Source organism: Eubalaena glacialis, chromosome 4 (genome assembly GCF_028564815.1).
Source record: "Eubalaena glacialis isolate mEubGla1 chromosome 4, mEubGla1.1.hap2.+ XY, whole genome shotgun sequence".
In the NCBI taxonomy this organism is placed as follows: Eukaryota; Metazoa; Chordata; class Mammalia; order Artiodactyla; family Balaenidae; genus Eubalaena; species Eubalaena glacialis.
In genome coordinates, this window is record NC_083719.1 from 34683197 (window position 1) to 34926989 (window position 243793).

Sequence of the window (243793 nt, forward strand, 5' to 3'; positions counted from 1 at the left end):
TCAGAACCCGCTGATGACTTCTCAGCTCACTCTGATTAAAATCCAAATTCTATCACTTTTATATGGAATCTAAAAAATAATACAAAAGAATCTATATATAAAACAGAAACAGATTCACAGACATAGAAAATAAACTTATCATTACCAAAGGGGAAAGGGTGGGGATAAATTAAGAATATGGGGTTAACAGATACAAACTACTATATGTAAAATAAATAAGCAACAAGGATTTATTGTATAACACATGGAACTATGTTCAATATCTTGTAATAACCTATAATGGAAAATAATCTGAAAATATATATATATACATAACTGAATCATTTTGCTGTACACCTGAAACTAACACAATATTGTAAATCAATTATATTTCAATAAAAAAATATCCAAATTCCTTTCCTTGTTCTAAAACACTCTGTGATTTGGCCCACGTTTTCCATTCTGGCCTGTCTCCTCTTCATATCACTCCAGCCCCTCTGTCCTCATTGCTGATTCTTCTTCCTGCCTCAGGGCATTTGCATTTACTTTTACCAGGTATTTCCTGATATGAAATACTCTTCTTCCAGATCAATAAGTATCACTCCTTCATTTCATTCATGTCTCTGCTTAAATGTCTCCTTCCCTGACTTCCCTATATGGAAGGACTATAACAGATGTCCTTCCATAACTGTGATTTTTCTGCACAGCATCTGTCACCACCTAACATATCTATGATACACTTATTTATTTAACCTTTGACTGTCTTCCTCTCTAGGAATGTAAGTTCTATAATGAAACTGATTTTGTTTTGTTTGAGGCTATAGCCTCAGTACCTAGAACAATGGTAACATTCAATAAATATTTGTTGAATGAATAAGTAAATGAAGCAAGTATATTTGTACTATTATAAATTCATGGTCACTTACTTCATCTAACCTCTCTTCACAGCAGACAATCTTACTTGCAACTTTACTGAGAAATAGATTATCACAGACAAGAAGCTCCTATATGCCCTGTTACAAAACCTTACTCTCTCTTATATATACACATACTTTTCTAATTCCTCTTGTTATAAAAGAAAGGGTGCACTTCCTCCTACCTAAGTCAGTTGCTCTTTTTGTTAGACCCTATTTCCTCCTACCTTCTCAGGAACTCTCCCTATCTGAGTCTTCCAATAGCCTCAAGTCAATCCCATCTTAAAACACAAAATCAGGACTTCCCTGTGGTCCAGTGGTTAAGAATCCACCTGCCAATGCAGGTGACACAGGTTCAATCTCTGGTCTGGGAAGATCCCACATGCCATGGAGCAAGTAAGCCCGTGTGCCACAACTACAGAGCCTGCACTCTAGAGGCCACGAGCCTCAACTACTGAGCCCACATGCTGCAACTACTGAAGCCCACGTGCTCTAGGGCCTGTGAGCCACAACTACTGAGCCTGCATGCTGCAGCTACTGAAGCCCGCACACCTAGAGCCCGTGCTCTGCAACAAGAGAAGCCACCACAATGAGAAGCCCATGCACCGCAACGAAGAGTAGCCCCCATTTGCTGCAACTAGAGAAAGCCTGCGCACAGCAGTGAAGACCCAGCACAGCCAAAAATAAATAAATAAATAAATAAATACAATTTTTAAAAAAATAAAACACAAAATCAAAATACCCCCTTCAGCCACGTAACCCTCTATAATCACTCAAACTCTCTCCTCTCCTTCACTGTCAAACTTTAAAAAGTAATTTTCTATCCTTGTTGGCTTTCTTCTCACTTCTCACCCACTCCTCAGGCCACTCGAATCTGATTACACACCCATCCCTCACCAGAATGGCTTTTATGAAGGTTAACATTGACCTACTTCCACATTGCTAAAAGACACAGTCATTTTTCTGTTCTCATCCTTAGGTGAATCACCAGCAGAATTTTGCACTATTAAGTCCTTCTTTTAAAAGTCCATACTGTGTTCTTGAAACTTCCTTGACATCACACCCTCCTAACTTTCCTCTTACCTGTCAGCCAGTCCTCCTCAGTTTCCTTTGTGAACTCAGCCTCCTCCGTCTGGCTTTAAGCATTAGCAATCCTCAAGACTCAGCCCTGGCCTCTTCTCTTCTAACTCTACTCTTTCTCCTCTGAAAATCTCACTGCTACCCAAGGCTTTAATTACCACTCACAAACCAGTAATGTTCAGAGCTAGACCTCTAGCCCTAACCTCCCTTCTGAGCTCCCAGCTTGACTCTCCAAATTTGTAATGTATTTTCTCCATTTGATCATCTTAAGGACACCTCAAAATCAACCTGTTCAAAACTGATTTCATCTTCTTTCCTTCCAATCTAGTCATTCATCCTTTTTCCAGTCTTAGGAAACAGAGCGTCCTGTATCCAATAATGAAAACCAAAAAATGAGGAGTTAGCATGGACACCACTCTCCTCCTTAATTCTTTCATATAATCCTTCACCAAATTTTGCCAAGTCTACCTCTTGAATATCTAATCTGTTCTCTTCTCCTCTGCCTTTTCTCTCTAATTCCCTTGCTACCATCTCAGTCTAAGGTGTTATCCATCAATTTTTATTCTACTTGGTCTCCCCATTTTCCTCATGCCCACTCTGATCTATTCTCCACAAGGCAAACAAAGAGATCTTCTCAAAACACAACTCTGATTGTTCCACGTCTCTGCCTAAAATCCTTCAGTGGTTTCCCAATGCACTTAAAATAAGACGAAAATCTTCAACATGCATTGCAATGTCTGAAGGAGTGGGTCTCCGCATTCCTCTACAGACTCCCTACACTTCAAACACCTTGGTCTTTAGCGATAGAAAGAGCTATGCCCCTCACTACCCCGTGGCCTTTTGCCATGCTGTTACCTTTTTATCTGAGGGCTTTTCTCACCTACCTTTGCCTAATTCATTCCTATTCTTTCCTTATTCTGCATATCTCAGTTCTCAACTCAAATTTTTTAGAGAAAATCATTCTGAGTGCTAGACTGAAAGAGGTTCTCCTACTATGTGTTCTAATAACTCCCTATATTTTCCTTTCTGGCACTTGTCATGGTAAATTATTATAAACTTATGCAATTATATGATCAACACTGGCTTAATAAGAAAGACCTTCAGAGAATGAATATACTTATACTTCACTTAATCATTACTTTGCTAATTGATATCTTGGAGGTTCACATTTTTTTGCTATTATTTTCTAGATTTTATACAATGCAGATACATTACTTTTACATTGGGGGGGGAGGGAAAAATTACTTTTAAAATAAACAGTCACTAATTAAGCAGTTGAATGATAGTATTTGTTTTCCAGAAACAAAATTATAGACACTGTCATTATCTAAGACATCACATTTTAAAATACCAGCTAATGCCTAGGTCCCACCTCTAGAATTTTCTGATGTAATCGGTCTGGAATGAGATTTAGGCATTGATTTTTTTTTTAAAACTCCCCAGGTGATTCTCATATGCAATCAAATTTGAAAACCACCGCAGAGAAAGATGCTTATGAAATACTTATCAGTACCATTTTCATAAATTGAGTACTTTGGCAATGAATGTACCATTGAGTATAAATACAGCAAAGACCATGTCAGTTAATAGCCTTGTGTAGCACTGGACAGAGCACCATGTAATCATAGGCTCATGGTGATTAATAAGACTAAGTGGGGAATCATTTGAGTGAAATGATTCAAGGAGCATTCCTTGCTCCTACTGATTCGGAATGTGACTTACATCTGAAAGAGAAGTTGTACAAATGTTCATCCCAAGCAACAGTGCTGGGTCCCTCCAGTTAAGGAGCCAGCAGCTCCATAGCTGGTAAGTCAGGACAATAGACACTTTCATACTACAGCAGTTCCAAGAAACTGGCTCTGGGCTCAGGATGGCTGGGTTTCAGTCTTGGCTCTAACACTTGCTAGGTTGTGATCTTGGTCAAGCCCTTCAACTTTTCTAATCCTCAGTCTCTATTTTTAATACTGGGGAAAGGATAAATGCATAATAAATGTATTTAATAGTAGCTATCTCAAACTCTTGGTTTGAAGGTTAAGTATTAAAATAATGCATGTAAAGCATTGAGCAGAGTGCTGGCCCATAGTTAACACAGAATACACATCAGTTATTCGTACTTTCTCAAGTTAAAGCTGGGAATTCTTACCCAAGGATTAGAAATTGTCCATTTTGTTATTTTAAAGCCTATTTGTAGATCAAAGAAAATCAAAACAAATTGCAGAATACATAGAAAGTAATAGTATTATAAACAGAACTAAAGAATAACAGTAAAGCTATAGTCATATTCCTATATCTTTATTCCCATAATGAGAAAAGATTCCAATAAGTGAAATAAATATTTAACAACAAAATAAACTTAAAGAAAGCAAAAAAAAAAAGAGTTAATAGAGATAGTAGCAAAAATTAACAAATTACATAATAGAGAATTATAGAACTAAATGAATAAATTCAAGATCTAGTTCTTAAAAAAGTACAAAATAGGTAAAACCTTAGGTAATCTAATTTTTAAAAAGGTCAGTGGGAGAAAGCAAACTTATGGAGATTCCTTAAAAAACTAAAACAGAGCTGCCATATGATCCAGCAATCCCACTCCTGGGCATATATCCAGAGAAAAGCATAATTCAAAAAGATACCTGTACCCCAATGTTCATTGCATCACTATTTACAATAACCAGGACATGGAAGCAACCTAAATGTCCATCGACGGAGGAATGGATAAAGAAGATGTGAGATATATATATATATATATATATATATATATATATAATGCTATGGAATATTACTCGTATAAAAAAGAATGAAATAATGCCATTTACAACAACATGGATGGACCTAGAGATTGTCATACTGAGTGAAGTAAGTCAGACAAAGACAAATATCATATGGTATCGCTTATATGTCGAATCTAAAAAATGGTACAAATGAACCTATTTACAAAACAGAAATAGAGTCACAGATGTAGAAAACAAACTTATGGTTACCAAGGGGGATGAGGAGATGGGATAAATTGGGAGATTAGGATTGACATATACACACTACTATATATAAAATAGATAACTAATAAGAACCTACTGTATAGCACAGGCAACTTTACTCAATACTCTGTAATGACCTATACGGGAATAGAATCTAAAAAAGAGTAAATATATGTATATGTATAAATGATTCACTTTGCTATACAGCAGAAACTAATACAACATTGTAAATCAACTATACTCCAATAAAAATTAACTTAAAAAAAAAAGAAAAGGTCAAGGGGAAAAAGCAAACTTAGGGCTTGGAGGGAGACTAACTTTACATTTTTTACCTTTTTTTGTTTATTTTGAATTCAATATCCTTGACATGATTTGAACTGGTAGCATGAGATTTTTACTTTGTGTCACATTTACTTTTTTACTCTTGTTTTTAATAGTCCATGAATGGTTTGGGACATGCAACAGTGGCTCCTGGAGCTTATGAGTTCCTAGGATATCACAGATTTCTTTGGCACTTTGGGAACTAGTTGCCAAAGCATCCAGTGAATTGTTAATAGCAAAATTTTTGCATCAGGTTAGAGTTAGATTAATAAATTAGTTTTTTGGTGTCTGTTACTGAGAAAAATCTCTCTATAAGCATAAGCACAGCCTCTAGAGAGGCTGATGTACTGAAAGAGACAGGGAGAAATAAAATTGAAAGGTATCTTTACCATGATGGCAAAGCAATGGAAAGGCTGAAGGTCAAATTGCAACAGGCTTAAAATATCAACACTTATGTTAAACCACTGGGACTGGGGCCTGGAGAGAAACTTGGCAGAACACATTTTTTAGTTGAGAGTTATTAGATATAGTACATGTTTCTTTAAAGTCAGGAAGTCTTCTCCTTCCCCTTGAAAAACAAAGTGTGATAAACCACACCACAAAAGGGTCCATAACCAGGCAAGAAAAACTAAGGTTGTCTTTCAAGTCCTGCTGTGCAGATTTGTACTATAGCCATTCAGCTTTCAGAACATTATCAGCTGAGCAATAGCTGTCCTATCCAGACTCACCTGCAAGCAAACCAAGTTCAGGGACCCTAGGCATTTTCCTCTACCATGTTTGAGAAAGCACAGATCACTGGATTACAGCAGTGCTCTATATTAAATTTTTTTATTTGATTTGATTTGACTAAAAATTTGTAATTTTTATACTTTATGAGAACCAACTGAACTGACTTATGTTTCAAACTTTGCCTTACTGATTTTTTGCACTTTTTTTTTTTTTTAATTGTTTATTTATTTATTTATTTTTGACTGTATGGGGCTTCGTTTCTGTGCGAGGGCTTTCTCTAGTTGCGGCGAGCCGGGGCCACTTTTCATCCCGGTGCGCGGGCCTCTCACTATCGTGGCCTCTTTTGCTGCGGAGCACAGGCTCCAGACGCGCAGGCTCAGTAGTTGTGGCTCACGGGCCTAGTTGCTCCGCGGCATGTGGGATCTTCCCAGATCAGGGCTCGAACCCGTGTTCCCTGCATTGTCAGGCAGATTCTCAACCACTGCGCCACTAGGGAAGCCCGATTTTTTGCACTTTTGACAGCCCTATTTACAAGCTTTTTCCTCTGGGAATGGTAGAGCATACATCCCTCCATACTTCTGCCCTCCTTCACCCAATCTCTGACCATATAGAATATTCCCAGAGTCACTAAAAGCTGGTAGAAAGTCTGCTTCTTTTTATCTGCTTTCCTGTCCCCTGCACAAGACATGAAAAATAAGGCACCAATCACATGCTGAATGAGTTAACATGGAACAATAATCATGATCTTACCAATGCAAAAGTTATGGGGGGGTGGGAACAATAACCAGCCCATATTGCTAGAGACGTTAGAATAAGAAATCCTAAACTGAAACTTAGTGGAAATTACACAGTACAGAAACGCTAAGCGGAAGTGGAATTCAGTGAAAAGAGTCTTGGTGACTTTTCCTCAACTTGAAGGAAGCTCACTTGGTTTCCATCTCTGCTCCTCGTTTCCAGTTTGCCCCAGTTCACTTCTCATCCTCCCCACCTCCTGCACCTTCTTGACTCCCTCCCTCGTTTTTAATTTCCTTTTTCATTCTCTCCCAAATTCAATCTTCTAGCTTCAGCTCAGAATTTCCTTCGGAGCAAGTCATTTCAAAGCCACTTGGATGTAAGGTAACTATGGTTACCGCTCTTCAGGATTGTGCATAAACAGGAGGTAAAATGAAGACTAGATGCCCATCATCTACTTAGGATGTACACACTGAAGAAGCACCATCCAAGGACCCCAGCACTCCTAGGTATCAAAGGAAAAATAACCCCCATCAAAACCATCTCCTAAGGAAAAAACCACAGCCAAAGAAATCTTTTTAAAAGTTGACATGACACATGATGCTAGAGGTCTGCTGTCCTTAGAATGCAAACAGCAAGCATTTTTCTAATCCTAAGATTGGCCCTGGGTAAAATTTTAAAACAAACACCACATATTTTTATTAATTTCTATTTTTTTAAAGTAGCATGCGTAGAATTTACAAATCAAATAGGAGGAGCAGTATCATTCTGTGGGTAAGAGCACAGACTCAGAAACAGACTGCTTGGTTCTTATTGTGGTTGTGTATTTCTAACTCTGTGATCATGGACAAGTTACTTAACTGCTTTGTGCCTCCATTTTCTCACCTATAAAATAGGAATAATAATAGCACATATTTCACAGAGTTTTGACAGACTTCACATATGGGCTGAATTGTATTCCCCCAAAATACACTTGATTAAGTCCTAATCCCCAGTACCTTGGAGTGTGACTATATTTAGAGGTAGGGTTTTTAAGAGGTGATGAAGGTAAAATGAGGTCAAATGAGTGGACCCTAATCCAATATGACTGGTGTCTTTATAAGAAGAGGAGATTAGAACACACACACACACACACACACACACACACACACACAGAGGGAAAGTCATGTGAAGACACGAGAAGGAGACGGCCATCTACCAGCCAAGGAGAGAGACCCTCAGAAGAATCCAACCCTGCCAACACCTTGATCTTGGATTTCTAGCCTTCAGAACTGTGAGAAAATACATTTCTGTTGTTTAAATTACCCAATCTCTGGTATTTATTATAACAAATCAATAAAGAAAACATCTGGTGTATAGTAGGTACTCTATCAGGGTATTATTATTATTATTAAAAGATATACATTAATAAAAACAGCAGCCCTCTGCTCCATCTTTCCCCATCTCATAAGTCCATTTTCTTCAGGCAACATCTCAATAATTTAACTCTTTATTTTCATATATTCTTCATATTTCTCTCCTCTCTCCTCACCCCTCCTTTCCCTCTTCTCCCTCCTACGTTTTACCTTCTCCTCTCCTCCTTTTCCCCTTCCTTTACTCTCTCCCTCCCTTCCTCCCTCTCTCCTCATCTACGTTTTGGAACATTTTCGCACCCACCTCTTCCATACCGGCAGCAATATGGATGAGGTTCACAAACACAATCTGAAAGAAGCCAGAATACAGAAAAGTAACTAAGATATGATTCTATGTATATAAAATTCAAACACAGTCAAAAGAAAAATACGGTGTTAGCAATCAAGATGACAAACATCCTTGGACTGAAAGGGAGCACAAGAGGTATTTCTGGGGGCCGACAATGTTCCATGTCTGGACCCAGGTGCTGGTTGTGTTTGTGGAAAGTCATTGAACTGTTATACTAATCACTGTTCACTTTCTGAATTTATACTTTGCTTTTAAAAAATGCCAAGGCTTCACAATCCAGGATCTTGATACGTTGCTCAAAGCAGGACTTTTCCGTGCAGTTCATTTATTCGTCCTCTTATTCAGTCCATTAGTAAGTCTCTGTTTGTTTATTGAACATCTAATAAATGATAGGCACTATGCTAAGCGTTGGGGTTAAAAATTATAAACAGTATTAGATGCTTGCCCTAGAGGAGCTCACAGCCCAGGAACAGAAGAAATAACACGAAAAATGTATACTAAAATGAACACTCAGTTGCTTGAGCAAATTCATGGAGGCTTGATAGCACTCCCATTTTAGAGCATTGCCCACATCCTATTTCTTTTATAAAGCCTCCCCTAACTAACAGTCCCCACATTGAGTTCTGTGAATGCCTTACTTTTTCCTGGTGTTAAGTCTTATCACCCCAACTAAATTGTAAGCTCTTTATGGGAAGTGACTATATTTTACATTTATCTTCTATGCCCTGCAACACCAGACACCCCAAAATAATAAACCAGCATTTATATTTGCAAGACATTTTCACACAAGTTACCTCATTTGATTCTCACAGCAACCCTATGGGTGTAAGTAGGGTGAATATTATTATAATCGGGTTTTAACTTTGCTTTATAATGAAAGAAACTGAAATCCAAATAGGTTATGGACCTGACCAAGACCACATGAACCAGAATACACAACAGACACTGTGTCTTTGAATTCCAAATCCCAGTTTCTCCATGGTACAGAACTCCTTTTACAAATTTGTATTGGTTTATCAATTGCACATAAAAAATTCAGTGGCCCTTAACAGAGCAAAGATGAACCTTTAATTCCTTAAGATGTTTAGAGAAGGAAGATTTCCCTATCCTGGGGGTCCATTGGCCCGATAATCCCAGGAACATTCAGGAACCAAAAGGTGTAAACATACCACTGTCCTATGCTCTCCTTCCCCCAGCTGTAGACAGATCACTCTTAATCCTTCTTGGTACGCATTGCTATTTATTTTTTCCAGAAGGCCAATCCTCCCCTAATGATACACTAAAGAAACAGAACCCACTGAATCCTTTAAGGCTTTAAGACTTTGTCTCCAATAATCCTCCCTGTCAGGCTCCCTTTTTTTTTTTTTTAACATCTTTATTGGAGTATAATTGCTTTACAATGGTGTGTTAGTTTCTGCTTCATAACAAAGTGAATCAGTTATACATACACACATATCCTCATATCTCTTCCCTCTTGCGACTCCCTCCCTCCCACCCTCCCTATCCCACCCCTCTAGGTGGTCACAAAGCACCGAGCTGATCTCCCTGTGCTATGCGGCTGCTTCCCACTAGCTATCTATTTTACATTTGGTAGTGTATATATGTCCATGCCACTCTCTCACTTTGTCCACGCTTACCCTCTTAAGAACTCCAACAGGGCACCTGAACAAGAAACGTGAAGTTGAAACTTGTTCCTCTACCTGCCTTCCACCACTGATCCCAGGTGCCCCTGCAGTCCTGTCCAGAAGGGGTCTAACAGAGCTTCTGAAATCAGAAGCAGAGCTGACACTACTCAGCTTCAAAGGGATGCCCAGGATTTTTGGTCGGTTTCTGCATGCACCTGACGCCTTAGTCTAGTTCTGCCTGTAAAAGACTTTACAGGAGCTTTCCACCTGGATTTCATTTACTCGTGTCATCATGATTTGAGGAGGTTCTGCTCCCTGATACCTGTCCCTTGCCTTCCCAGCTTCCGGAGACAAGCTGGTGGATGGTAACGGCAGGAGCAGCCTGTGGGCTACAGTATCAAACTAGCCACCAGAAGAAACTGAAAAATCTCTAACCTTTAAAGTGCACATGTAACCGGAATGCCCAGGTTTCACTAGTTTTCAAGTACATACAAGAATATACAAGCATAGTATGAAGTATGATGTACCTGGCACAAAATACAGTCTCATTATGTGTTTATTGAATAAATGACATTTAATATTATTAGATATTTATTGAATAAATGAATCATCTGGGTGTGTGTGCACAGGTACGTATGTGTTGAGACAGCTTACTTATTTAAGAGTCTCTCTTCCTTATTAGCTCCTTGAAGCTCCTTGAAGGCAGGGACTATGGCTTTTTTTTTTTTTAATATTTATATATCTTGTGCTTAACAGAGTCAGGCAGATAGTAGGGCTCAATACACATTTGTGAAATTAATGCATAAACTTGGTTCACATGAGCATCATTACTTAAATCTTGCTAGCTCCTAATCTTCCCGTTCACGCATTAATTTCAGGCTTTTGCAGGGATGTCACACACGTGTCTGTAAAACCATTTAGGCCACCAAGCCCTTTCTTCTTCTGTTCTTCAAGCCCAAGCACTGCTGCTGCTTTTGATATAAACGTCCCCGCTTCTGCAAAGGTGTGGCTCTTGGGTCCCACTGCCACTTGATAAAGCGTCTAGTGCTTGCTGACGTCTTCCTTTTCACAGCCAGCCTCTTCAGGACTCCACATCATCCTCAACACCTCCTCAGAAGTGCTTCTCCAAGTAAAGCCTTGTCACCCCGCTGACCTTTGGGCCCTGTCTCCTCAAATCACCACAACCAAAACTCAGCATTTCATGAAAGATTTGGGATGGCCTTCATCACCACTGTCCCCACCAAGACTCAAATCTGTGTCCCTTAACTCCAGACACAGAAGCTCTTTGAAACCGAGAACAGTTTCCTTCTTCTATATTGCCTCCTGTGAGAGGAATCTGGCTACAGGGTTTCTCGGACTCCAAAGTGTTAAAGAGTTCCAATGTGCGTACAACCCATTTTCTCCCTGGGCACATGTACGTCCCAGGGCAGCTGGCTGGAATAAGGTCAAGTAACAACCACACATTCTAAGCAGAGCTAATACGCCCCTCCAGACCTGAGTTTCCATCGCCAAGACTCTCTTCTCCATGGCAGACTTCTTCCCCTTTAGGATGATTCCGCTTTCACCCTGCAGGCAGGCTTTCATTAGCCCTCTAAACTCCCACCATGACTGATCGGTCATCTCTGTTCTTCTCTGAACCCATACTCAAAATCCCCTGCCAAGGAGCTTCTTAGACCCCCTTGGAAATCAGTGCATGCAGATAGACCTTTGGAGGGGGTGGGGTAGAGAAGGGGTATTTTTTTTTTTTTTTTTTTTTTTTTTTTTTTGAGGCTGACAGTCTTGTTGTAATTGGGAGAAAACAGGCTGCAGCACATCTGGCAGATTGTGAGTCACCTGCAGCCAAAGTTGGGGTTATGCAGGCAGCCAAGGGGCTCAGGGCCCCCTGCCTCACATGGTGAAGAGAGGAAGAAGAGGTCAAATTCTAACCCAGATGGGAAAGTTGGTCCCTGGGCCAGTTTCACTTCCTCTCCTCACTCTCAGGAAGGTGGAGACAAATCCATCCCAGTCTGCACTCCAACTCATCCCAGTCCCATGAGACATGTACGGCCTCGTTCTGGAATTTTAACTGAAGCTTCTGCAGAAGTAGGATTCTTTTTTTCTCTAGTCAAGACAGGAAGAGAACATAAAGGAGCGCATCTCTCTCGGAAAGGCACTTCCACAACGCTGCTGTGATGCGTCTGACAGCTGCCTGACAACTGAGAGCATGGTATACCCTCATAAATGAACTGAGGTAGATCACTTGGCACAGTCCCAGGCTAGCTGGGTCATGTGCAATCAAACAAAAAGAAATACTTGCAGCCAGAGTTTCCAAGGTGGAAGAGAGATGCTCTGTCCTGCCTTGAACAATCAGGAATCAGACTAATAACTCTCAAAGGGTGAAGCTTGGGGGAATTAGAAGTATCAATAAACAGTCTGCAACTTATTGTCTGGCATGCTGTTTTCTAGTCATCACATATATTATTTGAGGAGTCGGGTGCTGGGGAAAGTGACTAATGTCCTGTCTGTTCTATGTGCTATAATCCAGCGTATGTGGAGGGAAGCTACAAATAATAACTGAAGAAACTGGGTGAGAGACTCATGGAAGATTGTGCCCGTGATGTGATTCACACATATTATCCCATCTACTGATACCACTCTCTTCCACTCCATTGACCTGTCTGTCAGCCTTGTCTCACACAGGATGAGTTTCTGCATCAATCAATTGTAAACTTTAGAGGTAAGCTAGGGACTAGGGTGTCACAAATACTCTGATATGATTCAGGAAGCATTAGGGGAGAAGAAATAATTCTTCTTTAGAAGTACAGTACATTTCTACAAAGATGATATACAAATAGCCAACGAGCATATGAAAAGGTCTTTAACATCATTAATCATCACAGAAATGCAAATCAAAAACACAATGAGATATCATTTCATACCAGTGAGATGGTTACTGAAAAGAAGAAGAAGGAGGAGGAGGAGGAGGGGGAGAAGGAGGGGAAGGAGGAGGGGAAGGGGAAGAGGAAGGAGAAGAAGCAGAAAATAGAAAATAAGAAATTGCAACCCTGTGAAATGTTGGTGGGATTGTGAAAAGGTTTAACCACTGTGGAACAGTATGAAGGTTTCTCAAAAAATTAAAAAATAGAACTAGTGTATGATCCAGTAATCCCACTTCTGGATATATATGCAAAAGAATTGAAAGCAGGGTCTTGAAGCAATGTCTGCACACCTATGCTCATAGAAGCACTATTTGCAATAGCCAAGAGGTGGAAGCAACCCAAATGTCTATAAGTGAATAAAGAAACAAAATGTGGTATATAAATACAGTGGAATATTACTCAAAGGAAGGAAATTCTGTCACATGGCACAACATGGATGAACCTTGAAGACATTATACTAAGTAAAATAAGTCAGTCACAGAAAGACAAATATTCTGTTATTCTACTTAGGTATGAGGTACCTAAAGTACTCAAATTCATAGAAACAGAAAGTAGAATGGTGGTTGCCAAGGACTCGGGGAAGGGAGAAAAGGGGAGTTGTTAAACTGATATAGAATTTCAGATTTGCGAGAAGAAAAAGTTCTGGAGATCTGCTTCACAACAATGTGAATATACTTAACATTACTGAACTGTACCATTAAAAATGGTTAAGATGGTAAATTGTATGTTATTTTTTTTTTTTACTATCAGTAAACAAGCAAACAAAGATACATAGGCATTGAAAGGACCAAAAAGGATAAATGGGGTGCTCGCTGGACAGGCCATGAGCACCAGAGAGCCCCATAGTAGTACTATAAGCCTGAAAGGAGGGCTGGAAATGCCCCCAAATGAATTGTTGTCTGTGACCCGCTCAAGAAACCTTACTGATTGCACGGTTTTGCCTCAGGCCAGCCTTAAGCCTGGTTTTGCTGCTCTTGGGAGAAGTCAATATTCTGAGCAGGGACTTTGATAGTTTCACAGTTTATTCATCCATTCAACAAACAATTCCTGAGGCTCAACTACATGCCAGCCACTGGCTAGGCCCTGGGGATGCAAAAAGAAGACAAGGCCCAGATTTTAAAGCACTCTCAGGTCAGGGGCTGAACTACATCCCCAGTTGAGACATGAGACCGGTCTCCCGTGTGATTGATGGACAAAACAAGAGCAGCGCTATAACACTAACGTGATGGAAAGCCAGAAGTCTGATAATCCAGCCCTCCCCTGATGCACTGCTCACTCCTCCAACCCCAAGTCAAGACGAACTAGAGTTCCGACATCTATAAACTCAGTAAGCATAAAAGTTCATAAAGAGTACTTTCCCATTGGAATAGAGGTCCATGGAATGTGGCTCTAGAATTGTGTACAGTTACTCACTAAACAGATTTCTGTAAAACCTCTAAAGCAACTGAACCTTCTGAAAGTTGTTGCCATGGAGCTGGATCTTTTATCTCCATTGTGAATGAAAAAAGAACAAAGACTGTCACTCATCATTCAGCTATACAAGGGTTAAATTGCAACCCACTGCAATCGTCCACACCCACCAACAGTGCGTGTGCCCTGAAGAAAATTCAAGATGAAAAACAAGATGAATCATTCTGTGCTTTGTACAAACTGGCCCCTAGATAGTTAAGACGCATATCTTAGGAAGAATATCAATGATATTCTATACCCACCCTCACAAGTCACTTTTCCATCGGCACTTCAGTACTCATTAAAATAACCAAAACCTGTATTACAACTGGTAGATGAAGAGGATCAGCTCTATGAGGCAAATTTAACAGAAACCATGGAATGAAAAGCAGTGTGGAGTGAACTTTGCTACTGACTAACTAGGAAATCTGCAAATCACTGAAAATGTCTGGATCACACTTGCCTCTTTTTTAAAACTGAGAGTTTTTACTCAGTGATCTCTGCCATTCTTAGACTATATGTGAGGTCCTAGAAAAATGATCCATGGGAATCACCTGGTTAAAATAGTGATTTCAAAGTTCTGTCTACCTCTGAAGCAGTGGTCCGCTAAGTGTGGTCCATGGGCTAGCACCAGTAACATGACCTGGGAGCTTGTTAGAAATACACTCACTCCAGACTTATGAATCAGAGTTGCTGGAGATGAAGGCTAAGGAAGGTGTGTTTCAACAAGCCCTCCAGGTGATTCTCATGCACACTGAAGTCTGAGAAGCATGGCTCTAAAGATTGATGGTAGCATAATTTGATACCTGCTTGGGTTTTGTACCTCATGGGTTGTTGTTTCCAAGATACAACTTATCTTCTCTCTAAAGCTGACCCCAGATAGAATTGACTACTTCCACCGTTTTATTTACCACCCTATTCCCTGCACATGCATCTGTTAAGAATCACTTTATTTTGAGGAACTTGTTAATGGATACATGAATGGATGGATGGATGAACGGATGGATGGTCAGATTGATGCATACATGCATTTATGGATGACTAAATGCTTCAAAATCTATAAAACCTTGTTTGAGTAAAAGAAAAGGTTAGTACCAGGCAGCAAGAAACAGTGGATTTGGATTTAGAAATACAAGTCCACTATTCCTGTTCTTGGTCCCAAATAATTTTTTCCTGGGTGAAAAGTATACTGGTGAGAGTACTGATTCTAAGTAAACAACTGAGATCTCCTCTTGAGTCATCCAGTCCCCCTCAGAACAGCCTGGAAGCATCACATTGACGTCCAGCTCTCTCACATGAACAGGCAGATAACAGCACCTGCCCTGCGCCTGTCTCACAGGGACACTGAGCATATTAACTAATAATGACTATGAATTGCTTTTGAGGTTCTGGGGGATGGCTGCTATGTAGGCATAGGACATATTAATTTAAAAGACCAAACATTTGGCAGTGTTTAAAATAAACCTCGCCAACTTTGCCAAGGTCAGACAGGAGCAGAGGAGCTATCTTTCCCTTAAACAGGAATCAAAAATGATCTACATTCTGTGTCTGATTCTTTCCTAACAAAATTTGTGTGTGTGGCTCATAGGACTCTTTCCTTTAAAATGTGAAAGGAAATGTCACACTGAGAACCTGTGTGAAGGAGATAAACAGGTGAAGAGAGATAAAAATATACTATTAAATTATCAGAATGGAACCTTTTCTAGCATAATGTAGTAGGAGAGAAAAGTAAAGTGTCTTGCTATGTACTTATGACCATTTTCAAAGACAATAACATAAAATTGAACTATATTTACCTATATTTCAGCTTCCCTACCTTTAAACCTGGCAAAATGAAACTCACCTCCCAGAGGTACTGGGAAATAACATGGCGTGATATAGAGAGGACTGCTTTGGAGGAGGATGTTTATCAAACGATACCTCTGGTTTTGTATCTCATTTGTTAACATTTCGCTCTGATAGAAAACTGTCTTCAGCATGATACTAATGGCCCCTTGAATGCACAGAGTATATTACAGTTTATGAAGAGCTCTTACGAACTTATTTCTGATTTGTCTAAACTGTAATGCTTTAAAGTGAATGTTAGCATTTCCATTTCATACATAAGAAAAGTAAGTGACAGAAAAGTTTAGTGAATAGCTCGAGGTCATGGTTAATAAGTGGCAAAGCTGAAACTTCCACCCAGAACTTTTGACTGACCTTCAAAGTCAACTGCTCTTCCTACCACAACATAGTGTAATAGATAATAGGGAGGGAAGGAAAGAGAGAGAGAAAGAGAAAGAGAGAGAGAGAATTTCCTAAAATTTCATAAACCTACATTACCTAGAACAATACTGCTAGGTTCCAGATGGGGTGATTCTAAATCCAGCTTATTTAGGAGATCATTTCAATTCAACTTTGATACTAATTAGAAAAAATTCTAAAAATAATATTATCTTGCTAACCAGGTAATTCTACACAAAGTCTTATAGAAGTTCTCATGAAATCCTGAAGTCTTAGAGCTAGAAGTGATTTTAATAATCAGCATGTCCAATTCCTTCATTTTACAGATGTGGAAAATGAGGTTAAATGATATCAAATGATTTGCCCAAGGAGGTTGCCAGTTAAGGAAAGAGCAGGTCTAGAACCAAATCTCTTGAGTTTTCGATCCTTCCTTCAATCTACTTCCCCACAGTACCTCTCTCAACTTGTATTCTGGTAGATTGTGAGAGAGGAGAGGTATAGAAGGAAACCTATACAACCGTATGTTACAAATTACCAAAGCATCAGCACCAAAAATATCTAGGTTGGACTGTATTCCTCTCTACTGGGGAGGAATTGTCCCTAATCACTCTGTATTCTGCATGGTAAGCCTGGGGCAGGAGCAGGAAAATGATATCATCAGAAGGCCCCTCCCTTTCTCATTTGAATTTTTGACCTCTGCGAGGGCTGCCATCCTCCAGTGCTGGGGGGCTCAAGATCCACATCACATTTAGAGAATGAAGTGCCTTTGGGCAAAATAAGAAAAGGTATCCCTTCCTCAAGACTCTTTCCTGCATCTTCTGGAAAATTGTCGAAATAAATATAAAATCTATGTGCATGATGGGAGCCCTGGAGTTGTGCAATGCATAGTGTGCACAGTCACACACAGTGGCCCTGTGTTCAGAAAAGTGCTTCTTCCTTAAGCTGACCCATGATTCTCTTCAGGTCCATCTCATTCAGGAGCTCCTAGTCCTACTAGTGACCCTAACCTAGCCTTAACTTTGCTTAAGAGGTAAATGCCTTTTTCTTTCTGAGAGTGATCTGTAGCCTCTCTTCTCGCTCAATCTTATCTAGTTGGTCATTGCATTAAAATTTCATCAAAAACACATGTAATGCGTGAAAGAAAAAAACCATTGTTATCAGGCACTTCTAGGTAGTAAAGAAGCCAAGTAATTCCATAAGTGTATGTGGCATTCAGAGGTCCAAGCAAGCCAAGCACTCAGTTGATAAGTTAGGCTTAGTCTTGAGGTTTTTCCCCTCTTTATAGATACCCATCTGCCTAGGGGATCCTGGATGTTTTTAAATACCATCCCATAATAGGCAACTTCCATATTTTTATGTCCTGGACCAAACTCTCCCCTAAGCTACAGTCTCCTGTATAGTATTTCCTACTCAAAGTTTCTCTCCGTCTGTATAAAAAGCAACTCAAGCTTATTATGTCCAACACTGAATTTCCCCCCTTCAAATCTCCCTCATTCAATTTTTCTTTTCTCAGTAAATAGAAATTCCATTCTTCTAGTGTTTAAACCAAAAAACTGGAGGTCATCTTTGACCCTTCTATTGACCTTCCACCACACATCCAACTCATCAGCAAATCCCATCAACTCTATTTCAAAATATGTCTAGAATGGGACCACTTCATAACACTTTTGTCCCTAACACCCTGCATAGCCATCCTGTCTCTCCATATTATTACAAGCATTTCCTAATTTTATCTTTCTCCATCCTTCCTTGCTCTCCACAATTTATTCTTCACACAGCAGCAAGAACAATGCTTTGAAAAACATGTCACATCATGTCACTCCTCTGCTCAACACATAAAATAGCTCTCTATTTAATCAGAACAAATTCCAAGCCCTTAGCCCTGGCCTATAAGGACTTGCATGATCTGGTCCCCAACACCTCTATATCTTGTCTTTATCATTGTCCCTTCACTCCAGTGTATTCCATTCATACTTGCCTCCTTGCTGTTTCTTGAAGACATCAATCCTGCTCCTTCAACAGGAATTTTGCAACTCAAAGTTCTTCTGCCAGAATTTACTTCCTCCCAATCAAACGCTGATCTTGCTCCCTCATTTTTGATGGGATTCTGCTCAAGTGCACTTTTCAGAGAGGCCTTCCTTCACACTTACATAAAAAGGCATCACACCTTCATCTCAACCTTCTTTCTAACCTCTTGCCAGGCTATGTTTTCCTTCATAGCATTTACCATCACTAAACACTTTTTGTCTATTTGCTTATTGTCTGTTTGCATCCTGTATATTGGCAATGTCCAATATTTGAGCTACTAGCCACACAGCTATATAAATTTACATAGGTATTAATTAAAATTAAATAAAATTAAAAATCCAGGCCCTCAGTCATATTACCCACATTTTTCCTGCTTAATAAGCCCAACAGGGTATGATTTAGGATGCCCTTCAAGCATCCTAAATTTTATATGTAATTGGAGTCTCTAGGGTAGTTGAAAAATGAGAAGTGACAAAAAAGAAACAATGGAATAAAATGTTCATATTTAATGTAAACTATAAACCCCACAAGTTCAATAAGTTCTATGAACCTCAAGTACACGAAACATAAAGAAAACTATATCAAGGCACAACATAATCAAATTGCTTAAAAAAAGTAATAAAGTAGAAATCCTAAAAGCAGCCAAAGAAAAAATATACATTATATACATAGAAACAAACATAATGAGAATCACTCCAGATTTGCCATTAGAAACAATGGAGGCCAGAAGACAGGAGAACAATATTTTTAAGTACTGGAAGAAATTAAAACAAACAAACAAACAAAAAAAAACTATCAATACTGAACTCAAAAGTGAAGCTGAAAAGACTTTTATCAGCTATCTGAAAAAATTTATCACCAAAAAGCTGAAAGAATTTATGATCAAAAGACCTGTGTTACAAGAAATGTTAAAGGAAGCCATTCAAGAAGAAAGAAGATGATTCCAGATGTAAATCTGATCTGTAAAAGGAATAGAGAGCACTGAAAATGGTAATTCTATTTTTTTTAAAAAAAGATATTTTTCTTATTAGATCTCTTTAAAAAATAATTGCCCATTTAAAGCACAAATAATAACAATGTGTTGGGGAGTTTATAACATGTATATAAACAAATGTATGACAATCATAGGAGAACTATTGGAAGTATTCTGTTGCAATGTTCTTATGCTGTATGTAAAATATCACATGAAGGTAAACTATGATAAGTTGAAGATATATACTACAAACTAAAACAAACACTAAGATAGCAAAGCAAAGAGTTATAGCTAATAAGCCAACAGAAAAGGTAAAGTAGAATCATTTTAAAATTCTCAATTAATCCAAAAGAAGGCAAAAATAGGGAAAACAATGAAGATGGGGCAAATGGAAAACAAATAACAAAATAGTGTATTTAAACTCAACCATATCAATAATTACATTAAATGTAAATGAAATTACAAACCAATATCCTTTATGAACACAGATGCAAAAATTCTTAACAAGATGTTATCAAATCAAGTCCAATAAGATATTAAAAAGACAACATATCATGACCAAGTGAAATTTATCCTAGAGATGCAAGTTTGTTTCAACAAGTGGAAAATATATCAGTGTTACTGAACATATTGTTAATAGACTAAAAAAAATCAAAGAAACACATGATCTTTATAGACACCATTTTGGAAAAACTTTGGAAGTTTCTTAAAAAGTTAAATATACCTACTTTATGACCCAGCTATTTTGCTTCTAGGTATGTAGTGGTAGCAAAATGAAATAATATGTTCATGCAGAGATTTGTCCACAAATGTCCATAGCCCTGTTATTTGGAATAGTCAAAAACTGGAAACAAATGTCCATCATCAGATGACTGGGAAATAAATTGTGGTATATGCTTACAATGGAATACAGTTCAGCAACAAAAGGGAAATGAAATACTGATACAAGCGAGTGATTGTTACAATATAGATGAATCTCAAAAATATTATCCTGTGTTAAAGAAGCCAGAGAGCAATGAGTACATACTATGTGATTCCTTTATATAAAATTCTAGAAAGTACAAAACTAACTAATACTAACAGAGAGTAGATCCATGGTTGTCTAGGGATGTCAAGGTAGCTAAGGGTGGGAGGGAGTGATTACAAAATAACTCAGGGTGCAATAAATTCGTTACAAGTTTCCTCAAGATATCCAAAATCCTCAGAGTACTTAAAATGCCACTTAACTGGCAAACTTTCATTTACATGTGAAATTTTTAAGTCTAATGAATATCTAATTTACCAGGAATTTCTCAATTTTTCAACCAGAATAATATTTCCAAAAATCAAAATTTGTCCTCTGATGTGTTGGTGAAACTGAAAATTTGATGTTCAAAGTGTCCATGAGAATAAAGTCTACCATGAGACTAGTTTATACCCTGACTGTGGAAAATCTGATCCAGTGGGAACAAATAGTTTCCTCTCTCACTGAAATAAAATAGGAGAGAAAGATACAGAGAAACAGAGGCACAGAGAGACAGAGGCAAACCTCATAGACGGAGAAAAAAGACTTAGTTCATAAGTACATGTTAACTATTAACAAATATATTTTATTCTGTAGAGTTTTAATATCAGAAGGGTTAACATGATAAAAACTTTTTCTCTAAAGTTTTGCTAAATCCAATCTTCATCAGAATGAAAGTTTTGGTTTGAAGTTGACATTTTGAAGTCATATTTGGATACATATTTTTATGTGAAGAATTCAGTCAAATACTGTGATGATATAGTGGCAAGATTTTCTGACATTATGCATTTAGTTTGTTTTTGTTTTGTTTTTTAAAATCCTGAAATGGAAAAAATAGGGAAAAGCAGTGAAGCTGAAAATGGATTCATATATCACACAATCACTGATAACTCATCAAATTTGAGCAGCTAAGGCTAAAATACTGCTCTCAGAATATGGGCTGAGAACTCCTGCATCACAATTGTCTAGGTTCTTATTAAAAATGATTCCTGGACTTCCTCCAGATCTCCTGAGAGTAAGTCCAGAGATAAGTCCTAAGGTTTTAACCCAATACTCCATGTAATGTTTCATGCTGGATATTTTGAGAACTTCCAGACTTAATATTGGAATGGAGGCCAGAAAGTAGGTAGCAAAAAGAAAAGAATTGAGAGAAAATGTCCTATAACTAGGCAAAAGAAAAATCAGATGAAGGTAGGTGAAGGACCCTTCTCCACAACCCAGGGAGATGCTATACTGAGCCTATTTTAAAAGGGCTATAAAGCTGGTTTTTAAGAATTCCCCAGAGCCTGCCGAAAACACAGTTCTCAAACACTAGGTTGTCGGATTACTGTCTCTGCTCTGTGGGTGCATGGTGTTTAGTGTCCTTCTATAGAAGCGAGGTGTCTGAAAGAAAGTCTCCATACTGGGGAGGATAAGCAGCTTCACAGGGTGACCACAGGGCACCTTTGTGTTCAGAGCACCCTGAGTGGGATGAACAGGGGTGAGGACTGTAATACTGCCACTGGGAACTAGCAAGAGGTCATGCAAGGATTAGTCTGGAGAGAGAAATGCTAGAAAAGACCTTCTCCAACAGGATAGCCAGATTCCTGCGCTCTAGGCTGGCCCATTTCAGGGGGATCTGGACCACTTTTTACTCATTCTCTGACATTTTGTTCGTATCTACAAATGCCACTGTAAGTGACTGTGCATGGGAAAAGGACAGACAGACAGATAAGAAGGTCTTCCCCACTGGAGACCCCACTGTTTATTGCCAACTAACACACATTTGCTCAAATCTCCAGAATTCAAGTGATCTTTCCTGCCCCTCTCCTTGCGGTCCCCACGCTGGCTACTCTGCCTCAGGCTACTTCAGGCAGACACCTCTCCCCGGATGCCATCTTCCTGCCCCCCCCCGCAGATAGTGGTTTCCAGAGACTAATAAACATAAATTCCCTTGTAACTCATTTCTCTTCTTTCTGCTTGAGACAGTGAAGATATAAAGCAGGCACATTTAAAAAAAAAAAAAAAAAAAGCCTGTTTTCATGCTCCGTGCTTGCACTGTGTGGGCAGGGCTGATAACTGTTAACTTGTTCTGGGAGTGCTGCCCTTGTGATGGTGGGGGCGGAAGCGGCAATCCAAACAACACCTGATTATGTTAGGAGATGATGATGCGCGGTAAGAATGGTGGATGAACTCCATAAATTACAGCCTCCTTCCCTAGGAACTAGGACACACGTTGAAAGTGGAAAGGTCAGACTCCAAAGAGACTTTTCCTCTCTCTTACAGAGGTCCTTCATCTCCCCCTGACTTAACATCTCCATCCTAGAGAGGGCTTGAAGGCACAATCATTGCAGAATTTGAATATTCACTGCTATCTCCAGGCTGCATTATATCTCCTCAAGGCTAAGAGTGAGAGAAATTCTTAGCAAGAAAGAGATATGGAGGCAACCCAGAGAGAGCCCTTTAATCTTTCTGAAGGCCTTCAGTCCCATTTGTTGTCCTACTTCTAAACAAGTACAAACTGTCCAGAGAACCCATCTCCTCCACTTCTTTTCTTCTTCTTTCTCCTCTTCCTCATTCTCCTCTTTTTTCTGTTCCTTCCACAGAGCCCGAGTGGCAGAGGATTATTTCTTGGTTTTAGCACAATGGGCAGAACACTCCCAGGTCCTTTTGACACACTTTGTGCCCTGTCTGCCCAACTGCAGCTGGTTCCTGCCATAAGCTTCAGAATATCTGAAGGAAGAGGCTCCATCAGGACTGAGACCCTGCACCACAGGTTAGGAATTTCCTTCTTGTACTAGAATGTGCCTACATCTAGGACTCAAGACAGAAACAGGTAAGTATGAATAAAAGAAGTTAACAAAGTTCAGTGGAAATCTACAGGTTGGTTCCTGTATTAGTTAGGGGTCCTCAGAGAAACAGAGCTAATAGGATTGGGGGGAAGATAGAGACAGAGGCAGTGATTGATTATAAGAAATTGGTTGATGCAGTTATGGAGGCTGACCAGCCCCAAGATCTGCAGGGTGGGTTGGCAAGCTGGAGACCCAGGAGAGTCAATGGTACAGTTGCAGCCTGAAGGCTAGCAGATTGGAGACCCTGGAAGAGCTGAAGTTTCACTTCAAGTCCGAATGAAGGGAAAAGTCAATATCCCAGTTCAAAGGCAGTCTAGCAGGAGGAATTCTCTCTTACTTGGCAGTAGGTTAGTCTTTTTGTTCTATCCAGGCCTTCAACTGATTGGATGAAGACTACCCACATTAGGGCAGGCAACGTACTTTACTCAATCTATCAATTTAAATGTTAATCTCATACAGAAACACCCTCAGAGACATACCCAGAATAATAGTTGGTCAAATAACTGGGCAACCCCTAGCCCAGTTAAGTTTACACATAAAATTAACCATCACAGTTTCTGACAGCTGAGTGCTCATAAATCTGACTCCTATGAAATATAATAATAAGTGCACTATTAGGAAAGGTTACAGCAACCTTATTCTTTATCATTATGAAATGCTATCTCAGGAGCTGTTCACTGGAGTTTGAAGAAAAATAGTTGTGTGACACACCACTGATCAGAGGTCATATTCACAGTGGTATCACTTTAGTGAGAGGAATATTGGTTAAATGGTAAAAAGGCTCCCAACCATAACATAAATGGGAATGATGGGCTTAGTTCCTTCCTGGAAATATTTGGAATTGAGCAGTTTTGCTATTAGAATATCTTTCTAACTTCCAGAGACCCCAGAAGCCTCCAAAGGCAAGGAATGGAGTAATAGACCCATCTTTCCATTTAATTCTTTTATTCCATGGCTCCTAATTGGTTATATTAAACTCGGACTATACCTCAGCTCAGAGCTATGATTAGTTTCACAGATTGTTCTGTAGTAAAAGTCCTCAGGACTCTCCTATTAATGGTCCCTTATGGGGAATACTGATCTTCATGTGACACTGCTTGCATCCTGACAAATACCAAATTTATGGCTTTTATTTATGTATTTATTTTAATTCTTATTTATTTTTTTCTTGAATTTTTGAATTTTATTTTATTTTTTTATACAGCAGGTTCTTATTAGTTATCCATTTTATACATATTAGTGTATACATGTCAATCCCAATCTCCCAATTCATCAAACCACCACCACCACGCCCCCGCCACTTTCCCCCCTTGGTGTCCATAAGTTTCTTCTCTACACCTGTGTCTCCATTTCTGCCCTGCAAACCATTTTTCTAGGTTCCACATATATGTGTTAATATACGATATTTGTTTTTCTCTTTCTGACTTACTTCACTCTGTATGACAGTCTCTAGATCCATCCACGTCTCTACAAATGACCCAAATTTGTTCCTTTTTATGGTTGAGTAATATTCCATTGTATATATGCACCACATCTTTATCCATTCATTTGTTGATGGGCATTTGGGTTGCTTCCATGACCTGGCTATTGTAAATAGTGCTGCAGTGAACATTGGGGTGCATGTGTCTTTTTGAATTATGGTTTACTCTGGGTATATGCCCAGTAGTGGGATTGCTGGGTCATATAGTAATTCTATTCTTAGTTTTTTAAGGAACCTCCATACTGTTCACCATAGTGGCTGTATCAATTTATATTCCCACCAACAGTGCAAGAGGGTTCCCTTTTCTCCACACGCTCTCCAGCATTTGTTGTTTGTAGATTTTCTGATGATGCCCATTCTAACTGGGGGGAGGAGATACCTCATTGTAGTTTTGATTTGCATTTCTCTAATAATTAGTGATGCTGAGCAGCTTTTCATGTGCTTCTTGGCCATCTGTATGTCTTCTTTGGAGAAATGTCTATTTAAGTCTTCTGCCCATTGTTTGATTGGGTTGTTTGTTTTTTTAATATTGAGCTGCATGAGCTGTTTAAATATTTTGGAGATTAATCCTTTGTCCATTGATTCATTTGCAAATATTTTCTTCCATTCACAGGGTTGTATTTTAATCTTGTTTGTACCTTCCCTTGCTGTGCAAAAGCTTCTAAGTTTCATTAGGTCCCATTTGTTTACTTTTGTTTTTATTTCCATTACTCTAGGAGGTGGATCAAAAAATATCTTGCTGTGGTTTATGTCAAAGAGTGTTCTTCCTATGTTTTCCTCTAAGAGTTTTATAGTGTCTGGTCTTACATTTAGGTCTCTAATCCATTTTGAGATTATCTTTGTGTATGGTGTTAGGGAACGTTCTAATTTCATTCTTTTACATGTAGCTGTCCAGTTTTCCCAGCACCACTTATTGAAGAGACTGTCTTTTCTCCATTGTATATCCTTGCCTCCTTTCTCATAGATTAATTGACCATAGGTGCGTGGGTTTATCTCTGGGCTTTCTATCCTGTTCCATTGATCTATATTTCTGTTCTTGTGAGTACTATACTGTTTTGATTACTGTAGCTTTGTAGTATAGTCTGAAGTCAGGGAGTCTGATCCCTGCAGCTCCATTTTTTCCCCTCAAGACTGCTTTGGCTATTCTGGGTTTTTTGTGTCTCCATACAAATTTTAAGATTTTTTGTTCTAGTTCTGTAAAAAATGCCACTGGTAGTTTGATAGGGATTGCATTGAATCTGTACATTGCTTTGGGTAGTATAGTCATTTTCACAATATTGATTCTTCCAATCCAAGAACATGGTATATCTCTCCATCTGTTTGTATTGTTTTGATTTCTTTCATCAGTGGCTAAACGTTTTCTGAGTACAGGTCTTTTACCTCCTTAGGTACTTTTATTCCTGGGTATTTTATTCTTTTCATTGCAATGGTGAATGGGATTGTTTCCTTAATTTCTCTTTCTGATATTTCATTGTTAGTGTATTGGAATGCAAGAGATTTCTGTGCATTAATTTTGTATCCTGCAACTTTACCAAATTCATTGATTAGCTCTAGCAGTTTTCTGGTGACATCTTTAGGATTATCTATGAATAGTGTCATGTCATCTGCAAACACTGACAGTTTTATTTCTTCTTTTCCAATTTGTATTCCTTTTATTTCTTTTTCTTCTCTGATTGCTGTGGCTTGGACTTCCAAAACTATGGTGAATAATAGGGGCGAGAGTGGACGTCCTTGTCTTGTTCCTGATCTTAGGAACATTGAGAATGATGTTTACTGTGGGTTTGTCATATATGGCCTTTATTATGTTGAGGTAGGTTCCCTCTATGCCCACTTTCTGCAGAGTTTTTACCATAAGTAGGTGTTCAATTTTGTCAAAAGCTTTTTCTGCATCTATTGAGATGATCATATGGTTCTTATTCTTCATTTTGTTAATATAGTGTATCACATTGATTTATTTGCATATATTGAAAAATCCTTGCATCCCAGGGATAAATCCCACTTGATCATGGTATATGATCCTTTAATGTATTTTTGGATTCTGTTTGCTACTATTTTGTTGAGGATTTTTGTGTCTATATTCATCACTGATACTGTTCTGTAATTTTCTTTTTTTGTAGTATCTTTTTCTGGTTTTGGTATCAGGGTGTTGGTGACCTCATAGAACGAGTTTGGGAGTGCTCCTTCCTCTGCAATTTTTTGGAAGAGTTTGAGAAGGATGGGTGTTAGCTCTTCTCTAAATGTTTGATACAATTCACCTGTGAAGCCATCTGGTCCTGGACTTTTGTTTTGGAGAAGATTTTTAATCACAGTTTCAACTTCATTACTTGTGATTGTTCTGTTCAAATTTTCTATTTCTTCCTGGTTCAGTCTTAGAAGGTTATACCTTTATAAGAATTTGTCCATTTCTTCCAGGTTGTCCATTTTATTGGCCTAGAGTTGCTTCTAGTAGTCTCTTCTGATGCTTTGTATTTCTGCAGTGTCCGTTGTAACTTCTCCTTTTTCATTTCTAATTTTATTGATTTGAGTCCTCTCCCTCTTTTTCTTGATGAGTCTGGCTAAAAGTTTATCAATTTTGTTTATCTTCTCAAAGAACCAGCTTTTAATTTTATTGATCTTTCTTATTGTTTTCTTTGTATCTATTTCATTTATTTCTTCTCTGATCTTTATGATTTCTTTCCTTCTATCAGCTTTGGGTTTTGTTTGTTCTTCTTTCTCTAGTTCCTTTAGGTGTAAGGTTAGAATATGTATTTGAGATTTTTCTTGTTTCTTGAGGTAGGCTTGTATTGTTATAAACTTCCCTCTTAGAACTGTTTTTGCTGCATCCCATAGGTTTTACATTGTCATGCATTTGTTGTCATTTGTCTCTAGGTATTTTTTGATTTCCTCTTTGATTTCTTCAGTGATCTCTTGGTTATTTAGTAACGTATTGTTTAGCCTCCATGTGTTTGTGTTGTTTACGTTTTTTTCCCCCTGTAATTTATTTCCAATCTCATAGCATTGTGGTCGGGAAAAATGCTTGATATGATTTCATTTTTCTTAAATTTACCAAGGCTTGATTTGTGACCCAAGATGTGATCTATCCTGGAGAATGTTCTGTGTGCACTTGAGAAGAAAGTGTAATCTGCTGTTTTCGGATGGAATGTCCTATAAATATCAATTAAATCTACCTGGTCTACTGTGTCATTTAAAGCTTGTGTTTCCTTAATTTTCTGTCTGGATGATCTGTCCATTGGTGTAAGTGAGGTGTTAAAGTCCCCCACTATTATTGTGTTACTGTGGATTTCCTCTTATAGCTGTTAGCAGTTGCCTTATGTATTGAGGTGCCCCTATGTTGGGTGCATATATATTTATAATTGTTATATCTTCCTCTTGGATTGATCCTTTGATCATTATGTAGTGTCCTTCTTTGTCTCTTGTAACGTTCTTTATTTTAAAGTCTATTTTATCTGATATGAGTATTGCTACACCAGCTTTCTTTTGATTTCCATTTACATGGAATATCTTTTTCTATCCCCTCACTTTCAGTCTGTATGTGTCCCTAGGTCTGAAATGGGTCTCTTGTAGACAGCATATATATGGGTCTTGTTTTTGTACCCATTCAGTGAGCCTGTGTCTTTTGGTTGGAGCATTTAATCCATTCACATTTAAGGTAATTATCGATATGTATGTTCCTATTACCATTTTCTTAATTGTTATAGGTTTGTTTTGTAGGTCCTTTTCTTCTCTTGTGTTTCCCACTTAGAGAAGTTCCTTTAGCATTTGCTGTAGAGCTGGTTTGGTGGTGCTGAATTCTGTTAGCTTTTGCTTGTCTGTAAAGTTTTTGATTTCTCTGTCGAATCTGAATGAGATCCTTGCCGGGTAGAGTAATCTTGGTTGTAGGTTCTTCCCTTTCATCACTTTAAATATATCTTACCACTCCCTTCTGGCTTGTAGAGGTTCTGCTGAGAAATCAGCTGTTAACCTTATGGGAGTTCCCTTGTATGTTATTTGTCATTTTTCCCTTGTTGCTTTCAATAATTTTTCTTTGTGTTTGATTTTTGTCAGTTTGATACTATGTGTCTCAGCGTGTTTCTCCTTGGGTTTATCCTGACTGTGACTCTCTGTGCTTCCTGGACTTGGGTGGCTGTTTCCTTTCCCATGTTAGGGAAGTTTTCAACTATAATCTCTTCAAATATTTTCTTGAGTCCTTCCTCTCTCTCTTTTCCTTCTGGGACCCCTATAATGTGAATGTTGTTGTGTTTAATGTTGTCCCAGAGGTCTCTTAGGCTGTATTCATTTCTTTTCATTCTTTTTTCTTTATTCTGTTCCATGGCAGTGAATTCTACCATTCTGTCTTCCAGGTCACTTACCCGTTCTTCTGCCTCAGTTATTCTGCTATTGATTCCTTCGAGTGATTTTTTCATTTCAGTTATTGTATTGTTCATCTCTGTTTGTTTGTTCTTTAATTCTTTTAGGTGTTTGTTCTTTAATTCTTCTACGTCTTTGTTAAACATTTCTTTCATTTTCTCGATCTTTGTCTCCATTCTTTTTCCGAGGTCCTGGATCATCTTCACTATCATTATTCTGAATTCTTTTTCTGGAAGGTTGCCTATCTCCACTTCACTTAGTTGTTTTTTGGGGGTTTTATCTTGTTCCTTCATCTGGTACAAAGGTTTCTGCCTTTTCATTTGGTCAGTCTTTATGTGAATGTGGTTTTCCTTCCACAGGCTGCAGAATTTTAATTCTTCTTGCTTCTGCTGTCTGCCCCCCTATGGCTTTTATTTTGATCCCAAGCCAATCAACCTTCCCTATGTAAACAGGACAAATACACTTAATCACTTTGACCATTACCTTTCCTAGGTTGATCTTGGAGAAAATCTAGCCTCTCTGCAATCTTTCCAAAAAATGGGATCCACTTTCAGTGACTGAAAAGTGTACATGGATCTCAACTTTCTAAAAGGGTGAGTAGAGGGAGCCACTTGAGTGCTTTTCTGGCCTCCTCCTGGCCCTGGAAAGATCTAGATCAACTGGACGATTTTGCCTGAGTGTATATCAAGGATGCCAGTACATGAAGGAAAAAGAGGAATGCCCCCCAGTGGTGGCAAAAGAGGCATCACCACACAAGCATGCAGCTCCCAAGGCAACCCTACCTACCAAAGACCATGCCATTTTTCCCAATCAATTCAGAAAAGAAGGTAGGCAGCAAAGTTGCTTAAAGCCAATTCAGAGCTAAACTTAAGCTGGAGGCACATGTAAAGGCCTGGGCTTATTATAATTGCATAATAAAGTGGCACAATTGATTTTTTTAAACATTACCTCACTGGCAATAACAAATATTCTGATATTAAAAACATTAACCTGAAGAATGGCAATAAATTCCCTTCAGAGCGACAGGTTGTGGTCTCTTTGTTCATCAGTAAAACCATGCCATCCACTGTCTAATGTAATAACACACACCCAGACTTCCCCTCCCAAACACTTATATTATTTTTGGAGGATATGAGGAGCTTGTCTTCCAAACAATCAGTTGATAAGATTCCGCTCTGAGAATCATCAGCATCCAGAAAGAACAGCTCAACCCTTTTGATTCAAGTCCTAGGTATTTTTAGAACAAGACCAAGATTCATTGCTTAGGTAGAGAGCTGTTTTAAGTTACTTTCTCCCCACTTTCTCTTTTAACTTATGTAAATGAAAAGTATCCATTCTTTTGCCAATATATAATTTTTTAATTTAACTTAAAAAATAAAGGATTAAATATCAAGATGCTTTTCAAGGATGTGAAGAAAATGGAACTTTTGTACACTGTTTGTGGTAATATAAATTGGTACAGCCATTATGGACAACAGTATGGAGGTTCTTCAAAAAATTAAAAATAGAACTGCTTTATGATCCAGGAATCCTACTTTTGGGTGCATATCTGAAGGAAGTGAAATCAATGTCTCAAAGAAGATCATTTTTGTTACCTTATTCACAATAGCCAGGATGTGGAAACAAACTAACAGTCCACTGAAGGATGAATGGATAAAAATATATATACAATGCAAGAGTATTCAGCCACAAATGAATAAAAAAAGCTTGCCATTTGCAACAATATGGATGAACTCAGAGGACATTATGCTAAGTGAAATGAGCTAGACAGAGAAAGATATATTACTGTATCATCTCACTAATATGTAGAATCTAAAAGAGTAAAACTCATAAGAAGAGCAGAATGGTGGCTGCCAGGGGCTGGAGGATTAAGGAAAAGGGGAGATATTGGTCAAAGGGTACAAAGTTTTAGTTGTAAGATGGATGAGTTCTAGGGACTGCCCTGGTGGTCCAGTGGATAAAACTCTGTGCTCCCAATGCAGGCGTCCTGGGTTTGATCCCTGGTCAGGGAACTAGATCCCACATGCATGCCACAACTAAGAGTTTGCATGCCGCAACTAAAAGATACCACATGCCGTAACTAAGAGCAAGTGCAGCCAAAATAAATAAAATAAATAATAAATAAATAAATATTAAAATAATAAATAAATAAACCCTTTAAAAAAAGATGAATGAGTTCTAGGATCTAATCTACAGCATGGTACTGTAGTCAAAAATACTAGATTGTATACTTGCCATTGCTAAGAGAGTTCATCGTAAGTGTTCTCACCACACACACAAAAGATGGTAACTATGTGAGGTGATGGGCCTACTAATTCACTTGATTGCGACTATCATGTCATAATGTATATGTATATCAAAATATCATGTTGTATACCTTAAATATATACAATTTTGTCAATTATACATTAATAAAGCTGGAGGAAAAAAAACCAAGATGCTTTTAATACCATTTTGTTATTGGGCATCAGGCAAGGAAAAGTAAAACTCAGAAGTCTGCAGAATAAAGCAAAGACAAGGAGGGGCTTGAGGCTGTATGTGAGGTGAAGGTGTGTTACAAGAGTGAAGTGCATGAAGAAAGGTCCACTGCAAATAAATGGGTATGTGTATGTGGAGGGGGTGAGGAGGGAGGGGCAGAGCAGGGGTTATAGGAGGAAGAAGGAAGTATAGCTGGAAAAACTGAAAAAGGAAAACAAACACTCTAGGGGAAAAAAAAACCCCACAGTGGTTGCAAAGTAGAGAAAAAAATGAGACTCGAAATGGTAAAGTGGATGTTATTACTTGAGCACTTCTGATAATAAGAATTTACTCAAAAATATGAGTCTAGAAATCTAGTATTTGCTTGAATCAATCAAAAAATGAAACTGGCCCTGGTTCCTTGTCAGAAATAAGTGTAATTTCAAAAATTCTGTCCTTCAGGGATAGTACTATCCTAGCAATGTTGACCCACTAAAAGTAAAATCAATAAAACCCAAACTGAAAATGTCATTGGTGATGAAATCAGTCAAAACTCATAGGTTGAAAGCCACTAAATATGTCTGTTTAAGCATTTATGCTATGCTTAAACATGTTTGGAAAAATAAAATCTAAACATGGCTGAGATTTTACGTCTAAATGCCTTCAACAGAAACATGTTGCAGAGAAGAGAAACATATTTTTTCAGCTAGAAGAAATTTCACGCAAATTAAATGTAAACCCCAGGAAGGACATGAGATGCCTTGAGATTTAGTAAAGCAACCTTGAGATCCTCCAGCAATAAGAGGAAAACCATCTCAATAATTATTTCCTAAACCCTTAATCTTCTAAAAGTTTACATGCTTTAATGGGTATGTAATACTTATTTCAGCTTAACTGTCTTAATAAAGAGGCTTTTTTTTAATTGAGACTGCCATGTTCTACTTATGAATGTGACACTAATGCAGTGTGACATCTGGTGGCCACATACCTAAATTGCAGGTTCCATATTTTGGAGAAATGAGTACATTCATTCTACAAACTGAAGCAACTAGAAGAAGTAAGAGTAAATAGCATATATTACATCCAAAGAGGGGCCTCTGGAGTGTGGAGTTCCAGAGTTTGGAGCTTCTTCAAAACCTGGGCAGGAAAGAAGAATATTATTTACCATGAGCTGTCTCAAAGACTCCAACAAAAACTAAAAGCTCAGAAAGCCTCTAGAAGCTGGGTTTAAAAAAATCTAGAATCGATTTCGGATTGACTCAAGATGACGGAGTAGAAGGACATGTGCTCACTCCCTCTTGTGAGAGCACTGGAATCACAACTAACGCCTGAACAATCATTGAGAGGAAGACACTGGAACTCGTCAAAAAAGATACCCCACATCCAAAGACAAAGGAGAAGCTGCAATGAGATGGTAAGAGAGGCGCAATCACAACAAAATCAAATCCCATAACTGCTGGGTAGGTGACTCACAAACTGGAGAACAATTATACCACAGAAGTCCACCCACTGGAGTGAAGGTTCTGAGCCCCACGTCAGGCTTCCCAACCTGGTGGGCCGGTAAGGGGAGGAGGAATTTCCAGAGAATCAGACTTTGAAGGCGAGCGGGATTTGATTGCAGGACTTCAACAGGACTTGGGGAAACAGAGACTCCACTCTTGGAGAGCACACACAAAGTAGTGTGTGCATCAGGACCCAAGGGGAAGGAGCAGGGACCCCATAGGAGATTGAACCAGACCTACCTGCTACTATTCAAGGGTCTCCTGGAGAGGCGGGGGGCAGCTGTGGCTCACCACAAGGACAAGGACACTGGCAGCAGAAGTTCTGGGAAGTACTCCTTGGTATAAGCCCTTCCAGAGTCTACCATTAGCTCTACCAAAGAACCTCTAGGCCCCAGTGCTGGGTCGCCTCAGGCCAAACAACCAACAGGGAGGGAACTCAGCCCCACCCATCAGCAGACAAGCAGATTAAAGTTTTACTCAGCTCTGCCCACCAGAGCAACACCCAGCTCTACACATCACCAGTCCCTCCCATGAGGAATCTTGCACAAGCCTCTTAGATAGCCTCATACACCAGAGGGCAGACAGCAGAAGAAAGAAGAATGACAATCCTGCAGCCTGTGGAACAAAAACCACATTCACAGAAAGATAGACAAAATGAAAAGGAAGAGGACTATCTACCAGATGAAGGAAAAAGATAAAACCCCAGATAAACAACTAAATGAAGTGGAGATGGGCAACCTTCCAGAAAAAGAAATCAGAATAATGATAGTGAAGAAGATCCAGGACCTAGGAAAAAGAATGGGGGCAAAGATGGAGAAGATGCAAGAAATGTTCAACAAAGACCTAGAAGAATTAAAGAACAAACATCTAGAAGAATTAAAGAACAAACAAACAGAGATGAACAATACAATAACTGAAATGAAAAATACACTAGAAGGAATCAAAAGCCCAGGACAAGACGGCTTCACAGGTGAATTCTATCATACATTTAGAGAAGAGCTAACACCCATCCTTCTCAAACTCTTCCAAAAAATTGCAGAGGAAGGAACAAACACCCCCAAACTCATTCTAGGAGGCCACCATCACCCTGATGCCAAAACCAGAAAAAGATACTACAAAAAATGAAAATTACAGACCAATATCACTGTTGAATATAGATGCAAAAATCCTCAACAAAATACTAGCAAAGAGAATCCCAAAACACATTAAAAGGATCATATACCATGATCAAGTGGGATTTATCCCAGGGATGCAAGGATTATCCAATATATGCAAATCAATCAATGTGATACACCATATTAACAAATTGAAGAATAAGAACCATATGATCATCTCAATAGATACAGAAAAAGCTTTTGACAAATTCAACATCCATTTATGATAAAAACTGCAGAAAGTGGGCATAGAGGGAACCTACCTCAACATAATAAAGGCCATATATGACAAACCCACAGCAAACATCATTCTCAATGGTGAAAAACTGAAAGCATTTCCTCTAAGATCAGGAACAAGACAAGGATGTCCACTCTTGCCACTATTATTCACCATAGTTTTGGAAGTCCTCGCCATGGCAATCAGAGTAGATAAAGAAATAAAAGGAATACAAATTGGAAAAGAATAAATAAAACTGTCACTGTTTGCAGATGACATGACACTATTCATAGATAATCCTAAAGATGCCACCAGAAAACTACTAGAGCTAATCAATGAATTTGGTAAAGTTGCAGGATACAAAATTAATGCACAGAAATTTCTTGCATTCCAATACACTAACAATGAAAAATCAGAAAGAGAAATTAAGGAAACAATCCCATTCACCACTGCAACAAAAAGAATAAAATACCTAGGAATAAACCTACCTAAGGGGGTGAAAGACCTGTACTCAGAAAATGATAAGCCCCTGATGAAAGAAATCAAAGACAACACAAACAGATGGAGAGATATACCATGTTCTTAGATTGGAAGAATCAATATTGTGAAAATGACTATACTACCCAAAGCAATGTACAGATGCAATGCAATCCCTATCAAATTACCAGTGGTATTTTTTACAGAACTAGAACAAAATATCTTAAAATTAATATGGAGACACAAAAGACCCTGAATAGCCAAAGCAGTCTTGAGTGGAAAAAATGGAGCTGGAGGGATCAGACTCCCTGACTTCAGATTATACTACAAAGCTACAGTAATCAAGACAGTATGGTACTCACAAAAACAGAAATATAGAACAATGGAACAGGATAGAAAGCCCAGAGATAAACCCACGCACCTATGGTCAACTAACCTATGACAAAGGAGTCAAGGATATACAATGGAGAAAAGACAGTCTCTTCAATAAGTGGTGCTGGGAAAACTGGACAGCTACATGTAAAGAGTGAAATTAGAATACTCCCTAACACCATACACAAAAATAAACTCAAAATGGATTAGAGACCTAAATGTAAGACCAGACACTATAAAACTCTTAGAGGAAAACATAGGAAGAACACTCTTTGACATAAATCACAGCAAGATCTTTTTTGACCCACCTCCCTGAGTAATGGAAATAAAACCAAAAATAAACAAATGGGACCTAATGAAACTTAAAAGCTTTTGCACACCAAAGGAAACTATAAACAAGGAGAAAAGACAACCCTTAGAATGGGAGAAAATATTTGCAAATGATTCAACAGACAAAGGATTAATCTCCAAAATATATAAACAGCTCATGCAGCTCAATATTAAAAAGACAAGCAACCCAATCAAAAAAATGGGCCAAAGACCTAAATAGACATTTCTCCAAAGAAGATATACAGATGTCCAAGAGGCACATAAAAAGCTGCTCAACATCACTATTTATTAGAGAAATGTAAATCAAAACTACTATGAGTTATCACCTCACACCAGTTAGAATGGGGATCATCTGAAAATCTACAAACAACAAATGCTGGAGAGGGTGTGGAGAAAAAGGAACCCTCTTGCACTGTTGGTGAGAATGTAAACTGATACAGCCCCAATGTGAACAGTATGGAGGTTCCTTCAAGAACTAAAAATAGAATTACTATGTGACCCAGATATCCCACTACTGGGCATATATCCAGAGAAAACTATAATTCAAAAAGACACATGCAGCCCAATGTTCATTGCAGCACTATTTACGATAGCCAGGTCATGGAAGCAACCTAAATGCCCATCAACAGATGAATGGATAAAGATGTGGTGCATATATACAATGGAATATTACTCAACCATAAAAAGGAACAAAATTGAGTCATTTGTAGAGACGTGAGTGGACCTAGAGACTGTCATACAGAGTGAAGTAAGTCAGAAAGAGAAAAACAAATATCCCATATTAACACATATATGTGGAATCTAGAAAAATGGTACTGATGAACTGGTTTGTAAGGCAGAAATAGAGTCTGTAAGGCAGAAACAGATGTAGAGAAGAAACATATGGACACCAAGGGGGTTAAAGCGGGGAGAGGGAGGCGGGGTGGTGGTGGTGAGATGAACTGTGAGATTGGGATTGACATATATACACTAATATGTATAAAATAGGTAAGTAATAAGAACCTGCTGTGTAAAAAATATATAAATAAATAAATAAATAAAAATTTAAAAAAAGAGTAAATAGCATATAAAGATCCTAGAAATAAATATTTGCATGATTGGTCTTATCATAATGAAGGTTTTCTTTTCTTTTTTATTTTAAAATTTTTTTCAGCTTTATTAAGGTGTAATTAACATATTAAATGGTAAGCTATTTAAAGGGTACAACTTAACGATTTGATATACTTATACCTTGTGAAATGATTCCTCTCACTGAGTTAATTAACACATCCATCACTTCACATATTCACTTTTTTTTGGTGAGAACATTTAAGCTCTACTCTCTTAGCAAATTTCAGTCATGTAATTCAGTGTTATCAACTATAGTGACCATGTTATACATTAGATCCTCAGACCTTATTCAACTTATAACTGAAAGCTTGTACCTTTTTACCAATCTCTCCCCATTTCCCCCACCCCTGGCAACTACTTTTCTACTCTCTGCTTCTATGAGTTGAGTTGGGTTTTTTTTTTTAAGATTCCACATGTAAATGATACCATGCAATATTTGTTTTTGTTTTTGTTTTTACCATGCAGTATTTGTTTTTCTCTGTCTGGCTTATTTCACTTAGCATAATGCCCTCCAAGTTGTGAGTTTGTGATCAAATAATCACAAAAAGTACTTTCTTTCTGCTAATGGTTGGATCTCATAACTTTTCAGAAGTTGCTTGCTGGGCCAAGGATTAAATAAGCAACGCTTTTATTTTTATGTTTTTTATTTTTCTGTTTCCTGGGGCCCTACTTGGACTCAGTGGGAATCACTGAGGGCCCAGGAATCTGCTTTTATTTTTTGGCCACACCATGTGGGCTGTGGGATCTTAGCTCCCCGACCAGAGATTGAACCCCTGCCCCTTGCAGTGGAAGTGCGGAGTCTTAACAACTGGACTGCCTGGGAAGTTCCCCCAGAAATGCTTTTAAACACTTCACTTTGTCCTGATTCATATCAGACCACCAAAAAAATAGATATTGTCAGCATTTCTCATAAAATCCATTTTAGTATTATTTTCAAGGCCTATGGCATCAGCTGAGGCCAATATCCTACCTGTTCAAAAGCCATCTGATTCCTAAATTCCCATGATTAGAATCATTCCTCTGATGTAACCTATTGACCACTAAAAGAAAGAGATAAAATTCCAACTATTACACTAAGGACCATTAATGTAATGGCACAGATCTGTTTATCATACTATTAGAATGAGTACTAGACCTAAAACCAAAGATTAGTCTTTCAATTCTTGCTCTACCATATACACTAACTATGGAACTTGAAACAAACCATTTAATTAGGCTTCTGATTCTTCAGCTGTAAAGCAAAAACAACTTCTATAAGAATGTTAGAGGAATTAAATGAGATGATATATTTTAAAGCATACAGAACAGATTTTCTGATGCCTCTTAGAGACTAAATTAATTGTTTTAAGAACAGAGTGCTGAGCAGTTTGATGTAATAGTGTGTCAGATACTACTATTTCTCTAACCAATAGTCATTTTTCTTTTTCTTAGTAAACAGATTTAGCTCAGGGTAACAATGGGCCAGATTAAATAATCCTTACTGGCCAAGAACAAGCTACCCCTGGACATGAGAAAATAGACCCACATTTGATCAAGCCAATACAGTTGGGGGTCTATTATCTCCAGCCAAATGCAATCCTGACTGCTGGAGGGAGAGGAAGCAAAGGGGTGCATCTGAAGCACAAGTTGCTGGCTGGAATATAAAGGGTAATCAAAGCAGTATGCTAAAGTGGCTAATGTAAAAGGGAAAAGGTGGAGGTTATTACAAAAAAATAAACATCTTGACTGTGTTCACACTTGTCCCAGACCCACCCTGGGAAGGCCTGATGGCTATTGACCACAGTAGGGACTGAACACGGGCTGCACAGCAAGAAGCAGCTCTGAGCTGCCTACCTTCCTAAAGACTACATTTCCTATTTCTTTACAGAAAAGTGTTACTGGCTGCCATGTTCATTTTATTAGGTGCAAACTCATTTACTAAATCTTAAATTATTTTTGAACCATTTATCATGTTTATGTTTCAAAAGACTTTTTCATTGCCAAGCAAATGGAGGGTGATAAAAGTGCCTCGATTCATTTCAATCCAAGAGCAATGGCTTCTTTTTTTTTTTTTTTTTCCAGTGCTAAATTGAAACATGACTGGGCTTGGTGTCTACTTTTAAAGAAGTTCAACTGATTTTAACTAAACTTCATGTATAAAGATGCCCTTAAGGAGATGTCCAGTGCTTAATAGAATCAAACCCACAGAAATTTGGTGATTTCTTACCGTCTCTTCTAGGCTCTGGGACAAAAAATGTCTGTCCTACACCACCTGAAGATGCCATTCTCTAAACTCCATGGGCACCCACTAGAGAAACATCAGTTTGGGCTATTGCTGTTTAAATCATATCTTAAGATGAAGCAAGGATCAAAACATGGAACTTAGGTGATGCAAGTAAGGCACTCACCTCAGGCACAAAATTTAAGGGCATTCAACTAAACTCAGTAATCAAGATAAATAATATTTTATGCAATATTTTAAGAAAAGCAATCCCCCCCAAATCCATGCTGAACAAAATATAAAGTTTTAAATAAAGACAAAATCTTACCTTGCACTTGTAGGATTCACCTCGCCTTAATCCCAGCCCTTATGTTACATTAGATTGGAGAATCTTCTTTGGCTCAGATTTGATCCTGCCCTGATTTTATGGGATGGGACAGTTGCAGAATAAAAGCACACAGAGAAAAAACAAGAGCCACTGGGGAAAAACCTTGGGAAGGACACTGACTGCTCATGGAGGCTCTGAGGCCCCCCCATGGATCATGTTAATTGGCTTCCCCCGAGAACCAGCATCCCCTTCCATGGTCCCATCTCCAGGGCCATGTTGAGGTCCACTTGGCCTCTGAGGGTTCAAGCATAGCCTGGGAGCTTTCCACACTACTGTGCTCTCCCTTGGATGGGACACCCCTGGCCCAGCTCCACTGAAATGGATGATCAATTGATCCCCATAGATTGATCAATTGATCTCCATCTATTGATCCCCATAGATTCCAGGCCCAGATGACATTCAGAGGTCCTCTCTGAACCCGGACTTTGCTCACATCCCATCACGCCTTATGCTCAAGTCCTCCTAGTTCTAACAAAGTATGGATTTTTAAAAAATCAAGTCAGTAAGCAACAGTAAGTTAATATTTTTTCTATTTTTCTGTATTTGAAAAAACTTAACACTATGTTTTTCTTTTCTATTTTCATAAAAGTAACCCAGTAATATGACTTCCTGTTAATAGGTGTAGCTAGAACTACCCTGGCTGAATTGGTCTTCACTGTGAAGCCCTCATTAGTGTAAATAGCACAATAGGTATAAATGGAACTCCATACCCAAGCCTTGTTTTAAATATCATTGCCATATGTGCTCATGAGTCATGAATTATGCTTTTAGGTAATCCTGTTAGCAACAATACTTGATTCAGGAAGGTGTCTGACCTGAAGCATTAACTAGAGAAAATAATTTATTCCTTCAATTCTGTCCCAGCAGAGCTCTACATTTTGAAAATGAAAACAACTCATGTGGATCATACAGAGCAGCATGCCTTGCTACAGAAGCACACGTTTCCGAAAAACCTTGCAGACCACATTGGAGATGGTCTCCATCATCTCCTGGTAGTCGTTCTGAATGATACAATTTGACTGTCGCTAATGCCATTTGATTCAGGCAAAACTCTAATCCTCCCAGCCCAGGAGAGCCAAAAATATTCATGAAGTTCCTTTTTTTTTTTGGAGGTGAGACACCGTGATTTTTTATAAATTCAAGTTGAAATGGACCTTAATTTGTAGTTTTCCTCCAACATCTTTTTATATGGGGCTTCTTAGGGTCAGTCATTGAACCATATGTCATATTTACAGGGACACTGAGCCCTTGTTTCATAGCAGAAATGGTTCCAATGTTATAGTTTCCTTTATTTTTTATGATAAATACAATATCTATTTACTTCTCTCATATTTCAATCTTCTATTTGCTTCTGAAAAACTGGACCAAATAGAGATGGAGAGGTTCATCTAATTTAGCTCATTCCTTCTTACTTTCCTTATTCTGTACTTTTATTGTTTTCTACTAGAGCACCTCAAAGAGAGGCTGGCTTTGTGTGTACTGTAGACATCTGATGGAGGTCAGTTCTGCATATATGGCACTATCTCAGAGGGAGATCAGCTCCATACATACTGTGGTACCTCAGAGGGAGAGTGGCTCTGTATGTCCTGTAATGGTTGTACAGAGCACAAGAGGAAGGGAAAGCAGGCCTTGAAGCTCACTGAGGGATGTGCACTTTGCTTATCCACCAAGCACTCTGGGAACCTGATTGTTCTCAGCAATAGTGTTCCAAGGACTAGAGGTAATGAGAGCAATCTCTTTTTCCTATTGAAGTATAGTTGATTTACAATGTTGTGTTAATTTCTGCTGTACAGCAAAGTGATTCAGTTACACATTTATATATTCTTTTTCATATTCTTTTCCATTATGGTTTATCACAGGATACTGAATAGAGCTTCCTGTGCTATACAGTAGGACCTCGTTGTTTATCCATTCTATATATAATAGTTTGTATCTGCTAACCCCAAACTCCCACTCCATCCCTCCCCCACCGCCGTGAGGTCAATCTTGAGTATTGGGTGTTTGTGGTGAGGGTAAAGACTGAACTGAAGGAAATTTGATTGGCTGAGGTCAAGGGTACAAAGGAAAGAAAATAGTCTTTTGTTTTGCATGGGGCCTTTTTTTAATATTTGTTTTTGCCCCAGGTATACAAGCCACTCAGAAACCTGCCTCATGTTCCATCCCTCCTTCTGACCCTGTGCCCTGTTTTCCTCTTCATTTCTTCATCTCTCTCCATCTTTCTTTCTTCTCTTTCTTCTCCCAGTTAAACTAGACAGTAGGAAACAAAAGGCCAGTCCTCTCAGGATCTGAGTGAGAAGTGGTTGGGGGGATAAGGATGGAGTGGGGTAGAAGCAATCCTATGGTTTTAGCGGCTGAATCAGGTTCTGGGTCTGTTCCACAGGATGCCTGTTCTCTGTAACGTTTTCAGCAGGAAGCCTGAATACAGAACCTGAGCGAGCCTCCTGCTTCAGAAAGCAGATCTGACCTCTGATTGTCTGGAACTCCAGGCTCACAAGTGTGCTCATGGCTGATACACAGACAGTCATTCAGGGTTTAGCTAAGGTAAATGCCTGCGTTCGACTGCAGTCAGCCTGGAGGAGACTGATTGCCTCGGTTGGCAGGAAACTGTCCTCACAGGCGGTGTCTGCTCTCACCCTGACCCAACTCTGAGATCAAATATTCCCCTGGAGCCAGCTTCTCATTCTATTCTCTCATTCAGCCCAAGGATCCCCATCGATATCAAAGCATATTCCCACAGGGCACAATGAAAAAGGCCAGGCTGGCCCCTCTAATTGAGCTAGCAGGACCACAGGAGTGTGGAAGTTAAGACTCCTTTGAAATGTGCTTGTAACCTGTAGGCGAGCAGGGGAGGCGACATACAGTCATCTGCGTCTTGCCTTTGCCAGTTTCATTCCAGAATTTCTGCTCCAAAGAAAAGATGTATAAATAAACTCATTTATTTCATCAGATTTAAAATAAGGAAGGACACAGAACATATTTTTAATTTGATATATCACACATTTGTAGGCATTTTCTTGTTTCCTCTACCGTTTAATGAAAGCAGCTTATCAATCTATTCATTACACGATTGTCCTCTTGATTAAATAGAGCCTGATACTAATCAGGTCAAAGACTTCATCGCCAGAAGGACCAGTTGGTTTTACCTCATTTCAAGGCTTCATTACTCGCAAATCCCAGACAGCTTGGACATATCTGCCATTGTACCATGAGAGACAAGAAGATGAATGGTTTTGCATTTCCTTTCATGGGATCTACACCATCACCTTCACATCCATGGGATAACATTGATTTGTTGTTGTTGTTGTCATCATATCACAGCATCACATGATGCTCTAAAATGGCCAAGGAAAGCATCAGCCAGAAGTGGAAAGCATGAAAGATCCAGACTGTTCTTTCTGCCAACTCCTAGGTGTGTGACTTTGGATAAGTCACTCTCCTTCGGTTTTTTCATCCCTAAACTCGGATGATAAAACTAATCCCTGTACTACCTTCTACACAAGACTGTTTTGAAGTTCACAATAGATCAAACATACAAAAGTGCTTAAATACTATAAGGTCTTTAAAAATTACTCAGTAGTTATTTTCAGGCACCATTTTGAGCTGTAATCCCCCATGAATCACGGGTAGAAGTTAGCCAGGCACAGTCTGAGACAGTACGCAATAACTCAAGTTTACTACTAGGACAATGCACTCATTGACTTGGAGTGGGGAGAACGTGGTCGGTCTCTCATATTACATACTCAGACTGGATTCAAAGAGCCCACTCCTTCCCAAAGCAGGTGAGCCAGATACGGAAAAAGAAAGGGCCACTCATCAGTGAAGTCAGAGTAGGAAAAGAATTGATGTTATGGGAAGCCATTATTACCAGTAGAGGCTTGAAGCTAAAATTAAGGGGCACCCACTGAATTTGTGGAACAGAGATGCAAAGGAAATACTGACTTGGGACAGATAGGACCGGGGTGAGACATTTCTGAGTGGAAAGATCTTTTCTCCATCAGCACATTTTTGTCACAACACTCCCAAGTTTCTTTGAATTCTTAGAGGGACCCGAGTTGTTATCACTAACTCATTTCTTGTATCACTATAGATACTCATCCCTCTGGATTGATAGAGGTTTTACAAAAAAGAAGTGTGATGCCTGGGACCCTGGGGCTCTGAATAGCCTATGCTAAGCTCCCCAAATTGATGATAGATGAGACACTGCCTGAGCCTCCAGGCTGTGGGATAGAGAGCAAGCTAAAACAGTGTGTCCAACAGACAGCATGGCTCATGTTCAGGAGAGAAATTTGGGAAGAAGAGGTAAGTGAAGAACCCTGAGGACTTCTGACTTCAGCTTAGAATGGTTTTATTTTGTGGGTCTTTGGTCCATGGTGCTAATTCAGTGTGTCCAGAGGACTCAACCTGCCGTACTTCCTTACATATCTACTTACAACTTTACAAATAATAAATTTCAAATCTTTTATTAAGATGTTTGGGGAAAAAACCATTAATCTGCTTCTCTCTGCGTGATTTCAAAGCACTTATCTCCATACTATCCAAGAAGGCCGATGAAGATAAATATAATAACAAGGGAGGAGAAATATCCTTGGTTCTCTGCAGAGAAGCCAGGTGAATCTGAACAAGCCCACGGGTTGAGTACCCTTCTGTCTGCCAAATACAATACTGAGACATGGTGAGGCAAGCTTTTCAGGATACTAAGGTTTTCTTTCCCTGGCTTTGGTTGTTTAAATGCAATTCCTCCACTCTACTGAAAACATTTGCTCAACTGAATTATTTCAATCTGTTGTTCATCAGACTGTCTGAATTTTACGCAAGTTGGGGAATTTATCTTCCCCACAGCTTGACAATTGGCGGTAACTAGTCAGGTGCGAACAATTTGTATATAGGATAACGACCTATTTTTCTTGTCTCCTTCTGTCTGAGCCCAACTCCAGCCATGTTAGGAACAGAGACAATATTAAGTTTTATTGGAGGAATTATTATCTCATGAATATTTCAGTATGTCTACGAAATCAAGACTGTATTGTCTGTACTCTTCAATTCTCACCACACAACTCACTTAACTTATTTGACATTATCACAAAATATGGCGTTTCACATAAATGAATTTTCTAGGTAACCATAACTTATCTGATAGAGCCAGTGAACAAGTTTTATTTGAACTATTTTATTTGAAGATATTTCCAAAATACATTGAATGTTTCTTTGCCTCTCGAACAGAGGTTACCTATCATGATTTTGTCTCTTTATTTTGCCTGACAATTCAGGGTCAACACCATGATCATCCGATTACCCTGCAGGGCTGTAATACAAAAATGCTTTCCAATAGGAGTGGAGAGAGCCGCCTGCCCATACAAAATGGTCCTAGGCTACTGCAGTGTTTGTTTATTTGTAGTTCTTGGATCTGCCTTTTCTCATTTCTCTGCATCCCCCATCACAATACGATTATTTTTGTGACTCTTGCTTATTCTAATGGGTGTGCCCTTTCTGATATGTTGTTTCTAATATATTATGAACTGGGAAACTACACTCCTAGGCTTGTTAAAATTGTGTATCCTGCAAGAATATACAGGCACAAAATGAAGGTCAGAGGGACTATATAAAAAAGTACTTGAACTTAATACATGAATATAGAGAAATCCATTTGGTTGCTTGTAGGCTTTTTAAAATATTACTTTCTGGCAGTTAAATTTCAGATAGAATAAGTGACCAATAGAAAAGGGAAGCATTCCAGCTTTTAGACATGTGAGATGGCTTTGAGTCATATTTGTTCATGGCATATTTCTTGTAAAAACATATCGATAGTTCACCAGCCAGATTGTCATTTTGAGTGTGAAGCAGATGTTGAAAAAGATTTCTGTATTAGAAAAGGTCTCTTAAACATTATTAACTAGTCAATTTACAGAGTCTCTGATAATTTGACCATTGACAATGTTTGACCATTTTATTTATTAGGAGCCAGTTTAGCTCCAACACAAAGGGCCTTGATTAGGAAGGCTTGTTAATGCCATGCCTTGCAGTTCCCAAAATGTTGAAAGGCGAAAGTGGTTTTGATCTTGCCAAGCCTTGTCGTTTTTCACGATCTGGATGGAATGGCCATGGATGGCCATATGCTCTGCGGGGGCAGCAGGGGGAGAGGAATGGGAGATTTGAGTGTCTGAGTAGGGTTGTTATCACCAGGGTTACCCAGAAAGATGGAAACTTGCCCTGAAATAAGTCAGAAGCAGTTAATTTCAAAGCCATTAGAGTGAGGGTTTCTGACTCTCAAACAGATGTCTCTAAAAACAGATCTTGCCTTTTCTCCCAAACATCTGATACTGCAGGAAGCTGGAAATTGGGGCAGCCAAGTATAGTCAAAGGACTCTCACAGAGAACCCAACAGAAAAGGAAGAAACGTCCTTGACCTAGCTCCCCCACTTCTCTTCCTAAATAGTTAAGGAGCTCAGGCCCCAAAAAGGAAATAAGTTAAATCTACTGTACCTCTAGTACCTGGAAAGGCTTCTAGTGAGAATGTTTATAGTTTAGTCTGTTCTGTTTGTATTTTTAAATAGAGCCTAACATTTTTTGTTAAATAATTAAAAAAAAAAAAACCCTCTTCTCAGCTTATGATAAGTTCACAAACTTCAAAAGTTTGAATATCTGAACCACACCCAGCTCTCTTTTAGCCACTATATGGCCATCAATTCCACTCAGTCTATTTTGTTATCTGACCCTGAGCTTCGATCCTCTCGTATTTCTATAAATCAGAAACAAACTGGAGCTCTAAAGAGGGCTGGGACAGATCAGAGCCACCCAGCTTCTTTTTAAAACATGGTCTCAGAAATCATAACATATTTCTTTTGACTATATATGTGATCCTTACCTCAGACCTAAACAAAGACTCGGCCTTTAAAATATGTTAATGTACAGCGAGGAAGAGCTCTTTTGTGGGGTGTGATAGCCATGCATCTATCTAGTCAATCAATAAACATTTAGTGAGCACCTAATACCTACTCAGACTGTGCCAGGATTTGAGACCATAATGAGGAGCAAAACAGCCCAAACTGGGTGCTTACAGAGCTTGACGTCCAGTGGGGCAGACAAGCATCAACAAAAACTTACACAAATTAATAATTTAAATATCATTGTGGAGGGTGCCCTGAAAGAGGTCAGGGAATTCTATAACCAGGGCCATAACCAAGCCTGGGAGTCAATAAAGGTTTCCTAAGGATGAGACATTTAAGCTGAGTCCTGAGGCGGAGCAGGCATTATGGTAACCTGGTGAAGATGGGGAGGAGACGGTCAAAGAGAAGGGCAGACACAGAGCCCTGGGAGAAGCTCTGTTCCAACAGACCCCTCATGTGAATCGTGAGTTGGCACGTTTGGAATCTGCATGATCATTTTGTACTCTTGCTTGTGCGTCTTCAGCCACTTCCTCCTCCCCCATCACACTAAGTCCTGGTAGCCTTATCTGACCACCACAGATGCTCAGACCCCTCCCTCCTCTAAAATACTTATTATATTTTTCATTTAGTGCTAAGCACTTACTACCTTGAGCTACTTCTTAAAATTATCTTCCTTGTATTATTCAGCTCAAGCTGCAAAAACAAAATATCATGGGCTAGGTGGCTTAAATAACAAAAATTTATTTCTCATAGTTTTGGAGGCTGGGAGTCCAAGATCAAGGTGCTGGTAAGGTAGGTTTTATTCTGAGGACTCCTCTTGGCTTGTAGGTGGCAGCTATCTCTCTATGTCCTCACTTGACCTCTTCTCTGAGGACACAGTGGAGAGAGAGGGAGCAAGGAAACTCTCTGGTGTCTCTTCTTTGAAGGGCAGTAATCCCACCATGAGGACCCTACCTGCATAACCTCATCCAACCCTAATTACCTCTCAAAGGCCCCATATCAAAATGCCATCACATTGGGGGTTAAGGACTTCAACATGTGAATTTGGGGGAGACATAAATATTCAGTCCATAACATTCCTCTATGCACGTATACCTTGCCTCTACAACTAGACTGTCAGCAAGAGAGTTTTGTGGACTTGTCTTACATATCCTTAAATCCCCAAAGCCTCTTATACACGTCAAATGCCGATAGCAGTTAACAGATCACCATGAATTATTTCTGCCCCTATGTAATTAATCAAACACACAGAACCAATTAAATATATCAAGTCTTATTTAAGTGACCCATGCAAGGGTAACTCTACATGTCAAATGATTCAATATTTGACTAGAAATATGTACCTTTTCCCTTAGTTTTTTCTTCTCTCTCTCTCTCTCTCTCTCTCTCTCTCTCTCGTGTGTGTGTGTGTGTGTGTGTTGGGGAGTACATTTTTCTACCTGATTTTTTAGCTGCTTGTTACTGGCATGTTCTATTTCTTGCTGAAATATTTACTTCCATACATAATTAGGATTAGAATAATCAAGAAAAAGAACTCCTATATGAATGCATGCTAAAGACATACAGTTAGATACAGAATTAGATAACAAGAATGTATAACATGATTCCAATTTTGCAGCCTATGTATATATGATATATATATATATACGTATCTCATATATGTATATATGTAGAGCAGAATGGTTAAGAATGAGACTCAAATCAGGTTGTGTAAATTTGAACGTGAGCTCCACCGTTCATCAGATATGGAACTCTAGACAAATTACTTAACCTCTCTCATTTATATGATGGGTATAGTAGTAGTACCTACTTCATACGATTGTTATGAGAATTACTGGACTAATATTTATAAAGCATGTAGAACAGTGCATGGCACAATGGAATCTCCACACATGCTTTCATACATAAAGTGAAATAAAATAAATTGGGATGCAACAGAATAAAATAAAATGTGTCATATAAAAGGCTATAAATAGATATGGAAATATATTGATAGAGGTGATCTCTGATGATAAAGTTATTTGATAACGCTTTCTTTGGGAAGGAAGGGGTCTGTATTTCTAAATTTTCTACAATAAACATCATATTTTTGAGACAAAGTCAAGAATAAGAATATACTATATAAATATGCAATGTGTATATGTAGATAGATATACACACATATACATATATATAATTGCTTCACTGCTTACAAGTCAGTTTCCTCTTATGAAAAACTGGAACAATAATTATCTTAGAAGGATAGTGTAAGGATTGAATACGCAATCCATGCAAAAGACTCTATTTACCCTTCCACATATTCTCCCACCCATCTCTACCTTGACCAGTATGGACTACAGCAAGGGGCTCTCTTGACCTCTGGCTTCAGGTTGAATTTGGTCACTGCAGAACCCCAGCACAGGGTCCTAAGGAGAGGAGAATGAGGCCGTAGCATGCAAGTCCTGAGTCTGTCTGAGGTCACCAGGCAGGCTGGCTGCATCTCCTCCAGCTAAGGTCAGGCTCCGTCAAGGCAGCCTCTCCTCAGAACGGACTCCTTCAGGTTTGGATAACAGCTCCCCTCTCCCCTTCACTAGGGTGGTGACGGCCCCACTCTTAACTAGCCCAGGGATCCAGTCCTATTCCTCCTGGGTTCCCTATATCCTGCCCATACCTTTGTGCATGTTCTTTTATTAGACCCTCTGTGATTTATCCTAATTGAGCCTGTGGTCTGTTTCCCGCTGGTTCTGCGTGATATAGAGCAGACATCATCTGACCCAGGGTGACTGCTCAGTCATTGCGGGATAGGTACTATTGTATGGGTGAGAAAACAAATGCAAAGGCTGAGTCCCCGGGGCTGGAGCATAATGACCTGCCAGAGGTGCAAGTTCTTTGTCCTTCCCAGAACCTGATGCTTAGTTTCAGAGGAAGAAGCATATATAAATATAAATGCTCTAGGAGGTTAATTAACCAGGTTAGTTAGGACTACTAAGTAGTGTCTGAAGTGTCTGGGTCCAAAATTTATCCTCTTTACACATATTCAAGCGCTCCCTGGGCACAGGTCACCCAAAGCCAGCAGGGGCTTCAGCCTTTGAGTGGGCTTCTCAATTTCCAAGGATACTAGAGGAACATGAACTCCATCAAGAGCAACTGGCAAGGGCACCCCTGGTCTGGAAGGAGAAGGCCATGGGAAGAGCATTTTGACGACATTGAAATCCCTGGTTGTCATGAGCCAGTTTTCTTTCCATCATGCTGAGTAATTGAGACAACCACTTGCTGGTGCAGAAGGGTGACAGTTCACAGTTCTTCTTTCTATAGGTCTGGTTGGTCTCACCTTTGGAGCCTACAGAGTAGGTTTTATGCCTTTAGGTCATCAGATCTTCCAGGGCAGGGCTGGAATGCTTTGTCTGACCTAACTCCACCTCCTGTTGATCTGCTTATATATCATGATGTTGGGAATAAATAAACCATGTTTATTATAAGTATGATTTATTAATAACATGCAGAGCAGGCTTCCTACCCACATGTCTTAACCAAGCCTTCCTTTCTACATGCACTATAATTTCATGAACTGGGTAGTTTCCAAATAAAGAGGTAGGTGCTATAGCCATCACAGAGGCAGCTGGTCTAGTGATTAGGAACATGAACTCTGAAGCCAGATTACCTGAGTTCACATCTGATGCTATCACTTTACTACCTGTCCCTCAGTTTCCTCATCTGCAACATGAGGATAATTGTGGTATCTCCTTGACAGAGTGGTTGTTAAGGAAGAAAGGAGTGAATATATAAAAAATGCTTAAAACTTTGTTTTGTATATGACACACATGTGAACTACAGGAATATTAACAATAACTATATTTGACCAGAAACCAGAGGAAGTGTTTTTGAAATCTTGACAAGGCGGGGAGGGAGGTGTCAGGAAGTGAGAGCATGAGGGGGGCTAAAGTAATTGACTTTCTTGCAAGCTTTAAAATAGCTAAATCCTAAGAGGAATAAAATATCATGGCTTCTCAGATGATTCATTCATCAAATACTTTTGAGCACCAACTATGTGCCAGACAGTCTTTATTAAGTATTGGAGATACAGCAGTGAGCAGAACAGGCAACTGGGGGAAGGTAAGCAAAAACTATATAATATTACGTAATATTAAATTATAATATTAAATAACTATTTCATAGTTATTAAATATCACAACTGTGTTCAGTTGAGTTCCTGCCCAGTCACTGGGATTAAGACATATAGCCCTATCTTATAAGATATTTCAGTCTCTTTGGGGACCCTGGGCAGTTACATGGAAAAGTCACTTTTACTAAAGGCCAGTGAGTGTTACTGACAAGAGTTGTTAAAGATAGAGGTGAAAAGCCTGAGAAGGAGGCCTTCTAGATGCCAGACATTCACAAGGGCAGGACCTAGTGGAGTCAGCCTGTTCCAGGTTGTGGGCTTCATGTTTGCAGATTCAGAAGCTCAGTTTAGTTATGGTGGCCAGTGCTGCTGAGAATGTGGGGAAATGACTCCCAGTAACCATGTTCACAAGAGATTGATGTATAAATCAGTATATCAAAGTATTTACAAGGGCAGACTCTAGTCCTGTGCTAAAACCCAGTTGAACCAGATGGGGCAACCTCCTCCTGGTAGGACTCAAGATACCTGAGGAGGTGGGGAAGGGGGAGAGAAGCCTGAATTTATAGTCAGATGGGTACTTAGTGAGGTGGGATCAAAGAAAAATGAGTTAGATAGTCATAGCACCTACCTAGATAGGACCCTATACAGATTGTTCTGGAAAAGTGAGCTTTGTTCATTCAGCAAACCCTCAGGCGGGGAGGCATCTTCCAAATTGATAATTATCTATCATAAATAATAAGGACCAGGCCTCCAAGAAATTGTAGCAAGCCCCCTGGGGGAGTGGCTTGAAGCTCTGTTTTTCTATGCATGTCTGGGGCAAGGTGCGGGCCAGTGAGTGAAACCCAGGCAGGATGAAGGGGCTGAGCCATCAATCAGCTCAGTCCAGATGGTGCTGAACTGTGGGGTGCGGGGAGGCTGCAGGCTCCAGGTCACTCCTATTCTTAAACGTCTCTCTCCTTCTCCTATAACTCATTATTATCCCATTTTCTCCCAGGGGGTTCTCAGAGCCCCAGCCCTGCTACACTACTGTGATAGCAATTCTCTAAGCCACGGCTTCCTCACTGCACTGCCAACCCCAAAAAAGAACCTCAGGATGCTGAAGAAAGACATGATCCAGCTTCTGTTAAACAGGAAATCTTTTTACATCTATTTGCTTCACTGCAAAAGTTCCTGCATCTGAGGAGGAAGACCCAAACCTAAATATACAAAAGCCCCCATTTAGTGGGAGCTGAGTTATCTTCATGGAAATGTCTTTTTCACTGTTAGTTTTGAGCATACCTGAAAGCTCTCTCAGAAGTTAGAACTCTTAAATCGATTGTTTCTTTCCCATCACGTGCCAGTGAGGTTCTATTATGCAAAAGTGAATTTCCATTTTGCGGACCTTGAAAGCCAGTAAGGGGGTTTGATTTTCTACATTATGTACCTCTATTTGGACTTGTTGAAAGCCATTCCTTTCCTAGATTATGACCTAATTTTGAACAGATGGCCTTCTTTATTCAGTTCATTATAACACTAGTCCCAAACTGGGTAATAGAATCCTTGATGCCCTTCTTAGATGTAACTGGCACAAATGTCTGCCTTAATAAAGCTGAACGTCTAGAGGTAGGGTTTTTTTCCTTGAAAAATGCCATGTCTATGCTGAGTGCAACACATTTACTCCAAATTTCCTACTTCAGCCAAGAGAGATCTGTCACAATGTGACATGCTTTACATTTCCTTATAGCATATCAAGACTCTGAAAGATATATTACTTCAATTAGATGCGTCAAACCATCTGCCACAGAAAATTCAAACTGTCCTCTCTGTCACCTGATGGAACATAGTTAATTTATTCAGGAGGTGGTTGGAAAGTTGGCAAAAGCTCAGTGCTTTATGGAGGGAAGAGTTGCTGTCATGAGACTCAAAAACATAAACCTCACTCATAATGAAAAAGGAATGCTGCTGAAGCCAACATGAAAGGGATCACAACAGATGCCCTTATTAAATAAGTTTAATTTACCATAGATTGCAGATCCCAGGTTGACTTAATATGAATGAATCTTGGCATAATCCATGGAACTTGGAAACTTGATCAATTATCCTGCAGCCGCTTTGCCACACCACCAGCATATTTTGTGTGCAGACGATGTGCAGCTTCTAGAAACCTCCGCATTAAAGGGTAACATGCAAATTGCCACATATGGACAATCTACAATCCCTCATATATTTGGGTAGAGTGATTAGAAATATGATGGGAATAGGGCATGTCATAAATTGCTCTGGATTTCTTCCCTCCCTGCAGGATTATCAGGAAGTGGGGAAGTAAACACTGAATGCTTTAGAATCAGCAGTGAGGTATGAGCAATATTAATGTAGTCCCAAAAGGAGAATGGGAGCCTTATGTCTTTCTCATAACAGGAATGCTCTGAATTAGACTTTATCACCATCAAATTGACTCTTCTTTCATAGCCAATGTGGAGTGGATCTGACCCAGGCTTATGGGTCATTCTCCCAGTCCCCCACCGGCTGTCTGAAACTCCTTACCTTTAAAACAGGGTTTCTCAATCTCAGCATTACTGACTTCTTATATCTGATAATTCTTTGTTGTGGGGTGTTGTCCTGTGCATTGTAGGATATTTAGCAGCATCCCTGGAGTCTACCTATGAGATGCCTGTAATTCCTCCCCAGTCACAACAATCAAAAATGTCTCCAGACATTTCTAAGTGTTCCCTGAGGTAGAAGGGGTAAATTGTCCCCAGTTGAGAACTACTCTATTAATGGTTTGGGGGAGAAGAAATGACAGGGTTAACTGTGGCAAGTCACATGACAATTTTCAACCAATTGCAGCCCGTTGGCATGATCAAGATGGTAGCTGTCTCCATTACTAAGGAGTACCCATTGTTTCTTCATGCTGATAATGGAACTAGAGTGAGACCAAATTCTTGGACTTCAGTGATTCATGGATACAACAATATTACACTCCTGTTCCTTAGCAGTCATGATAGAGATAAATATGCCATTTTCATGAGCTGGATTAAACTGTCCAAGGTCATGAGGTATCTTGTGGTCTTCCCAGCGAAACCAAGGCAAGACAGATCAAGAATTCATAACCTTAATGTGGTTTAGTCAACCACAACAAAAGCAAAGCATTATTCATCCAGATGTCAAGTGATAATAGTTCAGACTTTGGGTCTGTCTCCTGTATGAGTGTGTTGGAAAGCAGTGAGTCGGGCTTCCTCAAGCCCATGAATGATGAGGGTGGTAAGCACTATGACACTCGGGATAGTAAGAAGTTCACGCAGCCAAATGATACTGTAAACTGACATGTGAAAAAAATTCTTTAAATCAAGAAATAAAATGTTAGTTAAAGAAATTGGCATTGATCTTTGACAATCTCTCTCTCTGTCTCTCTCTCTCTCTCTTCCTCACCCACCCACACATAAAACACAGAATTGCTCATGGCATATTTTAACCTAAGGTTTGGATTCTACTCTACTCAATAGAGAATAGGGCCTTGGGTCCTAAATAACTGGTGTTCATGATCTAGAAGTTATCCTTTTACCATTACACATAACACTGATTAAAAACACTTTAAAGACTCAAAAAAAAACCCTGTTCTAAAATTCTACTTCCCTCTTTATGAAGTGCAAAACATATTTCTCCAATGGAAAGAGGTCCCCTTCTTACACACCTATTGGATGCTTCTTAGATCTTAATTCTTCTAACACCAGAGCGTAATATCTCCAGCTAATGACAGCAGGGTCTTGCATTTTTATAACACTGCTCCTTATAGCACTTAGCACTTTCTCACATAACATCTCAATTAATTTTTATAAATACAACCATCTTCATTTGATAACTAAGAAAACTGAAACTTAAGGTTTTTTACAAGATCATCTTGGGAGGGAAGGAGTGAGGAAGATTAAACACTGCTCCTCTGGTTTACAACAAAAAAAACAGCTTTAACTATTGCATTTTTTGCATTTGTTGGAATATAAGAGACATACTGGTTGCTGAAAATTTTCAATGCTGTAAGTTTGGATGTCTGCATCCAAATGATGGAAGATGAAATGTTTAAAAAGAAATGGTAACAAACTGTACTATGACATTCTAGACTGGTTCTTTGAGAAGGCAAAGTGCTTGGGAGATCATATTCTTTGAGTACAGCAGTACCAGTGGTCAAGTATTGCAATACTATTGCAAAGAGATTACAGGCTCTAGACATATCACACATGTGTGTTCATCTTTATCCTTCTTTCACTAACTTACTCAAGTTAAATCAGAGTAACATGAGCACCAAGGGTAGCCCTGCAGTTACAGGAAAATCATAAAAAGACAAGAGAAGACATGTTACATGGCTAGGGAAGGAATCAATTTTCATTATTGTATCTTGGTGATGATAGGAGGGCTTGTGGGCAGTTTATACCCTGTCATTTTTAGGTATTTTTTTAGCACTAGCTCGCAGAGTTACCTCCTTTTTTCTCCCAAGCCAAGTGCCTTTTCAAGTCATTGCCTTTTTAGCAGCAAGCCCAAACCAGGCCCCACGATTATCACCCCAGTTCCCCACCCCCAACTGCTGGATCTGTGGCAAATGCTCTTACCTCGGGATGGTATTGGCATTGGGAGGAGAAAATTAAAAATTGCTTCCTAATTCAGCACTTAGGGAAGAACGAGCAACCAGAGTTTCATGGTCTCACCCTCCTCTTAGGAACTAATCTACTCTGAAATACGTTTTCATTTTCAGTGGCTTATAGGAAAATTGAGGCTCATAATATAAACCAGTCTCCCTATGGTGATGTGAATAGCTCATAACAAAACAATTTTGACTCAGCCAATGTTCAGCAGATAGTCATAAAGAATAGGGCCCAGGTGATTGGCACTGTAGAAACCTGAAACCGAATAGATTTAGGAATTAAAGCATTCAGAGCTTATCAGCTGCTCCCCATGTAACAACTTGTGGTCCTGCCAAACAGTGTTGTCCACGCTTGTCATCCTTTTGCAGCCACTGTGCCCCAATTATCTCTGCACATTTATCCTCATTATCTCTGATTATAATAATGAGAATCTAAACTTTCGTGGAGCCTTAAATTACTTTCTGATACTGAGAGGGAGGGAACATTAACTCTTTCAAGTCTTTAGGGTGTCATTAAGGATATGGCATGCTAAATGACACCTATTTGGAAAAAATAATCTACCTCTTTTAGTGCTTGGCACAAAACCGTGAGTTCAGTTCAGGTGACAACATAATAACCATATCACATAAAATGGTGATATGAATGGTAATCCTAATCTGTGTATTGAGTTGCAATGAAAAAATAGTCCTGGTATTTATGGACCTCTCCTTGGGTGCAGCTAAGAAGATTTTAATTTCTCCTGAAGAGTTTTTGCAGCACAGTCATAGCAAAGCTGAAACTTTGATTTTTTTTTTGTACATAATTCCATGGCTCTTACTAAACAGTAAAGTCTTGCGCCTCATAAGTCAGAGTCTCTTGAATCTGACAGCTCCAGCAAACACATTTTAAAGAACTCCAAGACCTTCACGAAGCCTGCCAAGAGAAGTGAGGTCTCTAAGATTTACAGACTATTCAGAGACTATAGAAAGATGTCATATTATGGATCTAGGAACCAGCTTCTCCTCAGTAAAAATTATTAAGCGAAGAGTTGAAACAACACATCTGTCCTTCCAACAGGATCACTTGCCTTTCCTAACCAGTCCAGCTTCTTCCTCAGCATTCCTGGGGATTCCAACATCTACATAAACCCAGCTTGTATCATGGAACCTTTGTTTCAAAATGTTTTTCATTATGTCCAATCCTCTAAACATAGCAGATGGCTTTTCAATTTGTCTAGATGTTTTTGCTCATTAGAATGATTTTGTTTTAGACCCTGACATTTTGGCATATACACCATCACTGTAGTGTTTGACTATCTATCATTGAACCAGCACTATTCCTGTCCTGAAAGGGGACATGTGTTCATTTGCTCTCAAATTTGATGTTTGTATACCAACTGATAAAATACAAAATAACAGGATGAGAATTTTTAGCTTTTCAATTCAGTTTCTGGCCATATTGTTAATATAAAGGCTTATATTCTCATTGTATAAATAAAAGGAAATAAGGAAGTTTCTTCAACATAAGTAATGTTCTTCTCATTTAGGTTAGTAGATCTTTTTACATTACTATTGCAGTGCAAACTTGTATTTCTTCTGAGACCATCTCACATTTCGAATTGAGATACTCACCTATCATATGTACAGGAATAATTTCCATAGCAACCTTCTTTCTCTTTAATTTTTTAGTATTGTCATTTTTAAATGTAAATTATCTGGTTGTTTGGCTGCATCAATCCGAGGCCCCAAAAATGGAATTCATTAAAAGTGTGCATAACACTGTGGTCTGATGTCTTTAGCAATGAACGAATGTTCAATAAAAGCTCAGTTTTTCGTTAGCATGTAGCTTTGTGCTATTCTTTCTCACAGCCTTAACCTCTGTACCCTTGCCAAAAAAGAAAAAAAAAAAAAAAAAAAAAAAGAGCCAGAGGTAACAAATACTTTAAAAGCTGAGCCTATCATCAAAGTAGTTAGTTTCCAATTCTTTTATCTTACCTTATTGTAGCAACTGAAATGGGGCTCTAGAGAGTTTTACATTCCTGAAACTGCTTCGTAATAGATTTTAAGAGAGTCCCCAGGTTATCTGAAGAATCCTTGACAAATACTGCTAAAGGAAAAACACTCCATGAAATACATCATGCACTGAATCTAGACACATCCATATGGACAATTACAATTCTATTTCGAAGTTTGTTCATGTAGAATCCTTCTCACAAGAGAGTTGCACCTCCAAAAATAGCTCTTTTCCCCCATCCCTGCTTCCACCCATGCCTACATCCATCAAACCATCAGGGAACAAGCCCTCCTGAAGCTTTCTTCCTGGGTGTCCTGGTGTTACACTTGTGCCTGCCTTCACAGGTCATCTGCAAGAGCTCTCTGTGCAACATGGATGGGTTTCCCAGGGCTTCTAAAAAACAGAGTCAGTGACTCTGGAATTTGTAAACCTCTTTTGTCTATATCTCTCCTAGAGCTGTGCAAGGTTTCGTCCTCAAACTCCATGCTTTAGAGAGCCCCACAGATCACGAACGTACACATAAATAAGAATTTTTAAAAACACATGGCGCCCCTGTCACTTAGAATCTGGTGCTCAACTATGGTATCATTCAAATCATAACCTTAAGCATTCATGCCTGTAACTAACACAGTTCAGGCCCCAGGGAAATGCTTTTTCTCATCTCTTTCCCAATAGCCTAGAAACAAAAAGCTACTATATCCAAACACCACAGAGATTTTGGACTGCATCCCTATTGACACTGCAGATGGACACAACTATGGAGTCAGAGAAGGATTTAGGTTAAAAAAAATTTTAAGACAAATTAATTAATTTGTTAAATCCTTCCATTCAGCATAGATGCAATGATTCTTACAGAATAAAGCACCGTTTCCCAGTGCCAAACATCTTTTTTCTTGATCGTCTTTGTGTTCCAATTCATGATTGGAGATATTCATGGATTAGTGCAATATTCACAACAATTGCACTTGGCTGAGGAATATTTTTACAATATTAAAAAATTCATTTTTCCCTTAAAAGTGTACATCTAGGCATAACACCAAGAAGCATGATATCATTTCTTTACACTGGCAACTAGTTTGAAGATGAATGATATAATTGCCAATACTTATATAAAAGTATTTAGTGAAATTGAATAATATTTAAAAATATATTTAAATTTCAGCTTCATTTAAATTATATTTATTTAAAATGTGATATTCACTAATTACTGTTTATAGTTTTGCCTTTAAATTTAATTGATAATTGTGAAATTGTTTTATAAAGCTACATAAAAACAATAGCTTGATTCAAAATTTTCAATGTGTCATTTATGAAGGTGAAATTTCAAGGTAGGAAGACAGAACATATTTTATTTAACAGTTTGTCAATTGACCTATAAAAGCCCAGGCCACACAAATGTTAGGGGCAAACCTGTTCTTTGCCTTTAATCAAGAGTTCCGCCTCTTCAATAAGTGGTGCTGGGAAAATTGGACAGGTACATGTAAAAGTATGAAATTAGAACACTCCCTAACACCATACACAAAAATAAACTCAAAATGGATTAAAGACCTAAGTGTAAGGCCAGACACTATCAAACTCTTAGAGGAAAACATAGGCAGAACACTGTATGACATAAGTCACAGCAAGATCCTTTTTGACCCAGGTCCTAGAGAAATGGAAATAAAAACACAAATAAACAAATGGGACCTAATGAAACTTAAAAGCTTTTGCACAGCAAAGGAAACCATAAACAAGACCAAAAGACAACCCTCAGAATGGGAGAAAATATTTGCAAATGAAGCAACGGACAAAGGATTAATCTCCAAGATTTACAAGCAGCTCATGCAGCTCAATAACAAAAAAACAAACAACCCAATCCAAAAATGGGCAGAAGACCTAAATAGACATTTCTCCAAAGAAGAGATACAGATTGCCAACAGACACATGAAAGAATGCTCAACATCATTAATCATTAGAGAAATGCAAATCAAAACTACAATGAGGTATCATCTCACACCGGTCAGAATGGCCATCATCAAAAAATCTAGAAACAATAAATGCTGGAGAGGGTGTGGAGAAAAGGGAACACTCTTGCACTGTTGGTGGGAATGTAAATTGATACAGCCACTATGGAGAACAGTATGGAGGTTCCTTAAAAAACTAAAAATAGAACTACCATATGACCCAGCAATCCCACTACTGGGCATATACTCTGAGAAAACCATAATTCAGAAAGAGTCATGTACCAAAATATTCATTGCAGCTCTGTTTACAATAGCCAGGACATGGAAGCAACCTAGGTGTCCATCATCGGATGAATGGATAAAGAAGATGTGGCACATATATACAATGGAATATTACTCAGCCATAAAAAGAAATGAAATGGAGGTGTTTGTAATGAGGTGGATGGAGTTAGAGTCTGTCATACAGAGTGAAGTAAGTCAGAAAGAGAAAAACAAATACAGTATGCTAACACATATATATGGAATCTAAGGGAAAAAAAAAAAAAAAAAAAGAGGTCATGAAGATCCTAGTGGCAAGATGGGAATAAAGACACAGACCTACTAGAGAATGGACTTGAGGATATGGGGAGGGGGAGGGGTGAGATGTGACAGGGTGAGAGAGTGTCATGGACATATATACACTACCAAATGTAAAATAGATAACTAGTGGGAAGCAGCCGCATAGCACAGGGAGATCAGCTCGGTGCTTTGTGACCACCTAGAGGGGTGGGATAGGGAGGGTGGGAGGGAGGGAGATGCAAGAGGGAAGAGATATGGCAACATATGTATATGTGTAACTGATTCATTTTGTTGTAAAGCAGAAGCTAGCACACCATTGTAAAGCAATTATACTTCAATAAAGATGTTTAAAAAAAAAAAAAAAAAAAAAAAGAGTTCCCAATTTTGTGTTCAGCTCTACCTTACCTGGATGACCTATCACCAGGCTCTTCTCTCTACAGTACTATTCTGGAGTTTTCTTCAGAATTCTTGGAAGGGCATAAAGATAGACTAAAGTGATGAAGCTTCTCCAGCCTTCACCCAGGATTTTATCTTCTATGTTCTTCTCTTTCTTCCAGCATTCATAAATACACAAAGAAATGAACTCAAGGCTTAGGGAAATGAAAGCTATGAAATTCTCACCAGAATGTTGGGGAAACCACTCCCAAATCTATCCTAGGTTATGTGGCCAAATGAAAAGAGTTTCCTTCTTGCCCTTCATGTTATGACTTTATGATTCATTCTAAAGCTATAAAAGGTTTGTTTTCATCAAGTACATAATGCATATTCTGTGAACAAAGTAAATTTTTCTGAGGAGTGAGTCATTCTCTCAAAAAAAGAAAAAAAGGAAAAATTACTCATGTGGGCTACAATTATCTGGTGAAAGTTTCTGGAACATTACTTTTTAACACTCATATTTTTAGATCTTTACTTTATGGTGTAAATTTAAGAAGTTAAACAGCCCTTTGAACTTTATTTAGAATAAACTACTCTTGTATCACTATTTTAGGGATGCCAGGATCTAGCTAATGGGGAGGAGGCTATTTCACCAATCTGTGCTCTGAAGTCTGCTGGGATCCATCTCTCAAGATGTGCAATACATGTGTGAGATGCTATTAATAATAATTTATTGTGATTAGGGAAAAAATTAGGTAGTCCCTTGACTGTCAGGTTGTTATCCTAATGAAAAGCTGTCAAGATAATTTTATTTTACTCTGAAAGGTCTCCATCAATTAACTTCTGCTGATTGCCAGAACATTAACCTTGGTTTGCCTTTCAGATCTGCTGTTCCCAGAATGTGTAAATAAAGATAGGATATCAAATATCTCACTGTTTAAAGTTGATTTGCTGGACTTTTTTCTAAGCTATATAAATATAAATCTAATGTCCTAACTATTTAAGTATTTTCCTGGGATTAAGAATGTATACCTGAAAGTGTCAAATGAACTCTACATCTTATGGTAGGTGCGGGTCCTACTCAGGTTTTTCAATGTCCATAGAACTACTCTATGATCATATGAAGTTGTAAAATAATTGACCAACAAGTGACATCCATTGTTATATTAGTACTGGAAGTGACACCTACAAGATCTCCTTGACAATGTTGGTGATAGCAGGCTCCCCAGGAAGGTCATACTCGTGGTTCACATACGTGAAACAGGTTCAGATAACAGGAGAGAGCCGACTATATCAGCCTTTTAATGGACCCAAGAGAACAGAGTTTACACAGATATTGAGAACAAACAAGTGGTTACTGTTGGGGGGGCACAATATAGGGTGAGGGAGTGGGAGGTACAAACTATTGGGAGTAAGATAGGCTCAGGACATATTGTACAACACAGGGTATATAGCCAATATTTTTTTTCATCCTTATTGGAGTATAACTGCTTTACAATGTTGTATTAGTTTCTGCTGTACAAAAAAAGTGAATCAGTTATATGTATACACATATCCCCATATCTCCTCCCTCTTGAGTCGCCCTCCCACCTTCCCTATCCCACCCCTCTAGGTGGTCACAAAGCACTGAGCTGATCTCCTGCTATGCAGCAGCTTCCCACTAGCTATCTATTTTACATTTAGTAGTGTATACATGTCAATGCTACTCTCTCATTTTGTCCCAGCTTCCCCTTCCCGCCCCTGTGTCCTCAAGTCCGTTCTCTAAGTCTGTGTCTTTATTCCTGCCTTGCCACTAGGTTCATCAGTACCATTTTTTTAGATTCCATATATATGTGTTAGCATACTGTATTTGTTTTTCTCTTTCTGACTTACTTCACTCTGTCTCTTCACTTCAGTCTCTAGGTCCATCCACCTCACTAATAATAACTCAATTTCGTTTCCTTTTATGACTGAGTAATATTCCATTGTATATATGTGCCACATCTTCTTTATCCATTCATCTGTTGATGGACACTTAGGTTGCTTCCATGTCCTGGCTATTGTAAATAGAGCTGCAATGAACATTTTGGTACATGACTCTTTTTGAATTATGGTTTTCTCAGGGTATATGCCCAGTAGTGGGATTGCTGGGTCATATGGTAGTTCTTTTTTTAGTTTTTTAAGGAAACTGATACTGTTCTCCATAGTTTTAGCCAATATTTTATAATAACTCTAAATGGAAAGTAACATTTAAAAATTGTATAAAACAATTTTTAAAATTATATTTTTAAAAGAGAACAGAGTTTAAGCTGGTGGTAAAATCTTTGGAACCCCCATCTCCACCCTAGTTTTGTTCCTAAGTTCCCTTCTATTAAATCCCTGTTCCTTCATAAGAACCAGAAGAAATTGGGGTGTTGATACAGAGAGTAATGATTCACAGGTTTCTTCCCGCAAAGCTAAGTTCTTAATTACTTCAATTGCATTTGGGAAAAAGATAGGGACACTGCGTTATAAATAATGTTGAACTTCTCTACAGTTCAGAAAACTTTTACACTGAATAGTCTTCATGCACTTCCTCCTGAAATTGATTGCAAGCTCCTCAAGACAGGAATAATATCCAATGTATAATTGCCTCCCCTAAATACCCAGCACAGTAGCAAATGTAAAATAATTGTTTGTTGATTGAGAGAATAAATGAATGGACTTCTATTTATGATAAAATATTTGGCCAGGTATCCAACTGAAACCAACAAAAAAGACTGAGGAAAGTAATGTTTAAGCCTTCTTAGTTGCATTGAAGACCTTGAAAGATTATAGGAATTTTTCAGGCCAAATTCTACCTCTAAGAGAAAAAACATAGAAGTTTCTTCTTATAGGAGAAAACTACTTTTTCATGAGAGTGTTTAGTAACCTGGCAAACTCAAGCTTCAGTTTTCACGGCCTATTTGTTACAGGAACAGAAAACCACGTTCAGAACTGCCAAGTGGGTAGTTTAATAGGAGACCTTCATCTCATAAAGATAGATCTCAGTTTAAATCTGAAACAGATGTAAACCATCTCCTCTTCCAACATGAGGGCACTACAAGAAAAGTTGCTTTGGTGCTGAACAAAAAATAGAGAATTGTCCCTGAGAAGTTAAAAAAAAAAAAAAAAGCTTGTCATTATGCAGCTTTGGAAACTAAACTTAAATTCACTAGGAAACTATAACAAATGTACCGCACTAGTACGAGATGTTGCTGGTGGGGAAGGCTATGTGTAGGGGGAGATTGAACTGTGTTGGGAACTCTTCACTTCACACTCAATTTTGCTGTGAACCTAAAAATTCTCTAAAAAATAAAGCCTATCATTTTTTAAAAATTAGGGTGAGTCCTCATAAACCTGAAACTGATGTTTCATTTTAAAAGGGTTGATGAGACATTGGTTCAAGATGGCGGAGTAGAAGGACGTGTGCTCACTCCCTCTTGTGAGGGCAGTGGAATCACAACTAACTGCTGAACAATCATCGACGGGAAGACACTGAAACTCACCAAAAAAGATACACCATATCCAAAGACAAAGGAGAAGCCACAACAATATGGTAGCAGGGACGCATTCACAATAAAATTAAATCCCACAACCGCTGGGTGGGTGACTCACAAACTGGAGAACAATTATACCACAGAAGTCCACTTACTGGAGTGAAGGTTCTGAGCCCCACGTCAGGCTTCCCAACCTGGGGGGCCGGCAATGGGAGGAGGAATTTCCAGAGAATCAGACTTTGAAGGTGAGCAGGATTTGACTGCAGGACTTCAACAGGACTGGGGGAAACAGAGACTCCACTCCTGGAAGGCACACAAAAACTAGTGTGCACATCAGGACCCGGGGGAAGGAGCAGGGACCCTATAGGAGACTGAACCACACCAACCTGCTACTATTGGAGGGTCCCCTGCAGAGGTGGGGGGCAGGTGTGGCTCGCCACAGGATCAAGGACACTGGGAGCAAAAGTTCTGGGAAGTACTCCTTGGCATGAGCCCTCCCAGAGTCCACCATTAGCCACACCAAAGAGCCTCTAGGCTGCAGTGCTGGGTTGCCTCAGACCAAACAACCAACAGGGAGGGAACTCAGCCCTACCCATCAGCAGACAAGCAGATTAAAGTTTTATTGAGTTCTGCCCACCAGAGCAACACCCAGCTCTACCCACCACCAGTCCCTCCCATCAGGAAGCTTGAACAAGCCTCTTAGATAGTCTCATCCACCAGAGGGCAGACAGCAGGAGAAAGAAGAATGACAATCCTGCAGCCTGTGGAAAGAAAACCACATTCACAGAAAGACAGACAAAATGAAAAGGCAGAGGACTTTGTACCAGACGAAAGGACAAGATAAAACCCCAGAAAACAACTAAATGAAGTGGAGATAGGCAACCATTCAGAAAAAGAATTCAGAATAATGATAGTGAAGATGATCCAGGATTTCAGAAAAAGACTGGAGGCAAAGATCAAGAAGATGCAACAACTGTTTAACAAAGACCTAGAAGTATTAAAGAACAAACAGACATGAACAATATAATAACTGAAATGAAAAATACACTAGAAGGAATCGATAGCAGAATAACTGAGATAGAAGAATGGATAGTGACCTGAAAGACAGAATGGTGGAATTCACTGCCGCAGAACAGAATAGAGAAAAAAAGAAACAAAAGACATGAAGACTGCCTAAGAGACCTCTGGGACAACATTTAACGCACCAACATTCTCATTATAGGGGTCCCAGAAGGAAAAGACAGAGAAAAAGCACCCAAGAGAATATATGAAGAGGTAATAGTCGAAAACTACACTAACATGGAAAAGGAAATAGCCACCCAAGTCCACGAAGTGCAGAGAGTCCATACAGGATAAACCCAAGGAGAAACACGCTGAGACACATAGTAATCAAACTGACAAAAATTAAAGACAAAGAAAAACTATTAAAAGCAACAAGGGAAACACAACAAATAACATATAAGGGAACTCATATAAGGTTACCAGCTAATTTCTCAAGAGAAACTCTACAAGCCAGAAGGGAGTGGCACGATATATTTAAAATGATGAAAGGGAAGAACCTACAACAAAGATTACTCTACCCAACAAGGATCTCATTCAGATTCGACAGAGAAATCAAAAACTTTACAGACAAGCAAAAGCTAACAGAAATCAGCACCACCAAACCAGCTCTACAACAAATGCTGAAGGAATTTCTCTAAGAGGGAAACACAAGAGAATAAAAGGACCTACAAAAACAAACCCAAAACAATTAAGAAAATGGTAATAGGAACATACATATTGATAATTACCTTAAACGTGAATGCATTAAATGCTCCAACCAAAAGACACAGGCTCACTGAACAAAAATAGACCCATATATATGCTGTGTACAATAGACCCACTTCAGACCTAGGGACACACACAGACTGAAAGTGAGGGGATGGAAAAAGATATTCCATGCAAATGGAAATCAAAAGAAAGCTGGAGTAGCAATACTCATATCAGATAAAATTGACTTTAAAATAAAGAATGTTACAAGAGACAAGGAAGGATACTACATAATGATCAAGGGATCAATCCAAGAAGAAGATATAACAATTATAAATATATATGCACCCAACATAGGAGCACCTCAATACATAAGGCAACTGCTAACAGCTAAAAGAGGAAATCCACAGTAACACAATAATAGTGGGGGACTTTAACACCTCACTTACACCAATGGACAGATCATCCAGACAGAAAATTAATAAGGAAACACAAGTTTTAAATGACACAGTAGACCAGGTAGATTTAACGGATATTTATAGGACATTCCATCCGAAAACAGCAGATTAGACTTTCTTCTCAAGTGCACACAGAACATTCTCCAGGATAGATCACATTTTAGGGCACAAATCAAGCCTCGGTAAATTTAAGAAAATTGAAATCATATCAAGCATTTTTTCCGACCACAATGCTATGAGATTGGAAATAAATTACAGGGGGAAAAAAACGTAAACAACACAAACACATGGAGGCTAAACAATACGTTACTAAATAACGAAGAGATCACTGAAGAAATCAAAGAGGAAATCAAAAAATACCTAGAGACAAATGACAACAAATGCATGACAATGCAAAACCTATGGGATGCAGCAAAAGCAGTTCTAAGAGGGAAGTTTATAGCAATACAAGCCTACCTCAAGAAACAAGAAAAATCTCAAATACATAATCTAACCTTACACCTAAAGGAACTAGAGAAAGAAGAACAAACAAAACTCAAAGTTAGTAGAAGGAAAGAAATCATAAAGATCAGAGCAGAAATAAATGAAATAGATACAAAGCAAACAATAGCAAAGATCAATAAAACTAAAAGCTGGTTCTTTGAGGAGATAAACAAAATTGATAAACCTTTAGCCAGACTCATCAAGAAAAAGAGGGAGAGGACTCAAATCAGTAAAATTAGAAATGAGAAAGAAGTTACAATGCACACTGCAGAAATACAAGGCATCATAAGAGACTACTACAAGCAACTCTATGCCAATAAAATGGACAACCTGGAAGAAATGGACAAATTCTCAGAAAGGTATAACCTTCCAAGACTGAACCAGGAAGAAATAGAAAATATGAACAGACCAGTCACAAGTAATGAAATTGAAACTGTGATTAAAAATCTTCCAACAAACAAAAGCCCAGTACCAGATGCCTTCACAAGTGAATTCTATCAAATATTTAGAGAAGAATTAAAACCCATCCTCCTCAAACTCTTCCAAAAAGTTGCAAAGGAAGGAACACTCCCAAACTCATTCTACAAGGTCACCATCACCCTGATACCAAAACCAGAAAAAGATACTACAATAAAAGAAAATTACAGACCGATATCACTGATGAATATAGATGCAAAAATCTTCAGCAAAATACTGGCAAACAGAATCCAACAACACATTAAAAGGATCATACACGATGGGCAAATGGGATTTATCCCAGAGATGCAAGGATTCTTCAATATATGCAAATCAATCAATGTGATACACCATATTAATAAATTGAAGAATAAGAACCATATGATCATCTCAATAGATACAGAAAAAGCTTTTGTAAATTCAACATCCATTTATGATAAAAAACTCTCCAGAAAGTGGGCATACAGGGAACCTGCCTCAACATAATAGAGGCCATATACGACAAACCCACAGCAAACATCATTCTCAATGGTGAAAAACTGAAAACATTTCCTCTAAGATGAGGAACAAGACAAGGATGTCCACTATTATTCAACATAGTTTTGGAAGTCATAGCCATGGCAATCGGAGAAGAAAAAGAAATAAAAGGAATACAAATTGGAAAAGAAGAAATAAAACTGTCACTGTTTGCAGATCACATGATATTATACATAGATAATCCTAAAGATGCCACCAGAAAACTACTAGAGCTAATCAATGAATTTGGTAAATTTGCATGATACAAATTAATGCACAGATATCTCTTGCATTCCAATACATTAAAAACGAAAGATCAGAAAGAGAAATGAAGGAAACAATCCCATTCACCATTGCAACAAAAAGAATAAAATACCTAGGAATAAACCTATCTAAGGAGGTAAAAGACCTGCACTCAGAAAATGATAAGCCACTGATGAAAGAAATTAAAGACAACACAAACAGATGGAGAGATGTACCATGTTCTTGGATTGGAAGAATCAATATTGTGAAAATGACTATACTACCCAAAGCAATCTACAGATTCAGTGCAATCCCTATCAAATCACCAATGGCATTTTTTACAGAACTAGAACAAAAAATCTTAAAATTTGTATGGAGACACAAACGACCCCAAATAGCCAAAACAAGGTTGAGGGGAAAAAGCAGAGCTGGAGGAATCAGACTCCCTGACTTCAGACTATACTACAAAGCTACAATAATCAAGACAATATGGTATTTGCACAAAAACAGAAATATAGATCAATGGAATATGACAGAAAGCCCAGAGATAAACCCATGCAACCATGGTCAACTAATCTATGACAAAGGAGACAAGAGTATACAATGGAGAAAAGACAGTCTCGTTAGTAAGTGGTGCTGGGAAAACTGGACAGCTACATGTAAAAGAATGAAATTAGAACACTCCCTAACACCATACACAAAAAGAAACTCAAAATGGATTAGAGACATAAACGTAAGTCTGGACACTATAAAACTCCTAGAGGAAAACACAGGAAGAACACTCTTTGACATAAATCACAGCAAGATCTTTTTTGACCCACTTCTTAGAGTAATGGAAATAAAAACAAAAATAAACAAATGGGACCTAATGAAACTTAAAAGCTTTTGCACAGCAAAGGAAGCGATGAAAAGACAATCCTCAGAATGGGAGAAAATACCTGCAAACGAATCAACGGACAAAGGATTAATCTCAAAACTATATAAACAGCTCATGCAGCTCAATATTAAAAAAACAAACAATCCAATCAATAAATGGGCAGAAGACCTAAATAGACATTTCTCCAAAGAAGACATACAGATGGCCAAGAGGCACATGAAACATCACTAATTACTAGAGAAATGCAAATCAAAACTACAGTGAGGTATCACCTCACACTGATTAGAATGGGCATCACCAGAATATCTACAAACAACAAATGCTGGAGAGGGTGTGAAGAAAAGGGAACCCTCTTGCACTGTTGGTGGGAATGAAAATTGATACAGCCACTATGGAGAACAGTATGGAGGTTCCTTAAAAAACTAAAAATAGAATTACCATATGACCCAGCAATCCCACTACTGGGCATATACCCAGAGGAAACCATAATTCAAAAAGGCACATGCGTCTTTATTCCTGTCCTGCCCCTAGGTTCTTCAGAACTTTTTTTTTTTTAGATTCCGTGTATATGTGTTTGCATACGGTATTTGTTTTTCTCTTTCTGACTTACTTCACTCTGTATGACAGACTCTAGGTCCATCCACCTCACTACATATAACTCAATTTCATTTCTTTTTATGACTGAGTAATAGTCCATTGTATATATGTGCCACATATTCTTTATCCTTTCATCTGTCGATGGACACTTAGGTTGCTTCCATGTCCTGGTTATTGTAAATAGAGCTGCATTGAACATTGTGGTACATGACTCTTTTTGAATTATGGTTTTCTCAGGGTATGTGCTCAGTAGTGGGATGTAGATGTAGAGAATGGACCTGAGGACATGGGGAGGGGGAAGGGTAAGCTGGGACAAAGTGAGAGAGTGGCATGGACATATATATACTACCAAATGTAAAATAGATAGCTAGTGGGAAGCCGCTGCATAGCACAGGGAGATCAGCTCAGTGCTTTGTGACCTCTTAGAGGGGTGGGATAGGGAGGATGGGAGGGAGATGCAAGACAGAGCAGATATGGGGATATATGTATATGTATAGCTGATTCACTTTGTTATAAAGCAGAAACTAACGCACCATTGTAAAGCAATTATACTCCAATAAAGATGTTTAAAAAAATAGGATTAATCATTAAAAAAAAAAAAAGACACATGCACCCCAATGTTCATTGCAGCACTATTTACAATACCTGCTCATGGAAGCAACCCAAATGCCCATCAATAGATGAATGGATAAAGAAGACGTGGTACATATATACAATGGAATATTACTCAGCCATAAAAAGGAACGAAACTGGGTCATTTTAGAGACGTGGATGGACCTAGAGATTGTCATACAGAGTGAAGTAAGTCAGAAAGAGAAAAACAAATATCGTATATTAATACATATATGTGGAATCTAGAAAAATGGTACAGATAAACTGGTTTGCCAGGCAGAAGTGAGACACAGATGTAGAGAACAAACGTTATGTCCACTAAGGGGGGGAAAGTGTGGTGGGGGGGTGGAAGTGGGATGATTTGGGAGATTGGGATTGACACATATACACTAACATGTATAAAATAGATAACTGATAAGAACCTGCTGTATAAAAAATACATATTAAAAAAAACTATTGAATTGTTAAAAAAAAGTGTTATGAATGTAAGTAAAAATCTTATTGAAAGCAGGCTCAGTGTAACTGTAGCTAAGGATCTTCATGTTAGACGTGTGTCAGTTATCACAACCTTTAAGTAACGGAAAATATCCAAACTAAACAAAAGTAAATAAATAAATGAAACGGTTCCAGAATGGGATTTCCCTGGTGGTCCAGTGGTTAAGACTCTGAGCTTCCACTGCAGGCAGCATGGGTTCAATCCTGGGTCAGGGAACTAAGATCCCACATGGCATGACCAAAAAAAAAGTTTCCAGACTACTAATGCTCCATGCTCTCCAAGCAAATGAAAGTCCTCAGTGAAGGAATGCACCTTCATTTTACACCTCAAAAACTCCCACAAACACTTTTGTAAGGGTTATACACATGGTCAAAAATCAGAATACCCAAGGAGACAAAACTTCATGAGTAAAATCCAGCAGAAATGGAGCCTTTAAAATGTCAAATATTAAAATAATAGCACTCACAATTTAAAATAACTCAAATATATGCTTAAAAATAGTTTGAAGAAATTTGAAATATGGTGTAAGAGATTTGAATGGCAATAAAATATTTCTTTTAGAAATGATAAATATAATAATTGCAATAGAAAACTCACTATAAGGATTTATCAGCAGATTAGATACATCTGAACAAAGACATTGTAAACGGAAAAGTAGACCAAAGGAAACACTTCAAAATGCAGCATGGAAAAAAAAAAAAAGAGAGAGAGAGATATGAAAGGCAGCTAAGAGACAGAGAATATAGAATAAGAAGGTGTAACATATGTATAATTGAAGTTCCAGAAAGAGAAGGAAGGAACTGAGGCAATAGTGCAGAGAAAATTTTCCACAACCAATAGAAGACATTGATTTATAGATTTAGGAATTGTAAAAAATCCCAAACAGGAAAAATATTTTTTTAAAAACCTCATATCTAGTTATATCATAGAGAAATTGCCCAAGAAAGACCATTGGGAGATTTAAGGCAGTCAGAGAGAAAAAGATGATTACTGTCAAAGGAACAACATTTAGACTAACGGCCACAATGGTAGTCATAGGAGAGTGGAAAGATGTCTTCAATTTGCTGAGAGAAAATAATTGCAGACCAAGATAAAGGAGAAATATATTTATTTTTAGAAAAAAGAGTTTGTCACCAGCAGACCCTCGCAAAAAGAAATTTTAAAGGAAAATAATCACAGGTAGATCTATGATACATCCAAGGAATAAAATAACATAGAAAGTTATAACTACTATAAGCACATATAAGTGAATATAATATTTAAGCATATACGAGTGATAGTAAAAATGTAAGCAAATCATGTTTAAATTACATCGATAACTTGACCTCTTTTCACTACTTCCATTGCCACTGCCCTGTGCAAAACCAACATCATCTTCTGCTCGGATTATTGCAGTGGTCTTTCTGATCTGTCTTTCTCCCCCTGCCCTCAGTCATATTGATCCTTTTAAAATGTAAATCAGTTCATGACACTCCTATGTTCAAAACTCTCCAATTGCTCCTATATCAGAGTAAAAAAACCTACAGATCTACAAGGCCCACGGGATCAGGGCCCACCTAACTGTCTCTAGCCTTATTTCAGAATACTTTTCCTCATTGTCTTTATTCCAGTCAAACAGGATTCTCACTGTCCCTGAGTACACCAGCATTGCTGCTGCCTCAGAGCCTTTAAAAGTTATGCCCCCTCTACTTAGAATGCTATCCTTCAAAAAACTCTTGACTCTCTCCCTTATCTCCTTCAAGTCATTACTCAAAAGGTACCTTTCCAAAGAGACCTGACTGAGAAAAGGTACTCTGGAGGGCAACTTCTAATCAACAAGCAATGTTATATTCCTTTTATTACTTTGCTGTTTGACGTATAATCATTCTTTAAAATCATTACATACAGTTTATATACTTCTCTGTGTATTTCAACACTTTTTAAATGAAAAAAAAACATTTAATGAATGAATGAACTAACAAAAAATGAACAATGGCTGTTGATTGGTAATTGTCTTTTCCAGAGAGCTCTTACCTTGGGCTTCATATGACATTGCTGCTCACATTTGGGGAAAGTTAGTTGAGCCAGATGCCATCCCTCTTGAAACTGCTAGCAGTCCTATGCTTCTTAAAAGAACTCGGAGTTTTTCTTTTAAAAAATAACAATAGCCATTCTTAGAAACTCATTCAATAACATTTTTTAACAATCATTTTTTTCCTTTTTAAAAGCTTTTTATCTTCAAAGTTCCCGCTAAAGCTTTGGATTTTGTTTGCTTTTTGTTCCTAAGCCAAACAGTCTGCATAACAACTGTATTTCACTTGAAAGTTCCATGCAGTTGTTAGAAGCTAGCTGCCTGCCCACTGTTTGTGGCATGATATGGGTACAGTTCAGGATTAGCCAACTAAAGTGATAGTATTAATTATTTACATTGTATTTAACTCCTTTCCCAAGCTTATGAACAAGCTTTGGAACTAAACCTGCCTATGGTCAAATCCTACCTTTGCCATTTACTAACTGTATAGCCTGGAGTAATTCTATTAATATCTCTGAACCTCTGTTTCTTCAACTTTGTAGGGTAGATATAAAGATTTGAAATAAGAAGAGGTAAGATATCTCTCACCAGTATCTGATGCATATTAGATATTCACTAAATGGAAACAATAACTACACCAGAGTACATTTATTTGGCCTATTCAGAGCTGAAGAATATGAGAATGGGATTAAGAGAGTCTAAGAGGAAGACTAGAATCCATTTCTTTCTACAGATGCTTTCTTCAAAATGTGGGTAGGATTTAGGTCATTAGCCAGTTTTTGTAGATGATAGTGATGCCTGAGATCACAGGCATACAGGAGCTAAGATAGGAATGCAGGGTTCCCAAGAGACCACAAGCCAACAGTCTTTCAAATAAGGCTCGGTGCCTCTAGGGACATCTAGCTTTATTTAGAGCCCTCCTGAAATGATTTGTGTTTTATCTTGGTCCCAGCCTGCAGCTGTATCTGACCCCTGGGGTCTTAAAGATCCCCTACGTCCCCCATGAAGTCTTCATTGGCTCTTTTAGCCTAACTCTCTTTCTGACTTCAACAGCACTTCATGATTACTGTACAGTTTCCTAGGGAACCCCAAGTTCCCCCCCAAATGAGGTTCTTGAGGCCGCAGTTCTCTCAGCTACTAGAAGTTCCTTATCTTTTGGTCCTATATTAGTCCTTTATTCCCTCACACACCTGTGAAGTTACATACTGATGCTGGCCCTCTCTTCCCTTCCATCAGCTTAACGTCAGAGCAAATCCAATCTTATAAGGAAATGAACAAGATGGAATACGAGCATTCATGGTAATTGTAGGTCTCTCTGCAAAATTGTGCTCATAATTTTTCCTTGTCTTAATTTTTGCCTACATTTTTGAAAAATCTAATTTTTACATTTTCCTAAGAGAAACAGGACCATGAATTATATCTCACAATTTACAGAGCTAATTATATGTCCTATCATTTTGTGTGTTGTTTCAACAGCTTCCTTCTGACAGTCCCCTTCCTCTCTCCCCATGCCCTGTTTTGCACATTCATCATGTAATGCTTGCTCTGCTGCTGTGAAGGACTTGGCATGTTGTGATATGAGTAGGTAAGAATGGGACAATATTCTCTCTCTTTTACCGGAATATTTTGCTTACCTAGAGTAGGACCTAATACAAACTTAGTTCTGTTTGTGTAGAACCTAGCAGATTTTCATAAGAGAAAGAGAAAGGTGGAATAATGATTTTAAAGCATTGAGAAGCAAAAGAATGTTCCTTCTGCAACAAAGAGAGTGACTTATTTCTGAAATTGCCTAAATTGAAGCAACTAATATCCAATTAGTATTTTTTCCCTTCATTCTACCACATACAAAAAAAAATTTCCATATAGATCTGAAAGAGTGATTTTCTCTCCTGGCCCTTTCCATTCCCCCACCGCTAAACAGATTTTTATTCTTTTTAACCTAATGACAGGGGGCACTATGTATGCCCCTCATACTGCCCTAGAGGCCTTATCTTAATTTTGTGTTTTTTTAATGTCATTTCTGTAGTAGAACTCCAGTAGAACAGATTTCTAAGTGAACACACAATTTAAGATTATACTATTACTCTAAACAATGGAAGAGTGTATTCCATAATTTAAGAGATAAAATGTCACCTATTCATTTATCTATGACCTTAAGAAACTTACCATCTGTTATTGGAATAAGAAATAAACACAAATGGGGATTCATTAGAGGAAGAGATAACATCCCACTTCACTGAAGAGACACCATTGAGCTGGACCTTGAAGGATGGGCAGGATTTAAATGTGTAGAAAAACATTCCAGAGAGAATAGAGTGAGCAAAGGCTGTTAAGTGGGAAGGGGTCAAGATCATATGAATACCAGCAAGGTGTTAACTGTCTTGCTATCTCAATAACTACTCACCAAGCAGTAACACAATAATTATTTCCAAGAGAATTTTCATCTCCTACAGATTTACTTAGAACACCTTAGTGATGTCACATTAGGAAATTACCACCTTAGCTAAAATTACAAATGCCGTTTCTACTGTCAAGTGCTAAAAGAAAGGCTTTCCCATCATTTCCATATATTTTCTCTACTATCTACTAATTAAATAAATATAAAATATCTACTAATATTTAGATATCTAAAATATCTACTAACATTTACTCATATCTTTCTTGATAAAGTAGTGAAGAAAGAGGCTGAAACATGGCCTAATTTTCTTTGCAGAATATTTCTGATTATCGGAACATTCCAGTAACTGAGAGTGCTTGATCAACCTATCACAACATCAGATTTATGGTACTGTGGGGGTGTGAATGCATGCAGAGGAATCCAAGTTGGTTGCTGAGGATCGGGACTATCTGAGATGCAAAGTTTCCTTGGTCCAGCTGGGCTCTGCCACTGTATTAGAGACTGTGTCTGTCCTGTTCACGAAATGTATTTTCAGTTTCCAGCATAATGTCTAGAATATTTGCTGAATCCATAAAATGCCTACCCGCCAGGTGGTCTCTTGTGGTTTCAGTCTCTGTCCTTGTAATGTGAGGACCCGGAGACAGAATCAGTTATGATCTTCTCTTAATGTTCTTCTGACGGTACACACCAAGGTAGAGTCCCATGGTGACCCACAGACAAGTTTTGGTTGATCTGCACAGTGACCTAAAATTTTTTAATTGAATGCTGAAAATCTGGAAATTCACATGCAAATTACACTTGAAAAATCAAAAAACATGACAACATTGAGCCAAGCAGTTTGCTCGCCTGATGTGAGTCAGTTGGTTTAAATGAGATCTGCTCTCTCCAGTGTGCTTCACTCCACATCATTCCCTGGTACTCACCACAGCTCATTTCATCCATTTCCTTTAACTCTCTGGTCCCTGTAGACATTTGACTTTGTGATCCCCTAAGTCTTTCCTAAAACATAACACCCTTCCCATTTTAATATATGGGAATATAGACACCAAAAAATCATGTGTGATTATATTCATTTTCCCATTAAAACATGAAAATGGAAGTCAAATCTACTGAAGCTCCTAATATCCAAGCCTTTATATATTTCTCCTAGCTTTGAATTTTTTTCACTGCCAAGACTTAGCTGTCTCTCATGTAAAAGCTTTCTCAAGACTCATCTGGAAAATAAAAAATGTAAAACTCCATACAGTGGTAAAGTAGTTTTTGTAGAAACTGTAGCAGCATCTATATTTTATAGTTCTGAATCCATGATTTTGAAAAGATTAATTTTTCCATGAGTATTAGCTATACTTAGCCATGCCATTAAATTAGACAATTTCTCTCTCCCTGACCCTATAGAATATTATTTCTTGCATTGTTTGTAATAACCACTGTTAAGGGTCTAAGAGTCTTTCTAGTCCATTGTCAAAGCCATTGTCTACAGAAAGGCTGCTTTTGGAGAACAGTGGCTGTTTCATTGACAGAAGGGGAAAAGAGGCTCTCAAGGTCTGGGCACTTGCTTGTGGTCACAGAGCAGCTAAGTGGCAGAACTAGAAAAATAACCTGTATCCCTTAACCTTTATTTGAACTGTTTTTCCATTCCACCATGCTTACCATGCTGCTCCCAACTCCACTCTTTCCTTTTCCATGCTGCAGGGAGAACTGTTACTTTCCAGAACAACGGTGGTAATACATTTAATCAGGGCCCATTCTGCCAAGCACAGAGATGTCAACAAAGTTGTGGAATTTCACAGTTGACATGGTTTTTTGCTTATTTCTCTAGAATCCTTCCTGTCTAAAAATTGAACTGTCACTCCTGGAAAAAATACTGGTTAAAAATGGAATTTCATTGGAAAATTCCACTGCTTTAATGTTGGCCATGACTAAATTTTACTCCATATTTAGAGCATTCTCAAATCATTCTCAGTCTAAGAAGCTAATAAATCTATTAGTTAAATTAAGATTAATTGCCCAGTTACAGACCATTCATTGTGTAGTGGGGGAAGGGTATTATAGGGTTTCTAAAACAAAAACAATTTCTAGGGAACAATTACTTTCCAATCTGTGTGAGATCAGTTGAAAATACAGTAGGAATTCAGTGAACAGACTGATAGAGCAATCTGGATTCAATTGAACATGCTGCTTGGAGGAGATGGGACTCCATCTGGATCTTAAAGCAGAAGTAAATTACAGGTAAATAAAAAAGAAAGGTAGCAAAAATACATGCAAATTTATAAAACAGGAGCAAGCATAGAGTGTCTATAGATTGCAAACAAGTATCTCCTTAATTATTTTAGAAGGAATATGTGGGGAGTAGTGGAGAAAAAGGTAGTAGGTAGAGTGGGACCAGACACAGTATCTAGGACTGAATGACTCTCAAGAAAGTGGCTGAGTATCTAAATCTAAAAATAACAAAACTGAATATAAAAATGAAATAATTAATTAATTAAAATTTTAATACATAAATTAAAATATTAAATAAAAATAACCAAATAGCCAAAATCTAAAATAACCATTATTTGTTCATCTTGTTTAATGATGGCTTTCCCTATTAATAACACTGTATTCCATTCTTAGGATAACCACACCACCACCACATACAATACATATTTTATTTGCCATTAAAACCTCAGCAATGCCTGCCTAAGAGAACCTACGTTCCTGTAGAAATTTTGTTTACTTTCCAGGTTTCGGAATACAAGACATAGGGATTACCAAGAGCCTTTTCACTCTTAAATTTCTTCATGTGTGCCTTTCTGTAGACAGGGGAACGGTGAAGTGGACTTTTGCCCCATTTCAAGTAAATTGGCTGCAAATTCACAGACCTGTTTCTAGGGCAAGTTTCCTTATTTGGTTTTTAAAGGCTTGTTTTTAAAGGCTTATGATTTATGTTTATCAGTACTAACATTTTCTAAAAGGGAAAAAAACCAAATTCTATATTTAAGAAGGACCGTAATGGTAAGAGAAATAAGTGGCAAGAAAACTCTTTTTCCTTCCTCCCTCCCTCCCTCCCGCCTTCCTTCCTCCCTTCCTTTCTGCCTTCCCTCCTTCCTTCCTTCATTCCTCCCTTTCTCCTTTCTATCTATCATCTATGTATCATCTGTCTGTATCTATCTATATATTCCCTTATATTGGCTATTTAAAACACAATTGATTGCAGTGGCTTCATTTACCCTTAGGTAAATGAGAAGATGGGAGAAGATGGTTTTATGCTTGGTCAAATACTTTGATCAACCACTTTGGGAATGAAACATGAGGTCCCTAGATCATGATCTGGAAGGAAACAAATAAAAGGGTAATAAATTGTTCTACAAATGCAAAATGAAGAGAAATCTGAAGATGGAGCAGAAAATGGGAGTAGGGGGGTATTGAAGGGAAGAAGGAGCTGATCATCATAATAGCAGGAGGGACATCCAAAGCAATACTAGGTACAATATTGCTAAGTACCTCCCCTCTGTCATTCCAAACTTAAGCTAAATCTCTAAACACAAAAATTACTAGTGGGGAAATTAAGGAAAGCAAGCCATATCTCATGAATGGACCAATGGAGTGAAGAGAACAGCAAGGGGATATGAGGCATGAGTGAGTTGAAGAGTTCAGAAGGAACAGGAAATTGGAGCAAGGTCTGACCATGAGAATGTAAACTCCATGGAATTTGAAGAAATCTTGGTGAGTACTTCAGAATTTCCATTGGATGGGAATAGGGGTTTAAAGAAAATTCAATGTAATTCTCAGGATAAAATAATCTCATTGGCCATATAGTAAATATCTACACACTTGTCTATATGTCTATATCTATATCTTTACCCAAAGATAGATACACCATCTTTGTGTGCATGTTCCTTTCTCTATGGATTGAGATCATGGCTTTAAGTACTTGTCAAGAAATTTAAGTTATTAATATACTAATCATCTCAGAGCCATTTACCTTGCAACTTTGTTTAGTCCTATGGTTCTAAATGCCTACAGGGCACCTCTACCTCAGCAAATACAATTTCCCATAATTCTCCCTCCCTTCTCTCCTCCTCCTCCTCCCTTCCATTTTTCTGTCTCTGGTCATATCATTCTTCTAGTCTCCTAATTAATAGACTGAAACCTTCCTTTACTTCTTCTTTCTCTTTTTCTTTACATTCCTCAAGCAAACCTTTGGGTGTTTAAAATATATTCTGTGTGTGTTTCCCTGCTTTCCTATTTTTATCACTAATAATTATAAGTTCTTTTAACTTTTATACTCAATTATTAAAATATCTTAACTAGTCATACCACCTTGAGTCTTCCTTCTTCAACAACATCTCTGCTTCCAAACCATCTGCGTTGAGTTTGTATTTAGCTAAACTGGAAGCATATTTCCCTAATTCCTTTCTCTGCATGGTTCTGGGCTGGCACCAGAAGAAATTTGTATGAGATTGGGAAAGGGAAAGTGAAGCAGCTGACATGACATTCTGAAAGTTGGTATATAGTATGAGGTGCTTTATAGTTCATGCACGTTGTCACTGATCTGCTGACTCATCTTTTGTTATAGGGAAGTACCCAGACCTCCAACAGCTGCTAATTTCTTCCTCCAGCTTACGAGTCCTGGCCCAGGTGCATGTGAAGTTCCCTGATGACAGGTGTATGCTTCTTCCACATCAATCATGTTAACAGATTGCAGATGATGAGAGACAGGTGCAGATTCCAGTTTGTCCTCATGGGTTCCAGTGGTCCTTCCTCTCCCCTGCTTCATGTCCAGCTGGCCCTGATGACCTATAGTGACGTTACACTCATTTCCAGATGCAGAGGTCTTCCATACGCTTTTTCACCAGCTCCCACAGGGTGTCAATTCTAATTTCTAAAATAAATCCCTTATTTCTTATCTCTCAATATGGCTCTTGTCCCCCAATTGTTACAGAAATTGGTACCAGAAGTAGTTCTAGGAAAACAGAACTTTAAGGGTAAGTTCTCTGACTTAGTTCTGGCTAATCTGGAATTAGTTCTCTGATTTGGTTAAGTTTAAAGACACTAATGATTACACTGTCCAGTGGTAAAGAGGACACCAGTGGTACATGGCATGCAATAGCAGTAAGTCATACAAATTATCACTTATGGATACCTGTAATTAAGTGCTTAAAGAAAGTAAGGCTTTGGGTGAAAAAATAGTTGCTTTCATAAAATATCTTAGTGAAAATAAGTATAATGGGATGGATTGGTTGCTTTTATGTATGCTGGAAAACTTGAGGGAAAAAAATTAATGAGTTTAAAGCTTTAAATTCCCAGATCAAAGTTCAAGAAAATGACCAGAAAGCTTTTATGACTGCCCGGAAAGAAACCCTTATCTCCTATAGCCATGGGGCTATGATATCTGAAAAATAAACCCAGAGTCTAATCCTGTGGATGGCTGCATTACAGCACTAATTGAATTCAAATCTCACAGGGGCTCTTGTGTTAAAGTTAGAACATGGATTGGTAAGAAGAGGACCTAGAAAATTTGGGTTGGGACATATGAGCAGGTTCTATTGAAGTGGAAACGTTCTGCGTTTGGTGAAGAGAAGTCCAATTTGAATTACCACAATAGAGAGTTGCATTCTTACAACCAATTCCCAGACCCGAGGCAGTTCACAAAACCAGAGTCCCTTGAAAGAAGGGGAAGTTGGGTCTACTTGAGAAAGGAACTTGCAACACAGCTTAAATTTTATACTATAAATCTTCCTCTAGCCGTCCTCTAAGGGACATGCAGTTGTTTACCAAACTAACCATACTTGGGGGATTGCTGACCACTTGCTGTGAAATGACCATAATTCACATAGATCCAAATGCCCCTGTGGTCCCCCAGTTAGAGTAGAAGCTCATGGTGGGTAGGTACTTAAGGGCCCTTGGCTTGGTTACATCTCACCATTGGTCCAGTGGATCACCAAACTCATTCTATGATTATTTTTCTAGCTCTAGAATGCATCTTTAGAACAGACATACTCAGCAGGTGTCAGAATCCCCACAACAGTTCTTTTGCTCATGGAATGAGGGCTATAATGATAATAAATGATAGATGGATAGATAGATAGATAGAGACAGAGATAGATAATAATATTATAATAATAATAAACAAAGTGGAAGCCACTAGAACTGCCTCTACCTACCAAAACTGTATACTCAAAGCAATATTGCTCTGCAGGAGGGATTTGAGAGATTTATGCTTCTATCAAAACCTTGAAAGATACACTGATAGTGATTTGTACCACATTCCCATTCAACTTATCTATTTGGCTGACAGATCTATTTGGTCGGCAGGTAACAGACAGATCTTGAAAAAAGACAGTGGATTATCTTAAACATCAGGTGTTGAGTTCAATTGCAGCTGTTGTTCCAGATATGGTTCTTTGCTGGAGTAAATCAATACAACTCCTGGCACCTGGTGTACAGCTATTGATCTGGCTAATGCTTTTATCTCTATATCTTTTGGTCAAAACCAACAGAAGCGGTTTTCTTTCAGTTCACAGAGCTCACAATCGGCCTTCACTTTCTTACCTTAGGAGGTATATCAATTCTCCTGCCCTATATTGTAACATAATCTGCAGGGACCTCCATTAAACAGGACATCACACTGGTCCATTACATTGATGATAATATGCTGATTGGATCTGGTGAGCAGGAAGTAGCAACTAGTTTATATACCTTGTTAAGGCATGTGTGTACCAGCAGGTAGGTAATAAATCCCCCAAACATTCAGGGACCTGCCACCTTGGTGAAATTTATAGAGGCCCAGTGATCTGAGATATATCAAGACATTCCTTCCAAGGTGATAGACAAGCTTTGGCATCTGGACCACCCTACAACTAGGAAAGGGGTATGACACTTAGTGAGTCTCTTTGGGTTTTTGAGGCAACATATACCCAATTTGGGCATGTTCCTCTGACCTCTTTACCAAGTAACCTAAAAGTTTCCCAGTTTTGAGTGGGGCCCAAAATAAAAAGGCTCTGTAACTTGCTCAGGATGCTGTACAAGCTATTCTGTCACCTGAGTCGCATGACAAAGATTCAATGGTGCTTTATGTGTTGATGGCAGATAAGGATACCATATGGAATCTTTTGCAGGCCCCTTCTCTGTAAGTCAATCAGAGTATCAACCTTTAGGATTTTGAAGCAAGCTATCCCATCCTCTGTAGTTAACTCTTCTATTGAGAAACAGCTTCTGGCTTGCTATAGGCTTGGCAATTGCCTTCTTTTAGTACTTAAAAATATCATTCCATTCTCTCTCATTTTTTTTAAGAAGTCACTCTCCAATTTATTCTTCCTCCTTTAAAAGTAATGTGTCATTTTTTTCCTTTGGCTGCTTTTAAGATGTCTCTTGGTCTTTGACTTTTAGCTATTGGCTGCTGATATGCCTAGGCTTTTGTCTTTGTTTTCTTTTTAATCCTGCTTAGGTTTGGTGGAGATTCTTTGAATCTGTGACTTAAGTTCTTTTGGCAATCTTTAAAAATCTTGGCCAATATTTTGCCCATTAAAGCTTTAGCCTCATTATCTCTCTCCTCTTCTTCTTCTATAACATTTTGACACAGATATTAGATCTTTTTACTATGTTCTGTACATCTCTTACACACTTTTCAGTGTTTTTTTTTAATCCTTTATTCTTTCTGTGCTTCAGTTTGGATATTTTATATTGTTCTATCTTCCAATTCACTAATTCTCTCTTTCTCCATCTCATTTGCTCTTACACTTATCTATTGAGTTCTTAATTTCACTTTATCATACATTAGAATTTCTCTGGTTAAATTGTCTATCTCATCATCTATTTTCTTGAATGTATTCATCTTTTTTTTAAGATTTTTTTTGATGTGCACCATTTTAAAAGTCTTTATTGAATTTGTTACAATATTGCTTCTGTTTTATGTTTTGTTTTTCTGGCCATGAGGCATGTGGGATCTTAGCTCCCCAACCAGGGATTGAACCCACACCCCCTGCATTGGAAGGTGAAATCTTAATCACTGGACTGCCAGGAAAGTCCCTGTATTAATCATTTTTAAAGTCTGTGTCTAATGATTCTGACACCTGGATCACCTGTCTGTTAAAAATTGTGGCAATAATTTGAGGCTCTTTCTGAGGTCCTCTTGAGGGAAGTTTTCTTCTTTTGGGGGGGGTAGTCAGATTATGAACAGATCACCTTATTTCACTCATGGACTGAGATGTTTTGGAGATGAGTTTTCATCTTTACAGAGGCATGTCTATTTCTGGTCTACCCTTACTTCTGAGGTATAGCCCTTCTGGGAAACTAATTAGAATTCTAAGTTGTTTACTAGGACCTTTTCTCTTCTGCTGCCTTGATTTCTAATTTTTGTCTCCCCAACTTCATAAGGCAGTTTAAGCTCTTCTATTCTTTTCAGACTCCTAGCTGTCACTTTATACTTATTTTCTCCATGTTTTGGCTCCACAAATCTTATAAATTAGCAAGTACCTCAAGGAGAAAAAATACCATGGAATGTCAAGCTTAAGAATGTAAGGCTAACCTCATTGTGCTTCTTTTTTTACTGAAAGTGTCAGCTGCATTGCGTGCTCTTTGATACCCTCAAACATTTTTTGTGTGGTGGTGGTGGACGTGGGGTGGGAAGGGTATTTCATGCAGCTCTCCCAGTTGCTTTCTGTGGCCAGTTTTACCTACAGCAATCTACAGCACAATTACTGAAGTAGAAAATTCCCTCCTTGCTTTTTTTTTTTTAATTTTTTTTTAATTTTTAATTTTTAATTTTTTTAATTTATTTTTATGGCTGTGTTGGGTCTTCGTTTCTTTGCGAGGGCTTTCTCTAGTTGCGGCAAGCAGGGGCCACTCTTCATCGAGGTGCGCGGGCCTCTCACTGTCGCGGCCTCTCTTGTTGCGGAGCACAGGCTCCAGACGCGCAGGCTCAGTAGTTGTGGCTCACGGGCCTAGTTGCTCCGCGGCATGTGGGATCTTCCCAGACCAGGGCTCGAACCCGTGTCCCCTGCATTGGCAGGCAGATTCTCAACCACTGCGCCACCAGGGAAGCCCCTTACTTGCTTTTTAAAAGAGTAATTTCTCTCATTTTACCTTCAAAAAAATGCTCATTGTCTGCTTCATAGATGTAGATGAACCTGGAAACACATAATTACTGATGCTGTAATTCTGGTTTTTTATAACTTCTCATTACAAGGCCAGAACAAGCTCTCACTGAGCACTTTTACATTTTTAAATCAACAAGTGTCCTTGGCAATAAATGAGAACTGATGAGAGACCTCCGTGAGAATTTATATTCATCTTTAATGGCCTAATCGTTCAGCATTTTAAATTGCCATTAATTTCAATGCCAGTAATTCTTGCTTTCATATGCTACACTTGGCCGGGAAGAGGATAGATAATTGAAAACCACAGATAATCCAATATCTCTTTTGACCATTAGTTTTAAGCTTTCTCTCCATGCTTTTTTTCTTAACCAGAGATTTTACTATACATAAATGTTTTTCATGTTTCAGGGGACACAGAAACACATGAGAAAATTAGGCACATAAGAAAATCCCCAAAGACAAAAGGGAAAACCAAAGTAGAAGAGTAGGGGTCCTAAAAAATCTACAAATGAAAAAAACTATCTCCAATGTGAAGGGGGATTTTTAAAATGGCTACTATGTATCAGGAACTTAAGATATATTTTTAGTACTAACAACAGACCTGTAAGGAGATATTACATCTATTTACACATTAGAAAACAGACCCATTTAATGAAGTGAGAGAGTGGCATGGACATATATACATTACCAAATGTAAAATAGATAGCTAGTGGGAAGCAGCCACATAGCACAGGGAGATCAGCTCGGTGCTTTGTGACCACCTAGAAGGGTGGGATAGGGAGGGTGGGAGGGAGACACAAGAGGGAGGAGATATGGGGATATATGTATACATATAGCTGATTCACTTTGTGATACAGCAGAAACTAACACACCATTGTAAAGCAATTATACTCCAATAAAGATGTTAAAAAAGAAAGAAAGAAAACAGACCCTTTAACTAGTGAATGGCATTCCTAGACTTGCTATTATTAATAGGGAGATTTCAACCTTGTTTTAATTCTAAGTGATAAAGGAAAGTCAGAAAGAACATCCACCAAGGTTTTGAGTAGAGTAAAAAGGCAGTCTTTGAACTTTTAGTTATTTTGCACTTATTTTTTCATTGAAACTTTTACCGAGATAATTTTAGATTCTCATTCAGTTGGAAGAAATAATACTGAGCTAATTCCCCATTATCTCTTTTCCTCCAGTAATATTATCTTGCTAAGCTGTATTACGATATCACAAGCAGGTTAATAACATTGATACAATCCACCAATCTTATTCGTATTTCTCATTTGTGTATATGTATGTGTGTATATATATATATATATTTAGTTCTATACAATTTTATCACATGTGTAGGTTCATACATCCACCACCATGGTTAAGATACAGAACAGTTGCATCCCCACAAGGATCTCTTCTGTGATTCTGTTATAATCACACCCACCTCCCTCCCACTCTCCCTCCCAGGTCCCTATTCCCTGATAACCACTACTCTGTTCTCCATTCTTAAAATTTTGTCATTTCAAAAAATGTTACATAAATGAAATCACATATGATATAATCTTTTGGTATTGGCTTTTGTTTCCACTCAGCATAATTTCCTGGAGATCCATCCAAGGTGTCATGTGTCTCAGTAGTTCATTGCTTTTTAATGCTGAGTAGTATTCCGTAGTTTGGGTTTGCCACAGTTTGGTTTACCATTCACCCACTGAAGGACATCTGGGCTGCTCCTAGTTTTTGGCTTTTATGAATAAAACTACTATCGGCGTTCACTTATAGGTTTTGGTATGAACATAAGTTTTAATTTGGGGGGATAAGTGCCCGATAGTGCATTTGCTAGGCCATATGGTAATGAATATTTAGTCTTTAAAGAAACTCCCAACTGTTTTCCACAGTGGCTGTACCACTTTACATCCCCAGCAACAGCAATGTAGGGCTCATTTAGGGTCTTCACAACCTCACCAGCATTTGGTGTTGTCACTTTTTTATTGTAGTTATTCTGATCTGTGTGTTGATATCTCACTGAGGTTTTAAGTTGCATTTCCCTGAGGACTAATAATGCTGATTGTCTTTTCATGCTTTTTGTACTTGTTTTAATACTCCTATTTAGCACCAAGATTTGCATTATTAGTGACTGGAAGAATAAAAGAAAACTTGATTTTAAAAAATCCATCCTCATATTCTCTCCTCCATTGAGACTATAGTTCCTCTTGACTAAATTTCTTATCCAAAATCAAGTAGACCGTCACTAAGTACTCTTATTCAGAACTGTAGTTATCATAAAGATGCTGAAATAGATATTCATTTATACACTTCCTTTGGAAACCTTTTTAATATGAAAAAATTTCAAACATACAGTAAAATGAATACTAACCATTATTTCATTGTAACCATTTTCATGTAATGATTGCCCTAAGCTTCATTAATTACCAAAATTTTGCCAATATTATTTTACCTATCTTTGAAATTTTTATTATTTATTCAGAGTATTTTAAAGCAAATCCCTATGTCATATAACTTCACCCATGAATTAACACCTTTCCTGACAAGATGGTCATGTGATTGTCTAAGCTGGAGGACATAAGTTGATTGTGGAGCAAAGGTTCAAAATGCTCTCTTTTTGTATTGTTGAAAAAAAATCAGTGCAGAACATAATCTATTAGGCAGGTGTACTTTTTGGAATGTTTTACTGAATTGCTTTTAACATAATTACTCTTTTTCTGGACTGAACACCACTGTTTTATACATGTAAGTAGACTGATCATTTTGTGCTATGGTCTTGATAAAATAAAAAAGATGTTTCCTTATTAAATGGAAGGTTATATGAGATAAACAGGAGCATCTACTCCATGTATAGGATAGTTGTTTCTCTGACTTTAAGCCTTTGTTTTTTTCCTTTCTACCATAAGAAATGACTTTTAAGTTTAAGCCTCAGTTAACTTTTGCAAACATGTCCAGTTCCACCACAAATTCTGCTGTCTTTGGAATATTTCTGCTTCTCCATGATACTGTAGATGACAGTGAGGTCATTTCACAATTGCTTCTTTTCTGAAAAACACAGCTGGCTCAGTTTGGTCAGCAACATTCTCATTGCTGCATTTCCCAAATCAACACGGTATTTCAATTGACGTCTTCAGAACAGATTGTATCTATGTAATATCCTTCCACAATAAAACCTCCATAATCAAATGACTACAATAGCCATTGAGTGGTATGTCCCTTACTCTGGACCAGAATTGTTCTATTCCACATCCTTTCAATAACTCTAGCTCACTGAAACTTTGAAGTTCAGATTTTCTCAAACCAAACATAAGTGATGGTTGATGTCTGTCTTCCACCCACTCCTTACCAGGAGTAAGGATTGTTTGTGACAGAATTCCTTTTGATTTTGCATAGATCATAATAATTCATAAATTACTTGATTTCCCTATTGTTTTGTGTTTTGTTTTTGTTTGATTTTGATCATTGAGTCACTTTAGCTCCTTTTTTCTAAACATGGTTACACATTTTATTGAACAACTTGTGGTATATTTAAGGATGTGCTGAACACAAGCAAGTGTGTTCAAGACCCCTCTAAAATAATCTCTCATGGTACACATATTTTTCCTTCATAGGAAAGGAATTTTAAGTTTACTCTTAATTGTGATTATTTGATTGAGCTATATCTCTCCCTATATTGCTGTACTGCTGTATCCCTAGAACTTAGCAAACCACTGGCTCATAGCTGTTGCTATGCCAGCTATCAACTTATTGCGTCTCAGCTCCAAATCTACGCTTTACTGTCTGCTCTATGATAATGGAGATGGACCTAGCAAACAGGACTCCTTGGCCAACTGGCACAATGTTAACCCTTGTCAATAGAAAGTGCTGTGTAGACACTGGAGGATGAAGAGGTTTCTCCTCCTGCTGTGGTGTGCTTCTCGTCAGGGTCCTACAGCCCAGTTTTTCCACTGTCCAGCCCCTGTGGCACACACAGCTTCTCCACACCCAGAAACTGCAGCACAATTGACTTCTCCACTTCTTGGCTCCCGTGGTGTGTGATGGCCAGTGGGACCCAGTGCCAGAAGCTTCCCCCAGCACTTCCTCAGGGAGCTTAGGAGTGGAGTGAGATATCTTCCTGTGAACTGTTTCCCTGGCATCTCTTCAGGTGGGTTTCTGGCAAATTCTGAAGTGTTGCACTCCCCATGACAGCTTTCTTGGGCACCTCAGAGGCAGATTTCCAGCAAGCTCTGCTGGCATGACACCATAGTGACTTCTCTGCCATCCAACAAGCCACAGCTGCACACTCTCCAACAAGGTCTGGATGGCAGTCCTGGAGGCCTCTCCTTGGATGCTCTACCTCAGTCCTAGGGGTAGTGGCTCCTCCTTATATCCACTATTCCTATGCTGTTTTGAATTTTCTTTCCTTCTTACTAGCCAATTCCTCATCACTCCAATCCTGTTATAGTTACTAATTCTTCATATTAAACTCTCCCTGTTCAACTTACCATGTAGTTTCTGTCTCTTGATTAGACCTTCACTGATAATGTGCTGAATAAATATCTGTTGAAAGAAAATAAGAAAAGAAGGAAAAAGAAAAGGGAGGGAGGTAAGTAGAAAAAGAGAGACAAGGAGCGAGAGAGAGAAAAAGAGAGCTCTAAATTGTTACTATCATATCCCCAAACCAGCTGTGTGATTATTTACTATTATTATTTGGAGTTAGAAATTTTAAAAGACAAACTGAATTTAAAAAAAAAAAGTTTTGGCCTTGCTGTGTGGCATGTGGGATTCGCTCCCCACCAGGGATTGAACCCACTCCCCCTGCAGTGGAAGCACGGAGTCTTCACCACTGGACTGCCAGGGAATTCCCCTAAAAAGACATACTGAATTTTGTGAATATAATCTTGTGCCACTGAATTACTTGTAATTAATTTATCCACTCTTTATTCATTCCTTCACTAAAATTTTAGAGAAACTATTTTGCCAAGCCTATGATAATAGATTTCTTAGGTTAATGAGAGAATTGATAAATTGGCAAAGAGAATCCAGACTATAAAGCCAGTAGAAATTTCTCTGAATATCAGATTTCAGGAACCCTAGATTTCAAGACTGACTTTAAATCAAATACATAATACTTCTCCTGTCTCTCTCCCACTCTCAACTCTTATCAATAAAGGAAATAATGAATGAGTAAATAAATAAATAGGTAGGTAATTTAATTCCTGTTCTTTAAAATCTCACTGTCAGGAAATGCTGCTTAATCTCTAAATTAAATTCCTCACCCACATTTTCTATTCTTTTTTTTTTTAGACCAAGGACATCCTTCATTAGTTATACATAGCCGTTCTTTAAATTCTTATTAAATCACTCCTTTAGTTTCCCTTCTGCAAGTTAAATATTCCAATTTTATTCTCTCACCATAGTTTTATTCTTCTTAATTCTGTCTTCCTGATGTTTCTCCAAGTTTTTCACACTTGTCTCAGTCAGTTCAGGCTGCAAATACCATAGACTGTCTCAGTCAGTTCAGGCTGCAAATACTGTAAACATTAAATATTATTTCTCACAGTTCTGGACGCTGAGAAGCCCAAAATCAAGGTGCTGGCAAATTCAGCATCTGACGAGAGCCCTCTCCCTGGTTTGCAGATGGCTCCCTTCTTGCTGTATCCTCACATGGCAGAGAGAGAGGATGGGGGACTCTGGTCTCTTCCTCTTCATATAAGGGCACTATTCCCACCATGGAAGCTCCATCCTCATGACCTTATCTAAACCTAATCTAAACCTCCCAAAGACCCTACCTGCAAATACTATCACAGTGAGGATTAGGGTTTCGATACATGAACTTGGGTGGAGGGGCAGAAACATTTATTCCACAGCAACATTCATCCTAAATGGCACTGTACTTTCTTCGGCAATCTCTTGTCAAGTTTGATACTCCTGACTTAATGCAAGTGCCTCCTCAAATGCTTTGGCCTTCTATATGCTTGTGTATTTGGGTATCAGTGATATGTTAAACACCTTTAGTTACAATATTAAAAACTTTTCACAGGTAGAGTAAACCTGTGTATACCTAAGATAGAAATTGTATATATGGAAAAGATGGGAGTTAGTGGAGAAGGACAGGAGGACCTAGAGACATACCTGGAAGGCAAACTGTGATGGAAACATTACATAATAAGCACTTGGACTACTTGGAAGAACTGTTTTAAAGACTATTTACAAACACACTAATAAAATTATTGACTCTTTTCTATCCATAAAGCAACCCCCTAAGAGTCTTTTCCTATGCAAGCAGTTCTGTGTGTACTTGAAAGTTATAAAGACAGGTTTCTTTAAATTATTCTTAAATCAGACACTATGCTAATTCAGAAAGGCCTTAGAGGACCCTTTCAATTCATTGATCCCAATATGAATAATTTCCCACATTTTAAGTCTTTAGAATTGGGATGCATTTCACAAGTGATGGTATCCTGCTATTGGCTTGGCTCCTTCAGCTTCTGGCAGCCCTACTCCTCCAGGAGAATCTGAGACAGGCACCTCAGCTCCCTCTCACTCTAATCCTGACCTGATGTCCACCCCCAACCTGTTCCTTGGACAACTTGAACCCTCTTGTCAGTGAGAAGCCCTTGATAGTAAATGCAGACTTCAAGAAGGGTGGATTTCCTTGGGCTATTAACTGCTTATGATGTCTATCAGCTGAAGAAAGCATCCATTAATGACCCTTCTTTGTTTTATTTTTTTAATTTATTTTACTAAAGTATAGCTGATTTACAATGTTGTGTTAGTTTCTGCTGTACAGCAAAGTGATTCAGTTATATATATATATATATTCTTTTTCATATATAGTTCCCTGTGCTATACAGTAGGACCTAGTTTTTTATCCATTCTATATATAATAGTTTGCATCCTCCAATCCAAAAAGGGAATACTGGGCACACTCACCTGAGACTGAGGGAAAGTCTAAAAAATATCTTAATGTGCATACAATAAAATAAGTGATAAAAAAGCAAACAAAGTCATTAAAAAGAAAGCAAACAAAATCACAATGAATTTTTAAATTGATGGTGTCTTCACACATATAGACCAATGGAAAAGAACAGACAGCCCAGAAATAAACTCACGCATGTATGATCAACTGATCTTCAACAAGGATGCCAAGAACACACAATAGGGATATGACAGTCTCTTCAACAAATGGTGCTGGGAAAACTGGACATCCACATGCAAAAGAGTGAAATTAGACCCTTATCTTACACCATACACAAAAATCAACTCAAAACAGATTAAAGATTTAAACGTAAGACCTAAATCTATAAAACTCCTAGAAGAAAACATAGGGCAAAATCTTCCACATATTGGTCTTGGCAATGACTTTTTAGATATGACATCAAGAGCACAGGTAACAAAAGCAAAAAGAGACAAGTGGGGCTGCATATATATAAGAAACTCCTACAACTCAGTAGCAAAAATTTATATAACCCAATTTAAAAATGGGCAAAGGTACACGGTTGGTGGGAATGTAAATTGGTGCAGCCACTATGGAGAACCATATGGAGGTTCCTTAAAAAACTAAAAATAGAGTTACCATATAATCCAGCAAGCCTACTCCTGGGCATATATTCAGAGAAGATGAAAGCTCTAATTCAAAAAGATACATGCACCCCAATGTTCATAGTAGCACTATTTACAATAGCCAAGACATGGAAGAAACCTAAGAGTCTATCAACAATGAATGGATAAAGATGTGGTGTATACACACACACACACACACACACACACACACACACACACACACACACACAATGGAATATTACTCAGCCATGAAAAAGAATGAAAAAATGCCATTTGCAGCAACATGGATGGACTTTGAGATTATCATACTAAGTGAAGTAAGTCAGACAGAGAAAGACAAATATTGTATGATATTACTTATCTGTGGAATCTAAAAAATTGTACAAATGAACTTCTTTACAAAAGAGAAACAGACTCACAGACGTAGAAAACAAACTTATGGTTATCAAAGGGGAATGGGGGAGGGATAAACTCAGAATATGGGATTAACAGATGCAACTACCATATATAAAATAAACAACAAGGACCTACTGCATAGCACAGGGAACTATATTCAATATCTTGTAATAAACTATGATGGAAAAGAATAGAAAAAAAGAATATAGACATATAAAATATATATGTATAACCAAATCACTTTGTTGTACACCTGAACTAACACAATATTGTATATCAACTGTATTTCAAAAATAAAAATAAAACATGCGCAAAGGACTCAAATAGTCATTTCTCCAAAGAAAACATACAAATGGACAATAGATATATGAAAAGATACTCCTTATCACTAATCATCAAGGAAATGCAAATCAAAACCACAATGAAGTATCACCTCACACCTATTAGAATAGCTATTATCAAAAATAAAAAGATAGCAAGTGTTGACAGTATATGAATAAATTGGAACTCTTGCACACTGTTGGTGGGAATGTAAAATGATTCAGCTGCTATGGAAAGTAGTATGGAGGTTCCTCAAAAAATTAAAAATAGTGTGAGCATATGATCAGCAATCCCCTCTTGGGTATATAAATAATTGAAACAATTGAAATCAGGAACTAGAAGAGATATCAGCACTCCCATGTTCACTGCAGCATTCTTCACAATAGCCAAAATATAGAATCAACCTAAAAGTCTATGGGTAGATAAATGGATAAAAAAAATATGGTGTACACATACAACAGAATACTATTTGGCCATAAAAAAAAGAAGGAAATCCTGCCATTATGTGATGATATGGATGAACCTAGAGGACATTATACCAAGTGAAATATTACTGTATGATTCCAAAACTCATAGAAACAGAGAATAGAATGGTGGTTGCTAGAAGCTTGGGGGGGCAGGAAATGAGGAGTTACTGTTCAACAGGTATAAAGTTTCAATTATACAAGATGAATAGTTCTGGAGATCTGCCTACTACCTTGCACCTGTACTTGACAATACCATATTTAAGGTAGATCTCATGTTAAATATTCTTACTATAATAAAAAAGACGGTGTCATAGTCAAAGAAATACGATAATTAACAGTTAAACATTCTCATATGGTGTGTATCTTGATGGCCCTAATGCCTTCCCACCCCTACACCCACCCTCAATAGCTCCACAGGCTCCAGTGCTGTGACTAGTTTTCCTCTTTCCAGGACCCAGTGAATGGAATGGCACTAGATCTCACCAGGCGATACTCTCTCTGTGTCACCAATAACATATATTTTTAGGCTCCTAATGTCAATCTTATCTTTGGGGTTCTACTGAGTCTGAGCCACAACTCTGACTTTGAACATGGGTTAAGATTAATGCCAAGAAAACCAAATTTCAGGAGGTGTTCGGCTACAAAGATAAAGCAATGCCCATCAGCCCCTCCTGCTGGTGTCAGCTGAGCATCCTTGTGTGGTTGCCTACACAGGGCCTTTTATTAGAGCAAACCCAGTAATTGCAAATATTTCACAGGGACAATTTGCCTGGTGGGTGCCATTATCCTTTTTTATTTTGACAACTACACATTTCTTTATGAACTGGGTTGTGTACAAGAGCTGTGTAGACAGGAGGAACAAAACCTGAAGACATGTCCCATTAGGTTGAAAGGTTTTGAACTCTCTGTTTTGTAGCTTACCAGAGAGTAACAAATCTAGTTCTATTCAGGAATTTAATTCACATCTCATTAAGTACCTTGGCAAAATCCAACATTAGCCCTGAAAGGCTAATTTGATTAAAGAATTGATGGACATTACTTCTCTCAGACTAAAGAAGTTAATTTTAATGGAGGTAATAATATCTCCCTGGCAGATTATTGTGAGAATGAAATAAACTAGCTAGTATATTCTAGGTGTTTTATACATTATAAAATGCTAAGCAAATGCAGGTAATTATCGCAGGTCTCTTTATTCTTTTGTTATAGCCTCCAGATTCCACCTCTTATTTCTTTCCTTTTCTTTTTCCTACATCTTCCTCAGAGGTCTTAACCTAATTATTTAGCTAAGGGAAACCCTCAGGCCTGGCTTACTGTCACCTCGTTTTCAACTAGTAAATTGGTTCAATAAACACATTTGGAAAGCTACCATGGGCAAGTCACGGAGTTGTTATACTTATATACAAGATGTTAAAAACAGCACACAGACACAATGTATGCTACATTCCAAAGTGAAGCCACTATGCACACATTTTGGAATATCTGGCTAAGAAACAGACAACTCTTAAACCCTTACTTATACTGGGTGCATAAAAGGGCTGGGAGCTGGAGATTAAAGGCGTATTTGTGGAGCTTTGGAGAGCTATTGGGCACTCTAACCCAAGAAGGCGAAGTAGGAGATGCTACCTCCTATCCCCAAATCAAGAGAGAGGAGCTTCAAATGCAACACCAGGGTTTAAATGTGAGCCTGTGTTTTGCCAAAAGCCTGCTTTCGGTTTTAAGGTTCGTTGGATTCGCTGGCAAAATAACTACTCTCTCACACAAATAAACAGCTTCAATCAAATCTTTAATAGAAGGTGATTTAACTTAATTTCAATATACAATCATTAAAAGGAAAGGAATAAGAATATTAACAGAGCATATAAATTTCAATATACAATCATTAGAGGGAAAGGAATAAGAATATAAACAGAGTATATAACAGAGCATACATCACCGAATCGGGCCGACACCTACTTCCAGATCCAAGCAGCAGCTGGGAAGTCCCGAGTAACAGCAATCTGGAGCCCCAGTTGGGAAGGGTCCAATGAACTGGCCAGATTCCCAAGGCCCAGGAAGCTTTGTGACTTACTCCCTTCTTTATCTGTTGGTTCCCAGGACTGGCTAGCACCGTTTCTGCTGAGCTGCATGTAGTCTAGCAGTTCGGCATGTAGCTCTTTCAGGGTCTTTGTTTAGTCAAAGGCCTATTGTTGCCTCTGAAGCCTGAACAAGACTATTTTACTAGCTTCCCCAATTATAGACAGCCTGGTCTATAATTTTCTCTTGAAAAATTTAAAGGGTAACAGATAGAATGCCTAGGAATGAGCCAAAAACTTAAAATGACTGCATTAGGTACCTGGGCTCTCATGGTTTGTCAGTGGAAATAGGATTCTACGTGATTCATGCTACAAAAAAGCCAGGATAGTTGCCTGAGGTCGTTTCCAAGTGGACCACCCAGAGTGGCACCCCGTTAAAGGCAATGAGGACCATGATAATCAAGCATGCTTAACCTCCACAAGCAAATATCATTTGTGTTTGATTGTGGCTTTGAGGGAAGGAATTGTCTTATCAATTACTTACTGGGATTGGTATGGGCATCATTCCCATGAGACTTGCTGTGTGGTACATGAAAGGTGCCTTTGGATGATTTCACACAGACATATTTAATATTATGGAACGAGGACACTTCAAGTATATGTCACACAGACATGCACTTAGACCACATGACATTTATTGATATTTATGCTTAAATCCACTTTGATATTCAGTATGGCAGTGGGAAGTGGGAAGGCAGTGTAGACACTGAAAAATAAAAGGACAGGAACAACAGACGATTCTGGTAGTACTGACACACATTTTTAAAAGATCTGTCAGTATTTTTGCAACCAGATGTATTAATTATATTTTATTGAACCATGGTGGAAGATAATAGATTCTCCCCATCTTAAAAATGAAGAATCTGAAAATAAGCTAAAGAAACTCAAGGTAATGTTTTGTGAGGAAAGGGAAAGGTTAGTGCAAGGAAACCCATCCATTGAATAAATCTCTGCTTACACTTCCACTGGAAAAATTTTCAAAGTTCTGCTGACTATACTGAGATGTAGGAGAAAGAAAACCTCTACCCACAATCTTTCTACCCACAATCTTTCTACCCACTGGGTAACACCTATAAATGCTCTTACATGTGTTCTCTGGGCCCAGGGACAAGCAGTTTTGCTTGTATTCTGCATACCTTCTGTAGGAGACCAGATCCCTCCTAGGACTCAAGAATTACCAAAGCTGCTTGAGTTCACACTCTGGGTGCAAGTGACAAAGGCCCAGCTCAAGCAAAAAGGGGAAATTTTGGGCTCATGTACAAGCATGGATGGAGAGAAGTTGGTCTTCGACACGTGCAGAAACAGGAACTCAAATACCACCAGGATGCCTCCTCCCTACAGCTGCAGTGTGTGTTTCCACTTCTTTCTCTCCAACTGGAGCTCAGTTTGTAGGGTGTGTGTATTGGGGTAGGGGGGACAGGATGTTGGTGCCAGAGTCACATTCTTCTTATGGCTTAGGGAACAAGGAGGAATAAGAAAATTGGCTTCTCTCTCATCTCCAGTTTATAAACATAGGATAAATAACCTGAATGGTACATTTTGGGTCATACACCCAGCCCCGGGTATAATCACTCTGGACAAAGGAGAGCTACCAAAAGAGGCATATCCTGAGCACAGGCCCAACTCCTCGGCCAGGGGGTGAGTCTGTTATCAGAGGGGCAACACAGATGCTGAGTAGACATCACTAGAGCCACCTCAACATGCAAGCAAACGCAACGCCCCACTGGGAAATTACTGATGTATGTGTATCGTAAAGGAATGTTACATAAAAGCAAAGAAATATTAACATGTGAAATCTGGGATAATCGATTTTTATAGACAAATCATTGACTTTGACAAGGAGCAAAGTCAGAATTCATCTAGGTAAACATTTCATTTGTTCTTTCATGGAGGATAATATCTTTTCTTTGGTAAGATCAAAAGAAAAAGCAGTAACTCGATTAGAAGTGGTACAGTGTGCTAACTTTATTATTGGCTATTCCACCAATCTCTGTTGTCTTATTCCCATGTTTAGGCACGCCATTCCCAAATGAGAAAAAGGACAATCACACCAATCTATATCAATTTGGAATACTTACTGCACATCTTAATGTATTTCTTAACATCCATGGTACTCTTTAATCAAGAATATAAAGCCATCTACTTAGGATTTGCCACTCAAAGTGAAGAACATTCTTAGAATCACAGAATAAGTAAGTTTACAAATATAGCAACCATCAATATCACACGTTTCCCGAACCATAACTCTCACATGGATGTATATCATTTCTCCAGACCTTGCAAATTCTTTAAAAAGTCCATTTTACCAGTACTGGGAGAGTATGCTTCCAACCACGCAGCCAGCCAGAGGGACCATTTTATATATGGAGTGTGCTTCTCACAAAAAAACCCTCTCCTTCCTCTGAAATGACAGAACTGTAGCTATGTCTGAAGAGAAAGTGAATTTCAATGACAGCCATCAGCTAAAAACATGCATAAATTCCTGTATCTGGTATGAGAGGAATGGTATATCGCACTGTACTATGCCTACCTCTGTCCAGAGGACAGCAATCTGGCCCATCTTCAGGGTGCCTGGACTTTTCTCCCGTTTGATACGCAGGATGCTTGGTATACTCCCTGGGGAACTGTCTGATACTGAGGATACCTCTGAGGAGAAGGTCCTTACAAAACCTAATCCATCATGTTTATTTTCTAAGAATGAAGTTCACTGATCTTCAAATCCTGGATTTGCTCATCAGTATTTCCCTTAGTTTGATAAAGCTGAACTAAAAGTACTTTGTTCAAGGAACAAGCCTGGGCAGAAGAAATAACACTGTTCTGCAGAGAGAGGCATTCAACATTTAGAAACTTTTCTGAGCAGAAAAAAGAGGCCTTGAAAAGAAAGGATTTTTTTAACTCTGCTGTCACTGTTACTATGGGTTCACGATGAATTACCGCACAGCCCCTTTTGGTCTAAGAGGAGGTATTGTATAAGAAGCCCACAGTAACATAGAGAAAGACTCTTAATGGTCCTTCTGGATACACACGGATACTGCACTGTTTGAAAATGAGAAAACCGACTAGGTCAGTTAGGCTTATAGCCCTCTTGCTAAAAGCAACTTTCATCTTTGGCAAAGCACAGATGGTTATTTGGTTTGTTTATAAAGGCAACTTCTTGGTTGGATGTCAGCACCAATAGACCCTATACCCTTCGGTCTCTCCCACAAACCAGGTTACTTCTCCCACACAGAGATGTTCCTGTTTGCCTTCTTGGGCATCTACTTAGTTACAAAAAGTAGGGGGGTTGGGGGGGAGGGGGTGGGAGAAGGGATGCTCTAGGGAAGCAAGATGTAATCACAAAATCAGAGGCTCCAAAAAAAAAAGAAAGAGGAGGCCGAAGGAAAATCATAATCCTTAAGACAGCATTTCTCCTGGTTAAAATTCATACAAATGTTATCTTTCAGGACTCGTACGATGCTCCCCTGGGTATACTCTGGGTGGAGTTCATTTTCTCCCTCATTCTTTTTTTTCTACGTGCCATGATTTACTTAGGAGGGAAAGTACATCAATGAAACTCTTCCTAAGTAAGGGCCCATCTTGGTACAAACTGCACACAATTTAATGTACATACCACAGAAGATGAAGATAAACCCAATGTGAGTACCAACTGTAAATATGACCTTCTCAGCACTTATAAAGGAAATAAGATAATCATATTTTTTTTCTTTTTGTTTTTCATTAAAATGTCACAGTACGCTTGAGAGAACAAAGTCTACATGGCTGTATAAAGCATTACGATGCTAGAAAACTAGTCAAAAACTGCTTGTTAGATATACAGTTATGATTACTGATGTCCTTTTAATAAAATCCTATGTGGTTAAAATGAAAAACACACAGCTTGGGACAAAAGTCTACTCCACATTTCAAGCTGCGATCTGCTGCATTGGTATGAGTTTTGGTGAAACCTGGTAAAAGAAAGAGAAAACAATAACCAACTTATGAAAAAACCTCATGGTATAAACATCTCTCCATTGAATTTCCAAACCTGAGTGATGTAGGCAACAAGCAGCCTTGTCAGGAACCTCACCTGGAGTTTCCTCGTTATTTCCCATTCTGAGCCACTGAGAAATAGAACACCTTTTCCATTTACATTTTGTGTATTTAGTAGTTCTCAACCTTCTTGCATCATAGCTCTTAAACTAAGGATCATTAAGACTTGCAACTAGGAGGAGGTGGGGGAGGAGCAGCGGGAGACAAATAAAGGGTCCAGATAACCAAACTCTCTACTGAATGGACCACTGAGCTCTGAGATTGATGAAACAGAGACACAGAGCAAGGCACAAGTTTCAAAATCCTCAAAATAGGTCCAGTCAATTCACAATTTTGTTAAGAGATACTTAATGTAGTCTTTGGATGACAAACTTTTATCAGAAACTTCATAATCAGAGCGGAAATGATATAAAGGCAGGAAAAAGATACCAAGTTATTACAAAAAGGAGGTAACAGCATTAAAAATATTAAATATTAACTATAATTATGTTCAATGTACAAAATAGCAAATGTATTCCTAGGAGTCTTGAAGCAGAGAAATATGAGGACAGATCTACATTTAATGGTAAAGGTGGTGGAAGAAGAAACCTAAATGTAAGTAGTCTGGCTTAATTTTGACAGATTTTTCAAGGTGTAATGGCAGGTACAGATTTCTTCATTTAATCTGGCAAATATCCATTAAGTCCGAGTAACAGGCCCCATGGACAGCACAGTAAGGAATACTAAAATTTAGGTGATTTTTGAGACCTTCAAGGATGTGGCAATTGAAGTGGGTCTAATTTGCCTTCCAGAATAAACACTTAATATTTTTTTAAATGAATGAATGAGAGACTGGATTAGATAAGCTTCAAAGAACTAGAAGAAAGGTTTCTAATAGAGGTTAAGTCAGTATTAAGAATAGAAGAAGGCAATCATTTGGCTTTGATGAGGTTAAATATTTCTAGTTCATTTGTAAATTGTTTATAAAGTCTTCACAGTGTCGAGAGTTAATGCCCCCTTCTCCATTTTTCTACCTAAAGAATGACATGTCCAGAATAAAAAGGATAGGAACAGCTTGGTACATATCCATATCTTAGGATAAATGAGAGCTCATTCAGACTTGCCAGCTCCGAGAACAGATATATCATAATAGACAAAGTAATAGACATTAATAGACAAAAGTCACAGCCCACATTTGCAGAGATATTCAACTCTACTGAAAAGAATAAAGATATATGGGCTCCGAGTATTTAGAAAGTGTGTCTCACAAACTATCGATTTTCTTTTTTTAAACAACAGAGCATCTCTGGAAATAATTTAACGAAATAAAACTCTTTTTTGAAAACAGATCATTTTCTAATAGGTGCTTTATGGCATTACCTTTAAAAGGAAACTGGACACCTTGATTTTTTAAACTAAACATCTGATCCTTCTCCTTGTCATGTGGGCCCTATTTTCAGCTCTTAGTATCATTTATATCCTCAGTGTGGAACTTGACTTTTATCAGAAAAGAAGATGAATCTTTATGTAGACTGACTTGGCCTGTCTATTTTTGTACAGAAAAACATCTACTGGACCTCCATTTTTCATCTGTTCTCTCACAGTCTCATTAACATTGTAAGTCCATGGAAGCAGAAGCAGCTTATCCTGCCAAAGTGATCTACAGGCTACGCACAGGACTATATGATTTAAATGCATAAGATAAGCTAACGAGTTGTCTTCCCGGTCCATTGAAATCCAAAGAGTATACTGTTTAATTCTGGTATAATGCCAGTTCATAATAGATACTGAGAGGACAAATTTATTCAACTTGGCAAAGAATGCCCACAGCTGGCTTCTTTCAGATTCCATTGCAAACATATAAATAGGCAGGACTCTTATTTGATTTTTTGCCACTGGTGGTTTAGGTGTATTCCTACCTAGAGAACAAGACCAAGGCCCCTAGGAGGAGGAACTATACCAATCTGTTCTATTTTACTCACATTTCATAGCTCAATATGGACATACACTTGGTGTTTAGTAATCATGGATGACTAATAACCTCTGGAAGTTTATTCTACCACATGATGTTCAACTATGGATTCAATTTATTTTTAAGTTTTTAAATTAAAAAAGGAACAAATATTCTAGTTTAAAAAGGTCCACAGACATATATAGTAAAGAAAAACTTATGTAACTCAAGCATGCATCAGAAAAGAAAGAAATGAATAACCAATTGAATTAACTACTCACTGAAAAAGATACTTTGGAGATAATGGAATTTAAGTGGTGGAATGTCACCTTTCTTTTTTCTTTCTATTTGGCCCATCAAATAGCTGGCAGTAACACACTAAGTGATGCAAGTATAGCCCAAAAAATTTAAAGAAATTTAACATTTTCATTAGCTTGTCACAGCTATAATATGAGGAACTGTGCAGTATCACTTTGACTCTTTGAAAATGAATTATTACTGGATATTTATTTGAGAGACAGAATTTTTTCAAAATGTGAGTGCCCTGGGAAAAAAATAAACCAAAGGACTCCTTAGTTATAAAAATGTTGGGAGCTAGTAGCATTAAAGAACAACAGAAAAGCATTTCTGCACAGCATCACAATCAAGCATTTGTAGAGGGTGAACATGTGTGTATGGCTCTATCCAGCAACAGTGCTGGGGTGGAGCATTTATTCCCACTTCTCATATTCCCTTCCATGTGGAGGAACACCTATTAGTGTAATACTCTGGCCTCAAGTGTGTCCCTTAATGGCTCAACTAAATGATGATTTGGGCAGGGGAACTGGGGTATGTGAAACTCAGCCCGACTCTTCTTCCTCATCGGGATCAGCCTTCTGTAGGCAGCACGTGCTCTATTTTGCTCTCAGTCACATGGAAAGAAGCTCAGCAGGAAAGACTCGCCCTTGTGTAGAAGGCCTATGATTTTCCACGGCTGCCTATAACTGGGAGCTGAAGTCTCCCCCACTTCAGGGGTTCGTATCTGGGAAAGCTTTTGTGGCTGTACACCAAAGCCCCATCCTTCATTCTAGGCTTTATAATGATGATGTTTTTAACCTCTACTCGCCCAGCTCCCTTATCTCTCTCAATAGATTCAGAACTCAATCCCCAAGAAATATAGAGGGAAGTCCCTTTCTTTATAACAACTGCATTTTGAAGGAGAGTGATGGTATGGAACAAGATCTCTGTCCATTATGGGTTGGCTTCTCTTGCTGTGAACTACTCCTGACTAGAATTTTATTTTAAAAGTGTGATGAAGGTTCCAGAAATATAGTCAATATCTGCATTTTTTTTTTTTTTTACAAAATTTCCACAGCTTCCTTTGGAGTTCTAGATATAACATGACCCTTAAGAGAGTTTCCTCCTAATTGAAAAGAAAACTCTTTTCAACTGGCACTATGGTTACTATGAATTTTTTAAGAAGCTATTTCAGGTGATACCTAAAGGACACATTTTCCTTTCACATTTTTTGTTGTTTTTGTTAATTGCACTGTGGCACACAGGAAAGTCTTAGTGATTCTTTTTTTTTTTTTAATGCCCAAATAGTTCATTATAACCATTATTTTTAATACCCTGAAACCACAATTTTGTCATGCCCTGTTATCTGATGCTGTCATATCTTGCCTTTTTCTTTGAAATTCTCAGGATTTTCTCAATCAGCTTATATCCACATTCTGTATCCTTCGCCCATTCACTTGCCCATATTCTTAGGTACACAGGACCTTTACCAACACATTTTCACAATTACTTTGACCTAGGTTTTTACTTTTTTTTCTTTGTTATGCAACAACCTGTCTAACTATTCTCTTCTAGAATGTTCACTTCTCGGTATACAGTGAAGGCTGAGAAACAGAAATCTTTTCTCAAACAGAAATCTTGAGTAAGTTGTAATGTAGTCAGATATAGAGTAAAATGCTACCTATGCAGTAATAATCATATGAGATATCTCCTGAATTATGACATGGAATACCTCTGAATTATCAAATAAAGAGATGTTATCCCAATGTGCTTTTATTATTAAATGTATCTTACTGATAACCCAGCTATTAAGCAAAACATCTTATTAATTAGAACACTCCGGACCCTAGCCTTAAAAAGATTTTGATACATGTGACTTCATCTGTCAGGGTCTAAAGAGATGCCATTGATCATCAGATCCTCAAAATCCAGTTCTTCTGTCAAGATGGTTTAGCTGATACTACACCTTTTCAGGGTAACATTGACATAAAAATTAACATTTAATTTCAACAGCCTAATTTGGAGGAAACAAGATTACATGTCAATGTCAAAAGAGAAGGAGGGGTGGTACTGTGATAAAAGAGGGGCCATAGAGATATTTTTCAATGTATCAAGACATGGAAACTAGCACTTTAAGAAAAAGCAAAAACAGTAAAAATACATCTTTTTCATTCCCAATTTACCTACGTGACTAAAAAAAAACAAAAAAAACCTGGTAACAATGAGGATCTTTTTTGCAATTCCCTTTTGCAGCAGAGACTTGAACATTCTATAGATCTCAAAAATGCTATCTGCTGAAGAAGAGACTAACTCATCCACGTAGGGAAAAAATATAAAGAATAGCTAATTAAGTAAGAAGAACTGTTTGCTTTTATCACTGGAGTAAGGAATTCTAAACAGGTAAACTATAAACAAATCCCATTTTTTACCCCCTGGGGTCACTGAAAAGTTAATTAAAGATGAGCTTTTCATGTAAGGTATTGTTGGAAAGCTTCTTTTTTTCCAAAGGGAAATTCAAAAAAAGGTTAATAGACAAAGACCTTCATATAATACCAGAAACAGTTATATGTGGATAATGAATTATGTAGCAAAATTGTTTTTACAGACATTTGTTACGCACTGACAGGTACCAGCCAAGCATGTAGTACCTAAGGAAGAAATGTATGAAATACATGCATGATTTATCAAGTAAGTTTTATTAAATTACCTTCTCCAGGATGGGTAGCTGCAATATTTCTTCTCATTATAAATATATTTCATTTTAACACATAGAGCTGTTCTTAAAAAGCTATGTGAGAAGCAAAGTCTATTTCTCCATTTTTTCAGACACATTTCGACTTCACATTTGATTAACTTCAAATGGACTGAGCTGTCCTCTCGACCCCCATTAGGTAGGTGATTGGTGATTCATAAACAAGCACTTATATTAAAGGGCAATTATTTATATTACAGTATTATTCTCTTAGTTTTAAAAAGGGATTTGGAGATTTCTTAAGTGGATACTCCCCTGATGTTCTTATCTGCTTTGTAAGTCAGAGTTTTAATGCACTAAGTTTTTCTTCAAATACAGAGAACTCCTATTTTGTGACTATAAATCTGGTGGTGTCAAAAGCTCGACATTCTAATATCTCCAAGGGATGGAATAATCAGGCAAAGAAGTTAATCAAAGAGAAAGTCATAAGCCATAGATGGGTTTAAAAATAAGGAAGTACCATTCTCTGAGTGTGGCTCGCATTTTTTAGTTAATTAAGTTTGGCCACGGCTGATACGTAACCCAAGAACAGAGGATTGCAAGGGATTGCAAGAACAGAGGATTACAGAAAGTAGTTTAGAGTTCAAGCTCAACCTGCTGTTTCCAGCAGCTCCTGGTGGTTCCTCCCGCTTCTGACTCCTGAGCCAAACCCTGGCCCATGAGCCAGAGCCCGTTCCTGCTGCCACCTGCTCTCAGCGGAGGCACCCTTCCTTCCACTCCTGTTCTCTGCTAAGGTCAACTCCAAAAATGATCACAAATTAATGGTTCATGTCCCATAAACACCCATTAATCAAGCTCAGGATATAGGACAAGTGGCTGGATTTGTTCACAGAAACACTTACTGCGAAATCGCACCCAGTGCTCTTTTTTATGTCATCCACCGTCAGGCCTTCCCAGAGTTCAATCAGAGTCAGGCCTTTCTTGTTGTCCACGTCAAATACAGCCTGTAGAAGTCAAGAAAATGACAACAACAATTTCTATTACGGTAATTATTTTATAGCACAAAACAGAAATAACCTCTCAAGTTCTTTAAGGAGAGAAAAGACTCAGGATAAAAGACTGAAAATCAGCAATAAAAAAATGTCAACCGTAACTGCTATATTTTGGTGAGAATAAATGCCAACTCCCTAACTGGCAGTTAGCTGGGGAGCTCTGCTGATGCCAGAAAATAAATGAGTGTTGACTATTGATGGCATTTGCTACTATTATAACCAGGTTTTTTTAAACTACTTTCTTTTTGTTAGATCTAACACTTTGGGTCAAAATTTCAATTTGATGATTAATAATGATTTGAAGAAAGAAAAGAATGAAGAAAAGCAGGGAGGGAGGAGATATTTGGAAGGTGAAAGCACAGGGATGATGGGGGGAAAGCTGATCAATGCTTCCGGGTAAATTACAGAAACAAAAGAAGGTGCTCTGAAGTAGCTAGGAGTAATTATAAAGGTAATATATTAAAGCCCCAGGTAAATATTAAAGCTTTCCCTTTAAGTCCTATGAAAACACATAGATCCAAAAGTGGAGCATGAGAATCTCCCTCTGGTATGGAAATCAAATGAAGATGCTTATGTTTAGGACAGCATGAGAAGGCTCACCTCACCCTAAATATTGCATTACAACATTCTGGTTGGTAACACTAGGTGATGGTAGTGCCAACTGGTATAGCTTGACCCAAGCAACCTGTCATGTCTGATATAGAATACACGTGGTCACACTCGGTAATATGACAACTTGAGTGGAAGGGACCAACAAAATCATGTAATATAACCTCCCACCCAAGAATTCTTTAAAACATTCTTCTGAGATGGTCGCTGGGGCTCTGTTTAGAAACTTCCAGTGGTAGGAGGCTCACTGTCTAAAGGCAGATTGCCTGTTGATGGGAAGCTCTAACTGCAAGAGCCAAAACTGCTTCCCTATGACTTTCACTCACGGGCTCTACAGTAAGTTGTCCTCCCATGCAACAGGCACTGTTCCCTCTTTCAGTTGTCATGGTTAGTCTTCCTCAGACTTAAATATTATTCTTTCCAGATCGCTCCTCTCCTCTGGGTTTACCTTAAATTCAACTATTATTTGCAGGCTTAGAATCTTTATTTTCAGCTAGCTTGGAAGTCAAACCCTAAACTGTCATTTTTAAACACACTCTTGGTTAGGAGGCTATTAAGAAGACACAGTAGTGTGTACTCCAATATAAAATTTTAAAAAATTTTTAAATAAAAATAAAAAAGAAGACACAGCAACATGCAGAGGAAAGAACCCTGGCTTTCAAGCTGGACTGGAATTCCAGCTCTGCCAACACTAGCTATGCAATCTTTGGTGAACCTGTCTTCACGTGTGTAGATGGATATCAAACAAACCTACTTCCCAAGATTTTTATACAGGACAAATATAATAACAAACCTACTCTGAGCAGCTGGCCTCATGCCTGGGACATATAGCAAGGGCACCATAGAGGCATATTCTTTTCCTTAGCAGCTTAACTTACTGTCACTTGTGCGTGAACCCAAATCAAAGCCCCCAAATGCTTATTTGTATCCAGTTAGTTGATATTTCTCCTCAGGAGGAAAACATCAAGGGGACCAGTGATACTTGCCTTCTCTGTTTGTTTGATGAATTCATAGATAACCTGGGTTGATTTTACTGGAAAAGATTATTTAAATTTAGGAGGAAATATTTCAGCAAACTTCTTTTTTGTTTGCACATGTTTATGTTCCTAAAGAAACGTTTTTTAGCAGAAATGTATTTTGAGGGGGAAAAAAAGGATCATCTAGGAATGTCCGTATGCTGCAGTAGGTTATTCAATTCCCAAATGACGATTACAAATTTTTTTTAATTGGACACTTTTCCTTTGCAGAAAGTGTGTCTGGAGCATCATTCATACTGATTTTCTTTCCCCTGTATTATGAACAACTACAAATTTATCAAAATGGAATGAATAAGAGAAAAAGAGCCTTTGGGGTGTGTTATTAAGAACAGGCAGGAAAAGGATTTGGGGAGAAGACAAATTTGGTATCATGAATATAAGACTTCAGTGATTGAGAAGATAAAAATCTATGGCAAATGACTTACTGCTTTTAAAAACCTTTAATTAACATATTTATCAATCCCTAATTAGCTCTCAAGGTCAAGGTCCCTAAGTTCCTCTCAAGGAAAACTAAGCATCTATGATTTTTAAAAATGGGAAATTTACTTTTGAAATATTTAGGAAGATTTCCATTTAGTGGTATAAAGTGTAAACAAATACTTGATAAAAATGGACACTAAAACCTAAAAGCTACAATCAATTGTTCAACTGCCAAGAATAATATTTCGACTACTTTGTTTCACAGATGATACTTTTATTATTTTTTCACCACCGTAACAGGCTGCATTACGGATAAAGCAGTTAGTCACAGCCCAAGTGCTGGTGAGGAAGGCCTCTTTCATCACATCATTCTAGCAACACGAAACCAAGAAATCAGGGTCATAACATCTCCAAAGCCTCTTTCAAATGGCAGGCAACTAATGGAATTTTCCTTAAGAGCTGAAAATGGAATTCTAGTCCCATATCACTCTGGCAGGGTGTCCAGAGTCATTGCCCTTAATGGCACTGCAAAATTTATTAAACACCTACTGTATAGAGCACAGGGGTAAACGCACCACTCCTTTTCCCTGGGGCACCCGAAGTTCCATATGTAGCTGCCTTTCACTTTACTCCCTTTTGCTACACAACACCATCTGCCGTTAAGCCTCCAATTATCCCCGTCTGCTAATGAGTTCACACATCCGTTCCAATGGTGACTTCTCCTCTGAGCTCCAGGTGCCCATGGATGTTCCGGATGTTAACTTACTCTGGAATATCAAATTGAGTATGTTCAAATGGCACCTATTCTTTTCCTGCCTCCCCTTGCTCCTCCCTTTCTCTTCCTACAGACCCAGCCTTCATTAAGGATACAACAGGTCGACCACACCTCTAGCCAGAAAATTCAGGAATCACCTCTGCCTTAGCAACCACGCCCCATTCATCATCGAGTTAGGTTGAGTCCATCTCCTAAATCTCTTTGAAATCTCTCTTTCTGTCTTGTGGTTAAGGACCTTGATATTTCTGGCCAAGATAACTGAAGGAGTCTCATCTCTTCTCCCCCTGCTTTGCATAAAAGCCACAGAGCTCTTTGCAAAATGCAAATCTAATCAATGGTGTTCCCAACTATTAAAAATCATTGAAGGGCTCCCAAGCGCCTTCCAGATAAAACCCAAATTTCTTAACAAGACATTCACATTCCTTTATAATTTGGTCCCTTACTGGCTTTTCACCTTCAGCCTTCAGAATCTCTGGCCATGCCCTCACTCCACATTATCCCACTCGCAGGTCCTTGAGTAAGCTCTGTTTTCTTAATTCCTCCAGGACCCTGCCAATTTTTCTTCCTTTTGCCTAGAAGGGCCTCTTTGGTCTTATTCTCACTTATAAAGCTACTTATCTTTCAAGACTCCTCACTCAATCTATTAATTTTCTCATTGAGAAAAGTACAGTATTTATTCAACAGGCTTTCACTGTGTATGGGTCAAGCATTATCCTAAGTGTTGGACAAACAGGATGAGTGACACAGGCAAACAGCTCAAAGGTTATTTCAATACAGTGATCAGTGCTGAGTTAGGGTAAGTACTAAGACTCACGGAAGCACCCAGAAGACTTGGGGAGGGATAGGGAAGACTTGCCAGAGAAGAATATTATATAGCTGAGACATAAAAGATGAACAGGAATTAGCCAGACGGTTGGGGTGGGGAGAGCATGCCAGGGAGAGAGACAGGATGTGCCAAGTCCCAGAGGAGCATGGCGGGGGCGGGGGCAGGGGATGCAACATAGTGCACAACGTTCAGCATGGCTGAAGCAGGGAGAATGTTAAGGCAAAATGAGAGAAGCTGAGACTGGAGGAGAAAAGATCCAGACTGGGAAAAAGTTAATATTTGACACCACTCTCCCCAGGCTGTTAAGCAGCCTTCCTCTATGTTCTCAACTCAGCATTTGGCACGTCTCTCTCTCATGGACTTTATCACATGTATTACTCTAATAATAGGCTGGTACTGTTGATGTCTACTCCCCTTGAACGTGCTCCTTGGGGGCAAAGACTGTCCTCCTTTCTGTATCCACCGTTGGCAATAGTCGGCTTCAGAGAAGGAGCTCAAAAATGCTTATTAAATGGATAAATGTATGAAACAACAATGTGGATGGAAAGGGTAGAAGATTTTTTTAAATGGCAGTAAAGTTATGTATGAGTAATGTCATGAGAAAGTGTAGGTATTAGATGGTAAGTGCCAAAATGAAAGGTGGACCACTCTGAAGATGAAGTTGTGAGCGCTAAGCTATCTGAAGCCTCTTCATGATGAAGATGGAAATTGCATTGGACTTAAAGGATGGATAGGATTTGGACAGGCAGAGTTGAGTGGGAGTTGTTGCACATAGAAGCACTAAACTGGTAAGAACAAGGTCAGGGCATACGTGGAGTGGGGATGTAGGGAGAGGGCTTACCTGGGGGAAGAGGAAGATCGGGGGTAAAATGTTGCTGGAGTTATCCTTAGAAGCTGTACCACCTTACTTTATTAAAGAAAACAGGATCAAGGACTGTCTTGTCTTTGATTTCAAAGTAATGGATTCTTTTCAACAAGTCCTGTCCATGGTTTTGGAGGGGTTTACGAAATGATAAGCCTCAAGGAATAAATGGTGAGATAAAATATTCTACACTTTTATCCACTTTTTCTTCTCTACACGTCATCTTTATGGATTCCACATAAACAGCCCTAGAGGAAGGCACCATTTAGGACAGAACTCTCCTTAAAATGTGGCTTCTGAAAAGTATTATGAGCCTTCTAACCTACTTCAAAAGGCTGCTTTAGGGTGCTTCGTACCATACCCGAATGAGGGTTCTAAACCAGATTAATGCCAAAAGGAACAGCATCATTAAGAGAAAACAAAGAAACAAACGGTGATCTAGAGAATTCTGTTTTGTGGTTCATCAAGATACTGAATCAAGAAAATGACACCCTTCTAGCTCACTTATGAGAACTATGTCACTCCAACATCTGAGGTTCAAATCTGGGTCAGAAAGGTGACTGTAGCAACCACCAGTGATGTTTCTCTCTGATCTGAGCAGTTTCAGTTGTACCACTAACCGATATTTTCTATTTAGGAAGATAAAATCTAGAGGTGCACTAAAATGGCTGGTGTGTTCTAAAGTCTGCTTTATAAAAGAGGGCTGAAAGCATGCAAGAACCAAAGAATAGATTTCTTGGTTCACTGTGGGGCCTGTATTGCAATTTGCACCTAAATGATTAAAACCTAATTTTTACTGAGTTTCCTAAAATGAGATCCAACAATTTGTACTTGTGATTTGGGAAAGCAAAGAAGAAAGGTAGTCTTAACTTTGTATATATCATCCATTTTCATAGCCCAAGTATAAGGATCAATACAACTTTTCTTTTATTATATCACACTGTCAAAGTTACCAAGGACAGCAGTTCAATTCTGTATGTATATGCATACTTCCAGAGAATTTCACATTAAGAATTCTACATCTAGAAACATTAAATTGATGAATCTTCCTATTTGGTCTACCCACGGATTAAATTAATCCTATGACTACCAATGTAACACACTTTTAGAAGGTAACAAAAAAATTCTAAAATGGTTATAAAAAAAAAAAAAGGTGGTAGACATTTAGAGGAAATAAAAGAGAAAGGCACTTTACCTTTTCAGTAATGATGCGGTTGACACATTGTTTTCCTGTCAGTGGTAATGTACATTTCTCCATGATTTTATGTGCATTTCCCTGTTTGAAAAAAGAAACATTAAAAAGAGTAGTTAGGAACCAATTCTTACTTAGAATTGGTATAACATAGGACAAACAGGAACTATCAGAGAAATCGTCTCCTAAGTACAGTCTGTTTGAAATCTTTGCGCAGTCATGCTTTTACTTTCTTTCTGGAGGCAGCTTGTGTCCCTAAGATAATTTAGGGAGAGTGCCAAATGAATAGCCAAAGGCATAACTGATTTAGTTGGGAAACATCCTGCCGCAGATCTGACCCCTCAAGCCTCAGCCCTTAGATCATATGATGGAGAAATTTCACTTCTAGCATCCTGCTAATTTTTCTCTTCCAGGGAATGGTCTCCTTGACAAACGACCTATTATTTACCAAGGGTAGGAAGCATACACAGAATGCAAATGCATAATATACCTTTTTAAAAAAGTTTTAATTTTATTTGTTACAAATGTGACATATTCACAGAAAACAGCAGTTCTTGCCTCCCTTCTGTAGGCTTAGACCTGCTCTGAACAGAAATCAAAATTCAATTTTTTTTAGCATTTTCTTATGTACTATTTTACATTTTCTTCCTACCTCTGCATTTAAAAAATTTTTAATTTTATAATAAATTTTACTTTATTTTCCATTACGGTTTATTACTGTATATTGAAATATAGTTCCCTGTGCTATACAATAGGACCTTGTTGTTTATCCACCCTATATATAATAGTTTGGACCTGCTAGCCCCAAACTCCCAATCCAACCCTCCCCTGCCCACCCCCCTTGGCAACCACAAGTCTGTTCTCTATGTCTGTGAATCTGCTTCTGTTTTGTAGATAAGTTCATTTATGTCATACTTTAGATTCCATATATAAGTGATATCATATGGTATTTGTCTTTCTCTTTCTGACTTACTTCACTTAGTATCATAATCTCTAGGTCCATCCATGTAGCTACAAATGGCATTATTTCATTCGTCTTTTTATGGCTGAGTAATATTCCTGTGTGTGTGTGTGTGTGTGTGTGTGTGTGTGTGTGTATACCCCACATCTTCCTTATCCATTCATACACATCCACATCATCTTTATCGATTCATCTGTTGATGGACCTATAGGTTGCTTCCATGTCTTGGCTATTGTAAACAGTGCTGCTATGAACATAGGTGTGCATGTATCTTTCGAATTAGTTTTGTCTGGATATATGCCCAGGAGTGGGACTGCTGAATCATATGGCAACTCTACTTTCAGTTTTTTGAGGAACCTTCATACTGTTCTCCATAGTGGCTGCACCAATTTACACCAACAGTGTAGGAGGGTTCCCTTTTCTCCACACCCTCTCCAGCATTTGATGGCCATTCTGACTGGTGTGAGGTGGTACCTCACTGTAGTTTTGATTTGCATTTCTCTAATAATTAGCGATGTTGAGCATCTTTTCATGTGCCTATTGGCTATCTGAATGTCTTCCTTGGAAAAATGTCTATTTAGGTCTTCTGCCCATTTTTTGACTGGGTTGTTTGTTTTTTTGTTATTGAGTTGTATGAGCTGTTTGTATATTTTGGAAATTAAACCCTTATTGGTCGCATTGTTTGTAAATATTTTCTCCCAGTCTGCAGATTGTATTTGCATTCTGTTTAAGGTTTCCCTTGCTGTACAAAAGCTTATAAGTTTGATCAGGTCCCATTTGTTTATTTTTGCTTTATTTCTATTGCCTTGGGAGACTGACCTAAGAAAACGTTGCTAGGATTTATGTTCTCTTCTAGGAGTTTTACGCTGTCGTGTCATATATTTAAGTCTTTAAGCCACTGTGAGTTTATTTTTGCGTGTGGTGTGAGGGTGTATTCTAACTTCATTCATTTACATGCAGCTGTCTAACTTTTCCAATATCACTTGCTAAAGAGACGGTCTTTTCTCCATTGTATATTCTTGCCTCCTTTGTCAAAGATTAATTGACCATAGCTGTGTGGGTTTATTTCTGGGCTCTGTATTCTGTTCCATTGAGCCTCTGCATTTTTTAATACTATGTTGGCCAAACTATTTATTTCCTAATTAATCAGCTTTAGATATTATCTACTAACTTCTTATTGGGGTGTATGAAGACTTAACTCTTTTACAAACCCCCATCCTTCATTATCTTCAGTTCTCCCAGCATAGCTATATCACAATTTGTAGGTAACTCAATAGTCAGAATTTACACCATGCTGACAAAACAGCTGTGTAAAATGGCTCATTGCTGGGCCAGGCAGTGTAGAAAACCATGATCATATTCACTTTCTTATATAGCGATTTGCTTTTCCTGGAATTTGTCTGAGCCTCAGTTTGCTCATTGGTAAAATGTGTACATTGGTCTATAGTCACATTTTTTCAAAGTTTCCTTTAGCCACGGTACCCTTTTTTCAAACATAAAAGAGGGATTGAGAGTGGAAAGCAGGTTTTCACCCATTAACCCCCTTCCCCCACCCCCTACCACCCCCCAGTATAGAGGTGGCCTCTGGGTCACATCTATGGAGCACAGTGGAAACATTAGCTCTGATGATTTGATCTTCAGATCATTTTCTTCTGATTATTATTCAGCTCCTTTCTAAGTATCAAGCACCAGGAGCCTAAATTAATATTTCCCTTGAGGCTGAAGGCTAATTTATCACATTTTAGATCTTCTATTAAAAATGGCAAAAATGCTTCTATTGCTTCCTTTTTGGATCTGAAAGCACCACACATGATGTCATCATCATCTTTAGCCATCTCAATGTTTTACCTTCTGAAATATGCACCACTACCTGGTTTACCTCTCTCTCAAAACGGCTGCCATACTAAGTACGATCAGAGGCAAGAGATTTCAAATAACTGGGCTTAATTAAGATTTTACTGCTTGTAATAATCTGTCAACTCACCAACATACTAGTAATTAAGAGGTTTTAGTACACTTAACCCAGTGTATGGCATAAAAGATACTCAATATTTTTTGAATGAATGAATGGGAAGAAAAAGGGAAGTCTATTGGGAATCTTGGGTGGATTTCAAAAGAAGACAAACTCTATTACTTTAATTTAGTCAAAAGTAGTGCTAAATACACATAGAGTAGATAGATGTCATACCTTTAACAACAAGTTATATGCTTCTGGGTCTTAATGTGTAAGAAAATTTATAGCTGTAGAAATGAAACCTCATTTTTGCTTCATTTTTAATGATCTATTTTCATTCCCAGATTTCAAAGAAAGCTTGCACGTGTCACAGAAGCTTAATTAAAGAGCTGAAATTAATGATGAACATTCGAACTTCAAGAGTTGTCAGGACTCCTTACACTTAATATAACTCAAATAAGACATGTCACAATGAATTCCAGGTCTGCCTGCGAACAAAGTGAACAATCTGTGGGCCTCCAAAGAACATTTTCTGCAGGGAGCTCTTACTTTGTTCTCATTATTTGAGCAAGATCTACACCTGGTGTGAAAGCAGCCACTTGGATTTCAATGAACAACAAACGCTGGTTTAGGATCAAGCGTGTATTTCAACTGACAGAATTAACTGTGCCCTACCAACAGAGACCTTTTAGAGACCATTTTCCATGTAAATAGTATAGCTCAGTGGTTCAGAGTGGAGCCAAAGGACCTGAGTGCAAAGCCTAACTCTGCTCCACACTAGCTGGGCAAGGTTCCTGTGTCTGTGCTTATCCATCGCTTTACCTCAGGGGTTATTGCGAGTGTCCAGTACTTAGCAGGTGCTCAGTAAGCTTGCACTGTTTTTATAACCTATATTTAACATTTCTACAACCTACCAGGGAATTCTTCAGGAGCTCTTAAGTTCCTAAACGAAGTTGGACATAGAATTACAAAGAAAATGGCCTAAGCAGAATTCCTGAGAGCCACAAAACTAATGAAACGCCAACACGTATTTGGGGGCAAACCATATGGCTGGCCTAGGAAGCTGGCACCAAGCGTACTCTTGCAGTGAGAACAATGTAGCTAGGTGACTCCATTCACTCTGAGCTTCAAGACATAACACAGATCAAGGGTAAAGAGAAAATGGCATGCAGAAGGAGATTAAGCAACGTCACAATTTCAGTATCCAACAATAGGTTAGCTAGGAAGCCAAAATATGACTAACGCCCACTTGAGCACTCTATTCTAACCATGCCAGGCTGAGCCTTACCAAGTTCTATGATTCACAAAGGAGGAACAATCACTGAGTTTTTAGCATTTAAAAATAAATCCTGAAAAAGAGATGCAGTGTAGTGTGGTAGCAAAGAACACTATATTAGGAGTCCAAAGACCCGGTTTTGAATCTTAACTCTGCCACTTAATAGTCATTTGGTCCCTTAAATTCTTTGTGCTGTAGTTTTCTGTTCGATTGCCTTGTGTTTCTCACCTGATCACGGCAGGAAGAAATGTTCTGCAAGTGCAGTAAAGTAGGAGGGGTTGAATCTACATTCGAATATTTTGGGTGAGGGGGGTCTTGTTCGTCCTCATCATTCTGCTTCTTTCTTTCTCCACGAAGAAAGGTCAGAAAAGGCAGAGGAACGGATACCAAGGGTAGCATTAAAAATTCTCTGACTGGACCCGAGGGCTCCTGATTTTGATGTTTCCTTATTTCCTAATTTCATCATAACCTGGGTGAATAGCTAAATCTCTCTCCTCCACCTGCTTCTCCAGCTTTTATCTTTTCCCCACTGCATCACTTACAGGCCTCCTGCAAAATCTAGGAATCCACCATTTTCATTTTATATGACCGAAAGCCTTAATACTTTCTATTACTTGCTTCATGGTGATCTCTTTTTAATTCATTAGATATCTGTGTGCAATTTATTACTAAATTCTTCAGTAATAAACGACTCTGGTTAAATGATAATAAATTCCCTTGTTATCATTACAATAAGCTTTGTGTTATCACAATAAACTTAATCCCAAATAACAAGCTCTCTCTTTTACAACATGATGATTTTTACATTTGATGTCAACATTTCTTTCACCTCAGGCAATGGAGCATTCATGTAAGATTTTGCCTTACATAAAACCCCATTTTATGCCCATCTTTTTTGTTAAGTATTTCTTCAATGTGGCTGCAATATATTTCTTCTTTGGGAAAGCCCTAGTGATCAAGTACAAAGAAGGCGAAGTCTAGAAGTTGGTTGATCCTTAAGGGACCGAGTCTTTACGGGTGTATTCGCGCCACCTGAAACACACACCACCCTGTACTCCTTCATCCCACGTTCGAATGGCAACACCCTCCCTATTCTTCACGACTTGGCTCAGGTATCATCTACCCTAGAGAAACCATCTCCAACATCCCCTATCCAGTGCCACCACTCCAGTGTCCCAGGGACTTTCCTAGTCTGGTGCACCTCGTAGGTGTTCCTGTGTTCCCTCTACTCTCCACACATGTTGTAATTGTTGCCCTCTCTTTACCCACCACTGGACTCTGAAACAATTTACCTTTGTATCTTCCGCAATGAGTAGAGTACTAGACAAACCACAGCGATCAATAAATGCCGTCTGACTATTATAATTCTGATCCAACGAACTCCAACAGCGTAGGAGCTGTAAAATACCACGTGACTGAGTGGCTATGGACCACTGGAGGCTGCTTTTTAGTCCTAAGAAATGTACTTGTACATTCCCAGCATCTCTGAGCTCACTAGGAGAAGTGCAGCTAGCAGAGGTGTGCAAAGGGGCTTACAAAACTTGGGGAGACAGATAAAGGCATGAGCAAAGGGAGTAGCAAAGACACCTCAAGACTGCGGTATGGGGAGTTCCCTGGTGGTCCAGTGGTTAGGACTTGGTGCTTTCACTGCTGTGGTTCGGATTCACTCCCTGGTCAGGGAACTAATATCCCTCAAGCCATGCGGCGCAGCCAAACAAAAAGAAAAGACTGCAGTATGAAACATACAAATGTATAAGTAAAGAGAGAAACTGAGTGAATTATACCATACTTATTCTACATCTTCTGCTTGCTCTCTCCTACAGCTGCAAGGCTTGCATTAATCTGTTGAAAAGCGGGGCTACAAAGGCTGACCTTGGCAAGGGAATACTCCATACTTTGTCTGGTGGCACAATGAAACCAAGGACAGGTCTCTCTTAGGGCTTGCCGAAATATCATGGAGGAAGCCGGAGTGCTACCACCCTTGCCCCTTCCTTCTATACACACACACGAACACACACAAAACAGATATAAAAATTGGGGAACACTGTATTACAAAACCCATGATTGTCACATCACTATGATGATTGATGTGGTACCCAGAAAAGAAAAATGGGATTTGCTAAAGAAAGAAATTCAAGTTACACAGAATAAAAGGACAAGATGATGATGATATTACTCACACTGAGTTTATCCTCATGGGGTATTTTTGGCCTTTACATAGCACCTATTTGGGAGGGATCCCAGCAATCCATATAGGACTTCAGTGGAAAGGCTCAGCTAGCTCTGAAGCAGAGAATCGTTGCTGTTACAAATGGCTTTTATACGTGGATGTAATAACAGTTTGTGGGTACACAGGCACATTCTCAGGGGAAGACTAGCCAAATGAGACAATAGATACAGCAAGCCATTTCCCTGAAAATAGTCTTCAGGGCTTTGAGATCTTAGAATAGAAGGCCATTTTTCTTCAATATAATACAAAAATCTTTATCATGGCCTTTTATTTTCTCTCTAAAGACTGCATCCTATGGTCTCTAGACTAAGGATGGCAGAGCCCAGGACTGAGCAGGAATTATTTTCTCTTTCCATCCATGAATTGCTGTGATACCTTAGAAAGCTGCTCTTAGTGTTAGCTTTCCTATCAAGAACTATGGATACTCAAGGTCACAGAATTTAAAGTTATTTGCTTAATTAAATTCGGTAAGATATTTTAAAGTGTTTATTGGTCGATGGACTGTGTTCTGCTATTTTCTTCCGTTATAACATTTTTTTGCAGGCATGTCCATCATTAAAGGACAAATAAAAAAGACAAAACCATGTAAGCATTTCTACTTTTAATGGTGAATATCGTTTTTTCCCAAACAATCCTAGCCACGAAATAGTCTCATTAACAAATGATAAAATACCTGACAAGCTTTTATGAATGGAAAAAAAATTAAACCAGATGAAACTATGTTAATTATGAATTATCCTAACAAAAGAATACTTTATCTTGGGATACTTTTCAGTGTTGCTGAAAATTATCTCAAGGATGCTTCCAAGAAAGCATTTTTAAAAAACTCTTTTATATTTGCTGGCTTTTGGTAACACATTTGGTCCAAAATAAAAAGGATTAATAAATCTCATTTACTTTTTATAATTCCTCTGCATAAAAAGCAAAGACAAGGTAAAACAGTATTCAAGATTTCTATATGACACTGCTATCAGATACGAATTGGACTTAATATTATTCACAAAAATTTATTATCAACTTCATAACAAAAACATGATACAAATGAACTTATTTACAAAACAGAAACACAGACTCACAGACCTAGAGAATGAACTTATGGTTACCAGGGGGGGGAAGGTTGTGGAGGAGGGATAGATTGGGAAGTTGGGATTGACATGTACACATTGCTACACTTAAAATAGATAAACAAGAACCTTCTGTATAGCACAGGGAACTCTGCTCAATATTTTGTAATAACCTAAATGGGAAAAGAATTTGAAAAAGAATAGATACATGCATACGTGTAACTAAATCACTTTGCTGTATATCTGAAACTAATAAAACATTGTTAATCAACTATACTCCAATATAAAAATTTAAAAATAAATTTAAAATAAATTAAATTACATTTTTAAAAAAGCAAAGACAAGGTAAAAGAGTATTCAAGATTTCTATATGACACCTTCGCTATCTGATACAGACTGGACTTAATAAAAAATATTATTCACAAAGATTTATTCTCAACTTCATAACAATATAATTATGACTCTTTTTATCCTTTAGAATCCAGACCTCCTACTGTAATAAAAATAAAAACTAAGCCTGCTCTAGAAATAGAGCTCTCATTTATGTTCTCAAAAATAGGTACCGGAGCTTTGCCTGTTTCCAATAAATGACAACTATGACTGAATTTCTTTGTTTTTGTGCACTGAGAGTTATACCCTTAGGAACACATTTCCAGTACACAATACTAAGAACAAAACACTTTCCTTTATATTGTTAGTGGTGATGGTATTTGCCAGACAGAAAAGTTTAGTAACAGAAAACGGAGGGGCTGGATACACAGGTTCTCAGTTTGCTTTTGCTCTTAATTTTCTACTTGACTTTTATCAGAATGTTTAACCCCTATGAAATTTGGTTGGTTTACCTCTGGAAGGGAAACAATAAGACCTACCTCACAAGAGTATTGTAATGATAAAATAAAGGCAATAAACATGTAACTGCTTGGAAAAAGTTAAAAGTGCTCTATATGTTCAAAGTATCATTATTATTTGAAGAACTAATGAATTCAACAATTATTGATTCCTAATATGCACCAGGCATGATTTTCCTCAGTTGTTATTTATGATAGAAAGAGCCCCTGCCCTCATGGAACTTACATTCTAGTGAAGAAAGGAGATGAAGAATCATCAGAAGAGGGGGGAATTCTGTTTTGTATAATAGTCAGGGAAAGCTTCTCTGGTATTCTCAGCAGAGACCTGAGTGAACGGAGGAAGTGAGCCATGTAGATATCTGAGGAAGAGCTTTCCAGGCATAGAGAATAACAAGTGCAAAGGCCCTGAGGCAGAAGGATGCTTGGAATGTTCCAGAAACTTACAGGAAGAGAGTCTGGCTGGAGCTCAGTGGGCAAGTGGGAGAATCCTAGTAGATGGAGTCAGAGAGGTACTGGGATTGAAGCTGACAAGCCAGGGAGGGCCTTAGGGACAAAGTGTAAGGAACTCTGAACTTGAATCTAAAGGAGATGGGAAGCTGTGGAGGGATTCTGAGCCCAGGAAGAAGTGCTATAACATGATTTATATTTTTAAAACATCATTCCTACCACTGTGTGGAGAATAGACTCTGTGTGTGTGTGTGTGTGTGTATTTCCACCCAACTCTTCTCCCTTTGCTCTCTGACAACAAGGACCTAACTGTAAATGCCTCAGCATGTACTGCCCTTTCACACCCCAGTGCCTATTCCCTTGACCTGCAACACACTGGTCCCTTCAAACCCTGCCCCATCCTTCAGATCTCCATGCAAATGCTACATCCCATGGGAAGCACTCTGTTTTGTACACTCTTCTATTCTAAGTATTGGTTTCTATGACTCTATCCCCATGAGACTCTGACCTGACTAAAGGAAGGACTATGCCTTTCTATTTTTCATTTCCTCAGACTCTATCATAGTGCCTGACACATAGTAGGCCCTCAATAAATATTTGATGCCTGCATAAACAAGTAAATTAACATATTCACATAAGATAATTCTGCCAAATTTCAAGACAAAGCCTCAAAGAATATTCATTTGGTCATTCATCATGTCTAGAGGATGGAAGACGCTAAGCCAGCAAATTCATAAAATGTTGGCTCATTTATATAGGATCGTGTAGAGGTAGGAGTGAATCAGATAAAGGGGGAAGGGGAACAGAATGTGGAAACACCTAACAACAGGAAACAACATGAATGTGGAGATCCTAGCAGAACTGAAGCCCTGGAAACAAGGATAAAGTAGGTTGCTGGGGAGCTGATAACAGAAGGCTGGGAGGCTAAGGTGAACTAAGTAATGTGGACCTAACTCGATCCAGCTTTAGTTTGAGACCAGTCACTTTGGCAGTGGTGTGCTTGATTACCAGGAAAGAGGGTCAGTCTGGCAGGAAGAGGACCTTTGGGATGCTGCAACGGTGACCCATGTAGATGTGACAGGGACCTAAACAAGTAGAAATCCACAGGATGGAGCAGATCACAGGGGTATTGTAGATGCAATATGTACAGTGATTGGTGTAGTGGGAGGGGCAGAAACTCCACGAGTACCTTTCCAGAGGGGGGCTGGGAGATCATCGCTTCTCCAGTTGAGCTAGCAGATGGAAGATTTTTAGGGGAAACGACGATGATTTCACTTGTATAAATGCTGAGGTTGAGGTAGCTATGGAACAACCAGGTGGAAGTGTCTAATAGGGAAAAAATACAGTTACATAGCTCATTAGAGAATTCCAGTGTGGAAATAAGGATTAGGGAGCCACTGAGTGAAAAATAATAGTTGGTGCCAAAGATTTAGAAAGCACCCAAGAAAGGTGCAGAGGGTGAGAAGTACAGAGGGCCAAGGATGAAGTTATGAGGAGTCCTGGCAGGAACTGATAAAGAAAAGGATGGGGCAGCTAGGGATCTAGGTTGGTGGGGCAGCTCTGCAGGCCTCAGCACGTGGTTTACAACTTTGGTTCCAAGGCTGCTGTTGCAGTTAAGGCCTTTCTCAGAAGGCTAGAGGGGGACAAAAAATAGTCCAATGAAATCGGCTTTCTCTTTAAGGACATGACCCAGAAATTGCACAAATGCTCAAATCCCATTGACTTAAACTTGGTCACATAGATGCATCTACACGCAAGGGAATCTGGGAAATGTAGTCTGTCACTGGGCTACTCTGTGCCCAACTAAAACATGGGAAGATTCTAATACAGAAGGGAAGAAGAGGAGATGGGTACTAAGGGGCACAATTCTCAGATTGTTTTCTTTTAAATATTTTGCTGATATCTATCTCAACAAGGACAGCTCTGACCAGGGAAAATGAAAAAAGGGAAAGAGGTAATTCTGAAACCTGAAGCTTTCAGAAAAGGGCAGGTGTGGATGGGAACTTAGGTGAGGATGCAGCATGGTATGATATGATGAACACAACTAGACCAAACTGAGGGAAACTCCTAGCTCTGCCACTTACCTGGACAAGTTTCTTACCTTTCTACATTCCAGCCTTACATCAGAGGGTGGCTGAGAGGTTTATAGATCCAGTATGTACAATGCCACACACAGGGCCTCGCACCTAGTAAAGACTCAAACTCCTACTTCTTTCCTTCATTTCTCCCAATTTTTAGAGGGCAAAAGAAGGACACGCCAAGAGATCAAAAGGAGCTTAAGTAAGAAGGTGGCTAGACACCAAAAACTCTGCCTACTTTGCAATTTTGCCCGGAACCCTGATGTCTAAGCTTAAATGAAAGCCACACTCCGAGGCCAGTCTGACGCCAGTGCCTGCCACATGTCTCCAGAGGCATTTTTAAGGCAAGGGAAATGTTATGCTGGTTACTCTAGAGCAACACAAGCGGGCAGCCAGGTTTCAAATACCAGAAGCTGCTGGCTGCTTGCAAAGACTTGCAAGGAAAGAGTTTCCTTTGTCTGATTAAAGCAACATTTTCAAAGGTCAGGTAATGCTATATTTATAAGTGACCTGCATCTGTAAGCCTATAGACGAAGAAAAGGAGCAAAAATAAAAAGCTGCACCTGAAGGCCAGTTGATGGCTCCACCCACTGACTGGGAAAAAAAAAAATCAGCAGCACAGGAATACAAGATTATATTTCTTTTCTCAGGTTTTAATCTTTCACTGCAAACTTTCTACTCTGTGTCTTAGAAAACTCCGGGGATTCTCCCCCTAGGCTGTTCACTTACTCATAAGGCAGCAGAAGTTACCTGGCATGTCTAAAAGAACAGGTCATTAACTGGGGAGGCCACCAGGAGTGAAAGACCTCGCCTCTCTATTTCCTTTCCAACCTCTACCAACCTTTAGGCAGACAAAATATGCAGGAAAGAAGTGGTGAGGTCCCCGTGTTCCCTTGAGTTGGGCCAATAACAGTAAGTCCAGGTGAACAATATACAGTAGCAACCACACATTCTGGGACCAAGAGTACAAAGTGAAGATGGCAAGAAAAGAAACTTCTGTTGGTTAGTTTTCAAGGTTATCTAACTATTAAGTATAAACAAATCACTATTATTATTTTAATCACAAATATATTTTCTGTTAGTTTGTTCAAATGAAAGTATGTAGGGAAAAATATCTAACTTCAGTTCTGGTCTAAAACTTAGTGCCAATTTCCCCACTGAGAGAAGAAAAAGAAGAAATGCTAAAAAACATTATCTTGCTTCTATGAAAAGCTTTAAGCAGGGACTTCTAATCGGAAGTTTGAAGCACCATTTTTCCTGTGTCAGAAGTTCCAGCTGAGGAGAAAGAAAACACTTTGGGGAAAAAAAGAGAGAGAAATACAGGCCCAATGTTTTGAAAACGAATGCACAAAAATAATCTGAAATGAGTCGGACTTCAGCGCCTATGTGTCAACATTAAAGTAACAACAAAAGGAAAGTCGGAAAGAGTTTTCTCCAAATGGACATTATGTTCCAGAAAAGATTTGCATTTGATTCGCATGCGTGGCATCCTTTTGCCTCTGAAATGAAGTATTTTGGATGCTTTTGCCAGGCATCGTTCAGTAGTCACCTGTGTTGGTTTCATTTCTATTGTTCCATATTTATGCTTCACTGTTCACTTCACTGTTTACTAGGCAATTTATGATAATTTCATATTTATTACAGTTTTCACAATGAAACTGTTTCATGGCACCCATCACTCTGTAACAGAACTCCCCATGGGAAGCAAGTCAGATGCAAATCTTCCAGATCCACACTCTCCCACAATGCTGCATCACAAAATAAAAAAGGGCAAACGAACTACCACTTCCAGTCAAAATAGCAGGTATCAAGGTGAAAACAGGTAGCTTTTGTTTTAAAACTAAGAATTATAAAGGAGAATGAGCAAAGGTATAGAGGGTGAAGAGGGTACCTGCCACCCAATATCAACTTTGCAAATCATCAGAAGCCCAGGGATTCAGGTGGGGAAGGCAATTAAGCTCAGTTGGTTCAAAGACAATGACTTGGAATAGGAAGAAAGTCATACTGATAGCTCGGTATTTAGAAGACTAGGCTTTGGAGTCAGAGGTACCCAGGCCAAATCTCAGTTCCACTAGTTATGTGACCTCAGGCAAGTTACTTAACCTCTCTGAAGCTCTGTTTCTGGACCCACAAAAATACTTATATCAAGTTCATGGGCTTTTACAGGCAAACATACACAGAGAGCTTAGTGTACTGTTCGTGCACAGTAAACTCAATGAATGGGAGCCATCACTATTATAGGCTAATGATATCATCATCATCACCATTAAATGTAAGTGCCATGCGGTCAATGATTCTTGTCTAGTTTTGGTCATAGTTAAATTCCAGCAGTGCCCAGCACATAATAGGTATTCAATAAACACTCAATGATTTATCAAAATAAAAGTATAATATTCTTCAGAATAGAACACTTGCTATCACCAAGTCCATCATTTTCTAACACCGTCTCAAAACGGCACCTCCACAGACTTGGTAAGAGGCCATATTGTCCACTTGAAAATAACTGCTGTTAAAAACCCACATTCTGTTGTGTTTTTCATTTTGCACAGAGATAGCAACCACTATAATCATCTTTAAACCTGAATCAGAGAATTCCCTGGTGGTTCAGTGGTGATGACTCCATGCTTCCACTGCAGGGGGCACGGGAACTGATGATAAATAATGATAATAAATAATGGCTTTTATTTGTAACGTTTTTCTCTAAAATATAAACGTTATCAAGTTGAGTGATCCAGAGAAAACAATAAAAACAATGGTCGCATGACGTGGTGTACAGGATTTCAGTGTAGTGTGAATTTCCAAAAGCAGCTCTCATTACCTTTGCAGAGTGCTCCATGGTGACCACCACTTTGGTTTTGGCACTGGACACTAGATCCATAGCCCCTCCCATTCCTTTCACCATCTTCCCCTGCAAAACAAACAGAAAAGAAGAAGTAATTCCTGGGACTTCCCTGGTGGTCCAGTGGTTAAGAATCAGCCTTGCAATGCAGGGGACACTGGTTCGATCCCTGGTTGGGGAATGAAGATCCCACGTGCCGCGGGGCAACTAAGCCTGCGTGCCACAACTAGAGAGATGCCCGTGCGCCACAACGAAGAGCCCACATGATGCAACGAAAGATCCCGCATGCCTCAACTAATACCCGACGCAGCCAAAAAAAAAAAATATATATTAAAAAAATAAAAAGAAGAAGTAATTCTCTTTCACCTTTTTAGTATGTGGCAGAACAAAATTAACTTGCAAGAAGAAGCCGCTGGAATAATTAGTGAGAAAAACTCATTGACCTTCATTGCTTAGTACTTGAGCTTTATGACCTTAATATTCTGTTGTTCTATTATTCTATGGATGAAGAATAAGTTCAGGATAAATATTTTGATGTTACATTCACTGAGTACGGCTGACATTACTTTGTCAACGCTATATTAGCAATAAGTCAGTCATTGGATAAGAAAAAACTTAAGAACCTTTCCAAAATTCTGGGCACATTACTCTTACTACAATAATATGAGACTGAAATCCACATACCCCTGACATTCATTTCTTTCTTTTTAAACATATACTTGGCACCACTGAGTCTTCAATCACAGACACTTTCTGAAGCACTCTCTTGGATTTCTTGCAGATTAAAATGCCATTAGGTAATAAACTAAGGCATTAGTGGTGCTTCCCTAGTAATGATTAATATGAAAGGTGGGTCTGTCTTTCTAAAACCTGGCACTTATCTTCCTCTTAGAAAAATACGTCAAAACGAAACAAAAAAACATATTTCTGTTAAGCAAAATCAGAAAACAGAAGCAGACTTCAGGATCCTTTCACAAGACCATTCTATTTTTGTTCATCTGTCCATCTCTTCATTCATTAAACATTTACCAACCACCTTCTCTGTGCCACACACTCTGAATAATTCCCACTGTCTAGTCTGTCTCCTGGTTACAGAGTTTTGGAAAAAGCAAGTGTCCCCAGAGATGATGAAATAAATTCTTACTCAAGTAGATTGAAGAGAAATGTTTCTAACACTGAAACCTCCTGAAAATTTAATTTATTTTTTCTTGCAAGTCCTCTTGCTGATTTGACAGTAAACTCTTCCAGGGCTTTCAGCTCCTTTCCCATAATTTCATAGCTTTAAGGAAATCAGGCAATACACTCACACCTGGCTTTAAAACACGGTCTCAAATCCCCTGATTTCAGAAACATTTTAGAGGTCAGTGCAACACTGCATGAACATGAATTAGATGGGCAGTATAAAACAAAGGAGTAAGTAGTCAGGATATCTTCATGGTTTGGAGCTTGCCACTAAATGACATTGGGAAGCAGCTGGCAATGGTTGGGAGGTGGAGCAAGAAAGGAGTGTAAGGGACAAAATGAGTCTGCCTTCAGACATGTAAGGTTGCCATGAAGCAGAATATCCATGTGGAAATGTGTAATTTTATACTTCTATAAGCCATACCGTCATCCTTAGGTGCAATTTTAATAAGTAAAGCACCAGGTCATAACATTTCTGAAGAGAACACTGATACTTTATGGTACAAAATATGGATAAGTTAGAGATGGAAGCAATGAATGTCTATCATAAACTCCAATACTAAGGAAGTTTGGGATTTTTAAAACATCAAAAGACACTAAAGCTATTCCATTTAAAAATGTCTCAACATGTTCTTGCTGTGGTGAGAACATCCAGCCAGTCTGAGCTTCCATAGATAGTGTCCTCGGGCAGACTAAGAGTGTAAGTGCCAGAAGAATGAGGAAGCCAAAGAAAACCAGAAACCAAGCTAGTGTGTTAAACATTCCTTGAATTAAAAAAAAAAAAAAAATTCCTTGAATTAGAATATACCACAGGCAAATTTTGTCCCCTGTGACACAATGATACTGGTAAAAGCTTATGACAGCTTCTAACAGGAAGCTTGTCCATTTTAGGTGAATCTGATGTACATATTTTAAATCATCATCAGTTATTTAAGAAAGATTTATAGAGCACCAGCTGGGTACATAACACTGAGCTGGCAGGAATATAAAGAGCTATGAAACATGTTGGAAAGAACCATCTCTTTGTGTCTGTTAGAAAGAACTTTATCCCTTGACTCAATGTAAATGAACAGTCTTCATCACTCAAAGAGATTCAAGTGGTCTCATGTCTTGTCTTCAAAGCACACGCTACAAATTTCAAAGCACTATTTTGAAACTTACATGTTTGTTTCCAAGAGTAAAAAATGCACAAGATTAGGTGAAGAACACCTGAGATCTATTAACCCACTGTGTGACATTTGCAAAACACCAAATCTCTTTGTATTCAGGCTCATTATCTATAATCCAGGAATGAGAATATCTGCCCTATCATAAAGTTGTTATGAGGAATGGATGTGGAGTAAACAGAAATTTATAAATTTATTGCCTTACATCTTCAGTCAATTCATTTTACTGAGTGTCTAATATGAGCCTGTACTGTACTGGGTGCTGGACTTAGAGATTATCAAGACAGGCTTCTTTTCTCATAAACTTCATCACTGGGGGAAGGGAAAGCATCCATGAGTAATTAAAGAGACTTGAACCAAACTTCTTCCCTCTAAAAGAAGCATTCCCCACCTCTCCCTCATCCCCAAGGTAGAGCTAAGTGCCTTTTCCCTGTATCCTTGGCACTATTTGGTATGTAATTCTATCACAGTGAATTTCAACTCTTTTCTTTCTTTCACCGTATTATTATTATTGTTATTGCATTATAGGTGCTTAGAAGAATGAGTGGATGAATGGCTTCAAGTAACATAGGTATGTTCAAGTTCCAACAGAGCACAGAGGATGCAACTGCTAACTGTGCCTGGAGAGGCAGGAATGGGAGGAAGAGGCTCAGCAGGATGTCACAGAGGAGGTGTTTCCAAAGGTAGTCTGCCAGATGGGGAAGAGAAAAGCAGTGTCTCCTAAGAGAAAGCATTTCTAGCAGGTTAACCGGAAAACCTCCAAATATTTGGTTTTTGTATTTTTTAAGTAAGTTCATTGTATTAGAAAAAGAAATGAAAATATTTTCTTCCATTTCAATTCCCAAGTGATTTCTGAAACAGAATCAATTACTTAAGGAAAATAATTTATTCTATCTATACCAGAAGAAAAAGAGATATAAGACATCCTCTCTGAAGCAAGTGGGAAATTCAACACCACCTTTCAGCCCAGCTCAGCAGGCACTCTTCTGGGAATCAACTACTTACATATCCCAGTTCTCTACTGCACCTGGGGTAGCCATGTGCCTGAGTGCTAGACAATGGAAGAGAGGGAGGTGCTACCTGTGGTTTCAGGCTCTGGCCCATAAAAACCTCTCACGTGTAATCCTTCACGCTCCTTCACCTTCTGCAATCTGGACACTGACATCCAAGGTGTCCTCGCAGATGACTGAGCTTCCCTCAGGCTGGGTCCTTAAATGACCATGTGTAGCAGAGCCCACTTACTCAGAAACACACTGCATTGCTCAATATGAGTGAAAAACACAGGGTGCTAAACCACTGAAATCGGGAGGCTTATTTGTTACAGCAGCTGGTGTGACTAATACAGTGGTGTGTTGCCCAAATGAACTCTATGGAAGGGAGAGAATTCTGTGTAAAATTAGAACTGTTACAGCTGCATAACAGAGGGGGGACCTGAGAAGGCCTCTTAAGGAGATGTTTTACCACTGCTCTTTGAGAGAGGTGACTATGCCAGATACTGTCCTCGGCACTGTTATCTACCTCTTTATCCAAATGTCCAGCACACTGCTTGACATTTGATAGAGCTGAGATACAGATCTTACCTCTGTCTTCATCTCCCTCCCAGAAACCCAACATCCTAATCAATATACAAAATAAAAAGCTGATAAAAGAGAGACGTTAAGGAGCTAAAAATATATCTTTAAATAAATCACAAGAGAGAAAAGTGATACGGAGAAAAAACAGGTCTATAATGAAGAGGAGATTATGGTCATGATTGAAGCACTGGGTCAGGGTGACACAAAGTGTGGCTTTCTTTTAAATCTCATCAGCAAACATACATTTCTTGAATGGGGCAACTTTAGTTCTGAAATGTATTCTGGCTAGCATAATGGAGAGATGATTGCTGGATACTCATTTCATAGCCAACTCATTTTTTTGCAGTTAAGGACTGACTCTGACATCAAGTACGGAAAGAATACTGCAATAAAATGCACTAGAATGCTGCATCCTCTATTATGACAATTACAAAACTTTTCTAAAAAGATACTGACTCAACTGTTATCCTCCATTCACAAATATTTTCAGGGTCTCTTATGAACCAGGAACTAAGATAAGAATTAGGAATAAAAAATGAACATGATCATCTACCTTTTTTCTAGAAAATATATTTAAACCAAAATCAATATTTTAAATATATTTTTATTTACTTTGATCCTATTTCCTAATATCAGAATTTTAAAGAAAGTGAAAGAAATTGTTAAAATGCCATTTAAAATAAAACATAAAACATACTGAAAATGATTCTTGCCATCATCTTTATCATTAGTATATAAATAGTAATGGCTTATTTTCAGATTTGTTACCTCTAAATATTCTGCTCTTAAGTGAGAAACAATGTACAATCTACAGAAACAATTTTTAAAGCATTTTAAACTAATGCTATGTGCCCTACTGGAAAATGTGAACCAACTGGAAGAAAAAGGGAAAAATAGCTCTGATTTATTTATAAAACTAGGGTTTGTTGTTCAATATTAAACACCAGAGCATTACGTATCCACCTCAATCCAAATGTAAGCCTCTTTATTTCTGTCTCACTTCCCCATTACTAAAAAATGTTGGATTAACCAAGAGGCGGAGTAGAATGACGTGCTCTCACTCCCTCTTGCGAGAGCACCAGAATCACAACTGGCTGCTGGACAATCATCGACAGGAAGACATTGGACTTCACCAACGAGGATACCCCACGTCCAAGGACAGAGGAGAAGCCACAGTGAGACGGTAGGAGGGGCGCAATCAGAGTAAAATCAAATCCCATAACTGCTGGGTGGGTGACTCACAGACTGGCAAACACTTATAACCACAGAAGTCCGCCCACTGGAGTGAAGGTTCTGAGCCCCAAGTCAGGCTTCCCAACCTGGGGGTCTGGCAACGGGAGGAGGAATTCATAGAGAATCAGACTTTGAAGCCTAGTGGGAATTGACTGCAGGACTTCGACAGGACTGGGGGAAACAGAGACCCCACTCTTGGAGGGCGCACATGGAATAGTGTGCGCATCGGGACCCGGGCGAAGGAGCAGTGACCCTGGGGGAGACTGAACCAGACCTACCTGCTAGTGTTGGAGAGTCTCCTGCAGAGGTAGGGGCTGGCTCTGTTTCACCGTGGGGACAAAGACACTGGCAGCCGAGGTTCTGGGAAGTACTCCTTGGCGTGAGCCCTCCCAGAGTCTGCCATTAGCCCCACCAAAGAGCCCAGGTAGGCTCCAGTGTTGGGTTGCCTCAGGCAAAACAACCAACAGGGAGGGAACCCAGCCCCACCCATCAACAGTCAAGTGGATTAAAGTTTTACAGAGCTCTGACCGCCACAGCAACAGTCAGCTCTACCCACCACCAGAGCCTCCCATCAAGCCTCTTAGATAGCCTCAACCACCAGAGGGCAGACAGCAGAAGCAAGAAAAACTACAATCCTGCAGCCTGTGGAACAAAAACCACATTTACAGAAAGATAGACAAGATGAAAAGGCAGAGGGCTATATACCAGATGAAGGAACAAGAAAACACCCCAGAAAAACAACTAAATGAAGCAGAGATAGGCAACCTTCCAGAAAAAGAATTCAGAATAATGATAGTGAAGATGATCCAGGACCTCGGAATAAAAATGGAGGCAAAGATTGAGAAGATGCAAGAAATGATTAACAAAGACCTAGAAGAATTAAAGAACAAACAAACAGAGATGACCAATACAATAACTGAAATGAAAACTACACTAGAAGGAATCAATAGCAGAATAACTGAGGCAGAAGAACGGATAAGTGACCTGGAAGACAGAATGGTGGAATTCACTGCTGCGGAACAGACTAAAGAAAAAAGAATGAAAAGAAATGAAGACAGCCTAAGAGACCTCTGGGACAACATTAAACGCAACAACATTCGCATTATAGGGGTCCCAGAAGGAGAAGAGAGAGAGAAAGGACCAGAGAAAATATTTGAAGAGATTATAGTCGAAAACTTCCCTAACATGGGAAAGGAAATAGCCACCCAAGTCCAGGAAGCGCAGAGAGTCCCATACAGGATAAACCCAAGGAGAAACATGCCAAGACACATAGTAATCAAAGTTGCAAAAATTAAACACAAAGAAAAATTATTGAAAGCAGCAAGGGAAAAACGACAAATAACATACAAGGGAACTCCCATAAGGTTCACAGCTGATTTCTCAGCAGAAACTCTACAAGCCAGAAGGGAGTGGCATGATATACTTAAAGTGATGAAAGGGAAGAACCTACAACCAAGATTACTCTACCCAGCAAGGATCTCATTTAGATTTGATGGAGAAATCAAAAGCTTTACAGACAAGCAAAAGCTAAGAGAATTCATCACCACCAAACCGGCTCTACAACAAATGCTAAAGGAACTTCTCTAAGTGGGAAACACAAGAAAAGGACCTACAAAAACAAACCCAAAACAATTAAGAAAATGGTCATAGGAACATACATATCGATAATTACCTTAAACGTGAATGGATTAAATGCTCCAACCAAAAGACACAGACTTGCTGAATGGATACAAAAACAAGACTCATATATATGCTGTCTACAAGAGACCCACTTTAGAACTAGGGACACATACAGACTGAGAGTGAGGGGATGGGAAAAGATATTCCATGCAAATGGAAATCAAAAGAAAGCTGGAGTAGCTATACTCATATCAGATAAAATAGACTTTCAAATAAAGAATGTTACAAGAGGCAAGGAAGGACACTACATAATGATCAAGGGATCAATCCAAGAAGAAGATATAACAATTATAAATATATATGCACCCAACACAGGAGCACCTCAATACATAAGGCAACTGCTAACAGCTATAAAAGAGGAAATTGACAGTAACACAATAATAGTGGGGGACTTTAACACCTCACTTACACCAATGGACAGATCATCCAAAATGAAAATAATAAGGAAACACAAGCTTTAAATGACACAATAGACCAGATAGACTTAATTGATATTTATAGGACATTCCATCCAAAAACAGCAGATTACACGTTCTTCTCAAGTGCGCACGGAACATTCTCCAGGATAGATCACATCTTGGGTCACAAATCAAGCCTCAGTAAATTTAAGAAAATTGAAATCATATCAAGCATCTTTTCTGACCACAACGCTATGAGATTAGAAATGAATTACAGGGAAAAAAACGTAAAAATCACAAACACATGGAGGCTAAACAATACGTTACTAAATAACCAAGAGATCACTGAAGAAATCAAAGAGGAAATAAAAAAATACCTAGAGACAAATGACAATGAAAACACGACGACCCAAAACCTATGGGATGCAGCAAAAGCAGTTCTAAGAGGGAAGTTTATAGCTATACAAGCCTACCTAAAGAAACAGGAAAAATCTCAAGTAAACAATCTAACCTTACACCTAAAGAAACTAGAGAAAGAAGAACAAACAAAACCCAAAGTTAGCAGAAGGAAAGAAATCATAAAGATCAGAGCGGAAATAAATGAAATAGAAACAAAGAAAACAATAGCAAAGATCAATAAAACTAAAAGCTGGTTCTTTGAGAAGATAAACAAAATTGATAAGCCATTAGCCAGACTCATCAAGAAAAAGAGGGAGAGGACTCAAATCAATAAAATCAGAAATGAAAAAGGAGAAGTTACAACAGACACCTCAGAAATACAAAGCATCCTAAGAGACTACTACAAGCAACTTTATGCCAATAAAATGGACAACCTGGAAGAAATGGACAAATTCTTAGAAAGGTATAACCTTCCAAGACTGAACCAGGAAGAAACAGAAAATATGAACAGACCAATCACAAGTAAGGAAATTGAAACTGTGATTAAAAATCTTCCAGCAAACAAAAGTCCAGGACCAGATGGCTTCACAGGTGAATTGTATCAAACATTTAGAGAAGAGCTAACACCTATCCTTCTCAAACTCTTCCAAAAAATTGCAGAGGAAGGAACACTCCCAAACTCATTCTATGAGGCCACCATCACCCTGATACCAAAACCAGACAAAGACACTACAAAAAAAAAAAATGTTCTAGGAAAGAAAGCAGTCTCTAAACATGTTCCTAGCTGAAGAGCAGGAGAGAGGGAAAATAAAAACATGATATCAACATTTGTTTAAATACAAAGAGAGAGGTTATAAAAGATTTCAAAAATTTGCCTTAGTTTAGCAAAGTTATAACAAAGGTACAGCAGAATATTTCTCTTTTCTGTTATACTTTGTATTCAAAACCAAGAAAAATGTGATTTTCCTTTCCAAGTTTAATTGTATTTCCCAGGACAGGTGAACTGATCATGTAAACCAATTAATATGTAACTAGAAATATAATAATATCTTTATTGCTAAGTAAGTTAACAAAATTGCTTATAACAAATATCAGTTATCAATCATAATATGGGCTAAAAAAAAAAGCATGTCAAAAAAGCAGTACTTGGATAAATTCAAAATTTCATTTTAGTAAGCACTGTTGCTCCTGTTCTCTCCGAGATCTTGTTTCAATTATCCCCTCTTCACAGCTCCTCCCCCCTCCCCCCTCCACAGCCCCTCTCTATAGATTCTTCAACACATTGAAGTCCAGTCTCTCCTTGACCATGCCCTTGAAGTGAGAACTACTCAATCCAGTCTCTAATATTTAATCATTTGATTCAGTACACACTTTGTAGGTTTACTTTATACATTCCTGAACCTTTCTACTACATTTTACACTGTGTTCCATCAACATCTGTAAATTCTCTATACTCATCGGCTTCCATGGTACAATACCTCGTACCTTGAGGCTTTCCGGCTCCTTTCTAGCATCCTTTTCCCACACCAGCTTTGTGTGTTGGCCAACTTAAAGCTCTGCCCTTGGCCTCCTGCTCTTATTGCCACTTGTTTGTTCTCCACGAGTGACTTCATCTATATGCTTATGATATAAACCGGCCCTGTCTCTGATGATTCCTAAAGCCACATGTCTAGCTCAGATCTTCCCTGAGTTTCAGATTTCAATATCCAAAAACTTCCCAGTCACCCTGTAGCACAATCTGCTGGCTGATTCCCCAAATTGTTTCCTCTTGTTCCTGGGCACAGAGGCCACATTTCCCAGCCGTCGTTGAAGTTAGGATTAGTCATATGAATACGTTCTGACCAATGGAATGGGGTGAAAGTGATATATAATACTTCCAGAGCTGGACCATAAAAACTTCAAGAACAATGCTCCATGCCTTTCCTTTTCTGCAAACTACATGTTGAAGATAGTGCAGCCACGGAATGGAAGAAATCTCAATCCCTGAATCACTGCACAGAAGAGAGCTGTCTGCAAATCAGGGATATTCACTTTGGTTCTATGTGAGTGAGAAATAAAAATTTCTGTTATCTTATGTTAATTATTCATGCCTCAACTCAATATGGTCCAAACTAAATTAAGCATCTTTATCAAGGCAAATCTCATCTGCCCACCAATTTCCTATTTCAGTTAGTGGCCAGTCAACCACCTCAGGATCCAAATCAGAAATGTCCTTATCTCTTGCCTCTCCTTCATTATCCGTGTACAATCAATGAATCACTCAATCACAAAGAACTTCTATTTTCCCAATATTTCTTGAACTTGACTATTTCTCACCCTAGCTAAGATCCTTATGACTTCTCCCTGAGTGGTGTAACATCCCTCCAGTCAACCTACGTCCAGCCTTGTCCCTCTCAAATCTTTCCAACTCATAACCACAAAAATAATCTTCTTAAAATGAGCATTTTATATCATTCCTCTGCTTAAAACTTTTCACTAGTTCCCCAGTGGTTCAGGGTAAAGTCTAAGCACCTCACTCAGTCTGGCATACAAAACCTATGACAGCGTGGCCTGGACCCTCCTCATTTCCTCACGCTCCAGTTCCCATTTCTATTCCAGGAATAGTGAGTTGGTTGTCTACAGCGTATGGCTTCATACTATACTGTAAGGTCCCACCCTCATTCTATCAGGTGTGCTCCAGCTCACCCTTAACGCATCAAATCATGACTACCTCTCCCAGGAAGCATCCGCATGCCTCTGCCCCCACCCCATCAACAAGACAGATTAGGAGCCTCTCTCGGGTGCTCTCACAGCATCCTTGCTTATCCCCACTATAGAGTTTGCCCCATGACCTGCATTAAGATCAGGGCTGATGTTTCACTGGCCAGCAGTGACAAGGCCATCCAGGTAGTTATAACTGAAATTCTTCCTCATGAGAGGGATCCCATCCCCCCTCTAACAAACCATGTCCCACCCACTACTGCCATCTAGCAACTTAAAACACAAGAGCAGGCCTCCAAGACCTATCCAGCTACGACGACCATGTGTTCTGATCGATCACATCTATTCTGATTCATCAGTACCTGTGCACTTAAGAAATCAATTAACTTCAAATAGGACAAATGAACCCTGTTCCTAGCTATTAACAACACTGATGCTCTCCTTTTGCAAAAGTGTCAATACCGCTCAAGAGTGTCTCCATCATTCACTTTTGAAACCTCAACCGCTCCAAGTAAAAAAAAAATCCCAATGTGTGTAAAATTGATTGCAGGCCATTAACTCTACCTTTGTGCAGGAAATTACTAAGAATTTACTAAATGAATAGTTAAAAGTATAAAACTTTCACGTTTTTTTTTCCTAAGGTATAAACAATGTATGATGAAGCTTCTTTTGGTTATAAATGAGGCACTTTGGATAGGTTAACTTCTTTGTACAAGGTCAGACAGACTGACTCTCTGATTACTCTATTTGTTGGATTAATAAAATGGACAGCAGGAGAAAAACTGTTATTCTTAGCCCTGTTGTGAAGCTATAGGTTCAGTTTTCATAGAGTCTATTCATTATTCTTCAAAGATGAAAACAAACATCAAATAACCTGGCTAGGTGAGTTCGCCTTGTTTTATCAGGCCTCCTACAGAAATAGAAAGAGTTTGAGCAAATGCTCTAGGACAGATATAAGGGGATTTGTTTTTATTTAACATGATTAAGTATTATTACTTAATAATGATTAAGTAATAATTATATATTATGTATAAATAAGTTATTTAATTGAATTTATTAAATACAACTAAGCACCGGCGTTTCTGGCCCTGTACATTATCCAGAAACAGGATAAGCACAATATTTAAAAATCCAAGGATAAGTTATTTTCTGCATTAAGAACCTCTTCTTTCCATTGGGTCACTGAGAGAAATGCATTAGAATCATATGCAATTGCCCCCATGTGACCATGTATGACCTACAAATACAGGAATTTCATATGGTTGGTTCAAACTAATGTTCTAATGGAGGGAACACAGATCCCATTTACTATCACACAGAATTTTTTTAAGGGCTTATATTATTTTTAGGAAATCCCAACAAAAATGACAGCTAAAATACAAACGGAAGGATAACAATCATTTTTATGTGTCTGCATGTACTAAAATATATCAACATCCCTCAACAACTCACTCACATGGAATATGAAATTATTACCATTCCTTTTGGAAACAGGAAATAGTCTTTCTCAGAAATTTTATTTTCTGATTCTTCAAAGGGGTGTGGATTGGTTGGGATGAAGAGGGGGGGCGGTGAGTATAGAACCATGGGCAGAAGCAGACTTGCTGCATCACCTCCTCCCACTGTCTGCAAAGCTCTAAAGAGCACAATTACAGAATTATTATAATTACACAGCCATCTCTGACAGCTGGATGGAATTTTCAGAGAGAGAGACACAGTGACTAAAAGAACATTATTAAGGAATACGTCAGAATCATTACCAGTGTTTTTAGCCACAGTAGAAAAGATCAAAAAATGTAGACGATAATTTAAAAGCTAAACACACACACACACTTAAGAACAATTGTGAGAGCATGTTATGAATACTAAATGTAGGTGCTATATTAAGCAAGTTAGAGGGCTAGGTGAAAGAACATAAAACCATTTTGATTCTACACCAAATTAATAAGTAGTCTGTTTATTCCCAAGGTGTCCTCTAGATTCAGCTGATGACCCAGTTTAATGATTGCTAAGTACCCACTGAGAGTTAACAGCTATGAACATTCACAGCGAATTGATAACCCTTTGGTCGTTGGTGGAGAGTCTTTTAATTTCTTTCCTCCTCAGCCAGTCCTAATCTGTAAAATGGGTACCCAGTGCCTCTCAGATGTGAAGACAGTTCTCACCTCTGGTTTGCTAAGACAGCATACCTCACCTTCGGGACTGGGAGAACCGTGGGTAACATCATTCCACAGAGATTCAGATCCTGGGACCAGTATGAGGTCTGAGCCCCAAGAGGGAGAAGCATAGCATCATTGTGAGAATGACCCACTTCTGGGAGCAACACAGAATGCTAAGGAGCCATGTCACTGTGGGTGGGTCCTAGCATCACAGGCATAGGATGGTTTTAGAAATCAATGACACAATTTCTCCTCTGAAGACCTTGGAACTGCAAGTGCATGGAAGGTAAAAATGGCTCCTCCTCAAACTGGGGAGAATGAGGTGGAAACCAAGAACTTTTTCAAACACTGAATCAGGTTAAAAAAATTACTTTGGGGGGACTTCCCTGGCGGTCCAGTGGTTAGGACTCTAGGTTTCCACTGAAGGGGGCGCGGGATCGATCCCTGGTCGGGGTGGCCAAAAAATTAAAAAAAAAAAAAAAAAAAAAGCCTCTATTTTAAAAAAAATTACTTCGGGGAATTTGCCACAAATATTTTTGAAAGATACATAACGAGGGAAATTGAGGAAGCATTAATTTCTATCTTCTTATCTTTTAAAGTCAACTGTGCCAGAACAAGCTCTTAGATGGTGGGAGGGAGATGGGGCGGTGGAGCGGGGGAATGGTTCTGGGGCTAAAAGTGAAAAGTGAAGTGTCTTTAGAGAAAAGTAACAAGTAAAAAAAAACACACCTTTTTGGTGAAAATCTTGATAATGTAGAAATCAAAACACCAAGAACAGAATGAAAAAATAAAAGATATTCTTTTGAAGTAAAATACAAAGAAAAATCAGAAGAGGGTAGAAATATAAACATATAAACTTTAACTTATTTCTTGATATGCCAGTGCTTTAACTCCCTATACTTCATAAGTGACCTTTTAAGTTTCTGATCTTGATGGTTTCAGTAACTTTATCTCTAACTGTCTATAATACCAGAGACATTACATATATGACAAAACAGTATTAAAAATCAATGTGTTAGCAAAAAACTTGATTATTTCAGACCCATTTTCTATGGAGCCTAAGTTGAGGTACATTTTAAATCTAACACATTCTCAGGTGAGTAGCAAGAGCTACAGTAAGTGAGAAGAATTTTATTCCTTTTACTGCTCTAACACCCTGTGGCAGAAATGACTTCGTTCACATTCATCTGGAACTCAGGCATGGCAAATATTTGGAGCTGGGATGTACTAGCTAAAAAGTCATTTTTATTCCCTAGAATGCCATTTTTAGGCTCCACATTTAGAAAGAAACACATTCTCTTGATAACCACCTGAGACATAGCTCTTCAGGAAGGAGTTGCTTTTTCCTCTAACCAAAGTGAGCAGGTCTAAAATGGAAAGTTGTTTATCTTTATTATTCAAAACTGTACGAGTGTGGGTTCGCATGCATACATACATTACTTAGCTCTGTCCATTGAGAAGGTTTAGAAGCAATGACGTCCCAGTAGCAATAAGCACACCCAACACCCAGATCTTGGTTTCAAATACCATTCTCAAATAAAAGAAACCAGGGCTCCTTGGAGAAATAGCTGATACTAGGAACATCTTGTAGTAACAGAAAGGAAGTACTCAATGAAAAATAAAAATAATGGAGGTGTATAGGAGCCAACGTGAAAAAACTCCCAATGGCCATAGTTGGCACAATTTGAGCATGAAAATAAATAACATGGTATTGGATTATAACTCAAAAGTACAAAATATACATGAGCCCATACTGCCATAAACAAATAAATGGTAGAGAAGAGACAAATCTTCTCTCTGGAAGAACTGCAAATAATACATGATACCCCTCTTTTAAGAGATCGTTGAGGGTGGGCTGAATCTACTGACTTGCTTCTAAAGAATAAAGTATGGAAAGGGAAAAATAGTAACTTTATAGTGAACAAACCTGGTAAACAGTACCTTAATCAAGTGATAAAGGTTAATGTCAACAGTGATATCATGTGGATAACCTAAACTCCCTAACTTGATGTGAAAAGGACACTTTACAATATAGTATTCTTCTAATACTATTCTAATACTATTCTATAGTATTCTTTCCAAAAACTCATAACCTCAGTCTAATGATGAGAAAAACATCAGGCAAACCCAGACTGGGGAACATTCTGCAGGACATCTGGTCAGTACTTCTCAAGACTATCAAAGTCATGAAAAACAACTGGAAAGACTGAGAAAGTGTCACAGACCAGGGAAGACTAGGGAGATGTGACAACTAAGTGCAATATGGTACTCTGAACTGGATCCTGGAAAAGAAAGAGGACACTAATGGAAAAACTGATAAAATCCAGATAGAGTCAGGAGTTTAATTAATACTAATGTACCTGAAAGACCTGTACACTGAAAACTATAAAACATTGATGAAACAAATTTTAAAAGGCACAAATAAATGGAAAGAAACTCTGTGTTCATGAGTTGGAAGACTTAATATTGTTAAAATGTCCATACTACCCAAAGTAATCTACAGATTCAAAGCAACACCTATCAAAATACCAATGGCATTTTTTAATAGAAATTTTTAAAAATCCTAAAATTTACGTGAAACCCCAAAAGACCCTGAATAGTCAAACCAATCTTGAGAAAGAAGAACAAAGCTGGAGGCATTATAGTTCCTGATTTCAAAATATATTACAAAGCTACAATAATTAGAAAGGTATGATATTGGCATAAAAACAGACACACAGATCAATGGAACAGAATATAGGGCCCCAAAATAAATCGACAAATATACAGTCAATTGATCTTCAACACAGTTACCAAAAATATACAACAGAGAAAAGACAGACTCTTCAGTAAATGGTGTTGGGAAAACTGGGTATCTGCATGGAAGGAATAAAATTGGGATCTTATAAGGATAACAAAAAGCAACAAAAGCAAAAATAGACAAGGGGGACTACATCAAACTAGAAAGTTTCTGCACAGGACAGGAAACAATCGACAAAATGAAAAAGCAACCTAAGAAATCGGAGACAATATTTGCAAACCACACATCCGATGAGGAGTTAATACCCAAATATATAAGAAACTCCTTAACTCAACGGCAAAAAATCAAATAATCCAACTAAAAAATGCACAAAGGACTTGAATAGAAATTTCTCCAAAGAAGACATAACAAATGCCCAACAGGTATATGAAAAGACACTTATGATCACCAACCTTCAAGGAAATGCAAATCAAAACAACAACGAAGTATTACCTCATACCTATTATCAAAAAGAAAAGTGTTGACAGGATATGGAGAAACTGGAACCCTTGAACACTGTTGGTGTGAATGTAAAATGGTGCAGCTGCTAGTGGAAAACAGTATGGAAGTTCCTCACGATAAAATAAATAGAACAACCAGATGATTCAGCAATCCCACTTTTGGGTGTATATCCAAAAGAATTAAAATCAGGATATCGAAAAGATACCTGCACTACCATGGTTATTGAATCATTATTCACAATAGCCGAGATATAGAAACAACCTAAATGTCGACTGACAAATGAATGGATAAAGAAAACATGGTATATACATACAATAGAATATTATTCAGCCCTTAAGAAGGAAATCCTACCATACGTGACAATGTGGATGAACCTAGAGGACATTATACCAAGTGAAATAAGCCAGTCACAGAAGGACAAATACCGCATGATTCCACTTATGGGAAGAGTGGGAAATGTAGAGTTGTTCAATGGATATAAAGTTTCCATTATACCCGATGAATAAGCTCCAGAGATTGCTACGCAACACAGTGCTTATAGCTAACAATACTGTATTGTTAGGAGGGTAATCTCACATTAAGTGTTCTTACTACAATTAAAAAAAAAAAAAGCTGATTAAACCCCTCCCCCCTCAAATAGTAATGTACTAATGTGTATTTTTTAGTTTTGACAAATGTACCACAGTAATAAAAGATTGTAATAATGAGGGAAATCAAGTAAGGGGGATATGAAAACTCTTTGTACTATCTCTGCAACTTTTCTGTAAATCTAAAATTATTCCAAAATACAAAGTTTACTTTTTTAAAACTTCAGTATATGGCTTGCTCCTGTGGTTTTTGTTTCTTCATCAAAATGAAAACAATACAGATTAGTTCTCAGATTTCCCTCTGTGAGGGCCTCTCCTACTAACTCTTTTAGCCTATTGCTAAAATGTTTTGCAAAATCTAGACTCTAAAAACAATAAATTTATGACAATTAAATGAATCTGTGCTTTGTTTTTAGCTATGATCTTTTCTTGTAGTAAGTGAACTTTATTCCAATACAGAGTACACTAGCTTAACAAAGTCACAATTTAGTATCTGGATAAAGAATAAGAACGATAGTTCTGAGAACTGCATATGTGGGTTTTTCTTTGTTTTTGTCGTTTTAATTTTCTTTTTTCTTTTTACTTTTTGACACCCATTTCTCACACCTCCCATCCCCAACCTCTGGCAACCACCAGCCTGTTCTCTATATCTATAAGCTTGTGTTTTTCATTTTTTAGAGTCCACATATCATATGGTATCTGTCTTTCTCTGTCTGACTTATTTCACTTGCATAATGCCCTAGAGGTCCATCCATGTTGTCATAAATGGTAAGATTTCATTCATTTTTTAATGGCAGAGTAATATTCCATTGTGTGTGTGTGTGTATGTATACATACCACATCTTCTTTATTCATTCATCCATACATGGACATTTAGGTTGCTTCCATATCTTGGCTACTGTAAATAATCCCTCAATGAACATAGAGGTGCATATATCTTTTCTAGTTAGTGTTTTTGTTTTCCTCAGATAAATACCCAAAAGTAGAATTGCTGGTTCATATGGTAGTTCTATTTTTAATTTTGGGGGGAACCTCCATACCATTTTCCACAGTTGCTGCACCAACTTACATTCCCATTAACAGTGCACAAGGATTCCCTTTTCTCCACATCCTCGCCAGCACTTACTTGTCTTTTTTTTTTTTTTTTCCGCTCCACATGACTTGTGGGATCTTAGCTCCCCGACCAGGAATCGAACCCAGGCCCACAGCAGTGAAAGCACCAAGTCTTAACCACTGGACTGCCAGGGAATTCCCTTTCTTGTCTTTTTTATAATAGCCATTCTAACAGGTGTGAGGTGATAACTCATGTGGTTAATTTGCATTTCCCTAATGATTAATGATGTTGAGCATCTGTCCCTGTACCTGTTGGCCATCTGCATATTTTCTTTGGAAAAATGTCTATTAATATCTTCTGTCCATTTTTAAATCAGATTGTTTTTCTGCCATTGAATTATATGAGTTCTTTATATATTTCGGATATTAGCCCCTTATCAGACACATGATTTGCAAATAACTCCTCCCATTTGGCAGGTTGCCTTTTCATTTTGTTAATGATTTCCTTTGCTGTGTTTTATTTTTCCCAATAAATAAACTTTGCCATCCAAGTCATTATTATTTTGAGAAGCCTGTTCTGATGTTAGATAGCTTAGGTTTCTGATAGAACACTTTTTTCAAAAAATTAAAACATGGTAATGAGGACCTTTTAAAACAATGTTCTGCAACCATATTATTGCAAGTTTGAAAAAGTTAGGACTGGACCTTTGTTCTATGATATATAATTACCATTTCTACTTTTTACTATTGCTATTTCATTTTTCTTGTTATGGCTTACTTCTTCCACGCTGAGCCTCTTTTAATAAACATAATTTTATGAAGATAATTCCTCATTATGTAAACAGTACTTGCAGAAAGTAAGTAGATATTATTTAAGTTTCCCTTACACAAGACAAAATACAACAATGAAAAGTTAAACAAATTACCTGAAGTTATAAGAACAAATCAGAAAAGAACTGAAGCCTTTCCCTAACTTCTAGAAAAAGGTAATTGAATCCCCATAGAACATGCTTCCTATTTTAAAATGTCCATTATGTTGGACTTATTGCACTATTTTTCTTTCTTATTGCTCCTAATCTGCTGGATGGTATTAATTAATTTAGTTAAGAGACAGACAGCAAGCCCAGAGATGCCCTATGTAGTTTCAGTTTAGACAAAGTCTAAAAATACAGTTGGATCCTTTAGGACTAAAATTTAAAAACTTTCCAAATGTGCCTATCAACAAACCATGTATCTTTCACCAACCTGAAAGCCATGATTTAAGAAAATTAAATTTCCTAAAAACTACATGATTATGAGAAGTCACATTCAGGATGGAAAATGTTAGCTGAGTAATAAGTTTATTTTTCATAACGTTCTGGCAGTAAGAAAAATGTTGCATTTTTTAAGGGAGCTAGTTTGTTTGTGGATTAGCTTTTCAGGGTCTGATTATTTAGATGATATGCTTATTTTTCTTCATTTTACTGTGCACTTCTTTGGCCCTTTATTATTTGATAATAAGTACATGATCTCTACCAGAAGGTGGTGTTTCCAAAAACAGAAGACCCAAATCATAATAACAATTCACCAATCAGAAATTGCCTTATCCAAGACTGTTAAGGTTCAAAGCTATAACTATAATCCATAAATATGCAAAACAGATAATGAGAGGCTAAAACATGTCAAATCTCAGGAACCTGAGTGAAAACTTATGAGCCTGCCTCAAAGGACTCTGGGACTCCCTGGGTGGTGCAGTAGTTAAGAATCTGCCTGCCAACGCAGGGGACACCGGTTCAGTCTCTGGTCTGGGAAGATCCCATATGCCACGCAGCAACTAAGCCCAGGTGCCACAACTACTGAGTTTGCGCTCTAGAGCCCGTGAGCCACAACTACTGAGCCTGAACGCCACAACTACTGACGCCCGTGCACCTAGAGCCCGTGCTCCACAACAAGAGAAGCCACCTCAATGAGAAGCTTGCGCACCGCAAGGAAGAGTAGCCCCCAGTCGCCACAACTACAGAAAACTCACGCACAGCAGCGAAGACCCAACACAGTCAAAAATAAATAAAATTTTAAAAAAAAAGTAGAATTTAGCATTAAAAAAAAAAGGACTCTGTGTCAGGTCTTCATGCAAAACATATTTACTCTTTTTATCCATGATTGTAACAAGACTGGTAATCTGGTTTTCCATCCAAAATTATAATTAGAAATTGGTACTTATACAGCTAAATTTGGATAATCTGAAAAAATATATGGAATATCTTATTCTCTACTAATTCTCAATAAATAATTGTTACAAGTATTCCAATGATCTACTTGAGTTACTAAATGATAAGATGGGCAATGTTAAATTTATTGCATACAATAAAGTTCAAAAACTCTATCTGCCTTTTACTTAAGAAAATTCCACTATACTGACTAAGAAGGGAAAAGAAAGGAGAAAGAAAGCTTAAATGTAAAATGCTAATGATTTTGCCTGGCATTCTATTTAGACAGCGAAGGTCTGGAAAGAGGATAAGATGGGAGATGGGAAACTGATATTCACTCAGTCTCAATCCCATATGCCTCTAGTAATGTGAATTTACCAAGATAACTCTAGGGTTTAAAGATACATGTTGTCATATCATATGACCTCCCCTAAATAAAAGCCAGCTGATCTATCTGGTTCTTAACAACAATAACCATGATCTAATTTAGCACTGATCCTGAGGGTCTTACCAATACACATCCCACCGCTAATATGATCAGGTAATGGAAGTCCTTTAACATTGCCACATCATATGCATTACACTGGTAAGGAATGCAAGTAAGCCAGAAGGGTCAATGCACAGTAACTGCAAATAATAAAAGCATTTTTGACTCTCAATTTTTTTCTGAGTCTAATTTTAATTATATTCCACAAGCTTTGACATAAAGTTTTATTTTCATTTATTTCTAGGTAATTTATAATTTCAATTTTGATTTCTTTTTGATTTAATGCCCTACAGGAAAAGAATATGTAATAGATTTTATGGGTTTCCCAACCTTTAACAAAGAAGTAAAACACACTCTTAAGTGTAATTTGAATAATGTGATCTTTCACCTTAGAGTTGTTTTTTTTTTAATTTTTAAAAATAAATTTATTTTATTTTACTTATTTATTTTTGGCTGCATTGGGTCTTTGTTGCTGCACGTGGGCTTTCTCTAGTTGTGGCGAGCGGGGGCTACTCTTCATTTCGGTGCGTGGGCTTCTCAGTGCGGTGACTTCTCTTGTGGAGCACGGGCTCTAGGCACGTGGGCTTCAGTAGTCGTGGCACACAGGCTCAATAGTTGTGGCTCGCAGGCTCTAGAGCGCAGGCTCAGTAGTTGTGGAGCATGGGCTTAGCTGCTCTGCGGCATGTGGGATCTTCCCGGACCAGGGCTAGAACCCATGTCCCCTGCATTGGCAGGCGGATTCTTAACCACTGTGCCATCTGGTAAGTCCCTTAGAGTTGTTTTAGAACCCTCAGTACAACTTTCTGTATTTCAAAACCTTTGGATCACCAAAGGCTCAATTATTTAATGTTAGAAGCTTGAACTGAGTATGAAAAATTTGAAATTTTACCACCTCTCAACTATTAATTTTTCTAAGCATTCAAATGTCCCACTATATCAGAGCATCTTCAGAAATATATAAATCTACAGCTTGAACGTTAAAACAAAATTTTATAGTTGGGTTCCCTAAGGATTTACTGAGTCCAAGACTTTGATTTAATAGATTATACTTGCACTGTCCAATAAAGTAGACCAGCCACAGGTGGCTATATAAATTTGAGTTAAGTAAAATTAAAAATTCAGTTATTCAGTCATACTAGCCATATTTCAAGTGCTCAAAAGCCACATGTTGCTAGTGCTACCATATTGTACAAAGTATATACAGAAAATTTCCTTCATCACAGCAAGTTTTTTTGGATGATGCTGGATTAGACCAAAGGAGAGAAAGTAATTTGTTTAGGATCACAATTTGTTAGTAGCAAAGCTAAAGCTAGAATTCAGATCTTTTAAATTCTACTCTTATTTGCTTTCTACTAAACCACACACTGTCCCTAAGAACTAATGAATAAATAAAGGATTTGACCACAACAAGCAATAAGTCGAATTTAATATAAAATTACCCTACTTCTATGTAAAGTTTAGAAAAATGAATCATGTACTTGGCCATGAAGAAAACCTAATTAATTCCAAAAATACAAAGAATAACTCCCTCAAACCTTTGAAGGACAAAAAAAAAAAATTCTCCTAAAAAATTAGTGAATCAAAAATGAAATCAAAAGCTGAAATTAAAAACTACCTAGAAATTAATGAAAATACAAACTTTACATCAAAATTTATGGTATACAATTAAAATTACACTACAAAAATGGAAAGCCTTAAGAGTTTTTATCATTAAAAGAGAAAGACTGAAAATTAAGTAAGCACTCAATTTGTAAATCTAGAAACTAGTATAAAATAAAACAGAAGTTAAATAATTAAAAGGATAAAATTAACAAATATATATATTTCTTAAAGTAAACTTGATTAATTAAAAAATGATTAATAAGACAGATTTCTTCTAAGCCTAATTAAAAGAGAAGAGAGAGAATGAACATCTACAGAATTAGGAATAAAAAGTAGATATGTTTTTGAAGATATTAAAGAAATTATATAAAAATATTACATGTTATTTTGGACCAATAAATTTGAAAATCCAAAAGAAATGAATGATTTCTAGCAAAATACATATTAACAAAATTGCCACAAGAAATATCACAAAATTTGAGGTGACCAATAAGCAAAAAATTTTCTTGCAGATTGTTAAAAACTGATGATCTGTATTAAAAGAGTAACAGTGGGGCTTCCCTGGTGGCACAGTGGTTGAGAGTCTGCCTGCCAATGCAGGGGACACGGGTTCGAGCCCTGGTCTGGGAGGATCCCACATGCCGCGGAGCAACTGGGCCCGTGAGCCACAACTACTGAGCCTGCGCATCTGGAGCCTGTGCTCCGCAACAAGAGAGGCCACGATAGTGAGAGGCCGGTGCACCGCGATGAGGAGTGGCCCCCGCTCGCCGCAACTAGAGAAAGCCCTCGCACAGAAACAAAGACCCAACACAGCCATAAATAAATAAATAAATAAATAAATTTATATATATATTAAAAAAAGAGACACTCTGGAGATTTTCCAAAAAAAAATAAGTGAATTGTTGATTGGCTTACATTGTCTTGCAAAGCAATTAATTATATATATATAAAAAAAGTAACAATGATTCAACATCTATCAATTTTAAAAATGACATTAACAAATTAAAGGTAAAGAACTGTGTGATTAAATCAACAGATTAAAAAACACATTGGATAAAATTCAACAGCCATTAAGTTTAAGAACTATAAGCAAAAGGAAACTTCTAGATCAAAAACAATACAAACAGCAAGAATAATATTAAAAGTTAAAATTCTAAATGAATTCTCATCAAAGTCAAGAAAGACCTCAATCACTACCACTTACTCATATTGGTTTTGGATATTATGTTAAGTAAAGAAAATAAACTAAGTGGCATGCATCTTAGAAAAGAAAAATTATTATTATTTTCAGATAAAAGAATTGTGTAGAATAAGAGAATTCTAAAAGAATTATGATAGCAAATAAAAGAATTTAATAAAATAGATATAAGGTAAGTATACAATAACCAATAGTTTACCTTTATATTAGCAATGACCACTTAGAAATTGAAATGGAATATCCAGCTCAAAATATTGACAAACACTTGAAAATAATTAGGAATAAATGTAATGCAGGAGATAAAGGAAGACCTAAATAATGACTAAGTATACCATATTCCTTGGACAAGGAGACTTCACTATTGTAAACCTATCAGTTCTTCCTAAATCAGCATATTTAATGTTTAGTCCACAAGGTTTCACACAGTACCATCTCTCACCATTTTATCATATTCACTCCAGAAATAAGATTCTTCGTAAAGAGGAGAACTATATTAGGTTTGCTCACCACTCTACCCACAGTGCCTAATACAAAAGGAGGGGTGGGGACCTAATAAATTTTGTTAAATAAAACCTATCCCATTCATCCAATTTTAAAAATAAAAAGCTGAGGTCTAGAAGGTTAAGTGCCTTCATAGAGACCCAGAGTTGCTTCTAAGTGTACTTGGAGAAAAATGGAAGGTTTTTTAATATGGAATTTTATATTTCAAAAGCAAACTCTTCCTCATATAGCATCCCTGTAAGACTACGAGACGGGAGTGATGAGTTCCAGTATTGGCTTAGCTACTAACTAGTTTTGTGACCTGAGTCAAGCCACTTCATTTCTTTGAATTCATGTTCTCCATCAGTAAAAGGAGGGTGCTGTATGGGTAGATGACATTAAGGAACTGTATTCTAAATTCCTTATTGTTAATGGAATAACACAATTGTGGTTTATAAAAGGAATCTTCATCTTTCAGAGATAATGCTAAAATATTTATGGATAGGATGATATGATGTATGGGATTTGCCTTAAAATAATCTGGGGAGAGGGAAAGTGACTAGGAGTATACATGAAACAAGACTGGCCATGAATGGATAACTGCCTAAGCTGGATATATGCATTTTACTCTTCTATCTTTATACATATTTGACATTTTCCCTAATAAAACATTTTTTGACTATAAAAGTGCTGATCAAAAACTGTCCCTAAACCAAAGGAGTAAAGTAAGAAATAAAGCTTTCACCAACTGGAAATGCTCAATTCAGTCACTTAATAACATTTACTCTTCAAGATTCATTACCCTTGGGCTTCCCCGGTGGCACAGTGGTTAAGAATCCACCTGCCAATGCAGGGGACAAGGGCTCGAGCCCTGGTCTGGGACGATCCCACATGCCGCGGAGCAACTAAGCCCCTGCGCCACAACTATTGAGCCTGCGCTCTAGAAGCCGAGAGCCACAACTACTGAGCCCACGTGCCACAACTACTGAGCCTGCGCACCTACAGCCCATGCTCCGCAACAAGAGAAGCCACCACGATGAGAAGCCTGTGCACCACAACGAAGAGTAGCCCCCGCTCGACGCAACTAGAGAAAGCCTGTGCACAGCAACGAGGACCCAACGCAGCCAAAAATTAATTAATTAATTAATTATTTAAAAAAAGAAAAAATTCCTTTAAAAAATGCATTTAAAAAAAAAATTCATTAGCCTTTAGCTGCAGGGTCACATTTTTTTCAGCCCTTTGGCTTCGTTCCCTGCTAAGTCATATCAGAAGCACCATTATTTATGAAATTACTAATAATGGTTTTCTAAGGAGACCTCATCTATCATTTTTAATGTTTCCTCCCCTTCTATTAAGTGGGATCTTTAATGAGAGGGGGTCATACAAATACATACTGCTGCAGTCATACAAATACATCATTAGCCAAGAGATAATAATTGAAAATATCAAACTCACTCATTGTTCATTCTCTCTATAAATAGAAGGAGAAAGGAGAGAGAGAGAGAGGAGACTGATTTTAATAAAAAGGACCAAACTCGCATTTCATGCACAGAAGTCTGCCTTCCAATACCAGAGGAGGTGGAGAGTATGATCAAGTTCTTACAGAGCCGCTAGGAAGCCAAGTAGCATCATGGCTTGGAACCAATCAGATGTCTAGCTCACCTTTCTTTCAGTGTCTGGCTTAAATACATCTGAGTTCCAGTGAACAGTCAAAGTTCTTAGAACTAAGCAGCTGTTCACAAATGCATCATATGCAACCCCAAGGAGGAAAATATTTCCTTTCCTTCAGAGCAAAAAACAGACCCAGATAACAATCCAAAGACAAAATCTCTTTAAGATCACTGAAAATTGAGATATTCCAAAAAGAAAAACCTATTTCATATTCTCACATCCCTTTGGTAGGGACCTAGGCTGAGTGAGCTGACTTGCTAATGAATTTGCTATTGTTCCTTCCTGATCTTAATTTTAATCTTTTCTTTTAACCTCTATTTAGGATTCCCCTTTTCACTGATTCCCATATTTCTATAGTTATGTCTCAATGTTTCCCATTTAAGAAATATTAAAAGCTAAAATTATAAAAATCCTAGTAGAGGACATGAACTCTTTCAAAGAACTCTTCAACTGGTAGATTATAAAAAACAAAATGGGGGACTTCCCTGGTAGCGCAGTGGTTGAGAATCCGCCTGCCAATGCAGGGGACACGGGTTCGAGCCCTGGTCCGGGAAGATCCCACATGCCGCGGAGCAACTAAGCCCGTGCGCCACAACTACTGAGCCTGCGCTCTAGAGCCCGCAAGCCACAACCACTGAGCCCATGCGCCTAGAGCCTGTGCTCCCCAACAAGAGAAGCCACCGCAATGAGAAGCCAGCGCACTGCAACAAAGAGTAGCCCCTGCTCACTGCAACTAGAGAAAGCCCGCGCACAGCAACGAAGACCCAATGCAGCCAAAAAATAAAATAAATAAATAAATTTAAAAAAAAAACAAAAAACAAAATGGGTAGATAATGGATAAAGTACTTCATACATGAGATTAATGTTAATTACATGTGATTAGGCAGTGGAGACTTTAGAATTCGAGTGAGGGCTTAAAAAGGTAAGATGCAGAAGAAAGAAAATGCAAATGGTCAACCCAGCGCCTTCCAAAGCCTGAAGCTTGTACTAGTATTACACGTACAGCATGTATCCTTCCAATTGCAATAGCCTCTACCCCACACAGTGAAACAATACTTTATCAAGTTTATAGAAATGTTGTAAAGATATTTATTTATTTTGCAGGTAGTTTTGCCTCCATCACAAAAGGCATTAGTTAAATACATCCCAAAAAGACCTTGCGGCAGAATGCAAAGTACATAAAAGCAGCATACTATGATTAAATCCCCATTTCATAACTTGCTACATAGGTAAACTTGAATAGTTAACTCTCCTGGCTTGAATCTCTTCATCTATAATAACAGGGATTGTTATATTTAACTCACAGAGTTATAAGGATTAAGTGACAATAAATATCCAAATAGTACCTGGCTAATGGCATGTGCTTAATTAAGAGCTGTTAGTTCCCTTCTCGTAAAAATATTAGATTTGTAATTTAGCTGTGGCTTTTAAACCTTAATCATAGCTTTTAATCATCAACAGGACCCTCTAAGTAAGAGGAATTTTCCTTATAAAATTAATATGTCAATATGTTAGTCAATAAATACTTTTAGTCTGAAAAATATTGGATGTGAATAATAAAACTAAGTAGTAGTTTTCAACATAATGTTTTCCAGACAAAGATTAAAGTATTTTTGGATAGCCAAATATAGTTTCCAAGTAAAGAACAATAATAAACAGCTTATATTCCTAATAACACTCTAAATTCATAAATTTCACTAATACTAGGCTGTCTTTTTTTAAAATGTATGCTCATTTGTTAAATTGCAGTACAAAAATAAATCATTCTTTGCTCTCAGAAATTCTGCAAGCATTAAATGTGTCTCTAACTGGCACAGGAGGTAAAGGTGTCTCCATTGGCTTAGTGCAGCTTTTATTCACTGGAAGAATGAGTAGAGCTTGGCTAGGTTCTTCCATGGTCCTCTATTCCATCCAGGGCAACTGGGAACAGAATAAGCTCGGGGGATCGCCCTGATGTACAGGAACCATAGATAGAAGATACCCCAGCATATATGGAGGCTTAGCTGAATATGAGCTTACAAGGGAGAAGTAATAACGGCAGCAAGGAAACAGCAGACCCACAAGCCAAAGCGGCAGTAACTGAATGTTAGATTGGGACTTTTTTGGTCCTGCTTTTGACTGATGTTCAAATGTGACCACTATGAAATACCAGCATGTGAGACATGTTCAGAAACAGAATTTTCAGAGAAAATGGTCAAAAACAAGTTCTAAGATTTTGGCGTCCACTGACAAGATCAAGGAGCAGAGTATGGGCCATAGCAGAGGATTCTGTATAAAAGAAAAGTGGGCTGTGATCCTACCCTCTCCGCCCCAGCAACCAAAAAGAGGGGTTAAGTGTATGTCTACCCCTAAATCGACATCTCACAGAGCCTGGATGACAACGGGAGAGCATTCTACCCTCCGGAGACGAGCCAGGATGCAACTAGGAATGGCGTGTCTGACTTCTACCTGAGAAAGCAGAAGTAATCATTCTGGGGAAATACCTACACTACTACTGCAGATGGGACAAGAAATGTGTGGATGCTTCCCAGATGTGGGCCATGTGGGAGAGGGCCAGCATGAAGATGCTTTAATATTTTCTCAAGATGCTGTGGAAGGAAGAGAGGGTCCTATCAGTGAGAATCTATGTCCCTTAAACATCTGAAAGGACCAGAGAGCATGGAGGCAGCTCGTAACATTACCAGTCACCAGCCATGTAAGAACTTTCCTGCCCTACTTCCTCACTTCCCATTCTCCTGAATTTTGACTCTGTGGTGCCGAACTGAGTTGGTGGAGGAGTGAGTGGAGAGGAAAAGCAAAAGAACACCAAGCAACCTTCCCCAAATGTAGGCAGTCTGTCCTGCCTATAGCTGGGAAACAGTAGTGACAGGAGATGCATTGCTTTTGAATGCATATTGAAGCAATGTTCACTAGTTTGGACTGGATCCTTTAATTCTACACTCAAGACTGAGTTTGTGAATTAAAGTGACCCACTGACAGTTTATTATCTGCAATGAGCTCATGCAGAGGGAAAGCTTCCCTAACTGAATGAAGTTAAAGGCACCACAGGAGATAAAAAATGTTGTGTTTTGATTTCATCCCACGTGTAGAACTTGTTCAATATCTCGGAAACAAAACACACACACACACACACACACACACACTCTCTCTCTCTCTCACACATGCTTGCTTGTTACAGCTGGTCTCTTAAGACACATTCCCTAACAGAGAATAGTCACCATAAATGCTGTTTTTTAAAATGACCAAAGATAGGGACTTCCTGCTGGTCCAGTGGTTAAGAATCTGCCTTCCAATGCAGACGATGCAGGTTCAATCCCTGGTCAGGGAACTAAGATCCCACATGCCACGGGGCAACTAGGCCCGCGCACCACAGCTAGAGAGAAGCCCACAAGGAAGAGCCCACACGCTGAAACGAAGACCCAGCGTAGCCAAAAAAAAAAAAAAGACCAAAGAGAGCAGTACTGGAAACAATATTTAATAAGAGATAATGCTAAAAAGCCAAAAGGAAGACCTTCAGAACAAAAGAGAAGAGGATTCAGTGTCCCTCCAGAAGAATAAGTCACTGCCTGCTCTTTAAATAGTCCCAGATGGCAGTTTTTAAAGAAATGCAAAATTACAGACTAGAAAAACAGAATAGAAAAAAAGTGGATACCAGTGTTAGTGATAGAGTGGAAACAGTGTGAGTGTAAATGGGATAATTTTTTTGACAGCAATTCAATATGTATCAAAAACCTTAAAAAATTGACAAAGATATTCTCCTACTAGGGATTTTTACTAGAAAAATCATCCAAGAAATAGGAACCTAAGTTCAAAAATATTATTATTAGTATCAAACAATTAGAAAATCAGACAAAACAAAGGAAAAAGCATCTTTCAGACATTAGATAACAGGCAGTACAGGATTCTGATCTCTGAGAAAAGGGAAGCCAATGAGGTGGGCCTACAATTGCCCCAGGCTAATGTCTAGAGAGTTTACAGGCTGCGGTGCAGGGAAGGGAATCCAGGAGAAATCCAGCTGTCTCATTTGTGCTCAGAGAGCCCAACTAGAATTTAACTTGAAATCTCAAAATAGCAGAGAGGTGGCTGCTATACAGAGAGAGAGCTCAGAAGATTTGCAGAAGGTTAACTCAAGTTGTTGGCAGAGTACTGATGTGTGTATATTACAAGAAAAAATTATCCAAGGCCTGGTGAAGAACCACTAGGAAGTATTAGGCAAAAAATGTCCAGAACTCACACAGGTCTGGGAATAATTCATGTTCCTCCTAACCAGAGGGAAATGCCATGGGGCATCAGGTAGAATCCTCAGAAAGAAATTGCATTAGTAGTGGGGCTAATTAGACTGAAACTAAAGGCTGCTCTCAACTGACCTCAAAAAGCTTAAAAGCAAATATTGAAAGAATCAATCTAAGTGACATCTATAAGATTTGCACCACAAGAAACATCAAAGGATGTCCTTCAAGTGGAACAAAAATAACATCAGATGGCAATCTGAACTGATGTAAAGGATCAGTGAAGAAAAGGGCAAATATATTGGGAAAATAGATAAAATATACAATTTATATATATAAATTATATTTTAAAAATATGCAATATTTTTCTCATTTTTCAATCTCTTTAAAAGAGAGTTGACTGTTTAGGGCAAAAATAATAAAGTATCACAGGTTAGTAATACATACAGAATAAAACATATGACTAAATATTAATAGCAAATAGGATAAGAGCACAAAATATAAGTTTACAGTTGTATGGTTCTTTTATTATATGTAAAGTGACATAACATAACTTGAAGTAGACTGCGATAAATAAAAGATGCGTATTGTAAAACCTGGAAGAACCACTAATATATATATATATATATATATATATATATATATATATATATAAGAAAATAAGTCAGGACTTCCCTGGTGGTCCAGTGGTTAAGAATCTGTCTTCCAATGCAGGGGACATGGGTTCGATCCCTGGTCGGGAAACTAAGATCCCACATGCTGCGGGGCAATTAAGCCCACTCACTCTAGAGAGATATAATTTTAAAAAGAGGTCAAATTGTTAAAAGAACATAACTATCTTAAGTACTACTACTACAACTAGTTGTACTACTGCAACTAGTAATGGAGCTCTAAAATATATGAAGCAAAAAGTGATACAACTGAAAGGAGAAATATACAAATGCACAATTATAGCTGAAGATTTCAATGCTCCTCTCTCAATAACTGATAGAAAGACACAGAAGACTTGAACAACACCATCTACCTACCTGACCTAATTGACAGTTATAGAACACTCTAGCCAACAAGAGCAGAATATACATTCTTTTCAAGTGCAGATGGAACAGTCACAAAGATAGACTATATTCTAGGCTGTAAATACATCTCAAACTTAAAAGGATGGAAACCATATAAAGTATGTCCTCTGACTTCAAGAGAATTAAACTAGAAATTAGCAGAAAGTTTTGTGGAAAATCACCAAATATTTGGAAATTAAATAACATACTTTTAAATAATCAGTAGGTCATGGAAAAAAATCACAAGGGAGATAAGAAAATATTCTGAAGAAAATGACAATGAAACAAACAAAATAAAAATTTGTAGAATGTCACTAATACAATGCTTAGAGAGAAATTTATAGCATGGCCTTTAATACATGCCTAATAAATATTTGTTGAACAAGCTAACTTAATCCCCAGATCAAGCATATGAGTTAAATATTCGCATTTTACAAATGAGTATACTAAGGTGAAATAATTTGCCACACCATCAGAAAGTAACAGAACCACTATTTAAGCACAGGTATATCTAATTCCAAGTTCATTACATTGATAGAGAAAGAACACTACTGAATAACTGTAAAAGCATCATACCATCACATACATATTGTCCACCTATCCTTTTTCCTTACCCACGGTTTGTAGTTACTGGAGTGTTGGGACCAAATGGACAAGACACCAATATGTTAAAACCATATCTGTATCTGTATGTTTATATCTTTTTCTATACCATAATCTTTATATTTCTATATCTGTAACTACAGATTTAATATTTGGACTACAACTGACAGATCTAAATCACTAGATTAAATCTTGAACACAACGCCCGGCCCCAGCTGTACAAGTAGGAAGACTAGAGAGAGAGTTAGCTTATTTAAAACAGACATCATAGATAGAAGACCAAATTAACTTTATGTACTCATTCGTGTAAGCATACATGAATATGACATTGATTTGGATTTAATCTTCTAAATGCACAAAGAAATGAAAAATATTAGGGAAGAACAAACACCTAAACATTCTATTTTTCTTTGCCCCAAGAATCTCTCATTTCAATTCTCCCCACGTAAAAGGAGGAGGCCCTTGGCTGTTATGTTGCTCATATACAGCAACACTGTCCAGCAGGAGGCTGTTGCATGTTTTTAAAAAACAGCTCCCATAGCTGATCATACACAACAACTTCCCTTCACAAGTCAATCATTTATGGCAGCTGTTTCCCAAAAATAAGCATTAGGAAAGCCAGAGCAGCTCTGAATGGAGAGTCAACGGATTGCACATCTTACCACATTTCCGTAGCTTGCCTGGGGTTTTACCATCATCACAATAATCACGGAACCCGAAGGAGCCAACTACTGTTTTGTCACATTTTCTCTCTTTGGATGCTCAGGGCAGAATTTTCAAAAATCTGTGAAAATGGGACCCATGCTGCATACTAAGAAGCTATTAAAGGATAAGACAAATAGCATCCACACCATTTGCCTGCCTTAAAAGCTTAATGTTTATTATAATCTGACATGGTAATAATTCATGGGGATGCCATGATGCAGAGAAACTCAAGGCTTTACAACCATTGAAAGATTATTAAACTCAGTAAAAAGATAAAAGTAAATGAAAAATGATACAATAAAACTGAACTTTTCAGCCCCTTGACTGCCAGACCCTGCAATAAAAATATATCTAAATTTTATAAATCAACATAAATCTTTGGGGCAAATAGACATAGATCACTCACTGAAACTATATAAGGAGGCTAGGCTGTATCTTATCCATAATGAATAAGAACAAGAAATGTGTCTTCACATTTGGTACTTGAATATGAACTTTGGATACACAGGTTGTACTAGTTACTGTAAAATATAGTCTTGCTTATGCCAGTGTACTTTAAGGCAAATACTCCCTCTTTAAAGTTAAGCAATAGTGCATTGAAGAAGATAAAAATAATAGCCACTATTTATGGATTGCTTTGAGTCTTCACTTTTCATCTTCTTCTCATTTAATCCTAACAAAAACAGGTACTCCAGATTGTGTAATTTGTAAGCGGTAGAGCTGAAATTCAAATCAGATCTCTTCCAAACTAAAACTCATAGTCTTGACTCTTAAGTTATCCTGCATCCAAAGGAATCAAAATATATACTGTGCATCACATACAAAGAATCCAAGAAGTGATTATCAGTTACTAAAAGAACAAAAATGCTCATTAAGAAAGGACACTACCAACTTCCATGACCAAAAGTGTGGAACCAGACACAAGAACACTTTTTATGCTTAATTCTTCTCCATGTCCCTTCAGAACTCCAGAGCTCCCTATCGCTGCCCCACTAGATCCAGTCCTTTGGAAACTCATGAGCTCCAAATTGTATTGAGAAATTTATAAAGTAATTAACAGTGATGTTTTAATCATTCACAGGAATCTCCATAGGATATGTAAAATTGTGATACATGTTGGAAAATCTTTCCTACAAATGACAACTACATAATGCATACTCTCACTATGACAGCTTCCAGCCTTATTATGTGCTAAACCATAATAAAAACAAATCATATACTAACTTGTTAAAGATGCCCAAGTTCTCCGAAAGCAAAAATATGTTGGACATGTTTCTGCTCCACACCTAGAACCACTGTGAAATTTGATTTCAAAACTCACTAATAGCTTAGAGAAATAGACTCTATTTAAAACTCTGTTGTTTCTGTTTATGGTAACCAATCCTATTCCCTTCTCTGCCAGGCATCTCCAACTTCTCCTTCTTAACTTATCAAATAATAACAACCTGTTTATCTAGCATATACTGTGGGTCAAGCTCTGTGATACATACTCTGTATGCATTGTATCATTTATTCCTTTATATAGTCCTATAAAGTAGATACTATTATATCATTCCCATTTTACAGATGAGGAAAAATAGGCAACTGCTTCAAGTTATACTGCTAGTAAGTGAGAAAAATTGGATTTCAAGCCAGGTCTGTCTCACTACAGGGTCTTTGCTCTTAACTGCTAACCTGTGAAAGCCAGACGGGACCCCTGAAATTATCTATTCTCAAATCTTCATTTTATAGATGAGGATGCTTTAACCCAAAGGGCTTAAGTGACATGTTCAAGGTTACACTTTGATTATTGGTAGAGTCAGGGCTAAAACCCAGGGCTTGCTTTTCTATGCTCCTTCTACTACCTCCTATAGCCTTTTCCTAAAATTTGAAAAAAGAAATACATTCTTTCTACACAAATAAACGTTCCTATAAAGTATCAATCTGACTTACTATACAATGCTCAGGAGACCCTCTCTTGATTTCTCTGAAGCCTCCAAAAGCTGCCAACTCTTATAGCTATGGCTGATTTAGGGTGATGAACATTTTTAAACTAAAATAACAATATAATCCATAATCTGCTAAGAGTTCTGACTATTAATGCGTCAATGATATTTTCCCCTTACATTTTAAATATGATTGATGATCTTTTTTTTTTTTTTAATCTATTTATTTATTTTCGGCTGCATTGGGTCTCTGTTCCTGTGCACGGGCTTTCTCTAGTTGCTGCGAGCGGGGGCTACTCTTCATTGCATGCGTGGGCTTCTCATTGAGGTGGCTTCTCTTGTTGCGGAGCATGGGCTCTAGGCGGGGGGGGGCTTCAGTAGTTGTGGCACGTGGGCTCAGTAGTTGTGGCACACGGGCTTAGTTGCTCCGTGGCATGTGGGATCTTCCCAGACCAGGGCTCGAACCCGTGTCCCCTGCAATGGCAGGCGGATTCTTAACCACTGCGCCACCAGGGAAGTCCCTGATGATCATTCTTTAATACACTCAAACTTGGTTCTCAAACTTGGTTACATATTGTAATCACCTAGGATTGATTTTAAAATGCCCAATTCCCAGGCTGTATCTCAGATTAATTAAATTGGGATCTCTAAGGGGGGGCACCGAGGTATCACCATTTTTTAAAATTCCCAGGTGTTTCCAATATGCAACCATGTTTGAGAACCAGGGTTATAATAACAATTGAAATTTTAAAATAATGTTTTGGGAGATCATAGATCAAAAAAGCTAAACTAACACCATCTCTAACATTGTCATCAACTATATTAATCCGCCTTCCTCAAAAAATGAGTAGAGAAAAATCTAAGAAATTTCAAAAAACAAAAAACTCTCATCATAGAACATCAGCCTCAGTTACTTAAATTCCTTGTAGCTGATGCTTCAGAGAAACACACAGAAATCCTTAAACACACACATTAAAAGAGTTACCTGAGCTACCAGCCAAAATGAGCTCATAATCATAGACACACATTCATTGTTGTTTCCATACACACATCAGGAAGCACCAATCAGGAATGTAAAGAACCACACTCATAAATCAACTGATTACAGTCCTTTTTCCAAAGCTAATTCCAAGAGGTTCCTTCCTTGATCTAAGTCATTAGTAAATGAAAACTGTTTGCATTTCACAAGCATGTTTAAACATCACAGGTTTTGTATTCCATAATAGAAGAAAATGTGATTGACTACTCATGGGGTCACATGACTAATTAAGAGAGGATTTTAATCACTGTGAATAAGAAAATAATAGAATTAACATAAAATTAATGAACTTAATTGTTCTTTCTAGTTATAAAAACTTAGTTATAATAAATATTTGTATTTCTTACTTTTATCAGAGTATAATTAACCCATTCTTTTTTACCTTCCTCAGTTTTCTATTCCTCCATGGAAAATTATGCTTTGACCCTGATCTTACCTATTTTTAGTCCCAACTACACAGTAAACTGGCAAAGCTAAATATTTTCAGTATTTCCTTTATTAGAATTTGATTGAAATAAGAAATACACATCAAAATATTTATTTTTGCAACAATTATATTTGCACTCAAAGCAATTTGACAAGATTTTTCTTAATACTTCAAGAATAACTATTCTGACCCAGGCATAATTCAGAAGAAAACATGTCTACTTACTGGTATCATCCAGTTAGCCAGGTCACCATATTTGGAAACCTGCATGGCTCCTAGCATTGTTAGATTGACATGTCCCCTGAGAAAGATAAAGAAGAAATATAAAGCAAACTTCACAAGCTTTATGTCCCTTTTGCTTGAAATTGCCAGCAATGAAAATAAATAATTCTAACCTCCCCCCCACCAAAGTACATTTGCTCTCCTCCATTCAACACCTGATTTCCAAATAGATTGGCTCAAGCTAATGTAGAGAAATAACCATTAAGAGTTCTTTTTAAAAAATGATAGCCTATACTATCTCCAAAAACAAATCAAAAACAGGTGTACACAGTGAGTTTGTTTCCTTCAGTGAGGGAGAATATGGCTCGATTTGAAAGCAAACGCTAGCTAGAAAATGAAAACACAGTTTGTAGAAAATGTTAGGATCCTCAGAAAGAGCCTTACAAATGCTTACTTCAGTTTAGTTGGCACAGATATATATTCCATTTTGAGGATTCCTTTGATAATAGCGGGCTGGAAGTTCCAACTGCCAACATTCAATGTGAATAATTTCACATCTTGGTGCAGCCAAACAAGCCCATGATCATTTTCTGGCTGGGAGAGGTGGCTATGTTTCAGAGTCTTGCTAACAGACTCAGGGGATGACTCAGCTCATTACACGTCATGTGAAACATGAGGGGCTCCGTTATTACATACCCTCTAATCATCGCAAATGATTCATCGCTGGAGAAATAAGAGGCTCCTGGAAGAACAGTAACTGTTTCCTTGCCTACACAGACACACACACACAAACACACACACACGGGAGAAAAAGAGGAAAGAAAAGGCTATTAGATTTCTAAGAGTGGAAATCATGGTGGAGACAGAGGTCTATACCTTATCTGTTTCCTACAGAACTAAGGGTCCCTTAAGCAAAATGCGGCAGCAACAGGGGTATGGGAGACACAGTGGGAACTGTTCACCTATGAAGAAGAGCATTTTGTCACTAACATTGTTCAGATTTGCCCTTGCATGGTGATAATAAAAAGCAGCCCAACTTTTAATTTTATTATTGTTTTGAAATTCTCTACAGACAATGCACCCCTCTACTGCCTATTATTACATAACCATCCCCGCCTCCCACCAGACTCAGTCCCTTCACAAGCCCCTGTTAAATGCTAATAGGAGTGATGAGGAAAGGAGTTCCTGGGATGCACCTGTCAAAAACCATGCTACTGTAAGTCACTGGAGCAAAGATATTGTGGAATAGACATGAAGAAATACAACTTGAAGGGAGTGACACAGGAGATGCTCCTCAGATATTTCTTAAAATTCAGTAAATAATCTAGAAAGAGAGGTCCCACCTAATTCCTTAACATCATTGGGACTGAATCTCTTCTTCAATCTCTCTCTCTCTCTGCTTCATTTTTCTTCCTTTGCTCCTATGTTCCTATTAAAACCAAAGAAGGTCCTCTTGGAAGGACCTCTCACAAAACTTACATCTCATAATAAAAGTCCAGAACTGGAAAAGTTCTTCAAGGTCATCCAATCCCCACACAACCTATAATATCACCTGACTCAAACTTGAGCTGCTTTTTTCTTGTGACCTGTCTGTTCAGGAGCTTTAGGTGCCTAGGAGAAGCTTCTGGTCTCAATGGAAAAGTGGTCACATGCCACTTCGCCAAAGGTAAGTCAACTGTCTGATAACAGCTCATGCCATGGCCCCAGTGTGATAGGGCAGACAAAGAGAAGGGGAAGAAAAGTGATTCCAAGATTAGAACAGAGAGAAGCTCTTGGACACAACAGGACCAGACCGATCTGATCATGCCCAGCTGTGCAAAAACAGCTATAACTTCAACTTCTCAAGTCTTCCCTGAGATCTAACTTCTCCACCAATATCCCGCTCCATTTGAGCTCAACTGTAAAGCAAGGGTAAGACTATTTATATCATGCTGAATTATTTATTGGCCAAAAAAGTTTGATTCTAAACAAAGGAAACATTTTCACATCTTTTAAAGGACCACAAAGCTGAAAAGCTTTGGAAAATACTTTCTGGTGCGGTTAGTAGGAGCTGGCTTTTAGACAGCACATAATATTTTGAGAATTAAATGAAATAGTGCATGTGCAGTCTTTAACTCTAGTACCTGGCATAGAGAAAGGACTCTGTAAACATTACTTTTACTATTGTCATTGTTATTATTCCTCACCGCAAACCTGCTTGTGGAAAAGACAGTGCCATCACCCCTTTAGGGATAAATGCTACAGGGGCAAGCAATTCACTTTTATGGTGGGGTTATACACCAGCCCGTTAACTCCAAGTTTCAGGACAAGTGTAATACAACTAAACCTTATCCTAACACAACTTTCATGTCCAGCAAATACAGTTCCTCGCCAATCCTGTGAGGTGGAGAGGCAAGGAAGAATTTGCAGGCTGAAAATGCAGAGAAACAAAAAAATCTCAATTCTTTGTTCTCTATGTGGTAAATCACAATGACTTCCAAAAGGCCACCTCAACCAGCTGGTAGTACATAGAAGGCATAATTTAACACTTTATAGGAAACTTTGAGATCAATGCAGAGAGCTTCAGCTCTCCCCATGTGATTTATGAAGGATGGCTTTATTAAAGAGCCCAGAAAATAATTCTTATGAAACAAAGTTATTGTCAGGCCCCTGCTAACACATTCTGGCATCTTATAAATACATTCTTTGGAAGCAAAGTTAATTTTCATCATTTTTAATATCCAAAATCTAAACAAAAAAAGGTATTCTAAAGTTGAATCCATGCTTTTCAAATGCAATGTCCAAATTTAGTCAAGAAACAATTATAATCAATAATACAATCAATATCTTAAAGAAAAGGTTCTTTCTTATTTGATTTTTCCTAATTGATTTCTGTCTCCTCCAAATTTGTTCTGTGTATGTCTACATCCTCTAATGATATTCAGGCAATACAGTTATTCAATTTCATAGTTTTGAGTCTTTTGGCTCATGATGTAACATGTCATTCACTCAATATCAAGTAAATGTCTACTCTGTGCCTTGAACAATGTTACACACAAAATGCAGATGCCCTAAACGAACGGTTCTCAAACTTTAACACCCATCAGAATCACATGGAGGGCTTATAAAAATGCAGACTGCTGAGCTCAACTCCCTAGAGTCTGAGAATTTCCATCGCTAACAAGTCCCCAGTGATGGGGATGCTAATGCTGTGGCTCTGGGGACCACACTTTGAGAACCACTGCCCCAAGAAAAAGGAACATAATGCCCAGCAAGAGAGATGAATATACACAAATAATTACAAGGCAAAATGTGGTATGCTTATGAGACACTAGATGTGTTGTGGGTTCGAAGGAGGAGCACTTCTGAGCCACAGAAGAATCTGGAGAGGACAAATGAACTGGGATTTCAAGGATAGGTATAATGCATTTCAATAGGACATTACCAATAAAGAGATGGGGATAAAAAAGGAAGGGACAGAACAAAACAAAAAATGAAAGGCACAGGAAGAGCAAAGTCATGGAGGAAGGAAAGCACGAGTCATGGTCAGAAAAGATCCAGCAGCTCAGTATCGGTGGACTCAGAAGGCCTTGTAGGGCGTAGAGAAAGATAAATTTGAAAAGGTCAGTCACAACCATTAGATAGATCTTGAATGCCATACTATTTGAACTTTAATGTTCAGGCCTGTGATTCTTCAAATGTGGCACACAGACCTCTAGAGCAGGCACTATTGATGCTGGGAGCTGGATAACTGTTCTGGTTATTGTAGGATATTTAACAGCATCCCTGGCCTCTACCCACTAAATGACAGTAACACTGGCAATCAAAAATGTCTCCAGACATTGTCAAATGTCCCCAGGGGAGAGAAATCACCCCTCTTTCCCACTGAAAACCACTGCTCTAGAGGTACATGGCAGGAACCAGGGATATTCAAAAGCCATGAGATTAACACGGTGGTTCTTTCTAAGTAGTTTTAATCAAAAGGAAGTATTTAAAACATTATTTTGATATTAAAATAAGAAAATAATATTAAGAAATAAGAAAGAATGCAAAACGCACATTAATATGAAAGCGAACATGAGATTTATTAGAAATTTCACAATTCCATTGGGATACTGCAAATCTTCCTGGGACCTTGGAAATATTCTAAGCACTGCCTTACGCACCTCTGTAAAACTCAGGTTATCAGTGGATATAGCTCAACATGCAGAGAAAAAGGCCAGGGGCCAGGAGCAGGAGACCATGTGTTAGTCCAGTCCCTAGCAACATGATCTTGAGAACATCACTTCACTTTTCTGGGCTTGAGTTTCCCAATCTGTACAATAAGTTTTCACTTGAGGTTCAAATGATTTAATATATTTGAAAAAAGTATGCTGTAAGCTATGTAGTGCTATACAAGTGGTCATTCATTGTTATATAACCATATGAAATTATTATTTAGAAAAAGGGATCCTTAGAAATAGCTGTATTATTATTTTAAAATTTTAATACACTGATTATGCCCAGAAACATAACTCTTTATATGCCTTCCAAGGGATTTCTATAGAAATCGTTTCAAATTAACACAAACAATGGGCTGATCTTCCTGGTAATTTCCAAACTTGGGGAATTGAGGAACCACCAATTTATATTCTGGGTTCTCAAGTTCAAAGTATTTCCTCCCTAACTTAGTTCCAAAGTCAAAGCATCATAAATTCCAAAGAGGACTTTGATGAAAGAGATAGGATATTATTAAACTATTCTGCAGCCTGGCTTCCCAAAAGCAATGAATTCTTGTTTTACAAAGTAGTTGAAGATAATACGTGGTATCTCAGAAGTTGACATCTAAAACTGGTGGCTTCATCAGGATCGAGCTAAGCTCAATGGAATCAGAAACGCCTACTGTCCAATGATGTCACTGAAAAGATTAACTACTTTTCCAAAGAAAGTGGGTTTTACGAGCTCAAGCCTGATATTTGGAAAATGGAGTTATTCATTTTGCAAATAACTCACTAACATTAATTAATTAAACCAAGCAGCAAATATTTTCACAGATCAACGAGCTACTGCTAAAGGGTACAGTACAATTAAATTACAGCCTTGGTTAAATGTCATTGCTTTACCACAGTGGGCCTTTCAGAGTTGAGTCGTGTTAACTAATTCAACTATTCAACCAGAAGCTGTTTTACTTTCAAAAATCCTAAGCATCAAACATCAGTTCTACTTGGCAGCTGGCCTTTATGTTCAGCTCTTACTTCTTTGCTTCTGAAATTTACACACCCTGTTTTTGAACATGAAGTAACAATAATACTTTTGCGGGGGTAGAATGAATAGGAGTAGAAGAATAGTAAAGAAAAGCATGCTAGAATATAAAAATTAGCTTCTTATGGACAGCCCCATTCTAAGGATAATCTTTAGCCCTAACACGGTGGCAGCGCTGCCTCACGCATGGGCAAAAGGTCTGACCTGTTTTTCCTCCTCTAGGCTGCTGCTACATGTGACCCTATGTCCCAGTCAAATAAAAGGCTAATAGTAAAAGGCAAAGCATATGAATGCAGGAATAAAGGAGAAGACATAGAGTCTCCAGTACAAAGAAGCTCTGTATTTATTACTTACATCACTTGGTTGCACTGAGTGGCAGAGTACATCCTTAAGCACCCTTGAACCTTTGAAGGATGCTCTCCGAACTCTGATGTCGATTAGAGGACAGTAAGTATCAACCACAACAAAAACCTCAGTGCACCAGATCTTGGTTTTGGCCACTATGGATCCACTCCCCACCTTCTCATCATGAGAAAGCAGACCTATTTCAACCTGGGATTGGCCAATGGGAGGCACAAGCAGGAGACCCAGCAGGGAAGACCTCCATTCTCACCCTCACCCAGGTTTCTGCAAGATGGTCGTGTTCCTCTACAAAGACCCTGCTTCCTGTTAGATGGCCCTCTCCCACAGCTGCCCCTTAAGGCCTAGGAGTGATAAGAACTCCCTGTGGTGCTTCAGCATCCTTTCTGGTTTCCCTTAATCTTGTCTGCACCCTTGTAAACTGTCCCTTCCTTTAATTCTCCTCGTTACCCCACCTGAGAGTGCTCTCAGGACGCTGACTGATTGACCCACCAAAGCTCCTACCATTATATGTAGCCCCTCCTGCAATTTCTCCTTTATCTTACTCTGCCCTAAATAGGGGAGACCTCTGACAGGCAACCCGGACCAAGAGGGCACTAGGAAGGCTTTTCTCTAGGTTCCTCCATGAAAAATACAGTGGCATACTCTCCAGGAAAAGACAAAGAATCAAGCCCAACTCTTTGCTATTACTTGGCAGAGAACTAAATTAAAAGCAAAGGAAAAGGCTGGAAAAACATGCAATGAGTGAGTTTACCTGCATTGATTAGATCTGCATCAACTTCATTTTCTAATGGGTAAGGACCCTGTCAAATAAAGCACATGTTCAATTAGGAAAAGAAGTTTCTCACTGAATCACACACTAAAACTGAAATATAAGTAACTTTGCTTAAAACCCTAGGAAATCATGAAAACCCTAGGAAATCATCAAAAGACTTGAGGTGAACCTTTTCAAAATAATCCCAGTGTTTTCGTGGCTCTGTTTTCCACGTTGATTTGTCCTTTCTATGCTAAAAACTGTGCTTGGGTAAGTGAAAAATATTTTCTAAAAACTACCAAAGTCTGAAAGAAATGTTAAGCTGTTGGAAATACAGGTCAATAAAAAAGTAATTATTTAGTACCTACTATGCAGCCGATGTTATTCAGAAATCTTCCTGGTAGTATATCAATGAATACAAACTAAATGGCTGCCTTATTTGGCTAGAAGGGTCTGGAGAGGCACAGTTTCAGCTTTTTGGTATGTAGCACCTAAAGGCTCAGATTTGGAGTTCTAACCTTATCTCTCAGTCCTTCTAAGTTTTGATACCTTTATTTTCCTTTTGCCTGGTAATTCTCACTAAGTTTTTGTCTTTTAATTTTCTATGTATTCTTATAAACCATCTCTAATTACTTGGCGTGAGTAGTTTCATAATATAACATATATTAAACGAAAAGGGAGGAAATGGAAAAAGGGAAAAGAAAAGGTCTAAATTAGAGCCAAGAATGAGGAAATATTGGCTGTGAAATTTTAACATACTTTCAAAAAAAAGGACCAAAAATTTATTCTTTGAATAAATTGAAACAGCAACTAATGTTTTAGACCTGTGTAAATTCTTCTTTAAACAGTGACCATGGGTAATTCATATTGACTTATTTCCCTTGTCTTCAAAATGAGGGAATTGGTCACTCTAGATAATCTCTAAGCTACCTTAAAAATTTAAGTCTTTGACTGCAATATGAATCTGCTTTTATCCAGACTCACATCATTTTTGTGTTTCTGAAAGTGATCACAATTATTGCCTCAATCAGTATCAACTACACTCTCATGACCATTATTTATATTTTAAATACTGGATATACATTTTCCATATGTACAATTTGCACTGCATTAACAGTTAAGAGCTAGTGAAAAACAATAAAAGATTAGGAATATTATAAATTGTCAGACTATAAGTAACCTCTGCCATAATTAATAAGTAAATAAAAACTACTACCCAGGAAGCTGAAGTATTTCTTAATTTTATTATAATATTGAATAAAGAGAATGGCCAAATTCTATGAGAATATTGAGCCCATCTGGAAGGTTAATCTTGACGAAGGGAAAATTCTATCCTTTTGAACAACTTGGCCTCAAAACGAGTATTACATGAGGAGAACTTCTTGAATTAATCAACTGTCAAAAATGTCCTGTCCTAAAGTAGAAATGTTACTCTTCAGTTTCTCATGCTGAGACTTACTGATTTTTATTTAATGTAGAATTGTTAATGACATTCATTATCTTGTTCAATCACACAAAGGTTAAAAATAACTACCTAAACAGGATGGTGTGAGATCTCTGAAGCAGATGCAATAGGGGAGATGGAAGCTGATACAGGGACAACGGAGGAGCAGTCGGAAAGCTCAGAGTCAGGAAACTACCATCTACTCCAAAAAATACAACACGACGTGCTCACAAGTACCACCATTTTATGGGAAAAGTTAAATATTTTATTATGAGGATAAAAAGAAAGAAAAACAAGATTGGGAACTTTAAGGTAACAACTCTCAGTTATAAGAAGATTTCACTATATAAAATATCTCATTCTCCATCAAGATTGAATAAATAAAACTTTAATTTCTATCTTACCAAACCCAGGACTCCATTTTCACTTTGCAGATGGACAGTCATACTGGGGCTGATAAAGTTGCTGGCCAGAAGCGGTATTCCTATGCCCAAATTAGCTGGAAAAAAAGACGTTAAGGTCCAGCATATAAAAGATAGAGAGATTGTGTCATAAATCTTCTACATGAATAAATCTGAATATAGGCCTTCTTTAAAGGCACTTACTCTGAATGTAATCACTGAATAGATTCTCCCACCACCCTCTAGGTATTATTTTGTAATTTTTTCAAAAAGAAAATCTCTTAATCACAGCTTTCCCCATAAAGATATCAAAGTAGTGGCTTCAGAAAACCAGCCAAGAGGTCATTTTTATTGTAAGACATAGTTAGCAAATTTGGACTGTATTATGATTTATTATGACTGATGACTGATATAACATGGCCTGACCTTTGTTTAAAAGCATTTTTCACTATTCAAAACTGCAACTGAAAATAAAGATGATTAAAATATTCTAAAAAGGGCTACCATTTTTGAATTTTAAAAGACGTTTTATGACAACACCAAAATGTCTGCCTAAATTGTATAGATTCTTCTGGATCACTGTGATAACATCCATTGGTAACTGAACCTTCCTTAAGACATAAATAGGATGGTGGGGATGTTTAAGCTTCAGTGAACACATTTGAGACCATATAAAAAAAAAAGCTGTGTTACAGCATCAAAGAGCTAACTGGTTGGGATTAGCAGATGCAAACTATTATATATAGAATGGATAAACAACAAGGTCCTACCATATAGCACAGGGAACTATATTCAATATCCTGTGATAAACAATAATGAAAAAGAATCTGAAAAAGAATCTATGTATGCATAACTGAGTCACTTTGCTGTACAGCAGAAGTTAAACACAACCTTGTAAATCAACTACACTTCAATAAAATTTTTTCTAAAAGAAGAGCTAACTGAGGGTATTAAATCTTCTTCCTTAGGTGATCAAAGTTCTGACTTGTATGCAGTGGTGTGGATTCGACCTTGCCTCTCAACACAAGCAGGCTGACCAGATCAGAAATACTAACACTGTCTGTGGGAATTCCCTGGTGGTCCAGTGGTTAGGACTTGGCACTTTCACTGCTGTGGGCCTGGGTTTGATCCCTGGTTGGGGAACTAAGATCCTGTAAGCTGTGCACTGTGGCCAAAAAAAAAAAACAAACAAAAACTGACGCTGTCTGAAACTGCTGTCCACTACCACTGCAAACCACAGACTTTGACAGAATTAGTGCAAAGAAGGTGGCACTCTGATGAGATTCTAATAACAGTGAGCGCTTTGTGAATGAAGTCCAGAAAAGATAAAGTTTGTGTATGCTGCCATATTATACACTACAAAGGCCAGCAGGACAACTCAATGTGCCAGGTCACCTCTTATGAATACAGTAAGTCTATGAAGTTATGATGATAGCTTCCTGGTTCACCTCTTACCAAATCACAATCTAGTGTAGACTTATTTGTACTTCATTCACACAGTGATGCATGGAATACACTGAGGTATTAATTCCATTATAAGCAGGCATTTTCAGGTAAGGGCAACCCAAATTACAAGTTTTATACCCCCCCTCTTTCATCATATGCTATAATTTTCTCAGTTCTTTAATATTTTTTAGTGAGTCAAATACCAGGGAGAAAAAAGCCTATGTAATTTGGGTTGGAAAAGAGTAGGTGCTATGGAAAGATCATTTATATGAACTGACTTGCAAATATTTTTCATAGGCAATACAATAACAGTGAATAAAGGATACCTAGAAGCCATTATATCTAAAAATCAGTGTTATCATAGAGTCAGTGTTAAAATATCAATGGTAAACCAATTGACTGGACATAAGAAGAAAACCCAGAGACTAGCTTTCACCTGTTCAGCCTACTTGGTTGACTCTATATCTGCTGATACTGGAGGTAGAAGAGGAAGCACTATTATACTCTCTTCCCCTATGTGAATGCCCACCATAACTCAATGTATAAACTGAAAGATAAAGAAAAATGAAGTGGTGGAGGTAAAAAGAAAGTAAAAAAAAAGAGTTCTCCTGTCAATATCAGTCTGAAAGAAGATTTTTATGGACTAGGGGAAGCTCAGAGAATGGAGACACATGTCATGTTTCTACTACCTCCTGCCCCAGGCCTTTAAGTATGGCTTTACTGGATTCACCATTCAACAAATATTTATCTTATCATACACTATTTGAATTTATACATATTATTTGTATTATATAGTTCAAGAGTTGATGTCTTGAAAATCAGCAAAATGGTGAATAGACTCACTGTTATTAAAACACATTCAAAATCCAAACACTAATTGCCCTAAATCATCTTCACCTACCTCTTTTTTGACAAAGTATTCAATATCTACAGCAGAATTTGAATCATTCATTGAATACCCTTACAAAACATCAGACATAAAAGGGTACATTCACAGAATCTTTGTCAGGGGAAACAAGAGGTTGTTAAGAAGTTGGATCTTATGTTTCAATGAGTATGTAAATGTCAGAACACAGAGAAAGTAAATAGCACTGGTTATAAGTAGTACTTCTGAGATTTGAAACCCTCATCTTGGGTAATCTCTTCTCCCAATTACCCTTGGCCAAATGCCAAATTATACTGAAATTCCTTATATATTAGAGAACAGCTAAGGAAATTTTCAGTCACCATTTTGTTTCAAGAAGGCAAAAGGATTATAATTCTAATTTCATTTATCTTGATATCTTTAGGTTATATGCCACATTTGTAAAAATTGATCAATTGCTTTAGAAGTTACAATGGACTAGAAAGGAATCACTATGCAGGACGCCTAGTAACCTGATGTGTAAAAAGTGAGGGCTACGTCTTTGCCCAGCCTGCGGGGCAAGGAATAAAGGATACCATACATGCCATCCTCAAATTCAAGAGCTGCCCGCTTGATGATACGTTCCCTTACATTATCTCCAGGTTTACCAGATGTGGTTTTTACAGCTTCCTCTTTCCGGATTGATAAACGCTTTAAAATAAACAGAAATAAATTATTCATGGTTGAGGTATACTTTGTATTTTAACACTACTGAAATACAAAACTCTCTCCCATTACTACCATAAGGCACATCTGCAATATAATGTAGAGAATTTTTAAATTTAAAAAAGAATACTATGGATAAAATTTGATGACAGAAATAATTCTTTAAAATGTAAGTGAAAGGACTTCCCTGGTGGTCCAGTGGCTAAGACTCTGCGCTCCCAATGCTGGGGGCCCGGGTTCAATCCCTGGTCAGGGAACTAGATCCCACATGCTGCAACTAAGACCCAGTGCAGCCAAATAAGTAAATTTAAAAAATAAATAAAACAAACAAATAAATTAATTAATTAAATAAAAAGTAAGTGAAAGAGGTCAGATGTTTGAAGAGGAAGATGTAATTGTTCTGTCTCTTTGAAGCAAATAATTCTTTTGTTACTGTCACACTGAGTGCCACTACTGTTACTCTAAGACTCCTGCAGCTGAACTCTCCTCAGGTGCTCTGGGATGGAGCCAGAATAAAGAAAAGGGAATAGACCTTGGGACTCTATTTTTGCAGGGCTGTGAGAATGTGTTTACCAGGTACTGCTGCTGCCAATTGCCTATTTCCACATGCAGAGTCTAGACCGGTTTTGCTAAAACTGAATCACAGGAATCATAGAAATATCCAGAAACCAGCCAGAAAACTATTTCCATTACTAAATCTCCTTGATACAGACTCTGGTTCCTGTTTGCAAATGTCCCGTTTTTGATCCCTGGCCCCTGACGTTAGTTTCAGATTGCAGAATGTCTTTCTGTTTGATGTCTGCGGGTAGAGGGTATCTCTGAATCCACGGTATCTCTTACTGCATGTCTATTCTGTTGCTGATCCCTAGACACTTCTGAATCTTGATATCAATTCTGGTCCAGCTGGTCTTCATGCTCTCAATAGCCTTAGAGTACCTCCAATGCTCCCGGTACCCACTCCTTGCCACGATCTCATACCCACCAGCTGCCCAGAGCCCAACACTCATGGGAAATGATGTTCTGTCTGGACTCTATAATGTTCAAAGACTTCAAGAGAGATAGACAGTTCTGAACACTCAAACGCTAAGAGTCCAGCAAGGGTAAAGCCACCAAAGACCTGATTATCCTTCTCTACCTTGTAGGACAGCCAGCCAAAACTATGCATCATAAATTAGGACAGTTACAAAAGCCTAGAAGACATAGCCTAGAGAAGCACCTAATTTGGTGATATACACGCTGTAAACACAAGGAACTGTTGAACTGGACAATTACATAGACAATCATGTCTCCTCAAGATAGACACATGAGAAGCTCCTATTAAGATTCAGAGCAAGACTTCCTGTTCAGCTCTAATTCCTTATCATCTAGAATAGCCCCAGGGACACATCTCTGACAGTCAGATCCATAAATACTGACAGACAAGCTAAGTCAATTACCTCAATTCTTTTCTCATATTTTTCTCCCTTTATAAGGCGATGTACATAAATCTTAGGAATATGAATGTCTTCTGGGGCAAATGATCCAATATCCACAATTTCTTCAACCTAGGCAAAAAGAAAAAAATTTTAGTTACATAGTGAGAGCTTAAACTGAATATTTTTTATTAAAAAAAGATGAAGTATATGCATCTTTACCTTCAACTTAGGCTGGATATACAATGTAAGTATACATATACACATAGACACACACATGCACACACAAATATACATATAAATCAGAGAGAGAGAAAGAACAAATACACACACACACGCAAACATACAAACTTATAGATCCACAAAAATAGAAGAAATTCAAATACCTGTGTCTGAACATAAAATACAGAACATAAAGCTCTAAAACTTTGCTTAAAACAGCCTCAGTTACAAATTTGTCAAATGGTTTGTCAGTACAGCTGCTTGAACTTTCACAAACTGCAGCTCAACTATGCAAAATTTGAAAGCACATCCCTTAAACCCAGATCTTCAAAATTAATGGGAAATTTATCATATCAAAGACAAAAATCTGTAACAACATCTGCTTGGTCAATTGCTTTTTAAATATAGATACAAATGCTATTTGTAACCATTTTTAATTATTCCTGTTATTAGCTTCCTAGGATCATGATAGAACTGCAATTGCTGAAATAATTTTACTTTAAGATTGATCATTAATTTCAATATGGAAATTTGAAAAAAGGAAATATTAACTAATAACTGGAAATTCTAAAAATCAGAATTAAAGTTATTCACAGAGCAAAAGGGAATTTTATAGCAATACTGAATGCCCCAAGTTAGTCTGCTATTTTAGAATTCATTTTTAAAGAAGAGAAAAGAAATCAATTTTTTTACATCAACATTAAAAAAAAAACCCTCAGAATAACAAGGATAAAGAAAAACTACAGTCAACATTGTTGAGATCAAAAAATTATATTTCTGGGGACTTCCCTGGTGGTCTAGTGGTTAAGAATCTGCCTTCCAATGCAGGGGATGCAGGTTCAATCTCTGGTCAGGAAACTAAGATCCCAACATGCCGTGGGGCAAGTAAGCCCGTGTGCCGCAACTACTGAGCCCACGCTCTCTGGAACCCGAACGCCACAACTAGAGAGAAGCCCATGTGCCTCAACTAAGACCCAATGCAGCCAAATAAATAAATTAATTAATTAATTAAAAAAAATTTTTAATTAAAAACAAAATTATCTTTCTGGTGCCAAGAAAAATATCGTCTTGAAGACTGAGAGTGCTCAGCTTAACAGATGTCATACCCAAAGCAAAGAACTATCTGCAAATGAACTGACTTGTACAAGGAGACTTGTATTATACTGTCTCCTTAAACTAGTAACTGAACTCTCCAGAAGTTTTTGAGGTTAAGCACCCCCCTTCCTTTCTGCTATTCTACCATGTATGCCCACACCACACTCCTTCCACAATGAAAGAATAACAGGGATTAACAAGAGTCATTTTCATTATTGTGCACTACTTCTAAATAGCTGAAGAAGAATAGGACATAATGGATAAAAGCTATCTTCTCTGATAAACAGAAGGATCTTAACAAAAATAAAATAGAAACTCCAGGGAAGAGTCAATAAACATGTGGGCATCCAAGTTGAAACAGTGGGTAGAGATGTCCATCTATACTCATATGAGAATGAGTCAGAAGGCAAGGGGACTCCCCATCACTATACTCCATATCTTCTCCTCCAAACTTCTCTATGCTCTGATATACCAAGAGCATAGCCTTCACTTTTTTACATATTCATCAGGTTAGTAGGCCTCCTGCAATATTGATTCTTTTCTAGCCCAATGCAACCAAGGTGGTGACCAGGTAAACAGGAGGTGGACACAGGAAATGCAGAGCAGCTAAGCACTACTTCTACCTCTTCAACTAGTTGGAAATTTCAGCCATTAGGGTTCATTCACATCTTTACACTTATTCGATTCAAGCCTTCAAAGAAGTTCTTGACTTTAAAAATTTATCCTGAGGATATATGTGAAGAATACTATTCATGAAAATATTGGCCACGGCATTTGTTAAAATAACAACGAGTTGAAAACAACCTAAAGGATCAACCTCAGAATAATGGTAAAATATATATGGTGCATCCACATGATAAATCAGTATTATGGCTCTCATAATATTTAATGACATCTCATAATATAATGTTTCATAAAAATGCAAGGTTCTATATAAATATTTACAGATATGCTCTTTGGCTCAATTATTTCTATATCTACAAAAAACTGAGAGAAAAAACACATAGGAAATTAACACTGAAATGTTAATCATTTTTATCCCTGGGTGACAGTACCAAGTTATTTTTGTGTAATTTTACTTTTATAATCAAGAGGTGAAAAACCTACAAATTTTTTTAAAAAGCTGCAATAGACATTAAGTAGATAGTTTCCAAAACTAGGAAATACAAAAGTGGAGGATGTGATAAATTGCTTAGTTAGCCATGTACCAAAAGGACATGTTAAAAAGAAAATAGAGACTTAAGAAAAACTGTGATTTCTAAACTCTAAAAGCACTTACAACATTATGAAATAGGTTATGGAAACACTTTTTGTTTACATTTTTGAAGATAATGCAAATTATTTTCCATACCTAATGCTATTTCAAAAGTTCAGGCCCTCCTGTCTCTTGCTTGAATTATTGCATCAGCTTCCTAATAGGTATCCCTGCATCTACCCTTCAGCAGGAGCGAGAAACATATCGGAGAAGGAAAAAAGTAACCCTTTTCACTTAAACCAAAACTGTTGATGGTAACCAATCGCGATTTTCTTCTGGTTCCACCAAAGAAAGTTTTGACAAAAAACACCAAATAAGACCAAGTTTCTTTACCAAGGGCAATTACATCATGACTTTCACAACAAATGGAGTGGAAGAATGTGTCCTACTAAAGCAACTCTGATGAAAAGCAAGAATCTGGTTAAACATAATCAGTTCCAGGCTTTGTCATCCTAATATGAATGATTTTCATATTGTCAAAATGCATGGGCAGCATTTGTCAACACAATATCAACCCTCAACAGTATTGAAAATTTCTATACAAAAATCAAAGCTTTCTCAGAGCTGGTTAGCAGAGTTAATCGCAGAGGAAGAAAATATTTGAAGTACAAACCAAAAGAAGAAAACATATGTTTTCAGACAATCTGTGAAAAGATTTTACAAAGAAAAAAAAAAAAAAAAACTGAAGAGGCAGAACTATCTTAATGCTAGCTATTGAAGGAATTGAAGGCTTCTGTGCTGGTTTTGTGTGATCTTGAGAAAGAACAGTGAGAAAGAACCAATGTGTGGGGGGAGAGGGGGGATCTGGTGAGATCAGGCAGTAACATGAGAGTCAAAGGAAACCTGAAAAGAAAAAGATGACTAGAACAAGTTCGTTAAGGAAGAAGTAAAAATAAAAGCTCACAAGAGTACTCACTAAGCATGGCAGAAACGTACCTCCTGAAATCAGAAGTGGGTAAGATAGAGAATAAAGAACAAAGAAAAAGCCTCAGTGCAGAGCACTGGGCATGTTTACGTGTCCTCGGACAAGGTGAAGATGGAGGAGAGGTGGTAGCTAAGAGCAACCCAGGCTTCTCCCTGGCACGATGCATAGTCCTTATGCAGCACCATCTGGTACATCCAGAAATCCAGACACTTGAGGCTTCTCTAATTAGTACTTGTCTTTGGTTATTAGCAGGAAAATAGAGGCTAGGAAATGTTAATTATTATTGATTTGAACTTTGTTTTAAAAGGTTGCTTTCTCTACCCTGCACCCTTCCTACTTTATAATTCTGAAAAGTTGTATTTTAAAGTTCGGAGAAGGATAAGAATTCATCCTCAGGTGACAAGCGTTTTTGTTTTTACTTGGCAAACATTATATCTCAGGTAAGGTAACAGAGGAGCAGCAAGGCCATAACCTTCTTATTTTTTATTTTATTTTACTGACAACCTCAGTCGGGTACAGCCACAAAAATGGGCCCAGCCCTGAAGGTTGTTAGTGGAAAAAGCTGCACACCTGCAAACCTCGCTGTGTAATACAAAGTGAGGCCTGTGGTGCGAGGAAGGGGAGGAATCACACTGCAGATTTTTTTCCTGAGTCATTTTAATCTTCGAAAAGCCTTAGGATGAATATTCTTCTTTTGTCCAGAAATTTTAAAAGCAGACGACAACAGCAATAATGGTTAGAATCTTATAACACTAGGTAATCCCAAATTAACAAACAAACAAACAAAAGCCTTGGAAGACTAGAAAAATGGAAGAGGGAAGCAATGAGCAATAACCGAAAAAGTTACAAGCTAGATGCAGACGTGCTCTGGATACTAATTTAACCCAGAAAAATGGGGAAGAGAAAGAAGAAATGTGGAGCAAAAGGGGGGGTCAGCATGCAGGGCATCCCTCCCAAAAAATCCAAAGGAGCAAGAAGGTGCACATCTTCTTAAGCTTCATGCGAAGGGGTAATTTGACTAGTACAAAAATATAGGAGAAAATGGCATGAAAGCTAAAAAGGCCTGGGTCAAATACATAGGGTCTTAGATATCTCTATAGAAAAGCACAAAGACTGAAAAGATTAGTGGCTATTAATGAATTTGCAACCTTATAAACAATTGTAAATACAATTGCATAGTCATTGAAAGCTTGTAGATTGGATCTCATGCTAATGGACATTCTCCAATGTCCGGTGACAAAAGAACAAGCTATGTCAAGAAAATATGCACATGCCTGGGAAGCCACTGACCTATGATGAGATGTGGTAAAATATATTTAAAGTGACTTCAAAAGGAGAAAGAATATCACACGAATGGCCATATAATCAGAGTGCTCACCAAACTAAAGATGTAGATGGCTTATTTTTAACAGAAATGACAAAACTAACTCAGAAACAAGATAGTGATGTAAGATGGTGATATCATGGGAGATGCCAATTATCTGAACATCTTCTGTTCATCATATTCTGCTGATAAATTCTATATTCCCTTCTGACAAGTTCTAGTTTTCAGAATGAAACAGTGAGAGAAACCATGATTCAGGACTTCTAACCAATAAGGATAAACTGCTTGGTAAAGTAGAAATGATGGAAACCCTGAGGGAAAGTGACAGTGTAAAACTGGAATTTGTAATAGACCAGGAACTGAATCCCGGGCATACATAGAAATGTATCCTGTTCTTTGAAGGAAAGCAGATTCCGAAAAGTTGAGAGAAAAAAATAAGGATCAGGATCAAGCGGTCAGAAACGCTAAATGATAGATGGGTTTACGAGGGATGTGAGGCTCTCAAAACCCCCATTCTGATAGTATGAAAATGGATCATCTTGACGATGAGAGAATGGTACATAAAGAAAGAATATAATAACATGGATAGCCATGTGTTTCCTCATATTTTAAAAGGGCTATCTACAAAACAGAAACAGACTCACAGACATAGAGAACAGACTTCTGGTTGCCAAGGGAGGGGGAGAGGGAGAGGGATGGACTGGGAGTTTGGGGTTAGTACACAGATGCAAACAACTATTACAACAAGGTCCTACTGTAAAGCACAAGGAACTATATCCAATCCCCTGGGATAAACCATAATGGAAAAGAATATAAAAAAAGAATGTATAAATGTGTATAACTGAGTCACTTTGCTGTACAGCAGAAATTAGCACAACATTGTAAATCAACTATACGTCAATTTAAAAAAAAAGAGCTCATACAAAAGAGAGACACACATGACCTAGGACAAATGGACGTCACATGAAACTTTAACAGGTAGGTCAAAGGGTACAAAATTGTAATGAAATCAGTCCTGTCCAAATACTAAAGGTGATGAAAGAGTGGTTTCTGGGGTGATTTTGTCGTTGTTACTGATGGGGAGTTCAGACATGGTCATCATGACTGCTAGAGAGAGAGGACAGAATAAAGCACAGCAGTTCAATTCCCTTTTACTCCTGACTTCACCATCAGGGAGAAGAAAAGGGCAGAAATAATATGGCTAAGGAAGAACTGAATTCCAAGAAGAGATACCTAGATTCTCCAAATTAATTCTAGGCTATACCCACAAAAATTATATCCCAGGATTCTTAAAGAGCCTGAAAATATGGCCACAGGATTACAGTCAAGTAAAAACTGGTACAGATGTCAGTAGATGGAGAGAGGCAAATACACAAATATACTCCTTTTCAATCTGGGGCTTGATTCACAACAGTGTCTTAAGATGGATTATTGGGACTTCCCTGGCGGTCCAGTGGTTAAGACTCTGCGCTTCCACTGTAGGGGGCACGGGTTTGATCCCTGGTTGGGGAACTAAGGTCCCACATGCCGCGTGGTGCAGCCACCCCCCCTCCCCCCCAAAAAAGGATTATTGAACAAATGGTCTATAAGGTCATAAGCAGAGAAAAGTATACTGCTAGACACCAATACAAGTCTTTCCCCACACCAAACCCTGCTAAATGAACTTCATTAACTTGCAGATCTAGCTAGCTCATTGGTGGGCCAAGAGAAAAGCACAGGGTAAGATTTCACAAAGCACCTGACCAACTCCCTCAAGTTAGAGTTTTACAGACATACTGGGAAAATGTGACTTGGTTTCATTCACTTTAAATCAACAAATATTAATTAAGCACCTACTAGATACAACAGTGAAGAAAACAGGAAGCCCATTCTGATGTACAGATAGGTAGATAACACAAGAACCACAGAAGTACCTGATGGCTTGACAAAGTCTTAGAGGTCTCTGATGCTGCGGTTTTTAACTTTGGGGGAACCATATACTTCTTTAAGAATCTGATGAAAGTTACAATATCTGCTCACACAAAAATATTTCCTGACCTATAAAGTCCCTCTTAAGATTACAGGGGGACAGGAGGGGCAAGATGGCGGAAGAGTAAGACGCGGAGATCACCTTCCTCCCCACAGATACATGAGAAATACATCTACACGTGGAACTGCTCCTACAGAACACCCACTGAACGCTGGCAGAAGACGTCAGACCTCCCAAAAGGCAAGAAAATCCCCACGTACTTGGGTAGGGCAAAAGAAAAAAGAAATAACAGAGACAAAAGAATAGGGACAAGACCTGCACCAGTGGGAGGGAGCTGTGAAGGAGGAAAGGTTTCCACACACTAGGAAGCCCCTTCGTGGGCAGAGACTGCGGGTAGCAGAGGGGGGAAGCTTCAGAGCCACGGAGGAGAGCGCAGCCACAGTGGTGCGGAGGGCAAAGCGCAGAGATTCCCGCACAGAGGAGCGGTGCCGACCAGCACTCACCAGCCCGAGAGGCTTGTCTGCTCAGCCGCTGGGGCGGGCGGGGGCTGGGAGCTGAGGCTCGGGCTTCGGTGCTAGCGAGAGGGAGTCCGGGAAAAGGACTGCAGCTGCCGAAGAGGCAAGAGACTTTTTCTTGCCTCTTTGTTTTGCGGCACGCAAAGAGAGGGGATTCAGAGTGCCGCCTAAACGAGCTCCAGAGACGGGCGCGAGCCGCGGCTATCAGCGCGGATCCCACAGCAACAGGGACGCAGAGGGAAAAACGGAGAGATTCCCGCACAGAGGCTCGGCGCCGAGCAGCACTCACCAGCCCGAGAGGCTTGTCTGCTCACCCGCCGGGGCGGGCGGGGGCTGGGAGCTGAGGCGCGGGCTTCGGTCGGATCCCAGGGAGAGGACTGGGGTTGGCGGCGTGAACACAGCCTGAAGGGGCTAGCGCACCACAGCTAGCCGGGAGGGTGCCCGAGAAAAAGTCTGCAGCTGCCGAAGGGGCAAGAGACTTTTTCTTGCCTCTTTGTTTCGCAGCGTGCAAGGAGAGGGGATTCAGAGCGCCGCTTAAACGAACTCCAGAGACGGGCGCGAGCCGCGGCTATCAGCGCGGACCCCAGAGACGGGCATGAGACGCTGAGGCTGCTGCTGCCGCCACCAAAAAGCCTGTGGGCGAGCACAGGTCATTCTCCACACCGCCCCTCCCCACGGCGCGCCTCGGGCTGCTGCAGCGTCACGCTGGCTTCTGCCGCCGCAGGCTCGCCCCGCCTCCTCCGTACTGCTCCCTCCCTCCGGCCTGAGTGAGCCAGAGCCCCCGAATCAGCTGCTCCTTTAACCCCGTTCTGTCTGGGCGGGGAACAGACGCCCTCAGGCGACCTACATGCAGAGGCGGGTCCAAATCCAAAGCTGAACCCCGGGAGCTGTACGAACAAAGAAGAGAAAGGGAAATCTCTCCCAGCAGCCTCAGAAGCAGCGGATTAAAGCTCCACAAACAACTTGATGTGCCTGTATCTGTTGAATACCTGAATAGACAACGAATCATCCCAAATTTAGGAGGTGGACTTTGGGAGCAGGATATATTAACTTTTCCCCTTTTCCTTTTTTTGTGAGTGTATATGTGTATGCTTCTGGGTGAGATTTTGTCTGTATAGCTTTGCTCTCACCGTTAGTCCTAGGGTTAGGTCCGTCCTTTTTTTTTTTTTTTTTTTGCTTAAAAAATTTTTTTTCCCTAATAAATGTTTTCTTAATAATTTTTTCCTTATTTTCTATTTTTAAAAAATTTAAAAAAATTTTTTTAATAAGTTTTTTCATATTTTTTATTTAAAAAAAATTTTTTTCTTAATAAATTTTTTCTTAATTTTTTTCTTATTTTTAGTATAAAAAATTAATAAATCTATCTTTAAAAATTTAAAAAAATTTTTTTTTCTAATAAATTTATTCTTAATAATTTTTTTTCTTATTTTTTATTATAATTGCTTTATTTTATTTTATTTTATCCTCTTTCTTTCTTTTTTTCCATTTTTTCTCCCTTTTATTCTGAGCCGTGTGGATGAAAGGCTCTTGGTGCTCCAGCCAGGCATCAGGGCTGTGCCTCTGAGGTGGGAGAGCCAACTTCAGGACACTGGTCCACAAGAGACCTCCCAGCTCCACGTAATACCAAACTGCGAAAATCTCTCAGAGATCTCCATCTCAACATCAAGACCCAGCTTCACTCAACGACCAGCAAGCTACAGTGCGGGACACCCTATGCCAAACAATTAGCAAGACAGGAACACAGCCCCATCCATTAACTGGAGACTGGCTAAAATCATAATAAGGCCACAGACACCCCAAAACACACCACCAGACGTGGACGAGCCCACCAGATAGACAACATCCAGCCTCATCCACCAGAACACAGGCACTAGTTCCCTCCACCAGGAAACCCACACAACCCACTGAACCAACCTTAGCCACTGGGGACAGATACCAAAAACAACGGGAACCACGAACCTGCAGCCTGTGAAAAGGAGACCCCAAACACAGTAAGATAAGCAAAATGAGAAGACAGAAAAACACACAGCAGATGAAGGAGCAGGGTCAAAACACACCAGACCTAACAAATGAAGAGGAAATAGGTAGTCTACCTGAAAAAGAATTCAGAATAATGATAGTAAGGATGATCCAAAATCTTGGAAATAGAATAGACAAAATGCAAGAAACATTTAACAAGGATGTAGAAGAACTAAAGAGGAACCAAGCAACGATGAAAAGCACAATAAATGAAATTAAAAATACTCTAGATGGGATCAATAGCAGAATAACTGAGGCAGAAGAACGGATAAGTGACCTGGAAGATAAAATGGTGGAAATAACTACTGCAGAGCAGAATAAAGAAAAAAGAATGAAAAGAACTGAGGACAGTCTCAGAGACCTCTGGGACAACATTAAACGCACCAACATTCGAATTATAGGGGTCCCAGAAGAAGAAGAGGAAAAGAAAGGGACTGAGAAAATATTTGAAGAGATTATAGTTGAAAACTTCCCTAATATGGGAAAGGAAATAGTTAATCAAGTCCTGGAAGCACAGAGAGTCCCATACAGGATAAATCCAAGGAGAAACACACCAAGACACATATTAATCAAACTATCAAAAATTAAATATAAAGAAAACATATTAAAAGCAGCAAGGGAAAAACAACAAATAACACACAAGGGCATCCCCATAAGGTTAACAGCTGATCTTTCAGCAGAAACTCTACAAGCCAGAAGGGAGTGGCAGGATATACTTAAAGTGATGAAGGAGAAAAACCTACAACCAAGATTACTCTACCCAGCAAGGATCTCATTCAGATTTGATGGAGAAATTAAAACCTTTACAGACAAGCAAAAGCTGAGAGAGTTCAGCACCACCAAACCAGCTTAACAACAAATGCTAAAGGAACTTCTCTAGGCAAGAAACACAAGAGAAGGAAAACACCTACAATAACAAACCCAAAACATTTAAGAAAATGGGAATAGGAACATACATATCGATAATTACCTTAAATGTAAATGGATTAAATGCTCCCACCAAAAGACACAGACTGGTTGAATGGATACAAAAACAAGACCCATATATATGCTGTCTACAAGAGAACCACTTCAGACCTAGAGACACATACAGACTGAAAGTGAGGGGATGGAAAAAGATATTCCATGCAGATGGAAATCAAAAGAAAGCTGGAGTAGCAATTCTCATATCAGACAAAATAGACTTTAAAATAAAGACTATTACAAGAGACAAAGAAGGACACTATATAATGATCAAGGGATCGATCCGAGAGGAAGGTATAACAATTGTAAATATTTATGCACCCAACATAGGAGCACCTCAATACATAAGGCAAATACTAACAGCCATAAAAGGGGAAATCGACAGTAACACAATCATAGTAGGGGACTTTAACACCCCACTTTCACCAATGGACAGATCATCCAAAATGAAAATAAATAAGGAAACACAAGCTTTAAATGATACATTAAACAAGATGGACTTAATTGATATTTATAGGACATTCCACCCAAAAACAACAGAATACACATTTTTCTCAAGTGCTCATGGAACATTCTCCAGGATAGATCATATCTTGGGTCACAAATCAAGCCTTGGTAAATTTAAAAAAATTGAAATCGTATCAAGTATCTTTTCCGACCACAACGCTATGAGACTAGATATCAATTACAGGAAAAGATCTGTAAAAAATACAAACACGTGGAGGCTACGCAATACACTACTTAATAACGAAGTGATCACTGAAGAAATCAAAGGGGAAATCAAAAAATACCTAGAAACAAATGACAATGGAGACACGACAATCCAAAACCTATGGGATGCAGCAAAAGCAGTTCTAAGAGGGAAGTTTATAGCAATACAAGCCTACATCAAGAAACAGGAAACATCTCGAATAAACAACCTAACCTTGCACCTTAAGCAATTAGAGAAAGAAGAACAAAAAAACCCCAAAGCTAGCAGAAGGAAAGAAATCATAAAGATCAGATCAGAAATAAATGAAAAAGAAATGAAGGAAACAATAGCAAAAATCAATGAAACTAAAAGCTGGTTCTTTGAGAAGATAAACAAAATTGATAAACCATTAGCCAGACTCATCAAGAGAAAAAGGGAGAAGACTCAAATTAATAGAATTAGAAATGAAAGAGGAGAAGTAACCACTGACACTGCAGAAATACAAAGGATCATGAGAGATTACTACAAGCAACTCTATGCCAATAAAATGGACAACCTCGAAGAAATGAACAGATTCTTAGAAATGCACAACCTGCCAAGACTGAACCAGGAAGAAATAGAAAATATGAACAGACCAATCACAAGCACTGAAATTGAAACTGTGATTAAAAATCTTCCAACACACAAAAGCCCAGGACCAGATGGCTTCACAGGTGAATTCTATCAAACATTTAGAGAAGAGCTAACACCTATCCTTCTCAAACTCTTCCAAAATATTGCAGAGGGAGGAACACTCCCCAACTCATTCTATGAGGCCACCATCACCCTGATACCAAAACCAGACAAAGATGTCACAAAGAAAGAAAACTACAGGCCAATATCACTAATGAACATAGATGCAAAAATCCTCAACAAAATACTAGCAAACAGAATCCAACAGCACATTAAAAGGATTATACACCATGATCAAGTGGGGTTTATCCCAGGAATGCAAGGATTCTTCAATATACGCAAATCAATCAACGTGATACATCATATTAACAAATTGAAGGAGAAAAACCATATGATCATCTCAATAGATGCAGAGAAAGCTTTCGACAAAATTCAACACCCATTTATGATAAAAGTCCTGCAGAAAGTAGGCATAGAGGGAACTTTCTTTAACATAATAAAGGTCGTATATGACAAACCCACAGCCAACATTGTCCTCAATGGTGAAAAACTGAAAGCATTTCCACTAAGATCAGGAACAAGACAAGGTTGCCCACTCTCACCACTATTATTCAACATAGTTTTGGAAGTGTTAGCCACAGCAATCAGAGAAGAAAAAGAAATAAAAGGAATCCAAATCGGAAAAGAAGAAGTAAAGCTGTCACTGTTTGCAGATGACATGATACTATACATAGAGAATCCAAAAGATGCTACCAGAAAACTACTAGAGCTAATCAATGAATTTGGTAAAGTAGCAGGATACAAAATTAATGCACAGAAATCTCTTGCATTCCTGTATACTAATGATGAAAAATCTGAAAGTGAAATTAAGAAAACACTCCCGTTTACCATTGCAACAAAAAGAATAAAATATCTAGGAATAAACCTACCTAGGGAGACAAAAGACCTGTATGCAGAAAATTATAGGACACTGATGAAAGAAATTAAAGGTGATACAAATAGATGGAGAGATATACCAAGTTCTTGGATTGGAAGAATCAACATTGTGAAAATGACTCTGCTACCCAAAGCAATCTACAGATTCAATGCAATCCCTATCAAACTACCACTGGCATTTTTCACAGAACTAGAACAAAAAATTTCACAATTTGTATGGAAACACAAAAGACCCCGAATAGCCAAAGCAATCTTGAGAACGAAAAATGGAGCCGGAGGAATCAGGCTCCCTGACTTCAGACTATATTACAAAGCTACAGTAATTAAGACAGTTTGGTACTGGCACAAAAACAGAAATATAGATCAATGGAACAGGATAGAAAGCCCAGAGGTAAGCCCACGCACATATGGTCACCTTATCTTTGATAAAGGAGGCAAGCATATACAGTGGAGAAAAGACAGCCTCTTCAATAAGTGGTGCTGGGAAAATTGGACAGGTACATGTAAAAGTATGAAATTAGAACACTCCCTGACACCTTACACAAAAATAAACTCAAAATGGATTAAAGACCTAAGTGTAAGGCCAGACACTATCAAACTCTTAGAGGAAAACATAGGCAGAACACTCTATGACATAAATCACAGCAAGATCCTTTTTGACCCAGGTCCTAGAGAAATGGAAATAAAAACACAAATAAACAAATGGGACCTAATGAAACTTAAAAGCTTTTGCACAGCAAAGGAAACCATAAACAAGACCAAAAGACAACCCTCAGGATGGGAGAAAATATTTGCAAATGAAGCAACTGACAAAGGAGTAATCTCCAAGATTTACAAGCAGCTCATGCAGCTCAATAACAAAAAAACGAACAACCCAATCCAAAAATGGGCAGAAGACCTAAATAGACATTTCTCCAAAGAAGATATACAGATTGCCAATAGACACATGAAAGAATGCTCAGCATCATTAATCATTAGAGAAATGCAAATCAAAACTACAATGAGGTATCATCTCACACCGGTCAGAATGGCCATCATCAAAAAATCTAGAAACAATAAATGCTGGAGAGGGTGTGGAGAAAAGGGAACACTCTTGCACTGTTGGTGGGAATGTAAATTGATACAGCCACTATGGAGAACAGTATGGAGGTTCCTTAAAAAACTAAAAATAGAACTACCATACGACCCAGCAATCCCACTACTGGGCATATACCCTGAGAAAACCATAATTCAAAAAGAGTCATGTACCAAAATATTCACTGCAGCTCTGTTTACGATAGCCAGGACATGGAAGCAACCTAGGTGTCCATCATCGGATGAATGGATAAAGAAGATGTGGCACATATATACAATGGAATGTTACTCAGCCATAAAAAGAAATGAAATGGAGGTGTTTGTAATGAGGTGGATGGAGTTAGAGTCTGTCATACAGAGTGAAGTAAGTCAGAAAGAGAAAAAGAAATACAGTATGCTAACACATATATATGGAATCTAAGGGAAAAAAAGGTCATGAAGAACCTAGTGGCAAGATGGGAATAAAGACACAGACCTACTAGAGAATGGACTTGAGGATATGGGGAGGGGGAGGGGTGAGATGTGACAGGGTGAGAGAGTGTCATGGACATATATACACTACCAAATGTAAAATAGATAGCTAGTGGGAAGCAGCCGCATAGCACAGGGAGATCAGCTCGGTGCTTTGTGACCACCTAGAGGGGTGGGATAGGGAGGGTGGGAGGGAGGGAGATGCAAGAGGGAAGAGATATGGGAACATATGTATATGTATAACTGATTCACTTTGTTATAAAGCAGAAGCTAACACACCATTGTAAAGCAATTATACTTCAATAAAGATGTTTAAAAAAAAAAAAAAAAAGATTACAGGGGATTTGTCCATAACCATTGCCCATTTATACCCTCCAGCCTCAGGGAGACCCCAGATTAGAAAAGAACCCCTGTTCCAGTGCTTTGATGTCTTTGGTCCTATCCTGTTCAATGTCTTTATCAAGGCCTTAAATGAAGACAGAGAACACATCCTGAGTTCATTATGGTTAAGGGGCAAGGGTCTGGGTGCAACAGGCAATTCTGAACAGATATATTCCCATATGTGTCAGAGAAGACAATCTCAGGCTCATGACCTCCAAGTATTTAGCAAAAGTTTGGGTAAAATAACAATGATTTAGGAGCCCAACCACTCTTTTAATGCTCCAAGAAGAGTATACTCTTAGAGAAAACCTGTATCTTTATACCACAGTTATAAAGAGTTCTTTCTTGCAATTAAAACAGTACCTAAGATAAAATTCTGTCTAGTTTTAATAGCAAGAATAGTTGTACTTCACTTAATCATTAGTTTCCTTTAAATTATATGTACTATGGTGGGAGGGAGGAGTAAATTAGGAGTTTGGGATTAACATATACACACTACTATATATAAAATAGATAACCAACAAGGACCTACTGTATAGCACAGGGAACTCTACTCAGTATTCTGTAGTTACCTACATGGGAAAAGAATCTGAAAAAGAATGGATGTATGTATACGTACAACTGAATCACTTTGCTATACATCTGAAACTAACACAACATTGTAAATCAACTATACTCCAATATAAAATAAAAATTAAATTAAAAAATTATATGTACTATAAACTATATAAATGAGTAAATTTTTTAAAATTTATTTATTTTATTTATTTCTTTTTGGCTGTGCTGGGTCTTTGTTGCTGCGCGTGGGTTTTCTCTAGTTGCGGAGAGCGGGGGCTACTCGTCGTTGCGGTGTGTGGGCTTCTCTCACTGCGGTGGCTTCTCTTGTTGCGGAGCACAGGCTCTAGGTGCGCAGGTTTCAGTAGTTGTGGCGCATGGGCTTAGTTGCTCTATGGCATGTGGGATCTTCCCGGACCAGGGCTCGAACCCATGTCCCCTGCATTGGCAGGTGGATTCTTAACCACTGTGCCACTAGGGAAGACCCTAAATGAGTAATTTTTATTTGACATCTTGTGTTTGCCATTACAGTATAATTTTTCATCCAGTCCTAGCTCCATTTTAAAGCCCCACCATTGTTTTTCTTTCTTCGTATAGCCCTACTTTTAATTGATGTTATCTTGTATATTTTCTGTGTCTTATAAGCTACTTTACATGGTCTCTGGAACAAAATGTATAAAAATTAAACAGTACATTTATCAAATTGGAGAATGACACAAGGCCAGAAAGAATAGTTGATACAATGAAGATAGAAAGTGGCCTCTACTGGTTAGGAAAATAAAATGAGCCAATTAAGCGAATGAAATTAAGCACGGATCAAAGTTAATATTGTAAAATAATACCTGGCCTAGTAATTTTGTCTAGGAAATAAAAGGGTTTAGTTAACCACCAGCAATAACACTATAATGTGACAGAGATACCCAGAGAACAACAAAAGACTCTTCCTTTCTCCACTTGTCCAACCTCGGAGTTGATGATAATCAACCTTCAACCTCATGTTCCTCATTACAAAACAAAAGCAGTTCTTCCTCCCTACAATGTCTCATTTAAAAACATGGGATGAGAAGGAAAATGGATGAAGCAGTTTGAACTCATTAGAAGAAAAGCTTTACCTAAAATAACCTAATTTACTAAAACTGTGACTAGCAGAAAAATAGGACATATGGATTTAAAAAAAGTAAGTATTACTCACTTCATGGACTATCCCAATAGTTTATGTAGAATGGAAGAAGTGTTTTTAAACAAATTCAAAAGCAGTTAATGGTATTACTTTCATCTCCACTGACACTAATACGACATCCAGTCTAGTCCATGATGGCATTCTGCCTTCACACTTTTTACTTAACCAAAAAATGCCAACCTTCACTAAGTATGTGATTTAATAACATGCAGGCAGTATTACAAATAGCCAATTTTATTTGTCCTATCTTTTTCTAAAAGAAAATCTTATTAAGGCTGTAGCAAATCCAAAGAAGTAATTAAAATGAGTACATCTACCCAAAGGAATTAAAATACTTCTAACGCATTCATTCAAAGCACCAGCCTTATCTATAATAGTAAGAAAAAAATTACACCATTAACACATACTCCAAGAAAAACAGCAAGACATGATATAATTAATAGAATTAACTAGGAACATTTTTCAATGAAGAGAGTTATGGAGAAAAAAGGAGAGAAAAAAAGTTTATGTTGGGTTTTTACAGCCACAGAAAAACTGCCTATTAGAGATGTCAACTAAAACTTTAAAAGGTTACTTTTTAAGACTGTTTCCTTCAGTTGGGGGCTGTTAATCATCCCTGGAGCTTTTTATAATTCAAGAACACAGTACTAAACACAGAAACTGCAAAGAAGAATTGGGTTAAACTCTAACATTTCCAGAACACAGATAATCGCTGCTTAACCCAACAGGGGCTGTGACTGAATTCAGTTTGTGAATGGCTCAATTCCTAAATTTAAAATCCTTTAGCTTGTGCCACTTGGAATAAGAGCTTTGTCATTTAATCTTCTAAATGTTCTCAGTATGTTTTCATTTCTAGGAAGCAGTGAGCAAAGTTGAATCCTATTTATTTCATTAAGAAAATTAAAATGCCATGTTTGTTTTCCCTGATTTAGTGTAATAAAGTAGTCATAAGATGCAAAAATAAATAAACTTCAAAACAAAATACTTTCTTTCCTCTCTCTGTAGCTCAATTTCTAAAACTAGACCTTTAAGTCAGTCCTAAAGGCATTCAAACATATTCATCACATTCTCAACTGTGATTTTAGCATTAAGATCAAATGACTCTTCCCTTAGGACAACGGGCAGACAGACAATCAGTTTTACGGCTGGCATCACTTGCTTTGATACCGAGCAGGACCTGGGGGGCTCCTGGGCACAAAAGTCTTTCAGTGTTCCCTATTTCTTGATTACAGGAAATAGGTTTCAGCCTTCAGGACCTTCCCTGCGTTCCAAAAGGCAGGTTCAAACAGTTGATAATTAGGGAAGGAAGGGGATGCAGAGACAAGGGAGGAACAGTCAAGAGAGACAATAAAGCAGCTTTGGGGCAGGGTCCTGGTTCCCCATCAACGGATATCCATAACAATATTTTTGAGCTGTTTTGCAGATACTAAAACCCCCACTAGAGGGGAGAAATTAACGATATGCTGCCCACAAGCATGTAGACCTCAGACCGGTTGGAACCAGAAGGTTGATAATGCTGAATCCCACTTACCTCACCACCAACCAGTCAGAAGAATGTCCACAAGCTGATCACGCCCTCTTTGAACCATTACTACAAAACTTCTCACTACGCCCCCAGCTGGGGACACACGGTTTGAGGACATTAGCCTGCTGTGGCTCCCTTTGGCTGGCAAAGCAATAAAGCTATTAATTTCTACTTTGCCCAAAACTCTGTCTCCAAAAGTTAATTTGGTGTCGGGTACAGAGGCCTAATTTGGCTTCAGTTTTCAGTTTTTTCCAACAAATTGAATTTCAGCCTCTAGTCATCACTAGGAAACCAGTCCTAACTCTGAAGTTATCATTCACAGCAATCACTGAAACATACAGTGAATAAAGCTGATCGAGGTCCCGAATCTAAAATGTCTTCTGAGCATACATAGCTTATCCCCAAAACTCAACGCCATATTCGAAAAGTTAAGAATGACAATTAAAAGAAGCATGCTGGGGATCGAACCCGCGACCTTGGCATTATTAGCACCACGCTCTAACCAACTGAGCTAACATGCTATGCAGCTCAATATCAAAAAAACAAACAACCCGATCCAAAACTGGGCAGAAGACCTAAGTAGACATTTCTCCAAAGAAGATATACAGATTGCCAACAAACACATGAAAGGATGCTCAACATCACTAATCATTAGAGAAATGCAAATCAAAACTACAATGAGGTATCACCTCACACCAGTCAGAATGGCCATCATCAAAAAGTTTACAAATAATAAATGCTGGAGAGGGTGTGGAGAAAAGGGAACCCTCTTGCACTGTTGGTGGAAATGTAAACTGATACAGCCACTATGGAGAACAGTATGGAGGTCCCTTAAAAAAATAAAAATAGAACTACCATATGACCCAGCAATCCCACTACTGGGCATATACCCTGAGAAAACCATAATTCAAAAAGAGTCATGTACCACAATATTCATTGCAGCTCTATTTACAATAGCCAGGACATGGAAGCAACCTAAGTGTCCATCGACAGATGAATGGATAAAGAAGATGTGGCACATATATACAATGGAATATTACTCAGCCATAAAAAGAAATGAAATTGAGTTATTTGTAGTGAGGTAGATGGACCTAGAGTCTGTCATGCAGAGTGAAGTAAGTCAGAAAGAGAAAAACAAATACCGTATGCTAACACATATATATGGAATCTAAAAAAAATGGTTCTGAAGAACCTAGGGGCAGGACAGGAATAAAGACACAGATGTAGAGAATGGACTTGAGGACACGGGGAGGGGGAAGGGTAAGCTGGGATGAAGTGAGAGAGTGGCATGGACATATATACACTACCAAATGTAAAATAGATAGCTAACGGGAAGCAGCCACATAGCACAGGGAGATCAGCTTGGTGCTTTGTGACCACCTAGAGGGGTGGGATAGGGAGGGTGGGATAGGGAGGGTGGGATAGGGAGGGTGGGAGGGAAACGCAGAGGGAGGAGATATGGGGATATATGTATATGTATAGCTGATTCACTTTGTTATAAAGCAGAAACTAACACACCATTGTAAAGCAATTACACTCCAATAAAGATGTTAAAAAAAAAAAGAAGCATGCTGATCTTTTAGACAGAATTTTCCTTCTCCCATTAAAGAAAAGTGGCTGTGATTGATAGAAGAGAGTAATTTACGATGTCAGTAGTTTGTAAGAGAAGGATTTTTGTCCACATGATTCTAATGCCATGTATTTCACTGACTTCTGCTATTCTTAAAAAATGAGATAACAGTATGATATAGAGAACTGCATTTGGGGTCAAAAGATGTAGATTCTGGGTTTTAGGTCTAATATCTTCTTGTACTGTGTTCTTATGTGAACCACTTAAGGCCATTTCATCTCTAAAATGTGAAAGTTGAACTTTAAGTGACGTCTAATATTCTTTCTAGCCCTTATATGTTGTAAGTCTATATCAGTTGCTGGATGTTCCACAACAAAGACCTCAAAGTACACACATTAACCTACAGTATCTTTCTAATTATTCTGGATTATTGAGCCCTAGATCAATCCCCTTTTACTGGGTGTACTTTGTTAAATGCAACACATGATTTTAATTCCATGCCACTTAGTATACCTTCAGTACTCCTCTGCACTTGTGTATATGCTATGCCAATCCTCTCCTGACTGACCAGGCTGTTGCATTTACAAGGCCAGTTTATTTGCCATTAATTTATCATCTTTTGCAAATCTAGTTAACTACCATATGCCTTGTTCTCCTTCAGCTGAGCAATAAAAGCCTATTGAATCAGATACACTATCTCTTCCAGCCAGCATTAAAAGGAGATGCAAGAGGGAAGAGATATGGGAACATTTGTATATGTATAACTGATTCACTTTGTTATAAAGCAGAAGCTAACACACCATTGTAAAGCAATTATACTTCAATAAAGATGTTAAAAAAAAAAAAAAAAGGCACACCGTGAGATAGTGATCCCAGAGAAATCAGAGGAACCTAGTCACTGTAATAAGGAAGGGAATTACAGAACACCTGGTGGCAGATTATCAAGCCTCTCAAAGCAAGGTCCAACAAAGACCTCAACTATAAAGCCGTCAGGAAGAACCACTGAGCATAAGGCATTTTTTACTTTCTTATAGACTACAGCAGGATGATGGCAATCAACTAGAATGGGCAGAACATTTCTAAGCCTGCAAAGTGACGCTTATATTTTAACCTTCTGGCTAAGTGACTCAAACATCATTCAGTGAGCACCTATTATGTGCCAGGCATCGTGTGCCTGTACTGGCGATACAGAGATGAATAGGACAAGGTCCCACGAGGTTCTTGCTCAGTCCTACTGGAGGAGACAGGAGAACAGCTAACCACAATATGACAAATTAATAAATTCTACAACAGAGGAAAAGCTTCAGTGAGAAGGCAGAAAATGAGCCACAGAAAGAAGGACGGGGAGGGCATTCCAGGCAGCCAGAATGGCCAGGGCAAAGGCCTGGAGTCAGGGAAGGATGTGTTCTATGGAGGTATGTGGAAAGATGGTACCTGTGAAAGAATTTTGTGTATATAGGAACAGGAATGGCAGAAAGAAGTGTGAAATGTTTATTTTATGCAACGACGAACCTAATTTTGGAAGAGCTATCAGAAATGGCAACATCTAACCTGAACAAAAAAGAAATGTGATTTCCTTCATACTTCAAAAATCTCACATGAGAGTCCACCTTAACTGATGTTGCTAGGGCAGTTTCTCTTGATTACGGTGGCTTCTCACCAGAAAGAAATTTTCAACACCTTGGCAATTACATTCTCTCACTTTTACTAATTTTTGGTTGTGCACCTGGCTTTTCTAGGAGCCTGATAAAAGGCCACTGAGAAATTTGAATACATTCTAATTTTAGGAGGCTGACATATGCTACATGCTCAAGCTACAATAATGATACATGCAAAAATGCATTTAAAACAGATACAACCAGTAACACAAAAGGGGTCAATGAGTAATGTTTTTCATTTTTCCTCTCACGCATTTCTTACTTAAATCATTTATGTAAGCCATGACTTTAAAATACCTTCTTTTTTTAGCTATACTCTCAAACTAGAAAGATTTGGAAAGTAAATCTTTAAAAAAAAAAAAAAGCAGCTAATTTTTCAAATGAAACAATCTTGCATAAGCCCTAATTATCACTTCAGTATTTGTAGGCTAAATCTATATTTGAGGTGGAAAAAATAACATTTTTTGACAAGGTCTCTGGAAGGAGTGAGGAAAGCCACTACTATTTTAATAGGAGTGATTTTAAAATCACAAGCTAAATTCTTAAGACCAACATGGAATAAATTGATAAGTAGGTCAAAAATAGTTAAAATAAAAGTGAAGGCAAAATTAATAAATGGAATTTTTGGCCTTTTTTCCAATAAGATAATTCATAAGAGTGCATCTCCTCAATTTATGTCAGGCATACTGTGCCTTATTATTCAATAACCTTTTGAGAGAGAATATCACAGGTAAAGATTCCAAAACCATTCGATTATGTTAGAAATACCCTCTTACCCTTTCTTCCCTTCTCTTTTTTCAACAGGATCTATGTCCTCATTTGCAATGAGGTGATTTTGTGGGAAATCGTGACTGTAAGTCTTAGAGAGCTGTCTCAAAACAGTGAATCAACAGAGCACTTGACTCACACCTTATTTTAGGAAGGGGTTCTGGGGGTAAGCTGCCAGCCATGGTTACTTTCTTTCTGAGAGCCTTATGCATCTTTACTCCCGTAACTCAGAGTTAAGATGCTCCTCCTTATATATTCTACTAGCTATAGCCAATCAAGTTCTTGCCTGGGGACCAGCAGCTAGGGGATCCCTCAGGAAGCTGGGTTCAAATCCAAAAAGCCTAACTCCAGAGCTCACGTGTCAACCACAGTCCTGCACAGTCTCTTTCTCACTCTTATATAACTCATCACCTAAGAACACCTGGAAATGAAATACTAGACATTCCCATTCAAATAATGATAGTAATACTTATAACAACACATCAAATCACAAAAAATACAAACAACCAATAAATATTCAACTCCCTTGTCATCAAAGATATGCAAATCAAAACCACAGGACAGCTTTTTTCACCTAGCAGATTATCCAAAAAAAAAATTAAGTATAATATCCATATTGTCAAGAATGGCTGAAAATGATACTTTTAAATATCATTATGGGGTTATAATGGAAATTACCTTCCTAGAGAACAATTCAGCAATATTTATCAAAAGCTGATAAAATGTTGAGGCACACACCCCAAAAATACACTTCTAGGAATTTCATCAAATCATCATACATGCACTGAAACAAGGATATTCACTATAGCATTATTAATAATAGTGAGTGAGGGAAAAACAACATAAAAGTACAACAATAGAGTTGTTAATATAAATTTGAGTATAACTACTAAAATATCCTCTTTTGGGGAATATTTAGTGACCTTCAAAAACATTCTTAATGTTTTACATAATGAAAAAAGAATATAAAATATGATCCTAATTTTATAAAAGCAAACATATAGGTAACAAACAGGAAGTAAGGAAATCAAACCAAGAGACATCCATTCCATTTCTTCCCTCAAGGCCCTTGGTTCTATGGAAGATGTGCCTCCACACCCCATTTTGGCCCATCCCCACTCAAATGTCCTTAGACCTGTGAGCCAAGACAGAGTGTAAAATACCTGAAGTCTTACCCTTCATTTACAATCCACCATATATAAATATCTACAGAAACAAGGCTAAGAAATAGAAAGGGCGTCTTTGAGGTTAGAGCCACAAACCATGCAAACAACCATCTGGATCCCACAGCAATTACTATCTTTATCATTAAATTTAGCACCCACTGCTCTATATACAACTTCTAATTTCAGGTTAGTCCTATCTCAGCAACTATATTGTGGGATCATCTAAGATAATCACTGTCTCATATAGCAATCCTTATCATTTGTGAACTTAACAGTCATGTTTGTTTGTTTGTTTGTTTATTTATTTATTTATTTATTTATTTATGTATTTATTTATTTATTTATGGCTGTGTTGGGTCTTCGTTTCTGTGCGAGGGCTTTCTCCAGTTGCGGCAAGCGGGGGCCACTCTTCATCACGGTGCGCGGGCCTCTCACTGTCGCGGCCTCTCTTGTTGCGGAGCACAGGCTCCAGACGCGCAGGCTCAGTAGTTGTGGCTCAAGGGCCCAGTTGCTCCGCGGCATGTGGGATCTTCCCAGACCAGGGCGCGAACCTGTGTCCCCTGCATTGGCAGGCGGATTCTCAACCACTGCGCCACCAGGGAAGCCCAACAGTCATGTTTTTAACTATCTTCCCAAGCAACTCTGAAGGTGGTAATTTGTAGATTTCATAAGCTATGAGCTTGACCCAGTGTGCATTTATAATGGCTTTCTAGCTAATTGTCATTTTCCACATTTAAGTGAAATATTGTTTTTATCTATATATGGTCACACATGCAGTAACTTCTTGAAAGAAGGAAACTTTTATTTCCTTGTGAAAGTCAGAACACAGGACTAATAGTTCTTGGCTATTTGGACAAATACAAGAAATCAAATATCAAATTCAACAATGGCTCAGATTCAGAGTGTGAACAAGTCCACTATATATTCTATACGAAAACAAAAACAGGCAATTTATTAATCTTCCAAGTGTTCCAACCAGGGGAGCTGGTTAATACCAAAGAGTGCAACTGCTGGATTATGTGGTACTAGTATGTTTAGTTTTATTGGAAAGTGCCAAACTGTCTTCGAAAGCAGCTCTATCACTTTACATTTCCACCAAAAATGAATGAGTTCTTGTTGCTCCACATTCTCACCAGCATTTGGTGACGCCAGTGTTTTGGATTTTAGTCATTCTAATGGGTGTGTATTGCTATCGAATTGTTTTAATTTGAAATTCTCTAAAGGCATATGATGTTGATCATTTTTTCATCTGCTTATTTGCCGTATGTATATTGTCTTTGGTGAGGTGTCTGTACAGATGTCTTGACCATGGATTGTGCTTTTGGTCTTGTATTTAAAAAGGCATTGTCAAACCCAACCAAGTTCACCTGGATTTTCTCTTATCTTTTAGAAGTTTTATAGTTTTGCATTTCACATTTAAGTCTATGGTCCATTTTGAGTTAATTTTTGTCAGTTATTTTAATAAAGGAAATTTAAATAAGGAATTAGAGAACTAAAAAGGCAAAAAAGAAGCACTGAGGTGACACAGATATAGTAACTGCAAGAGCAGCAAAAGAAAGTGGTTGAACCGATGCTTAGGAAAGGAGCTGCACAGAGCTGGGACCCAAACTGCTATGAAGACGGCATGGGGCAGCTGGTGCTGGTATCTCAGAAAGTCATAATGAGTGTGAAAAAAAAAAAAAAAGAACCACTGTCACCGCATGCACTTTAAGGATTCCTATGTCTTTGTCAAGAATTGGTCCTTTTATCATCATGGAATGTCTTTCTTTATCTCTGGTATTTTCCTTGCTCTGAAGTCAGTTTTGCTATGATAGCAGATCTTAAATGTTCTCACCACAAAAAGGAAATGGTAATTATGTGAGGGGCTGGAGATGTTAGCTAACACTATAGTGGTAATCATTTCATAATATGTAAGTGTATCAAGTCAACATGTTGTACACCTTAAACTTATACAATGCTATATGTCAATCATATATATCAATAAAGCTGCAAAAAATATATATAAAAGCAGGTTTCTTATAGACAACATATAGCTGGGTCTCATTTAATCCCGTCTGAGAGTCTCTGTCTTTTAACTGGTGTATCTTAGACTATTAATATTTAAAGTGACTATTGATATAGTTGGATTAACATCTACCATAGTTGTTAACATTTTCTATTTGTTGTCCTTGTTGTTTCTTTTTTGTCTTATCTTTTTCTGCCTTCTGTTTTTTTTTGTTTTTTTTTCTTTTATTTGGCTGCGCCAGGTCTTAGTTGTGGCCCGCAGGATCTTCAATGACGCATGCGGGATCTTCAGTTGCGGCATGCGGGATCTTTTTATTTTTTTAATTGCAGCATGTGGGATCTTTAGTTGTGGCATACAGGCTCTTAGTTGTGGCATGAGGGATCTAGTTCCCTGACCAGGGATCAAACCAGGGCCCCCTGCATTGGGAGCGTGGAGTCTTAACTGCTGGACCACCAGGGAAGTCCCTCCTTCTCTGGTTTTAACTAAGCTTTTTATATGATTCCATTTTTTCTCCTCTCCTAGCATGTTCATTACAACCAGCCCTCTGTATCCATGAGTTTCACATCAGCAAATTCAGGTTGAATGTGTGGATGTGAAACCCATGGATACAGCTGACTGTATACCTCTCTTTTTAGCCTTTTTAGTGGTTATGCTTGAGTTGGCAATATACATTTACGACTAATCCAAGGCTTCTTTCAGATAACGCTATACCACCTCACGGGTAGTGCAAGTACCCTATGACAGAGTACTCTTATCTCTCCCTCCTGTCCCTTAAAACATTGCTATCATTCATTTCATTCATCCGTAAGCTATAATTATGAAATACATTAACAGTATTATTATTGTGAACAAATTGTTATCTGTTGATTTTCAGTTTGTTCACTTTCTTATTGTGAGAACAGGAGTGGTGACTACTAAGCACCTTAGATGCCAGAACAGAAACTGGAAGTTCTTATTTTTTAAGTAGATAATCATTAGCAGTATTTATTATACAGAATCCTAAAATTTCTATCTTGGTTTCAAACTACTGTATAATATCATCTACATCATTTTTAACTGGGGGGAAACCATTCTACCTTCTCAAGCGTGAAGGCTCTCATTTCACAGCTTTCAGGAGATTATCCGATTTTATAAGTTTTAAGAGGTTAACATTTCTGAATGATTTTTAATTTTGTGTTTATGGAAGTATTAACATTGTGCTGGAGCTATACTTGGCTGAAAAATTCAATTAGCTAAAGGTCTAAGCCCCTGCCCTTAAGGAGGTAATAAATTATATTTTAAATGTTAACACTACAAAGTATAAAACAAAATGTACCTTAAAATACACCTATCATTCTTCACTAATACTTAAGAACATGGCTTTGGAGGCAGAAAGAAATGTTTTTAGATCTTAACTCTCCCTTATTAGCTTTATCATAAAGCCTCTCCTTATCCTCATTTCCTTCCTCTATAGAATAAGGATAATAAAACCTACTACACTGGGTTATTATAACAGATGACCTTATGTGCTTTGCACATAGGTTCAGGTATAAATAGTACTTGCTGGTGCTGCTGTTGTTTTTGTTGCTTTTATCATCATTAGGCTATATCTCCTTTATCTGCTATTGCCACAGTTGAAAACATTTCAATTATGGAGTCTACTCCACTTTGTGTAGGCATACCCTAGCTGTATCTATTCTCTTTGGACCATTTTACTGCCCCTCCTATTTCCTGGGAATGAATTTTATGAAGAAAAGTTTTCCATTCTATTTTGCTCTCTCCTTATAAAATCTAGTCCTCATTAATCCACATATAAAATGCTACTTTGTACATTTAAAAATATGAACCAACAAAAAGGAAAAGTAAGTGAAAACTTTTTGGATGCAAACATAATGCCAAAAGCATTGGGGAAAAATATCTATAAATAAAACAGCAGCTAAACTACTTTTTATAGCAGGAATTTGTTTATAGAACTGGCTTTAAAATACCATTTAATACTTCCTTTCTTTGTAAGGGTCTAATTCCACTTCTGAGATGCCAATTCTCAGAATGAATGAGCTTTGTAAATTCCTCAAATTGAGAGAAATTTAAATTTTACCAAAACTTTCAAACTCAACAGCCTTAATCCTGTCGCTTTTTGTAGGTAACCTGTATTTGTCTGAGTTTCATAATAATGAATTTTTCTTCCCTGAGTTTTGTCTGTGCCAACAAACCTTTTCTAAAATTTAAAAAGAAATTCTAAACTGAAAAGAACTTTTTCAGAATACAAGGCAAAACTTGTATCCTTTCCTGTAATTATTAAGGAAACTAAAATAGCTTCTTTAAATTAATAACCCAGCTCCTTTCCACAGCAAGTACAGAAGAGATACTAAGTTCTTCAGATTCCTGTTTAACTTCTCTCCCATGGGATTTGGATTTAAAATTCTCTTCAAAGAAATTGAATGTGGGCTTAGTTATTCAGTTACAGAAATTAACATTAAATTTCAGAAGCCAAATCAGAGAGAAGGCAACCTATACTCCTGGACACGTGTGGTCTTGGTTTCTTCACGGAATGAAGAACAGAAGAGAAAACCATTACAGGAGTGCCTCCTTATCCACACGGGATATGTTCCAAGACCCCCAGTGGATGCCTGAAACTGTGGATAGCACCAAACCCTGTATATACTGTTTTTTCCTATACATACAAACCTATGATAAAATTTAGCTTTTAAATTAGGCACGATAGGGACTCCCCTGGTGGTCCAGTGGGTAAGACTTCACACTCCCAATGCAGGGGCCCCGGGTTTGATCCCTGGTCGGGGAACTAGATCCTGCATGCATGCCACAACCAACAGTCCGCAGGATGCAACTAAAAGATACCACACGCCACAACTAAGACCCAGCGCAACCAAAATAAATAAATAAATATTTTTAAAAAAAATTAGGCACTGGCTTGTGGAAGGACTGGGTAGAACACAAGGGAAGTTGGCCGCATGAAGATGGAGCTCTTTGCAGACGTTGCACCTAAGATGGCTGAGAATTTTAGGCAGTTCTGCACTGGACAATTCAGAAAAGATGGGGTTCCAACAGGATACAAAGGGAGCAGCTTCCACAGGGTCATAAAAGATTTCATGATTCAGGGTGGAGATTTTGTTAATGGAGATGGTACTGGAGTCACTAGTATCTACCGGGGGCTGTTTGCAGATGAAAACTTTAAGCTTAGACACTCAGCTCCAGGCCTGCTTTCCGTGGCAAACAGTGGTCCCAGTAAGAATGGCTGCCAGTTTTTCATCACCTGCTCTAAGTGTGATTGGCTAATGGGAAGCACGTGGTGTTTGGAAAAATCATTGATGGACTTCTGGTGATGAGAAAGATTGAGAATGTTCCCACAGGCCCCAACAATAAGCCCAAGCTGCCTGTGGTGATCTCACAGTGTGGAGAGATGTAGTCCAGAGGAAGACTGAATCAGGCCTTCCCTTGCTCGGGGTGATGCTCTTGAGTAAGATAATCTGGATTGGCCCCTGTGTTTGCTTCCCTGCCTGCTGCTGCCCCATTTGATCAAGAGACCTCACAGATTCAGAAGCCAAGATTTTGTGTTTAGGTTTTCAACTGTAAATAAAGTTGTTCGTTTTTAAAAACAAACAAAAAAATTAGGCACAGGACTTCCCTGGTGACGCAGTGGTTAAGAATCTGCCTGCCAATGCAGGGGACACAGGTTCAATCCCTGGTCCGGGAAGATCCCACATGCCGTGGAGCAACTAAGCCCATGGGCCACAACTACTGAAGCCTGTGTGCCCTAGAGCCCACGCACCGCAACTACTGAGCCCACGTGCCTCAACTACTGAAGCCTACGTGCTCTAGGGTCCGCATGCTGCAACTACTGAGACTGCATGCTGCAACTACTGAAGCCCAAGTGCTGCAACTACTGAAGACCGCGCGCCTAGAGCCCGTGCTCCACAACAAGAGAAGCCACCGCAATGAGAAGCCCGCGCACCGCAACGAAGAGTAGCCCCCGCTCGCCACAACTAGAGAAAGCCCACGCACAGCAACGAAGACTCATCGCAGCCAAAAAAAAAAAAAATTAGGCACGATAAGAGATTAACAACAATCACGAACAATAAAATAGGACAATTCTAACAATATACTATAATAGAAGTTATGTGAATGTGGTCCTGCTCTCTCTCAAATTACGTTATTATCCTGTGCTCCCCCTTCTTCTTGTGATCATGTGAAATGATAAAATGCCTGTGACGAGATGAAGTGAGGTGAATGACATAGGCACTGTGACCTAATGTTAGGCTACTACTGACTTTCTGACGATGTATCAGAAGGAAGATCATCTGCTCCATGTCATCCTGGATCATCGAGCCATGTTGATGGCTGGGTGTCAGGAGCAGATGTTGACGGCTGGGGATCCCAGGCGGGACAGAACTGGAGCGGGTGAGATTTCATCCACTACTCCGAACAACATGCAATTTAAAACCTATGAATTGTTTATTTCTGGAATTTTCCATTTAATATTTTTGAACCACAGTTGACTACAAGTAACTGAAGCTGTGAAAAGTGAAACCCCAGATAAGGAGGGACTACTGTAGTTTCTAACAATTAAGTCATTCTTCGTTTCTAATCTTTCATGATTTCTCCCAAATTAACCAACTGTTTGTTTCAAACCATTTCATCTAAAAACAAACTGAATAAAACATATTTTTTCTTGAGTCTATGAAAATTCAATAAGGCAAAGCTTTCATAAGGAAGCAGTGAAAACACACCTGCAGACTAATTTATTTATATGTAACAGTGTGCTGCATCCTAAAGATATAAGGGTCTATTTCTTGACCCTTAGTCTCTCTGATGTTTGCAGGTAGTGGTGTGCACTTAGTTGAACATGAAGCATCAATGAATATCTGAGGTCCTCTTTATTCATTTCTCTTATGCCCCCTAAAACAATAAATGTTACTTTCAATGAAAAGAATTCAAGGTGGATATTCAGTACAAGCATGTTTCATCAGGGAACAAAGGTTAGTTTTCATCCCAAACCAGAATATCTGAATCTTTTGCACCAAAGTACAAAAAGATAAATAGGTCATTGGCTAATCCTCCATTTAAAATATGACAGCAGAGAGTGGTCATCAATTTTTGACTGTATGCAACCTATAAATCTGTCACTTCATAAGCTAATGAAATGACAGATTTATAAGAACCTTCCTTTCTATAAGGGGTCCATAATGCTCACCTTAAAAGTCATCACTGCATTTGCTTAATGTAAGGGATCAACATATTTAGGTTGATTTTGATGAGCTTTAAATATTAGGTAATTTACTGTTGATTAAAGCTAACAATATATTTTAAAAACAATCTAGATTAGTTTTTGATAATGTCCTGAGATTTTAGAAATCGGTGGTATTATGGAATTTTAATTCCCCTAGATCTCAAGAACTCTGGATGACAGGGAAAGGATAGGGAGGGTATGCCTTGCCAGCTGCAACCCACGGGGTAGTTTTGTAGTCACTGTCACTGGGCCAGTGAGAACAGTCATCTGAGGTTCATTAATCAAAGCAGCAGGAGGGATCAAGGTAAGAACATAGCACTTCAGAGCTTTAGAAAACACAACCAAATGCCCTAACCCACTGATGCTCAAAATAGACCCGTGAAATAGGCAAATAGACAGGAGATGCTATAAAGAAGCTGGGATTCTAAAGTACTTATTTGTCCAAGGTCACAATGCCAGTGGGAGGCAAAGATGTGATTGGGTTTTTTTCTATTTCTTTTTTTATTTTGTTTTATTTTTTAACATCTTTATTGGAGTATAATTGCTTTACAATGTTGTGTTAGTTGCTGCTGTATAACAAAGGGAATCAGCTATACGTATCCATATATCCCCATATCCCCTCCCTCTTGTGTCTCCCTCCCACCCTCCCTATCCCACCCCTCTAGGTGGTCACAAAGCACCAAGTTGATCTCCCTATGCTATGCGGCTGCTTCCCACTAGCTATCTATTTTACATTTGGTAGTGTATATATGTCCATGCCACTCTCTCACTTAGTCCCAGCTTACCCTTCCCCCTCCCCGTGTCCTCAAGTCCATTCTCTACGTCTGTGTCTTTATTCCTGTCCTGCCCCTAGGTTCATCAGAACTATTTTTTTTTTTTTAGATTCCATATATATGTGTCAGCATATGGTATTTGTTTTTCTCTTCCTAACTTACTTCACTCTGTATGACAGACTCTAGGTCCATCCACCTCACTACAAATAACTCAATTTCATTTCTTTTTATGGCTGAGTAATATTCCATTGTATATATGTGCCACATCTTCTTTATCCATTCATCTGTCGATGGACACTTAGGTTGCTTCCATGTCCTGGCTATTGTAAATAAAGATGTGATTCTTAATCTCAGATACTGTTCACAAAAAGAAAAAAAAAAGAAAGAAAGACATATACTGAGACTCCTAGAGCTTAGTCCCAGGACTTTTTCACTAAGTGGTCTTTTCTATTCCATGACTCTACTTATCAAATATATGTGGATTATTCCCAATTGTATAACTCCCTTCTAGACCTCTCCTCTGAGCACTACACATACATGTCCATCTTCACCTACATCACCACTTGAATGCCTAAAAAAGCCAATCAATCCTACCAGGGCTCTTGCTACTCCTCCTTCCAAAAGCTGTTCCCAGGCTTCCTCAGCTTGGTAGGTGTCACACCATTGCTCAAGTCAGGTGGGAATCATTTTACTCTCTGCCTTTCCTCTACCCCAGCATTCCACATCCAAGGCATCAGCAAGTCTGATAAGATTCCTCTTCCAAGATACTGTATATCTCAATTCCACCACCTCTCCCCACTTCCACTCCACCACTCAAGTCCAAGCCACCATCACCTCTTGCCTGGACCACTGCAATAGTCTCCTCATTGGCTACCCTGTCTCCCTTCACACCTCCATAAAAATCCATTCTACATACAACACCTAAAATCATGACCCTTTCCATTTGCACTTAAAATAAGGTGAAAGCTCCTATAAAAGCCCACTTAGCTATGCCGACATTTTCAGAAACGTTCAGTGTCTCAGAAATAAAGCCTCAGTATTGTCATGGCAGGACAGCGGCAGAGGAAACATGGAAAGTCAGGACTTAAACCAAGTCTTTCAAATGTCTTTTTCATTAAGCCGTTCAACTTCCCAATGATCTATTCCCAGAAACTTACCTGTTTCTCAGTTTTCTCATTTGTAATATTATAAGAAAACTGCTCCTCCTCCTACCTCACCTGGTGATTAAGAGGATCAAATGAGATAATATATGTAAAAGCACTTTGAAAACATAAAGCATTACAAATATAAAGTAATATAAAACGCCTACTAATACAGAAATGGTGCTCAAGCATGGGGTTTTCTGGGCCTTTGCTTACAAGAAAGAGGAGTTAAGTGAGTCTAGCTAAAATAATTGACTTTTGGGAATTCCCTGGTGGTCCAGTGGTTAGGGCTTGGCACTCTCACTGCCAGGGCCCCAGGTTCAATCCCTGGTCGGGGAACTATAATAAAATCCCACAAGCCGCATGGCACAGCAAAAATAAATAAATAAATAATTGACTTTTATCTCTCATCACTAGAATACATTTTGGCTGGTTGGAGCCTTTTCTATTGCTTAAGAAGACTGATGCCAGATAAAAAAACATATGGCTGCCCAGGTTAACTTCCTGATTTCAGGCTTTACCTTACCAATAAATAAGAAATAACCAGATAACTCTTACAAACACATTTCTGACTAAAAAGAAAATAGGAAGCTAAAAGCCCTGGTTTGGAAGGCTGAGAAAATGAGCCTCACCTTGTCCACAATTCTTCTCCTGCCCTCTATCCAGGATGCGGGGGGCACAGCTCCAGAGGAGATGAAAACCCAGTGCTGCAGGGCCCTTCCAAAACCCAGGGACACAGGATGACTCCAACTCTGGACCATTTCCGTAGCTCCTGGAAACTCTGCCAGACAGCAGGAGCTGCAGCTGAGTGCCGGACCCAGGTCAAGTTGGAGAAGTCTTCACCCCATCACCCCAGGATACAGACATTGTAAGTAAGAAACTGGCCCTCAAGTATCAGATAAAGTCTAATGGGCAGGAAAAAGCAAAATGCTTCTAATAAAGTGCATCTATCACTACACAATTTTATTAAAGTCAGATTTATTGACAAAGGCATTGAGATAGTAAAGAAATTGTAAAAACTGTGGCAAGATAAGCAAGATAAACAAGTTGCTACATGTAATCTTCCTTTCTTCATGGTTGCCCCCAAAACAGGCCCACCAAACTGCATAATCATTTCACTACTTCTACACAAATTCATATTATTCAATTTAATTTTTTCATTGATTCTCTTCAAACCAGTTATCATTATTTTATGTCAGTTCTACTTAAGTTCACTGGTCCTTTAAAAAATAATACTTAGTGACATTTAATATATTCAGACTATAGAAATGGAAACTATGCCATAAATCAAGGGTCTGCAAGCTTTTATCTGCAAAGGGCCAGGTAATATTTCAGGCTTTATAGGCTCCATACTGTCTCTGTCACATATTGCTTTTTTTTTTTTAAAAAAACCCTTTAAAAATATAAAAATTTCTTAGCTCTTAGACAATACAAAAACAGACCACGAGCTATAGTTTATCAACCTTTGTTGTAAATAATAATTGTGAACTAACAGCATATAGAACATATATAGTATATGCAACATGAATCAGCCTTTCACTTAAAACAAATCACACTGGTTCAACAGGCTTCCTTTTCCTAAAGCAGGTTCTAAAACTAGGAATGCTCTATATTAGAGAAGGATGAGGTATATGTCCTATTTTTATGAAAGAAAAATTCTGCCCAGATATTTTTTTCTCCCCTCTTAGGTGGTCAAGGATAAAAGATGTTCACTAAGAACTAATGAAGCATCACTTAGAATGTACATATTTACAATGAAATTCAAAAGCCTAGGTTAATACTGTACAGACTGATAAAACACAAATTTGTGAAACCTCAGAAATTATAGATACAAAGCCGAAAAGCCAAAAATAGCTAGAATAAAATCCACCAATCCATCAAAAAAGGAGGATGTATTATTAAAATGACTTTCTTTTAGGATCTCTGCACTAACAATAAAAAATAGCAACAAAATTCTGGAAGGATAATGGCATACAAATGACTTGCTTCAGTTGGTACTGCTACCCCACAATGCAATGAAGTCCATTGTAGCTGATATAAAGGAACTCTTACAGAGTTGCTGCACTGTTACCAAGCAACAAGAAATAAAATGTCAGGATTAGCACTTGATTTAATTTTTACCATCAATAAACCATACTTATAGTCTGCTATTCTTCTGGATGTAAATGGTCATTAGGCTAAGAATTATTAATCTCTAAGAGTACACACACAAAAAAATATGCAGTGAAGTTATTAATACCTGGCATTCACCAAGTTCATGTTTTTTATATTTACTGCTTCCTTGGTAGAAACAGCAAATAATAACAGAATAGTGATTGTATTACTGAGAAGGTTATTTTGTCAAAATATTCAACTAAATCTTCACTAAATACATCTTCATTAGCATTGAAATATTCTCAAATCAGTGTTGCATTTTATGAAAATTCAAGGAAATGAATGAATGGTCTTTAAATACTTTAATACTTCAAAGTAAGTAGGGTCAATCACTTCATTTAGTTTAGTTGTGTAAGGATATTATCATCTGTCCAAGCAATGTACATCTGGCTGAATTTGTAGCATGAAGAATTTATAGATATCTCTTTCCGAGTGGTATAGCAATCACTTTTTAAAAAATGAAATCTGAAAGCATTAATAAAATCCTATAACTGAAAAACTAAAAAAGAAAAAAATGTAAATTAAGGATATTATATAATTTAACAGACTTAAAAATCAGTCATTGTAAATGACATCTATAGCTCACCACATCATCCCCAAAGTTAACACTTGGGAAGGTGACTGTATTATGCCTTAGGATCATGAGGTCCCAGGGTTCATGGGGGGTTGGTGGGAAGAGGGTGTTCCTTCTTTTTGTATTGTATCAAATAGCTCTCTTACCTGCCTGTGTTTTTAAAGAACTTGTGTTGAGTGTTCAACTCAACTGGCCTGTGTGAATGAAGTAAAGAGGATTAGGATTAAACAGGTTCTTGCTGTCCTTATCTTCTCGCTAAGGAAGAGAAGTAGAGAGCACTACCAGGTAAATACTAAAGTGCAGTGAAAGGCATTTACTATATTATGCTTCACACAGTGAATATCAAATTTGACATTTCAGCCAAGTTCTCATAAATATCATGTCTCCAGGTCAATCAGCAATTTGTGCGTGGGCATAAATTCCATACAGGCATGGAGCAGTGGTCGCCTGTGTATGCATGCGTGTGCTTGACATTGCATCTGTCTAATGAAGTTTATCAACGTGGTTACATGTGTTTCCCTTGGGTGGATGGAACCTTTACTTTTTTCCTGTTTAGACCTATTTCTTTTTTCTTTTTACCGTCTCTTGGAAAAATTATGAGTTTCTCTGTAATATCAAGTCATTAGCAATCTTTAGATTAAGAATAAAAGAAACTTAAGAGGAAAGGAATTATGTTTATCCCTTGGGCAGTTTCATTTTTCCTGAAGCAGGACGGAATATAACCAGTCTCTAAAACATCGATACACTAATTGGCCTGCTTGGTGGAGATTAAATGTTCACAGGATCCATTAAAGTGATTAGGTCGAATGGTTAAAATCCACTGTATTCCCACATCCTAGTGTAAAGTGAACTAACCACCAGTTTGACTTCTTCTGCAAAGATAATTCATGAGGTGTTGTCAACACAAAGTTCTCCAAACAGGGCCAGAGAGACACAAAAGTCAGGAGGCTCCAAGCTCAAATTCACATTCTCCATTCATCTCAGAGTTTTAAAGTCAGATTTGGGCCTAGTCATCTTGCGAACTATTACAAATGAACTAAAAACAGAAATCACACTTCACACAGCCTAGGAAGAAGATACTGCCATGATTCTCAAGACAGCTACCCTCATATAAGACTCCTCGGCCCACCACCTCAGACCGAAGAAAGGGGAGTACGTCATCCCCAGTCTTCAAGTGCACCAGGAAGGCCCCATCTGCTCCTCTTTCCACCGCCCCGCTTGCTCCCCGCTGGAAGCTGCCGAGGCCCGCTTCCTCACTTCCCTGAGGTCTCTGCTCAACTGTCATCTCAGTGGGGTCTTCTGTTACTGACCAACCCATTCACAATTTCACTTTGGGGAACTCCCTGGCGGTCCAGGGGTTAGGACTCCACAGTCTCACTGCTGAGGGCCCAGGTTCAATCCCTGGTCAGGGAACTAAGATCCCACAGGGCATGCAGTGCAGACAAAAAAAAAGCAAAAACAAAAACAGAATTTAACTTTCTTCTCCTGACATTTCATGTCCCTTTTCATGCTTTGTTTCATCTCCTTAATATTTATCAATATCTAATATATATTTTACTTATTTATTGCACCTATTGTCAGTCTTGAGCATTATAATGTAAGCTCATGAGGGATACAATATCTGGTGATTATTTCAAAATACTACAAGAGGAGGCAGGAGATGGGGATGAAGACGGGTCAGGAGTGATCGTGGGTTGACGGTCATTGGAGCTGGAGGACGAGCTCAGATGGGTTCATTAAACTCTTCTGTTTACTGTTGTGTATGTCCATTAGCCTTCATAATAAACATTAAAAACAAAATTTGTAATACCATTTACACCGCTATTTTCACCTTTCTTCATCCACCAATCAGGAACAACACATATCTTCTTGGCAGGATGGCAGATGTACCCCTAATCTTTTCCTCTAGTTAACCTCCTCTGGAGACATGGCATGTGCCAGGCCCTAGTACAGAACACAGAAGTCACAGTTCCCAAAGCTTGGCTCTTCTAAACAAAAAGTCTTAGGATATCTTTGGAAAATAATTTTCCATATGTCCATACCTTATGACTTAGAATTATTTTTAAGGGACTGATAACCACAATATTCCTGACAGTGGCTCTCTCTGCAGGAAAGGCAGGCAGATGAAAATGAGAATAAGCAATCCGCTAATCCTTACCTTAGGTGGGTTCGTAGGTGTTCAATTTATTATTGTGCTTTATAACCCACACAGGCTACATGTATATAATACTTGTATGCATCAAATATCATGTAATATGAACAATTCTTTCATAAGCAAATATATAAATATACCATAATATAAATATAATAAAAATAACTTTATTGAGGTCATGGTAATGAATGTATTTGTCTTAACTAAAAGCTGAAATTAGCCAAAATAGCTGAAGAGGCCTTGCATAAACCTTGCCATCTTCCAACACCAGCCAGGGAACACACCTGACGAAACCAGCTGGGTTATTTTGGTCACAGGTAACCTCAACAGCCTTCGGTGGCTGAGTCAGATGACCTTTCCTGACAGCACAGGCATGGCAGGCTGCTTGCAGGAGACAAAGCATCAACAGGCTTCTGAGTGAAGCACTCCCGCCCCTCCCCCTGAGTTTTCTATTATAAGTTGCTTTAAAAAAAAAAAAATGTAAAGACAGGTAACTTCCCAGAGAAACACAGCCTGATTGGATATGCATCCAGGAGACTGGCTGAGGGGCTCATGGGAAGTTGAAGGGTTAACAGACCCCTACAAAAGCCAAATGAGTTCCTCAGTACTGCTGTTGCTCATACACATGGAACGCAATGCCAAGAGTTGTTCCCTGGCGAGGAGGTCCAGAAATAACACTGTCCTAAAAAGAGAAATATCTTTCTGGCATGTATGCCAATATGTGCACCCACTTGTACTATTTTCCCCAATTAACTACCCCCAGTTCCTTAAGAGACGGGGAAAGAGACAGCCAGCCTTCACTATATGTCACAACTTTGTGGCGAAACATGCAAACGGCTGCAGGTTTTAAGAATGCAAATGCAATATTCATATCGGTTTTGTTAAAGGGGAATACAGACATAATTGGTTTTCCACAACTCATAAGTTTGTTTAGAACACATTTGAAAGGCAAAATTTTTCCAAAAAGGAGCAATATCCCACTTTTAGAGAAACCAGAAATAATTCACGTCCAGGGCCAATTTGGTATTCTCTTCAATTCAAGATAAATATACTGGTTTACCTCTTGTCAATTGGAGGAGAAATTATGAACCAAAAAAGCAAGAGACAGCTTCATGTTCCTTTGCCACCCTGCTTTTTAAAATTTATTTATTTAATTTATTTTTTTGGCTGCATTGTGTCTTTGTTGCTGTGCACGGGCTTTCTCTAGTTGCGGAGAGTGGGGGCTACTCTTCATTGCAGTGTGTGGGCTTCTCATTGCGGTGGCTTCTCTTGCTTCAGAGCATGGGCTCTAAGCGCGTGGGCTTCAGTAGTTGTGTCACATGGACTCAGTAGTTGTGGCTCGCGGGCTCTAGAGCACAGGCTCAGTAGTTGTGGTGCACAGGCTTAGTTACTCCACGGCATGTGAGATCTTCCTGGACCAGGGCTCGAACCCGTGTCCCCTGCACTGGCAGGAGGATTTTTAACCACTGCGTCACCAGGGAAGTCCCCTGCCGCCCTACTTCTACGTGCAAAAAGACTTTAAGATATCTGAGGGAATTATCATTAGTATTTTAGATATTTATAGTTCTACCCCTCTCTTACCTCCTATAAAACTCAAGTTATGGGGGGGTAACCAGGGAGAAAGGCTGAAAAGATGCAGCACCAGGGAGTGGAGTGGTGCTTTAGGAGACAGGCTCTAACCCAGATCCTGCTACTGAAAAGTCCTCCATGTCCTCATCTATAAGAGAAAGGAGATGAGCTAAGAGTTCTAAAAAAAAAAAGGCTTTGTCTGAAATGTAGGGTGTAGTCATCGTTAAAGCGCCCACTGCTTAAGATACTGCAGTACAAGAATAGACATTCAATCACCACGTTCAGGGAAGTTTGTGAAAAGCTGCACAGTTCAGAGAGGCGACACAACAGAACGAACAGAATCCAAGAGGAAGAATGAATGAATCCACAGGGCTATTGATCACAGGATGATGCTTTTCTCAAAGCTCTCTTGGAGGCAGATGGTGCAGGAGGCAAAAAGACCATAATTGGAATAACTGGCAAGGAAAGCTGGGGGTAGAGGAATATATAGGCCAAAAACTCCCAATCTGCTTGATTCTAATAGTTAGCATTGAAATGGACTACTTCCAGAGATTCAATACCTTTCAAGATTTTGAAACACCATCCATTGATGATGATTTGAGAATATTTCATAAAATAGTGGAAAAGTGCAGACACCCCGGAATCAGTCATTCTGTGGTTCTATCCTAGCTCCATCTAGCTGTGTGACATCAGGTATATAACCTAACCTCTCTGTGCTTTTAAGTCCTTATCTGTAAGATAAGGATAATAATGATTCCTACCTCATAAGACTATTGTTAACATTAAAAAAATTAACAATAACCATAAAGAATACAGCAGTGACTAACACATAATAAATACTTGATTAATAGTAACTATTATTATTGTTAATATTTAACAGGCAGGAAAATACACAGGTAATTTAAGATCTCTGAAGACTCCTGTTAAACCAGCTCATAATCATCCATCTCACTAGGACCACTGTACAGTAAAGTAGGATAGGGCTACAGGAAAAGAATTACAAAGTCCTAAAGGCCAATGCAGGTAACAGAGTGCACAAAACATAGCACAGAAGAGGAGCTGGAGGTCCAGGGTAGTCACTAGACTAAGAATAATACAAAACTCACAGTCCAGATAGATTTTTTGTTATCAGAAGACACCCAATCTATTCATCATCCCCAATTCCAAATTATCTTCTACATCCAAGAGCACAAGTTCTTACAATTCAAGCTAAAGGCATGTGGACCTCCTCTACTATGAGCATGCAGAGGGAGCAGGCTTACAATAATTTATTGTCTAAATTGCTGTTTTGCTTACATTCCTAAACCAGAATGACAAATTATATTTCATCTTGATCCTTCCAATTAGGCTCTGCCCAATCAAACTTTCTCCAGTGATGACAATATTCTTTATCTATGTTGATCATCACAATAGTCACTAGCATATGTAGCTAATGAAGAGAAACTGAATTTCTACTTTATCTAATTTTAATTAATTTAAATTTTAAAAGTTGCACGTGGCTAGTGGCTACCACGTTGGACAGTGCGGGTATAATCAATTGGGAGTGGCCATCAGCAGCACTATATTGAAAGGGATCCTAATGTGAGTCTGTGTCTAACAGGACAGAATGCTGTGAATCAGAGATGTCTGCTCTAGGACACAGGGAGGGCAGCTCTTATCATATTTGCAGGATCAATTGAAGGATTTTATCTCCCCTTCCCTTATGCCAACAGAGAACCTCTCTTTCCTAATATCTACATTAATTCTCAGACAGTAGAGAGTCACTTCCTGCTTTTGGAAGAGATAAGACTGACTGAAAAGAACCAGATTATAAAAGAAGGAAAAAAGGAAATTCACCCAGGACAATGCATACTGCCCCATGGTACTCAGGGAAAAAATATTGGTTTGTGGCAGTTTTACAGAAGTACATACAATCAAGAGAGGGTTAAACTATCAATTGTTTTAAGCTACGCTATAGGCTTTTTTTCAATACTGTTACAGATGTGTGCAATGGACAGGTCATTAAGATGATTCGATTAAAAAAAAAAAAGATCGCACAGAGAGAGTAAACCACATTATCCATTTTAAATGCAGAAAATATACTGAAGCCATTGCAAAAGAAACCACCCTGCCAGTGCTGAAAGTACCACATGCCCCAGCACTTTAAAAATAATACACTTCAAACACTGTAAATTAACTATACTTCCATAAAAGAGGAAGAAAACAAACAAAAAAACGAAGCCAAACTATGGCTATCTATTAAAAATAATAATAATAATAATATACTTCACTTTCCAAGAGAGAAACAGAATTCTAACATTTGATTATTTCAAAAATATGGCAGCACTGCCTCCATGAAATACCATCTTGGGCAAGCATATGGAGGAATGAAAAAATGCCAGGTAGAATACTACCATCACAAGAACAATCAAGAACATATATTCTCATTTCCAGATCGCAGGATGGGTTACTATAAAGCCCTCCCATGGGAAAGCTATCTCAAACGCCCAAGAAAATTTGGTTCCAAAGTGATCCTCAAAGCCTAAACGAATCATTTTGAAGTCTCCTTTCAGGTTCAAATATGTATAAACAAAATGTCAGGATTTTGGTATAAGCACCTATTTCTGTCCCAGAGCTTGAACCCTGGGAAGGTTCTAAAATTATTCTAGTCTCTCCCAAACCCTGAGATGTCCAAAGGAGAGTCAGTTAGTGCCTTAATTCAACTGTTCCGAATAGAACCACATCAAAGCAGTGAGCTGTACTAGCCTCCTTCTTCCTTAAAGTATCACCAGTATCTAACAGTGAGATAAGGAACTTCTCCTAATATAACTTACTATTTTCCTAGGATGCTGTATACAAGAATTCATCTGGAGACAAACTGGAGAACAATTATAACACAGAAGTCCACCCACTAGAGTGAAGGTTCTGAGCCCCACATCAGGCTTCCCAACCTGGGGGTCCAGCAATGGGAGGAGGAATTCCCAGAGAATCAAACTTTGAAGGCTAGCGGGATTTGACTGCAGGACTTCGACAGAACTGGGGGAAACAGAGACTCCACTCCTGGAGGGCACACACAAAGTAGTGTGTGCATCAGGACCTGGGGGAAGGAGAAGTTACCCGATAGGAGATTGAACCAGACCTATCTGCTAGTGTTGGAGGGTCTCCTGCGGGGCGGGGGGGTGCAGCTGTGGCTCACCGCTGGGACAAGGACACTGGCAGCAGAAGTTCTGGGAAGTACTCCTTGGCATGAGCCCTCCCGGAGTCCACCATTAGCCCCACCAAAGAGCCTCTAGGCTCCAGTGCTGGGTTGCCTCAGGCCAAACAACCAACAGGGAGGGAAGTTAGCCCCACCCACCAGCAGACAAGTGAATTAAAGTTTTACTGAGTTCTGTCCACCAAAACAACACCCAACTCTACCAACCACCAGTCCCTCCTATCAGGAAGCTTGCACAAGCCTCTTAGATACCCTCATCTACCAGAGGGCAGACAGCAGAAACAAGAAGAACTACAATCCTGCAGCCTGTGGAACAAAAACGACATTCACAGAAAGATAAACAAAATGAAAAGGCAGAGGACTATGTACCAGATGAAGGAACAAGATAAAACCCCAGAAAACACCTAAATGAAGTGGAGATAGGCAACCTTCCAGAAAAAGAATTCAGAATAGTGACAGTGAAATTAATCCAGGACCTTGGAAAAAGAATGGAGGCAAAGATCGAGAAGATGCAAGAAATGTTTCACAGAGATCTAGAAGAATTAAAGAACAAACACCTAGAAGAATTAAAGAACAAACAAACAGAAATGAACAATACAATAACTGAAATGAAAAATATACTAGAAGGAATCAATAACAGAATAACTGCGGCAGAAGAACGGATAAGTGACCTGGAAGACAGAATAGTGGAATTCACTGCTGCGGAACAGACTAAAGAAAAAAGAATGAAAAGAAATGAAGTCAGCCTAAGAGACCTCTGGGACAACATTAAATGCACCAACATTCGCATTATAGGGATCCCAGAAGGAGAAGAGAGAGAGAGGACCCGAGAAAATATTTGAAGAGATTATAGTCGAAAACTTCCCTAACATGGGAAGGAAATAGCCACCCAAGTCCAGGAAGTGTGGAGAGTCCCAGGCAGGATAAACCCAAGGAGAAACACGCCAACACACATAGTAATCAAATTGAGAAAAATTAAAGACAAAGAAAAATTATTAAAAACTAGGGAAAAACGACAAATAACATACAAGGGAACTCCCATAAGGTTAAGAGCTGATTTCTCAGCAGAAACTCTACAAGCCAGAAGGGAGTGGCACGATATATTTAAAGTGATGAAAAGGAAGAACCTACAACCATGATTACTCTACCCGGTAAGGATCTCATTCAAATTCAATGGAGAAATCAAAAGCTTTATAGACAAGCAAAAGCTAACAGAATTCAGCACAACCAAACTGGCTCTACAACAAATGCTAAAGGAACTTCTCTAAGTGGGAAACACAAGAGAAGAAAAGGACCTACAAAAACAAATCTATAACAATTAAGAAAATGGTAATAGGAACACACATATCAATAATTACCTTAAACGTGAACGGATTAAATGCTCCAACCAAAAGACACAGGCTCACTGAATGGATACAAAAACAAGACCCATATATACGCTGTCTATAAGAGACCCACTTCAGACCTAGGGACACATACAGACTCAAAGTGAGGGGATGGAAAAAGATATTCCATGCAAATAGAAATCAAAAGAAAGCTGGAATAGCAGTACTCATATCAGATAAAATAGACTTTCAAATAAAGAATGTTACAAGAGACAAGGAAGGACACTACATAATGATCAAGGGATCAATGCAAGAAGAAGATATAACAATTATAAACATATATGCACCCAACATAGGAGCACCTCAATACATAAGGCAACTGCTAACAGCTATAAAAGAGGAAATTGACAGTAACACAGTAATAGTGGGGGACTTTAACACCTCACTTACACCAATGGACAGATCATCCAAACAGAAAATTAATAAGGAAACACAAGCTTTAAATGACACAATAGACCAGATAGATTTAATTGATATTTATAGGACATTCCATCCGAAAACAGCAGATTACACTTTCTTCTCAAGTGCACACAGCACATTCTCCAGGATAGATCACGTCTTGGGTCACAAATCAAGCCTCGGTGAATTTAAGAAAACTGAAATCATATCAAGCATCTTTTCCGACCACAACGCTATGAGATTGGAAATAAGTTATAGGGAAAAAAACATAAAAAGCACAAACACATGGAGGCTAAAAAATACGTTACTAAATAACCAAGAGATCACTGAAGAAATCAAAGAGGAAATCAAAAAATACCTAGAGACAACTGACAACGAAAACATGATGATCCAAACCCTATGGGATGCAGCAAAAGCAGTTCTAAGAGGGAAGTATATAGCAATACAAGCCTACCTCAAGAAAAAACAAACATCTCAAATAAACCATCTAACCTTATAAGGAACTAGAGAAAGAAGAACAAACAAAACTCAAAGTTAGTAGAAGGAAAGAAATCATAAAAATCAGAGCAAAAATAAAAGAAATAGATACAAAGAAAAGAATAGCAAAGATCAATAAAACTAAAAGCTGGTTCTTTGGGAAGATAAACAAAATTGATAAACCTTTAGCCAGACTCAACAAGAAAAAGAGGGAGAGGACTCAAATCAATAAAATTAGAAAAGAAAAAGGAGAAGTTACAACGGACACCGCAGTAATACAGAGCATCATAAGAGACTACTACAAGCAACACTGTGCCAATTAAATGGACGACCTGGAAGAAATGGACAGATTCTTAGAAAGGTATAACCTTCCAAGACTGAACCAGGAAGAAATAGAAAATATGAACAGACCAATCACAAGTGAGGAAATTGAAACTGTGATTAAAAATCTTCCAACAAACAAAAGTCCAGGACCAGATGGCTTCACAGGTGAATTCTATCAAACATTTAGAGAAGAGCTAACACCCATCCTTCTCAAACTCTTCCAAAATATAGCAGAGGAAGGAACACTCCAAAACTCACTCTACGAGGCCACCATCACCCTGATACCAAAACCAAAGATACTACAAAAAAAGAAAATTACAGACCAATATCACTGATGAATATAGATGCAAAAATCCTGAACAAAATACTAGCAAACAGAATCCGACAACACATTAAAAGGATCATACACCACGATCAAGTGGGATTTATCCCAGAGATGCAAGGATTCTTCAATATACGCAAATCAATCAATGTGATACACCATATTAACAAATTGAAGAATAAGAACCATATGATCATCTCAATAGATACAGAAAAAGCTTTTGACAAATTCAACATCCATTTATGATTAAAAACTCTCCAGAAAGTGGGCATAGAGGGAAACTACCTCAACATAATAAAGGCCATATATTACAAACCCACAGCAAACATCATTCTCAATGGTGAAAAACTGAAAGCATTTCCTCTAAGATCAGGAACAAGACAAGGATGTCCACTCTTGCCACTATTATTCAACATTGTTTTGGAAGTCCTAGCCATGGCAATCAGAGAAGAAAAACAAATAAAAGGAATACAAATTGGAAAAGAAGAAGTAAAACTGTCACGGTTTGCAAATGACATGATATTATACATAGATAATCCTAAAGATGCCACCAGAAAACTACTAGAGCTAATCAATGAAGCTGGTAAAGTTGCAGGACACAAAATTAATGCACAGAAATCTCTTGCAGTCCTATACACTAACAACGAAAGATCAGAAAGAGAAATTAAGGAAACAATCCCATTCACCATTACAACAAAAAGAATAGAATACCTAGGAATAAACCTACCTAAGGAGGTAAAAGACCTGTACTCAGAAAACTATAAGACACTGATGAAAGAAATCAAAGACAACACAAACAGATGGAGAGATATACCATGTTCTTGGATTGGAAGAATCAATATTGTGAAAATGACTATACTACCCAAAGCAATCTACAGATTCAATGCAATCCCTATCAATTTACCCATGGCATTTTTTACAGAACTAGAACAAAAAGTCTTAAAATTTCTATGGAGACACAAAAGACCCAGAATAGACAAAGCAACCTTGAGGGGAAAAAACAGAGCTGGAGGAATCAGACTCCCTGACTTCAGACTATACTACAAAGCTACAGTAATCAAGACAATATGGTACTGGCACAAAAACAGAAATATAGATCAATAGAACAGGATAGAAAGCCCAGAGATAAACCCACGCACCTATGGTCAACTAATCTATGACAAAGGAGGCAAGGATATACATGGAGAAAAGACAGTCTCTTCAGTAAGTGGTGCTGGGAAAAATGGACAGGTACATGCAAAAGAATGAAATTAGAACACTCCCTAACAACATACACAAAAATAAACTCAAAATGGATATAAGACCTAAATGTAAGACCAGACACTATAAAGCTCTTAGAGGATAACAAAGAACACTCTGACATAAATTACAGCAATATCTTTTTTGACCCACCTCCTAGAGTAATGGAAATAAAAACAAAAATAAACAAATGGGACCTAATGAAACTTAAAAGCTTTTGCACAGCAAAGGAAACTATAAACAAGACAAAAAGATAACCCTCAGAATGGGAGAAAATATTTGCAAAAGAAACAATGGACAAAGGATTAATCTCCAAAATATATAAACAGCTCATGCAGCTCAATATTAAAAAAACAAACAACCCCATCAAAAAATGGGCAGAAAACCTAAATAGACATTTCTCCAAAGAAGACATACAGATGGCCAAGAGGCACACAAAAAGCTGGTTAACATCACTAATTATAAGAGAAATGCAAATCAAAACTGCAATGAGGTGTCACCTCACACCGGTCAGAATGGCCATCATCAGAAAATCTACAAACAACAAATGCTGGAGAGGGTGTGGAGAAAAGGGAACCCTCTTATACTGTTGGTGGGAATGTTAATTGATACAGCCACTATGGAGACCAGTATGGAGGTTTCTTAAAAAACTAAAAATAGAATTACCTTATGACCCAGCAATCCCACTACTGGGCATATACCCAGACAAAACCATAATTCAAAAAGACAGATGCACCCCAATGTTCATTGCAGCACTATTTACAATAGCCAGGTCATGGAAGCAACCTAAATGCCCACTGACAGAAGAATGGATAAAGAAGATGTGTTACATATTTACAATAGAATATTACTCAGCCTTAGAAAGGAACAAAATAGGGTCATTTGTAGAGAGTGGATGGACCTAGAGACTGCCATACAGAGTGAAGTAAGTCAGAAAGAGAGAAACAAATATAATATATTAACACATATATGTGGAATCTAGAAAAATGGTACAAATGAACCGGTTTGCCAGGCAGAAATAGAGACACAGATGTAGAGAACAAACGTATGGACACCAAGGGGGGAAAGCGGGGGGAATGAATTGGGAGATTGGGATTGACATATATACACTAATATGTATAAAATAGATAACTAATAAGAACCTGTTGTATAAAAAAAATTAAATTAAATTAAAAAAAGAAAAAAGTGAAAAAAAAAAATTTCATCTGGAGACTTTGCCCAAGAAGGTCCACTTTACTCAAGTACCAAAAGACTTTTATGAGCTGGTCAGCCTAATAGCTTGATTCCCAGAGTGTTCTAGTGAGACCGTAGCTAACCAGAAAGCGCATGTTCCAGCAAAACTTCAACTATCATATATTTAAACAGAATCCTTCAACATCCAAAATGAAAAAGTGGTTATTGTTTGCCCTCCTTCGTGAAAACAAATGAACCATTGTACTTTTTCTTGAACTAACACATAACATCAACTTTGAAAATTAACAACAGGAAATCAGAAATAACCTCTTCTCTTACCTCCACCACTGTGGTTTCTGCAGCTTTGCACATCGGCAAGTTGAAATTCCTTGCACTTTTCCTACATTAGAGGAATAAGGAAGTGGGGAAAGAAGGGCAAAAATAAGAAGTGTCTCTCTCAGCTTTAATTATAGATTAAAAGAATTTCTGTAAACCAAGACTTTGTGAATCTTTTTAAAAGAGTGTATCATATTTTCGATAAGTTCTATAGCTAATTTATAAACAAAAACAATACGATGGCCACTTCATTCAATTATGTAGCTTTTTATGGGGTTAAGAGAAAGTGGGACTATTTTTCATATTCAACATAGTTATACACAGAAAAATAAAATAGATATTAATAAATCTACTCTAAAACTAATTTCTCTAAGTCTTTTACCTGAGATGCCACTTTGTTTAATAGCTAAACATTTCACTAAACTTGCTCTTGTTAAAATTTTAAGAAAAGTAGCAAGTGCTTTATATGAGAAGGTATAGTAATTATACTCCTATTAAAGAGAAATCTATTGCTGAAATAAACTGAAACGTTCATGGGTGATTTGTGAGTCTAAAGATCAGTGTGGAGAACCAACTTCTAATGAAATTTTTAAAGCTACAACCCCTCCATCAGACCTTGAGGTGTAAAATTTTAAGAAGTGGCCAATTTTGCTGATGGTTCTGCATTCCCAAGTTCCTAAATTAATGCACTTCCTCTAATCATAAAAATTTTAATGTATTTTTGTTTCTGAGAGTGTACATTGATAGGGAAAATTCTTTGGTAAAGAGAAATAATTCACAGCTATGTGTCTTAACAGCTCTTTGTGCCACCAATGTTTCTTTCACTTGGATTCAAGGATAGGTGTGTCCTCAAGAGAGGAATCCTTGTGTACTTTGACAAGTTACCCTGTTGGATTCCACCAGACATCCAGCATCAAAACCTCCAAGGGCAGAGTGGCCAGAGGTGCAGGCATGCAGAGCCCGCCCACTCTAACAATGGCCTAGACAGACCTCTGTACCAGTTGTCCCACTAAACGTGAAGGTCAGCCTAGAAGTCAGTATCTTAAGAATCTAGGCCACCTGACCACTGGCGACAAGCACTCTCATTTCACATCAAAGCTCAATGGCTACTGAGCAGAAACTACAGGCATAAGGCCTGTACTCAGAATAGCCCTTGTGCAGTCTTTAGATAACAGGCAATAAAGCACAGGATAAACTCATGGAAATATTTTCAATAATTCATTTCCATTTGCTACTATACAATTTCATTAATCTTTAAAAAAAAACAACAACTAAGCTTTGCAAGCATTACATCAAGGTGTCAAATAAGGTAGACATCATTCAAAAAGTCCTCTGCAATTGCCAAAATTAGTTTTAATATCAAAAATTGGCTAAATCCCGGGACTTCCCTGGTGGTCCAGTGGTTAAGACCCACGCTTCCACCGCAGGGGGCATGGGTTCGATTCCTAGTTGGGGAACTAAGATCTCACACGCTGCGGCCCGGACAAAAAAACAAGAACAAAAACAAAACAAAAACAAATGAACAAAAAAGTTGGCTAAATTCAAGAAATCAAATACAGTATTAATGTCATAGAAGATCTTCAGAAATGAACAAAAACATGAGAGTGATCACTGATAATTTAATTGTGATCATACCAAAGCTGCATTTGGTAAAGATAAAAAATATCACTAACTAAAAGCAGGAAAAGGCCAATATTATGAGAAAGACAATTATTTCTGCAACCTAACAGGTGATGTCTTCAAGACCAAACATTTTGAAAAACTTTTATGAGTATATTCAAATGTGGCACAATTTGCAAAAACAACTATATAATCCCTAAATCCAAGATACTAAAACTTGGTATTTAGTATGCTTAGGGAATCAAAAGATATTGAAATCTATTAAGTGGCTTAATATCTGTGGCTATCTAGATAACGAGAATGAAAGTTAAACATTATTAAGGTTAACCAACTTTCCAGACATAATCTTTATAAGCATTTCCTAGAAGACACCAATAGGCCTGGAAAAGAACTGACCTAAGTGATTATTAGCAATATTTTTCCAGAATATCAAAGTAACAGGCATTTTAAGACAATGCATATAAATAACACTGTCAAAATTAAATATAATTGTGTGCTTTTGTCACATTTTCTAAGCATGTCACAACACTGTAACTAGTTTTGGCAACTAAAGTACACAGGGGCAAAAATAATTTGTATGTGACTATATACAAGGATATACAGATTCAAATAGTTAACAAACAGTGCACCATGGGTACCAACCAATCAGAACAGATGCCCTCAAGTGCATCAAACCAGCATGACCGCACAGCAATGGTTCTGCACCCACCTATATACACACACACGGGTGTGTTTGATTTTAAGCCATTTTTAAAATAAATTTTTAAATACCAAACACATCAAGATATCCATTTTGTAATCATAATTTCGGAAATATAAAGTTGCTGAAATGCATTACATTTAACATTTTTTAAAACCATTATACTACCTGAAAATCACATTTCCTGCTCGGTCTGCCTTCCAGGCTTTCACCAAAGCGAAATCCCCTGTGATTGCTTCCTCCAAAATAAAATGCTGACCATTAAACTCCCTCACCTGCAAGAGACAAAGAGGGCATTGTCAGGATCTGCAGAGGTCTTGTTTGGTTGTGCTCCCTGCTCTGATACAGGCAGATAATAGGGATACAAGCCTAGTTAGAAAAGGAGGGAGAGATCTAAACTGAGACTTCACGGAAGAGTAGTGCAGGCAACCAGGGCTTCGTCAAAATGGTGAAGAGGACACTGAGGGAGCAGCATGTGCAAAGGCTCAGCGGCAAGAGGAAGCTTGGTAATTGTGAGGAACTGAAAGTTCCATACGCTTACGGCATAGACTGTGTGTGTTAGCACTCACTTTATCATTTGTGTGAATAAGTTACATACTGAACACGAAAAAGAGCCCCTCTTTCCCTCCTCCCCAGAAAACCATGTAAGTTGCATGAAATGGGCAATGCATTGTTTTCCTACCTAAAATAGTTACAAAAATCCATTCATCTCTTCTAATGAATCCATTATCCTCTGTTGAGATTTTAATTGGAATTCCTAAAATCTGTAGACTAATTTGTAGAGAACTGATACGCTATATCCTCCCACCTGTGAGAATATAGGCCTACATTTTTTAAAGTCTTCTTTTACCTCCTTCAATAGTTTCATAGTTTTCCCTCAGAAAAAGCTTTGTATATATTTTCCAGCTTTATTCATAGGTGCTTCTTGGTGTTTGATACCACTGTGACTGTTATATTTTATTCTATTACACCTTCTCTCTGTCATTACTGGTCTAATGGAAGGCTATTGATTTTTGTATGTTTATTTACTTTTAATTCTACTCCAAATGGGAGGGGAGGGGAGAAGATGCATAAAGCAAAACTATGCCGTGGCATTTTGTTCCTTTTTTCTTCATGGGGACTTAGCTCTGGGAATTGAAACGAAGAGGGGAAACAACGTCAATACCTCTCTCCATCACCACACAAGATGGGAGCCATTTGAAGGCCAAACTCCATTTTCATTCCTACTGCGCCCCCTAGTGGACAAATTGCATGCATTTTATAGAAAGCTGAAGAAAGTTCCAGTACATTTACTTTTAACTGTGGTTTAAAAAAAGAAATTCTTTCTTTTTTTTTTTAATTATAGTTAATTTACAGTATTGTGCTAGTTTCAGGTGTGCAGCAGAGTGATTCAGACATATATATGTACATATATACATATATATTCTTTTTCAGATTCTTTTCCATTATAGGTTATTACAGATATTAAATATAGTTCCCTGTGCTATACAGTAGGTTCTTGTTTATTTATATATATACAGTAGTGTGTGTATGTTAATCCCAAACTCCTAATTTATCCCTCTCCCTCGCTTTCCCTTTTGGTAACCATAAATTTGTTTTCTATGTCTATGAGTCTATTTCTGTTTTGTAAATAAGTTCATCTGTACCAATTTTTTAGATTCCACATATAAGTGATATCATATGATATCTGTCTTTCTCTGTCTGCCTTCATTTAGTATGATAATCTCTAGGTCCATTCATGTTGCTGCAAATGGAATTATTTCATTTTTTTTCATGGCTCAGTAATATTCCACTGTATGTATGTACCACATCTTCTTTAACCATTCATCTGTTGATGAACATTTAGGTTGCTTCCATGTCTTGACTATTGTAAATAGTGCTGCTATGAACATTGGGGTGCATGTATCTTTTCGAACTAGAGTTTTTGTCTTTTCCAGATATATGCCCAGGAGTGGGATTGCTGGATCATATGGTGACTCTACTTTTAGTTTTTTAAGGAACCTCCATACTGTTTTCCATTGTGGCTACACCAATTTACATTCCCACCAACAGTGTAGAAGGGTTCCCTTTTCTCCACATCCTCTCCACCATTTTATTATTTGTAGACTTTTTGATGATGGCCATTCTGACCAGTGTGAGGCGATACCTCATTGTAGTTTTGATTTGCACTAAAACAGAATCATTTCTTAAAGAACAGTTTCCTTAAAGACATTATCCCACTTTCCTGTTAGAAAAGATTAATGAATTTAGGGAATCACTGATGAATGAGGATCATATTAATATGAACTTAGACAAATTATATGAAAGACATTTGTACCCTATACATCAATATAGTTTGTCTTATGTATTTCAGTCATCACCAGAGATGATAGTTGAGGCCTTTACACAGATCTAGAGAACTACATATATATCTAAATATATGCTAAGCCAGGGCAAAGTAAAAACATTGGCGTTTCTTTCTATTCCAGTTATCTAATTTCCTGAAGGGTCTACACATCAGCAGTTGCTAAGTGTTCACTATTCTAAAATTTTAAAACAGGGGAGGAATTGGTTTTGTCAAACTAGCTGTTATACTCACTTAAAAGACTTATGCACTTCAGAGTCTCCACTTCCTCATCTTTCAGTCCTTTCTTGAATCCACTCCAGTCAAATTTTCACCATTCCAGAAAAATCTTCTCCAGAAAAATCACTGCTTAAGGTCACCAATGACCTCCACGTTTCCAAATCCAATAGTCAATTTCCAGTCCTCTTACCCAACCTCTTCATACTCTGACACGGTTGATCACTCCCTCCTTTGTAAAAGTTCCCATCTTCCAAATCACCGGATTCCCCTGGGTTTCCTCTCCACTCACTAGACACTCTTTCCCATCTTATTTGCTGCTCCTTTTCCTCTTTTCAACCTTTCAATGTCAGGCCTCTTCTAAACCCTTAAATGTAAAAGAGCTGTTCTCTGTCTACACTCCAGCCCCAGTCCCATGGATTTAAACACCACATGGTGATGCCTCCAAAGTTCCTACCCCAGCTCTCAACCCTCCTGGAGCTGAGCTCGAGCCTACAGAACACCTCCCCTTGGAAGCTAATGAACGTCTCAAAAGCACCAAGTCCAGGCAGAGCTCTTTGATTACCCCCTCGCTCGGCCCATTTCAATAAGCAGCATGCTTGATTCTTGTCTTTTCTTACTCAGTAAATCCTGTTGGCTCTACTATCAACATATTTCCCAATTGCAACAACTTCTCACAAATTCCACTGCTTAAACCACCTTCCACTCCCACCTGGATTAATATAACAGCCTCTGCATCCGTCTCCCTGCTTCTGCTGTTGGGTCTCCAGCAAAAAACTCACTACCCAACAGCCACAGTGCTCTTTCCAAAATGTAACTCAGATCCCATCACTGTCCCACCATATTCAAAACACTCTGTTGTCCTCTCACCACACTCAGTAAAGGCCAAACTCGTGTGGTCTGGCTCCTGCCTCTCCTTAACCTCCAACCCTACCACTCTCTCCTCATTCACTCTGTTCCAGTCTCACTGCCCTGCTGTTCCACACATGAGGCAAGCCTGCCCTGGGACCCTGTCCTTCCTCTTCCTTCTGACTAGAGCACAAACCTATAATCTTCACCTGGCTCATTCCCTATTTTATTCAGGTCTCTACCAAATGTCACCTACTCAGAGAGGTTTTCCCTGACCCAGCCTGGAGCACACCTTCTTGACCACTCATCATCCTCTCTGCCTTTGCCCTACTTGATTTGTGTTCACAGCACTTCCAGTATTGACACTGTGTGTTTGTCTATTTGTTCCTTGTCAGGGGGACTTGGTCTAGAACACCCCTTTTTCCACCACACTTAGACCAGTGCTTGACAAACAGAAGGTCCTCAATAACTATCACTGACCTAAGGAATTCACTCATTTCCTCTTCCCACCACAATCAAGAACAAAGAGCTAATAAGAATCATTTCAAGAAATTACTGTTGTATTCCTAGGGGATGCAGACAAAGTGACAAAACTGCTAGATTCCTACACCTGACTCCAGGCTGAAATGAACCCAGGCATTCAGAACAGATTCTAGTCTATCCTATGTTTTCACCAGGAGAGTTAATGCTGTAACTTCTAGCAAGCTCTCAAAGCATTCACCCGATTTTGCCAGGCATCTTTATCTATATTAACCAAGATCCATCTTAATAATTAGGTTCCTGTCCTTTACTTTGTCAAAAACTTTTTAAACCTAATTAGGCAGTAAAGAAAGAAGCAAGATAGAGTATGAAAAATTTTAACAAAAGCTTTGAGTCAATATAGGTCACTCTAATCAGAAAGGCAAAGCTCCAGATGGAGGACGCTGCTGGACAAACGCTGGACAGCAGGGGACAAGGGCATGACCTTTATCTTCCCTCAAATCACGGACGTGCAGAGCTAACATCCCTATAAGCAGAAAGGTTATAAAAGCCCTTGATTTACTAAATTTTCGCTTCCCTAGAGATAAGCTCAGCATCTCTGCAACATTTGTTAACTCTCATGAGCCATGTGGGCAGGGAGAAGGGAAAGATACTAAAAATAGAGCTGGCCTGTGTCATTTTAAAAACTGGCTCAAACCTGAGTATCTCAAATACCTATATCTAGAGTTCTTTTCTTTTCTTTTTTTTTTAAAGATTTTTTTTGATGTGGACTATTTTTAAAGTCTTCATTGAATTTGTTACAGTATTGCTTCTGTTTTATGTTTGGTTTTTTGGCCGTGAGGTATGTGGGATCTTAGCTCCCCGACCAGGAATCAAACCCACACCCCCTGCATTGGTAGGCGAAGTCTTAACCACTGGATTGCCAGGTAAGTCCCTATTCTTTTCTAATATGTGAGTGAAGTTACCCAGGATAAAGATACCCCATCCTATCTAGCACTTTAAATAAAACTAAGTTATTCAGTTATTCAAATATGTCCAGTATACAAAATGAAGGACAAAGGAGATAATATGAACCCTCTGTTCCATTATATAGTTACAACTGCCCCCGCTTTTTAAGATTGTAGACAAACGTGTGATTTCTTTGGCTTTCTTCTCCCCCTTCAATCACATCCAGAAGGGGCCTGAGCATGAAGAGTTTAATACCATATATAGCATACATCTACTCTATTTTCCACATAAACATAATCAGCAATTATAAACGCTCCTAAATTTCTTAAAACTTACCATAAAACTAATCTTGACTTGCACCTCTTCTACGGATTACAGATTCTTTTCTTCTCATTTATTTATTCTGGTCTCTCTATGTGATTTAAATTACTAGCAGATGCTCAGTTTTAGCTAGAAATTTTACCTAACGTGTTTACATTACGGAATGAATGACAGTGTTTGTTCTCACACAGGTGTGGTTTTATACTTAGTTACCCAACAAGTTCACCTGGAATCCTGTGCTGATAGAGATATCCAGCTTTCTTACCTCTCTTGGCTTACTGGCAATGGCAATGCTGCCATCTTTGTTGTATTTGATCGGTGACCCTCCTTCTTGCACCAGGGTCCCATACCCTGTGCTGGTGTAAAATGCAGGCACTCCAGCCCCACCTGCACGAATCCTCTCTGCAAGCGTGCCCTACAAGTGAGCAAACAACACTGCATTAGAAGTCCATTAAACACACTTCTGTCTGCAGACACAGAAACACTTACAGGCACCGTCCCTGTTTTCTAGGTGTTTATCAATCTAAACCACACCCAGCAGTGCACACTCGTTCGTCTCGTTGACACCGCAGGCTAGAATATCAATGTAAAACAGTTACTATCTTTCTAGACAACAACCTCTCTATCCTTAACCCTTAATTCTTAATGGAACTGCTTATTTGTATATTAGTGCTTTCAGCTTCCATGTCTCCACTGGTTTCTTGACATCACATTCTACATCAGTCTATCTGTAATATTTTTAAATAAATTTCTAAATCTGAAGTATGTAACTTTAACTGTATACATTAAAAAGCATACAGTTAAATTTTCTGTTTTACTGTGTGCTCTATGTAGGCATGGCCTGAACCTTATCTTTAATAACAATGTTATGATTATACAATAATACTGTAAAACATTCAAACCTATCTAGAATTTATTCTAAACCATTCTCATAAGTATTTTATCTACTACATTATCTAACTAAGGAAAAATTCAAGCTAGACAAGGAGTACAACATACAGGTAAAATGGTTTTTAAAAAGCCAAGAGAGATTCAAATTTTGTTTCAGAGTAGGAACAGCTATATGTAAAGTTTTTTTGTATCTTCTTCTGATCATCTTTGTCCCCCTTCTAGGGACCAGTGATTTCAAACCTGATTTCCCCAGCTCTTCCACCACCACCGGCCTTTCCACCCGGTTTTCCCACAGGGTAATAACTCTGGACCCGAACGTTTCCTGACACGCTCCCTAATGTGAAACATCTTGTTACGGTCTAGTTACATCATATTCAGACTAGATAACTGACTAGCTAATCAGTAGTAAGAATAGGTTCAGATTTTGTTTTGTTTTGTTTTGTTTTGGCTGTGCCACGCGGCTTGTGGGATCTTAGCTCCCCGACCAGGGATCAAACCCGTGCCCCCTGCAGTGGAAGCACGGAGCCCTAACCATTGGACTGCCAGGGAATTCCCTAGGTTTAGATATTAATGATGGTGTGTTAATATTGTCCCAACCTGAAAACAATTTTCCCCTTGAACTGGGGCCTTTAAATACTAAACTCAAAGAAGGGACTAACAGCTGGGATTTCAGACACTGAGTCATTTGGAATAGGCAGGATATTCTGAGGAAGGATGGACCTGTGACATAACTGAAAACCTTCCAGATACCTGGTTCTCTGTTCTAACTGATGGACAGAGGTGACTCTTCCCTGTATTTTGGGTATTTTAAGTTAATAACATCCATAAAAATTAAATCATCAAAACAACCATAATAACACTCCCTACTTTAAAATATTTTTTATGTCCACCCTCCCTGAATACTATACTCCTCTTTGTCCAACTGGGCAAAGGCATGAAAATCGACTATTGCCACATACAGGCCCCCTGCAGGTACCACCAAGACCCCACATCCAACCCCCAAGGGAGTCCTAATCCCTACCACTTCATCAGCACTTCCTCCCTGGCTCTCAGGCTGCAAAACGAGTTCCCAGAGCCAATGTTTACTCATGCACCACTAAGTTGGGGCAGGAAATTCTGACTTCTTTCAGCTTAAAGGAAGAATGTGAAAGAAATATTAAGGAAGTTCCTTTCCCATGTATATGCCCTCTGACAAAATAAGGGATAATGCAAAAGATAAAAAAAAAGGCAGGGACTTCCCTGGTGGTCCAGTGGTTAAGAATCCACCTTCCAATGCAGGGGACGCAGGTTCGATCCCCGGTCAGGGAACTAAGATCCCACATGCCACGGGGCAACTAAGCCCGTGCGCCACAACTAGAGAGAAGCCCGTGTGCTGCAACTACTGAGCCCGCGCACTCTAGAGCCCGTGTGCCACAACTAGAGAAGCCCACGTACTGCAACGAAGACCCAACACAGTCAAAAAAAAAAAAAGATAAAAAAGGTAATTGAAAAGTTAATTTTCAATAGCTCCACAACTCAAAGGATATGTTACCTCAACCTATAATGTGAAGATGAAAACTATATGCTATGGACGGATTTGTGTTCCACCCCCCCAAAATTCACATGTTGAAGCCCTAACCCCCAATGTGCAACAAGATTAAATGAGGTCATAAGGGTGGGGCCCTGATCAAAGAGGATTAGTGTCCTTATAATAAGAGACCCCAGAGCACTCACTTGCACATGCTCTCCCTCTCCCTCTCACTGTCCCTCTCCCTCTCTCCCTTCCCCCTACCAAGAACCAAATCAGCCTGTACCTTGATCTTGTACTTCTCAGCCACCATAACAGTGAGAAATAAATTTCTCTTCTCTAAGCCACCCAGTCTGTGGTATTTTGTAAAAGCGGCACAAGCGATGAAGATAGTACACCTTTTGTTATTCTCAAAAAACTTTAAATGAAGATTGGATAAATCAAGCATGTGTAATGCTATGAGAGGCACAGGTGCCAACACTGTAGAGTGAACAGGTGTGACTTGGAAAAACACTGTGAAGCTTCGGGTAGAAAAAACAGTTCTCCCATGCCTGCTCTCTCCAGATAAGCATATACAGTGATTTAATGATTGAATTTTTTAAAATTCTGCTATATTACATTATTACCAATTTGATGAAGTCAGTGGTAATAATACATTCTGTTGACAAAATAAAGCAGAGTGGTGGGCTCAGTTGCAGAGATAAAGGCAGACCATGTCAAAATGGAAGAGTAATGCATACAACCTGTAGACCCTTGTTTTACTCATATGGCTTCAAAAACTTTGCTCAGTGACAAACTCTTCAATCAGTTAGGAGAGGAAATGGTGTATAAAGTGAGCAGAAACTTGCTAGATTAATTGCAATCACTGCTTCCTTTGTAATGGCGTCAGCTCTCTAGACACCTGGGCTCTGATCCCAGCACTTACTCTGTGATGTAGTCCCTCCATGGCCTTTACTTTCCTATGTCTCAGCAAGACCAGATTCCCCACAAATTTCTAATTCTGTGATTCATAGGAATTGACTTTTAGGACACTCATCAAACATTCCAGCAATTTCTTTTGCACGCTCCAATGAAATATACATTATAGGGCCAAACTTAAAATTTTATCTTGAAGCCTAGATATTTTCACCTTCTTTTTCAGTGCACAGCAACAAAATATTAGTTCTCTAGCAATCAAGAGATGTGACCTATAAACACATTTCCTTGGTTTGGCAAAAGAGCATTCTACCTTACCTCTCTTACACAATGAAATTTCTAGGAGGAAAAAGGTAAATTTTAAAATAAGTTAGTATTGTAAAAAAAAAAAAAAAAAAAAAAAAGAATTTTTTTTACCTGAGGTGTCAGCTCTACTTCTAATTCACCAGATAAATACTGTCGTTCAAATTCTGCATTTTCACCCACATACGAAGAGATCATGCGTTTTATCTGCTTGGATCGAAGTAAAAGGCCCAAACCAAAGTTGTCAACCCTAGAAGGAAAATGCAAGCAGCTTACAATCAAAGGGACATCTGATAAAACATTAATATCACTTACATTCAAAAACTTGAAATTTTATATGACAAACCACTCACATTTCTCCTGACAACCTCCTTTTCTCCCAACTTCGACTTCACTCTCCCTCCTCATTTTTCTCATGCCCACAAGTAGCCATTCCCGCTCAACTAACTCTTTCCTAATTCTCAGAATGCATTTCCAAGCCTCTAACCTCCCCCCAACTGTCCTGACACACTGAATACCTTAAAGTAGTTCAGGTAACAGGTAACTGTCAACCTCCTGATAGACTTGTTTTATAGTCCTAGCTTCCAATATTGAATCTAATAACATTTCCCACCCACCATGGGTGTAAAAGAAATACCTGCATGATTTATTCTTACTTGGTTCAAAAGAAAACTAAAGCCTAAATGACAAGTATTTTCAAGAGTGCATTTTTGAGATGTGAGAATTCCCTGAAGATTGATAACACACTTGTCCACTAGAGGGCTACAAATCACTAAAAAGTCGCTCTTGCAAAACATTACACAAAATGCTTTACGTTTTTTGTTTTTTACCTACTGCTAATTACTATCTAGCTAGGCCTTCAGTTCTTCAGGTAAACAATTCTATTCCCCTCAATTCAGCTCTATCTGCAGCCTCCCTCATCTCACCTGATGGCAGCCCCATCCTCACTACTTCAGAACAAAACTCATGGTGTGATCTCTGACACACACATTCCACGGCAACTTTATTGGAAAATCCTGACTCTACCTTCAGAATCCATCCAGAATCTGAGCATTTCTCACTCCCTCTCTGGGACTGGCCCATCTCTTGCCCAGATACTGCAGTAACCTTTCTTGTTTCTACTCCTGCCTGCTACGATCTACTCATAAAATGACAGCCAAAAATACAAGTATAAAATAAAATACGTCAGATCATGTCACTGCTCTGCTCAAAACCCTGCCTTGGTACCCATTTATTTAGAGTAAAAGCAAATGACTTTAGAGTGGCCTACAAGGCCCCCTGGGATGGGATGGGATGCCCTTTCACACCTCTGACCTCACTCCTCCCATTTTCCTTTTTGCTCACTTCTCTACCTCCGCTGGCCTCCTTATAGTCCCTCAAACACACCAGACATCCTGTCTAGGGGCCTTGAACTGGCCTTTCCATCTCTCTTGGAAATTCTTCCTCCAGATAGGGTTCTACATAAACATCTGTTGACCATTTGTCAAATGAATTTATTGCTTGATTTCACTTTCCCCCTCCTCACTGGCTCCTTTGTAATAAAAATGAAAATCATCAAGTCTTCATGCTGGATATTTGCTATGTGTCCCTCCGGATCCATTCTCCAACCTCTAGCCTGAGGCAGCTGCCCTGTATAGACTGAATCATGGGGTGCCCTGCCCTCTGGCTTCTGATTGGGCCCATCCACTGCTGATTGGTTTCAGCCAGTGTAAGGCACCACCGGCGGGGGGTGGGCGTGGGGGGGTGGGGGGGGTGGAGGGAGAATGGTATCAGGACATCTATTCCCTTGGCTCTCTCCCTGGCAGTCTGCAGCACATTGGATAGCCCTCTCCATAGGCTTTCTTCTGGGTCCAAACAGCCCCTTCCCCTCATCCCATCAGGCCCAGGGCTGGAGGAAACAGCTCTCCACTGTTAATAATACTCTTGCACTTCGGGGCCATTATTAAGTAAAATAAGGGTTCCTTGGACACAAGCACTGTGATACAGATCATGGATCTGATAACCGAGGATACAGCAACAGTGGATCTGATGACCATGGATCTGATAACCGGGGTGGCTACTAAGTGACCAACTGGAGGGGTACACTGGACAAAGGTATGATTCACATCCAGAGCAGGACAGAGCAGGAGGGCCCGAGACTTCATCACACTACTCAGAATAGCCTGTAATTTAAAACTTATGAATTGTTTATTTCTGGAATTTTCCATTTAATATTTTCAGACCAAGGTTGACCATAGGTAACTGAAACCACGTAAAGCAAAATCACGGATAAGGGAGGACTGCTGTACATATTACCTGTCAGCATTTATTAGTCTTCTACATAGAAGTGGGGCTGCCCTTGGAGTTGTCTAAATCCCCACCTTTTGTAATCCAAAATTATCTTGTCACGAGGAAATGAAAATAACTAATATAGCACACCTATTCTTCCCTTGGCTCTGTGATTTAATTGGTTGATATATAGCATATCATGAAACTTTTGGTTTATACAGGCTTGTAATTCATGTGTCAAAGTCTTCCAAAAATCAAAGGAACATCTGCAATTTTCCTGCCTTCCTAATCAATCCATATCAAAGTATTAATTCATCTGAATGATCCTAAGGTAGGGTTTGTCATATCAAGACTAACAGTTAATACTCCGTAGCAAAGTAAGTGGTACCTCAGGCCAACAGGTCTTAGTGATCATTAAAAGCAAATAAAACAAAAGCAGACAATCAGGAATCCTGAGCTTTGGAAAGACTTCCAATTCAGGCAGAACTTATATAGATGGAGTCTTTTTCTAAAGGAGAAAATAGCCATTACTTCTTTTTTTTTTAATTCAAGTATAGTTGATTTACAATGTTGTATTAGTTTCAGGTGTACAGCAAAGTGATTTGGTTATATATTCATATACATTCTTTTTCAGATTCTTTTCCATTATAGGTTGTTACAAGATATTGAATATAGCTCCCTGTGCTATACAGTAGGTCCTTGTTTATCTATTTTACATATAGTAGTATGTATCTGTTAATCCCAAACTCCTAATTTATCCCTCCCCTGCCCCCTTTCCCCTTTGGTAACCATAAGTTTGTTTTCTATGTCTGTGAGTCTATTTCTGTTTTGTAAATAAGTTCATTTGTATCATTCTTTTCGATTCCACGTATTGGTGATGACCATTACTTCTAATTCCATGTTCTCTACATTTACCCAACAACTCAAACCATGTCATTGGTTCTCCAATAAAGTGATGCTAAGTTGTCCTCATTTATCTGACTCTAAGGATCAAAACAAAGCCCTCATCCCTATAGACCTCAAGGATTTAAACTCCTCTAATTATGAGAATCAACTGCCAATGAGGGTGTGCAAAGTGCCTTCTTTGAGTTCAAGGAAGTAGGTTATCGGTACCTACTCTGCATCGAGAATTTACATTGATCTACACCACTCCTTGTAAGCACTGAGCTAACAGGAAAACCCAACCAAGTACTGATAATCAAAAGTATTTTTAATAAATATAAAGTCAGCTCAAAGGGCACAGGATGTGTTTAAGAAATGTCAAGTGATCATGAACAAGTTACTTCCCTGATTACAGATCAGTTTCCCCTGTTAAATGAGGGAACTGGAACAGATGATCTCTACAATCCCGTCCAGCTCCAACTCTCGGTGATTCTGAGACTACAGGCTAAGCATAGTAGGAAATAGAAAACTACTCTAGGGACTTCCCTGGCGGTCCAGTGGTTAAGACTCTGTGCTTCCACTGCAGGGGGCACAGGTTTGATCCCTGGTGGGGGAACTAAGATCCCGCATGCCACGTGGAGCAGCCAAAAAATAAATAAAAAGAAAAAAGAAAACTATTCCAAGTAACAGGATTGGCCTGTAATATACATCAGAGATAATAAATACAATTCAGTACACAAAGAAAGGCTAACCATCTCCAGAGGAATTCAGAAAGGGGAAAGATCAATGAAGGCTAGAGCAATTCTATAATTAGATAGGGCTTCTTCTGTAAGATGGGAAAGATGTGGATAGGCAGAGAAGTGGAGAGCCTTCCAAATGAAAATAATAGCATAAATAAACTCAGCAAAGGGAAAAATGAGCACAAATGTAGATCAGTTTTGTTTCCTAAATAATCCGTGCTATTTCTTCTAAATTGCATTTATGATAACAGACTAAACTGCCAATTCAGTTAATTTCTTTAATTTTTAAGATCTTTAAAGTCTTTCATTGTTAAAGGAGAGCTGACAATTTACCATTTTGCACAAAAATAGCTTTTTCCTTGATAACTAAATACATCTTAATATGCAGGTCATTCATCATTAAAATTTTATGGCTCATTTTTGACCATTTTGATATGTGAGTCTACTGTCTTAAGTGCCAGCTGCATACTCTCCTCCTTTTCCCAAGACCAGAAACATTTGTAATGATTGATGGTATTCTTTATGTATCATCTAGGGTAAGGGCATAACCAAAAGAAAAGACTTGAAACAGATTTCAAATGGATGTCCATCTTCCTTTATAAATAAAGATCTACAATAACATACAACATAAAGGAACATCTTTAAATTTTAAAATGAAGGACTCAATTTGAACATACTTTCTTTTTTTTCTCATTGCAGGATCTTGGTTTCCCTGACCAGGGATCAAACCCATGCCCCCTGCAGTGCAAGTGCAGAGTCTTAACCACTGGACTGCGGCGGAAGTCCCAATAAACATGATCTTTTGATCCTTGAGCATATTGCTCTTGTCAATAGGGAAATTTTTCATTTCACTGATAGACTTCATTTCAATATCATGGAGGATTGTCTTTTCTTTCAAGCCAATTGTTTTAAAAATGCACGCTTACCCTGCATTGTTGCTGACTGCAGTTAGTCCTTTTACTCCAGTCTTTAGCAAAGCTCCTATAAGATTCTCTGGAATTCCACATAACCCAAAACCTATAATGAGCCAAAAAGATAAACAATTTGTGGAGAGGGTAACGTTCTTTTAGGGAAATGTATGTGTCATTCTTTTTAATAAAAAAAATATACCAGCACATTATTAGACCTACTAAGCAAAATGCACAGGCATATCTCAGCAACTTAATAAATAGTCATACACAATAAAAAGATCAAATTTCTGGTGCCAGGAATTTGAGGGGAGGGGGGAGATGAATACACAGAGTACATAAGCTTTTATGAGCAGTGACATACTTTGTATGACATTATAATGATGGATATATGTCATTATACTTTTGTCCAAACCCATAGAACATGCAACACTATTCACTTTGTTAAAGTGAGCCCTAAGATGAACCATGGACTTGTTGATTACGATGTGCCAAGGCAGTTCATCCCTGGTTTAAAAAAAAAAAAAAAAAGCTACCACACTTGATAATAGCTATGCATGTGTGGGGAGGGGGATCATGGGGAATTTCTGTACCTTCCTGTCCGTTCTGTTGTAAACCTAAAACTGCTTAAAAAAAAGTCTCAAAAAAAAAAGAATTAACACTCAGGATAGACATTTTTGGCAAAATTCTGTTTCACTTATATATGTATACATATTTTATACGTGTGTGTGTTTGTTGGATTGTGATGTAAAATGTGTCTTTACATCAAAAAAGTTTGCAGGCCACGCTGGTTAAGTCTACTGGCAAATAAAAGCACAAATTAACCTCAAAAAAAATAAAATAAATGGTCATACAGCTGTATCCAAATGTTTTACATCGTTATATAGTACCAGACATCACTGTCAAGTCTTGATTCATAAGTATAAGGCCAAGTGCAACGTGTTAATACGGCTACACGTTGTTCTTCTTGCACTTAACTACATATCTATTATTTTCCCACTTTAAAATTGAACCTTTGTACAGTCACTTTTTCAAGCATGTTTGTTTTATATGCCTGAGTAGGTTTTGCAGATCTAGAAGCCTAAGCCAATGACTTTCATTTCTTTACATCTTCCACAATTCCTCAAATGATACTGGGTCTAAAGTTCAATGACTGCTGAGTTGAATGAGTGAATGAATGAAGAGCAGCCTTAAAAATAAGCCTTGATTTTTGTGATCAAAGCCTAGAAATCCAAAGAAATGTACAATATAAGAATTAGGCAGCAAGTTTAATGAGTGCGAGACAGTAGTGCTAAAAGACATTCCAAACAAAGAGAAGCAAAGAACTTGGGAGACTCACTAACAGATAGAGGCATATGTGCTCTCAAACTCATAAAATGAGGAGGAACAAAAGGAGTGACTAGCTGTGGGCTGATGAGATCAATGAATTCCCAAGAATCTAGGGATTTTTCAAAGCTACTAATAAGATACCACCATTTAAGGCGTCAGCTTTTCAAAATAATAGAAAAAGAAACACAAAAGGAAAGAAAAGGTAAAACATAAAGTGCTAAACCTTGCTAAGCTTTCAGGAAGGGGACACTGTAATAAAAAATAGATAATATGTAATAAATAAATAAAAATAAGATAATGAATAACTAAGTAATAAAATAATTGGCATTTCCAATAATTGGCATTTATTAACTAAGTAATAAAATAATTGGCATTTCTAATAATTGGCATTTATTAACTAAGTAATAAAACAAGTGGCATTTCTAATCTACATACTTTGCCATTGTAATTTCCCTGCTTTGCTAAAAACATAAGGCTGTTACCATAAAAAGAAAAACAATACTATTACCCACCACCAACCAGTACTGTTGCACCATCAGGGACGTCTTTTACCGCTTCCACTGGATCCGTATAAAATTTGGTATGGCGACGTGTGCTGGTTGAAAAGTAGCAAACACATCCCTAAAACATTAAAAAACATTTTTAAGTGAAAAAACATTTGGAAACATGCGTTTGCTTTCCATGTATAACGATGTATTCAATTTTTATCTATACAATTTCACTAGCTCATCTTTGAAAGAGTTGGGCTGTAAGCAGTTCATCTTAAGAGTAGGATGGACATACTCTATCCATAGATTATCACCAGAATCCCCTTATGATCAATATCTTTTATTATATAAGGAAAACTCTGTGTCATTTGCGGCCCCTCGGAAGAGTGAAAGAAAGTAGATAACCTGTACACTGGGACTCAAATTCACAATATTGGTGTCATCAAGCATCAATTTCTGATAGCAACACAACCAACAAATATTTACTGTGCCAAAATTTATGTGCCAAGTTCTGCACTATTTATTTCAATCTATCGATGGTAAGGATTAAGACACAACTGTTGCTCTCAATACTACAAATACTACATATTTGGACCCTGATCCAATCTTGGGTGTCAAAGAATGCCTCCTGAAAGGACAAGTAAAGAACAGCACACCAAAAAACTCATTCCCCTAAGGGGCCTGAAGTTTATGGATGCTGGAGAAAAGTAGCAAACTGTTACCTGCAAGAGAGGCATGGTTAGTCTTACCCCAGTGTACTATTTGTTGCAAATCAGACTATCTAGCGAGCATTCACCATCAGTTTTAAACTGTTTCCCTCTTTACACTTCATCCACAATATGGACAGGAAAAAATGATAAAGTCGATTGTGTTGCAATCAATCACTCATACTCAACATCCTCTCTGCTTTATTCTCATTACATAGTCAACCTAAAAAGAGAGGGAGTAGAGAGAATGACACCTGACTCCTGAGATGCTGCCCCTTAACCAGCCCAACGAGGTTGTAAGCTCACATCCACGGCCTATCAGTCTCCCAGACAGAGACCCCGAGGGGGTCAAAGTAGCAGCAAAAATGAGCTCTGTCATTCTTTTCTTCCTCCAAAAACTCCTTTCATAAAAAGTGTCAATTAATACAAAAGAAAATTTAAGAGAACTATACTGAAAGTCAAATGAGATCTACAAAGATATAGGTTGCCCAAATGACCTTTGTCCTTTTAAATTTCAACCTTGGTCAAGGTCAGATGAGGAGCATGGTATACCCTGGCACACTGCCCAAACATGGGGAAATAAGTAGAGGCGGGGACAGAAAAGAAAGGGCTTGAGTTACAAACAGCTTTCTCCTCTTCCCTATTCTCAAGTAGCAAGGAGTTACTTGATTCTGTTTTAACACACACATACACCCAAAAACATATTTTTAATCTTAGAAATTAAAAGTTTGATAGTCTGAATAAGTAGGCTGAGAAATTGAATATTTCCTGCCATATCAGTAAACAAAGAATGTCACAGTCACCAGCGATTGCAAGTCCTCCAATGTGAGCTGATGAGCCCTGAAAAAACTGAGGGCTGAAAAGAATACCTACCATCTAGCAGCTATCAGACTGCAGCCACTCCCTGCAGTGAGCCCTGAGGAAACTCAGGATGTGAAAATACAGGCCCCTGATAGCTGAGGTGCATATCAAAGGAATGATTTCAGTGACCCCAGACTCTCGCATCTTCCCACACAGAGAAAAAAAGTGCTAAATTCCTTAACTTGAGATATCTGGTTTTCTATATTTAACAGCAATCTTTTGACGTTCCCAATTACCTGCTCTTTGTTGCAAAACTTCTAAATATCCTGGCCCCTCCCCTTGCCTCTTCCGGCAGTTTTTCAGAGTTATCTGAAACTCTGTCTCCTGGGCTGCAGTCCTCATTTTGCCCCAAATAAAACTTAACTTAACCTGAAGCATTATCAACTGGGAACTTATTAATGCAGAGTATGGGGCTCCAGCCAGGACCTACTAAATCAGAAATTCTGGGGATGAACACAGCAATCTATCTAATAAAGCCTCCAGGTAATTCTGATGCAAACTCAAGTTTGAAAGACATGTTTATCATAAATAAAAAAGAAAAAAACCTATCTCATTTTACCTGTTGGGTAGATTTAGCAGAAAAATTCTCAAGGTTACCACGTAAATTTCCCACAGCGTTCTCTCATCCACCTATGAAAGGTGTTGAGTGTCTATTCTATGCAGGGTAGTGTGTAATGTTGAGAGAGACAGAGAATAAGGCATACAATATGGTCTCTGCAAATTTCATCTGGTTATGAAGACAATGTACACACATTCAAAAAGTTAAACAAGTACACAAGTGTTAACAGTTAACGCAAGCAGGAGGTAAGGAATTAAGGGCTAAATCAGCAGTAAGAGCCCTAAGTGCCAAGCGCCGAAGGAACACAGGGAAGCTGGAGTTGGACCTATGATAATCAAACCTAAAAGGAGAGATGAGATACAGAAAAACCCGTAATTTGTAGCTCGGCCATCTAAGAAGAGGTTTGCTGGGTTTCGGAAATAGTTTAACAATATACTGAAGAAAATGAGTAAGTTACACTTAGGCAAATAAGTAACTGTCAAAAGAAGGAATGATATTGACCTTGGCCCAAGGATATCGCTGTGTCCTGATTTGCATTAGTTTCAGCGCCCACAGCAATCTGACTCAAGGTCGAGTTCCCTTTTAATAATGCTTTACATATCCAAAGCTATCTGCAATTATCAAAATGCTTCCTAAGCAGCATTTATGAGTAAACCGTTCCAGTTCTAAATCATCCTAGCACTTACCTACGGGGCTTGGTGGCCCCTCTGCGTTCACCACTCTCAGACAGTGGACGTGGGGAAGAAGGAAAAGCAATGGGGCGGGGCAGTTCCCTGTGAGTACACAAGTGCGCAAGGCACGCTTTCAAGCTCGGAACTATTACTCAAAACGCTGCTAAGTAAAAACATCACTTTTCCTTGTCTCTTCCAAGGAAAAGGCTCCCGTGGTGATGGACGTAGCCGAGGTAAGCCACCCTCCAAGACTCAGAGCTCTGGTCCTGTCCGAGGACTCGGAATAGGAACCGCACCGGGACGTGGGCTTACAGGTGGGGACAGAGCATGGGGCAAAAAAAGACTACACGTCAGCCAACAATCGCGGCGCGAATGCCTCAGGATACTACCACTCGTGAAGTGTTTGCAGTGAAGGCGGAACAAGGTTTGCAAAAGGCTTTGAAATCGGAAATCCCGAGGAGCCTCGGAAGAAGGGACGCCAGCGCCCGAAGCCCGCGCTCTAGCCACCGCCTATCCTCTACAGGCTCCTCCGCGTGGGGAGGTAAACGCCCAGGCAAGGGCTCCGGTCCGGGTTCCCCTTCCCACCGCCGAGGTGCGGCGCAGCCCTATCCGGGAGGTGGGGCGCAGCGTTCCATCCCCTTGGCGGTGAAGTCAAGCCGACCCCTGGCTAGCCCAGCGCTGGGTTCCGGGCCTCTAGAGGCGCCCCCGCCCCGAGGTCCCCAAATCGGAGCGCAAACCTACCAGCTACAGCCGTCTCCCCTTGCCCCCTTTAAACAAGCGAACCCTCCTCGTCCCGTTTCGGCCGCCAGAGCCCCTTCCCAGAAGGCTGCCCGCGAAGCGGAGACGCGTGCCCGGGAGGACGCGAGCGAGCCCCGAAGGGCGCGGCGGCGCTGCCAGGCGTCCTCCCGCCCCTCAGCCTCTCCGCGCGCTTCTTTGCCTCGTTTCGCCCCATCGGGAAAGCAGGTGCAGAACCAAGCCAAGGAGGCCATGCGGCAGAGTGGCCAGGCAAGGAAAGCGTCGTCGCGTCTCGGGGCCCAGGATGCCGGCTCCCGGACTGGAGCGGGTGGGTTCGGACAGAGGAGAAAACGCTGGCACCACTCGGTGTTTCGTCCGCACTCGTTCGGCGCGCGGCCTTGCTCTTCACCCGCACTTTACCTTGGACCAGGCGCCCCCGGGGCGGCGGGCGGAGGCGCAGAACCGCAGGCGGGAGGAGAGGCGTGTCAGAGCCGCCATGGTTGGGTGGGGGGGCGGGCGCAGGCCGGGCCGAAGCGAGCGTGTGAGTGTGTCAGCAGGCGCGGCCCGGGCCTCCGCGTCACCGAACGGGAGGAAAAGGAAGGCGCGCAGGGGGCGGGCTGGAGGCTCGATCGCGCTTCTGTGACGCCCTGGGACCTCCGGGGCCGGGCTCCGGCTGACGAAGAAGAGATGCTGGGCGGGGCCCGCGGCCGGGGCGGGTCGCGGGGAAAGTCCCGGCCCGGCCGCGCTCAGGTGCTTCCTCGCGTCGGGCGTATTTTAAACCGTCGTGTTGCGCGCACTTGCCGCCGCAGCCCCTCGGCTTTGAGCTGCCGCGGGTATCTATCTGTCTTTACCAAGGTCAGGGATAAGCCTTGGCCTAGCGTTCGGGCGGCTCAGGAGGGCCTCTCCCGGAGCTTGCTGCTTTTTCATGTCAGTGTCTGGCACCTGTGTGGGCTGCAAAGGGGTACCTGCCTGGGGGCCCACCGCCTCTCTTCCCCCCGCCTGGACAGCGTTCCCACGTCTTCCATTTCTCAGTCCCCTCTCCCCACACCTGTGCCTGGCTTGTGTAGAGTTAAGTTTGCTCTGAGAGCCTGCCACGAGCCATCTTCCTTGAAGTGTGATCAGACAGGCCTGGTCAAGATTGTCCCTGGTCAGGAAGGCAAGATTAGGACTGGGCCTCTGGGACCTGATTTTAGCACACCTTCTCTTCCATCCGTATCATCCACGTCTGCGTTTTTCAGGATCTTTCTGGCACTGGAGTCCCAGAAACCCCAGAGATTACTCAGCAGAGGCAAACATACAGCTGTGTATCCCTTTGACTGACCTGAGACAAGTTTCATAACTTTCCTAAGCCTGTGTCCTTATCTGCAAATTAAAATTGCTTATAATACTCAGAACTGTCCTGAAGATTACATGAGGTAATTCATGCAAAGCTTCTGGCCCCATTATAAACACTCAATAAATCTTAGGCGTTACTCTAAGTTTCTTCAAGTTGGCAGTGGTGCATTGATATGACACATACATTCAATCAAAGTCTGATTTCTTCAGAATCATCTATGCACTTAGCAGCTGAGTGGAAGGACCAAGTGGAAAATCAATAAACATTTTATTTGATTAAGGGCTGGCCATGTCCTGGGAATGTGGCTGTTAGTTTTTGAAGCAAAGCTAACACGAAAATTAAATGAGCCCTTAGCTTCCTTAGCAAGTATACTGAGACAGTGGACAGTCAGTCCAGTTTAAATTCTTTCTATAAAAGCACTGCCCTTTCATGGTATTCTTTTTAACTCCGAATTCTTTATTTTTTTCCTGTGAATACTATATATATATATTTTTTTTTTTACATCTTTATTGGAGTATAATTGCTTTACATTGTTGTGTTAGTGTAATTTTAATTAAAGTCATTGAGAGAACAAAATACCAAGTTAGACTGTCCAATGACATAAGGAGAAATTAACTTCACAATGCTCTCTATTTTCAACACATTTTAAGAACTTGGATAGAGGGGAAATTTAGGTATTAGAACTAAAGTCCCATTGCTAGTCCTAATAACAGCATATAACGCCATCATATGGTAGTTGGCAGAATGTGACAAAACTAAACTTCACAACTGGGTCTGCTTTTCCACTTTCACCCTTCCAGAGGACACATGAAATGGAAAACAGCATTGGCAACTGTGTCAAACCGTGGTCATATGACTCACTCTTCTTGGCTGGTCTCACTCTGTTGCTCCTGGCTGAGGAAAAGACACACATTTTTAGTCTTATACTCTATGTGACTCTTAAATCTCGTGAAAAAAATCAGCCTTATTACTCAACGGTCAAAACACACTGTATTATTTTTTGGTGACTCTATGACTCCATTTTGTACTTTTTAAATAAAATATGAGTATCTTCAACTTGAACAAATTATAGAAAAGTTTTTCTGTCGGATTTTCCTTCTGGTTCCACAATCACTTCAATTTTAATCTCTGTAAAATCTACTTTTTAAAAACATCTGGAACTCTACTCGATACTCTGTAATGACCTATTTGCGAAAAGAATCTAAAAAAGAGTGGATATATGTATAATATATGTACAACTGATTCACTTTGCTGTACAACTGAAACTAACACAACATTGTGAATTAACTATACTCCAATAAAAACTTTTTAAAAATAAAAGTAAAAAAACCCAAAAATATCCGAATTTTTCTGAACTAGTAAGAATAGCTCCCCTTTGTCTTAGGGGCAGTTTGTGACAGATATATATCATATTCTGGAAACTTTTCTTCATGTATTGTAGAGTTTAACTTCCACATTCTTAAAACTTGGGAGAGGAACTTCCCTGGTGGTCCAGTGGTTAAGGATCCATCTTGCAATGCAGAGGACGCGGGTTTGATCCCTGGTTCGGGGAACTAAGATCCCACATACTGTGGGGCAACTAAGCCCACCTGCTGCAACTACTGAGCCAGCACCCCACAACCAGAGAGACTGCGTGCTGCAAACTACAGAGCCCACACGCTCTGGAACCTGCACACTGCAACTAAGACCCAATGTTGCAGAAAATTAATTAATTGATTGATTGATTTAAAAAAAAACTTGGGAGAATTGAATTGAATTCAGAGCTCTTAAACAAAAGGTCTGATTTTAGACAGGCAATAGGAAAGTTTATTTTGTATTATGTTATTATATATATAATAGATATTGCATATATTATTTTTATATATTTTTTAAATTTCAAGATCGATTTTATTGCAGCCAAAACAGTGGCATTAACTGTACCTAATAAACTATTATGTACATACATATTTTAAGTTATGGGGATAAAGTTTATTTTGGCAGACAGTGTTAAACAAAATTAAAGTTGCATACATTAGTAACATAAGTCAACATCCTTAATTTGGTGTAAGTGTGAACACATTTTCTTGCTTTCCTGTGTTCTGCTAAATCACCATAACTTAAACTGCTTTATAAAACTGATATGCTGAAATTTAATTTAGAGTTTTTGCTTATGCTGTAATTGATATGTTATGTGATATATATGTACATATATATATATTCCCCTCCCTTTCTATCAAATGAATGCAGACAATGTGTCAGAGTTGGTTAGACTGTAAGTTGTCATTCTCTGTTTAAGGGATTTTTATTTAAATTCTCCTAAAATATGATGCGTTAACATCCTTTCTAATTACTGAAAGATAGGACATTCTGCCATCACAGTTGGAGTATTCAGACTCCAACTCCATAATCAGGGGC

At 38.5% G+C, this 243793-nt stretch overlaps 1 protein-coding gene and 1 pseudogene across 1 annotated transcript; one reads left to right on the forward strand and one right to left on the reverse strand.

The window, feature by feature from the left end:
* Positions 1-96178: 96178 nt before the first annotated feature.
* On the reverse strand, positions 96179-240716 carry OXCT1 (3-oxoacid CoA-transferase 1). Its single transcript, XM_061189222.1, has 17 exons — positions 240484-240716; positions 236555-236663; positions 234732-234822; positions 230030-230165; positions 226565-226714; positions 221310-221416; positions 218825-218885; positions 171468-171575; positions 169902-170016; positions 167019-167113; positions 165171-165219; positions 159533-159605; positions 158840-158915; positions 123615-123704; positions 109942-110022; positions 104068-104169; positions 96179-98182 (listed from the first exon to the last, which is right to left on the reverse strand). Exons 1-17 carry the CDS (start codon positions 240559-240561, stop codon positions 98141-98143), a joined length of 1563 nt encoding a protein of 520 aa, XP_061045205.1. The 5' UTR covers positions 240562-240716; the 3' UTR covers positions 96179-98140.
* Positions 174937-199812, forward strand: LOC133089501 (peptidyl-prolyl cis-trans isomerase H-like; annotated as a pseudogene).
* Positions 240717-243793: the final 3077 nt, after the last annotated feature.

Bases quoted from the DNA above. Each gene is read 5' to 3' on its own strand.
- OXCT1 (XM_061189222.1), bottom strand. From the start codon at position 240,561: ATGGCGGCTCTGACACGCCTCTCCTCCCGCCTGCGGTTCTGCGCCTCC. The intron at 221,417-226,564 runs GTAAGAAAGCTG...TGTCTCTTGCAG, and splicing joins TTGCCAGTAAGCCAAGAGAG to GTGAGGGAGTTTAATGGTCA. The intron at 159,606-165,170 runs GTAAACTCACTC...GTGTCTGTGTAG, and splicing joins TGCAGATCTAATCAATGCAG to GCAAGGAAACAGTTACTGTT.